The sequence below is a fragment of the Lissotriton helveticus genome, assembly GCF_964261635.1.
Source record: "Lissotriton helveticus chromosome 1_1 unlocalized genomic scaffold, aLisHel1.1 SUPER_1_unloc_33, whole genome shotgun sequence".
NCBI classification, from domain to species: domain Eukaryota; kingdom Metazoa; phylum Chordata; class Amphibia; order Caudata; family Salamandridae; genus Lissotriton; species Lissotriton helveticus.
Window position 1 is genome coordinate 2,215,318 of NW_027611674.1, and position 260,387 is coordinate 2,475,704.

Consider the following 260,387-nt stretch of genomic DNA (forward strand, 5'->3'; position numbering starts at 1 on the left):
GGGCCCAGAACCCATCAAATGTCCCTGGGTGGGGCAGGGGCCCCAGAACCCTTCAGGTGTCCCTGGGTCGGTGCCTGGGTGCGGCAGGGGCCCAGAACCCATCAGATGTCCCTGGGTGGGGCAGGGGCCCCAGAACCCTTCAGGTGTCCCTGGGTCGGTGCCTGGTCGGGGCAGGGGCCCCAGAGCCCTTCAGGTGTCCCTGGGTCGGTGCCTGGGCGGGGCAGGGGCCCCAGAACCCTTCAGGTGTCCCTGGGTCGGTGCCTGGGCGGGGCAGGGGCCCCAGAACCCTTCAGGTGTCCCTGGGTCGGTGCCTGGGTGCGGCAGGGGCCCAGAACCCATCAGATGTCCCTGGGTGGGGCAGGGGCCCCAGAACCCTTCAGGTGTCCCTGGGTCTGTGCCTGGGCGGGGCAGGGACCCAGAACCCATCAGGTGTCCCTGGGTCGGTGCCTGGGTGCGGCAGGGGCCCCAGAACCCTTCAGGTGTCCCTGGGTCGGTGCCTGGGTGCGGCAGGGGCCCCAGAACCCTTCAGGTGTCCCTGGGTCGGTGCCTGGGCGGGGCAGGGGCCCCAGAACCCATCAGATGTCCCTGGGTCGGTGCCTGGGCGGGGCAGGGACCCAGAACCCATCAGGTGTCCCTGGGTCGGTGCCTGGGCGGGGCAGGGACACTCCCAGCCTGGACACACAGACACCAGTCAGGTGTGTTCGGAGGAGGACACACCCAGCACGTCAGAAACGAAACTTACCTCCTGCACTTCCCGGCCATGGCGACGGCGGCCCAGCTCCAGGCCCTGAGGGACGAGGCCACCTGCTCCGTCTGCCTGAGCCTCTTCCGGGACCCCGTGGCCCTGGAGTGTGGACACAACTTCTGCCGCCCCTGCATCACCCAGTCCAGGAAGGGGCGGCAGGGCTCCCCCTGCCCCGAGTGCAGGGCAGTGGCCCCCGGGGGCCTCCTGCGCCCCAACAGGCAGCTGGAGAACATCGTGGAGATGCTGAGGGGCCTCCCGGAGCCGGACAGACACCTGTGCGGGGCCCACGGGGAGAAGCTGCTCCTGTTCGGCACCACGGACCGGACCCCCATCTGCGTGGTGTGCGACAGGTCCAGGGAGCACCGGGGCCACGCCGCCGTGCCCGTCCAGGAGGCTGCCGAGGAGCACAGGGTAGGTGAGGGCGCGCTGGGACTCAGCGGCCCCTGGGCACGTGCCCGAGCTTTGAGGGCCCAGGCGGGGTGAGACCGGGGGTCACGGAGGGGGAGAGGGGGAGACCGGGGGTCTCAGAGGGGCAGCCTACCCACGTCTAGGGGAGGGTGAGACCGGGGGTCTCGGAGGGGGAGCCCACCCACGTCTAGGGGGGCGGCCGGGGGTCTTGGAGGGGGAGCGCACCCACGTCTAGGGGAGGGTGGACCCAAACTTCGAGAGCTCCCAGACACGTGCAGGGTGTGTATTCAGCGCTTTAACAGCTTTTCAGCCAGGCACGCCGAGGCTTAACACCCCCCAGACACGTTCCCTCACTCTGCGCCTCGCTGTCCCTCAAGCCCTAGCGAGCAGGCCGGTAGAAAGCGTAGTCAGCCTGCTGCCCATCCATTCCTTGGCGTCTCTGACAACGCTGTTTGTTGAAATAGGATACATTCACCCGCATTCCCATTTATTATAGGGCCTCTCGGCCGCGACCGCCTGCGCTGGTTTATGGGATGGTGTGGGAAGTCTGCAGGCCTCTTCTGCCCCTGGGCTATATGTTGACGCCACTTGCCACTTGCCCCGTGGGGCTTGGGGGGGGGTGCCTGTCTGAAGGTCTCTTATACATTCAATCTTTGAACTCTCCCTGCGAGAGCAAGAGCGCCTGATGATGTGCGGGGACCCCCCTTCATTCCATTCCATCACTCGCCTGTCATCCCTGGGCGTACTTACACTGGTGTCTGCTAAACTGGAGCCGTCTGTAATTCAGTCTCCATGCCCATTCACTCCTTGGCCTCCGTGCTAGAAATGCCTGCTTCTGCAGGCAAGAGGCCATTTGCCCGTTCAAGGCTCTACAGAGTCTGTCAACAAACACGTGCTGTTCATTTGTGGGGGCTCTGTAGAGAAAGATATTTGATTTGATGTTTGATTGGTGGGGTGCTCATTCTGACTGCGGTGACGTCAGAGCCAGGTGTAAAATGAGCCAATTCGCCTGCGTCAGTCCGTGGCATGTCTTTGTTGGTGCATAGTTCTATAGCACGAACTTGACCCGAAGGCATTGCAGCGCCTCGCTTGAGCTCCGGTGACGCTACACAAGGGCACAATCATTTAAGCGCAGGAAGAACAAGTGATTTTCCCAGAATCAACGCTAAAACTCGAACCTGAATCCGCAGCTCCAATGTCGGCAGTTCTACTCGTTAGGCTACATCCTCTCCCTGTTGGCACTCACCGGGCCAGATGCACGACCCGTTTGAGCATGCAAAAACTTACAGGGCCATGCACAAAGCCTATTCACTGAGACTCGATAAATAGGTTTTGCAACTAGTTATGAGGAAGGGGCGTTCCCTTCCTAATAGCGACCGCAAAGCCATGTACCAATGTTTACGCCTGCAAATACGGTCACAAAACACTCACAAATTACCACCCTCTTCAAGAGGGTGGACATGGAGTCGCAAACAAGAAGGGATCCCCACGGAACCCCTTCCCCTTTGTGACTGGCTCTGAAAATATTTTTTAAGGGCAGGCAGTGGTCCTTTAAAGAAAACGCGCTGCATTAAAAAAACAATGAGGCTTTATTAAAAAGCAGTCCCAGACATGGAGGTCTGCTGAACCCAGCAGGCCACCATCCCTGGGAAGGCCTGCCATTCCCGATGGGGTCGCAAATTGTGAGAGGCTCATTAATATTCATACTCGCATTTTGCGACTCAATCGGGAATTCCAATCAGTGTCTCTGACACTGTTGTACGTTCCAAAGTGCGACTTGCAATTTGTGACTCACAAATGAGTGCAAATTGCGACTCGCAATTTGGAATGATCTTTCATCTGGCCCAGCATATCTAGACAGTTGTAAGACAGATGTTGGCAGAACTCTCATGGAAACCGTGGGATGCACACCAGAAGCGAGAGCCCTTGCCGGAGAGCCGGAGGTCCCTTCCCTGGCGGCCCGAGGGCCCTTCCCTGGGGGCCTGAGGGCCCTTCTATGGGGGCCCGAGGGCCCTTCCCTGGCGGCCCGAGGGCCCTTCCCTGGCGGCCCGAGGGCCCTTCCCTGGCAGCCCGAGGGCCCTTCCCTGGCGGCCCGAGGCAGAAATGCTTCATCTTTGAAAGGAAGCAAGTCATGTAATGATGACATCACAGAACTTTACATGACATGTTGGAAGTAACCACCTCCTGCGCGGTTCTGTCCCAGATCTTTGCATCGACTGCCTTTGCTGGCTCTAGACCTCTGTACACTTTCCTCTTGCTGACCAGCTGTAAAGCGTCTGTGCTCCTCATTTCAACATGATGAAATTGCCATTTTACCATAATGGACCGATATGTCCGTAGTATATGGTACATAATGTGTACCGAGGGCCTGTCATTTAAATGTCCTCAGTGGACCGCAGCACCTATTATGCATCCACTACAGCAACACTGTAAACATGACTGCAGGCCTGCCCTGTGCAGCCTGGCTGTGCAGGTAAAGTGCACAATCGACCGGTGAAAATTGCCCTCCGTGGCAGGACTGCCCCTCCTTTTAAATGTTTATAAGTCATCCACAGTGAGGCTCATTGCCCTCAAGACAGGCCGTCACGCAGTTTCCACCCTATGATAGGACTGGCGTTTGTGGACAGCATAATCTTTGGGACCCTTGACCCTGTCACCAGGCAGGTTGCTCCCCTCACCGCCACGCAGCCCCCTGTGTGACCTGTGCACTGCTGCTGCTGCCGCCAGTTGACCGGTATCCCGCCTGCTCTCTGCTTTATTTCATTTGCCTCTGCACTGCCTGCCTTGTTTTTCTTGACTATTTTCTGTGCCCCCACTACTGGTATTTTGTGCCAGTTTTTTCTCCTGTGTGCCCCCTTCTCTTGTTGTCCCTTGCCTCTGTGCACCCGCTCCCCCCCTCAGCTTCCGGCCGCTGCTCTCCTGCGGCTCCGCCCCCCTCCAAACCCATTCGCCAGCCCGCTCCCGCCTCCCAGCTGCTCTTCCCTCCCACTGCCCCTCATATGGAGGCCGCGCAGCGGCCGTGCTGCTGGCGCGCTGAAAGTGCGCCTAAGGCAAGCCCATCTGCACCTGGACCACACCCAGCGCCAGGACTGCTGGCCCCCGCACACACCACGACGCCCGCCTCCGCTACGACTCCAGCACTCTCCACGCACAAAACGCCGGACGATCTCGCACCTGCTACCAGGTCGTCTCCGAAACGCACCCAAGGACCCTTCTCCTGCCGGATCTGCAGCTTCACCAGCATCCGGCTCGCCAACCATCCCAAAAAGGAACCCAACTTCCTCAGATGCATCCTGCTCAACACCCGCTCCGCCCGCAAACACGCCATCGAACTCTGGGTCCTACTCGACACTTACGCCCCAGACATCTCCTTCCTGACGGAAACCTGTCTGAACCCCTCCTCGGCACCCGACATCGCCATAGCCATCCCGGAAGGCTACAAGATCACCCGCAAGGACCGTACCAACGGAGTAGGAGGAGGAATCGCCATCATCCACAGGAACACAATCAAAGTCTCACCCAACACCAACGACGCCCTCAGCACCGCCGAACACCTGCACTTCCAGATCCACACTGACCCCAACACCACCCTCAGAGGCACCCTCATCTACAGGGCACCCGGACCCCGACCGCAGTTCAGCGACTCCATCGCCGACTTCATCAGCACACACGCCCTCGCCTCCATGGACTACATCTTCCTTGGGGACCTGAACTTCCACCTCGAGAACAACAACGACCCCAACTCTTCCACCATGATCGCCAACCTCGCCAACCTTGGACTCAGACAACTCGTCACAACACCTATCCACTCCGCCGGCCACACGCTTAACCCCATCTTCTCAGCAAGCACCCATGTCTCCTTCAACCACACCACCGAACTCCACTGGACCGACCACTGCTGCATCCACTTCACCTTCCGGAAACCCACCACACACCACCACACCCAACAGATGCCTCGCCGCAACTAGAGCAAGGTCACCGAGGGCCAGCTTACCACCGCCCTCGCCAAGAGCCCGCCTGCAGACCCGACCAACCCCGCAGCCTCAGACAGTGGATCGACGACTGTGCCAACACCCTCGCCCCGCTCAAGAAACCCCCCAACACCAGCAAGAGAGCCAGCTGGTTCACCGAAGACCTCCATGCCTCCAAGCGAACCTGCCAAAAACTCAAAAAGAACTGGACCCGTGAACAAACATACACAGCTCACACGAACGCCACCCCCACACACCACCGCCTCATCAGATCCACCAAAAAGACCTCCTTTAAAGACTTCCTAGACAACAACGCACACAACAGCAAAGAGCTCTTCAGCATCGTGAAGGAATTCTCCAAACCCAGCTCCAACACCAACGACATTCCAACCGTCTAAAACCCTATGCGACTCTCTGGCCACCTTCTTCCATCGCAAGATCGCAGACATCCATGACAGCTTCAATGCCGTCACCACCCCAGCAACCGCTGAGACCCCCTCTCCTACGATCAACACCCGCACCAACCACCTGCTGACCTGGACCAACATCAACGATGAAGACACCATCAAAATCATGAACACCGTCCACTTCGGATCCCCGTAAGACCCCTGCCCACACCACATCTTCAACAAAGCCAGCAGAACGATCGCACCCCACCTCCAGAAAACGATCAACATTTCCTTTGAGACAGCGACTTTCTCAGAGAGCTGGAAGCACGCAGAGATCAACGCCTTACTCAAAAAACCCAGAGGACCAGACCCCAAGGACCTCAAGAACTTTCGACCCATCTCCCTGCTCCCGTTCCCGGCAAAGGTCATCGAAAAGGCCGTCAACAAACAACTGACCAGCTTCCTCGAGGAAAACAACATGCTGGACTTGTCCCAGTCTGGGTCCCGCAGCAACCACAGCACCGAAACTGCCCTCATCGCTGCCACCGACGACATCAGGACCCTGCTTGACAATGGAGAAACCACGACCCTCATCCTCCTGGACCTGTCAGCAGCCTTCGACACGGTCTGCCTCCGCACACTAAGAACCCACCTCCACAACGCCAGAATCCAAGAGAAGGCCTGGGACTGGACCACCTCCTTCCTCTCTGGCAGAACTCAGAGCTCCGCCTCCCTCCCCCCCTTCCGCACCGAAGCCACCGAGATCATCTGCGGCGTCCCTCAAGGCTCATCCCCCAGCCCAGCTCAACGTCTACATGGCACCACTCGCCCACGTAGCACGACGACACGACCTCAACATTATCTCCAACGCCGACGACACCCAGCTGATCCTCTCCCTCACCAAAGACCCCCACACCAACAAAACCAACCTCCATGAAGGAATGCAGGCCATCGCCGACTGGATGAGAAACAGCCGACTGAAGCTGAACTCGGACAAGACGGAGGTTCTCATCTCAGACCCACCGCCTCGGCCTGGGCCGACTCCTGGTGGCCAACTGCTCTAGGAGCACCCCCTACACCCACCGACCACGCACGCAACCTAGGGGTCATCCTCGACTCCACCCTCTCCATGACGAAGCAGGTCGAACGCCGTCTCCTCCTGCTGCTTCAACACCCCCCACATGCTTCGCAGGATCTTCAAGTAGATCCCCACCGAAACGAGAAGGATAGTCACCCAAGCCCTCGTCAGCAGTAGACTGGACTACGCCAACGTACTCTATGCAGGACCCCCGGCCAAACTCCTGAAATGGCTCCAATGCATCCGGAACGCCTCCGCACGCCTCATCCTCGACATCCCTCACCACAGCCAAATCACACCCCACCTGAGAGACCTACACTGGCTCCCCATCAACAAGAGGATAACCTTTAAGCTCCTCACCCACGCACACAAGACACTCCACGACACTGGACCTGCGTACATCAACAGCTGACTTGGCCTCTACATCCCCACCCGCCAGCTCCGCTCCGCAGACTGTGCCCTCACCACCGTCCCCCGCACCCGAAGAGCGACCACTAGTGGCAAATCATTCTCCTACCTCGCCGCCAAGACATGGAATACCCTCCCCATCCGCCTGCGGCAGACCGAAGACCTCCTAACCTTCAGGAGACTTCTCAAGACCTGGCTCTTCGAACAGTAGCAGCATCCCCCCCCCCCCCCAGTGCCTTGAGACCCTCATGGGTATGTAGTGCGCTCTATAAATACTTTGATTGATTGAATTATTGTGCAGACTGATTCCATGCACCCCCTTAGGATAAGACTGTTCCACAGGAAAACACTGTGATACATTATTACCTTTCATAATGATCATTTTGGTTCGGAAGCAGCCATTAATATATTTCAAAGACTCTTATTATTAGTTATTTCAAATACAATCTAATGTTAAAAAATGAATTTGTAATTACAATTAGGAGAAAGGCACTTTGTGATGTCATGTTGTGTTATGTGTATTTGCGGAGCGGATTATCCCTGCTTAGTGTCCCGGTGCTGTGCAGGGGTGGAAGTCTGGCCACGGGCACTAGTCCAAATGCCAGGTCTTCAGCTCTTTGTAGAGTTCAATAAGCGAGGGGGCCCTGAGGTGGGCTGTGAGACTCTCTCACACATGAGAAGCCATGAATGAGAAGGCGCGGCCACTGAGTCTGTTCCTGTGTATGTGAGTAGGAGTCGGGCTGAGCAGAGGTGTCCCGATCTTCGTTGGAAGGAGACGTGGCTGTTAGGTAGGCCTGGCCCATGTTCTGTTGTGCTTTGAACATGTGGTTGAGGAGCTTCGTTAGATTTGGAAGTCTCTAGTTCACAGAGGTAGGTATCTTTGAACAAATGGGGACCCTTGCATCTAGTCAGAGTAAGGGGGTACACTCCTAAAATAACCCCTGTTCACCCCCTTGGTAGCTTGGCACAAGCATACAGGCTTATCTCAGTGTGTAAAGCATTTGTGAACACATACTGTAAGCCACTGACAACACTACAGATGGACACCAATTAAGTTGTAGTATAAAAATAAGTATTTTTATATAGACTTAACACCAGACCACAAACGACCAAAATCCACAATACTGTACTTTAGAATGGTAGAAATAGCTTAGTTCTCTTTAGAGGGTAAATGCGACACTTTACGTTCAATGTACCTTAGGATGCGTAACGCTAATAATGAAAGAGTTGCAGGGAAGGTGTTGCGTTGGTTCCTTACCGGCAAGAACGGTGATGCGTTGGTTCCCTATTGCTGCGTAGGGGATGGTGATGCGCCGGTTCTTCTCCACGTGGGGAGGCGATGCATCTGTTTCTTACTGCGCTTCTGAGGACCGCCCCTGCCGGGACCTGAGGTAGGGGGCCCCCTCGCCTCCCCTGCCTCAGATCCCGGGTCCATGGCTGGTCCAGACTTGTTCCGCACCATGAAGGCTTCCTGCTGGGGTGCAGACAGGGCCAGGGCAGTGCAACTGGTGTCACTGCACCGGGTGCTGGCTACCTCAGGCCGCCGTGTTTATTATGTTTTTAAAGCACCTGCTTCCACGCTCCTCTCCTCCAGCAATTACCAGGCATCACAAAAATGTCAAGACCATGCCTGTGATTAATGTTCTTTCTGGAGAGAGATTGGAGTTTGGTATAGTTGAGGTTTTGACTTATGTGAAGGTAGTGCAGAGGGTTAATGTGCCTGCTGCCAAGAAAGTGTACCATGTAGATTACAGAGTGCATATAATGTAAACACATCAGCAGGTTACTGCTTTTAAAAGAGACATCCTTTTGTTACATGCAATTTATAACTTAAAGTCCTAATACCGAACAGTGAGCTATTAACCTTCATCAGAGAAATGCATACACACTGCATAGTATACATTTGAGCATAGATTAATGTTGCTAAAAGGGCTAATTTGGGTAGAAATCAATACTAATTAATAAAGAAAACTCCCAACTATGCTGTTTCTTTTTCGACTCTGAGTTTGTGCTTCTCCATACCAAGCACTCCTAAACTGTACTGCCTACCAGTATGGATGACATGTGACTCCTACACTTGTGGTCCTTTGGCTTATGTAACATTTCTTACACACTGATTTCCACATGTATGCTTGATTGTCTCTGTGTAATGTGTGTCTGATGCAAAGTGCTCTGACATCCTTCACTGATATGAGTGATGCTATATAACTAATTGAATGCATCTGAGAAAAAGTGGTTATGGAGACTTGGTCACTGTTAAAGGGTGGTGGTGAGGGAATCCTTGGTGGAGGGGGTCATGGGGGGGCGCCAACAAACATTGTCGCACCAGGCGCCACCAGTGCTAAAGGCGGCCCTGGGTTCAGAGAGCACAAGTGAGAAAGAGGATCGATGGAGCAACCACCAGATCGCTACCCTTGGGGGCCAGGACACCGTGGACAATAACATGCTACTGAAAAATCAATCAATCAAGGGTTTATGTAGTGCACTACTCACCTGTGAGGGTCTCGGGGCTCTTTTGGGAGGGGGGCAGCTCCGGATCAGTTGAAGAGCCAGGTCTTGAGGTCCTTTCTGATGTTCACAGGGATCTCGTTCCAGGTCTTGGCTGCGATATAGGAGAAGGCTCTCCTGCCTATTCTGTTTCTGCGGATGCGGGGTGCTCTGCCAGGTGCGTCCGATGTGCAGGCACTTGGAGCTGATGGAGACGATGGCGTTGACCTGGCGGTTTATGGAGAGGGAGGAGTCGAGGATGATGCCGAGGTTTCATGCGTGGTCGGTAGGAGTGGGAGGGTTCCAGAGGGTGGAGGGCCACCAGGTGTTGTCCCAGGTGGAGTTGCAGGGTCCAAGGACGAGGACCTTGGTCTTCTCTGAGTTGAGCTTCAGACAGCTGTCCTTCATCCAGGCTGCCACGTTCTTCATTCATTGGAAGCAGAGTCTGGTGTCTTTGAGGTTCTTTGTGAGTGATAGAATGAGCTGGGTGTCGTCAGTGTAGGATACGATGCTGAGCCCTTGCTGTCTGACGATGGCGGTGAGAGGGGCCATGTAGATGTTGAAGAGCGTGGGGCTGAGCGATGATCCTTGCGGTACTCCACAGTTGTTATCGGTGGGTTCGGAGAGGAAGAGGGGGCAGTCTGAAACTCTGGGTTCGCCCGGAGAGAAAGGTTTGGATCCAGTCGAGGGCGGCTCATTGTATTCCTGCGTCGTGAAGTCTGGCTGCGTTGGGGCTCCTGAGTGCGTTTTCTTCATGGTAGCGGTGATGTGTTCAACAGTAGCAGGAATCCAGGTCAAGATGGTAGGCTGAGCGGCAGCGTTGGGGGTGGGTGAGGTCAGGCATCGGTTCGCTGAAATTGTCATAGAGGGCTTTGATCTTCAGATGAAAGTATGAGCTGAGCTTGTTACAGAGTTGCTGGGAAGGTGTGACATCTGTGGCTTCGCTGGGGTGTTTTGTGAACTGTTGAATGACGTTGAACAGTTCCTTGGCATTGGTCACGTTGGTCTGGACTTTGTCTCTTATGAAGGTCCGTTTGGTGTCCCTTATGCTCTGGTCGTATTCTTTTAGGGCACTCCTGTGGTTGTTCCGTGTTTCCGTGGTTTTCTGGTTTTGCCAGGTTTTCTCTAGGCATCTGGAAGAGCATCTGGTTTCCTGTAGGACTTAGGTGCGGTGGTGGTGTTGAAGCTGAAATGAACGCAGCAGTGGTCCATCCAGAGAGGCTGGGTGGTGTGGCTGAAACAGGTGTTTGTTCCTCCCGCGAAGATAGGGTCGAGGGTGTGTCCAGCTCTGTGTGTGGGCATGTTCACCAGCTGCTTCAGTCGGAGGTTGGCGAGGTTATCGAGGAGAGTGATGGAGTCGGGGTCGTTCCGGTTGTCGAGGTGGAAGTTCAGGTCCCCGAGTAGGATGTAGTTTGGGAGGTGATTGAGTGGGGTTGGCAAGCTCAGCAATGGTGGTTGCGGCCTGGGTGCGGGGTCCCGGCAGTCTATAGATGAGGGTGCTGCAGAGTGTGGTCCTGGGGCTACTCTGAATCTGGAAGTTGACTTGTTCTGTGTTGGAGTGGGGGTCACTAGTGCTGGACGTGGAGAGGCGGAGGGGGGTCTTGTGTACGATGACGAGCCCTCCTCCTGGGCGGTGGGGGTGGTCCTTTCTTTGGATCTTATAGCCATCAAGGATGGCAGCGGCAATGTCGGGGCCGGAGGTGGCATTGGTCCAGGTTTCCGTGAAGAAGGCGACGTCGGGTGAGAGGTTGTCGATCATGTCCCAGATCTCTATGGCGTGTCGGTAAAGGGAGCACACGTTCAGGAGGATGCTTGTCAGGGTGTTGGTGGTGCGTGCGTCAGGGGGGCCTTCGACAGTAGTGGGGGTAGCGTAGATGGTGAAGGATCTGCGGCAGGCTCTGCATGAGAACTCTCCATGGGTGGTATTCGACGAGGATCTTACGCAGTCGGTGTGTATTCCGGAATTGAGTACGTTGAGGAGGGTAGAGTCATAGCGGTGGGGCCTGGGAGAGCCAGGGTTCTTAGCGCTAGTCGCGATCGGGTCACAGACTGGCGCAGCTGGGCCTGTTTTAGGTGCACCTTCAGCGTGCCAGCGGCGCGCCTGCGCAGCGGTCCACATTATATAGTGGAGGGACGCTCAGCTGGGAGGTGGGAAACGGGAGCGGGTAGGAGGAGGGGCCGGGTCTGTAGTGAGGACTCCTCTTAAGATAAAACCTCTCCCCTGCCAAGCACAATTGGAAAACAATCACAACTCTTTTAGAAATTCTAAAATACTTTGTCAGCTTCCAAGGCCATAAAAGTACATGCATAATACCCAAGAGGTATGATAAAACAAGCAAAATAAGATACCATTTAATTGTGATAAGAAAAAGGTCCAGTGATAATAGATGGTTAAAAAGCATTATTATAAAAATACATTAATACTTCTAGGTGCTATCTACAGTGAAACAAGGATGTCACTTGCATTATTAAGGTGACCTGCACAATATCCACAAAGCCCCAAGGAACTTAGTGACAAAGACGACCAAAGATAAGCAGCGATCCGCCCTCAAAGTGCAGAGAGTGGCTAACTGGCTACGGTGGCATCAGCGTGTGCGAGTTGGGGTTAACCAGTACTGGTGGGGACGTGCGAGTGGGGGCTAACCAGTGCTTGCGGGGATGTGTGAGTGGGGGCTAACAAGTGCATGCAGGGAGGTGCGAGTGGAGGCTAACTAGTACTACCGGGTGTAGGAGAGTAGGGTCTGCTTCCTATGGTCACCCCCACTTTTTGCTGTGATTTACTGTTTTTTTTACTTTAGTGTGGCTGTGGGCCTGCTAATCAGACCAACAGCCCAGCTGTTCTCTCTCTAAATTGAAACCATGTACTTTAGGTACATACCTGATTGGGTGTTGGGTCACCTCTGTGAGCCCCTGTATAGTGTACCATAGGTACCTAGGGCATAGGTGCATCCAAGGCCTACCAGGGGCTGCAGCATGTATTATGCCAGCCCTGGCTGGCCATCCAAACTGACACCACAGGCTGATCACTCAGCTTGGGTAAGGTGGTGTAATCACCCCTTACTTAGATATAGTATTTCTATATCTAACCTTATATATAGACACATATGCACCTATAAGTCACTCCTATGGAAGGCCTCAACAATCCTGGAGGCAGAGTGCTTGCTTTTATGTGAGAGGGTGCTCTGGCATGAGCTGAACCCCTCTGCAGCTTTTGGAACCATGTCCTTGTAGCTGTTCTATGATATAGCCATACCATATACACTTTTTTTTAATAAACATTTTTATTGGCATTTTGCATCAGGAAAACAAACATCAAGCATGTCATTGTCGAACAGCACACCCATCCCCCGCCCTCTTATCCACTTTTCCTTCCTTTTGACAGTCCGCATTGTCCAATAATTCAGTTAAGTCTCTCACCCAGAGCAACCTACAGAGCAGCCTTAGTCCCTCCATCCATTTCTGTTCTTTGAGAAGTAGGATCCCACGCAGCTCACAGCCCTCCATCCAGCCCTCCATCCAGCCCATGGTAGCGCCTCCACTTACCCCACACCCTGCCAAATTTCTTGGGGCACCCCCTCGCCTTGTACATAACTCTCTCAGCAGCCATATAGAGGTCCATCCCCCTTCTCCACTCTTCTAGTTGAGGCATGTCTGGTGCCCCCCATTTCCGGGCCACATCCACCTCTTGGCCACCACTAGCCAAGTCTATATCGTTCGTCATTCCCAGTAGGGCGAGTTTGGGTTCCAAGGGTAGGGTGGTCTCTAACACCTCCCCCAACTCTGTCAGGACCACCCCCCAGAAGAGTTGGATATTCGGGCATGTCCAGATAGTATGATAGAAGTCGCCTATGCCAGTGCCACACCTCAGACAGCCCGGGTCCGTTAGTCTCCCAATCTTGTGTAGGCGCACTCTGTCAAAATAGGTACTATTGAGGACGGTAAATTGGATCAGTCTTAGGCGAGATTTAACAGCTACCTCCTTGGGATGCATTAGGACTATACCCCAGTCTACTTCATACATGTCACCCACCTCCCGCTCCCATGTGGCCCGTGGGTTCCCTAGTCTGTCTGGTCTATTATTCATTATTGTTTTGTATGTAAGGGACACTGCCTTACCGACAATCTTTTCCTGCAGAAGTCGACCCTCTAGGGGGGCATATTCCGGAAGCGCCTCTGTCAGGGCCCCCTCTGCCCTCCATGCGTGTCTTAGTTTCATATATTTAAAATATTGCGTGTGGTGGAGCCCATATTCCCTGCGCCGTAAGGGGAACGGTTACAGTACCCCTTTTTTCATTACATCACCCAAAGTCGATATGCCTATAGCATCCCAACTTCGGAATCCCTTCAATTTATTAAGTTCTTTTAACCAGGCGCATTTCCACAGTGGGGTTTGTTTTGTCGGTCTGCATTCCCACCCTATATCTTTCGTCACCCTCGTCCATATCCCTAGTGTGAGTCTCGTAGCAGGTAATAGTCTGGCCCGTCCCTTTCCTCCATATAAATAGTGTAGACATGTGTGGGTATCCATAGTGTGTCTGTTTTTTATTTTTTTTTACTTTTATTTTTGATTCACCAGGCAGCAGTATATACATACACCAACAATATAGTCTCAGATACAACATCTCGTCTTTCTGTACAATCTTACATTATATAAAGCATTAATAATCATAAGGCAGTGATGCAGCATGTCGACATATTACTTGTGCAGGAGGCTACAATGGAATAGACAGTTCGCATTATACTTGTATCGAGCATATATGTCATTTGGTGAGCTTCATATTACATTTTCCCGATCTGTAGCTTGGTTTACAAGTGCGTCACCTATTACAGCGCCTCCCAATTCCTCCCCATTGTCCGATGATCCAGCCTCTGATTGTTTCTGTAAGTATTCCATAAGGGGCTTCCAAAAATCTTTCGGCCTAGATGCCTGTGGCAATTCTTCTTCGTAGGTTCCCAGTGTTTCCTTGCAATATATCATATCAAACACCCACTCCTTAAACCTAGGTGGGCGCTTGCTGCCCCACTTCATAGCTACGTGTCTTTTTGCCAGGAGGAGCGCCACTGCCAGCAGTTTGCGCCGAGAAGACATGTCATGGGTGTGTTGGGGATGGGGTCTGCCAACATCCAAGCCAATGCTTCCACCACCTCACGCCAGTACGATTCCAACACAGGGCATGCCCACGCCATGTGTAGGAAGTCAGCCCTAGGGGCGGCGCATCTCTTGCATTTATCATCTGCTCGAAGCCCATATCTATACATTTTATCTGGTGTGTAGTATGTCTGATGTAGAAAGCGAAAGTGTATAATGCGCAGATTGCAGTTCGGCGTAAGTAGATGCAACTGTGTACAGCTGTAGTTCCATTCTTCCTCCGATATAGGGGCCCCAAGTGCCTCCTCCCATCGTGCCACTGTCCTATTTGTGTCTGTATATTGCTCATTTTGTGATGTTGTGTATAATTTTGTGACCAATGCTGCCCTGGTCGGCGCAGTGAGTAGCACCTGTAGTGCTTGCAATGGGGTCGGTACAGTCGGGAAATCATCATATAGTTCTCTCATTGCCGCCCGCAATCGAAAGTAGGCAAACCGTTTCAATGGCATTTGGTGCGCACTCAGAGACGGGTCCTGGCAGGAAATGAATTTGTTATGTGGGAACAGTGCACCCATTGTCTGAAGACCCATCTCCCCAAGAATCTTTCTCATATTCTGTTCTTGTGTGACCGACAGTTTGGGGTGATGTGCCAGTGGCAGCGCCGGTGCGTAAATTGGTAATTTACGTGCTCGCATTGCTAATACATGCCAAGCTCTCGAGGTGCACTTGACAGGGTGTATTATGTCATTTAGGTAATTCCCTACTGGGTCTACTATGTATTGTATCAGTTTATGCGGGTGGATGCTGTCAGTCTCCACAGCTATATGCAGGATATGTGAGTGTGGCTGCGTCCAGTAGTGTGCATGATGTGCTTGTGCACAGTAGTAGTATAGTTGCTGGTCGGGGGCGGCGAAGCCTCCTCGGTAGTACGGTTTCGTGAGGACCCTCCAGCTCACCCTGGGCTGCTTTCCGGCCCACGTGAGTCTTTGCAGCGTCGTTCGCAATGTAGTAAAGAAGGACTGTGGGAGCCAAATAGGAACATTCCAAAACAGGTAGAGGAATCTGGGCAGTACTATCATTTTTTGCAGTGCAATACGATCTGCTATTGATAGCGGCATTTTAATCCAGCATTCAATTTGGTCCTCTAGTTTGCTCACTGCCACTCCATAATTTGCTCTGATCAACGTCTCCGGATCGCGGTGTATCCAGATCCCCAGATATTTCACCGGTTCAGTACTCCATGTCAATGGATAATCTAGTTGAGGTTCTGGGGTTCCTGCCGTCAAAAGTATCACTACTGATTTGTCCCAGTTTATACTTAGACCTGAATATTGTTCAAACTTTATGTATTCCCCGATCAGCGAGTTGAGGTTCTTTTCGGGGTATCTAGTGTACAGTACCATGTCATCTGCATATAAGGATATGCTCACAGGGCGAAGACTAAATTGGAGTGCAGTTTCTGGGTGGTGTTGTCTGATTTTACATGCCAGCGGCTCCAGCGTGTGCGCAAATAGTATAGGCGACAACGGGCATCCCTGCCGTGTGCCACGGCTGATACTGAATGGTTGGGAGGTGAGCCCATTGATACGTACTCTGGCCCTGGGTTCATCGTATAGTAATGTGATCCATATCAAGAAGGCGGGCGGGAACCCCATCCTGGAAAGGACGGTCATCATAAAATCCCACTCAACTGAATCGAAGGCTTTCGCCACATCAAGTAATGCAGCCGCCTCCGGCAATTCTGGTTTCAAGCTGTGGTACATCGTAAATATAGTGCGTATGTTTTGGGTTGTGGTCCTCGTGGGTATAATTCCCGCTTGATCCGGGAGTACCAGTAGCTTAAGCAGCGGTTGTATTCTGTTCGCTATTATTTTCGCCAATATTTTTACGTCTATATTGATAAGGGACAGGGGCGATATGATTCCCAGCGTGTGGGGTCTTTGCCAGGTTTTGGAAGTGCTATTAGCAGCGCCTCTCGTAGCGTGGGTGGGAGTGCACCCTCCTCATAAGCCTCCTCAAACATCTGTGCTAGTTGTGGAATCAGCAGGTCTTTGTATTCTTTATAGAACTCCCCCTGTAGCCCATCTATCCCTGGGGCCTTGTTATTAGGTAGCGAATTGACCGCATCTTTAAATTTGTCCTCAGTAATATGGTGTCCTAGGAATTCCCTATGAGTATCTGTCAGCCAGGCCAGTCCTATATCGTCTAGGCACTCGTGAATCTATGATTGTGAGTGTTGTACCTTCATGGTGTATAGCGCGGAGTAATATGTTCTGAATTGATCCAGAATGGATGGGGTGTCGTATACCTGCCCTGCCTGCTCATCCTCTATTTGTGTTATTAGGGATGCTCCCTGCATTGGTTTAATTTTGTGTGACAGTGCTCGACTTGGTCGGCCTCCCTCACCATAAGCTCTAGCTCTATATTGTTTGGAGAGGTATTTAATTTCTGTGTCCCCATATTCATGATATGTGTTCACCTTACTCCTTATGTCCGCTAGAATGGAGTCCTGCAGGGTATCGGCATAGTCGGTCTCTAACGTCTGAATGTCCTTTTCTACCATTGTCATCTGTTGTCTAATATCTCTGAGAATTCCTGCGTGTTTACTTATACAGTGACCTCTTATAGTTACTTTGAAAGCCTCCCACACTGTCCTATGGCTCTCCACCGACCCTGTGTTTATCTGGAAAAAGTCCTCTATGGCTTGTCGCATTTCCACGCGGAACACTTGGTCTTTTAAAACCTCGGGCGGAGTCTCCATGTGAATTGTCTCGGAGTGTGAGTGGGTACCTCCAACACAAGTCTCACCGGGGAATGGTCCGATAGAGTTTTAGGCAGATGGTCCACTGCCGTGGTCCACGTGCTTACCTCTTTTGTAGTGAGCCAGTAATCTAATCTCGACCACGTGTTATGTGTCAATGATGTGCATGTACCTTCCCTACGCCCCAGATGCCTCTCTCGCCACACATCTACCATGTCCCATTCCTGCATTCTGTCTACTATGGCCCAGGCAGCGCGTCTCGCGTGTCTGTCCACCCCTGTGGCTCTATCTAGTAGTGGGTCCAAGCATGTGTTGAAGTCCCCCCCGCCCCCCATATCATTGCTTTTAGATTCCTTTACCGGATATTAAACCAGATAGTGTCATAAAAAAGTGGCTCGTCTGTGTTGGGTCCATATGTCGTGATGATTGTAATGTCCGTGCCTCCGACGTTCCCCCTGAGTATGATGTATCTCCCCTGGTCGTCCGTGATCGTGTTAATTATGGTAAATGGGGTGCTGCGCTTGACCAAGATCAACACTCCTCTGGCATAGTTCGAGTACGAAGACGCCACTCGGAACTGCGCCCATCGGTAGCCGATTCTGCACTCTCTTTGAGGTGCAACGTGTGTTTCTTGAATGCATGCTACGTCAACTTTATGCCTGTCTAAATACGCTAAGACGTTTCTGATTTTTCGCGGGTCCTGTAAGCCTCTTACATTCCGTGACAAAAGAGTCAGTGTTCTAACCTGCTGCATCATGTCTACCACAATGTACATTTAAACAGTTAGCTGCATCTGTGTTCGTCATACATTTAGATCCTGTAATAACATTTAAATGACACGTGGTGTCTCTACATGCCACCCGGTGATTTTCAAAATTGTCCCCTCCTCCCTTCCCCCTCCCACTTCGCCTAAGACCCCCTGACGAAGTCAACCCCCACAACTTCGCTATGCGTCTCCTTCCCCTCCCTGCGTGCATAGCATCGAACATTTCCCCATGTTTCAAACTTTGTGAAGTACACAGGTGGGCAGAAGTAGCCTGGACCGAACCCCCTCTACCGAAGCGCCCAGAGGGGTGGCCTTCCTATTAACCTGGGAGTGCACTGTATCTGTGGACCCTGCATCTCCTTTTTCACGATCTTAACTTGTATCCCATAATAGTTCATACAGTTTATCATATAGACAGTCATGGTTTGTCTGTTTCCCCAACTTATCTGAACCAACGCGGCCACTCCTCGGAGCCTCCGGCGTGCGTGTGTCTCAAAGCATTGCGGTCTCCGAACGTTATAAGGTGGTAGTTATTCCCATGCACCATCCAGCTGCAGAGAATTCCAATATCTACCCCAGTAGTGGGGGTACCAGCAACTGTGTTCCTCTGTGGTTTGTTCATCCGGTCTGACCAGGCATCTTATTCCACATCAGATATCGGCCCTTGATCTTGCTGTCTGTCTCTAGGCGAATGTCTGCGTTCTCCCTTCAGTTTCCTGAGCTGCAAGTATTTGTGGAGATCTTTAGGATCATTAAACACCTTCACTGGTCCTTCATCTGTGATCTTTAGCCTGGCAGGGTACAGCATTGCGTATGGGATTTGCAGTTCTCGTAGTTTCTGCTTCCCTTGTATGTATTTTTTCCTCGCTTCCTGAACAGACTGGGTGAAGTCGGGATAGAGAGCTATATCCATACCGTGTCGCAGGGCCCCCACTTCCCGGGCTTTCCGAAATGCTACATCACGGTCGCGATAGTTCAGTATTTTTGCTATAATGGGCCGTGGCCTGGAGCCTACCGGTGGCTTCGGGGCGAGGGACCTATTGGCTCTTTCAATCAGGAAGACCTCCGAGAATGTTTCTATGCCCAGCAGTGTGAACAAGAGCTGTTCCTCATACTTTAGCATGGGGCTAGTATTTGTGGTTTCCGCATTGCCCATAATCCGGATGTTCCTCCGCCTAGAACGGCCCTCCAAATCTGGGTATTCATATCCTCCACATCTGAAATCCTGCGTTCAGCCATGTCTGTACGTTCTGTGTGCCTGTCCAGCCGCTCCGACATGCAATCAACCCTATGTGTAAGGTTGTCTATTTTGCCATCTATGTTCGTCAATGCTGTTTGGATGGTGACGAACATCGACTGTACACTGTCCGTCGCATGTCCGCCCGCAGCGTGCGTTGACTGCGAAGCTGTCTGGGCGTCGTCGCCATCTTGTTCCTGTACTTTTTTGGACTGTTCAAAATTGATTTTCGGCTGATTTTTGTCAGGTTTGCCCATCTTGGTTCTGCGCTGACTCGCTGCTTCCGATGCGCACGATATCTGCCTTAGCACCGTGTATAATGGTGATTACTCGGGTGGCAGTTCCAATGGCTATGTCCGGCTTGATAGTGTCTGCTGTTTGCTATCGCCCGGTTTCATTTTTCCGTGCCAGACCTCTTGTGCGGGCTGTTTTCGGAGACGCCGATCGAGGCCTACTAGTTAGTATGACCGCTAGTACCTCTGCCTGCACTTTTCTCTTGTCTTCTGCCAACCTGGTGTGTGCCCTATCCCGCATTACCACTTTGAGTGCCTCCCATAGCATCACCCTGGAGTTCACCGTCCCCTCATTTTCTGCTATATAGACCTTCAAATGAGCCCGTAAGCCTCTCAGTATGTCTGGATTTTGGAGGTCCCATGCCGTCAATCGCAGTACTGTGGGCCTTTCTCCTCTGCATCCCCCCACCTTGAGTAATAGAGGCGAGTGGTCCGAGATGCCTCGAGCCCGGTATTCTGCCACATCAGTGATGCTCAGCGACTGCCTAGCCATAAATATATAGTCAAGGCGGGAGTACACTTTATGTGCTCCTGAAAAAAAGGAGTACTACCTACCCTCTGGGTGCAGCCACCTCCATGCATCCACAAGACCTACCAACAAGGTCGGACTAGCCGGCCTGTCCCTGTCTCCCGTCCTGTCCGCCCTCAAGTCCATCACGTCATTGAAGTCCCCTCCCAGGACTTGGATCGTGTTGGACGTGTTGAGGAGTATGTCGGTGACCCCCCTGAGCGTGGCTGCCTGGAGTTTGGGTGGGGCATAAGCTGAGATGAGCGTGTATTCCCTTCTCTTCCAGTGGCCCCGCACCCCCACGTATGTCCCTTGTGGGTCTATCCAGGTCTGTGCTATCTGCATGGGTGGGTATTTTTTAATCAGGATTGCAACTCCCCTCGAGCCAGATATGAAACCTGCATGGGCCAATACCCTATAGCGTCCTCTTGCCAGGAAGGAGCAGTTTGTACCCTGTAGATATGTTTCTTGCAGCAGTATAACCTCTGCCCCAGATCTCTTCACATAGTTATTTACTAGCCCTCTCTTGACCTTACAGCCCAGGCCATTTACATTCCAAGTGAGTACCCGGAGCTCATCTAAGGACCCGCTCTCCCCCTCTGGGCTATCTCGCGTCATGTCATGCATTAAGGGTTAATCGCGGCCATTGTCCTGCATGTAGGGCTGCCAGGTCATGTGTGTGTACGTTCAACATGTCATGCTTAACCAAACCCCTTCCCCCCCAACTCACCCCTCCCGAACCCACCCGCCATAGTCTCCCATGAACCCACAACCACAGAACTGCAAAAAACCCTCTAGCCTCCCCCACCCTACCTCCCCCTCCCGCCAGCCCCTTCTGTTTTGCCAGCATCTTCAGGGACTTTCGGGTAGAGAAGGTCTATCGCCCACCCCTGAAGATCCCCTAGCACCCCATCTCCCGGACAGTAGTCCAAGAGCCAACCAGACTCCCTCCACCTGAATTACGTGTAGGAAAGCAATACCAATCAAACAACGTGCAAGAAGAAAGTTTGTAGGGGTAGTGTCAACTTGCGTGTACTCCAGCCGAGCCAAACACTTCTTGTCCATACTGTTCCAGAATCATGAATGAGAGTCCTGGATAGCGTCCTGAGAGGCCTCAGTCTCCCTGGTTGCATCTTGATCCATTTCACGGACCACTGCCACCAGCGGATGCATAGATTGCGTTTCACTGTCCTCTTCCCCCGATGTGTTTCTGACTGCGTCTTCTTCTCCTTCTGAGCGCGTGGCCCTCTCCAGGCAGCGAAACGTGGACCCTGCGATGCCCCCGATCTCTGGGGATGCCGACCGTCGCCGCATGCTGGTAGTCTGCGCCGACTTTGGATATGGGGTCATCGTCAACCTCCTGCGCTGCTTCGCGCCTCTTGACCTCTGGGTCTTTGGTGACCCCCATGATGCCTCCACGGTCCGCGACCTGTCCGACATCTCCCGTCTCTCTCCCACCGCTCCTTGCCACGGGGGCCGCTCCTCCAACCACTGTCATGCATCGTCGGGGTGTGTGAAGAAGTGCGACTTATCCTGGTAGATGACTTTTAGCTTCGCTGGGAAGAGCAGCATATACTGTATTTTTAAGTCTCTCAGCTTTGCCTTCACCGAGTCAAAGGAGCGCCTCTGTTTCTGGACTTCTTGACTGTAGTCTGGGAAGATCATTATCACCGCGTTTTCGAATCGTATTTCACCTAGATTTCGGGCTTCTCTCAGGATGAGATCTCGGTCTGCAAAGTTCAGGAAGCGGGCAATAATCGGTCGGGGCCTCGCCCCCTCCGGGGGCCTTGCCAGTAGAGCCCTGTGTGCCCTCTCTACAATAAAGCAGTTTGAGAAGCGCGATGTCGGGAGAGTCTTCTGCAGCCAGGTATGGAGGAAGGCAGCCATGTTGTTCACTAAGATTCCTTCTCTAAATCCCACAAAACGTAGCTTATTGCGGCGCCCTGTTTTCTGCATCATCCACCTTCCATTGGAGTTGCTTGTGTGACGCCTGGAGGTCCGCCATGTCTTTCTTTAGTATGGTGAGCGTATCCTCCGCTTCCCCCAGCCTTGTCTCTGCCGGGCACCCTCTCCGTCAAGTTGCGAAAGTCCTGCCACAGGAGAGTAACTTCTGACCCCACTTCGCCGATCTTGACCTCAAGGGCGGCCCTGGACGCCTGTATGTCGTCTCGCGACGCCTGAATGGCACCCATCAGGAGCGCCGTGTCCGAGCGCGGTCCTTGAGCCTCCGATTCCGTGGCCGGAGGAGCCGTTCCATAGCGGTCTAGGGTACTTTGTCTCGGGGTCCGAGACACCGTCTCCTTCTTCCCCATGGCGTGTCCACCAGTCTTTTGTTTAATCCCGGTGTCGTAGCGACGGTTTCCCAACTCCAGGCCTCTATCTTCAGATGTGCAGGCCGCAGCAACAAAGCAGTGCGCACCTCCCCGGCCGATCGCCGCCAAGGTGAGGGGTCTTATTTTCGAGACTCTCTCGTGTGGGGGGGTACTGTAGTTCCCCTCGGTGAGTCTGCTTCCCCCCAGTGCGGGCCAGCACTTGACGGCGGGGCCCAGGGATGACGCTGGTGTTTCCTCGGCACCCTCCGCCGTTGTCAGTAGTCCCTCTCTGCAGGCCCAAAGATCCCGGCGGGGTGGGGGGGTGGATGGGTCCCCGGAGGTCCGATGGAGTGACCTCTGCTCTCCAACCCCTCCAGCAGCGATCCACTCTCAGTCCCACTGCCTACCTGGCCCTCGAATACCAAGGCTCAGGGCCCGTCCGGTTCATGGATCGCCTTGTGTCACTCGGGGAGGAGAGGGACGGTATGGCGCCGGGCTCCACCTCCAGTAATGGTACTCAGGCCACTCCTGTATCGCCAGCCGCCAGGCACCAGTGGCATGTGCCGGGGCGGCCGGGCTCCTCGGGTCAGGCACCTCCACAGGCCGTGTGGCCTCCTCTGTGGCATCCCACCTCGTATTTGTTGCTCCCAAAGGTGGTGTGTTCCATCGGCCACCGCACCAGCCAGGGAAGCCCCTCTTGGAGGATCGCGGGGTGGGAGACGCTGAAGTTGGGGGCAGCAGCTGGATCCGGATCCTCGGCAGGCCCCAGTGCCCCTCTCGGCAAACTCTCCAGCGTCCCGACCTTGCCGGGCCGATCTCCTTACGCCGATCCTCAGGGCGCTGCCATCTTGCGGATCGGGACTCAGTCCGGAGTAGCACGCCGTGTTTCGCCGATCCGCGCCTCTGTCTCGCAGGAATCGGGATGCTTGCGGCGCTCTCAACCTCACGGGACCCAGGACATGTCCCGGATAACCAAATTTGGGTCCGTGGACAGTTATTAAAGCCGGATTAATGAAAGCTCGGCGGAGCTCAATAGAGGCACAACCTATTCGGCCATGTTGCTGGCCACGCCCCCCATACCCTATACTCTTAAGTGCATTATAATCCTCGCTGTTAAATGCTAACTTTGGTTTGGCTTTATCGAAATATGTTGTGTAAGGTGTCAAACGCTTTGGAATACTACCCCTCCCCCCCGCCAATTCTGGCGGCGGGGGTAGCATTCCACCCTTCTAGAGGGAAAAGACATGGGTGTTACTACTTTACCTGGTTAAAGTTAAACAGAGCCTCAGCATCACAAAATGGATGCTGCTGCCACAGACACGAGTTTGACCTCCTGCAGCTGGGGGAAACTCCAGCAAGGGAGGCCTGGACAATAGGTTTCCTGTCGAGGGAGGTGCTAGCACCTCCCCAGACAGCCAGTAGTGTATTGTGGCAGGGTGGGTTGAATGGAAATATGCTTTTCCGCACACTGCCTGGGGCACAAAAGGTGCTCCATACATAGCCCGGTTCAAACCAGTTGCTGGGGCACTCCAGCCCCAGCTCTGGCACGAAACCGGACAAAGGGAAAGGGGTGTAACCACCCCCTTCCCAGGTTCCACCCTTTGGAGGGACCTAGCAGGTAATCCAGCCCCTTAGTTTGGTATAAAGTTAGGAACTGTGTCTAGAGACATTAGATTACCCTGGAAAGAAACTACGATACAGAACTCTTGGACTTCGACATTCCATGCTGACTAGAAGACTGAAGAAGATCTCCCTTGTGGTCAAGGAGTGACCACCCTGTTCAAACAGTCACTACCAGTAACTTGCCGGTTTACTTTGTTGATGCTCCAGTGGGAACCCGATGACTCTGCGACTCAGAAACTAGACTTCCAGACTTCTCGGACTTCGATCCACATCCACAGCAAAGCTGAGACCCGTGGCGAACACGAGAGATGTGGGACCGGTTATCCTGGACTACCTGCACTTTGCTAATTGTGCAACGACCGAGGCACCCTCGCAGTTGTGCATTGGGGTAAGAGAAGCCCCAAACCCAAGCATCATTTGCACCAGAGCTCAGCCCTCCTCACTCCACGAGTGCCGCGTGTGGCCCGTTACTGCATTTCCGCTCGACACATCTTCCCAGTTTCTAGACTGTTGGCTAGTGAGCCCCCTCAAGACGATCCTTTGATTTTTCCAATGCTTGCCTGGTTGCTCTGGGCTTGCTCCAGCTTCCTTCCAAAAGAGAAGTGCATCAGACCTTGCTGGTCTGACCTGAAGCCAATCTTCACTTCCTGCATGGGTTGCGGTTACCAAGGCTTGTTGGGTCCAATCTGGATACCGACACCGCAGTCAACTAGATCCTTTGTGGGACTGCTCGAATCCAGCTCCTGGTCATCGTCGATGCCTCCTGGTCCTCGTGACTGCAGAGACAAGCTTCACCTCTTCACCTGTTTGCATCGCGACATCACCTGGTTCCATCCTGGTTTCATCCTGGTCACTGGTAAGTGACCCAGACTCTTTCCCCTCTGTTTTCAGGTTCTTCACAGCTTCTATCCACTGTTCGATCCGCCCAGACACTCTTCCTTCGGCCACCTGCAGCACTTCTTTTGCAGGTCTCCATTGAAAGCATCGACGAAACCCGACACGAAAAGACACCTATGCACCCGGCTTCCCTAGGTGAGGTAACTCGAGTACTCTGGTGCTCCTGTGGGTGTTGAATATCTAAGTGTCCTAGCTTAAAGGGGTTTTATCGTAGTCCACTTGGAAGTGCCCTTAATCTTTACCTTTGTCATTCCTTCGTTCTCCATTGAAATCAATGAGGACACGTGGCTGTGTTTAGACACTGCAGGCGCCTCCCGTGGGTCTCCTACTTCCTAACATTTGGTACTGTAGTGTAGCCCCAGCGATTGCCTAGGCCCTAGGCCTATTCACTATTTCTGAAGTGGTTATTATACCACTTACTTAGTATATGGTTTGTGAGGCCCCTAGGGCAGAATTGTATTTGTGCAACTTAAAGTATGCTAAATGAGTAACTTGTAATGTACTTCGATCTCTGACCTCATAAAGAGTGCAGAGGGGTTGTGTTAGAAATAAATACATATATATTTGATATATACCTTGTGTGGTGTCCTTTCATTTGGTATTCAAGGGATTATATATGGTAAAACAACTGGCTTCACATGCTCTCTGAGGTTTTAGCTTAAAACTGCTGGTCCATGCTACCACTAGGGTAGCTTGTCTATAAGGTTGACTTTACAACCACCACCATAAGGGTCGTTTAGAATGATGCAAGGTGCCCACTAGAATAGTGGACATCATATGCCAGGCCAACTTCTCACAGTCTCTAAGGAGAAACTTCACATATAACAGTTTTTACAATTTAGGAGAAACTGCACATATAAGGCTCTTTCATGAAGCAACAGGAATTCTCAAAGAATACATTGTTGGAAAAGGTTATCCCAGAAGGACTGCAAAGCAGGCGAATAAGAGGCCAAGAATCATAGAGACACCCCATGATCCCTAATGCATGAATAAGAGAAGAGAGCATGGCTGTGGTTCTCATTTATAATCCATTAGTAAATTGTATTTTAACGGAATATAAAAATAAATAGGAGCATGTTGGAGGTTGGTGAGAAGAAGCCATCAATGTTCCCTTCTACTTGAAGTGAGGTCAGAACCTCAGGAACCCTCACAACAAAGACCGACATACCTGGGGCCGTTGGTGTAAGTGCATCAGACCGTCTGCCCTACTTATGGAAGGCATTCTGACCTACTTGCTTCTCTTCAGGAGCATTATGTAAAGACTGGCTGTCTCAAACTGAAAAAACTAGAAAAAATTACCCAGACTCCCTTGTAGAAATCTCTCAGTGTACCAAGTACATCATTTATTGGTTTTACAAAAAGTAAAAGCAAACTTTCACTTTAGGAGTAAAACTTCTCACACCGGGGATGTGCAAGTGGGGGCTAACCAGTGCTTGCGAGGTCTTGCGAGTGGGGACTAGCCAGTGCATGTGGGGAGGTGAAAGTGAGTGCTAACCAGTGCTTGTAGGGATGTGCAAGTGGGGGCTAACCAGTGCTTGTGGGAACTTGCATGATAGGCTCCCAATAGTGCTTGAGGGGACGTGCAAGTGGGGGCTAACAAGTGCTTGCGGGGAGGTGCGAATGGGGGCTAATCAGTTCTTGTGGGGAGGTGTGAGTGGGGGCTAACAAGTGCCTGAAGGGACATGTGAGTGGGGGCTAACCAGTGCTTGCAGGCATGTGTGAGTAGGGGCTAACCAGTGCTTGCGGGGACACGCGAGTGGGGGTTAACCAGTGCTTGCGGGGAGGTGCGAGTGGGGGCTAACTAGTACTAGCTGAGATGTGCAAGTGGGGGCTAATCAATGCTTGCGAGGACTTGCGAGTCGGGACTAACCAGTGCTTGCAGGAAGGTGCGAGTGGGCGCTATCCAGTGCTTGTGGAGACATGCAAGTGTGGTGAGGTGGCAGACTGTGTCGGAGGCGGCGAAGAGGTCTAGGAGGATGAGTGCTGCAGTCTCCCCGTTGTCTACAGGGTCCTGATGTCGGCAGTGGCGGCGATGAGGGCGGTCTCGGTGCTGTGGTTGCTCTCGATGACCTTGGCCGGGAAGGGGAGCAGAGAGATGGGTCGGAAGTTCTTGAGGTCTCTTGGGTCTGCCTTGGGTTTTTTGAGTAGGGCGATGATCTCGGCGTGTTTCCAGCTCTCTGGGAAGGTCGCGGTCTCAAGGGAGAGATTGATGACATTGCGTAGGTGGGGTGCGATGGAGCTGCTTGCTTTGTTGAAGATGTGGTGCAGGAATGGGTCTGACGGAGAGCCGGAGTGGATTTTGCTCATGGTCTTGATGGTGTCATCGACGCTCATGCTGGTCGAGGATAGCAAGAGGATGTGGTCGATGGTGTACGGAGGGTCTGTTGTGTTGCTGTCTGTTGGGGCTGTCTGTGTGTTGAAGCTGTCGTGGATGTCTGCTACCTTGCGATGGAAGAAGGTGGCGAGGGAGTTGCACAGGGCTTGCGACGGCGGGATGTCGTTGGTGTTGGAGCTGGGGTTGGAGAGTTCCTTGATGATGTTGAAGAGCTCCTTGCTGTCGTGTGCGTTGTTGTCGAGGTGGTCTTTGAAGGAGGTCTGCTTGGCAGCCCTGATGGGGTGGTGGTGGTTGAGGACAGCGTCCTTGTGTGCTGCATGGCTGTCTGGAGTTTGTTCACTGTGCCATTTCTTCTCTAGTTTCCGGCAGGCTTGCTTGGAATCTAGGAGTTCTGGGGTGAACCAGCTGGCACTCTTGCTGGTGTCTCTGTGTGGGGTTTCTTCATCAGGGTGAGGGTGTCGGCGCAGTCCTCGATCCAGCATCAGAGGTTGTGGGCAGCAACTTCGGTGTTGGAGGGTTCGGTGGGTGGGCTGAGAGCAAGGTTTGCATGTAGTTGGTCTTCGGTGATTTTGCTCCAGCAGCGGTGGGGGATCTGTTGGGTGCGGTGGTGTGTGGTGGGTTTCTGGAAGGTGAAGTGGATGCAGCGGTGGTCGGTCCAGAGGAGTTCGGTGGTGTGGCTGACGGAGACGTGTGGGCTTGAGGAGAAGACCGGGTCGAGCGTGTTGCCAGCAGAGTGGGTTGGCGTTGTGACGAGTCCGAGGTTGGCGAGGTTATCGATCAGGATTGTGGAGTTGTTGTCGTTGTTGTTCTCAAGGTGAAAGTTCAGGTCTCCGAGGAGGATGCAGTCGGTGGAGGTCAGGGCGTGCGTGCTGATGAAGTCGGCGATGAAGTCGCTGAACTGGGGGAGGGGTCCGGGGGGTCGGTAGACGAGGGTGCCTCTGAGGGTGGAAATGCATGTGTTTGGCGTTGCTGAGCGCGTCGTCGGTGCTAGTCGAGACCCTGATGCTGATCTTGTGGACAATGGCGATTCCTCCTCCGACTCCGTTGGTGCGGTCTCTGCGGGTGATCTTGTAGCCGTCTGGGATTGCTATTGTGATGTCGGGTGCGGAGGAGTTGTTCAATCAGGTCTCTGTCAGGAAGGCGACGTCTGGGGAGGTTGTGTTGAGCAGGTCCCAGAGCTCGACGGCGTGTTTGCGTGCCTAACGGGTGTTCAGTAGTATGCATCGGAGGTGGTTGAGGTCTTTCTTTGCGGGTGGTTTGTCAGCTCTGTGGCTGGTGTAGCTGCAGTTCCGGCAGGTAAAGGTACCGTTTGTGCGTTTCGGGGCGGCCTTGAAGCAGTTGTGGGTCCGTCTGGGGTTGAGAGAGCGCAGAGTGCTGGCATCGTAGTGTTGGCGGGTGCGGGGGCCAGGGGTTCTTGCGCTGGGCGAGGTAAAGGTGCAGGCAGGCGCTGATGGGCTTGCCGCGTGACCGCGCTGCGGCCGGCATGTGTGGGGAGGTGGGAGTGAGGAGCAGCTGGGAGGTGGGAGGCAGGGGCAGCGAATGGGCAGTCAGGGGGGCAGAGCCGCAGGGTACGTAGTTGCGGGGACGGTGAGGGGCGACGAAGGAAACAGAAGGCAAAAAGGCACAACAATTGAGGGGGAAACGAGTGGCACAGAGGGGAGAAAGGTCACAGGAAGGGCAAAAAGGTCACAGAAACAGGGGGGAAACGAGTGGCACAGAGGGCAAAAGGTCACAAGAAAGGGCAGAAAGGTCACAAACGGGGGAAACAAGTGGCACAGAAGGCAGAAAGGTTACAGAAATGCAGGGGGAGCTAAGCAACAGAAGGCAAAAATGGGAAGAGAGACATGGGGGCCGCCAGTGGGAGCTAACCAGTGCTTGCGGGGAGGTGCGAATGGGGGATAACCAGTACTTGCGGGGAAGTGTGAGTGGGGGCTAACCATTGCTTGCAGGGACGTGCGAGTGGGGGCTAACCAGTGCTTGTGGGGTTGTGCGAGTAGGGGCTAACCAGTGCTTGCAGAGATGTGGTGCGAGTGGGGACTAACCAGTGCTTGCGGGGACATGCGAGAGGGGGCAAACCAGTGCTTGCGGGGAGGTGCGATTGGGGACTAAACAGTGCTTGCGGGGACATACGAGAGGGGACAAACCAGTGCTTGCGGGGAGGTGCAAGTGGGGGCTAACCAGTACTTGTGGGGAGGTGCAAGTGGGGGCTAACCAGTACTTGCGGGGAGGTGCGAGTGGAGGCTAACCAGTGCTTGCGGGGACGTGCAAGTGGGGGCTCACCAGTGCTTGCGGGGACATATGAGTGGGAACTAACCAGTGCTTGCAGGGAAGTGTGAGTGGGGGCTAACCAGTGCATCGAGGGGTGGTGCGAGTGGGGGCTAACCAGTACTTGTGGGGGTGTGCAAGTGGGGGCTAATCAGCACTTGTGGGGATGGGCGAGTGGGGGCTAACCAGTGCCTGCGGGGACGTGCGATTGAGGGCTAACCAGTGCTTGTGGGGACGTGCGAGTGGGGGCTAACCAGTACTTGCGGGGAAGTGGGTGTGGGGGCTAACCAGTGCTTGCAGGGACATGTCAGTGGGGGCTAACCAGTGCTTGCAGGAACGTGCGAGTGGGGGCTAACCAGTACTTGCAGGGATGTGCAAGTGGGGGCTAACATGTGCTTGCGGGGACGTGCGAGTGGGGGCTAACCAGTACTTGTGGGGATGTGCAAGTGGGGGCTCACCAGTGGTTGCGGGGATGTGCGAGTGGGGGCTAACCAGTGGTAGAGGGGGCTAACCAGTGCTTGCGGGGAGGTGTGAGTGGGGCTTACTAGTTCTTGTGGGGGCTAACCACTGCTTGTGGGGGATAACCAGTGCTTGTGGAGATGTGCTGTGGGGGCTAACCAGTGCTTGCTGGGACTTGCGAGTGGGGGCTAACCAGTACTTGCGGGGAAGTGGGAGTGGGGGCTAACCAGTGCTTGCAGGGACATGTGAGTGGGGGCTAACCAGTGCTTGCAGGAACGTGCGAAAGGGGGCTAACCAGTTTTTGCAGGGATGTGCAAGTGGGGGCTAACATGTGCTTGCGGGGACGTGCGAGTGGGGGCTAACCAGTACTTGCAGGGATGTGCAAGTGGGGGCTAACATGTGCTTGCGGGGACGTGCGAGTGGGGGCTAACCTGTGGTAGTGGGGCTAACAGGTGCTTCGGGGTGGTGCGAGTGGGGGCTAACCAGTACTTGTGGGGATGTGCAAGTGGGGGCTCACCAGTGCTTGCGGGGATGTGCGAGTGGGGGCTAACCAGTGGTAGAGGGGGCTAACCAGTGCTTGCGGGGAGGTGTGAGTGGGGCTTACTAGTTCTTGTGGGGGCTAACCACTGCTTGTGGGGGATAACCAGTGCTTGTGGAGATGTGCTGTGGGGGCTAACCAGTGCTTGCTGGGACTTGCGAGTGGGGGCTAACCAGTGCTTGTGGGGACGTGCAAGTGGGGACTAACCAGTGCTTGTGGGGAGGTGCGAGTGGGGGCTAACCAGTACTTGCGGGGAAGTGGGATTGGGGCCTAACCAGTGCTTGCAGGGACATGTGAGTGGGGGCTAACCAGTGCTTGCAGGAACGTGCGAGTGGGGGCTAACCAGTACTTGCAGGGATGTGCAAGTGGGGGCTAACATGTGCTTGCGGGGACGTGCGAGTGGGGGCTAACCTGTGGTAGTGGGGCTAACAGGTGCTTCGGGGTGGTGTGAGTGGGGGCTAACCAGTACTTGTGGGGATGTGCAAGTGGGGGCTCACCAGTGCTTGTGGGGATGTGCGAGTGGGGGCTAACCAGTGGTAGAGGGGGCTAACCAGTGCTTGCGGGGAGGTGTGAGTGGGGCTTACTAGTTCTTGTGGGGGCTAACCACTGCTTGTGGGGGATAACCAGTGCTTGTGGAGATGTGCTGTGGGGGCTAACCAGTGCTTGCTGGGACTTGCGAGTGGGGGCTAACCAGTGCTTGTGGGGACGTGCAAGTGGGGACTAACCAGTGCTTGTGGGGAGGTGCGAGTGGGGGCTAACCAGTACTTGTGGGGACGTGCAAGTGTGGGCTAACCAGTGCTTGCAGGGATGTGCGAGTGAGGGCTAACCAGTGCTTGTGGGGACAGGCAAGTGGGGGCTAACGAGTGGTTGAGGGGACAGGCGAGTGGACGCTAACCAGTGCTTTTGTGGATGTGCGAGTGGGGACTAACCAGTGCTTGCAGAGATGTGGTGCAAGTGGGGACTAACCAGTGTTTGCGGGGACATGTGAGAGGGGGCAAACCAGTGCTTGCGAGGAGCTGCGAGTGGGGGCTAACCAGTGCTTGTGGGGACATGCGAGATGGGGCAAACCAGTGCTTGCGGGGAGGTGCAAGCGGGGACTAACCAGTGCTTGCAGAGACATGCGAGAGGGGGAAAACCAGTGCTTGTGGGGAGGTGCAAGTGGGAGCTAACCAGTACTTGCGGGGAGGTGCAAGTGGGGGCTAACCAGTGCTTGCGGGGACGTACAAGTGGGGGCTCACCAGGGCTTGCGGGGACGTGCGAGTGGGGGCTAACCAGTACTTGCGGGGAAGTGCGAGTGGGGGCTAACCAGTCCTTCCGGAGACGTGCGAGTGGGGGCTATCCAGTACTTGTGGGGATGTGCAAGTGGGGGCTAACAAGTACTTGTGGGGATGTGCGAGTGGGGGATAACCAGTGCCTGCGGGGACGTGCTATTGAGGGCTAACCAGTGCTTGTGGGGACGTGCAAGTGGGGACTAACCCGTGCTTGCGGGGAGGTGCAAGTGGGGGCTAACCAGTACTTGCGGGGAAGTGCGAGTGGGGGCTAACAAGTCCTTCTGGGGACGTGCGAGTGAGGGCTAACCATTGCTTGCAGGGACGTGCTAGTGGGGGCTAACCAGTGCTCGCGTGGAGATGCGAGTGTGGGCTAACCAGTACTTGTGGGGATGTGCAAGTGGGGGCTAACAAGTACTTGTGGGGATGTGCGAGTGGGGGCTAACCAGTGCTTGCGAGGAGGTGAGAGTGAGGGCTAACCAGTGCTTGCGGGGACGTGCGAGTGGGGGCTAACCAGTGGTAGTGGGGGCTAACCAGTGCTTGCGAGGAGGTGCGTGTGGGGGCTAACCAGTACTTGCGGGGACGTGCGAATGGGGGCTAACCAGTGCTTGCAGGGAGGTGCAAGTGGGGGCTAACCAGTGCTTGCGGGGACGTGCGAGTGGGGGCTAACCAGTGGTAGTGGAGGCTAACCAGTACTTGCGGGGAGGTGCGAGTGGGGCTGACCATTGCTTGTGGGGGCTAACCAGTGCTTGTGGGGATGTGCTGTGGGGGCTAACCAGTGCTTGCAGGGACTTGCGAGTGGGGGCTAACCAGTGCTTGTGGGGACGTGCAAGTGGGGGCTAACCAATGCTGGCAGGAAGGTGCGAGTGGGGGCTGACTAGTGCTTGTGGGGATGTGCGAGTGGGGGCTTACCAGTGGTAGTGGTGGCTAACCAGTGCTTTCAGGGACATGCAAGTGGGGGCTAACCAGTGCTTGCAGGAACGTCTGAGTGGGGGCTAAACAGTGCTTGTGGGGATGTCCGAGTAGGGGCTTTCCAGTGCTTGCAGAGGCATGCAAGTTGGGGCTAACCACTGCTTGCGGGGACAGACGAGTGGGGACTAACCAGTGCTTGCGGGGAGGTGCGAGTGGTGCTAGCCAGTACTTGTGGGGACGACCGAGTTGGGGGTAACCAGTGCTTGTGGGGACATACGAGTTGGGGCAAACCAGTACTTGTGGGGTGGTGCAAGGGGGGGGCTAACCAGTGCTTGCGGGGACGTGCAAGTGGTGGCTAACCAGTGCTTATGTGGACATGCAAATGGGGGCTCCCCAGTGCTTGTGGGGAGGTGTGAGTGGGGGCTAACCATTGCTTGCAGGGAGGTGCGAGTGGGGGCTAACCAGTACTTGTGGGGATGTGCGAGTGTGAGAAGTTGGCCTGATATATGATGCTCACTAGTTCTAGTGATCACCTTGTATCAGTCCAAACAACCCTTATGGTGATTGGTTGTAAGTCAACCTTATAGACCAGCTATCCTAATGGTAGCATGGACAAAGCAGTCTTAGGCTAAACTCTTTTGGCATGTGAAGCCAGCTGTTTTACCACAATATAACCCCTTGAATACCAGATGAAAGGACACCACACAGGTTGTTATGAAAATAAACGATATATTTATTAATAACAAACACCTCTGAACTCTTTATGAGGTCAGAGGGCTAAGCACATGACAATCTCTTAGGAAAAATACACTTAATCGCACAAAATTACAATGGTGCCCTAGGGGCACGACAAACCATATACTAAGTAAGTGGAATGTGAGAGCCGATAGAAAGAATGGAGCTGTCCAGAGGCTGGAGGTTCGCTAGGACTACACTATCTTCACCTTAGGTAAGTAATAGGAGGCCCACGGGACGCGTGTGCAGAGTGTGAACTCACACGCGAGATGCGTAACAACGTCTATGGACAGTACAGTTCAAGTTAAAGGTGAGTGCGGACAATCCTGACTAGTTAGGACTAAAACGACTGTGGAACTGGACACTAGGACAGTTAAACTACCCTTGAGCACCGAAATGCTCTCGTTACCTCACCCACGGGCTGCGGGTGCATAGATGTCAAAGTGTGTCGGGTTCTGGCGTTGAAGTCTATCGAGCCTGGAAGAAAAGATGCTTCAGGCGACCAGGAGGAAGATGTCCGGTGCGATCCAAGGGTGGATCGGTGAAGAAGAGGACCTGAAAGCAGAGGGGACAGTGTTCAAAGTCACTAGCCAGTGACCGGTGTGGAACCGGGAAGGAACCAGATGCTGTTGTCGCGATCAGGTGAAGAGTGGACGCTTGTCTCTGCAGCCACGTGGACCAGGAGGTGTCTTCGACGACCAGGATGGAGGCACGAGCTGTCCCACGTAAGCTCTTGCTGTTGGCGGTGTTGGATCCGGAATCGGCGTCAACAGGCCTTGGCAAAGGCAACCCATGCGGTGAGTGGTAACGGCGTCTGGAGTGGACCAGAAGGGTCCGGGGTGCTCCTCTTTTGGAAGGGAGCAAGGGCCAGTCTGGAGCAACCAGACCAGCAGTGAAGATTTCAAAGTTCGTCGTCTAGGAGGCCACTAGCCAGCCGGCAAATGACCAGACAACGCGTCGAGCAGCAAACTGGCCGAAGGGCCCCACGCAGATCTCGTGGATGCTGGAGGGCTGGTCTTCGGTGCAGGAGCTGCTCGGGCTGGGGCTTCTCAGTCCCCAAAGCACTTGGTCGAGTTTACCCCGGGAGTCGTGCTGGAAGCGAAGTGCAGGTTCGTTCAAGATGGCCGGTCCCACGTGTCTCGTCGCACCCACGGATCTCAGCTGTGCTGCAGATGTAGGTAGAGGTCGGAGAGGTCTGGAAGTCCAGGTCTCGTCGGGCTCTGAAGTCTGGATCCTCGAGGGAAGACGACAAAGTGAAGCCACTGGACGCTTGATGGTGCCTGCTTGTGCAGGGTGGACACTCCTTGCCCACAAGGGAGATTTCTTCAGTCTTCTGTGTAGAAAGTCGAAGTCCAGAGTTTCTTCTTGTAGAGTTTCAGTTCAGGATTAATCTAATTTGTAATGGGACCAGCTTCTACCTTTATTCTCCTAAAGGGGGCTGCACTACTGACTAGGTCCCTCCCCTGGGTGGGACCAGGAAGGGGGGTGGCTACACCCCCTCTCCTTTGTCCGGTTTTCACGCCAGAGCTGGGGCAGGGATGCCCCAGCAACTGGTTTGAACTGGTGTATGCACAGGACACCTTGTGTGCCCCGGGCATGTCTCATTCTTTTCAGGCCTGTCCTACCCAATACACAAAATCCTGTCTGGGGTGGTGCTAGCACCTCCCAAGGAAGGAAACCATTTGTCCAAGCCCCCCTCGCTGGAAGGCCTCCCAGCAGCAGGAGGTCAGACTTGTGTCTGTTGTGGCAGCATGCATTTTGTGATGCCAAGGCTCGAGTTAACTTTAACCGGGGTTCACAGTTACATACATGTCGTTTCCCTCTAGAAGGGTGGAATGCTACCCCCGTCACCAGAATTGGCGAGGGGGTAGTATTCCGATTCGTAGGACACCTTACTCGACATGTTTTGATAATGTTATACCAAAGTAAGCATTTAACCGCGAGGATTATAATGCACTTAAGAGTATATGCTATAGCGTTATCATGGAACAGCTATTAGGACTTGGTTCTGCAAGCTGCAGACGGGCTCAGCTCATGCCAGAGCACCATCTCACATAATTCCAAGCACTCTGCCTTCAGGATTGATAAGGCCTGCCATAGGAGTGACTGATAGGAGTATATGTGTCCATTTTAGGGTTAGATATAGGTAGACTATATCTACAGCAAAGGGTGATTACACCCCCTTGCCCCAGATGTTGTGCAGCCAGTTGTGTCTGTTTTAGATGGCCAGCCAGGGGTGGCATAATACATGCTTCAGCCCCTGATAGGCCCTGGGTACACCTATGCCCTGGGTACCTATGGTACTCTGTACAGGGACTGATAAGGTGGCCCAGTACCAATTGGTAAATGCACCTAAAGTACATGGTTGTCAATTTAGAGAGAGAACAGCTAGGCTGTGGGTCTGATTAGCAGGCCCACAGCCAGGGAAAGTCATAAACCAGTGAAGCAAAAAGCAAAAAATCTGGGGTGACCATAGGATTGCAGACCCCACTCTCCTACAGCGAGTGTGGGGTATCCAGTGCTTGCTGGGAGGTGCGAGTGGGGGCTAACCAGTACTTGCAGGGAAGTGCGAGTTGGGGCTAACCAGTGATTGCAGGGACGTGCGAGTGGGGGCTAACCAGTGTTTGTGGGGACGTGCGAGTGGGGGCTAACCAGTACTAGCGGGGACATGCAAGTGGGGGCTAACCAGTGGTAGTGGGGGCTAACCAGTGCTTGCTGGGAGGTGCGAGTGTGGGCTAACCAGTGGTAGTGGGGGCTAACAAGTGCTTGCCTGGACGTCCGAGTGGGGGCTAACCAGTGCTTGCGGGGATGTCCGAGTGGGGGCAACCAGTGCTTACGGGGATGTCTGTGTGGGGGCTAACCAGTGCTTCCGGGTACAGGCAAGTGGGGGCTAACCAGTGCTTGTGGGGATGTGTGAGTGGGGGCTAGCCAGTACTTGTGGGGATGTCCTAGTGGGAGCTAACCAGTTCTTGTGGGGACAGGAGAGTGGGGGCTAACCAGTGCTAGCACGACGTGTGGAGGTGGGACAAGCAAACAAGACGAGCACAGGAGCCCCGATGAAGGGTAGCAGCTCTTGTATACGCAAGAGCCAAGGGATGTGGACGGAGTGACCGGGAGAGATGACATCCTGGAGGGCAGAAGTAGAAGGGGCCAGTTCTGGATTGGACCATACACGCCTCCACTAGGACAGGGGCAAAGTCTAGCTTTGACATATTTGCCTCTTGCTCACAGGTCTGAAAAAAGTGGTACCAGAGGGGTACTAGCAGGAAGAGATGCCAATTTACGATAAACTCTATTTTCAGTAACAGTGCATCAATTTTTTGCGCGTCCCCATAACTCTGCCCCACAGAACACTGACACCAACACCCTGGACTCATATAAATGGTGAGAGTCCTCAGAGGCTCAGTGTAGGGGGCATGAAAGTCTTTCTTAGCTGCCCCCATTAGTGGCTTGAGCTCTAAATCCACTTTTATCAAGTGAGGCTTCAAAGGCATATTAATGCTAAAAATGATGCCCAGATACCTGAAGCTGTGAACAATTTCTAATGCTGCACCCCGCCCCCCCATTCTAGGCCCTTTTAAACATGTTTATGGGGGTTGGAAGTCATCAGCTTGGTTTTGGTCATATTGAGTTCCAGGCCCTATCTATACAGAAATACTGCTGCTCCCTCTGCTCGCCGGCCTGCTGCTGCCTGCGCGCTCTCTCTCTCTCTCTCTCTCCCTCCCTCCCTCTCCCTCCCACTCCCTCCCTCTCCCCCTCTTCCCTGCTCCCTCTGCTCTCTCTGCTCCCCAGGCCTCCTGCTCCGTGTTCTCTCTCTGCTCTCCAGGCCTGCTGGTCCATGTGCTCTCTCTGCTCCCTAGGATTGCTGCTCCCTGTTCTCCTTCTGCTCTCCAGGCTTGCTGCTCCCTCTGCCCTCTCTGCTGCTCAGACCTGCTGCTCCCTCTGCCCTCTCTGCTGCTCCCTGTTTTCTCTCTCCTCCCCAGGCCTGTTGCTCCCTTTGCCTTCTCTGCTCCCCAGGCCTGCTGCTCCCTGTTCTGTCTCTGCTCCCTAGTCTGCTGCTCCCTGTGCTCTCTCTGCTCCCAGGCATGCAGCTCCCTGTGCTCTCTCTGCTCCCAGGCCTGCTGCTCCCTGTTCTATCTCTGCTCCCCAGGCCTGCTGCTCCCTGTTCTCTCTCTGCTCCCCAGGCCTGCTGCTCCCTGTTCTCTCTCTGCTCCCCAGGCCTGCTGCTCCCTGTTCTCTCTCTGCTCCCCAGGCATGCAGCTCACTCTGCTCTCTCTCCTCCCCAGGCATGCAGCTCCCTGTTCTATCTCTGCTCCCCAGGCCTGCTGCTCCCTGTTCTCTCTCTGCTCCCCATGCCTGCTGCTCCCTGTTCTCTCTCTCTGGTCCCCGGCCTGCTGCTCCCTGTTCTCTCTCTCTGCTCCCCATGCCTGCTGCTCCATGTTCTCTCTCTGCTCCCCATGCCTGCTGCTCCCTGTTCTCTCTCTGCTCCCCAGGCCTGCTGGTCCCTCTGCCCTCTCTGCTCCCCAGGCATGCTGCTCCCTGTTCTCTCTCTCTGCTCCCCAGGCATGCTGCTCCCTGTTCTCTTTCTGCTCCCCAGACCTGCTGCTCACTCTGCTCTCTCTCCTCCCCAGGCCTGCTGCTCCCTGTTCTCTCTCCTTGCTCCCCAGGCCTGCTGCTCCCTGTTCTCTCCCTGCTGCCCAGGCCTGCTACTCCCTGTTCTCCCTCTGCTCCCCATGCCTGCTGCTCCCTGTTCTCCTTCTGCTCTCCAGGCCTGCCGGTGCCTGTGCTCTCCCTCTACTCCCCAGGCCTCCTGCTCCCTGGTCTCTCTCTGCTCCCCGGCCTGCTGCTCCCTCTGCCCTCTCTGCTGCTCAGACCTGCTGGTCCCTGTGCCCTCTCTGGTCCCCAGGCCTACTGCTCCCTGTTCTCTCTCTGCTCTCCAGGCCTGCTGCTCCCTGTGCTCTCTCTGCTCCCTAGGATTGCTGCTCCCTGTTCTTCTTCTGCTCTCCAGGCCTGCTGCTCCCTCTGTCCTCTCTGCACCCCAGACCAGCTGCTTCCTGTTCTCTCTCTGCTCCCCAGGCCTGCTGCTCCCTGTTCTCTCTCTGCTCCCCAGGCCTGCTGCTCCCTGTTCTCTCTCTGCTCACCAGGCCTGCTGCTCCCTCTGCCCTCCCTGCTCCCCAGGCTTGCTGCTCCCTCTGCTCTCTCTGCTCTCCAGGCCTGCTGCTCCCTGTTCTCTCCCTCTCCTCCCCAAGCCTGTTGCTCCCTCTGCCTTCTCTGCTCTCCAGGCCTGCTGTTCCCTGTTCTCTCTCTGCTCTTCAGGCCTGCTGCTCCCTGTTCGTCTTCTGCTCCCCATGCCTGCTGGTCCCTGTGCTCTCTCTGCTGCTCAGACCTGCTGCTCCATGTTCTCTCTCTCTCCTCCCCAGGCCTGCTGCTCCCTGTTCTCTCTCTGCTCAACAGGCCTGTTGCTCCCTTTACCTTCTCTGCTCCCCAGGCCTGCTGCTCCCTGTTCTCTCTCTGCTCCCCAGGCCTGCTGCTCCCTGTTCCCTCTCTCTGCTCCCCAGGCATGCTGCTCCCTGTTCTCTCTCTGCTCACCAGGCCTGCTGCTCCCTCTGCCCTCCCTGCTCCCCAGGCTTGCTGCTCCCTCTGCCTTCTCTCCTCCACAGGACTGCTGCTCCCTGTTCTCTCTCTGATCCCCCGCCCTGCTGCTCCCTCTGCCCTCTCTTCTGCTCAGACCTGCTGGTCCCTGTTCTCTCCCTGCTCCCCAGGCCTGCTACTCCCTGTTGTCTCTCTGCTCCCCAGGCCTGCTGCTCCCTGTTCTCTCTCTGCTCCCCAGGCATGCTGCTCCCTGTTCTCTCTCTGCTCCCCAGGCCTGCTGGTCCCTCTGCCCTCCCTGCTCCCCAGGCTTGCTGCTCCCTCTGCCTTCTCTCCTCCACAGGACTGCTGCTCCCTGTTCTCTCTCCGCTCCTCAGCCCTGCTGCTCCCTGTTCTCTCCCTGCTCCCCAGGCCTGCTGGTCCCTGTGCCCTCTCTGGTCCCCGGCCTGCTGCTCCCTGTTCTCTCTCTGCTCCCCAGGCCTGCTGGTCCCTCTGCCCTCTCTGCTCCCCAGGCCTGCTGGTCCCTGTTCTCTCTCTCTGCTCCCCAAGCCTGCTGTTCCCTCTGCCCTCTTTGCTCTCCAGGCCTGCTGCTCCCTCTGCCCTCTCTGCTCCCCAGGCCTGCTGGTCCCTCTGCCCTCTCTGCTCCCCAGGACTGCTGGTCCCTCTGCCCTCTCTGCTCCCCAGACCTGCTGCTCCCTGTTCTGTCTCTGCTCCCCCGGCTGCTGCTCCCTGTGCTCTCCCTGCTCCCTAGACCTGCGTCTTCCTGTGCTCTCTCTCTCTCTACCTGCTCCCCAGGCCTGTTGCCCCCCTTTGCCTTCTCTTTCTCTGCTCCCCAGGCCTGCTGCTCCCTGTTCTCTCTCCGCTCTCCAGTCCTGCTGCTCCCTGTTCTCTCTCTGCTCCTCGGCCCTGCTGCTCCCTGTTCTCTTCCTGCTCCCCAGGCCTGCTGCTCCCTGTGCTCTCTCTGCTCCCCAGGCCTGTTGGTCCCTGTGCTCTCTCTGCTCCCCAGGCCTGCTGCTCCCTGTTCTCTCTCTGCTCCCCAGGCCTACTGCTCCCTCTGCCCTTCTGCTCCTCAGCCCTGCTGCTCCCTGTTCTCTCCCTGCTGCCCAGGCCTGCTACTCCCTGTTCTCCCTCTGCTCCCCAGGCCTGCTGGTCCCTGTGCTCTCTCTGCTCCCCATGCCTGCTGGTCCCTGTGCTCTCTCTGCTCCTCGGCCCTGCTGCTCCCTGTTCTCTCTCTGCTCCCCAAGCCTGCTGGTCCCTGTGCTCTCTCTGCTCCTCAGCCCTGCTGCTCCCTCTGCCCTCTCTGCTCCCCAGGCCTACTGGTCCCTGTGCTCTCTCTGCTCCCCAGGCCTGCTGCTCCCTGTTCTCTCTCTCCTCCCCAGGCCCGCTGCTCCCTGTTCTCTCTCTGCTCCCCAGGCCTGCTGCTCCCTCTGCCCTCTCTTCTGCTCCCCAGGCCTGCTGCTCCCTGTTCTCTCTCTGCTCCTCAGGCCTGCTGCTCCCTGTTCTCTCTCTGCTCCCCAGGCCTGTTGGTCCCTGTGCTCTCTCTGCTCCCCAGACCTGCTGGTCCCTGTGCTCTCTCTGCTCCCCAGGCCCGCTGCTCCCTGTGCTCTCTCTGCTCCCCAGGCCCGCTGCTCACTGTTCTCTCTCTGCTCCCCAGGCCTGTTGGTCCCTGTGCTCTCTCTGCTCCCCAGGCCTGCTGCTCCCTGTTCTCTCTCTGCTCCCCAGGCCTGTTGGTCCCTGTGCTCTCTCTGCTCCCCAGACCTGCTGCTCCCTGTGCTCTCTCTGCTCCCCAGGCCTGCTGCTCACTGTTCTCTCTCTGCTCCCCAGGCCTGCTGCTCACTGTTCTCTCTCTGCTCCCCAGGCCTGCTGCTCACTGTTCTCTCTCTGCTCCCCAGGCCTGTTGGTCCCTGTGCTCTCTCTGCTCCCCAGACCTGCTGCTCCCTGTTCTCTCTCTGCTCCCCAGGCCTGTTGGTCCCTGTGCTCTCTCTGCTCCCCAGACCTGCTGGTCCCTGTGCTCTCTCTGCTCCCCAGGCCCGCTGCTCACTGTGCTCTCTCTGCTCCCCAGGCCTGCTGCTCCCTCTGCCCTCTCTTCTGCTCAGACCTGCTGGTCCCTGTTCTCTCTCTGCTCCCCAGGCCTAATGCTCCCTCTGCCCTCTTTGCTCTCCAGGCCTTCTGCCCCCAGCGCTCTCCCTACTCACCAGGCCTGCTGCTCCCTCTGCACTCTCTGCTCCCCAGACCAGCTGCCCCCTTGTTCTCTCTTTGCACCCCCGGCCTGCTGCTCCCTGTTCTGTCTCTGCTGCTCCGACCTGCTGCTCCCTGTTCTCTCTCTCCTCCCCTGGCCTGTTGCTCCCTTTGCCTTCTCTGCTCCCCAGGCCTGCTGCTCCCTGTTCTGTCTCTGCTCCCTAGTCTGCTGCTCCCTGTTCTCTCTCTGCTCCCCCGGCTGCTGCTCCCTGTGCCCTCCCTGCTCCCTAGACCTGCATCTCCCTGTGCACTCTCTTTCGCTACCTGCTCCCCAGGCCTGTTGCTCCCTTTGCCTTCTCTGCTCCCCAGGCCTGCTGCTCCCTGTTCTCTCTCAGCTCCCCAGGCCTGCTGCTCCCTGTTCTCTCTCCGCTCTCCAGTCCTGCTGCTCCCTGTTCTCTTCCTGCTCCCCAGGCCTGCTGCTCCCTGTGCTCTCTTTGCTCCCCAGGCCTGTTGGTCCCTGTGCTCTCTCTGCTCCCCAGGCCTGCTGCTCCCTGTTCTCTCTCTGCTCCCCAGGCCTACTGCTCCCTCTGCCCTTCTGCTCCTCAGCCCTGCTGCTCCCTGTTCTCTCCCTGCTGCCCAGGCCTGCTACTCCCTGTTCTCCCTCTGCTCCCCAGGCCTGCTGGTCCCTGTGCTCTCTCTGCTCCCCATGCCTGCTGGTCCCTGTGCTCTCTCTGCTCCCCAGCCCTGCTGCTCCCTCTGCCCTCTCTTCTGCTCCCCAGGCCTGCTGCTCCCTGTGCTCTCTCTGCTCCCCATGCCTGTTGGTCCCTGTGCTCTCTCTGCTCCCCAGCCCTGCTGGTCCCTGTGCTCTCTCTGCTCCCCAGGCCCGCTGCTCCCTGTGCTCTCTCTGCTCCCCAGGCCTGTTGGTCCCTGTGCTCTCTCTGCTCCCCAGACCTGCTGGTCCCTGTGCTCTCTCTGCTCCCCAGGCCTGTTGGTCCCTGTGCTCTCTCTGCTCCCCAGGCCTGCTGCTCCCTGTTCTCTCTCTGCTCCCCAGGCCTGTTGGTCCCTGTGCTCTCTCTGCTCCCCAGACCTGCTGGTCCCTGTGCTCTCTCTGCTCCCCAGGCCTGCTGCTCCCTCTGCCCTCTCTTCTGCTCAGACCTGCTGGCCCCTGTTCTCTCTCTGCTCCCCAGGCCTAATGCTCCCTCTGCCCTCTTTGCTCTCCAGGCCTTCTGCCCCCAGCGCTCTCCCTATTCACCAGGCCTGCTGCTCCCTCTGCACTCTCTGCTCCCCAGACCAGCTGCCCACTTGTTCTCTCTTTGCACCCCCGGCCTGCTGCTCCCTGTTCTCTCTCTCCTCCCCTGGCCTGTTGCTCCCTTTGCCTTCTCTGCTCCCCAGGCCTGCTGCTCCCTGTTCTGTCTCTGCTCCCTAGTCTGCTGCTCCCTGTTCTCTCTCTGCTCCCCCGGCTGCTGCTCCCTGTGCCCTCCCTGCTCCCTAGACCTGCGTCTCCCTGTGCACTCTCTTTCGCTAACTGCTCCCCAGGCCTGCTGCTCCCTGTTCTCTCTCTGCTCTTCAGGCCTGCTGCTCCCTGTTCTCTCTCTGCTCCCCAGCCTGCTGGTCCCTGTGCTCTCTCTGCTCCCCATGCCTGCTGGTCCCTGTGCTCTCTCTGCTCCCCAGACCTGCAGCTCCCTGTTCTATCTCTGCTCCCCAGGCCTGCTGCTCCCTGTTCTCTCTCTGCTCCCCAGGCATGCTGCTCCCTGTTCTCTCTCTGCTCCCCAGGCCCGCTGCTCACTGTGCTCTCTCTGCTCCCCAGGCCTGTTGGTCCCTGTGCTCTCTCTGCTCCCCAGGCCTGCTGCTCCCTGTTCTCTCTCTGCTCCCCAGGCCTGTTGGTCCCTGTGCTCTCTCTGCTCCCCAGACCTGCTGGTCCCTGTGCTCTCTCTGCTCCCCAGGCCCGCTGCTCACTGTGCTCTCTCTGCTCCCCAGGCCTGCTGCTCCCTCTGCCCTCTCTTCTGCTCAGACCTGCTGGCCCCTGTTCTCTCTCTGCTCCCCAGGCCTAATGCTCCCTCTGCCCTCTTTGCTCTCCAGGCCTTCTGCCCCCAGCGCTCTCCCTACTCACCAGGCCTGCTGCTCCCTCTGCACTCTCTGCTCCCCAGACCAGCTGCCCACTTGTTCTCTCTTTGCACCCCCGGCCTGCTGCTTCCTGTTCTCTCTCTCCTCCCCTGGCCTGTTGCTCCCTTTGCCTTCTCTGCTCCCCAGGCCTGCTGCTCCCTGTTCTGTCTCTGCTCCCTAGTCTGCTGCTCCCTGTTCTCTCTCTGCTCCCCCGGCTGCTGCTCCCTGTGCCCTCCCTGCTCCCTAGACCTGCGTCTCCCTGTGCACTCTCTTTCGCTAACTGCTCCCCAGGCCTGCTGGTCCCTGTGCTCTCTCTGCTCCCAGGCCTGCTGGTCCCTGTGCTCTCTCTGCTCCCCAGGCCTGCTGCTCCCTGTTCTCTCTCTGCTCCCCAGGCCTGCTGCTCCCTGTTCTCTCTCTGCTCCCCAGGCCTGCTGCTCCCTGTTCTCTCTCTGCTCCCCATGCCTGCTGGTCCCTGTGCTCTCTCTGCTCCCAGGCATGCAGCTCCCTGTTCTCTTTCTGCTCCCCAGACCTGCTGCTCACTCTGCTCTCTCTCCTCCCCAGGCCTGCTGCTCCCTGTTCTCTCTCTGCTTCCCAGTCCTGCTGCTCCCTCTGCTCCCCATGCCTGCTGCTCCCCGTTCTCCTTCTGCTCTCCAGGCCTGCCGGTGCCTGTGCTCTCCCTCTACTCCCCAGGCCTCCTGCTCCCTGGTCTCTCTCTGCTCCCCGACCTGCTGCTCCCTCTGCTCTCTCTGCTCCTCAGACCTGCATCTCCCTGTGCTCACTCTCTCTCTCTCTCTCTCTCTCCCCCAGGCCTGCTGATCCCAGTGCTCTCTCCCTACTCCCCAGGCCTCCTGCCCTCCTTGCTCTCTCTACTCCCCTGGCCTGTTGCTACCTGTGCTCTCCCTGCTCCCTCGGCCTGCTGGTCCCTGTGCTCTCTCTTTGCTCCCAATGTATGCTGCTCCCTGTGAGACATTCACTTCGAAGTTTTACATGTTCGGGTAGTAGAAAACTCTTACGTTTGTTTCACTACTTGCAAGGCCTATTGCTCCCATAGATTAACATTGGAGTTGCCTTGTTATATTTTATACATTTAATTTCTAAACAGGAAGGGATTACCATTTCATGTTTGGTGTCTCTGTAAGTCTAAGGTAAAATACAAACTTAAGGTGAAGTTGGAATTGAAATACAGTTTTGAAAATGCCCCTTTAGGAATTCAGCATTTTCTTGCCTTACCCATGCGGTGCTTGGGGCCTGTGTCTGGTCACGTTATAGGGTATAGTTTGGCAGCCCAGCTTTGTGCATTCCTCCTAAACAGCCACACCTAATGGGAGCTTAGGTATGACTGGTGGGCCATCACTGGCAAGATGGAAGGGAGGAGCTGGGGCCAACCTCACTTACACCTGAGTAGGCTGTCTCCCTAAGGGCCCTGCATTGTCACTTCAGCCAGTCTGGAGGAAGTGTAGGGAGGTATTGAATTCCATGCACTTCAAAGACAGTGTCTAGAAGCTTCTATCACCTTCTAGAACCAGGATATCAGGTATAAAAGATGAACCTCAGACACCACTACTTCGGTACACTTCTAGACCTGTGGATACTCTGCCCGGAACAAAGTACTGCTGTCCTGCTCCGAGGGCTGCCACTCAGCTGAACTGGTGCTTCACAAGGAACTGCTGCCCTGCTGTGCTGACCTGTTGGCTGGGGAAGAAGAACTGAACCTGCAACTCCATCTGGACCCAGGACCCCAGAGTGACTCAAAGGGCTAGTCTGCTAGCCTCCTAGTCGGAACCTTGGGACATAGGCTACCCAAGAGCTCCTGGACCCATCTTCAGCGAGTTCCTTACCTTCCAAATGGTACTCCTCAGATCCTGGACCCTTGGTGTGACTCAACAGTCTCTTAAATCAAGCTTTTCCACTCTTTCTGATGATCCCATACATACTGGAACTGCGCTGCTCACACTGAAATTCAGCACGAGCCACCTCCAACCAGTGTCCTCGCACAGCAAGCTTCGATCACTTTGAAGGAAAGCCAACAAAGCACTCCAACCAGCCCATCTGCGACACCCAGCCTGCTCTTCGCAGCACGCCAATCACCGCCAGCAACGCTCTCCTTGATCCCCACGACCCTGTCCAATGCAAACGGGATTCTTGGCACAAAACTTGAGATGGTAAGCCTTCAGCAGGACTAATCTAGGACCGTATCCGACCCGTGCTCCATCGCAGTCAGTCTGAACTTTTGAATTTGATTTGGTCTAGCACGACTAGCTAGCTGCATTGGCACTTTATGCTTTTACGTGCTGTATTGCAGTTAATTCTTAAAAAAATCATAACTGTGATTCTACTGACTGGATGTTTGTCATTTTGGCCTTGTTTTACTTATTAAATTGTGCTCTATTTCTCTAACGTGGTGTTGGATCCTTTTTAGTTTGAGCTTTAGCGGCAACGTGCATGTGCTGTTCACTCTGCGAGGCATGCAGTAGACCAGTATAGGAAGTCAAGCTTCCCTCACTCTGCGTCCATATTATTCATTGGCTTCTGTGTTTGTCCTTCTTAAATTCTGTCTTCTGATTGATAATGAGGCTTGTTAGTTCCGCCTTAGTATGCCATGTTGTCATTTGTATCCTTCCGTGGCTACTGGCCCCTTTACTACGAGTGTTACACTGTACAGACGTGTTATTTAGAGAAAATGTGAGTCCTATTTCATTGCAAAAGCTTTTTTTTCCATAGGAACCAAGGCAGTTAGTCATGTTGCATGTGTGAATCAGCGTTATTGGTTGAGCAAAAATGAAGTGCTCCAGCTCTCACTGAGCCTGCGCAGGTAGGCAGTGTCTCGATAAAATCTCGTCAAGTGACGCTATTATCTGGGCACTGTGGACCGTGCCAGCGGCGCAGAGTGTGTCTTGGGGGCTCAGGGGCCCTGCGTGGCTGCCAGCAGGTCTCTCTGGAGAGTCTGAGGAGCGTGAACGCAGAGAAAGGGCATCCCCCCAGTGCCTTGAGACCCTTACGGGTGAGTAGTCGCCTTAACAAACGCCTGATTGAGGATACACTCGTGGGTAATTAACCAACTTACCACAGGCGTTACTAGGCACACACCTGCTCAGACCTAGGATACACTCATGGGAGATTAACCAACTTACCATAGGCATGGCTAGGCACACACCACCTCAGAGCCAGGATACCCTTACGGGTGATTAATCAACTTATCACACACGTGGCTAGGCACACACCTGCTCAGAGCCAGGAGACACTTGCGGGTGATTAACCAACTTACCACAGGCCAGGCTAGACACACATCTGCTTGGATCCAGGATACTCTCTCTGGTGATGAACAGACCTGCCCTGAGCAGGGCCAGGCATGCACACCTGCTCAGAGCCAGGACATCCTCGCAGGTGATTAACTTACTTACCACAGGCACGGCTAGGCACACACCCGCTCAGAGCCAGGATACACTCGCGGGGGATAAACCAACTTACCGCAGGCGTGGCTAGGCACACACCTACTCAGAGCCAGGACATCCTCACAGGTGATTAACTTACTTACCACAGGCACGGCTAGGCACACACCTGCTCAGAGACAGGATACACTCGCGGGTGATAAACCAACTTACCACAGGCGTGGCTAGGCACACACCTGCTCAGAGACAGGATACACTAGAGGGTGATTAACCAACTTACCACACGCGTGGCTAAGCACACACCTGCTCAGAGCCAGGATACACTCGCGGGTGATAAACCAACTTACCACAGGCGTGGCTAGGCACACACCTGCTCAGAGCCAGGATACACTCGCGGGAGATAAACCAACTTACCACAGGCGTGGCTAGGCACACACCTGCTCAGAGCCAGGAGACACTCGCGTGTGATGAACCGACCTGCCCTGGGCAGGGCCCGGCATGCACACCTGCTCAGAGCCAGGACATCCTCGCAGGTGATTAACCAACTTACCGCAGGCGTGGCTAGGTACACACCTGCTCAGAGCTAGGATACACTTGATGGTGATTAACCAACTCTTACCACAGGCATGGCAAGGCACACACCTTCTCAGAGCAAGGATACACTTGAGGGTGATTAACCAACTCTTACCACAGGCACGGTTAGGCACACACCTGCTCAGAGCAAGGATACACTTGCGGGTGATTAACTTACTTGCTACAGGAATGGATAGGCACACACCTGCTCAGAGCCAGGATACGCTTGCAGGTCCTGAACCAACTCTTACCACAGGCGTGGCTAGGAACACACCTGCTCAAATCCAGGATACACTAGTGCGTGATTAATCAACTTAGCACAGGCATGGCTAGGCATACACCTGCTGAGAGACAGGATACACTCGTGGGTGATGAACCGACCTGCCCTGTGCAGGGCCTGGCATGCACACCTACTCAGAGCCAGGACATCCTTGCAGGTGATTAACCAACTTACCACAGGCGTGGCTAGGCACACACCTGCTCAGAGCCAGGATACACTCGCAGGTGATTAACCAACTCTTACCATGATGCGTCATACTGTAAATATGACTCATCATCGGTGTCACAAGGAAGGCGCAATGAAAGTGACTCGATGCTGTTTTCTCGCAGCGATGCGTCACTTTTTATAAATGAGGCCCAAGATGTATGTGACAAGCGTGGGGTCACACTCCTGGCACTGTGAACCCCTCAAAGAGCTACTGAAGAGCACAGGGTGTATTTTGAGGCAGGTTTCTGTCAGGGGAATGGTTTTCAAGTTAATCATGTGTCTGCTGTGGTGAAGTGGGTGAATGACTGTCAGTGGGTGAATGACTGTCAGTGAGTGAATGACTGGGAGAATGACTGACTGTGGGAGAATGACTGTGGGAGAATGACTGTGGGATAATGACTGTCAGTGGGAGAATGACTGTCAGTGGGAGAATGACTGTCAGTGGGTGAATGACTGTAAGTGGGTAAATGACTGTGGAAGAATGACTGACTGTAGCTGAATGACTGTTAGCGGGTGAATGACTGTCAGCGGGTGAATGACTGTCAGCGGGTGAATGACTGTCAGCGGTTGAATGACTTTAAGTGTGTGAATGACTGTCAGCGGTTGAATGACTGTAAGTGTGTGAATGACTGTCAGCGGTTGAATGACTATCAGTGTGTGAATGACTGTCAGTGGGTGAATGACTCTCAGTGGGTGAATGACTGTGGTTGAATGACTGTCAGTGGTTGAATGACTGTCAGTGGTTGAATGACTGTCAGTGGTTGAATGACTTTTGACTGTCAGTGGGTGAATGACTGTCAGTGGGTGAATGACTGTCAGTGGGTGAATGACTGTCAGTGGGTGAATGACTGTGGGTGAATGACTGTGGGAGAATGACTGTGGGAGAATGACTGTGGGAGAATGACTGTGGGAGAATGACTGTCAGTGGTTGAAGGACTGTCAGTGGTTGAAGGACTGTCAGTGGTTGAAGGACTGTCAGTGGTTGAATGACTGTCTGTGGGGGAATGACTGTCAGTGGGGGAATGACTGTCTGTGGTTGAATGACTGTCAGTGGTTGAATGACTGTCAGTGGTTGAATGACTGTCAGTGGTTGAATGACTGTCAGTGGGAGAATGATTGTCTGTGGGGGTATGACTGTGGGGGTATGACTGTGGGGGTATGACTGTCTGTGGGGGAATGACTGTCTGTGGGGGAATGACTGTCAGCGGGGGAATGACTGACAGCGGGGGAATGACTGACAGCGGGGGAATGACTGACAGCGGGGGAATGACTGACAGTGGGTGAATGACTGTCGGTGGGTGAATGACTGTCGGTGGGTGAATGACTGTCAGTGGGGGAATGACTGACAGTGGGGGAATGACTGACAGTGGGGGAATGACTGACAGTGGGGGAATGACTGACAGTGAGGAGAATTAACTGTCAGTGAGGAGAATGAACTGTCAGTGAGGAGAATGAACTGTCAGTGAGGAGAATGAACTGTCAGTGAGGGGAATGAACTTTCAGTGAGGGGAATGAACTGTCAGTGAGGGGAATGAACTGTCAGTGAGGAGAATGAACTGTCAGTGAGGAGAATGAACTGTCAGTGAGGGGAATGAACTGTCAGTGAGGAGAATGAACTGTCAGTGAGGGGAATGAACTGTCAGTGAGGAGAATGAACTGTTAGTGAGGAGAATGAACTGTCAGTGAGGAGAATGAACTGTCAGTGAGGGGAATGAACTGTCAGTGAGGGGAATGAACTGTCAGTGAGGAGAATGAACTGTCAGTGAGGGGAATGAACTGTCAGTGAGGGGAATGAACTGTCAGTGAGGGGAATGAACTGTCAGTGAGGGGAATGAACTGTCAGTGAGGAGAATGAACTGTCAGTGAGGAGAATGAACTGTCAGTGAGGAGAATGAACTGTCAGTGAGGAGAATGAACTGTCAGTGAGGGGAATGAACTCTCAGTGAGGGGAATGACTGTGAGTGGGAGAATGACTGTCAGTGGGAGAATGACTGTCCGTGGGAGAATGACTGACAGTGAGGGGAATGACTGACAGTGAGGGGAATGACTGTGAGTGGGAGAATGACTGTGAGTGGGAGAATGACTGTCAGTGGGAGAATGACTGTCAGTGGGAGAATGACTGACAGTGGAAGAATAACTGGCTCGGCTGAAGAGTTCCATGGGGTTGTGGTGAATGTGGCATGTTGATGTTCTACGCACATGGGCCCTCATGGTTCTGGGGCGGACTATGACAGGAACTGTGTAGTATCCTGGGAGGTGTCAGGGTGTGGTTAATTGGAAATTGGAACGATCAAGTTTGTGAGAAGTTGGCCTGATGTATGATGTCCACAGTTCTGTGGGCACCTTGTATCAGTCCAAACAATCCCTTATGGTGGTGGTTGTAAAGTCAATCTTATAGACAAGCTATCCTAGTGGTAGCATAGACACAAGCAGTCTTAGGCTTAACTCAAGAGGGCATGTGAAGCCAGCTGTTTTACCATATGGAATCCTGTAATATCAAATGAAAGGACACCACACAAGTTATATATTATAAAAATATATGTATTTATTCTCAGAATAATCCCCTGTACTCTTTATGATTATAGGAGCACAAGTGTTTAAACAAAAGCACAATATGACATATGAAAGTTGCACGTTTATGGATGAGGCCGGTGGCCACTCAAACCATATATCAAAATAGTGGTATAAGTATCACTAATCGAACAGTGGTAAGGCCTGGGGCCTTGGGAATCGCTGGGACTACACTGGACGAACAGCAGTTAGGACAGGAGTAGCCCGCAGCATTCGGGTGCATCGCTAAAAGCACAGACATGCACCAATGCAAAGTCAATAGTGTGTAAAAGTTATCGAGTTACAGTTTTAAGAGTCTTCTAACTGGACTAGAAGTACAAAACTTTAGACTTGGACACTAGAGGTGTAAACCACTACAGGAGCACCGGCGTTCAAGAGTTACCTCACCCACAGGAAGCGGGTGCACAGGTGCAAAAGCGTGTCGGGTTTCGTTGTGTAGATCTATGGAGCCTGGAGATGAAGATGCTGCAGGCGGCCAGAAGAGAAGAGTCCGGTGTGATCCAAGGGTGGATTGAAGATGTAGAGTACCTGAAAGCAGAGGGGACAGAGTCTGGGTCACTAGCCAGTGACCAGGAAGGAACCAGGAAGGAACCAGGCGATGTTGGGCGCAATCAGGTGGTTGTCATGAAGCTTGTCTCCGCTGCCACATGGACACTGGGGCACCGAGGATGTCCAGGAGTGAATCACGAGCTGACCCACAAAGGCTCTCACTGTCGGCGGTGTCGGCTTCCGGATCGGAGTTAAGGGCAACCCACGCAGGATTCAAAGATCGCTTCTTACTCGGACCAGCAAGGTCAGAGCGGGTGCTCCTTTTCAGGGGAGCGAGGGCCAGTCTGGAGCAACCAGACTAGCAGAGCAAATTCAAAGGTTCATCAGTACTGGGGCCGCTAGCCAACGGGCAAGCGACCGGACCAACACGTCGAGCAGGAAAATGCAAAAGGGCCCCACGCAGCACTCAGTGAGTGTCGAGGGGAGAGCTTTGGTGCAAAAGCTGCTCGGGCTCGGGCTTCTGAAACCCCAATGCACAGCCTCGGGAGATGCACAGTCAGCACGTTGTGGTTTTTCCAAGATGGACGGCCCCACACTTCAGGTCACCTCCACGGGTCTCAGATTCGCTGGGACTGTGGATCGGGCTGTTGGCAGGAAAGCTGAGTCTTGTTGATCTCTGTTGCTTGAGTTCCGGCAGGAACTGCAACAAAGCAAACGGTGAGGCACTGGATGGTGCCTGTTTGCACAGGGTGGTCACTCCTTGACCACAAGGGAGATTCTTCAGTCTTCTACGTCGAGTAGGATGTCGAAGGGTCCAGAGTTTCGTATCATAAGTTTCTGTCAGGATAATCTGATGTGCATTGGCACTGCTCCCACCTTTATTCCAAATCTGGGGGATGGATTACCTGCTAGGTCCCTCCTATGAGTGGGACCCAGGAAGGGGGTGGTTACACCCCTTTCCCTTTGTCCAGTTTCGTGCCAGGACTGGGGCTGGAGTGCCCCAGAACCGGTTTGACTGGATTTTGCATGGGACACCTTGTGTGCCCCAGGCAGTGTCTAATTTCTTTCAACCCTCCCTGCTCCAATCCACTATCTCCGGTCTGGGGTGGTGTAGCACCTCCCTGTGACAGGAAACCCTTTGTCCAGGCCTCCTCTGCCAAGTTTTGGTCAGCAGCAGGAGGTCAGACTTGTGTCGGGGCAGCAGCATCCATTTTGTGATGCTGAGGCTCTGGTTAGGATTAAGCGCGTTTTAAGTGAAGTAACATGTCTTCTCCCTCTAGAAGGGTGGAATGCTACCCCTGTCACCAGAACTGGCAAGGGGGTAGTATTCCAAAGTGTATGAAACCAAACACAACATGTTTTGATAAAGCCAAACCAAAGTTAGCAATAACCGCGAGGATTATAATGCACTTAAGAGTATATGGTATGGCAATATCCTGGAACAGCAGTAAGGAAATGGTTCCGAACACTGCAGACAGGCTCAGCTCATGCTAGAGCACCATCTCACATAAAACCAAGCACTCTGCCTCCAGGATTGTTAAGGCCTGCCATAGGAGTGACTGATAGGTATATATGTGTTCAGATATAGGTTTAGATATAGGTATACTATATCTAAGCAAGGGGTGATTACACCACCTTGCCCCAGCTGAGTGATCAGCCAGTTGTGTCAATTAAGTACCAGCCAGGGGTGGCAAAAGATATGCTGCAGCCCGTGGTAGGCCTTGGTGGCCCCTATGCCCTGAGCACCTATAGTGCATTGTATAGGGGCTGACAAGGTGTCCAGTACCAAATTGGTGATGTACCTATAGTACAAGTATGTGAATTTAGAGAGAGAACAGCAGGCTGTGGGTCTGATCAGCAGGCCCACAGCCACATTAAGTCGAAAACCAGTGAAGCAAAAAGCAAAAATTGGGGTGACCATAGGATAGCAGACCCTACTCTCCTACAACGTTTTTGCTGATTAATTAATCATTGATGAATGTTCATTGAATCATTTATTTGTAACATTTGATGTGTTTATTTTTAGGTTCCTCTTAAGAACATGCTGCCAAACCTGAAAAGTACCCTATCAACGCTTCAAAACTGGAAAAGCGAGAAGGAAGCGACATCTGCTGAGTGGGAGGTGAGAGGATTCCGAGTGGTTATTGTTAAATAACTGCAGCGCCTTGCATTTAGGGCGGGTCTGCAAAATGCAATTATTAAAAAACAGCTCTGATCGGGAGCAGACGTCTAACTGTGAAAACCAACTTTGATACCACATGTCTTTCTTTTAAGGCCCTCGCAAAGTTGACATAAAATCACCAGACAAATGCGTGTACCTTTCCACGGCTCAAAGTCAAGCAGCTTTTGTAACACAAGGCTTGCTCAAGAACCACTCTCAGACAGTACATGATGCGAGCTTCGCCACATGAGCTTGGGCACACAATATGAGAAATAGCACATTCTACGTGCACGTCACTAGACCAGGTGTTTCAAAGTCTCTGCAGAAATTAGCATTACTGGTACATTGCATTAGCTTAGACTGTCCCAAAATGTCACAAAAAATATGTGGGTAGCAACAAGTCACAGCACCTCCGGCCAGGCAGGTATCACACAGTGTTGGCCTCTTCTGATTGGCCTAGTGTTCTATACTTGTGTAACTTGCTGAGGCTACTGATGGGCCGGAGTCGCCCCCTCCGCCCAGGGAGGTATCACACAGTGTTGGCCTCTTGTGATTGGTCTAGTGCTCTATACTTGTGTAACTTGCTGAGGCTACTGATGGGCCGGAGTCGCCCCCTCCGCCCAGGGAGGTATCACACAGTGTTGGCCTCTTGTGATTGGTCTAGTGTTCTATACTTGTGTAACTTGCTGAGGCTACTGATGGGCCGGAGTCGCCCCCTCCGCCCAGGGAGGTATCACACAGTGTTGGCCTCTTGTGATTGGTCTAGTGTTCTATACTTGTGTAACTTGCTGAGGCTACTGATGGGCCGGAGCCGCCCCCTCCGCCCAGGCAGGTATCACACAGTGTTGGCCTCTTGTGATTGGTCTAGTGCTCTATACTTGTGTAACTTGCTGAGGCTACTGATGGGCCGGAGGCTCCCCTCCGCCCAGGCAGGTATCACACATCGCTGGCCTCTTCTGATTGGCCTAGTGCTCTATACTTGTGTAACTTGCTGAGGCTACTGATGGGCCGGAGCCGCCCCCTCCGTCCAGGCAGGTATCACACAGTGTTGGCCTCTTCTGATTGGCCTAGTGTTCTATACTTGTGTAACTTGCTGAGGCTACTGATGGGCCGGAGGCGCCCCTCCGCCCAGGCAGGTATCACACAGTCTGGCCTCTTCTGATTGGCCTAGTGCTCTATACTTGTGTAACTTGCTGAGGCTACTGATGGGCCGGAGGCGCCCCTCCGCCCAGGCAGGTATCACACAGTGTTGGCCTCTCCTGATTGGCCTAGTGTTCTATACTTGTGTAACTTGCTGAGGCTACTGATGGGCCGGAGGCGCCCCTCCGCCCAGGCACGTATCACACAGTGCTGGCCTCTTCTGATTGGCCTAGTGCCCTATACTTGTGTAACTTGCTGAGGCTACTGATGGGCCGGAGGCGCCCCTCCGCCCAGGCAGGTATCACACAGTGTTGGCCTCTCCTGATTGGCCTAGTGTTCTATACTTGTGTAACTTGCTGAGGCTACTGATGGGCCGGAGCCGCCCTCTCCGCCCTGGCAGGTATCACACAGTGCTGGCCTCTTCTGATTGGCCTAGTGCTCTATACTTGTGTAACTTGCTGAGGCTACTGATGGGCCAAAGCCGCCCCTCCGCCCAGGCAGGTATCACACAGTGTTGGCCTCTTCTGATTGGCCTAGTGTTCTATACTTGTGTAACTTGCTGAGGCTACTGATGGGCCGGAGCCGCCCCTCCGCCCAGGCAGGTATCACACAGTGTTGGCCTCTTGTGATTGGCCTAGTGTTCTATACTTGTGTAACTTGCTGAGGCTACTGATGGGCCGGAGCCGCCCCCTCCGTCCAGGCAGGTATCACACAGTGTTGGCCTCTCCTGATTGGCCTAGTGTTCTATACTTGTGTAACTTGCTGAGGCTACTGATGGGCCGGAGGCGCCCCTCCGCCCAGGCAGGTATCACACAGTGTTGGCCTCTTCTGATTGGCCTAGTGTTCTATACTTGTGTAACTTGCTGAGGCTACTGATGGGCCGGAGCCGCCCCCCGCCCATGCAGGTATCACACAGTGCTGGCCTCTTGTGATTGGCCTAGTGTTCTATACTTGAGTAACTTGCTGAGGCTACTGATGGGCCGGAGGCGCCCCCCCGTCCAGGCAGGTATCACACAGTGCTGGCCTCTTCTGATTGGCCTAGTGCTCTATACTTGTGTAACTTGCTGAGGCTACTATAGTGCCGGAGGCGCCCCTCCGCCCAGGCAGGTATCACACAGTGCTGGCCTCTTCTGATTGGCCTAGTGTTCTATACTTGTGTAACTTGCTGAGGCTACTGATGGGCCGGAGGCGCCCCTCCGTCCAGGCAGGTATCACACAGTGTTGGCCTCTTCTGATTGGCCTAGTGTTCTATACTCGTGTAACTTGCTGAGGCTACTGATGGGCCGGAGCCGCCCCCCTCCGCCCAGGCAGGTATCACACATTGTTGGCCTCTTCTGATTGGCCTAGTGTTCTATACTTGTGTAACTTGCTGAGGCTACTATAGGGCCGGAGGCGCCCCTCCGCCCAGGCAGGTATCACACAGTGCTGGCCTCTTCTGATTGGCCTAGTGTTCTATACTTGTGTAACTTGCTGAGGCTACTGATGGGCCGGAGCCGCCCCTCCGTCCAGGCAGGTATCACACAGTGTTGGCCTCTTCTGATTGGCCTAGTGTTCTATACTTGTGTAACTTGCTGAGGCTACTGATGGGCCGGAGCTGCCCCCTCCGCCCAGGCAGGTATCACACAGTGTTGGCCTCTTGTGATTGGCCTAGTGTTCTATACTTGTGTAACTTGCTGAGGCTACTGATGGGCCGGAGCCGCCCCCTCCGCCCAGGCAGGTATCACACAGTGTTGGCCTCTTCTGATTGGCCTAGTGCTCTATACTTGTGTAACTTGCTGAGGCTACTGATGGGCCGGAGCCGCCCTTCCGCCCAGGCAGGTATCACACAGTGTTGGCCTCTTCTGATTGGCCTAGTGCTCTATACTTGTGTAACTTGCTGAGGCTACTAATGGGCCGGAGGCGCCCTTCCGCCCAGGCAGGTATCACACAGTGTTGGCCTCTTCTGATTGGCCTAGTGTTCTATACTTGTGTAACTTGCTGAGGCTACTGATGGGCCGGAGGCGCCCCTCCGCCCAGGCAGGTATCACACAGTGCTGGCCTCTCCTGATTGGCCTAGTGTTCTATACTTGTGTAACTTGCTGAGGCTACTGATGGGCCGGAGGCGCCCCTCCGCCCAGGCAGGTATCACACAGTGTTGGCCTCTTGTGATTGGCCTAGTGCTCTATACTTGTGTAACTTGCTGAGGCTACTGATGGGCCGGAATCACCCCCTCCGCCCAGGCAGGTATCACACAGTTTTGGCCTCTTCTGATTGGTCTAGAGCTCTATACTTGTGTAACTTGCTGAGGCTACTGATGGGCCGGAGCCGCCCCCTCCGCCCAGGCAGGTATCACACAGTGCTGGCCTCTCCTGATTGGCCTAGTGTTCTATACTTGTGTAACTTGCTGAGGCTACTGATGCCCCGGAGCCGCCCCCTCCGTCCAGGCAGGTATCACACAGTGTTGGCCTCTTCTGATTGGCCTAGTGTTCTATACTTGTGTAACTTGCTGAGGCTACTGATGGGCCAGAGCCACCCCCCGCCCAGGCAGGTATCACACAGTGTTGGCCTCTTCTGATTGGCCTAGTGTTCTATACTTGTGTAACTTGCTGAGGCTACTGATGGCCCGCAGTCGCCCCCTCCGTCCAGGCAGGTATCACACAGTGTTGGCCTCTTCTGATTGGCCTAGTGTTCTATACTTGTGTAACTTGCTGAGGCTACTGATGGGCCTGATCCGCCCTCTCCGCCCAGGCAGGTATCACACAGTGCTGGCCTCTCCTGATTGGCCTAGTGCGCTATACTTGTGTAACTTGCTGAGGCTACTGATGGGCCGGAGGCGCCCCTCCGCCCAGGCAGGTATCACACAGTGTTGGCCTCTTCTGATTGGCCTAGTGCTCTATACTTGTGTAACTTGCTGAGGCTACTGATGGGCCGGAGGCGCCCCTCCGCCCAGGCAGGTATCACACAGTGTTGGCCTCTTCTGATTGGCCTAGTGCTCTATACCTGTGTAACTTGCTGAGGCTACTGATGGGCTGGAGGCGCCCCTCCGCCCAGGCAGGTATCACACAGTGTTGGCCTCTTGTGATTGGCCTAGTGTTCTATACTTGTGTAACTTGCTGAGGCTACTGATGGGCCGGAGCCGCCCCCTCCGCCCAGGCAGGTATCACACAGTGTTGGCCTCTTGTGATTGGCCTAGTGTTCTATACTTGTGTAACTTGCTGAGGCTACTGATGGGCCGGAGCCGCCCCCTCCGCCCAGGCAGGTATCACACAGTGTTGGCCTCTTGTGATTGGCCTAGTGTTCTATACTTGTGTAACTTGCTGAGGCTACTGATGGGCCGGAGCCGCCCTCTCCGCCCTGGCAGGTATCACACAGTGCTGGCCTCTTCTGATTGGCCTAGTGCTCTATACTTGTGTAACTTGCTGAGGCTACTGATGGGCCAGAGCCGCCCCTCCGCCCAGGCAGGTATCACACAGTGTTGGCCTCTTCTGATTGGCCTAGTGTTCTATACTTGTGTAACTTGCTGAGGCTACTGATGGGCCGGAGCCGCCCCCTCCGCCCAGGCAGGTATCACACAGTGTTGGCCTCTTGTGATTGGCCTAGTGTTCTATACTTGTGTAACTTGCTGAGGCTACTGATGGGCCGGAGCCGCCCCCTCCGCCCAGGCAGGTATCACACAGTGCTGGCCTCTTCTGATTGGCCTAGTGTTCTATACTTGTGTAACTTGCTGAGGCTACTGATGGGCCGGAGCCGCCCCCTCCGCCCAGGCAGGTATCACACAGTGTTGGCCTCTTCTGATTGGCCTAGTGTTCTATACCTGTGTAACTTGCTGAGGCTACTGATGGGCCAGGGCCGCCCCCCGCCCATGCAGGTATCACACAGTGCTGGCCTCTTGTGATTGGCCTAGTGTTCTATACTTGAGTAACTTGCTGAGGCTACTGATGGGCCGGAGCCGCCCCCTCCGCCCAGGCAGGTATCACACAGTGTTGGCCTCTTCTGATTGGTCTAGTGCTCTATACTTGTGTAACTTGCTGAGGCTACTGATGGGCCGGAGGCGCCCCTCCGCCCAGGCAGGTATCACACAGTGTTGGCCTCTTCTGATTGGCCTAGTGTTCTATACTTGTGTAACTTGCTGAGGCTACTGATGGGCCGGAGGCGCCCCTCCGCCCAGGCAGGTATCACACAGTGTTGGCCTCTTCTGATTGGCCTAGTGTTCTATACTTGTGTAACTTGCTGAGGCTACTGATGGGCCGGAGCCGCCCCCTCCGCCCAGGCAGGTATCACACAGTGTTGGCCTCTTCTGATTGGTCTAGTGCTCTATACTTGTGTAACTTGCTGAGGCTACTGATGGGCCGGAGGCGCCCCTCCGCCCAGGCAGGTATCACACAGTGTTGGCCTCTTGTGATTGGCCTAGTGTTCTATACTTGTGTAACTTGCTGAGGCTACTGATGGGCCGGAGGCGCCCCTCCGCCCAGGCAGGTATCACACAGTGTTGGCCTCTTCTGATTGGCCTAGTGTTCTATACTTGTGTAACTTGCTGAGGCTACTGATGGGCCGGAGGCGCCCCTCCGCCCAGGCAGGTATCACACAGTGTTGGCCTCTTCTGATTGACCTAGTGTTCTATACTTGTGTAACTTGCTGAGGCTACTGATGGGCCGGAGGCGCCCCTCCGCCCAGGCAGGTATCACACAGTGTTGGCCTCTTCTGATTGGCCTAGTGCTCTATACTTGTGTAACTTGCTGAGGCTACTGATGGCCCGGAGCCGCCCCCTCCGCCCAGGCAGGTATCACACAGTGTTGGCCTCTTCTGATTGGCCTAGTGTTCTATACTTGTGTAACTTGCTGAGGCTACTGATGGGCCGGAGGCGCCCCTCCGTCCAGGCAGGTATCACACAGTGTTGGCCTCTTCTGATTGGCCTAGTGTTCTATACTTGTGTAACTTGCTGAGGCTACTGATGGGCCAAAGCCGCCCCCCGCCCAGGCAGGTATCACACAGTGTTGGCCTCTTTTGATTGGCCTAGTGTTCTATACTTGTGTAACTTGCTGAGGCTACTGATGGGCCGGAGCCGCCCCCTCCGTCCAGGCAGGTATCACACAGTGTTGGCCTCTTCTGATTGGCCTAGTGTTCTATACTTGTGTAACTTGCTGAGGCTACTGATGGGCCGGAATCGCCCCCTCCGCCCAGGCAGGTATCACACAGTGTTGGCCTCTTCTGATTGGTCTAGTGTTCTATACTTGTGTAACTTGCTGAGGCTACTGATGGGCCGGAGCCGCCCCCTCCGCCCAGGCAGGTATCACACAGTGCTGGCCTCTTCTGATTGGCCTAGTGTTCTATACTTGTGTAACTTGCTGAGGCTACTGATGGGCCGGAGCCGCCCCCTCCGCCCAGGCAGGTATCACACAGTGTTGGCCTCTTTTGATTGGTCTAGTGCTCTATACTTGTGTAACTTGCTGAGGCTACTGATGGGCCGGAGCCGCCCCCTCCGCCCAGGCAGGTATCACACAGTGTTGGCCTCTTCTGATTGGCCTAGTGTTCTATACTTGTGTAACTTGCTGAGGCTACTGATGGGCCGGAGCCGCCCCCTTTGCTTAATTTCTTAAGAAGTGTCATAATTCTGTACTTTACTGAACATATTTGCATGAATAGTGACTATTTTCCTCTTGTGGTTTTCACCAATAAATAGCTTTGGAAGACTCCTCCTCGTTAGACACTCAGCGTCTGTGCTGACTGTCTCTGTGCTGCTCGTATTTGTATTATCTTGTCTTCTATAATACATTTTCTCTATCATATGTACTGATTGCTATTATTTCAATTAGACTTCCACATAACAAACATTGGCAAAGAGGCAAGCACAGCACACACATGTATACCAAAATGGAGACGTTTGTAGACGAGGGTTTTACGCAGGAGTCCAAGCTAGTCACCTTCTGAAGCCTCTACACAAAACAAGGCCGTACAGGTACCAGGATACAAACAAACACCTTCACGCTGCCAAGTGAGAGCTCCGGGTTACTGGTCTACTAAAGACGCCATAGCATGTCATACGTTAAAGTTAGCATGACTTTCATGACACCATGCTCACAAGCCATACATTAGTCTTCTAGGCACTGCGTAGTCATCATATTAATAAATGCTTCTGCTTCAGCTCATGGCAGAAGTTTATTCCTTCATCGCTAGAACAACAGCAAAGGGATAGGGAAGCCTTTTCAGGATTCTGACACAGAATCCCAACTCAGAAAGCAAAGGAAAAGAAATATAAGGCTAAACTGCCCCATTTCCCAGCTCCACCAAACTTGTCAACACTACTCGAGAGCATCTGCGACAGCACCTGGGGCCTGGCTCACTAAATACTCGTCCAAAGCACTGGCAGCAACTTGTACTAATAGGTCACATAATCCGCACTAAAGCCTTAATATTCATGAGTTAGGCCACAAATTGCTACTTACTGTGATTGGTGGCCCTCACAGGTATGTTGGCCTGAGAGCTCAGCAGACCACCATGTCTGTGACCGCCTTCAATAAAGTATACTTTTTCTGCTGCATTAGAAAAAGGAAGGGCTTGATTCACAAAGGTAACAATTTGTGTAAGTTTACTATTTTTTTTGCTACTCACAAACTCAAGTTTATAATAAGTTTTTGACTTTGGAGACTGCGCTTTCGGGGTGAAGAACTCCACACAATCTTATCTTTTTATGCGTGGAGCGCTCCGCTCTAACGACGGAGTCCCTGCAGTTGTAAACCTAATAATAACTGGAAATTCATGAATTGCAAAAAAATAGTAAACCTACATAAAAGTGTAAGTTTGCCTTTGTGAATCGGGCCCAAAGTTTTCAACATACAGAAAGGTATAGGGACCCCGGTCTGCAAATGGCCTACCACCCCAACTCAGGAATGGGTAATTTGTTCATGATTTGCGACCGCATTTAGGTAGCAAAAGATTGATACTTTAGTATTTTGAAAGGACGCCTACAACATGCCCGGTCCAAAAATCAATGCCCTGACATCTTCCACTTTTTTTATCCTGAGGCAAATTAGAAATATCCTTTCTTTCATCCCAGTAAATTCTCAATGACTGGTCATGTGCGCCTTGATATTGGCCAGATTAGATTCCTGTAATGGCCTTTACCTTAACCTGGGGGCCCAGCACCTTAGGAAACCATTCCCCTTGACCATCTGGTGGCACGCAATGCTTTCCAATGGGACGACCAGATGGCCGGTTTTCCCTGGAAGTCCCGATGAGGTGCCATTTGCCTCCCCGATTCCAGGGAGGGCTCCAGGAGGTCAGGCGCCTTGGCGGCCTGGGTCCCCTCCGTCACTTGGTGCGCACGGGTTCTCAGAAAGCGGGGTAGCCTTCCTCTGGATTACTAGGGGCAGGGTATGCCCAGATACCCCTCCCGGGATTGCAGTTCTCTGCCGGGGACCAGATGGGCTATTCCTGGCCAACACCTCTCTAGGCATCCGGGGCTCCCTCCTCCGGCCCACGGCATGGCAAAGTGCCCAGGACAGGCTCCATGGTTCCCGGGCAGTCACCACCGGGCGTCCGGGGCTCCCTCCTCCAGGCCAATGGCACGGCAAAGTGCCCGGGACGGGCTCCATGGTTCCCGGGTAGTCCTTCCCTGGGCGTCTGGGCCCGAGAGCTCCGGTGGTCCTCCCTGTGTCTGATGCCCAGCTGGGGTCCCTGAGCCCACTGGAAGCGGAGCCCCCTAGCCCTGCCCTGCGTAGGCAGGCGGGAGCAGCTGGGACTCCATTTGGTTCCCGCCATCTGGTTGCACCTTTCACCTTGACCATCTGGTCGAACCAATGCTCTCCAATGGGGCCACCAGATGGCCGGTCTTCTCTGGAAGTCCCGATGAGGTGCCATTTGCCTCCCCGGGAGGGCTCCAGGAGGTTGGGCGCTTCCGCGGCCTGGGTCCCCTCCGTCACTCTGTGTGCACAGGTTCTCAGAAAGTGGGGTAGCCTTCCTCCGGATTACTAGGGGCAGGGTATGCCCGGATACCCCGCCCTGGATGGCAGTTCTCTGCCGGGGACCAGATGGGCTATGCCTGGACAACACCTCCCTAGGCATCAGGGGCTCCCTCCTCCAGCCCACAGCATGGCAAAGTACCCAGGACAGGCTCCATGTTTCCCGGGCAGTCCTCCCCCGGGCATCCGGGGCTCCCTCCTCTGGGCCAACGGCATGGCATTTTGCCCAGGACGGGCTCCATGGGTCCCAGGCAGTCCTCCCCTGAGCATCCGGGGCTCCCTCCTCCAGGCCAACGGCATGACAAAGTGCCCGGGACGGGTTCCATGGTTCCCGAGCATTTCTCCCCCGGGCTTCAAGGGCTCCCTCCTCCAGGCCAATGGTGTTACAAAGTGCCCGGGACGGGCTCCATGGGTCCAGGGCAGTCCTCCCCCGGGTGTACGGGTTCCCTCCTCTGGGCCAACGGCGTGGTAAAGTGCCCGGGTCGGGCTACCTGGGACCGGGGCAGTCCTCCCCCGGGCGTCTGTACCCGAGAGCTCCTGGGATCCTCCCGTGCCTGAGACCCAGCCGGGGTCCCTGAGCCCACGGGAAGTAGAACCCCCGAGCCCTGCCCTGCATGGGCAGAGAGTAGCATCTGGGAGTACTTTGTGTCCCAGCCATCTGGTCGCACCTTTCCCCTTGGCCATCTGGTGGCACGCAATGCTTTCCAATCGGGCGATCAGATGGCCGGTCTTCCCTGGAAGTCCCGATGAAGTGCCACTAGCCTCCACGATCCCAGCAAGGGCTCCCGGAGGTCGGGCACGTTCACGCCTAGGGTCCTCTCCGTCACTCAGTGCATGTGGGTTCCCATAAAGTTGGGTAGCCTTCCTTCAGATTACTAGGGACAAGGTACTCTGGGACCCCTCTCAGCCTAGCAGTCCTCAGCTGGCGGCTGGACTGGCCAGGATGCCTCCCCATCCATGAGTTCGTCCTTGGGCCTGCCGCGTGGCAGGCTGCCCTGGATGGGATCCGTGGGCCCGGGGAGACTCCCCCTGATGGGCTTGGACCTGGAGCTCCATCCGGAGCCCCTGAGGGAGGGTGCCCGCCCACACTGGGCTCCGTCCTCTGTCCTGCCGCGTGGCAGGGTGACATGGATGGTGTCCGGCAGGCCCTGGGGAGGCTTTCCCTGCGCCTCTGGGCCTGGGAGCCCCAGCTTGGTCAAGGGGCCGGCCGGGCCCCGGGTTGGGTGCTCCGGCCCTGGGCCATGTCCCCCAGCCTCCTGCACTGCCAAAGGCCCAGGACGGGGTTCTGTTGTGCCTGGCGATCCTCCCCTTGCTTGGCTGGGTTCAGGAGCTCCATCCGAGGCCCCTGAGGGCCCCAGGTATGGTGGCCTCCCCACCCCGGGCTCCGTCCTTGGTCCTGCCACAATTCAGGGTGCCTGGGATGGTGTCCGGCATTCCCGGGGAGGCTTCCCCTGCGCCTCTGGGACTGGGATCCACGTCTGAATCCAGGAGCCCCGGGTTAGGTGCTCTGGCCCTGAGCCCTGTCCCCCAGCCTGCCACACTGCCAAAGTCCCAGGACGGGGTTCCGTTGTGCCCGGGGAGCCTCCCCTTGCTTGACTGGGATCAGGAGCTCCACTGAGGGCCCCAGGGAGGGTGACCTCCCCACCCTGGGCTCCGTCCTCGATCCTGCCGTGTGGCAGGGTGCCCGGGATGGTGTCCGGCAGGCACTGGGAGGCTTACCCTGCGCCTCTGGGCCTGGGAGCCCTGGCTGGGTCCAGGGGCCCGGCCGGGCCCCCTGGTTGGGGGCCCGGCCCTGGGCCTTGTCCCCCAGCCTGCTGCACTGCCAAAGGCCCAGGGACAGGGTTCCGTTGTGCCCCGGGAGCCTCCCCTTTCGTGCCTGGGTTCAGGAGCTCCACCCGGGCTCCCTGAGAGCCCCAGGGAGTGTGGCCTCCCCACCCCGGGCTCCGTCCTTGCTCCAGCCCTGGGCCTCCAGTCCCCCATTCCCCAGCTCCCGCTCACTCTTTCATTGGGGCACAGAGTGACCAGATGGCTTCCCTTTCGTGCCCGGCCCTCTGGTCGCACCGATCCCCATCGGCCATCTGGTCGCACCGATCCCCTCGGCCATCTGGTCGCACCGATCCCCTCGGCCATCTGGTCACACCGATCTCCTCGGCCATCTGGTCGCACCCAATGATTTCCTATGGGGTGACCAGATGGTCGGACTACCCTGGAAGTCTCGATGGGGTGCCATTTGCCTGCCCGATCCCAGCGAGGGCTCCAGGAGGTCTGGTACTTTCGTGCCTTGGGTCCCCTCTGTCACCTCGTGTGCACGGATTACAAGAAAGGGGGGTCATTTTCCATCGGATTACTAGGGAGAGGGTCAGTCAGACCTCCGTGAAGTCCGATGATTCTGAATCAGGGGAAGGCAGAACCCGGGCCTGCCCACCGGGGCCCCAGGGGCCCAGATATGCACCTGCCTCTCAGCCCCTTCCCGGTGGTCCTTTTTCTCTGAGTTTGCTCAGGTAGACCTCTGTGAGGTCCAGCGATGCTGAAACGGGGGACGGCAGCACCAGGGCCCACCTGCTGTGGCCCCCAGGGGCCTGGGTATGCACCTGCCTCTCAGCCCTGCTGCTTTGGTGACTCTAGATAATCTCGGGCCGATCGCACGTCCCCGTGACGGTGACGATACATTCGGATGTCTGCCCTATCAACTTTCGATGGTACTTTCTGTGCCTAACATGGTGACCACAGGTAACGGGGTATCAGGGTTTGATTCTGGAGAGGGAGCCTGAGAAACAGCTACCACATCCAAGGAAGGCAGCAGGCGCACAAATTACCCACTCCCGACTCGGGGAGGTAGTGGCAAAAAATAACAATACAGGACTCTTTCGAGGCCCTGTAATTTGAATGAGTATACTTTAAATCCATTAACGAGGATCCCTTGGAGGGCAAGTCTGGTGCCTGCAGCCGCGGTAATTCCAGCTCCAATACCATATATTAAAGTTGCTGCAGTTAAAAAGCTCATAGTTGGATCTTGGGATTGAGCTGGCGGTCCGCTGCGAGGCGAGCTACTGTCTGTCCCAGCCCCTGCCTCTCGGCGCCCCCTTGATGCTCTTGACTGAGTGTCCTGAGGGTCCAAAGCGTTTTACTTTGAAAAAATTAGAGTGTTCAAAACAGGCCGGTCGCCTGAATACTTCAGCTAGGAATAATGGAATAGGACTCCGGTTCTATTTTGTTGGTTTTCCGAACTGGGGCCATGATTAAGAGGAACAGGGCTTGCACTTCCAGAGGGTTATGTCATTCACACCCTTAATAGAGACACAAGAGGCGGAGGTATTGCGGCTATTGTGAAAACTGGCTACTCCTGCTCCTTCATGAAACAACTTATTTTAGGCTGTGAATGTGCCTGTTTTAAAATTACGTTTAATCCCAATTACACTATGAATGGGTTACTGATATATCGCCCACCGGGTCCATCCAAAGCCTTTAGGGAAGCACTCATTGATACTGTCTGCACTTTGGTAGCCAATTCTTCTAATTTTACGATCCTGGGAGATTTGAATCTTCATTTTAATAGCCACTCAGATGTGGATGTGGCGAATCTGATGACGGACCTAGCGGCCTGTCAGATGGACCAGCGGGTTTCTGGTCTGACTCATTCAGCAGGCCACCTGCTGGATCCGGTCTTTACCAACATCCCTTCCCTTACGACTCAACCGCCGGTTCCTATGGCCTGGTCGGACCATTTTTTGGTCCCTCTGGTCATTCAGGGCATAGTTCCTAAATGTAAATTAAACAACTCCCACTCCCTGAAATGCCCTTGGCATAAGCTAAATTGGGATCAATTTAAAATCCTTCTCTCAAGCTCTGTTCCGGTGTTGGCGACGGATTCGGACAAGGCTTATCTAGCCTTTTCAGATTGGATCAGTCAGCCGCTGGACAAACTGATTCCAGCTAAGTGGTCCCCCAATCGTATGTCCAAATCAAATCTATGGTATAACGAAAAGCTAGCATCACTGCGAAAAATTTGCAAAAAATGTGAAAGCTCCTGGAGGAAGGACTTTGACCCTCTTTCCAGAGCGCACTACCGGGATTCAGTAAAGAGCTATCACAAAGCAATCCATACTGAACGTGCGGCTTTCTATGCCTTAAAAATTAGAATAGTACCAATCCCGCGAAGAGCATTTTCTCCATTGTGTCAGATCTAAAAAATCAGAAGGGGACGGTGGGCCCACTGATCTCCTTGAACCATTAATGTGAGGAACTTGCCTTATTTTTTTCAAAAAAGATAGAAGACATCTATAGCGGCTTTCCCATGACTGCTCTGGACTGCCCTGAAGTACCCAGCAATGAGTAATGGTGATGCTGGGGGCAGCAGTGATGGTGGCAGCAGTGATGGTGGCGGCAGTGGTGGTGGCGGCAGTGGTGGTGATGGCGGCAGTAGTGGTGGCGGCAGTGATGCTGGGGGCAGTGATGCTGGGGGCAGTGATGCTGGGGGCAGTGATGCTGGGGGCAGTGATGCAGGGGGCAGTCATGCTGGGGTGAGTGATGCTGGGGGCAGTGAAGCTGGGGGCAGTGATGGTGGCGGCAGTGATGCTGGGGGCAGTGATGGTGGCGGCAGTGATGGCGGCACGGCACAGGCAAGAAGCACCTGTCAGGGACAGACCTGTGTTTACAACCTGCGTGATGAAGCTGGAGGCAGGAGCCTGTCTGTCATGGAGATAACATCCGGGTCAAAGTATGCATGTTAAACCTGTGCACTTCCTTGGGTGGTTTGTGTCTTCTTTGATGTTTACATGCCGGCCAGGTCCGACCAGGGCCTCCTTGGCTTTAGCTATCACACCCCTGGTGGCAGGAAAGCACCAATTCAGAATTGTGTTGGCTGTTTATATTGATTTCACAGAATGTATTTGTGCGGCTTAAGATTTGTGAAGTTTTTGGCATCATTCTGTGAATTTTTTCATAAATATGCGCCCTAATGTTTGAGTGAGAAGGAAGCTGCTGTCTCTAGGACGCTTAAGACACACAATTAATAACCATGTCAGTACAACAGCTATAAATGTACTTTAAATAATTATAACTCAGAAATATTTGCATTTATATATCTCTTTCCTTCTTTTTTCCTAAAGGGAATATTCAGAAGTCAGCATCTAAAAATATTGCTCCCATTTATTGATCTGGAACAGTTTCTTGAAAAGGAGAAGGGAAGCCTCCTCACCCATTTGGTGAAGGAACATCAAGCGACCCTCAAGAAGAATCAGGGGAAAGTGGCAGCTTTGGAGAAGCAACAGAACTTCTTCACCACACTGCTGACAGAAATAGAAGAGCGGTGTCTCCTGCCAGACATCGACTTCCTGAAGGTGAGAAGGGATCAGAGCTGTAATGAACTAGAGTTAATCTTTACTTCTTGAGGGCTAAGCCCTAGAGGGCACATGCACAACTCTATATATCATTCTGGGGAAGTGGGCAGAAAGTGCATGCTGAGGAACTTGACTAGAGAGGCAGAATGCAGCGAATAGTTTGTTATGTTATGTGTATTAGTAGAGCGCACTATAGCCCGCGAGGGGTATCCTGGCACTGGACATAGAGTAACTGAAGTAGAGAAGGGGTAGCTACCTACAGAACTAGAGGACAAGTGTTTTTTTTGCCATGAAATTGACGACGTACCATGCACAACCTTCATAGTTGCTGGGGTTCAAGATACCTGGCCTGATCCCCATATGCCACCCCACTCCTCAATCCACTTTGCTGGTTCACCTCATACTCTTTCTTGTGGAAGAGCCTTGTGCCAGAGTCCCATTACAGATGCTTCATAGGACTTTGCTCGCTGCTTCCCAACAGGATTCAAGGCTCTGGGAACCTGAAGGATCCATCACGTGTAGTTCGCGGCTGTGATTGGTTAAAGCAACCCCAATGAGCAGGCCATGGCACAACCGACTGTTGGTGCCAGTTGTTGACTACATAAGACATTTAGGGCCTGCTTTAGATCTTGGTGGGACTACCGACCTCGCACCGCCGCAACTACCGACTTCGCACCGCCGCGACTACCAACCTCGCAGCAACTACCGGTGTCGCACTGCGTTGAATACCGACATCGCACCGCGGTAACTACCGACCTTGCACCGTGGCGCCTACCGGCGTCGCACCGCGGCAACTACTGACTAAGCATGGGCGTAAAATCCGTTCCGCTCGCGGATTTTGCGGATTTTCGGTAAATTCGCAATCCCCGAACTCTCGCGAACTTACCGAAAATTCGTAAATTTGTGCGAAGCGGATTTTTTTGCTTGGTCGCACTTGCCAACTAGAAAACTATACAATTTCGCGGGAGTAAACACTCGCGAAAACGTAGATGCGGCGGGCAGCGACAATCTCGCAATTGCGAGATTGCAAAATTTGCAATTTCGCACAAGAAATCCACCAGCAGGCAGCATAAACCTTGAAAATTATGATTTTTATTAGAATAACTCCTCAGGTTGACATTTGCCTGCACTTATTTTTTGCAAGGAGTCCATTTTGGGGGGGGGCCTGGGAGGAAGGAAGTGCCCCACAGTCTCCAACTTCCTGTTCCGGTCCAGCAGGCTCCTCTCAGTGCTTTCTTCATGTGCTGGTCACTTTGATTTGGATCTTGACCTGGAAGCACTCAGCAGGTGCAAAAGTTCAAACTCATCATTAGTAACCATTCCCTGTAGTGCTTCCTGAGGGGCCCCTCCAGAGTTCAGTTGCCTACTTGCAACTATTCTATGACCCTGCTCTGACCCTCACAGCAGGCTCAGAGAATAGCTACAAGTATACAACAAAGGTCCTGTTAAAAAAATTACACTGCAACAGAAAGCAATTACAGATAAGGAAGCAGGTGCCAGGGATCTTGACCTGGAAGGATTACTTTTTGTGGATGCTGCTGGATATTTGGATTTTTGCAAAACTGAAAGCACTCAGCAGGTGCAAAAGTTCAATCTTATCATTAGTAACCATTCCCTGTAGTGCTTCCTGAGGGGCCCCTCCAGAGTTCAGTTGCCTACTTGCAACTATTCTATGACCCTGCTCTGACCCTCACAGCAGGCTCAGAGAAAGCAATTACAGATAAGGAAGCAGGTTCCAGCCAGGAAGTTCAAATTCAGTAACACATTAATCAGCCCCTAATTCATTTATGTCAGTTGAGGCAGGGCAGGTGTGCTTTTCCACCCATAATCTACAGTGATGAACTAGAGGGTGGCATGGGTGAGCCAGAGGGTGGCATGGGTGAGCCAGAGGGTGGCAGTGGTGAAACAGAGGGTGGCAGTGGTGAAACAGAGGGTGCTGTGATGAACCAGATGTAGAAACAACATGTTCGCGACCGTTGCTACCCGAAAAGTAAGTTTGCGTTTGCGTTTGCGAACTGGTACAAAATCCTCGTGAACTGGCAGAAATCCTTGCGAACACAAAAAAAATAAAAAATCCGCAAATTCGCGAGAGTTCGCGGATTTTGCGGATTGCGAATCCGTAAATACGCAATTTCGCGGATTGCCAATTCGCAAAATCCGCCCATGCTTACTACTGACGTCGCATTGCGGCGACTACTGACGTCGCGCAGCGGCGACTACCGACCTCGCACCGCGGAGACTACCAGCGTCGCACTGCGGCGACTACCGGCGTCGCACAGCGGCGACTACCGACCTCGCACCGTGGCAACTACCGATGTCGCACCGCGGCGACTACCGAAGTCGCACCGCGGCGACTACCGACGTTGCACTGCGGCGACTACCGACGTTGCACCGTGGCGACTACCGACGTTGCACTGCGGCGACTACCGACGTCGCACCGCGGCGACTACCGACGTTGCACCGCAGCGACTACCGACATCGCACCGCGGCGATTACTGGCTTAGCACCGTGGCTTCAAGTGCTCCATGAAGCTGACAGCTGTCAGCCCGCTGTAATTAGATGTTGTGGCAATAGACCATACACCACCATGGCAGTGGTCTTCTGTGCTGGCTAACAGTACTCCCTTGCCCTCAGGCCGTCAGGTTTGTGCCAAGTGCATTTATAAGTCCTGCTGTGCTGGCGGAGTCCTGGCTGCGGTTTGCTGACTGAGAGAGTTCCTGGTGCAGTGGAGACTGGTAAGTATAACTAATTGATGTGTCTATACACATGTATGTGATACATTGAACCGCTTGGGCACCATTAGTAAAATGGACCAGCTAGCTATCGCTAATATGGGCCAACTTGTGGCACAAAACAGGTACATATATAAGAAGCGAGGAAGTAATGGCGTCCTACCCCTGACGCTGGCAGACCGAACTTTAGCTCAGGAGGGTTGAACCCTGAGTGGTATATGTGCAATCTTGGTTCCCTATGTGTGGCGGTGTTTTTTATGCATATTCAGGGATCTAGGGCTTCCTAGGCAAAGCTTTTTCTATAGGCCATGAGTGGGCTGATAGATCAGCCGTCACTTGTTCTTGCCCCTTCAGAATGCAGGTTTAGTTAAAAGTGCAAAGTGTTTAGGGAACATGATTTGCAGTGTATTGGGAGATGGCGCCCGCTGTGACTGAGTGTGTGCCTGGGATATGGCTGGAATTGCCCCCAGGAGTCCGTGGCCTCTGGTGGTGACCTCTGAGCATGGAGAACCACCTCCCCGGGGGCCGCGGTCACCTATCAGTTGCTATGCTGCTTGTTTCCATCCGGAGGATAGGGAGGAGACTCCCTCCGACTCCATGTCCGGTCCGGTCCTTCGCAGGGTGGTCAGGTCTTCATTGCCTGTGGCACGTCGGAGCGCGGGCCGCCGGCGGAGCGGTAAGTGAGGAGGCTTTTCTTGATACAAATACAAGACGCTGGGTCTCGTTACAGCTATACGCTTTCTGTTTTTAACAGCGGGACAATCAACAGGGAATCCTGAGTAATATGCGTCAGTATACAGACCTGGCCCGTTTCCTCCCGATTTCGAAGAAATGTCCTTTTGAGATTGAGATGGGAGTACAAATTTAAATACACCTCTAACTCTTATCAAGCAAATGATGTTGGAGGTTTAAAAAGACTTTTCACCCTTACATTATCACGATAAGGACGGTGAAGTGTTATTTATGTCCATTCACAGGTACACTGTTTTGCTGCACTGTACCCTGCGGGGGAGGCAATGTTTTAGCCCCCTCAGTGAGTTGCTGGTAGGAGTCCACCTGGCAACCACACTGTAATCAAGACATTCTGTGATAACTCATAACATGAGTTGTACTGCAACCTGAAACTGTCAACACATGAGAACTGTCTACAATTGTTGTTTTCCCCTGTCTCTGGTACTACCATTCTCTCCCCCATTGTTTTTTATCAACCATTACAGATTCAAAGCATCAGTGATGTGAGATGCGTCCCCGTGCCCTGATGAAATTGGCAAAAATTGTGTGAGCAATGAAACATGTTGTTGTTCAAGTTAAAATGGTCTAAACATGCCACTTCTTTTAACTGAGTGTAGACACTATTAAATAAAGAATGTGTGGAATAGTTGTTCACAACTCATTTTTTATTTGGAGGTTTATTCACTTTCCTTTCACTACGGGGGTTAGACGTTCGATAAATGACACCATTATCCACACAATATTATATTTTCTCACCACTTCAAGCGAGCCTAAGAGTTAGGTTACACTTCTTTTCTTTCTATCAAGAAAGTCGAAATGATGACAGAAAGACCAAACTGGTGAGAACCAACCAGTAGCTCCATGGATGGTGCTTGCGTGAGGAGCTTTCTGACTTCTCTCACATTTTGTTCTTTGGTGGTTGTGAGATTATCTATGGATGGTTGAACAAAAAAATTAAATGAGAAAAACTTAGAGGTAGGCATGACTAAATAATTTAGTATAGCTAAACATGCGAGTTTATAATACCAGCTTAATACAAGTTACAAAAATCTAACGTTTTTTGTCGATCAAGGTCATTTTTGTATAGATTCTGCGAGTGGAGAGCGACCTGGTTATATTCACCCTCTTGCTCCCATCTTTTGATGATTTTTGCATGAACACACTGTTGAATTGTCACCCACAGGCACCACTAGCACAACATCCCCAAGCATCATAACAACAAATATTTTTCTGTGTCAGTACAGGTGGTTTAAATTTCCCTTGATAGGTAGGAAAATGAACACTATTGCATTTCACCTAAGAGAAATATTGTCTGTAAGAAAAATGCAGAAATACACAAGACTAGGACAATTGTCAACACATGATGCATGGGACAATTGTACAAGTAGCTTACCTTCGATCTCGGCGACAAAGAAGTCATTTGCCATCGTGGTTGAGTTGGAGCAGCAAAGGAGGTACCTAGATGACGGGGTACAAGGTGGAAATGTAAGCGTAAAAAAGGTACGTTTTTACCTAATTTCCCCCAACTCATATTAGGAGGGATTCCTGCTACAGTTGACTCAATGAAAAGGCACATTGTGATTGGCTTGGCAGTAACCTTGGCTACAGTGCAGCTGATAGCCGCTTCTGCCTATAATGCCATCGACGCAGGCGACAAATCCTGGCGGAGTCGTCTGGTCTATGGTAGTTTTTCGTCCATAGACTCACAGGCATCTAAATACAGCAGGCGGACTGGCAAGTTGGCGGGCGGTGAAGCCATCAAAAAAAGCAGAGGCATAGCCTGGTCCATCAAGATCTAAATCAATCTCTTAGTCTATGACTGCACACTGTATCACTTCACTGTACTTATTGCTCTCCCTAATCTGATCGAGACTTCTAGCTGCAGATTCCTTACCTTTGAAATTCCCAGCCTTCAGACTGGATCCTGAAACTTTTCCATGAGCAGTACCCTTGTGCGCCATTGGGTGGCTTTGTTCTGTTCCATGTGGCCTTATTGGCTTTGTTGTGTGCGGACATCAGTTCTTTTCTTTCTGCGCCAGTTAGCACTGATCTGGAGTAGAGGTACCCCTCTATCTCTTTATGACAGACTTTTCTTGATATTTTGTCAAAAATTCTTTGTTTGTCTGTCAACGGAATGTCCTTCAGGAAGATAGTGTTCAGGCCGCGTGGCACCTGTCACCGCACCATTTCAATTACCGACCTGCACCATGTGCGCTTATGGTGTCAAAAGTGCGACCACAACTCAAAGTTGTTTGGACTGCCGGACCATGGCGCCGAAAGCTTTGAGGAAGCGGTCCTTAAAGAAGCTTACGGCCTGACCGTCCACACCATCTAGCGCAACTCCTATGAGGTCTCAGTGTCGATCTAGAAGAAGGTTGCAGGACTACTACAGGAGCTCCAAGTACTCCTCTTCAGACTCAATGTTCTCAGGACACTCTGGGAAGAGGCACAAGAAGAACGAGTGCAGCCTGAGCAATAGACCTGCCGCCACTGCTTTTAAAAAATTGTTTGTACTGTACCTTTGTGATAGCGCTTCCTATCTCATTGCACTGTATGCGCGTAGCCTGATTTACTAGACTCGCCACCAGTTGCTTTGATGTTTTAAAAATCTGTTTACACTGCTTGTATTTTTAAAAATTAAATTGTGACCTTGCTCCTACCGCATTTCCACTCGCAGTCTCCTCCCTAAGCCCGGGTCCGACACGGCTTGTGCCGTTTGTTCGGAGGGCTGACCTGGGAGCTTTGCAGCACTTCTGGCGGATGCCAGAGTTAGCACACCAGTCCCCGAGGCTCCCCAGACTACAAAGGGCACAGTGCAAGCGCAAGCGCAGCGGACACGGCGGCGGTGCACCAAAGGCGCACCGAAGGCAAGCCCGTCTGCGCCCGTCCGCGCCTGGCCCGGGCCTAGGGCAATACCCCATGGTCCAAAGGACAACATTATCAGGCGCGATTACTCCTGCATGGCCTTACTTAACCTAAGACCCTCTGTCAAATGTCCTGACACCTCATATACATTCTATGGCATGTCTCATCTTACCAAAGGATGCTCCCACTGCCCTTTTAAGGTACAGAATAATATATACACTCGAGCAGCCTCTCCATCGCCTCCAAACAACAAAAAGATTCCCAAAATCACAGCAGGCCTTATCAACGCCAGATCTCTAGGCAAGCACAAAGAGGAAATAGCTGATCTAATTATCTCCCAGAAATTAGATCTCCTCTTCATTACTGAAACCTGGACTAATCCCGCATCAGAGCCCGACTTACTTGTGGCTGTCCCAGAAGGATATAATATCCTAAGACACGACAGAGTCCTAAGAACAGGGGTCGGAATTGCTATAATCTACAGTAGCAAATTTAAAACTGTCATTTACCCAGTCCCTCTGACCACTTGTGAGGCAGTACACTTTTCCATAGCCTTGGGTCCCTCCCAACGAATTAAGGGTATCCTACTCTACTGTCCACCTGGTAGTAAAACACAGTTCTTAACCACCCTCATAGATATGGTGGATTCTCTAGCTACTGAAAACTCCACCATTATTAGGGGACTTTAATTTTCCCTTGGAAAATTCCACAAATAAAGAGTCACATACGCTCATATCAGAACTAGAGGTATTTGGCCTCACACAACTGGTGCTAAGTAGCACTCATGAAGCAGGGCATACCCTAGATGGGCTATTCACCAACCTAAAAAACTCAAATTTAAGACAGATTCTTCCTCTCGCCTGGTCAGACCATCACGCGATATTATTCTAAATCCCCCTCGACTCCCCATCACACCCAACCACCCATAAAGGGACGTCAAAACCGTTCAAATCCTGGAAAGATCTTGACAATCAGCAACTCAAGAATCTCCTGCCTCTGTTACAACCCGAAATTCTCACCGATCCAATAATAGCTGCCACATACTAGACACACTGGCTAGCCACCGTTATGGATCAACTAGTTCCAATGAAATCTCACTCCAAAAATCGCAACTCACCCTCAGCCCCCTGGTTCACAAATGCTCTCAGGGAACAAAAAAAGCTCAGTAGAAATCGAGAGAGACACTGGAGAAAATCATACGCCCAGGATAAGAAACGCCTCTATAAACAAGAACTTAGTAAATATAAAGCCATGATCCATCAGGAAAAAAAACCTTTACTACTCTACCCTGATCGAAAACTCCAAAAACTCTAATAAACAACTTTTTCAAGTTGTGTCCAAACTATCACGTCTTCCCCCCCAGTCCACTCTAGTACCTTCACAAGCTTTCTGTAATAACCTAGCCACCTACTTTTTTGATAAAGTCAATAACATATATAGTCATTTCTCTGACCGCATTAAGGAACCTCCACTATCTCAACCAATAAGCGACACCAGGCCTACTTTCTTACAGTTCCATGGGGTCACAACCACGGAGGTTATTAAAGCAATGACCACTGTCAAATCGGGCTCTGCAAATGAACCATGCCCACCCGCCATTCTCCTTCCGGTGGTTGATATTTTAGCCCCCCCATTAGCAGACATTTTCAACTCTATGTTTTGTACGGGCATCTATCCTGATATTTGGAGGGATACTCTAGTTAAACCTCTCCTTAAAAAAACACATTTAGACGCTGATGACCCCAACAACTACAGATAACTAACAAGACCGTATCGGAGGGCTAAAGGGACATTTAAAGACCCGTCTAAGTTCTATCCCCTTGAAGGAACAACATGAACAACAAACAAACTTAGAGGTCTATATCAGACACCTGATCTGAATATCTTTCAAAATACCTTCATGTCTAAAAAAGTACATCAAGATAAAGAAGTGGCTAACAGTTATGAACAACAGACCAGATCGCCAAGAAAAGGGCCACCTGTAATTGCTAATCAAAGCCCATTATGGATTCCCATCAATAACTTGTATGGATCAATGTTTTCATTTGGTAATCCTGCCAGTGTATTCTGTCTCTTGATCATTGAGACATACGGCATACCCCCATCGTTGGCATGGGGTAATGACCTACAATTACTAGATTAGACCAAATGATGATGATCTGATGGGAAAGTGCAGTGCAAAAAATATAAAGATGAATGTGATGGTTAAAACAGGATAGGGAGCTTTAACAAAAATTACTTTATTGGGCATAAGCCCCTTCCTTGTTAAAAACAAGAACAGTGCAACAACATAAACGCAGTTCAAACAAATAGCTGCGAGAGGACCAACATGTTTCAGCCTATTATGGGAAGAAACCCAAGGCTTTCGTCAGGGTCTCTGTTCTCAAAGAATGCTACTGCCAATTTAGTGAGAAACGTGTGAAAAAATTATAATAAAAAACACACAAGTGAATTAATAACAGTAAAGGATATATTTCTCCTACATCTGTTTCAATTCCTCCTTGGCACCTGGTGTGATCTATAACAACAAAAGCATATGTGGACCCCTATTAGGTTCAAAGGTCTGTTAAAAACGGTAATCTATTCATTAGTGTTCAAGATTTTCCAAGTACTCACCCAGTGTGCCCGGGGAAAGGACCTCACCTCTTCCTGGACCTGGCTCAGGTAAATGTGAGACCCCGCTCTGTAAGGACAAGACAACCCCTACACTTAGTATAGATAGAGCGAGCCCTTTTTACCCTGCTCTGTCTATTAATAATGCTTGGGGTACACCAATGTGTCTTGAACATAGAGCCAGACTTCTTGGTATAAACGTATCACCCAAGGGAGTCCTCGCACTCACTTACAACTCTCTAGCTAGACTTTACGAAAATTATTTTAGCATATGTGGTTTTAGTAAACTCAAAAAATGATTGCCAATACAGCAAAAAGACCTTTTGTCCCTTATTCAAGGCTGACAGACAAAAGGGGGCCGATCTTATAAAGAGACAACCGTGAGGTAGTTGGCTTGTTTATCACTATTTAATGTTAACCAAGTCCTCATAGAACAAGTGGCAAAAAACAGCCCAGACTGATTCTAGAGCCTACCTGTCCGTCGTTGTCCCAAACGGCGACTCAGTCAGGGGGAGGCATTGGGCTGCTCGAAAGAGCCTCTATTTCATTCGTTGAGGTAATCTCTCACAAACCAATCAGCTCGCTAAACCCTTTAACTCAAAGAGATGTTCTTGAGAATTGTATGTATCATAGCTCATAAAATTGCCACCCGGTCAAGAAAATCAGATTGCATATACCGGGATGTAATTGTTAAAGCAAACTGTGTTTACTGATAACATCTTCAATCGCGTGCTCTCGCGAGATTTCAAACGGACTACAGGATGATGTCACCAAACCAGGAAGGAGTAGTTCTAAGCAACCCCAGCTTAACTCGCGTACTCTCGCGAGATTTTGAACGGACTACAGAATGATGTCACCAGACCAGGAAGGAGTAGTTTTAACCAACCACAGCTTGATTGTATTTAAACATTGTGTTGGAAATAGCAAACAGAAAAGGGAAACATTTCGTAAGTTCTACAGGAAGGATTTTGAGCACCTGGTCACGAAAAACAGATTGCGTATACCGGGATGTAGTTGTTAAAGCAAACTGTGTTTACCAATAACATCTTCAGTCGCGTGCTCTCGCGAGATTTCAAACGGACTACAGAATGATGTCACCAAAACAGGAAGGAGTAGTTCTAAAGCAACCCCAGCTTAACTCGCGTACTCTCGCGAGATTTTAGACGGACTACAGGATGATGTCACCAAACCAGGAAGGAGTAGTTCTAACCAACCACAGTATCAAGAATGGTACAAACCCCAGATCTTATGAAATAGGAACAAACTACAGAGTAATGTCCCTCAAATAGCAGCTGTAGTTAGGCAGAAACTCCCTGGCAGAACTCCCTTGCAGTGTTTCAAGGGCTGGGGTTTCAATCACGTACTCTCGCGAGATTTTGAACGGACTACAGAATGATGTCACCAGACCAGGAAGGAGTAGTTTTAACCAACCACAGCCTGATTGTGTTTAAACATTGTGTTGGAAATAGCAAACAGAAAAGGGAAACATTTCGTAAGTTCTACAGGAAGGATTTTGAGCACCCGGTCACGAAAAACAGATTGCGTATACCTGGATGTAGTTGTTAAAGCAAACTGTGTTTACCGATAACATCTTAATCGCGTGCTCTCGTGAGATTTCAAACGGACTACAGAATGATGTCACCAAAACAGGAAGGAGTAGTTCTAAAGCAACCCCAGCTTAACTCGCGTACTCTCGCGAGATTGTAGACGGACTACAGGATGATGTCACCAAACCAGGAAGGAGTAGTTCTAACCAACCACAGTATCAAGAATGGTACAAACCCCCGATCTTATGAAATAGGAACAAACTACAGAGTAATGTCCCTCAAATAGCAGCTGTAGTTAGGCAGAAACTCCCTGGCAGAACTCCCTGGCAGTGTTTCAAGGGCTGGGGTTTCAAGGGGTTTCAATCACGTACTCTCGCGAGATTTTGAACGGACTACAGAATGATGTCACCAGACCAGGAAGGAGTAGTTTTAACCAACCACAGCCTGATTGTATTTAAACATTGTGTTGGAAATAGCAAACAGAAAAGGGAAACATTTCGTAAGTTCTACAGGAAGGATTTTGAGCACCCGGTCACGAAAAACAGATTGCGTATACCTGGATGTAGTTGTTAAAGCAAACTGTGTTTACCGATAACATCTTAATCGCGTGCTCTCGCGAGATTTCAAACGGACTACAGAATGATGTCACCAAAACAGGAAGGAGTAGTTCTAAAGCAACCCCAGCTTAACTCGCGTACTCTCGCGAGATTTTAGACGGACTACAGGATGATGTCCCCAAACCAGGAAGGAGTAGTTCTAACCAACCACAGTATCAAGAATGGTACAAACCACAGATCTTATGAAATAGGAACAAACTACAGAGTAATGTCCCTCAAATAACAGCTGTAGTTAGGCAGAAAATAAGCTCAGCTATATGCACTCAACAACTATCGTATCTTGCATCTTCTGAAAGTTATAAAGACACTTGGTATGGTAGTCTTATAGGTATCATAGAATGCTGAAAACACGTTGTAGTGATAAAAAAAAACCCAACTGTTAAGAACGACATGGAGTGGAATCACATCTTACTGACAGGGTGGTCATTATCATTGTAAATTGAACCACGGAATATCATCGTTGAGCCCAATCCTGTCAGTGTGTAATTTGAAGACCCATTTCTGTTCCTTATAAAATAGGAATTTTGATATATCACTTATATGTGATGGAATAAACGGTTTCTCAAGAACAACCCACATAAAATCTATTTCATTTTGGTTGTGTTGTAAAAAATGTTTAGTTAATCTTGAGACATCTTTTCTGCAACGAAACGTGCTTTTATGTTCTTGCATCCTCACTCGCACCTTCCTGGTGGTCATGCCTATATAGCGTAAATTACACGGGCATGTGATTTGGTAGATCAGGTTAGTGCTGTTACAGTTAGTGAAATGTCTCAACTGCCAAGGGTGGTCGGTGCCTATGTCGATGCTTGTTGTCTTGGTCGTTAAATTCCTATTTTATAAGGAACAGAAATGGGTTAAGCTGGGGTTGCTTTAGAACTACTCCTTCCTGTTTTGGTGACATCATCCTGTAGTCCGTTTGAAATCTCGCGAGAGCACGCGACTGAAGATGTTATTGGCAAACACAGTTTGCTTTAACAACTACATCCCGGTATACGCAATCTGTTTTTCGTGACCGGGTGCTCAAAATCCTTCCTGTAGAACTTACGAAATGTTTCCCTTTTCTGTTTGCTATTTCCAACACAATGTTTAAATACAATCAGGCTGTGGTTGGTTAAATCTACTCCTTCCTGGTCTGGTGACATCATTCTATAGTCCGTTCAAAATCTCGCGAGAGTACGCGAGTTAAGTTGGGGTTGCTTAGAACTACTCCTTCCTGGTTTTGTGACATCAACCTGTAGTCCGTTTGAAATCTCGCGAGAGCACGCGATTGAAGATGTTATCGGTAAACACAGTTTGCTTTAACAATTACATCCCGGTATATGCAATCTGATTTTCTTGACTGGGTGGCAATTTTATGAGCTATGATACATACAATTCTCAAGAACATCTCTTTGAGTTAAAGGGTTTAGCGAGCTGATTGGTTTGTGAGAGATTACCTCAACGAATGAAATAGAGGCTCTTTCGAGCAGCCCAATGCCTCCCCCTGACTCAGTCATCGTTGGGACAAAGACGGACAGGTAGGCTCTAGAATCAGTCTGGGCTGTTTTTTGCCACTTGTTCTATGAGGACTTGGTTAACATTAAATAGTGATAAACAAGCCAACTACCTCACGGTTGTCTCTTTATAAGATTGGCCCCCTTTTGTCTGTCAGCCTTGAATAGGGGACAAAAGGTCTTTTTGCTGTATTGGCAATCATTTTTTGAGTTTACTAAAACCACATATGCTAAAATATTTTTTGTAAAGTCTAGCTAGAGAGTTGTAAGTGGGTGCGAGGACTCCCTTGGGTGATAAGTTTCTACCAAGAAGTCTGGCTCTATGTGCAAGACACATTGGTGCACCCCAAGCATTATTAATAGACAGAGCAGGGTAAAAAGGGCTCGCTCTATCTATACTAAGTGTAGGGGTTGTCTTGTCCTTACAGAGCGGGGTCTCACATTTACCTGAGCCAGGTCCAGGAAGAGGTGAGGTCCTTTCCCCGGGCACACTGGGTGAGTACTTGGAAAATCTTGAACACTAATGAATAGATTACCGTTTTTAACAGACCTTTGAACCTAATAGGGGTCCACATATGCTTTTGTTGTTATAGATCACACCAGGTGCCAAGGAGGAATTGAAACAGATGTAGGAGAAATATATCCTTTACTGTTATTAATTCACTTGTGTGTTTTGTATTATAATTTTTTCACACGTTTCTCACTAAATTGGCAGTAGCATTCTTTGAGAACAGAGACCCTGACGAAAGCCTTGGGTTTCTTCCCATAATAGGCTGAAACATGTTGGTCCTCTCGCAGCTATTTGTTTAAACTGCGTTTATGTTGTTGCACTGTTCTTGTTTTTAACAAGGAAGGGGCTTATGCCCAATAAAGTAATTTTTGTTAAAGCTCCCTATCCTGTTTTAACCATCACATTCATCTTTATATTTTTTGCACTGCACTTTCCCATCAGATCATCATCATTTGGTCTAATCTAGTAATTGTAGGTCATTACCCCATGCCAACGATGGGGGTATGCCGTATGTCTCAATGATCAAGAGACAGAATACCCTGGCAGTATTACCAAATGAAAACATTGATCCATACAAGTTATTGATGGGAATCCATAATGGGCTTTGATTAGCAATTACAGGTGGCCCTTTTCTTGGCGATCTGGTCTGTTGTTCATAACTGTTAGCCACTTCTTTATCTTGATGTACTTTTTTAGACATGAAGGTATTTTGAAAGATATTCAGATCAGGTTTCTGATTTAGACCTCTAAGTTTGTTTGTTGTTCGCCAACAACTACAGACCAATTGCTAGCCTGCCATTTGCAGCCAAAGTTGTGGAAAAACTTATGAATGCACAAATTTCATAGTATATCGAAGCTCACCACCTTTTGGATGACACACAATATGGTTTCCGTAAGAATCATAGCACGGAGACAGCCCTGATCAAAGCGGCAGATTAAATAAGAACTATTTTAGACCAAGGAGGTACGGCTGTGCTCATCCTGTGGATCTATCTGCCGCGTTTGACACGGTCGACCACACCACCTTGATCGACCGTGTTAATAGCATGGGCATTCAGGATGCAGCCAGCGACCTCCTTTCTTCATTTCTCTCCAACCGCACCCAGACAGTAATGCTGGGCAACATCAGCTCCGCCCAGATGACACTTCCGTGTGGCGTCCCACAGGGCTCATCCCTGAGCCCCACGCTATTTAACGTTTACATAATGGACTTAGCAAGAGTCATCAAGTCTCATGGGATGAGCCTAACATCCTATGCGGGCGATACTCAGTTGGTCCTGGCCATAAAAAACAATGGACAGAAAGTTGCGGCCAATTTCCAGCTAGGCATGAACGCCATCAGCAACTGGATGGCTATAAACTGTTTAAAACTGAATTCCGAGAAGACAGAAGTTATGATCTTTGGCAAGCTCAGCCCGACCTGGTCCACCTCCTGGTGGCCCACAGAGCTAGGTCTCCCGCCTAAACCAGTCACCAAGGTTAGAAACCTAGGTATACTACTTGACGACAAACTCACCTTTGCCGCTCATGCAAACACCATTGTTTCATCCTCCTTTTACAAATTGAAATCCATTAAAAAAAATCCACCCTTACATCCCCTCCAACTCAGGAAAAACTCTGGTCACCGCATTTGTAATGTCCTCCTTGGACTATTGCAACGGACTCTTCATGAATGCCCAGCAACAAGTCATCCGTAAACTACAGTCGGTGCAGAACGCGGCTGCAAGAATGCTTTCAGGTACTCCCAAGTTTAAATCCATAGCCCATGTCATCAAAAGCTACCATTGGCTAGCCGTTAAAAACTGTATCAAATTCAAGGCTCTTTGTATTGCCTACAGAGCCTCACGCAAGCAAGGACCCCGTTTCCTCCTTAACTCCTTAGCTTTTCATGTTCCCAACCGATCTCTACGATCAACCAACGCCCTCCTGATGTCAGTGCCACGCACTAAAACGGCCTCCTGGGGTGATCGTCGCTTTACGGTTTCCACAGCCAAACTCTGGAACTCCCTCGACTTGGACATCAGGTCCAGCCCCACTTTGTTAGCTTTCAGGAGAAAAATCAAAACCTTGCTGTTCAATCAATAACCTTCCCCCCTTTTCTGCCACGTTCACAGCGCAGAGACGCCCTAGGGCATTTGTTGCGCCTTACAAATTTAATAAATAAATAAATAAATAAGAAGATGATGTCTAAACACATTGACTTCACCTCATCCGTCAATTGACAAGACGAGTGGGGAACATCAACGTTGCAGGTCATAGTTTGCACTTCCCCCCCATTTCCGGCGAGCCGGATTGATCTCTACTCAAATGAGTTTTACAAGGCCATGTGACCTATGGGGGTGGGGAGGGAGGCTCCATCAGGTTACTCTTCAATGGCTCTATCCTCTGCTCTGACGGAGTCTCAATGATTCAATCTTGGATCAACACCGGTGGTGCCACTGTGACCTTATCCGGTGCTGGTCCCGATGTCCGTGCTCCCGGTGCCGCTGGTTCCCAACGGCGGCACCAGCCCCATTCTCATCCCTGGTGACAATAGTTTGTGGGTCACTGGGACCCTTCAGGACTCCAGTTGTACACACCTAGTGACACTTTGGACTGGTATGATATTCTTGGAGAACCCAATGAACTGGACACCTCTCCAGATACTGTTGCTCTCTCCACCTACCGTAGCTGTAGAGGAGGGAGCTTCTTATGCAATGGTGACGAAGGGCTTCAGCCTGGGGCTTCTTCATCTGAACCCCTATTGCTCTACAATGAGGATCTCGCTGATGTCCTTCTGGGAACTCAGTCCAAGCCCAGCACTGGGGCTCCTGTAAACAGTTATATGGGTTCTATATCGATCAGGTCAACCCCCCCCCACTCAATGATTCAAAACACAATATGTCCTGACCCTCTTTCAAGAGCAGATTCAATTGGATTTCAACGTGTCTGACAGCCCCCACAATTTTGTGTGCTGTGCTGGCAGTTATTCATATACTGTCTCCCAACATGAATCCCTGTTCAATTTGATGTTCTGTTCCCTCCATGTGCAATTCAAAGTGTAGTGAAACACAGCTATAAATAAAGTAAAAGGAAAACAGAAAAAATGTGTGAAGAGATATGAGGGCCTCATGGAAATAACACCATGGGAGTCCACTGGTAGGTTCTCATTAGTGGGCTCAGGTTCTCATCATTAGCACCGCCATATCGAAACAAAACAAACAAAGATACTGTGCGCATATAGTGGTAAAGATACTGGTACTGTGAACACTAGGATGTGTCTCCCTAGTGCATATAAAATCTGTCCCAAAATAAGGTGGACCTTGAAACTTTAGACCACGTTATTTAAAATTAAAAACAAGCTTCAGCTACACTGGCTTTTCCTTTTTATTCTATGCCGTGAGTTTGCTCACATTAAAAGACACTCTGTTGCCTTATATCTCCATAGAGGGCCAACATGTTTCATTGCCGTGAAACATATTTAGGCAATTTCGTCAGGGTCAGTATTCACCACACTGCATTCATTTCTTATGCGAGTGTTAACCTAGGGAACAGAATTTAAAAAACACAGACAACACATCGTAAGTACAACCTCCTGGGACATGCAATCCCTTACCATTTACCGTTGCCCACACGAACAGTCTTGGCATATTTACGGCTTTAATGCCCCGCTATGGCATACCGAGGACCCCCTTCTTTATCACTCTTGCGGTCCAATCCCCCAGCTGCTTTCTGTCAGCCTGCAGAGAAAGTGAAAACATTACCACATTTACCCTTTTTCCCTTTTTCCCATGGCAATGATATCCTCCTGGTGAATTGGTCCCCATTATTTAGAAGTTATCAACCCGTAATGTCAAGATTTAAGCAGTTTCCATTGTTTTCCTTTTACCTTATGTATAGCTGTGTTGCACTACACGTTGGGTTGCACATGGAGGGGCAGGGCCAGACTGGGAACCTGGAAAAGTGCTCGGACGGCCCCTCACCCCCAGGGGTTGGTGGTGCCGCCATGCTCTTTGCCGGGCCGGTTTTTGGCCGATTTTGTTACAGGGCCGATTTTGCAGCTATGCTGCAAAAAGGGCTCTGTAACAAAATCGGCCCCCAGGGGCCCAAAACAGGCCCCCACCCGTGCGGCGCACCGGGGGATTGCCACGTGCCCGCTACAGCCAGTCCAGGCCTGTGGAGGGAACAGACATCAAATTGAACAGGGATTCATGGTGGAAGACTGTATTTGAGTAACTGCCAACATAGCACACAAAATTGTGGGGGCTATCAGAAACGTTGAAATCCAATTGAATCTGTTCTTGAAAGAGGGTCAGCTTCTGTAAACAGGACAATTGCCCTCCACCAACGCCCTGCTCCATGTGATCTTAGTATCCTCAGCCAACACCCCACCCGAGAGACGGTAATCCAAGACTTGACTTCCCATGGCACGTTTCCTGCCACTCCCCCGAATGTGGAATCCAAGAGGGTGGACACACTTGGGAAGAAGATGTTTTCTTACACCACCCTGGCAGTGCTATTGGTGAACACTGCATGCCTTATGAGTTGCGACTTTGCAGGTGCTGCCGCGGGTCCAGGAAGTGGCCAATGCCATCCTCTCCGAAGCAGTAAAAGACGGGAGCGATGATTCAAAATTCACCATTAGAAGTGGTCTGGATACGACTGACTCGCTGGGCAGAGCAGTTTTGTAGACGGTGGCCTTATGGTGAGATGCCTGGCTGAGAGCATCTGGCTTTTCAGGGGATGTCCAGGCTAACCTCATGGACATGCCCTTCAATGGGACTCGTCTCTTCAGAGAGAAGGCAGACCTGGTGCTGGAGCATTTCAAGGACTCGCGGGCTACGGCCAAATCCTTGGGCCTTTCGGTGACACCTCATCCCCAGTCTGCCTTGCGCCCCCTTTGTGACTATGGAAGGAACGTGCCGCAGCACTATCCCTATCCCAGCCAAAGTCCTACACAAGCTTTCCGAGCTGTGCGAGGATGTGGACATGTTGTATTCCGACTCCTTGGGTCTGATAGCCAGAAGGCGTCTGCCACCATCCCTAGGCAGTTGTTTCCGCAAGACCATGAGTGCCCAGTTTGAGGGAAAATCCAACATCATCTCCTCCACTTGCAGTCCAAAACATTGCACAAATTGGTCCTACAGATGATTCGGAGGGGTTACTCCCTCCCTTTCCATTTTTTCGCTACCCCTTTACCACCATCTCAAGAACGACTTGCGGAAGATCATCTGATCTTGCTCCTAGAGGAAGTTACCCTTGTCCTGGCCAAGGTAGAAAGGGATCCGATATCAGAAGTAGGCAGGTCTTGTCTGCCCTAGATCAAGGAGACTGGCTGGTAGTGTTGGACTTGCAGGACGCTGATTTTCACATCCTCATCCTCCCGTGCCACAGGCGTTACCTGCAGATCATGGTAGGCCTCGAGCACTTTCAGTTTACCATGCTCCACTTCGGCCTTACCACTGCCCCGAGGGAACACCAAGGTGATGGCCGTGGTTGTAGCTCATCTGCGCAATTTAGGGGTTTGAGCCTTCACCTACCTTCACAACTAGCTGTTGAAGTCAGCTTCACACCAGACTATCGTCTCCCACCTCCAGACTATGGTTTACCTCCTGCTTCGCTGTGGATTAATAAAAATATGCCAGTGTCACACCTGACACCTCAGATGCTCCCTTTCATCTGAGCTGTTCTGGACACATCGCAGTTTCAGGTCCATCCTCCCGAGCAGTGAGTCCAGGATATTCAGGTTATGATACCGATGTTTCAGCCTTTATCCTGGATTTTGGTGGTAATGACTCTGAGGCTGCTGGGCCTCATGGCCTCCTGCATCCTAATGGTAAATCATGCAGATGGCATATGCGAGCTCTGCAGTAGGGCCTGAAGTTTCAATGGGCGCAGCATCAAGGGAATCTCTCCGACATCATCCAGATCTCAGAGGGAACTGCAAAAGACCTGCAGTGGTGGCTTATAAACCACGATTGGGTCAAAGGCAAAATCTTCTCCCTTCCCCAACCAGACCTGATGTTAGTGACAGATGTGTCACTTCTGGGATGGGGTGGCCATCTGGGAGATGTGGAGATCAGAGGACTCTGCTCTCTGGCAGAATCCAGACTACATATCAACCTGCTGGAGGTCGGGGCGATCCGGCTAGCATTGACAGCATTTTTTCCCTTTGTCAAGGATGAAGTTAGTGCAAATGTTTACAGACCTCACCACTACCAGGTGGTACTCTAACAATCAGGACAGGGTGGGATCATAGAACCTTTGTCGTGAGGCCCTGTGTCTCTGGACATGGCTGGAACAGCAGGGCATAACCTTGGTGATTCAACACCTGGCGGGCTCTCGGAACACCAGGCCGACAAACTCAGTTGTTAATGCCTAGTCGACCACGAGTGGTGTCTCCATTCAGAGGTGGCACAATGAATCTTTCAGCAGTGGGGAGAGCCTTGGTTAGATATGTTTGCCTCTAAAGAGACTGTGCAATGGCTGCAGTATTGCGTGCTGGAGTTTCCAAGATGGCTATCGCTCTGACTCGCTTTTTGTCTCAAGTGGAGCTCCGACCTCTTGTATGCCTTTCCTCCCATACCACTTCTGCCTAGAGTTCTCAAGAAGATCAATGATGAAAGGCCAAAATCATTCTTGTGGCTCCAGACTTCTAAAAATGAGCATCAATCCTCTGATCAGGCTGCCCCTTCGGGAGGAATGTCTGTCGCAGCAGCAGGGGAACCTGTCAACTCTCCACCTCCTTGCGTGGAGATTGAACAGCGACAGTTGATAGCTTCTGACCTTCCTCAAAAAGTCTGTAATGTTATCTTGGCAACCAGGTGGCCGCCACCAAAACAGTGTACACCCACCATTGACAAAAATGTATAAAATATTGTACTGAAAAGTCGACCCTCTTTCTGCTTCTCTTTCTGATATTCTTCTCTTCATTCGTACCCTTGCCAGCAGGGCTGTGCTCTGGGCACCCACAAGTGTTATCTCTCTGCTCTGTCCCCCTTCCTCTGGCTGCCTGGCAAACCCCCATTATTCAAGTCCCCTATTGTACATAGGTTTCTGAAAGGGTTGTGCATATGTCTCCCCCTTCGCCCTTTATTATGCCTGTTAGACCTGTCAGTCTTAGGGTGATCTTTCCCCGTGACTTTTCGCCCTAGCCTAATTTTTTCCACCTATTTTTTTGTTGGTCCTTAGGTCTTCGGGCACCTTTTTACAGCTAACCTGTGTTAGGGTGCAGGTGCTCTCTACTTTCAACATGGCTGCCACTGGCCCCTGCTACTGCAGCGTGGTTTTTTAGTGTAGCACCCTAGTTGCCAGGAGCAGGCTGGGTCCCCATACATTGTTGCAACACCAGCCACCCAGCCCCTGTCCATAGTTAGAATGAGGGAAGCTCCTGGAACCTTCCAGAATAGGGGAGGCACCAACTGCCATTGCCAACTGCCACTATATAAGGAAAAGGAGGGAAACTTTCTAGTCAGTTGGGGCATCACTGACCTGGGGAACCCACGCAGGAGTTTTAGGCGGGAGGGCCTAGTGAGGAACCTATGCTACTGGGAGTGACAGGATTTAGGTGCTGCCTCTTAAGCTCAGTGAGGTGTCCAAAGCTATCCCCCTGATCTGGCCCAGTGGTAGGGAACCCCAGGGCCCATCTGCAGTGACTGAGGAGAAATTCTTCAGGCCCTCAACTCATTCCCCCCCCCCTCTTCTGCAACTTCAAGCAACAAGCAACCAAGGGCGCAGAATCATCCAAGCGCCAAGAGACTTACTTCATGAAACAAGGTACTGGACTGAGCTGCCCTGCGCATCCCCTGCCTTCAGCTGGGCCTATATGTTTCCCCCTGACTGAACTGTGTGATAAGCGCTATAATTTGCCCCATCCTGCCACAGTGCTGACTGACTAACTCGTGGAGCGCTGTAATTTGCCCTCCTGCCCAGCGCTGTGTTTGAGGCTGTCTGCCCTGTCAGGGATCATCGAAATTGCCTCCCTGCCCTGCCGGCACCTAGCGCTGAGAAGAGCTCCCAAGCGCTACCCGCCGTCACCGCGCTGTGCACTGAAGCGCCAATTGCCCGGCCAACTCACCGCAGGAATCTCCTCAGAGGGAGCGTGTATCCCCCCTCGGCGGCCCCCGTATGCCAGGAGAGGGCCGCCAGAATTCTCAATAGGCCGCGCTCGGCCTGGAAGTACCCTCCGGCTGGAGCTCCGCTTTGGCCTGACCCCCTCGGCGACCCCCGGTACCAGAAGAGGGCCGCCGCATCGAAACTGACAGGCCGCGCTAGGCCTGAAGCCGCCTTGGTCCCTCATCACGTGACGGGAGACGCGACCGCGTCATCGGCCGCGCCCCCGCCTAAGCCAGGCAGCGATTGGCTGCTGCCCCGCGCCCTTGCCTACCTTCAAGGGAATCCCAAGATCGACGCGGCGGGGGCCGTGGAGCCTGAGAGCCCCCTCTGGTTGTCCCCAAACGCTAATCCAGCCTCGCCCCAGCGCCGGGGCTCCTGAACTGCCCCCGCGTCGTACAGGGACGGGTGAGGCCCCGGACGCGCTGGAGCTCCTACTCCGGTCCCCTGAGTCTGAGCAAGGGCCCCGGAGGGCCGAAGAAGTGAGGTAACCCCCTGGGGAGGAGGGCGGTAGGCCAAGTGAGGCCCGAGGTCGCCCCTCCCCCGGGGTTAACTGTGACTGGGTCCTGTTGGCCCCCCTGTTCTGAATGTGCCTCATTTAATCGTTTTGCCTACAAACTTTACCAGCCTGCATTATTCAACGTGCTGCATAATTACCAGCCTGAATTATTCTTCATGAATCGTATTTACAAGCCTGAAGTGTTTAGCGTGCACTGTATTTACAAGCCTGATTTGCTCCTAGTGCACCATATGTACAAGCCGGAAATGGAAGGCAGATTCACTTCACTGTACTGAATTTTCTTGCAGAGGTGGGCTTCCTCAGTATTCTGATGATCTGACCTGGGTCGCAGCCGACCCACATTCACAAGAAGAAAGGCTTGTCACAAATGACTAAAGGCTGTGTTCTTTGAAGTTCTTTGATAACCTGAAAAGTACTTGCTGATATGTTTTATTCCTTCCAAGGAAAAGCGACCATGAGAGGTTTGATGTGTTATTTAAATGCATTATAATTGTCGCTTCTTGTAGGATCCTCCAGGTTTTTACCATTACCCCTTTGCCTGTCAAAGAGTTTGATGTGACAGGCGGGGTCAGTTAACGTTTCATTGCATAGATGAACTAGCTGTAATTTTAATGCAAAGCCTTACTGAAATGTTTACTCTTCAAAAGAAATGCAATCTGCACATGATACATGAAATGTCTTAATCGAATGCTTATTTGAAATGCTAATGAATTACCAATGCCTTGCTCTGATTGAAAGCCTATATAAAAGATCTTGATTTTTCAAATACAACACCTAGTGTGGTCTCCATTATTACGCCACTGTATGTTTTATTGGATGTGTGTGTTAAGTGGCTGCTTTACACAAAAGCCCCTGGCCGCCTTCCTGCTCGAGCCATGCTACCCCCCGGAGAACTGGCGGTCCCAGTTCTTACAATGCCTCAGTGGGGTGGTGAACCTGGTTCTCACTTATCTCATTTGTGCTACCTTTGAGCCGCTACACAATTGTCCCCTCGCCTGCTTATCATAGAGGCAGCCTTTCTCGTGGCAATAACATCTGCCCGGAGGGTGAGAGAGCTGCAGGCTTTATCATCAAAGCCTCCCTATCGTTTGGCATTCCCGGACAAGGTGGTACTTTGCCCCCTTTTTCCTACCTAAAGTGGTGAGCCAATTCTAGTTAAAATATTCAGTCACACTGTCCACCTTTTATATGACTGGACCCAAGAAACCCAAAGAAAGCGTTGTTCTACTTCGACTGGACAAAAGAGTTCTGTGCGGACGACCAACTGCTTGTGGGCTGTGTAGGAGCTAAAAAAAGTTGAGCAGTTCAGAAACCATTTCGAGCTGGGCCACTCTCTGTGTCAAGATCTGCTAAACACTGGCTAAAGAGCAGCCTCCTGAGGGCTTATGGGCCCATTCCACCAGGGTAAAAACTGCACCCATGGCATTAAAGTCGTGGACATCTGCCTGGCAGCAACGTTGGGCGTCCCTGCACATTTGCCAAACACTACTGCCTGGACAGTTAGGCCTGCAGGGACGGGCATTTCGCCCATTCAGTCCTGCAGGACTTCTTAGTATAATCAATTTGCCCTTAGCCCTCCACCAGGAAGGTATGGCTTGGGTATCTATTCAAAGGTAAGGAATCTGCTGCTGGAAGTGTCTAGCAGATGAACAAGTTACTTTCCTTCGGCAACACATTATCTGGTGGAGACAATATCTAGCTGCAGATTCTCTACAGACTCACCCATGGCTCCCAGCTCTGTGGACACATTTCTAGGGCTAGGTTTCTTCCTTTTCTGGGCCGTAGTTTGTACACACATTAGTCAGTTCACTTCAGGGCTCTATGCTCCTGGTATGAAAAGTAACCGACGTCTCCGTGCCTGGGTGGCGCCTATATAGGTAAACGCAATCATTTCCAGTGCCAATGGTGCCACGTGGAACAGAAAGGAGATACACGATGGCACTGGGGTTCTACTCGCGCAAATGTTTCTGGATCCTGTCTGATGCCTAGATTTTTCCACTGTACGATACAGCACACATGCAAAGTTTGAAAAGTGTGGTAAAAAATATGCTCTCCAACTTTACGGCTGACTTCGAGAAGTTGTATATTTTTGTCTTAAAACCCTGTGCACAAAGGTTAGTAGATAGGGTTCCATCAAAACCTATGGGTGGTTGCATGGGACACCATGTACCACCAAGGTACGTTGACGCACAGTAGCAGAATGTATAGCAGTGGTTTGCGTTGATTCAGGGCTTCTTTTCAGACAAGCTTTGTACATGAAAGGAAACCCCAAATCAACTCTTACTGCCCTTTTTCATCACTTTTGGTACCACTGCTCCAGCGTAAACTATTTCTAACTCGGGTCCACAGTGTGCGTCATACATTTAGAGGTAGCCAGAAGTCTGCTGACTTCTGTTCACAGCAGATACCCTCCTCCCTTCTGTAGCCAGTGCAAAGCTGAGCGTATGACTCTGGTTTTGTGTCATATCCTCTTTATTGGAGCTGGGAAATGTCTTGATGTCCACCTTCCCTGGATCAAGCCAATTCCACCAGGTCCTCCTGCTGATGGTATGAGATCCTGTAGCTGGTGAGATGAGAGACCTGAACAGAGGACTCTAGCCTAGGGCATGGCCAGTGTAACACACCTTCCCAGAGGATGGCCTGCCAGCCCATCCATCACACTCAGTGGCCACATCTGCCCAGAAAGCAAGAGGACAGGTTTGTACCTGCATCGGGTATAATGGGCCTTATTCATAAGAAGTGCTGCATCGCTGGGGCCGAGCTTGCCTGCCCCTAAGATGGCTGCCATGTGATTGAGCTCCTGCTCGTATCGCAACTATCCTTTAAATATTAGTATCATCCAATACCAACTTATGCCCCAAAACCGAGGATTGATAGCATCGTGCCCGGCAGCTGTGCAGCGATGTCTCTGCCGCCGAGAATGACCGCCGCGGGGAGCGCAGATAACGTTTTGTCCGTCCATGAACGTCCATGAACATGTAATTAGGGTGACCAACCGTCCGTAAATTTCACGGACTGTCCGTAATTGGGACCTCGCGTCCGTTGTCCGTGAGGATCCCTTTTACGGACGCCTTTTGTCCGTAATTTGAGCCATTTCAGGGAGCAGCGCTGCTCCCCGTGAGAGGCCTTAGCCCCTTGATGCTGGCGCCTCGCACTCCTCCCCGAGCTCAAGTGCAGCCCCACCCGCCCATTGTCATTCTGTATTCCGGCTAATTGCCACATACAGAATGACAATGGGGCAGTCTGGGCTCCTCTAAGGATTTCCCGAAAATTCTGAAATGTTCAAATTGGTGGGGGATTTATTCCAATAGACGATTTTTCGCCTGTTTTGCTCTATAAGCAGATACAATCTCAGCTCGGCCTGGACACATATGTATTTTGTCGCACAAAGTTAGAATTACTGAATTAATTTAAATGGTTCCTATTCTACACAGAATGTTACTAGTATAGTGCGGCGACCCGTGGGAAGGGGTGGAAAACTCCACACTTAATGGACATTTGGCACAGCCATGTGGGAATTGGTTCCTCTTTCTAAATCTAAACGTGTCCCTTTTGAGTATGGAGCGGTTGTAACTCACTCAAGTATCGTCATTGCTGACTCCAGTTCACGAGTAGAACTGTGCATTTTAGATAGCAACGAGTGCTCTCAACTTATACGGGCGACTTTATTGATACCATACCAAGATGCTGGAGGATAGCTGCAGCCACTAGCGTCTTCAGAGGGGCCCAGATGGTGCCCTGCTCTATTTGTTCAGCCTTAGAGAATGCAAGATGGCTCAAGGAGTTCCATGCTCACTGCTGGCACTTGAGATGATCTGAAGGTCACAAGTCTGAATCCCAACAAAGCTGACTCGGCCTATCATCCTGCTAAGGAGGCCTGCCTCAGTGTACAGCATGACATTCTGTTAGATGGATAAATGGTAAAACGCCCATGCTGCAACGTGAGAAAACAGTTTATATAAAGAAGCCTGCGAAACAAGTTATAAATAACGAGTTATACAGGCATATGCATCAAAGTAAATACCGGTCGCAAATGGGCAGATTCTCAGAATCTGCCCCTTTGCGACTGGTATTTTTGCATTTGGGATGCATCATCCCAAACGCAAAAAGCGCAATTTAAGGAATCTCTAAATTGAGATTCCTTAAATTGCGATTGCATTTAAAGAATCCCAAATTGAGATTCCTTAAATGCAATGCATGAAAGTCAAAAAAATTGCGAATTCGCTAATAGGAGTAGCAAATTACCATGAAGATGAACTTCGTGGTAATTTGCTAAAACTTTGAAAAAAGCACTTTTGTGCATTTTTCAAAGTTTCATGTCGCGCACACACATGCCCTAATGGCATGTGTGAGTGCAACATATGGGCAGAGATCTATTTCAGGGGTGCAACAGGGTGTCATTTTGACACCCCTGCACCCTTGAAATTGCATGAGCAATTCATTGCTATGAGCCTGTAGGCCCATAGGAATGAATGGCACAGCATTCCTTAATTGCGACTAGCAATTTGCGAGCAGCAATTAAGGAATGTTTAGGAATAGCTATTTTAATGGCGATTCCTACATGCATAGGCTTTTGCTATTCCTAAATAGCGATTCCTTAAAAATCGCTATGTAGGAATAGCAAATGGCTACGTTGATGGATCTGCCAGATAGTTCTTTTAGTGTTGCATCATTTTAGAACTGATGCGTTTTCAATATTATATTCAACAGCCATGGTTGTCTCTTTTTCATTTTAAGCAACTAACAACCATTGACAAAGCCAATAGTCCTGGCTTGTTGTAGGTGCAATGCACTATATATCTGGATGCAATGACAGAAACAACATAATACCAGTCCGGCAGAACACCATGCTAAGCACATATTTTTAGTCTAGGTGTTTTAAGCCACGCCCTTACTTACATCGAAGACCCCCTTTGAAGAGACCCCCTAGGTTTTTTTATACCACTTAAGCCCTTGAAACAACACCATGTCACCGTCACCTCACGTCTTGGGACTGTGCATCATGCATGAATCATGACTTCTAAGTTTTCAGATTACCTATGTGCAGGGGCATAGTGAAGTCTCCCCCACCCCACCCCTTTGCTTTAGGAACTACAACAAGGTGAAGTTCTTGATGGACCTCCTCTATCTGCGACTCTGCAGACAAACGCTCAGCTCATAATGTGAAAAGGTGGATGAGTAAATAAGAGCAGGAATGTGTGAATGGCTGGATGGATTAGTGAAAGGAAGAATGAAAGGCTGAATGGATAGATAATGAAAGGATGGATGACTGAGTGAGTGGAAGGATGGATGAGAGGAAAGGTAAATAGATGTATGTTTGGGTGGAAGGATAGATGGATGGGTAAAAGGGTGGATGGGTGAGTGAAAGGATGGATGGATGAGTGAAAGGGTAGCTGATGGGCGAGTGAATTGGTGGATGGATGAGTGAAAGGATGGATGGAATGATGAATTGATAAGTGAAAAGGTGAATGAATGGATGAGTGAAAGGGTGGATGTAAAGATTGATGAGTGAGTGAAAGAGGGTAGATGGACAAAAGGATGGATTGATGAGTGAAAAAGGTAAAGGATGGCTGAGTAATAGGGTCAATTGATGGATTCATGAATGGATGAGTAGATGGGTGGGTTGGTGGAAGGATGGATGGATACGTGAAAAGGGGATAGAGAGAGAAAGGGAGGATGAATGACTGAAATGGTGAATGGGTGGAAGGATAAGTGACTGAGTGGATGGATGAGTAAGTGAAAGGATGGCTGGATGGGTGAAAGGGTAAATGGATGGATGGATGAATAATGGATGGATAAGTGAAAGGGTGGATGGACGGATGGATGAATGAAATGATGGATGGAAGGATATATGGTGGATAGGTTTGCAAATGGTTGAATATGTTTGGATATAGATGGACACATAGATGGAGGACAGAATGAATGGTGAAAGACTGAACGATAGATAAAAGAATGATTACACCTTGAAGCACCCATTATCTTAAGTAACATTTCCTATACATTGACTTTCACGTTTATATGAGTCATTGTCTCTATATGATGTGTGTGTTATGTAACGTACTACGACACCCTGCCCTACATACATGGGATGAGTAGCACTATAAAAGAAATTAAATACACAAGAGACGGTCTATGTGAAGATGAGGGGCACCATTGGAGGGTGGTAGCAAGGCTTGACTGGTTGGACCGGGCATCAAGGGTTTCCCTGAGAGGCTGGAAAGGAGGGAGACTGCAAAGTTCCTTGTATATCCAGTAGTTTTCAATCAACAATAAAAGCGGCCCCACTTGTATTCAGGTATGGTTCACCATTGTCTGGTGTCTAATACCTACTGGAGCAAGATGCAAGTTTTGAATCATCTAAATTAGCAAGTTCAAGTTCAAGCTCAAGTTCAGGAATTTATATAGCGCACTACTCACCCAGAGGGTCTCAAAGCGCTTGGGGTTCAATTTTTGTCAAATAGCCAGGTTTTAAGTTCTTTTCTGAAGGAGATGTGGTCTTGAGTAAGGCGGAGGTGAGTGGGGAGTGAGTTCCAGGTCTTGGCCGCCAGGAAGGAGAAGTATCTGCCACCCATAGTGGATTTTTGGATACGCGGGACTGCGGCGAGGGCTTGATTGGACGATCGAAGTTGGCGGGTGGGTGTGTAGAAGGACAGTCGAGTGTTGAGGCATTCGGGTCCTAGTTTGTAGAGGGCCTTGTGTGCGTGGGTGAGAAGACGGAATGTAATTCTCTTGTTGACGGGAAGCCAGTGGAGGTCTTTTAGGTGTCCGGTGATATGATCTTGGCGAGGGATGTCCAATATGAGTCTTGCTGATGCGTTTTGGATGCGTTGGAGTTTTTTCTGTAGTTTTGCTGTGATTCCGGCGTATAGTGTGTTACCATAATCCAGTCGACTCGTGACCAGTGCGTGGGTGACAGTCTTTCTTGTTTCGAGGGGGATCCAGCGGAAGATCTTTTTGAGAATACGAAGTACGTTGAAGCAGGAGGATGAGACTGCGTTGACTTGTCTGGACATCGAGAGAGAGGAGTCTAGGATGAAACCCAGGTTGCGTGCGTGGTCTGTGGGTGTGGGTGCTGAGCCCAGAGCGGAAGGCCACCAAGAGTCGTCCCATGCAGAGGGGGAGGATCCAAGGATGAGCACCTCTGTTTTGTCTGAGTTGAGTTTTAGGCGGCTATGTTTCATCCATTCGGCTACTTCTTTCATGCCTTCGTGAAGATTGGTTTTGGCGGTGTTAGGGTCTTTGGTGAGGGAAAGGATTAACTGGGTGTCGTCGGCGTAGGAGATGATGTTAAGGTTGTGTTGACGCGTGATGGAGGCCAGTGGACTCATGTAAACGTTGAAGAGGGTGGGGCTGAGTGATGATCCTTGTGGTACTCCACAGATGACTTCAGTGGCCTCTGAGTTGAATGGGGGGAGTCGGACTCTTTGAGTTCTCCCGGCGAGGAATGAGATGATCCAGTTCAGTGCTTTTCCTTGTATGCCGATGTTGCTGAGGCGTTGTATAAGGGTGCTGTGGCAGACTGTGTCGAAAGCGGCCGAGAGGTCGAGTAGAATGAGGGCCGCTGTTTCTCCGTTATCCAATAGTGTTCTGATGTCGTCTGTTGCTGCAATGAGGGCGGTTTCAGTGCTGTGTTTGGCTCGAAATCCGGACTGAGAGGGATCGAGGGAGTTGTTGGATTCAAGGAAGGCGGCGAGTTGGCTGTTGACGGCTTTCTCAATGACTTTGGCGGGGAAGGGGAGGGGAGGGATATGGGTCGGTAGTTTTTTAGTTCAGAGGGGTCTGCTGTGGGTTTCTTCAAGAGGGCGCTGAGTTCGGTGTGTTTCCAGCTTTCTGGGAAGGTGGCAGAGTTGAACGAGCAGTTGATGACATCACGGAGATGGGGTGCGATGATGGAGTCAGCTTTGTTGAAGATGTGGTGGGGGCAGGGGTCGGTTGGCGAGCCAGAGTGGATTGAGTTCATTAGGCGGATGGTGTCTTCGGTGGTGATTGGGTTCCAGGCACTGAGGTTGTTAGTTGGCGGTGTGGGATCTGAGGAGGGTGGGGAGGGTTGTTCGCAGGGAGAGTTCTCGAAGCTGTTGTGAATGTCGGCAATTTTGTTGTAGAAGAAGGAGGATAACGCATTGCAGAGGTCTTGGGAGGGAGTGATGTCGTTAGATGCTGCGGCGGGGTTGGTGAATTCTTTGACGATGTTGAAAAGTTCCTTGCTGTTGTGGGCGTTGTTGTCGAGACGATCCTTGAAAGCTGATTTCTTGGTGGATCGAATCAGTTGGTGGTGTTTGCGGGTGGCCGCCTTGAGGGTGGCCATGTTGTCGGTGGTTGGGTTTTTTCTCCATGTTTTCTCTAGGGTGCGGCATAGCTTCTTGGATTTTTTAAGGTCATCATTGAACCAGGAAGCTTTCTTGCTGTCTGAATTGATCTGGTGCTTTTTCAGGGGTGCTAATTCGGCAGCGCTGTGGGTGATCCATTGCTTGAGTTTGGTGGCCGCTTGGTTTGGGTCCAATGAGAGGGTGGGAGGGTTTTGGTTGAGTGATGTGAAGAGTTGGTCGGAGGTGATTTTGTTCCAGTTTCTCCGAGGAATAGGTTGTTGGCGGTTGTGGGTCAAGGTGGTTTTGTAGCTGAAGTGAACACAACTGTGGTCCGTCCAATGGAGAGCTGTGGTGCGGTCGAAGGAAATGTGTTTGCTGGAGGTGAAGATAGGGTCGAGCGTGTGTCCGGCTATATGGGTGGGGGTGTCCACAAGTTGTTTGAGTCCGAGATTGGCCAGGTTGTCCAGAAGGGAGTTGGTGTTGCTGTCGTGTTTGTTTTCAAGGTGGAAGTTGAGGTCTCCTAATAGAATGTAGTTCTCGGAGGCGAGGGCATGTGGGCTGACGAAGTCAGTGATGTCATCGCTGAATTGAGTGCGTGTTCCTGGAGGCCTGTAGATGAGGGTGCCTCTAAGTGTGGTCCTGGGGTCGGTGTGGATCTGGAAGTGGAGATGTTCGGCGGTTGCAAGATTATCGTCGATGCTGGTCGTGATTTTGATGGTGTTCTTGTGGATGATGGCGATGCCTCCTCCTGTTTGGTTGGTGCCGTCTTTTCGGATGATCTTGTAGGCGTTCGGTATGGCTATAGCGATGTCGGGTGCTGATGATGTGTTCATCCATGTTTCTGTAAGGAAGGCGATGTCCGGTGATGCAGTGTCGAGTAGGTCCCAGAGTTCAGTTGCGTGTCTGTGGACCGAGCGGGAGTTCAGCAGGATGCACTTCAGGTGGTTAGAGTCGGAGCTGTGTTTGGAGGAAGTGGATTTGGTGAGGGTCCTGAAGCAGGTGAACTTGCAGGTGTGACAGGCGAAAGGGCCGTGGGTACGTCCTGGGGTGGCTACGCAGCATTGTGGTGTGCGTCCGGGGTTGAGGGCGAGGAGAGTTGCGGCATCGTATGTGAGTGTAGTGGGCTGGGTACGGCGGGGGCCAGGGGGTCTGGCGCTGGGCGCGGTCCAGGCGCGGACGGGCGTAGACGGGCTTACCTTTGGCGCGCCTTCGGCACGCATGGGGCGCGTCCGCTGCGCGCAAAAGCATCTGTCATATGTGGATAGTGGAGGGGAGGGGCGAGGGAGGGTCAGCTGGGAGGCGGGGCGGGCTGTGGGGGACGGGCTCTGAGGCACCACAACAATAAGTGAAATGGCGGCGGTGAGATAAAACGAGGCTGGAGGTTGGCTGGGGCACAGACAATCAGCAATGGCTTTAATCTCGTCTACAGCAGGCAATGAACAGTCAACCTAGCGGTACAAATCGCGTTGCAGTTATGAAAAGCGTGACTTAATGTGCCGTATTAAATGACCCCAAAAGCGCTATCAATGACTTAGATGTTAAATAAAGGCACTCGCAGTACAGCGCTATGCTGTGTAGGCGGCTGCAGTGAAGCGGATACAAATTGTGCAAGAGCGACGTTTACGATACCAAGCAGGGGCTGGGGGTGATGGGAGCGACTTCCTTCAGCAAGCGTCAGGGCGGTCACAGCAAGCTGCGGGCATACTGAAAAACCATGAAGTGCATGATTGTCTTAACCTAATATAAACTTATTTTGAGTTGTACCTAAATGGTTGTCTATTTACTTACTTTTATACTATTGCGCAACCTCCTCTGACGTGTTCGTAAAACGTACCTTTTGTCCCAAAATTTTGTCCTGAATTTTGACCTCCTGTCCTGAATTTTTGTCCGGAATTTTGACCCTTTGTCCTGAATTCTTACACTCACCGTCCTGAATTTTCACCCATGCCAGTCGGTCACCCTAGTGTGACACCCTGTGTAAACCAGGCGTCTCCAGCCTCTTGTGCAAACCAGGCGTCTCCAGCCTCTTGTGCAAACCAGGCGTTACCTGGTGGACCTGAGCGCTGTACCACTGTGTAAGGAGACATGAGCTTACGTTTTCGACCCCGCAACTGCACTTCAACAATTAGTGCTGAGGTGGGGGAGTCGCTGGGAAGCTGCGCCTGCTTGCCCGGGAGATGTCGCTGACCGCTGCCAGGCCTCCATTACATGCAAATGATGCGGTGAGAGCTGGGGAGCTGGGGTCTGCTGCCGCTCTGGGTGGTGCTACTGCGTGGTATGGGCCGCCACATATGAGTATTGCCTGAAGTGCGGCAAATTATGAGAGCCCCCCCCCCCCCCCCCCGGCACTGAATCTGATTGCGCTACAGACTGAGGGCCTGTGCTGTGCCTACAAGAGCCGTGAGCGCTGGATGACGTGGCCCTCCATTATGCGACACATCTGCGACACTGCTGTGAGGTCGAGGCTGACTGCTGGCGAGGGGCTGCGTAGAAGACTACACAGCGTGGGAGGCTTCATTGTGGTGCAGATGCGCCTGTGCTTTGCTGTCTTCCCAGCTGGGCCTGAGCCTCCCTGTGCATGACAGTAGAGACTGTGAGGTGGCTCCCCCTTCTGATATCTAATGCTGGTAACTGCATGAAGAGCCTACAGGTTGATTGAGTCCCTGGGAGCCCCTGTGTTGGTGTGGCATAGTTTACAAGGCAGTTGGCAAACACAAAGAGCGTCCCTAGTAAAATGTATCTAATATACGGCAGGTAAGGGCAAGCGAAAAACGGTACAATATATCAAGTACTTAAAATTCATTATGCATGTGCAATGATATAAATTTCAATGAAATTTATATCAAATGTATATCATTGCACATGCATAATGAATTATAGATTGTACTGTTTTTCGCTTGCCCTTAACTGCCGTATATTAGATACATTTTACCGTGGACGCTCTTTGTGTTTGCCAACTGTATTTACCCTGTCCCTATTTTTGCAATAGTAGGGTTCCTCCCTCCTTGTTTTTCATAGTTTACAAGGCAGCCAAACCTACCTCCAGGAGCCAGAAATATCGGGGAAGACAGACGAGTGCGGTGCAGCTCACTAAATCCAATACCCTGATCTTTCTGGACGGTCCGGGGCCTTGGAGCCTGCGAGCTGGGATAGTATTGCATGCTTCGCATGCAGGATTGTGGTGTTGGGGGACATTTCCTAGCTGGAAGTGAGGAGGTGGTTTGCGACACCTCACCTGTCATTGGATAATACTTGACAGCAGCAGCGGCTCCCCATATCCTTCTGAGTAGCGTATTAATAAGTGGACGCCTGGTTTGCACAAGAGGCTGGAGACGCCTGGTTTGCACAAGAGGCTGGAGACGCCTGGTGTCCACAAGAGGCTGGAGACGCCTGGTTTACACAAGAGGCTGGAGACGCCTGGTTTGCACAAGAGGCTGGAGACGCCTGGTTTGCACAAGAGGCTGGAGACGCCTGGTTTGCACAAGAGGCTGGAGACGCCTGGTTTGCACAAGAGGCTGGAGACGCCTGGTTTACACAAGAGGCTGGAGACGCCAGGTTTACACAAGAGGCTGGAGATGCCTGGTTTGCACAAGAGGCTGGAGACGCCAGGTTTGCACAAGAGGCTGGAGGCGCCTGGTTTACACAAGAGGCTGGAGACGCCTGGTTTACACAAGAGGCTGGAGACGCCAGGTTTACACAAGAGGCTGGAGATGCCTGGTTTACACAAGAGGCTGGAGACGCCAGGTTTACACAAGAGCCTGGAGATGCCTGGTTTATACGAGAGGCTGGAGACGCCTGGTTTACACGAGAGGCTGGAGACGCCTGATTTACACAAGAGGCTGGAGACGCCAGGTTTACACAAGAGGCTGGAGACGCCCTTAACTGCCGTATATTAGATACATTTTACTAGGGACGCTCTTTGTGTTTGCCAACTGTATTTACCCTGTCCCTATTTTTGCAATAGTAGGGTTCCTCGCTCTTTGTTTTTCATAGTTTACAAGGCAGCCAAACCTACCTCCAGGAGCCAGAAATATCGGGGAAGACAGACGAGTGCGGTGCAGCTCACTAAATCCAATACCCTGATCTTTCGGGACGGTCCGGGGCCTTGGAGCCTGCGAGCTGGGATAGTATTGCATGCTTCGCATGCAGGATTGTGGTGTTGGGGGAGATTTCCTAGCTGGAAGTGAGGAGGTGGTTTGCGACACCTCACCTGTCATTGGATAATACTTGACAGCAGCAGCGGCTCCCCATATCCTTCTGAGTAGCGTATTAATAAGTGGACGCCTGGTTTGCACAAGAGGCTGGAGACGCCAGGTTTACACAAGAGGCTGGAGACGCCAGGTTTACACAAGAGGCTGGAGATGCCTGGTTTACACAAGAGGCTGGAGACGCCTGGTTTACACAAGAGGCTGGAGAGGCCTGGTTTACACAAGAGGCAGGAGACGCCTGGTTTACACAAGAGGCAGGAGACGCCTGGTTTACACAAGAGGCTGGAGACGCCTGGTTTACACAAGAGGCTGGAGGCGCCTGGTTTACACAAGAGGCTGGAGACGCCTGGTTTACACAAGAGGCTGGAGACGCCAGGTTTACACAAGAGGCTGGAGATGCCTGGTTTACACAAGAGCCTGGAGACGCCAGGTTTGCACAAGAGGCTGGAGGCGCCTGGTTTACACAAGAGGCTGGAGACGCCTGGTTTACACAAGAGCCTGGAGACGCCAGGTTTGCACAAGAGGCTGGAGGCGCCTGGTTTACACAAGAGGCTGGAGACGCCTGGTTTACACAAGAGGCTGGAGACGCCAGGTTTACACAAGAGGCTGGAGATGCCTGGTTTACACAAGAGGCTGGAGATGCCAGGTTTACACAAGAGCCTGGAGATGCCTGGTTTATACGAGAGGCTGGAGACGCCTGGTTTACACGAGAGGCTGGAGACGCCTGATTTACACAAGAGGCTGGAGACGCCAGGTTTACACAAGAGGCTGGAGACGCCCTTAACTGCCGTATATTAGATACATTTTACTAGGGACGCTCTTTGTGTTTGCCAACTGTATTTACCCTGTCCCTATTTTTGCAATAGTAGGGTTCCTCGCTCTTTGTTTTTCATAGTTTACAAGGCAGCCAAACCTACCTCCAGGAGCCAGAAATATCGGGGAAGACAGACGAGTGCGGTGCAGCTCACTAAATCCAATACCCTGATCTTTCGGGACGGTCCGGGGCCTTGGAGCCTGCGAGCTGGGATAGTATTGCATGCTTCGCATGCAGGATTGTGGTGTTGGGGGAGATTTCCTAGCTGGAAGTGAGGAGGTGGTTTGCGACACCTCACCTGTCATTGGATAATACTTGACAGCAGCAGCGGCTCCCCATATCCTTCTGAGTAGCGTATTAATAAGTGGACGCCTGGTTTGCACAAGAGGCTGGAGACGCCTGGTTTACACAAGAGGCTGGAGACGCCAGGTTTACACAAGAGGCTGGAGATGCCTGGTTTACACAAGAGGCTGGAGACGCCTGGTTTACACAAGAGGCTGGAGACGCCTGGTTTACACAAGAGGCTGGAGACGCCTGGTTTACACAAGAGGCAGGAGACGCCTGGTTTACACAAGAGGCTGGAGACGCCTGGTTTACACAAGAGGCTGGAGACGCCTGGTTTGCACAAGAGGCTGGAGGTGCCTGGTTTACACAAGAGGCAGGAGACGCCAGGTTTACACAAGAGGCTGGAGACGCCTGGTTTGCACAAGAGGCAGGAGACGCCTGGTTTACACAAGAGGCAGGAGACGCCTGGTTTACACAAGAGGCTGGAGACGCCTGGTTTACACAAGAGGCTGGAGACGCCTGGTTTACACAAGAGGCAGGAGACGCCTGGTTTACACAAGAGGCAGGAGACGCCTGGTTTACACAAGAGGCAGGAGACGCCTGGTTTACACAAGAGGCTGGAGACGCCTGGTTTACACAAGAGGCTGGAGACGCCAGGTTTACACAAGAGGCTGGAGACGCCTGGTTTACACAAGAGGCTGGAGACGCCTGGTTTACACAAGAGGCTGGAGACGCCAGGTTTACACAAGCGGCTGGAGACGCCTGGTTTACACAAGAGGCTGGAGACGCCTGGTTTACACAAGAGGCTGGAGACGCCTGGTTTGCACAAGAGGCTGGAGACGCCTGGTTTACACAAGAGGCTGGAGACGCCAGGTTTACACAAGAGGCTGGAGACGCCAGGTTTACACGAGAGGCTGGAGACGCCTGGTTTACACGAGAGGCTGGAGACGCCAGGTTTACACAAGAGGCTGGAGACGCCAGGTTTACACAAGAGGCTGGAGACGCCTGGTTTACACAAGAGGCTGGAGACGCCAGGTTTACACAAGAGGCTGGAGACGCCAGGTTTACACAAGAGGCTGGAGACGCCCTTAACTGCCGTATATTAGATACATTTTACTAGGGACGCTCTTTGTGTTTGCCAACTGTATTTACCCTGTCCCTATTTTTGCAATAGTAGGGTTCCTCGCTCTTTGTTTTTCATAGTTTACAAGGCAGCCAAACCTACCTCCAGGAGCCAGAAATATCGGGGAAGACAGACGAGTGCGGTGCAGCTCACTAAATCCAATACCCTGATCTTTCGGGACGGTCCGGGGCCTTGGAGCCTGCGAGCTGGGATAGTATTGCGTGCTTCGCATGCAGGATTGTGGTGTTGGGGGAGATTTCCTAGCTGGAAGTGAGGAGGTGGTTTGCGACACCTCACCTGTCATTGGATAATACTTGACAGCAGCAGCGGCTCCCCATATCCTTCTGAGTAGCGTATTAATAAGTGGACGCCTGGTTTGCACAAGAGGCTGGAGACGCCTGGTTTACACAAGAGGCTGGAGACGCCAGGTTTACACAAGAGGCTGGAGATGCCTGGTTTACACAAGAGGCTGGAGGTGCCTGGTTTACACAAGAGGCAGGAGACGCCAGGTTTACACAAGAGGCTGGAGACGCCTGGTTTGCACAAGAGGCAGGAGACGCCTGGTTTACACAAGAGGCAGGAGACGCCTGGTTTACACAAGAGGCTGGAGACGCCTGGTTTACACAAGAGGCTGGAGACGCCCTTAACTGCCGTATATTAGATACATTTTGTTGGACTTTGGCCCTTAGGGCAGGTTCACCCCGAGACTTTTTGCTTGAAATGGTGACCTGGCAATGGTGATTTTAGGGATTCTGCGCACTTTCACTGTGTCCCAGTGGAAAGTGCGTGCGCACTCTGAGTGCATGTGCTGAGCTAGGCCTGCCCGCCCATAGGAATGCATGGGGAATGTATGTGTCCCTGGTAGTTCCTGATGCGTGGGGTGTACAGGCTTGAGTCTGGTATGTGTGAACTCGTGTGAGTGAATGCTGCGCAACGGTGTATGCAGCATGTATGTGTCTAGTAGCGAAGCGCCATTTCTAGACATGGCTGTACGTGTGCTGTGAGGGTGCTGGCGTGTGATTGGCTGGAGTTGGCTGGCATGCCAGGCTCCAGGAAGTCTGGATGGGTCTGCCCGGTGGTGAGTGGGAGATTAGCATGAGTGATGTGTGGGAGGAGTGTACCTGTGTCCTGGATGGGCTGGGTTTTCCCCACACAATGCTGGCTCCGCCCCCCTGTGGTGTGTCTAATGACCCAAGCCCTGCCAGTGAATAGAGAGGGTGGTTGAGGTAAACAGAGTACTCAAGAACCAGCTGCGACTGGTTCCGCCCCCACTCTGCACCCTTGAACAAAGGAATGCACTGTATAAAAATGGGGCTGTGTCCCCACTGAAGTTGTTCTCTTCCAGGATCCTGAGGGGGCTGTTGCTGCTGGGCCAGAGGACCGCCACTTGGGGTGTCTCCCTGCCTGGAGACCCAGTGTGCTGGCTCTGGGCCCAGCTTTGCCCCTTTGCCTGCCTACAAGGACTTTGCTGGGTCTTTTCCTGATTTATAGCGCTAGGAGCGCTTGGCTTTTCCTCCTAGCGCTTGGAAGCGCTTTGTTTCGTCCTAGCGCTGGGAGCGCTGTGGTTTGTGCCCCCTAGCGCTTGAGAGCGCTTTATATAGACCACGAGGCGCTTGGGAGCGCTTTTGTAAGGCAGGTGCCCACCCTGCATTTTGCCTGCTCTAGCGGCTGCCCACGCCGCATATTTGCGTGGTTATCGATCTACGAGGGAGCCCACTCCTCGGATCATCTGGGAAGCCGCCTGCCTGCCTAAATCGGGCCGCCGCGCTGCCCGCGGTGACCCGGAAGTGAAGGGCCGACCGGCCAATCGCAGCGCGGCCCAGGAAAGGCCGACCGGAAGTCCCGCCTCCTCCGACGAGCCGGGGAGAGAGAAGCTGCCGGCCGGGTCCCCGAGGCTCCTGTGTGAAGAGGAGAGCCCCGGGACCAGCGGGAGAGACCCGCCTCCGCTGGAGAGCCCAGCGCGAACCCGGTAGGTGCCTGCAGAGGAGGGGGGAGCGTCGGGACACATTGCCGGTGTCCGCCCGCCCCCTCTCTGTAGCGCGACCTCGCGCTTTGTGTCTTGAGCCCCGAGAGGCTCAGGGCGCACCATTGCCTTGGGAGTCCCCGGGAGGGGGACTCCCGCTTACAGCGCCCCCAGTGTCCCAGAGCCCAGAGAGGCTCGAAAAGGCGGCATTTGTTGGTTGGAGCCTGCGAGGCTCAGGGGCATTTCTTCGGTCATGAGCCCTGAGAGGCTCGGGGGCAGAATGGAAGAAGGAGCCCAGAGAGGCCCCACCCTGGCCCATTCAAGTTAAGAGCCTAGAGAGGCTCTAGGGGGCCACATTTATTTCTTAGGGCCCGGAGAGAGGCTCCAGGCGCCAAAGTGGTTGTGAAGGGCCCAGAGAGGCTCTTGAGCCCCCACTGTTGTTCTTGAGCCCTGGCAGGCTCAAACATTGTTGCACCAGTTGCCCAGCACTTTGTGGGCAACTGCTACGTTTAGGCCCCTGGACTTTGGGACACAGGGCGTCCTAGCCCCAACAAGGCCAGAGGGCCTAGGGACAGTCACAGGTGGTGACTTACGTGAGTTGGCGCAATTGTTCATTTTGCTTGCACCTCTGAATGTATTGTTTATGCGTCATGTGCCTTTACACCTCTGAATGAATGTTATGCATTGCATCATGTGTTTTCCTCTTACACCCCTACAGGTATTGTAATACATAGGTGGTTGTTTTCTCCCTAGTACAGGTGGTGCTAGTGAGATCCTGGTTACCAGTAATTACTGGTTGTGCGCTCTATTGTTATATTGTGTGCTATTTTGTGCTAAAGTAATTGTACTTTCTGAAAGTGCTACTTCTGATTCCTGACAGTGGTCCAGGTGGCCCTGTCTTGTAAATAATCCCTTGTAAATTCTGCCCGTGCCTCTGGCACATTGTAAAGTGTGTGTTTTATCTAATGTGTTTTGGTGTAATACAAAGGCTATTTTTATATAACCTTGTGTGGAGTTTCCTTTGTGGTGGGCCTTTGGTTGTTGTTGCTGGGGTGCGTGCGCAAATACTTAGCCTACATCGCCTCCAAGTTTAGCCTTGCTGCTCGCGCCACGTTACCTAGAGGGTGAGTAGGGGTTATCTTGGCGTGTAACTCCCTTGCCCTGACTTGGGTGTGGTGGTCTCTGACTGACTTTGGCGAAAGCCCTGGCCAGCCGGGGATCCCACTTCCAACACATTTTACTAGGGACGCTCTTTGTGTTTGCCAACTGTATTTACCCTGTCCCTATTTTTGCAATAGTAGGGTTCCTCCCTCCTTGTTTTTCATAGTTTACAAGGCAGCCAAACCTACCTCCAGGAGCCAGAAATATCGGGGAAGACAGACGAGTGCGGTGCAGCTCACTAAATCCAATACCCTGATCTTTCGGGACGGTCCGGGGCCTTGGAGCCTGCGAGCTGGGATAGTATTGCGTGCTTCGCATGCAGGATTGTGGTGTTGGGGGAGATTTCCTAGCTGGAAGTGAGGAGGTGGTTTGCGACACCTCACCTGTCATTGGATAATACCTGACAGCAGCAGCGGCTCCCCATATCCTTCTGAGTAGCGTATTAATAAGTGGACGCCTGGTATGCACAAGAGGCTGGAGACGCCTGGTTTGCACAAGAGGCTGGAGACGCCTGGTTTACACAAGAGGCTGGAGACGCCTGGTTTGCACAAGAGGCTGGAGATGCCTGGTTTGCACAAGAGGCTGGAGACGCCTGGTTTACACAAGAGGCTGGAGACGCCTGGTTTGCACAAGAGGCTGGAGACGCCTGGTTTGCACAAGAGGCTGGAGGCGCCTGGTTTGCACAAGAGGCTGGAGACGCCTGGTTTGCACAAGAGGCTGGAGACGCCTGGTTTGCACAAGAGGCTGGAGACGCCTGGTTTGCACAAGAGGCTGGAGACGCCTGGTTTGCACAAGAGGCTGGAGACGCCTGGTTTACACAAGAGGCTGGAGACGCCTGGTTTACACAAGAGGCTGGAGACGCCTGGTTTACACAAGAGGCTGGAGACGCCTGGTTTACACAAGAGGCTGGAGACGCCTGGTTTACACAAGAGGCTGGAGACGCCTGGTTTACACAAGAGGCAGGAGACGCCTGGTTTACACAAGAGGCAGGAGACGCCTGGTTTACACAAGAGGCAGGAGACGCCTGGTTTACACAAGAGGCAGGAGACGCCTGGTTTACACAAGAGGCAGGAGACGCCTGGTTTACACAAGAGGCAGGAGACGCCTGGTTTACACAAGAGGCTGGAGACGCCTGGTTTACACAAGAGGCTGGAGACGCCTGGTTTACACAAGAGGCTGGAGACGCCCTTAACTGCCGTATATTAGATACATTTTACTAGGGACGCTCTTTGTGTTTGCCAACTGTATTTACCCTGTCCCTATTTTTGCAATAGTAGGGTTCCTCCCTCCTTGTTTTTCATAGTTTACAAGGCAGCCAAACCTACCTCCAGGAGCCAGAAATATCGGGGAAGACAGACGAGTGCGGTGCAGCTCACTAAATTCAATACCCTGATCTTTCGGGACGGTCCGGGGCCTTGGAGCCTGCGAGCTGGGATAGTATTGCGTGCTTCGCATGCAGGATTGTGGTGTTGGGGGAGATTTCCTAGCTGGAAGTGAGGATGTGGTTTGCGACACCTCACCTGTCATTGGATAATACTTGACAGCAGCAGCGGCTCCCCATATCCTTCTGAGTAGCGTATTAATAAGTGGACGCCTGGTTTGCACAAGAGGCTGGAGACGCCTGGTTTGCACAAGAGGCTGGAGACGCCTGGTTTACACAAGAGGCTGGAGACGCCTGGTTTGCACAAGAGGCTGGAGACGCCTGGTTTGCACAAGAGGCTGGAGACGCCTGGTTTACACAAGAGGCTGGAGACGCCTGGTTTGCACAAGAGGCTGGAGACGCCTGGTTTACACAAGAGGCTGGAGGCGCCTGGTTTGCACAAGAGGCTGGAGACGCCTGGTTTGCACAAGAGGCTGGAGACGCCTGGTTTGCACAAGAGGCTGGAGACGCCTGGTTTACACAAGAGGCTGGAAACGCCTGGTTTACACAAGAGGCTGGAGACGCCTGGTTTACACAAGAGGCTGGAGACGCCTGGTTTACACAAGAGGCTGGAGACGCCTGGTTTACACAAGAGGCTGGAGACGCCTGGTTTACACAAGAGGCTGGAGACGCCTGGTTTACACAAGAGGCTGGAGACGCCTGGTTTACACAAGAGGCTGGAGACGCCTGGTTTACACAAGAGGCTGGAGACGCCTGGTTTACACAAGAGGCAGGAGACGCCTGGTTTACACAAGAGGCAGGAGACGCCTGGTTTACACAAGAGGCAGGAGACGCCTGGTTTACACAAGAGGCAGGAGACGCCTGGTTTACACAAGAGGCTGGAGACGCCTGGTTTACACAAGAGGCAGGAGACGCCTGGTTTACACAAGAGGCAGGAGACGCCTGGTTTACACAAGAGGCAGGAGACGCCTGATTTACAGAAGAGGCAGGAGACGCCTGGTTTACACAAGAGGCTGGAGACGCCTGGTTTACACAAGAGGCTGGAGACGCCTGGTTTACACAAGAGGCAGGAGACGCCTGGTTTGCACAAGAGGCTGGAGACGCCTGGTTTGCACAAGAGGCTGGAGACGCCTGGTTTGCACAAGAGGCTGGAGACGCCTGGTTTGCACAAGAGGCTGGAGACGCCTGGTTTGCACAAGAGGCTGGAGACGCCAGGTTTACAAAAGAGGCTGGAGACGCCTGGTTTACACAAGAGGCAGGAGACGCCTGGTTTGCACAAGAGGCTGGAGACGCCTGGTTTGCACAAGAGGCTGGAGACGCCTGGTTTGCACAAGAGGCTGGAGACGCCTGGTTTACACAAGAGGCTGGAGACGCCAGGTTTACACAAGAGGCTGGAGACGCCAGGTTTACACAAGAGGCTGGAGACGCCAGGTTTACACAAGAGGCTGGAGACGCCCTTAACTGCCGTTTATTAGATACATTTTACTATGGACGCTCTTTGTGTTTGCCAACTGTATTTACCCTGTCCCTATTTTTGCAATAGTAGGGTTCCTCGCTCTTTGTTTTTCATAGTTTACAAGGCAGCCAAACCTACCTCCAGGAGGCAGAAATATCGGGGAAGACAGACGAGTGCGGTGCAGCTCACTAAATCCAATACCCTGATCTTTCGGGACGGTCCGGGGCCTTGGAGCCTGCCAGCTGGGATAGTATTGCGTGCTTCGCATGCAGGATTGTGGTGTTGGGGGAGATTTCCTAGCTGGAAGTGAGGAGGTGGTTTGCGACACCTCACCTGTCATTGGATAATACTTGACAGCAGCAGCGGCTCCCCATATCCTTCTGAGTAGCGTATTAATAAGTGGACGCCTGGTTTGCACAAGAGGCTGGAGACGCCTGGTTTGCACAAGAGGCTGGAGACGCCTGGTTTACACAAGAGGCTGGAGACGCCTGGTTTGCACAAGAGGCTGGAGACGCCTGGTTTACACAAGAGGCTGGAGACGCCTGGTTTACACAAGAGGCTGGAGACGCCTGGTTTACACAAGAGGCTGGAGACGCCTGGTTTCCACAAGAGGCTGGAGACGCCTGGTTTCCACAAGAGGCTGGAGACGCCTGGTTTACACAAGAGGCTGGAGACGCCTGGTTTACACAAGAGGCTGGAGACGCCTGGTTTACACAAGAGGCTGGAGACGCCTGGTTTACACAAGAGGCAGGCGACGCCTGGTTTACACAAGAGGCAGGCGACGCCTGGTTTACACAAGAGGCAGGAGACGCCTGGTTTCCACAAGAGGCAGGAGACGCCTGGTTTCCACAAGAGGCTGGAGACGCCTGGTTTCCACAAGAGGCTGGAGACGCCTGGTTTCCACAAGAGGCTGGAGACGCCTGGTTTACACAAGAGGCTGGAGACGCCTGGTTTACACAAGAGGCTGGAGACGCCTGGTTTACACAAGAGGCTGGAGACGCCTGGTTTACACAAGAGGCTGGAGACGCCTGGTTTACACAAGAGGCTGGAGACGCCTGGTTTACACAAGAGGCTGGAGACGCCTGGTTTACACAAGAGGCTGGAGACGCCAGCTTTACACAAGAGGCTGGGGATGCCTGGTTTACACAAGAGGCTGGAGACGCCTGGTTTACACAAGAGGCTGGAGACGCCTGGTTTACACAAGAGGCTGGAGACGCCTGGTTTACACAAGAGACTGGAGACGCCTGGTTTACACAAGAGGCTGGAGACGCCTGGTTTACACAAGAGGCTGGAGACGCCTGGTTTACACAAGAGACTGGAGACGCCTGGTTTACACAAGAGACTGGAGACGCCTGGTTTACACAAGAGACTGGAGACGCCTGGTTTACACAAGAGGCTGGAGACGCCTGGTTTACACAAGAGGCTGGAGACGCCAGGTTTACACAAGAGGCTGGAGACGCCCTTAACTGCCGTATATTAGATACATTTTACTAGGGACGCTCTTTGTGTTTGCCAACTGTATTTACCCTGTCCCTATTTTTGCAATAGTAGGGTTCCTCGCTCTTTGTTTTTCATAGTTTACAAGGCAGCCAAACCTACCTCCATTAGCCAGAAATATCGGGGAAGACAGACGAGTGCGGTGCAGCTCACTAAATCCAATACCCTGATCTTTCGGGACGGTCCGGGGCCTTGGAGCCTGCGAGCTGGGATAGTATTGCGTGCTTCGCATGCAGGATTGTGGTGTTGGGGGAAATTTCCTAGCTGGAAGTGAGGACGAGAGGTGGTTTGCGACACCTCACCTGTCATTGGATAATACTTGACAGCAGCAGCGACTCCCCATATCCTTCTGAGTAGTGTATTAATAAGTGGACGCCTGGTGTACACAAGAGTCTGGAGACGCCTGGTTTACACAAGAGGCTGGAGATGCCAGGTTTACACAAGAGGCTGGAGACGCCTGGTTTACACAAGAGGCTGGAGGTGCCTGGTTTACACAAGAGGCTGGAGACGCCTAGTTTACACAAGAGGCTGGAGACGCCTGGTTTACACAAGAGGCTGGAGACGCCTGGTTACACAAGAGGCTGGAGACGCCAGGTTTACACAAGAGGCTGGAGACGCCTGGTTTACACAAGAGGCTGGAGACGCCTGGTTTACACAAGAGGCTGGAGACGCCTGGTTTACACAAGAGGCTGGAGACGCCTGGTTTACACAAGAGGGTGGAGACGCCTGGTTTACACAAGAGGGTGGAGACGCCTGGTTTACACAAGAGGCTGGAGACGCCTGGTTTACACAAGAGGCTGGAGACGCCTGGTTTTCACAAGATGCTGGAGACGCCAGGTTTACAGAAGAGGCTGGAGACGCCTGGTTTACACAAGAGGCTGGAGACGCCAGGTTTACACAAGAGGTTGGAGACGCCAGGTTTACACAAGAGGCTGGAGACGCCTAGTTTACACAAGAGGCTGGAGACGCCTAGTTTACACAAGAGGCTGGAGACGCCAGGTTTACACAAGAGCCTGGAGACGCCAGGTTTACACAAGAGGCTGGAGACGCCAGCTTTACACAAGAGGCTGGAGACGCCTGGTTTACACAAGAGGCTGGAGACGCCAGGTTTACACAAGAGGCTGGAGATGCCTGGTTTACACAAGAGGCTGGAGACGCCAGGTTTACACAAGAGCCTGGAGATGCCTGGTTTATACGAGAGGCTGGAGACGCCTGGTTTACACGAGAGGCTGGAGACGCCTGATTTACACAAGAGGCTGGAGACGCCAGGTTTACACAAGAGGCTGGAGACGCCCTTAACTGCCGTATATTAGATACATTTTACTAGGGACGCTCTTTGTGTTTGCCAACTGTATTTACCCTGTCCCTATTTTTGCAATAGTAGGGTTCCTCGCTCTTTGTTTTTCATAGTTTACAAGGCAGCCAAACCTACCGCCAGGAGCCAGAAATATCGGGGAAGACAGACGAGTGCGGTGCAGCTCACTAAATCCAATACCCTGATCTTTCTGGACGGTCCGGGGCCTTGGAGCCTGCGAGCTGGGATAGTATTGCATGCTTCGCATGCAGGATTGTGGTGTTGGGGGACATTTCCTAGCTGGAAGTGAGGAGGTGGTTTGCGACACCTTACCTGTCATTGGATAATACTTGACAGCAGCAGCGACTCCCCATATCCTTCTGAGTAGTGTATTAATAAGTGGACGCCTGGTGTACACAAGAGGCTGGAGACGCCTGGTTTACACAAGAGGCTGGAGACGCCTGGTTTACACAAGAGGCTGGAGACGCCTGGTTTACACAAGAGGCTGGAGACGCCTGGTTTACACAAGAGGCTGGAGACGCCTGGTTTACACAAGAGGCTGGAGATGCCTAGTTTACACAAGAGGCTGGAGACGCCTGGTTTACACAAGAGGCTGGAGACGCCTGGTTTACACAAGAGGCTGGAGATGCCTAGTTTACACAAGAGGCTGGAGATGCCAGGTTTACACAAGAGGCTGGAGACGCCTGGTTTACACAAGAGGCTGGAGGTGCCTGGTTTACACAAGAGGCTGGAGACGCCTGGTTTACACAAGAGGCTGGAGACGCCTGGTTTACACAAGAGGCTGGAGACGCCTGGTTTACACAAGAGGCTGGAGACGCCAGGTTTACACAAGCGGCTGGAGACGCCTGGTTTACACAAGAGGCTGGAGACGCCTGGTTTACATAAGAGGCTGGAGACGCCTGGTTTACACAAGAGGCTGGAGACGCCTGGTTTACACAAGAGGCTGGAGACGCCTGCTTTACACAAGAGGCTGGGGACGCCTGGTTTACACAAGAGGCTGGAGACGCCTGGTTTACACAAGAGTCTGGAGACGCCTGGTTTACACAAGAGGCTGGAGACGCCAGGTTTACACAAGAGGCTGGAGATGCCAGGTTTACACAAGAGGCTGGAGATGCCAGGTTTACACAAGAGGCTGGAGACGCCAGGTTTACACAAGAGGCTGGGGACGCCTGGTTTACACAAGAGGCAGGAGACGCCTGGTTTACACAAGAGGCAGGAGACGCCTGGTTTACACAAGAGGCTGGAGACGCCTGGTTTACACAAGAGGCTGGAGACGCCTGGTTTTCACAAGATGCTGGAGACGCCAGGTTTACAGAAGAGGCTGGAGACGCCTGGTTTACACAAGAGGCTGGAGACGCCAGGTTTACACAAGAGGTTGGAGACGCCAGGTTTACACAAGAGGCTGGAGACGCCTAGTTTACACAAGAGGCTGGAGACGCCTAGTTTACACAAGAGGCTGGAGACGCCAGGTTTACACAAGAGCCTGGAGACGCCAGGTTTACACAAGAGGCTGGAGACGCCAGCTTTACACAAGAGGCTGGAGACGCCTGGTTTACACAAGAGGCTGGAGACGCCAGGTTTACACAAGAGGCTGGAGATGCCTGGTTTACACAAGAGGCTGGAGATGCCTGGTTTACACAAGAGGCTGGAGACGCCAGGTTTATACGAGAGGCTGGAGACGCCTGGTTTACACGAGAGGCTGGAGACGCCTGATTTACACAAGAGGCTGGAGACGCCAGGTTTACACAAGAGGCTGGAGACGCCCTTAACTGCCGTATATTAGATACATTTTACTAGGGACGCTCTTTGTGTTTGCCAACTGTATTTACCCTGTCCCTATTTTTGCAATAGTAGGGTTCCTCGCTCTTTGTTTTTCATAGTTTACAAGGCAGCCAAACCTACCGCCAGGAGCCAGAAATATCGGGGAAGACAGACGAGTGCGGTGCAGCTCACTAAATCCAATACCCTGATCTTTCTGGACGGTCCGGGGCCTTGGAGCCTGCGAGCTGGGATAGTATTGCATGCTTCGCATGCAGGATTGTGGTGTTGGGGGACATTTCCTAGCTGGAAGTGAGGAGGTGGTTTGCGACACCTTACCTGTCATTGGATAATACTTGACAGCAGCAGCGACTCCCCATATCCTTCTGAGTAGTGTATTAATAAGTGGACGCCTGGTGTACACAAGAGGCTGGAGACGCCTGGTTTACACAAGAGGCTGGAGACGCCTGGTTTACACAAGAGGCTGGAGACGCCTGGTTTACACAAGAGGCTGGAGACGCCTGGTTTACACAAGAGGCTGGAGACGCCTGGTTTGCACAAGAGGCTGGAGGTGCCTGGTTTACACAAGAGGCAGGAGACGCCAGGTTTACACAAGAGGCTGGAGACGCCTGGTTTGCACAAGAGGCAGGAGACGCCTGGTTTACACAAGAGGCAGGAGACGCCTGGTTTACACAAGAGGCTGGAGACGCCTGGTTTACACAAGAGGCTGGAGACGCCTGGTTTACACAAGAGGCAGGAGACGCCTGGTTTACACAAGAGGCAGGAGACGCCTGGTTTACACAAGAGGCAGGAGACGCCTGGTTTACACAAGAGGCTGGAGACGCCTGGTTTACACAAGAGGCTGGAGACGCCAGGTTTACACAAGAGGCTGGAGACGCCTGGTTTACACAAGAGGCTGGAGACGCCTGGTTTACACAAGAGGCTGGAGACGCCAGGTTTACACAAGCGGCTGGAGACGCCTGGTTTACACAAGCGGCTGGAGACGCCTGGTTTACACAAGAGGCTGGAGACGCCTGGTTTGCACAAGAGGCTGGAGACGCCTGGTTTACACAAGAGGCTGGAGACGCCAGGTTTACACAAGAGGCTGGAGACGCCAGGTTTACACGAGAGGCTGGAGACGCCTGGTTTACACGAGAGGCTGGAGACGCCAGGTTTACACAAGAGGCTGGAGACGCCAGGTTTACACAAGAGGCTGGAGACGCCTGGTTTACACAAGAGGCTGGAGACGCCAGGTTTACACAAGAGGCTGGAGACGCCAGGTTTACACAAGAGGCTGGAGACGCCCTTAACTGCCGTATATTAGATACATTTTACTAGGGACGCTCTTTGTGTTTGCCAACTGTATTTACCCTGTCCCTATTTTTGCAATAGTAGGGTTCCTCGCTCTTTGTTTTTCATAGTTTACAAGGCAGCCAAACCTACCTCCAGGAGCCAGAAATATCGGGGAAGACAGACGAGTGCGGTGCAGCTCACTAAATCCAATACCCTGATCTTTCGGGACGGTCCGGGGCCTTGGAGCCTGCGAGCTGGGATAGTATTGCGTGCTTCGCATGCAGGATTGTGGTGTTGGGGGAGATTTCCTAGCTGGAAGTGAGGAGGTGGTTTGCGACACCTCACCTGTCATTGGATAATACTTGACAGCAGCAGCGGCTCCCCATATCCTTCTGAGTAGCGTATTAATAAGTGGACGCCTGGTTTGCACAAGAGGCTGGAGACGCCTGGTTTACACAAGAGGCTGGAGACGCCAGGTTTACACAAGAGGCTGGAGATGCCTGGTTTACACAAGAGGCTGGAGGTGCCTGGTTTACACAAGAGGCAGGAGACGCCAGGTTTACACAAGAGGCTGGAGACGCCTGGTTTGCACAAGAGGCAGGAGACGCCTGGTTTACACAAGAGGCAGGAGACGCCTGGTTTACACAAGAGGCAGGAGACGCCTGGTTTACACAAGAGGCTGGAGACGCCTGGTTTACACAAGAGGCTGGAGACGCCCTTAACTGCCGTATATTAGATACATTTTGTTGGACTTTGGCCCTTAGGGCAGGTTCACCCCGAGACTTTTTGCTTGAAATGGTGACCTGGCAATGGTGATTTTAGGGATTCTGCGCACTTTCACTGTGTCCCAGTGGAAAGTGCGTGCGCACTCTGAGTGCATGTGCTGAGCTAGGCCTGCCCGCCCATAGGAATGCATGGGGAATGTATGTGTCCCTGGTAGTTCCTGATGCGTGGGGTGTACAGGCTTGAGTCTGGTATGTGTGAACTCGTGTGAGTGAATGCTGCGCAACGGTGTATGCAGCATGTATGTGTCTAGTAGCGAAGCGCCATTTCTAGACATGGCTGTACGTGTGCTGTGAGGGTGCTGGCGTGTGATTGGCTGGAGTTGGCTGGCATGCCAGGCTCCAGGAAGTCTGGATGGGTCTGCCCGGTGGTGAGTGGGAGATTAGCATGAGTGATGTGTGGGAGGAGTGTACCTGTGTCCTGGATGGGCTGGGTTTTCCCCACACAATGCTGGCTCCGCCCCCCTGTGGTGTGTCTAATGACCCAAGCCCTGCCAGTGAATAGAGAGGGTGGTTGAGGTAAACAGAGTACTCAAGAACCAGCTGCGACTGGTTCCGCCCCCACTCTGCACCCTTGAACAAAGGAATGCACTGTATAAAAATGGGGCTGTGTCCCCACTGAAGTTGTTCTCTTCCAGGATCCTGAGGGGGCTGTTGCTGCTGGGCCAGAGGACCGCCACTTGGGGTGTCTCCCTGCCTGGAGACCCAGTGTGCTGGCTCTGGGCCCAGCTTTGCCCCTTTGCCTGCCTACAAGGACTTTGCTGGGTCTTTTCCTGATTTATAGCGCTAGGAGCGCTTGGCTTTTCCTCCTAGCGCTTGGAAGCGCTTTGTTTCGTCCTAGCGCTGGGAGCGCTGTGGTTTGTGCCCCCTAGCGCTTGAGAGCGCTTTATATAGACCACGAGGCGCTTGGGAGCGCTTTTGTAAGGCAGGTGCCCACCCTGCATTTTGCCTGCTCTAGCGGCTGCCCACGCCGCATATTTGCGTGGTTATCGATCTACGAGGGAGCCCACTCCTCGGATCATCTGGGAAGCCGCCTGCCTGCCTAAATCGGGCCGCCGCGCTGCCCGCGGTGACCCGGAAGTGAAGGGCCGACCGGCCAATCGCAGCGCGGCCCAGGAAAGGCCGACCGGAAGTCCCGCCTCCTCCGACGAGCCGGGGAGAGAGAAGCTGCCGGCCGGGTCCCCGAGGCTCCTGTGTGAAGAGGAGAGCCCCGGGACCAGCGGGAGAGACCCGCCTCCGCTGGAGAGCCCAGCGCGAACCCGGTAGGTGCCTGCAGAGGAGGGGGGAGCGTCGGGACACATTGCCGGTGTCCGCCCGCCCCCTCTCTGTAGCGCGACCTCGCGCTTTGTGTCTTGAGCCCCGAGAGGCTCAGGGCGCACCATTGCCTTGGGAGTCCCCGGGAGGGGGACTCCCGCTTACAGCGCCCCCAGTGTCCCAGAGCCCAGAGAGGCTCGAAAAGGCGGCATTTGTTGGTTGGAGCCTGCGAGGCTCAGGGGCATTTCTTCGGTCATGAGCCCTGAGAGGCTCGGGGGCAGAATGGAAGAAGGAGCCCAGAGAGGCCCCACCCTGGCCCATTCAAGTTAAGAGCCTAGAGAGGCTCTAGGGGGCCACATTTATTTCTTAGGGCCCGGAGAGAGGCTCCAGGCGCCAAAGTGGTTGTGAAGGGCCCAGAGAGGCTCTTGAGCCCCCACTGTTGTTCTTGAGCCCTGGCAGGCTCAAACATTGTTGCACCAGTTGCCCAGCACTTTGTGGGCAACTGCTACGTTTAGGCCCCTGGACTTTGGGACACAGGGCGTCCTAGCCCCAACAAGGCCAGAGGGCCTAGGGACAGTCACAGGTGGTGACTTACGTGAGTTGGCGCAATTGTTCATTTTGCTTGCACCTCTGAATGTATTGTTTATGCGTCATGTGCCTTTACACCTCTGAATGAATGTTATGCATTGCATCATGTGTTTTCCTCTTACACCCCTACAGGTATTGTAATACATAGGTGGTTGTTTTCTCCCTAGTACAGGTGGTGCTAGTGAGATCCTGGTTACCAGTAATTACTGGTTGTGCGCTCTATTGTTATATTGTGTGCTATTTTGTGCTAAAGTAATTGTACTTTCTGAAAGTGCTACTTCTGATTCCTGACAGTGGTCCAGGTGGCCCTGTCTTGTAAATAATCCCTTGTAAATTCTGCCCGTGCCTCTGGCACATTGTAAAGTGTGTGTTTTATCTAATGTGTTTTGGTGTAATACAAAGGCTATTTTTATATAACCTTGTGTGGAGTTTCCTTTGTGGTGGGCCTTTGGTTGTTGTTGCTGGGGTGCGTGCGCAAATACTTAGCCTACATCGCCTCCAAGTTTAGCCTTGCTGCTCGCGCCACGTTACCTAGAGGGTGAGTAGGGGTTATCTTGGCGTGTAACTCCCTTGCCCTGACTTGGGTGTGGTGGTCTCTGACTGACTTTGGCGAAAGCCCTGGCCAGCCGGGGATCCCACTTCCAACACATTTTACTAGGGACGCTCTTTGTGTTTGCCAACTGTATTTACCCTGTCCCTATTTTTGCAATAGTAGGGTTCCTCCCTCCTTGTTTTTCATAGTTTACAAGGCAGCCAAACCTACCTCCAGGAGCCAGAAATATCGGGGAAGACAGACGAGTGCGGTGCAGCTCACTAAATCCAATACCCTGATCTTTCGGGACGGTCCGGGGCCTTGGAGCCTGCGAGCTGGGATAGTATTGCGTGCTTCGCATGCAGGATTGTGGTGTTGGGGGAGATTTCCTAGCTGGAAGTGAGGAGGTGGTTTGCGACACCTCACCTGTCATTGGATAATACCTGACAGCAGCAGCGGCTCCCCATATCCTTCTGAGTAGCGTATTAATAAGTGGACGCCTGGTATGCACAAGAGGCTGGAGACGCCTGGTTTGCACAAGAGGCTGGAGACGCCTGGTTTACACAAGAGGCTGGAGACGCCTGGTTTGCACAAGAGGCTGGAGATGCCTGGTTTGCACAAGAGGCTGGAGACGCCTGGTTTACACAAGAGGCTGGAGACGCCTGGTTTGCACAAGAGGCTGGAGACGCCTGGTTTGCACAAGAGGCTGGAGGCGCCTGGTTTGCACAAGAGGCTGGAGACGCCTGGTTTGCACAAGAGGCTGGAGACGCCTGGTTTGCACAAGAGGCTGGAGACGCCTGGTTTGCACAAGAGGCTGGAGACGCCTGGTTTGCACAAGAGGCTGGAGACGCCTGGTTTACACAAGAGGCTGGAGACGCCTGGTTTACACAAGAGGCTGGAGACGCCTGGTTTACACAAGAGGCTGGAGACGCCTGGTTTACACAAGAGGCTGGAGACGCCTGGTTTACACAAGAGGCTGGAGACGCCTGGTTTACACAAGAGGCAGGAGACGCCTGGTTTACACAAGAGGCAGGAGACGCCTGGTTTACACAAGAGGCAGGAGACGCCTGGTTTACACAAGAGGCAGGAGACGCCTGGTTTACACAAGAGGCAGGAGACGCCTGGTTTACACAAGAGGCAGGAGACGCCTGGTTTACACAAGAGGCAGGAGACGCCTGGTTTACACAAGAGGCTGGAGACGCCTGGTTTACACAAGAGGCTGGAGACGCCCTTAACTGCCGTATATTAGATACATTTTACTAGGGACGCTCTTTGTGTTTGCCAACTGTATTTACCCTGTCCCTATTTTTGCAATAGTAGGGTTCCTCCCTCCTTGTTTTTCATAGTTTACAAGGCAGCCAAACCTACCTCCAGGAGCCAGAAATATCGGGGAAGACAGACGAGTGCGGTGCAGCTCACTAAATTCAATACCCTGATCTTTCGGGACGGTCCGGGGCCTTGGAGCCTGCGAGCTGGGATAGTATTGCGTGCTTCGCATGCAGGATTGTGGTGTTGGGGGAGATTTCCTAGCTGGAAGTGAGGATGTGGTTTGCGACACCTCACCTGTCATTGGATAATACTTGACAGCAGCAGCGGCTCCCCATATCCTTCTGAGTAGCGTATTAATAAGTGGACGCCTGGTTTGCACAAGAGGCTGGAGACGCCTGGTTTGCACAAGAGGCTGGAGACGCCTGGTTTACACAAGAGGCTGGAGACGCCTGGTTTGCACAAGAGGCTGGAGACGCCTGGTTTGCACAAGAGGCTGGAGACGCCTGGTTTACACAAGAGGCTGGAGACGCCTGGTTTGCACAAGAGGCTGGAGACGCCTGGTTTACACAAGAGGCTGGAGGCGCCTGGTTTGCACAAGAGGCTGGAGACGCCTGGTTTGCACAAGAGGCTGGAGACGCCTGGTTTGCACAAGAGGCTGGAGACGCCTGGTTTACACAAGAGGCTGGAAACGCCTGGTTTACACAAGAGGCTGGAGACGCCTGGTTTACACAAGAGGCTGGAGACGCCTGGTTTACACAAGAGGCTGGAGACGCCTGGTTTACACAAGAGGCTGGAGACGCCTGGTTTACACAAGAGGCTGGAGACGCCTGGTTTACACAAGAGGCTGGAGACGCCTGGTTTACACAAGAGGCTGGAGACGCCTGGTTTACACAAGAGGCTGGAGACGCCTGGTTTACACAAGAGGCAGGAGACGCCTGGTTTACACAAGAGGCAGGAGACGCCTGGTTTACACAAGAGGCAGGAGACGCCTGGTTTACACAAGAGGCAGGAGACGCCTGGTTTACACAAGAGGCTGGAGACGCCTGGTTTACACAAGAGGCAGGAGACGCCTGGTTTACACAAGAGGCAGGAGACGCCTGGTTTACACAAGAGGCAGGAGACGCCTGATTTACAGAAGAGGCAGGAGACGCCTGGTTTACACAAGAGGCTGGAGACGCCTGGTTTACACAAGAGGCTGGAGACGCCTGGTTTACACAAGAGGCAGGAGACGCCTGGTTTGCACAAGAGGCTGGAGACGCCTGGTTTGCACAAGAGGCTGGAGACGCCTGGTTTGCACAAGAGGCTGGAGACGCCTGGTTTGCACAAGAGGCTGGAGACGCCTGGTTTGCACAAGAGGCTGGAGACGCCAGGTTTACAAAAGAGGCTGGAGACGCCTGGTTTACACAAGAGGCAGGAGACGCCTGGTTTGCACAAGAGGCTGGAGACGCCTGGTTTGCACAAGAGGCTGGAGACGCCTGGTTTGCACAAGAGGCTGGAGACGCCTGGTTTACACAAGAGGCTGGAGACGCCAGGTTTACACAAGAGGCTGGAGACGCCAGGTTTACACAAGAGGCTGGAGACGCCAGGTTTACACAAGAGGCTGGAGACGCCAGGTTTACACAAGAGGCTGGAGACGCCCTTAACTGCCGTTTATTAGATACATTTTACTATGGACGCTCTTTGTGTTTGCCAACTGTATTTACCCTGTCCCTATTTTTGCAATAGTAGGGTTCCTCGCTCTTTGTTTTTCATAGTTTACAAGGCAGCCAAACCTACCTCCAGGAGGCAGAAATATCGGGGAAGACAGACGAGTGCGGTGCAGCTCACTAAATCCAATACCCTGATCTTTCGGGACGGTCCGGGGCCTTGGAGCCTGCCAGCTGGGATAGTATTGCGTGCTTCGCATGCAGGATTGTGGTGTTGGGGGAGATTTCCTAGCTGGAAGTGAGGAGGTGGTTTGCGACACCTCACCTGTCATTGGATAATACTTGACAGCAGCAGCGGCTCCCCATATCCTTCTGAGTAGCGTATTAATAAGTGGACGCCTGGTTTGCACAAGAGGCTGGAGACGCCTGGTTTGCACAAGAGGCTGGAGACGCCTGGTTTACACAAGAGGCTGGAGACGCCTGGTTTACACAAGAGGCTGGAGACGCCTGGTTTGCACAAGAGGCTGGAGACGCCTGGTTTACACAAGAGGCTGGAGACGCCTGGTTTACACAAGAGGCTGGAGACGCCTGGTTTACACAAGAGGCTGGAGACGCCTGGTTTCCACAAGAGGCTGGAGACGCCTGGTTTACACAAGAGGCTGGAGACGCCTGGTTTACACAAGAGGCTGGAGACGCCTGGTTTACACAAGAGGCTGGAGACGCCTGGTTTACACAAGAGGCAGGCGACGCCTGGTTTACACAAGAGGCAGGCGACGCCTGGTTTACACAAGAGGCAGGAGACGCCTGGTTTCCACAAGAGGCAGGAGACGCCTGGTTTCCACAAGAGGCTGGAGACGCCTGGTTTCCACAAGAGGCTGGAGACGCCTGGTTTCCACAAGAGGCTGGAGACGCCTGGTTTCCACAAGAGGCTGGAGACGCCTGGTTTACACAAGAGGCTGGAGACGCCTGGTTTACACAAGAGGCTGGAGACGCCTGGTTTACACAAGAGGCTGGAGACGCCTGGTTTACACAAGAGGCTGGAGACGCCTGGTTTACACAAGAGGCTGGAGACGCCTGGTTTACACAAGAGGCTGGAGACGCCAGCTTTACACAAGAGGCTGGGGATGCCTGGTTTACACAAGAGGCTGGAGACGCCTGGTTTACACAAGAGGCTGGAGACGCCTGGTTTACACAAGAGGCTGGAGACGCCTGGTTTACACAAGAGACTGGAGACGCCTGGTTTACACAAGAGGCTGGAGACGCCTGGTTTACACAAGAGGCTGGAGACGCCTGGTTTACACAAGAGACTGGAGACGCCTGGTTTACACAAGAGACTGGAGACGCCTGGTTTACACAAGAGACTGGAGACGCCTGGTTTACACAAGAGGCTGGAGACGCCTGGTTTACACAAGAGGCTGGAGACGCCAGGTTTACACAAGAGGCTGGAGACGCCCTTAACTGCCGTATATTAGATACATTTTACTAGGGACGCTCTTTGTGTTTGCCAACTGTATTTACCCTGTCCCTATTTTTGCAATAGTAGGGTTCCTCGCTCTTTGTTTTTCATAGTTTACAAGGCAGCCAAACCTACCTCCATTAGCCAGAAATATCGGGGAAGACAGACGAGTGCGGTGCAGCTCACTAAATCCAATACCCTGATCTTTCGGGACGGTCCGGGGCCTTGGAGCCTGCGAGCTGGGATAGTATTGCGTGCTTCGCATGCAGGATTGTGGTGTTGGGGGAAATTTCCTAGCTGGAAGTGAGGACGAGAGGTGGTTTGCGACACCTCACCTGTCATTGGATAATACTTGACAGCAGCAGCGACTCCCCATATCCTTCTGAGTAGTGTATTAATAAGTGGACGCCTGGTGTACACAAGAGTCTGGAGACGCCTGGTTTACACAAGAGGCTGGAGATGCCAGGTTTACACAAGAGGCTGGAGACGCCTGGTTTACACAAGAGGCTGGAGGTGCCTGGTTTACACAAGAGGCTGGAGACGCCTAGTTTACACAAGAGGCTGGAGACGCCTGGTTTACACAAGAGGCTGGAGACGCCTGGTTACACAAGAGGCTGGAGACGCCAGGTTTACACAAGAGGCTGGAGACGCCTGGTTTACACAAGAGGCTGGAGACGCCTGGTTTACACAAGAGGCTGGAGACGCCTGGTTTACACAAGAGGCTGGAGACGCCTGGTTTACACAAGAGGGTGGAGACGCCTGGTTTACACAAGAGGGTGGAGACGCCTGGTTTACACAAGAGGCTGGAGACGCCTGGTTTACACAAGAGGCTGGAGACGCCTGGTTTTCACAAGATGCTGGAGACGCCAGGTTTACAGAAGAGGCTGGAGACGCCTGGTTTACACAAGAGGCTGGAGACGCCAGGTTTACACAAGAGGTTGGAGACGCCAGGTTTACACAAGAGGCTGGAGACGCCTAGTTTACACAAGAGGCTGGAGACGCCTAGTTTACACAAGAGGCTGGAGACGCCAGGTTTACACAAGAGCCTGGAGACGCCAGGTTTACACAAGAGGCTGGAGACGCCAGCTTTACACAAGAGGCTGGAGACGCCTGGTTTACACAAGAGGCTGGAGACGCCAGGTTTACACAAGAGGCTGGAGATGCCTGGTTTACACAAGAGGCTGGAGACGCCAGGTTTACACAAGAGCCTGGAGATGCCTGGTTTATACGAGAGGCTGGAGACGCCTGGTTTACACGAGAGGCTGGAGACGCCTGATTTACACAAGAGGCTGGAGACGCCAGGTTTACACAAGAGGCTGGAGACGCCCTTAACTGCCGTATATTAGATACATTTTACTAGGGACGCTCTTTGTGTTTGCCAACTGTATTTACCCTGTCCCTATTTTTGCAATAGTAGGGTTCCTCGCTCTTTGTTTTTCATAGTTTACAAGGCAGCCAAACCTACCGCCAGGAGCCAGAAATATCGGGGAAGACAGACGAGTGCGGTGCAGCTCACTAAATCCAATACCCTGATCTTTCTGGACGGTCCGGGGCCTTGGAGCCTGCGAGCTGGGATAGTATTGCATGCTTCGCATGCAGGATTGTGGTGTTGGGGGACATTTCCTAGCTGGAAGTGAGGAGGTGGTTTGCGACACCTTACCTGTCATTGGATAATACTTGACAGCAGCAGCGACTCCCCATATCCTTCTGAGTAGTGTATTAATAAGTGGACGCCTGGTGTACACAAGAGGCTGGAGACGCCTGGTTTACACAAGAGGCTGGAGACGCCTGGTTTACACAAGAGGCTGGAGACGCCTGGTTTACACAAGAGGCTGGAGACGCCTGGTTTACACAAGAGGCTGGAGACGCCTGGTTTACACAAGAGGCTGGAGATGCCTAGTTTACACAAGAGGCTGGAGACGCCTGGTTTACACAAGAGGCTGGAGACGCCTGGTTTACACAAGAGGCTGGAGATGCCTAGTTTACACAAGAGGCTGGAGATGCCAGGTTTACACAAGAGGCTGGAGACGCCTGGTTTACACAAGAGGCTGGAGGTGCCTGGTTTACACAAGAGGCTGGAGACGCCTGGTTTACACAAGAGGCTGGAGACGCCTGGTTTACACAAGAGGCTGGAGACGCCTGGTTTACACAAGAGGCTGGAGACGCCAGGTTTACACAAGCGGCTGGAGACGCCTGGTTTACACAAGAGGCTGGAGACGCCTGGTTTACATAAGAGGCTGGAGACGCCTGGTTTACACAAGAGGCTGGAGACGCCTGGTTTACACAAGAGGCTGGAGACGCCTGCTTTACACAAGAGGCTGGGGACGCCTGGTTTACACAAGAGGCTGGAGACGCCTGGTTTACACAAGAGTCTGGAGACGCCTGGTTTACACAAGAGGCTGGAGACGCCAGGTTTACACAAGAGGCTGGAGATGCCAGGTTTACACAAGAGGCTGGAGACGCCAGGTTTACACAAGAGGCTGGGGACGCCTGGTTTACACAAGAGGCAGGAGACGCCTGGTTTACACAAGAGGCAGGAGACGCCTGGTTTACACAAGAGGCTGGAGACGCCTGGTTTACACAAGAGGCTGGAGACGCCTGGTTTTCACAAGATGCTGGAGACGCCAGGTTTACAGAAGAGGCTGGAGACGCCTGGTTTACACAAGAGGCTGGAGACGCCAGGTTTACACAAGAGGTTGGAGACGCCAGGTTTACACAAGAGGCTGGAGACGCCTAGTTTACACAAGAGGCTGGAGACGCCTAGTTTACACAAGAGGCTGGAGACGCCAGGTTTACACAAGAGCCTGGAGACGCCAGGTTTACACAAGAGGCTGGAGACGCCAGCTTTACACAAGAGGCTGGAGACGCCTGGTTTACACAAGAGGCTGGAGACGCCAGGTTTACACAAGAGGCTGGAGATGCCTGGTTTACACAAGAGGCTGGAGATGCCTGGTTTACACAAGAGGCTGGAGACGCCAGGTTTATACGAGAGGCTGGAGACGCCTGGTTTACACGAGAGGCTGGAGACGCCTGATTTACACAAGAGGCTGGAGACGCCAGGTTTACACAAGAGGCTGGAGACGCCCTTAACTGCCGTATATTAGATACATTTTACTAGGGACGCTCTTTGTGTTTGCCAACTGTATTTACCCTGTCCCTATTTTTGCAATAGTAGGGTTCCTCGCTCTTTGTTTTTCATAGTTTACAAGGCAGCCAAACCTACCGCCAGGAGCCAGAAATATCGGGGAAGACAGACGAGTGCGGTGCAGCTCACTAAATCCAATACCCTGATCTTTCTGGACGGTCCGGGGCCTTGGAGCCTGCGAGCTGGGATAGTATTGCATGCTTCGCATGCAGGATTGTGGTGTTGGGGGACATTTCCTAGCTGGAAGTGAGGAGGTGGTTTGCGACACCTTACCTGTCATTGGATAATACTTGACAGCAGCAGCGACTCCCCATATCCTTCTGAGTAGTGTATTAATAAGTGGACGCCTGGTGTACACAAGAGGCTGGAGACGCCTGGTTTACACAAGAGGCTGGAGACGCCTGGTTTACACAAGAGGCTGGAGACGCCTGGTTTACACAAGAGGCTGGAGACGCCTGGTTTACACAAGAGGCTGGAGACGCCTGGTTTACACAAGAGGCTGGAGACGCCTGGTTTACACAAGAGGCTGGAGACGCCTGGTTTACACAAGAGGCTGGAGACGCCTGGTTTACACAAGAGGCTGGAGACGCCTGGTTTACACAAGAGGCTGGAGATGCCTAGTTTACACAAGAGGCTGGAGACGCCTGGTTTACACAAGAGGCTGGAGACGCCTGGTTTACACAAGAGGCTGGAGATGCCTAGTTTACACAAGAGGCTGGAGATGCCAGGTTTACACAAGAGGCTGGAGACGCCTGGTTTACACAAGAGGCTGGAGGTGCCTGGTTTACACAAGAGGCTGGAGACGCCTGGTTTACACAAGAGGCTGGAGACGCCTGGTTTACACAAGAGGCTGGAGACGCCAGGTTTACACAAGCGGCTGGAGACGCCTGGTTTACACAAGAGGCTGGAGACGCCTGGTTTACATAAGAGGCTGGAGACGCCTGGTTTACACAAGAGGCTGGAGACGCCTGGTTTACACAAGAGGCTGGAGACGCCTGCTTTACACAAGAGGCTGGGGACGCCTGGTTTACACAAGAGGCTGGAGACGCCTGGTTTACACAAGAGTCTGGAGACGCCTGGTTTACACAAGAGGCTGGAGACGCCAGGTTTACACAAGAGGCTGGAGACGCCAGGTTTACACAAGAGGCTGGGGACGCCTGGTTTACACAAGAGGCAGGAGACGCCTGGTTTACACAAGAGGCAGGAGACGCCTGGTTTACACAAGAGGCAGGAGACGCCTGGTTTACACAAGAGGCTGGAGACGCCAGGTTTACACAAGAGGCTGGAGACGCCAGGTTTACACAAGAGGCTGGAGACGCCTGGTTTACACGAGAGGCTGGAGACGCCTGGTTTACACGAGAGGCTGGAGACGCCTGGTTTACACGAGAGGCTGGAGACGCCTGGTTTAAACAAGAGGCTGGAGACGCCAGGTTTACACAAGAGGCTGGAGACGCCCTTAACTGCCGTATATTAGATACATTTTACTAGGGACGCTCTTTGTGTTTGCCAACTGTATTTACCCTGTCCCTATTTTTGCAATAGTAGGGTTCCTCGCTCTTTGTTTTTCATAGTTTACAAGGCAGCCAAACCTACCTCCAGGAGCCAGAAATATCGGGGAAGACAGACGAGTGCGGTGCAGCTCACTAAATCCAATACCCTGATCTTTTGGGACGGTCCGGGGCCTTGGAGCCTGCGAGTTGGGATAGTATTGCGTGCTTCGCATGCAGGATTGTGGTGTTGGGGGAGATTTCCTAGCTGGAAGTGAGGAGGTGGTTTGCGACACCTCACCTGTCATTGGATTATACTTGACAGCAGCAGCGACTCCCCATATCCTTCTGAGTTGTGTAACTGTGCCTTGACCGTGGATTATTAAGTGGACGCCTTACACAAGAGGCTGGAGACGCCTGGTTTACACAAGAGGCTTGAGACGCCTGGTTTACACAAGAGGCTGGAGGCGTCTGGTTTACACAAGACGCTGGAGACGCCTGGTTTACACAAGAGACTGGAGATGCCAGGTTTACACAAGAGGCTGGAGACGCCTGGTTTACACAAGAGGCTGGAGACGCCTGGTTTACACAAGAGGCTGGAGACGCCTGGTTTACACAAGAGGCTGGAGACGCCTGGTTTACACAAGAGGCTGGAGACGCCTGGTTTACACAAGAGGCTGGAGACGCCTGGTTTACACAAGAGGCTGGAGACGCCTGGTTTACACAAGAGGCTGGAGACGCCTGGTTTACACAAGAGGCTGGAGACGCCTGGTTTACACAAGAGGCTGGAGACGCCTGGTTTACACAAGAGGCTGGAGACGCCTGGTTTACACAAGAGGCTGGAGACGCCTGGTTTACACAAGAGGCTGGAAATGCCTGGTTTACACAAGAGGCTGGAGACGCCAGGTTTACACAAGAGGCTGAAGACGCCTGGTTTACACAAGAGGATGGAGACGCAAGGTTTACACAAGAGGCTGGAGACGCCTGGTTTCCACAAGAGGCTGGAGACGCAAGGTTTCCACAAGAGGCTGGAGACGCCTGGTTTACACAAGAGGCTGGAGACGCCTGGTTTACACAAGAGGCTGGAGACGCCTGGTTTACACAAGAGGCTGGAGGTGCCTGGTTTACACAAGAGGCTGGAGACGCCTGGTTTACACAAGAGGCTGGAGACGCCTGGTTTACACAAGAGGCTGGAGACGCCTGGTTTACACAAGAGGCTGGAGACGCAAGGTTTACACAAGAGGCTGGAGACGCCTGGTTTACACAAGAGGCTGGAGGTGCCTGGTTTACACAAGAGGCTGGAGACGCCTGGTTTACACAAGAGGCTGGAGACGCCTGGTTTACACAAGAGGCTGGAGACGCCTGGTTTACACAAGAGGCTGGAGATGCCAGGTTTACACAAGAGGCTGGAGACGCCAGGTTTACACAAGAGGCTGGAGACGCCAGGTTTACACAAGAGGCTGGAGACGCCAGGTTTACACAAGAGGCTGGAGACGCCTGGTTTACACAAGAGGCTGGAGACGCCAGGTTTACACAAGAGGCTGGAGATGCCAGGTTTACACAAGAGGCTGGAGACAATTGCACATACACAAATCAATAATGAGCATTATCATAAAGAGCTGAACTTTTCAGCTTCAAAGCAGAACACAACCTCCCAGAGTTCATGAAGCCAGACAAGGTCACAGCACCCCCTCAAAATCCTACCCAGCCAAAGACTGGAGGTGCCTCTTTCTCTGCGCCCCCAAAAGTAGAAAATAATGATTTCTATGTGGACAGTTTAAAAAGAATCAACCATAGAATGCCCACAGCTGGACTGTGCAAACCCAGCCCCATTATCAATCGATTGCCTGAAGCCAGGTTTACCGTGCGTAGCCCTGCGTGGCCCTGCGTTGCCCTGCGTGGCCCTGCGTTGCCCTGTGTGGCCCTGCGTTGCCCTGCGTGGCCCTGCGTGGCCCTGCGTTGCCCTGCGTTGCCCATCATCAATCGATTGCCTGAAGCCTGGTTTACCCTGCGTGGCCTTGCGTGGCCCTGTGTGGCCGTGCGTGGCCCTGCGTGGCCCATTATCAATCGATTGCCTGAAGCTAGGTTTACCCTGCGTGGCCCTGCGTTGCCCTGCGTGGCCCTGCGTGGCCCTGCGTGGCCCTGCGTGACCCTGCGTTGCCCTGCGTGGCCCTGCGTGGACCTGCGTTGCTTGGTAATTCTAGACTAATGCAGGGCAGACCCAGTCGCTGTCGTGTGGTGCTCTGCACTAGGAAGACATTCCAAGGTGCTTTCTGGAGCATTCCCAGATTTACCAAGACAGGTAAACCTGGGAATGTCTCATAATTGTATGCCTTCGACAGAGCTGCATCAAGGAATTTCCTCTTTCTAAGTGCGCAACATACTTGAGGACTCTTACAAAAAGAAAAACACTTCAAAGGATTGTTTTTGTGCAGGAAGGTTTCCCTTCAATGCAGGCACCCTTACGCCATGGTGCAAGGGTTTCTGCATTGGCGCTAGACAGCAGATTGTGCACCAAGGCCGGGGGAGAGCAGGAGTGAGTCATATCACGGTAAATATGATGCTTTCCTGCCCTCTCCATTCCATGCAGCACAGCGAGCTGTCTTGCGCGCTGTGTTGCATCCAAAAAGGATAAATCTGCCCCACGTGTTTCTCCCCACTCTAAACTGAGTGGAGCAACCAGCAGGCTGGTGAAGTGTGAGCGCCAGCATTGTACGGAGAGGCTCCCGCTCTGTCAAACTCAGAATAATAACAAGATTTTAATGCAGAGTATTGGAATTATCCCAAATGATCCCATACCAGGTGTAGGTAACATAAGTCTATTCAAAGTACCAGGTAACACCACACATTTTTACACATTTTCAGCCTGTCCTAGCTCCAGGCTATATCTCACCAGGAGCATGAGGAAAGTAGATCAGACCATTCTGGAGAGACCCCCCCCCAGCCGGCAGCGGTGGAGCACTCCAAGCTACCATTTCGCTGCCTTTTGATGACACCTTCTCAGTAACCTGACATTACCCAGAGAGGCAGAGTCCGAAGACTCAGGGAGAGCGGGCATAGCACAGAGCATCTCCCAAAATGACAAGTCTGTGTCTCCTCAACATCTAAACCAACTCACACCATGATGCCAGGGGTGTTTATATTGACTTTCTCTTGTTCTTTCTCTTTCTAGGTCGCACAGAACTCCATCACCAGGTATGTTACTGCTCTCAGGTAAAATATGTCTGCAACAAAGTAGTAATTGTAACTGCTCATGGAGACAGGCCTTCGAAGCTTTCCAAAGCGTGAAGGTTCCTTGTGGAGTTAGAGGAAGTCTGCCTGGAGAACGCTCCACCACCAGCACGGGCTTTTCTAAATTTGGAACCTTCAACAATTTAGCATTAGCTGAACGTTACTGTCTAGGTGGAATGTAAAGTTGTGATTTGTGTTGAAGAGAGTACGGTCCAATGTGGTGGAAGGTCCTATGTACTATAGACAGTGATTTCAACTGAATTTGCTTGGTCACTGGGAGCCAATGGAGAGAGTCCATGGCCTCGAGGTAGAAGGATAACGCGGCAGAGAGAGAGCAAGGTTTGCTGCGGCCACCTGTGTGTCCACAATGCAGGCGGTGAACAAGATGGCTTGAAGCCCTAAAACAAGGCGGGCCATAGTCACGTTTATGTTTATGTTTATGTTTTTGAGATTTGTATTGCGCACAAATACCCGAGGGTGTCTTGGCGCATATCAGACTGCGTGGGAAGAAGAACTACCAGATGAATCATTGATTGAATAACCAGGTTTTCAGGAGTTTACGGAAGAAGATGAGTGTGGGACTGGTTTTGATGGACAGGGGGCGTGAGTTCCACCGCCTGGGGGTTGCTACTAGAAAGCGTCTGTCTCCCCAGCTAGTGGTTCTGGTACGTGGGACAGAGAGGAGGTGGATACAAGCCGAGCGAAGGGGCCTATGAGGAGTGTAGATCCGAAAGGCATCCTTGAGGAACCTAGGTCCTGAATCATGGATGGCCTTATAGGCAATACAGTACAATACAATACGTCTACTCAAAATGATGCTCTGCACCACAAGAGAGACCATGAGGACAACAGTGACACTATTTTACGTAGAGCCTCATCAGTCCAAACAAGTGGAAGAAAGTTTCATGAACATGAGTACAGAGGGATAGATCATTGTCCATTTAAACTTCCAATTCCAAACATGGTCCAGCGGCCAAAAAGCCACTACAAGAAGCCATGGAGGAGACCCCATGAAGCAGCTACCTCAGTCTTATCCCAGTTAAACCTGAGGAAATTAGATCTAAGCCACTGCGAGATGTCTCATATTCAGTGCTGTAAGAGGCTATTGGAGGGCGTAAAGTACAGTTTAGCGTAAAACTATTAGCGTCTCTTCCTCCTTTCAAAGCCGCACTAGGAATAATCTCATCCTGTGCCTGATACCTCTTGCCTCTGGCTGACACCTCTTACCTCTGGCTGACACCTCTTGCCTCTGCCTGACACCTCTTGCCTCTGCCTGACACCTCTTGCCTGTGCCTGACATCTCTTATCTCTGCTTAACACCTCTTACCTCTGGCTGACATCTTTTACCTCTGCCTGAAACCTCTTACCTCTGGCTGATATCTCTTACCTCTGGCTGATATCTCTTGCCTGTGCCTGACACCTCTTGCCTCTGCCTGACAACTCTTGCCTCTGCCTGACACTGCTTGCCTGTGCCTAACACCTCTTACCTCTGCCTGACATCTCTTGCCTGTGCCTGACACCTCTTGCCTGTGCCTGACACATCTTGCCTGTGCCTGACACCTCTTGCCTGTGCCTGACACCTCTTGCCTGTGCCTGACACCTCTTGCCTGTGCCTGACACCTCTTACCTCTGCCTGACACCTCTTACCTCTGCCTGACACCTCTTACCTCTGCCTGACACCTCTTACCTCTGCCTGACACCTCTTACCTCTGCCTGACACCTCTTACCTCTGCCTGACACCTATTACCTCTGGTTGACACCTCTTCCCTCTGCCTGGCACCTCTTGCCTCTGCCTGACACCTCTTACCTCTGCCTGACACCTCTTACCTCTGTCTGACATCTCTTACCTCTAGTTGGCACCTCTTGCCTCTGCCTGACACCTCCTACCTCTGCCTGACACCTCCTACCTCTGCCTGACACCTCCTACCTCTGCCTGACACCTCCTACCTCTGCCTGACACCTCCTGCCTCTGCCTGACACCTCTTTCCTGTGCCTGACACCTCTTTCCTGTGCCTGACACCTCTTTCCTGTGCCTGACACCTCTTTCCTGTGCCTGACACCTCTTTCCTGTGCCTGATACCTCTTGCCTCTGGCTGATACCTCTTGCCTGTGCCTGACACCTCTTGCCTCTGGCTGATACCTCTTGCCTCTGCCTGACACCTCTTGCCTCTAGTTGACACCTCTTGCCTCTAGTTGACACCTCTTACCTCTGGCTGACACTTCTTACCTCTGGCTGACACCTCTTACCTCTGGCTGACACCTCTTACCTCTGGCTGACACCTCTTGCCTCTGGATAACACCACTTGCCTCTGGCTGACACCACTTGCCTCTGGCTGACACCACTTGCCTCTGGCTGACACCACTTGCCTCTGGCTGACACCACTTGCCTGTGCCTGACACCTCTTGCCTGTGCCTGACACCTCTTGGGTCTGGCTGACACTTCTTGCCTGTGCCTGACACCTCTTGCCTGTGCCTGACACCTCTTGCCTGTGCCTGACACCTCTTGCCTCTGGGTGACACCTCTTGCCTCCGGCTGACACCTCTTGCCTCTGGCTGACACCTCTTGCGTCTGGCTGACACCTCTTGCCTCTGCCTGACACCTCTTGCCTCTACCTGACACCTCTTGCCTGTGCCTGACACCTCCTACCTCTGCCTGACATCTCCTGCCTCTGCCTGGCACCACTTACCTCTGCCTGGCACCACTTACCTCTGCCTGACACCTCTTGCCTGTGCCTGACACCTCTTGCCTGTGCCTGACACCTCTTGCCTGTGCCTGACACCCCTTATTTCTGCCTGACACCTCTTACCTCTGCCTGACACCCCTTATTTGTGCCTGACACCCTTTGCCTCTGCATGACACCTCTTGCCTCTGCCCGACACCTATTGCCTTTGCCTGACACCTCTTGCCTCTGCCTGACACCTCTTGCCTCTGCCTGACACCTCTTACCTCTGCCTGACATCTCTTACCTCTGCCTGACATCTCTTACCTCTGCCTGACACCTCTTACCTCTGCCTGACACCTCTTGCCTCTGGCTGACACCTCTTGCCTCTGCCTGGCACCTCTTGCCTCTGCCTGGCACCTCTTACCTCTGGCTGACACCTCTTGTCTGTGCCTGACACCTCTTGCCTGTGCCTGACACCTCTTGGGTCTGGCTGACACTTCTTGCCTGTGCCTGACACCTCTTGCCTGTGCCTGACACCTCTTGCCTGTGCCTGACACCTCTTGCCTCTGGCTGACACCTCTTGCCTCTAGTTGACACCTCTTGCCTCTAGTTGACACCTCTTACCTCTGGCTGACACTTCTTACCTCTGGCTGACACCTCTTACCTCTGGCTGACACCTCTTACCTCTGGCTGACACCTCTTGCCTCTGGATAACACCACTTGCCTCTGGCTGACACCACTTGCCTCTGGCTGACACCACTTGCCTCTGGCTGACACCTCTTGTCTGTGCCTGACACCTCTTGCCTGTGCCTGACACCTCTTGGGTCTGGCTGACACTTCTTGCCTGTGCCTGACACCTCTTGCATGTGCCTGACACCTCTTGCCTGTGCCTGACACCTCTTGCCTCTGGCTGACACCTCTTGCCTCTGGCTGACACCTCTTGCCTCTGGCTGACACCTCTTGCGTCTGGCTGACACCTCTTGCCTCTGCCTGACACCTCTTGCCTCTACCTGACACCTCTTGCCTGTGCCTGACACCTCCTACCTCTGCCTGACATCTCCTGCCTCTGCCTGGCACCACTTACCTCTGCCTGGCACCTCTTACCTCTGCCTGGCACCTCTTACCTCTGCCTGACACCTCTTGCCTGTGCCTGACACCTCTTGCCTGTGCCTGACACCTCTTGCCTGTGCCTGACACCTCTTGCCTGTGCCTGACACCCCTTATTTCTGCCTGACACCTCTTACCTCTGCCTGACACCCCTTATTTGTGCCTGACACCCCTTGCCTCTGCATGACACCTCTTGCCTCTGCCCGACACCTATTGCCTTTGCCTGACACCTCTTGCCTCTGCCTGACACCTCTTACCTCTGCCTGACATCTCTTACCTCTGCCTGACATCTCTTACCTCTGCCTGACACCTCTTACCTCTGCCTGACACCTCTTGCCTCTGGCTGGCACCTCTTGCCTCTGCCTGGCACCTCTTGCCTCTGCCTGGCACCTCTTACCTCTGGCTGACACCTCTTACCTCTGGCTGACACCTCTTACCTCTGGCTGACACCTCTTACCTCTGCCTGACACCTCTTACCTCTGCCTGACACCTCTTGCCTGTGCCTGAAACCTCTTGCCTGTGCCTGACACCTCTTACCTCTGGCTGATACCTCTTACCTCTGGCTGACACCTCTTACCAATGGCTGACACCTCTTACCTCTAGCTGACACCTCTTACCTCTGACTGACACCTCTTGCCTCTGGCTGACACCTCTTGCCTCTGGCTGACACCTCTTGTCTCTGTGCCTCTGGCTGACACCTCTTGCCTCTGGCTGACACCTCTCGCCTGTGCCTTACACCACCTCTTGCCTGTGCCTGACACCTCTTGCCTCTGGCTGACACCTCTTACCTCTGGCTGACACCCCTTGCCTCTGGCTGACACCCCTTGCCTCTGGCTGACACCTCTTGCCTCTGGCTGACACCTCTTGCCTCTGCCTGACACCTCTTGCCTCTGACTGATGCCTCTTGCCTCTGGCTGACACCTCTTGCATGTGTGCCCCTGATCTCTGCTCTGACTCTTATCTTGTTCTCAGGACTCAAAATTTGACGATCTGTAAGCCCGAGGATGATGCTGCTGAACGTGAACACACCGTGAAGAGGTTTTGCTCGCAGCACTCCTATCTGATGGAAAGAGTGAAGAAGATCAAAGGTGAGTGAGTCCAGCCCTGAGGACTTCACAGCTGAGGGGCAGGGGAGGTCATACATGCAGCAGAACTAAAAACACAAACTCAGGTAACGGCCTTGGGGTTTCCCCTTCATCCTTCCTCACTGTTAGATTTGGGCGTATCTAGTTGGCATAGGTAGGTACTTGTGACAAATAGGGACCCTTGCCTCTAGTCAGGGTAAGGGGGTATTTGTATTTGTATTTGTATTTGTATTTGTATTTGTATTGGGTATTTGTAAAGCGCATGCTGTCGCTCCAAAAGGAGCATCCTGGTGCTAAGATAATGTACCATACAGTGATGGGAACTAGATAGAGGCCATTACAAAGACATCGGATAGATTAAAAATCCAAGTTTTCAGTTGTTTCCTAAAAGCATTCTCATGGGCTAAGAGTCTGAGTTCTTTGGGCATGACATTCCAAGCCTTTGATGCCAACACGGAGAGAGTCTTTCCCCCCTTCGCTTTATAATGGAATCTGGGGATGGTAATCAGATTTCTGCCTGAGGATCTCAGACTTCTTGGGGGATCATAACGGGTGTAGCGTCTTGAGAGGTACTTAGGTCCTGTCTTATTAAGGGCTCTGAAAGTTGTCAGAAGGATTTTGAATAGAATCCTCTTGTGCAAAGGCAGCCAATGTAGAATCTTAAGTGCAGCCGAGGCAGAGGACCTCCTTGGTAATTTAAGTACCAATCTGGCCGCTGCATGTTGCACACTCTGTAATTTTTTCAACGTGGATTTTTTAATCCCGGCCATCAGGCCGTTACAATAGTTCAAACGTGAAAGAATGAGGGCCACTGCCACCGTCTTTCTCAAATCAGTGGGCAGGAAATCGAAAAATTTCTTTAGGGATTTGATGATACTAAAGCAACTTCCTGCCACATTCCTTACATGTTGGGTCAAAAGAAAGAGCGGAGTCAAACAAGACTCCCAGGTTTCTAGCTGTTTCCACTGAGTGAGGAGGCACGGCGAGTCCTCCGGCCACCAATCCTTAGGGCAGAAATGGACACTCCTAAAATAATCCCTGCTCCCCCCTTGGTAGTTTCGCACAAGCACCCAGGCTTATCACAGAGGCAGCGTGTAAAGCATTTTTGACCACATACAGTAATCAAGTGATAACACTACAGATGGACATCACACAGGTTTTATATCAAAAATAAGTATTCTTTATATAGATTTAACACAAGACCATAAACGACAAAAATCCACAATACTGTACTTAAACATTATAGTTTTAGCTTAGTTCTGTTCAGTTCTTAAAATGCGACACTTTGAGTCAATGTACCTTACGATGCGTTACGCTTCCACAACAAAAGTGTTGCAGCGATGGAAATGCAGCAAAGTTCCGGTGCAAAGAAATAAAGACGTGAAGATCTTCCAGATGCGGCACGCTTCTCCAATGTTGCGAGAAGTCTCGATTCAATGCTTCAGCTGCAGTGGTGACACCCTTGTTCCGCGATACGACGACAACAGCTTCGGCTGCGACACTCTTCTCCAACGTTGCGAGATGCTTCCGCACAATGCAACGACTACAACGACGACATTCAAGATGTGACGGCAGCAGCTCCGAAGGCGGCACGCTTCTCCGTGGATGCGAGGCACTTTTCTTGATGCAGTGCAATACGACAGCTACAGCGGCGACATCCAAGATTTGACTGCCGCAGCAACGACACGCTTCCTCTTCGTTGCGAGACGATTCTCTCGATGCGGTGCAATACGACAGCTACAGCGGCGATATCCAAGATGCGACGGCAGCAGCAGCGACGGTGACAAACTTCCTCTTCATTGCGAGATCCTTTTCTCGATGCGGTGCAATACACCAGCTACAGCGGCAACAAGATTCTTCCTCTTGATTCACGGTTCCAGCTCCTTGCAAAACACAGTCCCTCAGAAGGCCCAAAACAGCGCAGGCAATTCCAAAGAACTCTGGGAAGCTGGGGTTGAAGTCTGTTGTCCCTGAGACTTCAGCAGGAGGCAAGCTCTGTTCCAAGGCCTTGGAGATCCTTACAAGTTGATGAAAGTACACAAAGTCCATTTCTCCTCTCTTTGGCAGTCAGGCAACCACTGCAGGCCAATCCCCCAAGCAGCACGTCAGCTTAGGTATAGTATCTCCTCATCTTTTCTGGTTCCACTCCTCAGCAAAGGTTTCTTCTTGTAGTTCAAAAGTGATCTAATTATAGATGATATTTAAACCGCAAAATCTTTTGTCCTCTGAGGGCAGAGGGGCCGTTACCCAGTCCAAACCACTTCTGGAGCACTCTGTTGACATGACTCCTTCCTTCCTTTCACAGTGCAGGGCAGAACCAACAGACACCCCACAGGAGGTGAAGCCAGCATTGTGGAGGGAAGGCACAGCTCTATTCAGGTCCCAGGTGCAACTCCTCCCTCCCATCTGCATGCAGACCTCTCCATTCAGCCCTGTGCTGACTCACGCTGTCTCCTGGAATCCCCCAGCCCATGTCACTCAAACTCCAGACAAGGAATACACAACGTAGCAGAGGCAGGATTGGACAGTTAGACAAGAAAATACCTACTTTCTAAAAGTGGTATTTTCAAACACAGGTTCAGGTGAGAAGTGAGAGCCACAGACAGTGAGGGGCCAGGGTTCAGGTGAAGAGAAGTGAGAGCCACAGACAGTGAGGGGCCAGGGTTCAGGCGATAAGTGAGAGTCGCAGACAGTGCGGGATCAGGATTCAGGTGAGAATTCAGAGCTACATACAGTAAGGGGCCAGGGTTCAGGTGCGAAGTGAAAGCTACAGACAGTGAGGGGCCAGGATTCAGATGAAGAGAAGTGAGACCTACAGACAGTGCAGGGGCCAGGATTCAGATGAAGAGAAGTGAAAGCCACAGACAGTGAGGGGCCAGGGTTCAGGTGAGAAGTGAGAGCTACAGACAGTGAGGGGCCAGGGTGCAGGTGAGAAGTGAGAGCTACAGACAGTGAGGGGCCAGGGTTCATGTGGCAGAAGTGAGAGCCACAGACAGGGCAGGGGCCAGGGTTCAGGTGAGAAGTGAGAGCTACAGACAGTGAAGGGCCAGGGTTCATGTGGCAGAAGTGAGAGCCACAGACAGTGCAGGGGCCAGGGTGCAGGTGAGAAGTGAGAGCCACAGACAGTGCAGGGGCCAGGGTTCAGGTAAGAAGTGAGAGCTACAGACAGTGAGGGGCCAGGGTTCATGTGGCAGAAGTGAGAGCAACAGACAGTGCAGTAGCCAGGGTTCAGGTGACAGAAGTGGGAGCTACAGACAGTGCAGGGGCCAGGGTTCAGTTGAGAAGTGAGAGATACAGACAGTGAGGGGCCAGGGTTCAGGTGAGAAGTGAGAGCTACAGACAGTGAGGGGGCAGGGTTCAGGTGAGAAGTGAGAGCCACAGACAGTAAGGGGCCAGGGTTCAGGTGAAGAGAAGTGAGACCTACAGACAGTGCAGGGGCCAGGGTTCAGGTGAGAAGTGAGAGCTACAGACAGTGAGGGGCCAGGTTTCAGGCGAAGAGAAGTGCGAGTGGGTCTCCCTTCCATTGTTGCTGTTGCCTCATGTGTTTTTGCTGGTTTAGATGCTTTGGGCACTGTGCCACTTCTGTCCAGTGCCACAGTGAAAGTGCTCCCTATGTAAATTAATGTATACATTGGTGATTCCATGATTGACTGGTTTGGTTTACCTGTCAGACCCCAGTACAGTGCACCATGTGTGCCCAGGGTGTGTAAACCAAATGCTGCTGGTGGGCTTGCAGCACTGGTTGTGCAACCCACAGAAGCAGCCTGTAAAAGTGTATCTAAGGCCTGCCATTGCAGAGCCTGTGTGCAGTCTGGTACTGTCATGTTGACTGGGCATGTGTACCCACTTGCCAGTCCCTAAACCATCCATTTTCTTCATATCAGACACCCCTATGGTAGGACCAAAGGCAGGGTGCATTGTAAGTATAAGGTAGGACAAGTCCTGATGTGTGTGGCTTATCCTAATAGAGAATTACAGCCATTTTCATTTTTCACTATTGCAAGGCTGCCTATCCTTCATAGGCCAGAATGGGCAGTTAGATTATTACATTTTATAATCCTAACTGACTCGGGGAACTAGGTAGAAATTCAAGTTTAGTATGCCTGAACTCAGAATGGCAAAATACATCTTTCAGTGAAGTTGGTTTTAACATTCTGTGTTTGAAAATGCCAATTTTACAAAACAGAAGTGAGAGCTACAGACAGTGCAGGGGCGAGAGTTCATCTGAACCCTGGCCCCTCACTGTCTGTGGCTCTCTCTTCTCATCTGAACCCTGGCCCCTCACTGTCTGTAGCTCTCACTTCTCACCTGAACCCTGGCCCCTGCACTGTCTGTAGCTCTCACTTCTGTCTTCTAAAAGTGGTATTTTCAAACACAGAATGTTAAAACCAACTTCACTAAAAGATGTATTTTGCCATTCTGAGTTCAGGCATACTAAACTTGAATTTCTACCTAGTTCCCTGAGTCAGTTAGGATTATAAAATGTAATAATCTAACTGCCCATTCTCTTCCAGGGGATCCTCATCAGTAGTCATAAGCACTGAATATTCCCGCCCATGTGCGGGACCCCAGAAACAATATATATATATATTTTTTTTATTTATTACATTTATAAAGCGCCTGACTCACCCCACATGGGGTATCTCCGCGCTAAGGACCAATTTTTACAACAGCACTGGGTAGAGAAAGATTAAAACAGCTGAGTCTTAAGTTTTTCCCGAAAGGACAAGTAGTTAGTTTCCTGCCGAAGATCTAATGGCAGTTGATTCCACAATTTGGGGGCCAAATAGGAGAAGGATTTACCTCCCAATCTAGTCTGTTTAATACGAGGAATAGTGAGCAGACTTTTGCCTTCAGATCGAAGTGAGCGCATCGGGGAATATCTAACTAGTTTTTCTGTCAGATATGTTGGGCCCATAGAATTAAGGCCTTTAAACACCAGGCAGCACACTTTGAAACTAATTCTCTTGCGGAGAGGAAGCCAATGTAGGCTGTGCAAGAGAGGGAGGGAAGGAGCACGATAAGGATTACTGGTCACCAGGCGGGCCGCAGTATTCTGCACCACCTGCAAGCTTTGTAGGTCAGAGTCCTTAGCGGATATCAGCAAAGCATTGCTAAAATCCAATCGACTCAGGACCAAAGCGTGAATTAGTGTCTTGCGAGTTCTCATCGGCAGAAAGTGAAAAATCTTCCGAAGCAGACTCAAAGCATGGAAACAAGATCTTTTGACTGCAGCGATGTGACCCTCTGAGTTGAGGTCTCTGTTGACTAGAACTCCTAGATTTTTTACCACAGTTTTTGGGATGGGAGCAGCACCCAATTCTTCAGGCCACCATCCAGGAGACCATCTCGAGATGGCATCCTTCAACAGCATGATCTATGTTTTCCCGGTGTTCAATTGCAGAAAGTTTCTTTTCATCCAAAGGGTGATGGTTTTCATACCTTCGGAAAACACTTTCTGAACATCAGGGGTAAATTTGTTATAAGTAAAGATCAGCTGAGTATCATCTGCGTAGGAGATTAGGAGGAACCCAATTTTCCTAAGCAGAGCAGCCAGTGGGGCAACATAGACATTAAACAAAGATGGACTAAGACAGGAGCCCTGTGGCACACCTTTCGTTACATGACTGAGTTTAGATTGGAAAGGGCCTAGATTAACTGTTTGGGTCCTGTCGGTGAGAAAGTCCTGTATCCACTTCAGAGCTAGGCTTTGGACTCCCATACGACAGAGTCTGTCTACTAGGATTTGGTGAGATATAGTGTCGAACGCGGCGGACAGGTCAAGCAGTATCAAAATCACTGCCTGACCTGCATCCGCCAGCATTCGTATATCATCAATAACCTTCACCAAGGCCAGTTCGGTACTATACTTTGGTCGGAAACCGGATTGGGAATAATCCAAACAGTTGGAGGATTCCAAAAAGGCCGACAGATGACTATTCATGTGTCTCTCCAAAAGTTTACTATATAGGGGGAGCAAAGAGATGGGGCTGTAGTTGTTAATGACATCAGGGGCCAACTTCGTGTTTTTACGGATAGGCATTATTTGGGCTGCTTTCCAAGCTTTAGGCAGTTTACTCTCTATGATGGAATGGTTTAGAACAGAGCAGAGAGGTTCAGCTAATTCTTCTGCCAATTTCTTAGCAAACTTTGCAGGAATTAAATCAGTGGGAGAACCTGATTTAACGGAATTTAATAGTTGTATAGTGTCTTGGGCTGTAAGCAGGGGGAATTCTTTAAAAACACCCTGTTCTCCGGCTCGGATAGTTGGTTGATATCAGCATCATCTTTATGCGTAGTGGATGAGACTATTTTGCTATAAATATCTTCTATTTTTTGGGTGAAGTAATCCGAGATGTTGTCGCAGAGGGATTGGGTAGGTTCTTCTTCCGTATCAAGGGTTTTTCGATTGACAAAGGTGTTAAGGATCTGAAAAAGCATTTTGGAAGAGTTACCTGATTGTTCCAACTGCTTGATAATTTGTTTTTTGCGCGCTTTTTTAATGTTTTTGTGATAGGTAAGCAGAGCCGTTTTGTAGTGTTCTTTGCTTAGCCCATCTTTAGTGCGCCGCCATTTACGTTCAAGTTTTTTGCAGTTGCTCTTCTCTTCCTTTAGCTCTGGGGTATACCAAGTAGCCTGAGTACGGTTTGTCCTCATATTTGACACTTTCTCTGGGATTAACATCAAGAGTGGTTTTTATAGTGTGATGAAAGGACTCCGGATGATCCTCCACTGTTGCTGGAGTGGGAACATGCCTATTTTCAGTGAGCACTTCCTTAAATGTATCTGGAGATAGTTTCTGCCAGTGTCTGAAAGTCTTTTTAGACGGAAGTGTCTTCACTATCTCTTTCCTTACACTAAGAAGGTCAAATGAGATCATAGAGTGGTCAGACCAAATTAATGGATCGGTTGAGATATAAGCAAGGTCTGTTGAATTTGAAAGAACCTGATCCAATATATGACCTGCTTTGTGGGTGGTGGCGTCATTCCTTGTTGTAAGATTAAGTGATGTCATTTCCCTTGAAAAGATAATCGCTTCTGGGTCTTCTTGGTTATCATGATGTACATTAAAATCTCCCAAGAGGATAAACTTATCTGAGGATATGACATGTGGTGCAAGTACGTCCAGCAGGTTAGAGATGGAGTTAACAATAGGGCCTGGGGGCGATATACAAGTGCTCCCTTCCAGCTCCGCTGTGGATGAAAGTCCAGTCTGAATACTAGAATTTCGATGTTATCTGAGCTGAATTTATCTAAAGTGGTGGCCTTTATAGGATCTTTATAAATAACGGCAACTCCACCGCCTACTTTGTGAGACCGATCAAGTTTTAAAATTTGGTAGCCTGCTGGTATCGCCACCGCAATATCAGGGGCAGAGGTAGGTCTTATCCAAGTCTCCGTTAGGAAACCTATGTCTGTGGCTAAGGTGGAAAAAAGATCCCAGATATTTATAGCATGTTTGGGAAGTGAACGGATATTGGCTAGAAAGCAGTGCCAGTTAGTTTTAATAGGCTTGGAATCCGTGAGCTGTGTGGCTAGGGATCCTGTCCTCGGCAAGGGGGTCAGGCTCTCAAACCTACACTTAATGCATGTGAAACTACCCTCGATGTTAGAGGGGAGTTGGTTGGTACAAATAATACAGTCACCATAGCCCAAAGTGTACCTTGTTGTCTTCCTGATGTCCAACAGCTCCAATCTGGAGTATTTGTGATCTTTCCTGCGGGCCACTGTATTATCCCTCCACAAAGATGTAAGGGGTATGGCGTCTGGCGGCGACCAGGCACGGACGGGCGCAGACGGGCTTGCCTTAGGCGCGCCCGCTGCGCACGTCGCCCAGCACATGCTTTTAAGTGGTCCAGGCGTTCGAAAACTAGAACGCAGACCCTAGCCCGGAAGTAAGTATTTCTCAAAGCCAGTGAAAGTAAGAATCTCCCTACACAGCAAACGAGCGGTGCTCGCGGTGGACCGGGGAGAGTGAAGAGAGTCCCTGATGTCTAAAAGTTAAAAGTACTAAAGGTTCGTTTTTAAAATAGTATCACAGTAAAATAGTATCACGTTTCAATTTTAAGCATATGAGACATTCAATCATGCTCCTAACACTTACTCGTGCCTGAATGTTAGAATGCGTATATATAAAAAGAATATAAAAATATATATGTAAAAACACATATATCTTGCTCCCAATATATGTAAATACATATATCATTTTTCTCACATCAATGCAGCACTAACACCAAGGCTAGACAATGTAAATACTTGTATATGTAGAGCAATTAGAAAGGAAACAAAAAACACATTAGGTCAAATAGTCCTTGAACTTTGTGTTTTAATGAGTAAAAACACTCATAAATCTTGAAAATTGCTCATAAGAGACATTGTCAGCCATAAGCTGCATTGAAAAGCTGTTAAAAGTTAGGCTGCAAACGTCAACATTATCGGCGCCATCTTGCTCTTCTCGAACCCATTCGTGCACGTAAGCGGCAGCCATTTTGAGCACCATGGCCTCCCTGCCACTCGCTGATAGCCAGCGCGTCTCTCTCTCTCTCTCTCTCTCAACCTCGCAGGCACCCCCCCCCGCACGCTGACAACCCCCCCCGCTCTCACATGCCTTGGGTCATAAACCCCTCTTCAGCGCAGCTCTGCCTCGGAACCCCATCCTGTTCCCAGCGCGACACCTCCCTTCGTTCCTTTCATGGTCCCAGACCCTTTGATACAAACCCCCTTTTCCTGTGTGCCCGTTTGTCTTCCTCGTTCCCAGGCCGCCACCTGGCTCTGCGGATACTGTTTATTGCCCCCCGTACAGTAGGAAGCTTCCCCCATTAAAGGACCCTCGAATTGATCAAAGCCCCCACCCTACGATATCCGATCAACCCCACACATTCCGTGAATCGGCGGAATGTCCAGCTGCGCGATAATCATCACCTATTGTGACCGGGGTGGGGACTTCAACTGTAAATGTGTGTGGGAACGGGCCTGAAGGGGAGATTCCGAGGATGTCCTTTCATACTTCAAAGCATTGCAAGAATGTGTTACCTGCAATAAAGATCATAAAACTGTGTATAAGAGGCCAGGCCTCAGAGATGCGAGTAGAGCACCTCGTGACGATACTTGCTGTCCGAACTGATGTGTTCTCCTCCGGAGAGAATAAACCCTTGTTTCCTGCCTTCCAGTCTCCAGTGCCTGCCTCTTCATTGGTTAATATCTTGTGGGTTTAAGAGGCGACACCGCCGGGCAATACTTAAGGATCTTTTATTCTGATTGGTAGCCTGACCTTTTTACAATTGGCGTCCCAAACGTGGGGCCCATCAGTGACTCGTGGATCCAGTGGGAGAGGTCCTGATGACAGAGTGAATGACTGCAACGATCGGGAGTGCACCTGTCCGATAGACCCTCGTCTGACAGCCGATCATCCGAACTTCACTGGTTCCGAACAGACCTCTCTCGAGTGATCTACGGTCCTGACTGGGAACCATCAGGAGTGCCGCGAGGATTACGAAGAAAAGAGGACGATCGGGCGCTGGATTCGGAAGACAAGAAACTGTCCATGCGGTCCGGGTAAGGTCGTGTAAACATGACGAATTGCGAAATGGTTGTTTGAGTGTTTAGAAAATACTAGTATTACTCTTTGTTAATTTATTTGGAGATTCGCTGTCTGCAAACGGAGAAACAACAGGCTCTCTCTTTGCAAGCAGTGGAGGATAGGTAATGCAGCCGTCGTGCCTATCTTTCTCCCCCACTGATTAATTATTTGAACCTGAACTATTGTTCACAGACTGTTTTCTGGAGATTCTCTGTCTGCAAACAGGAAAGAGCCCCCCCCCCCCTTTTTACAGATAGTGAAAGGGTAGGTAACGCAGACCTTTGCGGGCCTACTTATTCTCCCCACTGAATTGTTTGATTGACCAAACGTTGACTATTTGATATTGGTTCATGAGGTATTCACTGCCTGCAAACAACGTAGAATAGGAATATTCTGTCTAGTCTTTGCACGCAGTGATAAGATAGGCAGTGCTGACTTTTGTCCACGTTGTGATCCGTCATGTCTGTCTTCTCCCCACTGATTGGTAGCCTGTTTAGCCCGGACCGCTTATTAGAGATGAACCATCCGGCTCCACTGGAAGGCACCCCTAATAAGGACATGTTCATGAAGCATGGATTGATCGCTATAGCCTATAACAAGCTGTGGCATAAATATACGAAAAAGGATCGAGAAAGTCAGTGGCCACTGATAGGATCCTTCGATGATGACAAAATAAACGCGCTAGAAACAGCCCTTAGTAAAAACAAGACAACGCCCACTATGCTTGATAGTTTCGGCATGTGGCGCAAAGAAACTGAACAACGTAAAAAGAAAACTGAGAGTAGGTTGGGAAAAGAGCTGCGAAAAGCAGCCCACCTAGCTGCTCAGAAACTAGAAGGAGAGATAAAGGAAAGAGAGAAAGCCAAACAGAAACTAGAAATGGAAACATCAAGCCAGTGTCCGGTTAGAACGTCCTCCATGCTCTACCCTGATTTACCCTCGAGACAACGAGCCAACGATGATCTGCTGTTAGGTCCTCCGACCATCTACATGCCCCCTCCATATGCCCCTTCCCAACCCTTAGCACAGCACTCACCACCCCCAGGTACAAACGAGGGTAGCGCCACAGCTTCGGCCCCCATGGCCTCTGTGCCGGCCGAACCCCTTGTACCAAATACTACGCAAACGACAACGTTAGGCGACCCTGAGACCCGAAGGGCTGGTTCTGCAAGAATAAACAGACTAAGCAAAGATGAGCGAACAGGGATCGACAAGATAGCAAGGACACTGGTAGAAAGGAAGGAAGATGAAGAGTACATCACGGATATGTTTAACTCGTATACAGGGAGTCACAGACGACATTTTACCGTACGACTGTGTTACCATGTCTTGAACGCATACGAGGACCGATATCGAGACAAAGGTCCCGAGGGCCTAACGACTCTGTACCGGAAGGTCGATATCGGGGATGAGGGCGAGTGTGATGTGACGGACCTCCTTACGCGTACGCTTGAGGTTTTCTGCCACCTCACTGAACAAGAATCGGGAACTAAACCCACGACATCCGTAGCGACCGAACCACAAACTGAGCAATCTAACACCATGATGCCGATACGAGAGGCTGCCCCTTACTGGGTTCCTCCATGAGGTGCAGGGACTAACGATGATGCAAACCACCAAGATGCAAAAGGAAGGGTAGTGTACAACTGGGTCTACCAGCCATGGGACCGGCAAGAGATTCTGACATTCTGGAAATCTCTGCCTGACCTACGTAAAAACCCCACTGCCTTCTATACTGAATTGGGTACAGCCCTAGGTTCAACGATTATGACCCTGGCTGACATCGATTTGTTTTTCGGGTTATGTCTACCAGCTGATGTGTGGAAGCAAATCCGGAAAGTCGACCACCTTGAGCTGTTTGGACATACCTGGTCACAACTCGATAACATTGATAAACAACGAGGACCTGGACAAAAGCCTTTGAAATCCATTCTAGACCTTCCAAATAAAATCGTACAGAAATTAAAAACCCTGATTCCAGAAAAGAAAGTGGACTGGTCGATAGTAACGGCCTGTTGCCAGAAACCCCAGGAGGATGTATCGGAATACTTCTCCCGGTTTGAAACGGTGTTCTCCGATTACAGCGGCCAGGACATGACCACTGCAACCGGACACCATCTGTTTGTCCAGAATTATGTTAAGGGTCTGTCATCGGAGGTCTCCCAGAAACTGCAGGCTAGCGAGAGTAGTTGGGCAGCCTCCAAAGCTACGGCTATCCTCCAGATGGCCCAATATTAGGAACATCAGAAAAATGAAAACGATAGAGCAACAGAGAAAAAGAAGAAGGACTTGAAAGAGAGGGTGATGATTGCCCAACTGCAAGGGGTGACTATAGGACGAGACCAATACCGGGGAAACTACCAGACGAACGTCCCTAAGACTGCATTTCCCCAGGACCGCACTTTGACTCCCCACAGTGGACGTACAGACCTTAGAGAGGACCAGTGTGCTTTCTGCAAAGGAACTGGCCATTGGAAATCCCAGTGCCCAGTTCTTCTGGAAATAATCAGAAACAAAGACCCCAAGGACATAGCAAGTGGACCGAGAAATAAGGGACAACAGCGAGGGCCCCCAAATGACACAACTAACGACAGATCAGGCAGACCAAATACATTTGATCGACCCAGACAGAACCAATACCAGCAATCTGACTACGATGACGCCCACAACTTTGCATAGGACTGCCAAGGGCAAGGGAGGGATCCAGTCGAGCTCTATGTTGACCAGCAAGGCCCTTACGTCACTGCTAAGGTCCTGGGTACCAGGTCTCCATTTCTGGTAGACATTGGCGCAACACGTAGTGCGTTATCTAAACGACTGATTCCAAGGGCACCCTTGTCTGGCTCACTTATAACATCGACAGGTTTCGATGGAACGCCCTCCACTAACCCTTTGTCCGCCCCGATCCTCTTTGACGTAGAAAACAACACCACTGACACCACGTTTTTGCTTTCCTCCAATAGCCCTGACGCCATTATGGGACTTGACTTATTGAAACACTTCCGAGCGACGATCAGATGTTCTCAAGACGGAGTTCGAGTTTTCCTTTACGACAACCCCGTTCTGCTTAGACATTGCCCTCCCCGACGCATGTTTTCCATCACCGACGCTGACACATCCCTGCTTGACACTCTGCCTCCGTATCTGTGGGCCAAGGCGGATTCGGACGTAGGGCGCATGTTGATTGACCCAGTGCACATTACTGTCCGACCAGACGCAACACTCCCAAAACTTGCACAATATCGGATATCGCCCGAGGGCGAGAAGGCATTGGTAAAGATTATTCAGTCACTAATAGACGCAGGAGTGGTAGAGGAAGTGGTTAGCAACGTTTGCAACAGCCCTATCTTGCCCATCATCAAGAAACAGGGAGAGGGAGATGAGAAAGCATACCGTTTTATCATTGACCTTCGAGAGATCAACAAAGTGGTGGTACCCCAGTACACTGTGGTCTCAGACATCACCACCATCCTGACTTTGATTCCTTCTACTGCCACCACCTTCACTGTCATTGACCTCAAAAACGCATTCTTTTCCATCCCCATCCACCCAGACAGCCGATATCTCTTCGGCTTCACCCTAAAAGCCCGCTCATATAGGTTCTGCCGAGCACCTCAGGGCTACACAGCAAGCCCTAGCATCTACAGCCAGGCCCTCAAGAGACAACTGGATCAAGTCCAGTTACCCGATGGAGTGGTGTTAGTGCAATATGTCGACGACATCCTTTTGGCAGCCGACACCACTCCATTAGCAGTTACAGCCACCATTCAACTCCTGCACTTCCTTGCGGAAAATGGCCACAAGGTCTCCAAGAAGAAGTTGCAATTCTGCCAACCCCAGGTCACTTACCTAGGCCACCTTTTGTCCAAAGAAGGAAGGAAACTCACTCCCGACCGGATCCAAACCATTCTCGAAACTCCTGTCCCTAAGACCCAGAAACAGGTTTGCTCCCTACTAGGCCTCACCTCCTTCTGCCGACAGTGGTTACCAAACTTTAGCCTCATTGTGAAACCGCTGCTTTCTCTGCTAGGTAAAGACGTCCCCTTCCCACTCCCTTGGACCCCTGAGTGTCAAACCTCCTTCACGGAACTACGAGATGCCCTTTGTTCGGCCCCTGTCCTAGGTACCCCTGATTACAAAAAGTCCTTCTCCCTTTACACTCACGAAAGGGAGGGGTGCGCTTTATCTGTCCTGACCCAGGCCATTGGCCCAAAGCAACGACCGTGCGCTTACTTCTCTGCCACTCTTGACCCTGTAGCCAGAGCCTTGCCTGCCTGCCTTCGAGCTGTAGCTGCTGCTGCAATCTCTATCCGACAGAGTGAGGGGATCGTACTCTCGAATTCCCTCACGGTACTGGTACCCCATGCAGTTGACACCCTCCTGAACCAAACCAAGACGCAACACCTGACGAGTGCACGACTGACTGGATACGAACTGACTTTGCTTGCTCCCCATATCGCCCTGAAAAGATGCACCACACTGAACCCGGCAACTCTGTTACCCTTACCAGAGAACGATCCCAATGTGCACCCTGTACATGACTGCGTGACTCTTACGGACGAACAGACTAGAAGTAGGGTTGACCTCAGAGACACGGCTTTCCCTGACCCTGACGGAGAGCTGTGGGTGGACGGTTCTTGCATCAAACTCCCCGATGGCACCACTTCCGCTGCCTATGCAGTCACCACGGCTCGAACTGTAGTCGAGACAGCCCGCATCACGCAACGATCTGCCCAGGCAGCGGAACTGATTGCCCTGACACGAGCCTGCATTCTGGCAGCAGGGACCACAGCGAACATTTACACCGACAGCCAGTATGCCTTCGGGGTGGTTCACCATTTTGGGCTCCTTTGGAGGGAAAGGGGATTCTTGACCTCACACGGCACCCCCATTTTGCACGGGGATCTAGTCTCCGCCTTGATCGAAGCTGTCCTTCTCCCCAAAAAGCTTGCAGTCGTCAAATGCCAGGCACACAAAAAGGTGACAGACATCATTGGGCAGGGAAATGCGCTAGCCGACATCACTGCCCGAACGACAGCTGAAAATAGGACGACAACACATATGTACGTGACCAGGTCACAAGCAGAAAAATGGACTGACGCTAGGGACACTATTAGAGACATTCAAACGGCTAGCACACAGCACGAACTGACTGAATGGACACGGGTGGGATTAAAAGATGACGAAGGCTGCTGGCAGACAAGAGACACAAACAAATGGTTGCTACCTGACTCGTACCTGATTCCCATACTGACTATGGCACACTCCCCTGCCCACATAGGATCAGCCCCCATGATTGAACTTGTCTCCAGAGTTTGGCACAATGATAAAATCACAGACTCCGCCAAACGTCTGGTCCAACAATGCTTGATATGCCTGCAACACAACCCCGGGAAAGGAACTGTAGTACCCCGGGGAGGATTTGGGGTCCCAAATCACCCGTTTGAAGTCCTGCAGATGGACTACATCCAGCTAGACAGGTGCCAAGGCCTGAAATATGTACTTGTTGTGGTGTGCGCATTTAGCAAATGGGTGGAAGCATACCCAACCCGTGACAACACTGCTATGGCCACTGCAAAAGTACTGTTAAAGGAGTTTTTCCCCCGTTACGGCCTTTGTCGTATTTTATGGAGCGATAATGGCCCCCACTTCATAGCCGAAGTCATCCAGCTCATCTTAAAGGGGTTGGGCATCAAGCAGAAATTCCACGCAGTCTTCCACCCCCAGTCTGCTGGACTTGTTTAGCGACACAATGCCACACTAAAGCTTAAACTGGCCAAGATAGTGGCCACCACGGGTCTGAAATGGCCAGACGCCCTCCCACTGGCATTGCTATCGATGCGTTCCACCCCCACCAGACATCACTTAACACCTTATGAAGTTGTTTTCGGTCGACCCCTGAGTGTCTGGTCTGCACCGAAACCAACTTCCATTCATGACGTCCCGGACGTCCTAATGTCTGATTATCTGTATAAATTGACTGAAACTCTGTCTGTCATTCATCAGCAGGTGCAGCAGGCCATCCCCGATGCTTCCAGGGGTCTGGGTCACGCCATCCAACCTGGAGATTTCGTGCTGATCCGAAACTTTCAGCGGTCGAAGAGTTTGGAACCCCGGTGGACGGGCCCCTGGCAAGTGTTAATCACCACCCGGACGGCTCTTCGTGTGGAGGGGAAACGGCACTGGCTGCACGCACACCACTGTAAGAAGGTCTCCTCGACCCTGGCCACGACAGAAAACATCGACAACCAAGAAGAGCTCCTGAACAAGGACCGACCGTCGCTAACCTGCTATCCTGATACCGAAGCACTTGAACTTTCAAAATTCTCTGATCCCACTGTGCCATCCAGAGAAGGGTATTTCCTGCGTCGAAAGGAGGGAGCTTCGGCTAAGTAGACCGCGAACTAAGTTAAATCTCAGAACGGTGACCCAAAGCAACCAAGGGTTACCTGGAGAGAAGCTAAACTAAGTCTGTGGTTCTGCCCACTACCGAGCACCTTGAAGATGAAGATGATGGAAGCGCCAGATAAGAAGATGATGGAAGCGCCAAATAAGAAGATGATGGAGGCAACAGGAAATACCCACTACAGAAACCCAAGAACAGACAGACTCCACAGCTCAAAGACAATTGCACTCTTCATCACAATCCTTTTCTGCTTTCTCCTCATGACCACACTCTGGATTATGGAAGAAAATGCACCTGCTCACGAAACATTCCTGACCACTGCTCAGCCTACCACCATGAAGGAACATTATCTGATTTCGCTCTCTCCTCAACTCAGAGAGAGGCGAAAGGAGTTTTGGAATAACTCTTTCGTACAGCTCCTTCACCAGCACAATCTCGCCACCAATGCCACCAACTGTTGGATCTGTGGGTTGCTACCCCACGCCACTGGACACTCGATACCATTCATCCCTTCACCCTTCTCAGTTCATGGCTCCTGCCTTGCTTGGCTGATCCTCCTGCAAGAAAGCTATAAGGACAATGCCACCTCCAGCAAAACCGTAACGCATTTCTTCCACGGGGTCTGGCGAAACAAAACAAAGGCACACTTCTGCCCGCAGACCTCCAACGACTCAATCCACATGGACATCCCTGCTAAAGAACGAATTGAAATGCAGGTGTTCAACAATCCAACCAGACCCACCTTCTCCTACCTGCGGAAACGAACGGCTGCCACTCTGACTGTGGCCCTGTCAGTCATCAACGTCACAGGCCACATGTGCATAGAAGGACATGGGACACAGCTGGTGGGCCGCAGTGCTTGCCGTTTTACCAGAACTTTGGACTCCACGGATCCACCTTCCTTTGTGTCGTCCCCAAACATGTATTTCGTCTGCGGCACAAAGGCCTACACCTGGCTCCCCAAAGGCTGGGGGGCACTTGTTTCATCTCCTTCATCCTTCCTCGGACTTATGTGGCCCCAGCGAATCATCATAGACAAAAACGAGCCAAGGACATTGAGCACGCCGACTCAACAGGAGCGCAGTTCCTCGATGCTATGAAGGGACTTGTTCCCCTCTGGGGCCCGATGGCAAACAGCCGTGCCATCCGACATCTGACTCAGGCAGTTGAGACAACAATGAACATCACAGCTGGTATCTTTGCTAACAACACCGCCGAGCTTCAAGCGGTCCGCGTGGTGGCCCTCCAGAACCGCCTTGTCCTAGATGTGGTTCTTGCGGACCGTGGTGGAGCATGCCGCATTATTGGGTCCAGCTGCTGTACATACATGCCGGACAACTCACCCTCAGTGTACAAAGCCATCGAGCATCTTCACAGACTCTCTTCAGAAGTCCACCAGGATCAGGAAGAATGGTCGCTTGGTGGTTGGTTCTGGAACACCGTTAAGAACTGGGGCTGGAGACTGTTCACCATTATCCTGATTCCTGTAGTTGTAATATGCGGTCTATGCTTAGGAATTCAATGTCTGCCACCTCTGTGTTCATTATGTACAAATTGTATTTGCCCTAAGACTGTGGACTTTGGAAACGAACGCATGGGAGTATTATATGATGCCGAGGTTGGGAATTTAATGAAGATTGACATTGAGTAGGCAAGTTGGCTAGATATGTTGAAAAGGGAGGACTGTTAAAAGTTAGGCTGCAAACGTCAACATTATCGGCGCCATCTTGCTCTTCTCGAACCCATTCGTGCACGTAAGCGGCAGCCATTTTGAGCACCATGGCCTCCCTGCCCCTCGCTGATAGCCAGCGCGTCTCTCTCTCTCAACCTCGCAGGCACCCCCCCCCCGCACGCTGACAACCCCCCCCGCTCTCACATGCCTTGGGTCATAAACCCCTCTTCAGCGCAGCTCTGCCTCGGAACCCCATCCTGTTCCCAGCGCGACACCTCCCTTCGTTCCTTTCATGGTCCCAGACCCTTTGATACAAACCCCCTTTTCCTGTGTGCCCGTTTGTCTTCCTCGTTCCCAGGCCGCCACCTGGCTCTGCGGATACTGCTTATTGCCCCCCGTACAGTAGGAAGCTTCCCCCATTAAAGGACCCTCGAATTGATCAAAGCCCCCACCCTACGATATCCGATCAACCCCACACATTCCGTGAATCGGCGGAATGTCCAGCTGCGCGATAATCATCACCTATTGTGACCGGGGTGGGGACTTCAACTGTAAATGTGTGTGGGAACGGGCCTGAAGGGGAGATTCCAAGGATGTCCTTTCATACTTCAAAGCATTGCAAGAATGTGTTACCTGCAATAAAGATCATAAAACTGTGTATAAGAGGCCAGGCCTCAGAGATGCGGGTAGAGCACCTCGTGACGATACTTGCTGTCCGAACTGATGTGTTCTCCTCCGGAGAGAATAAACCCTTGTTTCCTGCCTTCCAGTCTCCAGCGCCTGCCTCTTCATTGGTTAATATCTTGTGGGTTTAAGAGGCGACACCGCCGGGCAATACTTAAGGATCTTTTATTCTGATTGGTAGCCTGACCTTTTTACAATGCAATAACACAGAGACTGAAAGCATTTTCAGCTAAAAAACTGGCACCGTGCCTTTAAGGCAGCCATGACCCCAGGCTTCCCATCATGCCGCAGGGGTGACAGTTAGGTCAGTTGTTCTTTCCGGCTCCTTCAGTAGGACCCTTGTTTAACAGCTCCCACCTTTTTTTGACTTTCTGTCAAAAATATTTGATGATTTCCTTCAATTTTTGTATTCACTCGATGGCTTTTGGCCTTAGAGAGATAGTGCTACCTTTTTTGGGCTTAAAAAAAAAGGTTAATTTTTTGTCAAAATGCCTTTGCTTTTTGACCCGTGCCCTTCCCATGGGAAGAAGAAGGCTAGGACTGATACACATCCTGTGTGTATACTCAGTCTTCCTGACTCTCATTCTACAGAAAACTGTGATCACTGCAAGTCCTTGTCAAGTAGAACTCTCAAGGACAGAGAAAGAAATCAGCATTTATGGACTTTCAGAGAGAGGTAGTCTCCAAAGAGACAGAAAAAGCGGAGGACGCGGTCGACGTCGAGAGATGTCCCGATTTGCTCTCCTTCGGCGTCGGGATCGGCGTCGAAGGTTCCACTGACGACGACGGCGAGTCAACTACCCTCGACGGGGAAGACTTCAGTGTCGCGAGTCAAGGTAACTCCGCTGCCCTCAACCGGGCAACGTGCAGCGTCGAGAGAGAGGTCTCCATTGGGGCATGGCAGCTCAACGTCGAAACCTCCGCCGTCGAAGCCTCAGGTCCAGTCTTCGACGTCGAAGCCTCCATCAACGCCTAGTCATCGGCGTTCAACGTCGAGGCATCCTCCGTTGGCGTCCCATCATCAACGCTTGATGTCGAGGCATCCTCCGTCGTCGCCAGGCCATCGGCTATCGACGTCGAGGCACCCTCCGTCCGGCCATCGGCAGTCGACGTCGAGACATCCTCCGTCGGCATCTCACCATCGACGCTCGACGTCGAGGCACTCACCGTCGACGACAGGACATCGAGGTTTGATGTCGAGACATCCATCGCAGTCCAGTCGAGGGCATTCAGCATCTTGAACTTGCCCTTTTCATGGACTTCTCTTTTCGGAGCGAGCATGGACGAAGAGATGCAGCGCATGAAAGCAGAGCTGGACACTCTCAAGGCGGTAGGGCTTAAGAAGAAAAAGGAGTTCAAGGAGTTCAAAAAGAAATATCGCTCCTACAACAAGGGCTCTTCTAAACAGCGGGTTCAAACCCCTCACTGGCAGAAGAGTCAAGACCAGCAAGGACAGCAAAAGTCCCAGTTTAGAGGAAAGCACAATTCCAGAGGAGGAGGGAATCAACGCCAGGGCAACAATACCGGCAAAGCCCAGTCAAAGCAATGTGTATTTCCTTCCCCCAGCGCCGTGGACCATTCCAGTGGAGGGATGCCTTGCGGGTCATTTGAAAGAGTGGCGAAATATCACAAAAGACAGATGGTGTTGGCTGCACTTCAGAATGGATACTGTCTTCGTTTCAGTCATCGGCCTCCACCTGTACCCCCGATGGCAACATAGAATCATCAGTTACACCTTCTGCAAAAAGAAGTGGCCACTCTCCTCGAGAAATCAGCCATCGAGAAGTGCCAGTGTCTCAAAGGGGAAAAGGAGTTTACTCCCGATATTTTCTGGTCAGAAAAAAGGGCCAAAAGGCAGAATACAGACCCATTCTGGATTTGCGATCTCTCAATCGGCGCGTCAAAAAGGAAAGATTTCGCATGTTGGCACTTCACCAAATATATCCACATCTCAGGAGGGGAGATTGGATGTGTTCGCTGGACTTCCAAGATGCCTTCTTTCATTTTCCAATACACCCCAGTCACAGAAGATTTCTTCGGTTACGGGTGGGGACCTCCCACCATCAGTTCAAAGTCCTGCCGTTCGGGTTGAAGTTGGCCCCCTGGGTGTTCACGAAGTGCGTTACAGTGGTAGCAGCCGCTCTACACCGCAGAGGGGTCTTCGTATACCCGTACCTGGATGATTGGCTGTTGAAAGGTCCTTCCCAGACAGCGTAAGAGGTCAGTTCCAGACTTGCATACAGCTCTGCTAGCGACTAGGGCTACATGTCAACTTCGGAAAATCAGTCTCTCAACCCACCCAGAAGATTCACTTCCTAGGAGCTCTGCTAGACTCTGAGGTAGGAAAAGTGTTTCCTTCGGAGGAGAGACCATTTTTGATAACCCAGAAATGTCAGCTGGTACTTCATAACAAGGCTCAGAAAGTGCGCCGGATCGCCTCCCTGCTAGGGTCGATGGCATCATGCATCTTCTTGGTCCCGAATGCCAGACCTCGAATGCGTCCTCTTCAGCAGGATCTGGAGGACAAGTGGGACCAACAATCTGCACGCTGGGGAGCACACATGGGTCATCTACAGGTGCAAAGTCTGTGGGCTCACAAAGAAAGCACCTATCACATCAACATGCTGGAGTTGAGAGCAGTCCACCTAGCTCTCAAGGCGTTCCTTCCCTCGATTCACGAAGCTTCAGTTCTACTACAGACGGACAACACCAGCACAATGTACTACTTGAACAAGCTGGTTCGCAAGTTGGCCATCACAGCAGTCCACCTCGCATGAGAGCAGAATGTGAGAGTGGACGCTCTAAGCCGTCATGTCGACGACAGGGAGGATTGGGTCCTCCACGACGCAGTGATAGAAGAAATTTTTCAATCCTGGGGTCGTCCTACCATAGACCTGTTCGCGGACGACAAAAACACCAAATGCCGAGACTTCGCCTCCAGGTTCTACCGGCCAGGATCGAGAGGGAATGCTCTTTCGATCGACTAGTCAGGGGAATTTGTGTACGCTTTTCCGCCCATTCCGTTGATCCCGAAGGTGGTGAGCAAGCTAACACACTCGTGCACAATGATGATCCTCATCGCCCCAGACTGGCTGAGGCAGTGGTGGCACACGGACCTGCTTCACCTGTCAGTGACTCCTCACAAGAGGCTGCCATGCAGGCCGGACCTGTTGTCCAAGATGGACGGGAGGATCCACCATCCCAACCTTCCGTCACTGAGCTTGGCAGCATGGCTCCTGAGGTCATACAATACGGCCATCTAGGGCTGCCAGAGGACTGCATGTTCATCCTAAAAGAGGCGAGACGTCCTTCCACAAGACATTCTTATGCATGCAAGTGGAAGCGATTCTATATGTGGTGTATACAGAATGAGCATAATCCAGTTCATTGTCAGGAAGAAGCAGTGCTTCCTTATTTGTTATATCTGGCTAAAGCAGGTTTAAAGTTTAACTCCATCAAGGTGCACCTAGCTGCTATAACAGCTTATAGGAGGTCACCTTCTCAAACCTCTTTTTGCCATCTGTTAAGGACTTCCTGCAAGGGTTGAAAAAAGTGTACCCTCCAGTGCGTCCTCCTTCTCCTCCCTGGGAGTTGAACCTGGTGCTATCAAAGCTAATGGGTCCGCCTTTCGAACCCATTCATAAAGCTACTTTACAACATCTTTCCTGGAAAGCAGCTTTTTTGGTGGCAATCACGTCAGCTCGTAGGGTGAGCGCGATTCAAGCTCTCTGTTACTCTGAACCCTATACAGTGTTCCAATTGAATAGAGTGGTGCTACGGACGCATCCATCTTTTCTCCCTAAGGTGGTGTCAGATTTTCATGTAAATCAGACCATTTCTCTGCCTACTTTCTTTCCCAATCCCTCTACTCGAGCTGAGAGGGCTCTGCATTCTCTAGACCTGCAAAGAGTTTTAAAATTCTATCTAGATAGGTCTAAGGGTATCCGTCATTCTGATCATCCCTTTGTTAACTATGGATCGATCAGGACAGGTCATGCTGCCTCGAAACGTTCTATTTCAAGATGGATCATTTCATGTATTAAACTTGCTTACCAGCTAGCGCCGAAGCCCCTGGGGTTTTCTCCAAGAGCGCATTCCACCTGAGGGAGAGCTGCGACTGCGGATTTCCTCAATAATGTACCCATGTATGAGATCTGTAAGGCGGCGACCTGGAGGTCGTCCATACATTTACCAGACATTACTGTCTTGATTCTGACACGAGAGCAGATACCCAAGTAGGCCAGGCCTCCTTGCGGAATCTGTTTAACAGCTAGTTTTGGGCTGTTATGATTGGTCTTTTTAAGTTGGGTCATGTACTTCTCATTTACCTGCAGGGGGTTGTTGGGCTTGCTTTTCTATTCAGTGCTTATGACTATTGATGAGGATCCCCTGGAAGAGAAGGATAAGTTACTTTGAGGATACCCCTGGAAGAGAACTAGGATTACAGGTAAGTAACTTATCCTTCTCTTCCAGGGGTATCCTCATCAAAGTCATAAGCAACCCACCCGTCTCCCCAGGTAAATGAGTTATACATCTCTGGATTGTAGTTTAGCCCTGACTTCATGGTTATGCAAAGAACAACTGACCTAACTGTCACCCCTGAGGCATGATGGGAAGCCTGGGGCATGGCTGCTCTAAAGGCACGGTGCCAGTTTTTTAACTGAAAATGCTTTCAGTCTCTGTGTTATTGCATTGTAAAAAGGTCAGGCTACCAATCAGGATTGGATCTCGTATGTTTTTTTTTTTTTCTTGGGTTGGTGGGTAGGGAGCACATGGAATGTAGCAGGGGAAGCAAAAAAAAAAAAAAAAAAACGGATTAGGGAAGGAGCAAGGCGGGAGGTTGCGACTTACACACACTAAAGTAGCCACACATAGGTCTGGTGACCTATTTGCCCTTAGAGGGGGGAGGGGGAGGGGAAAGTTGGGGGAATGGGTGGGCAGGGGGGGATAGGGAGCGCGGGGGGGTGGTGGGGGGAGAAATGGAGGAAAGTAGTGAGCATAACAGGATGATTCAGCACAAAAATAGACACAGCAAAACAATATGGATGCAGGTGACACACTATATGCCCAAGAAGGGCGTGTACAAACAATTGCTATTCGTAATACGCGACAGGAGTACAATTATAGACGTAAGCCTAGGCGCAAGAGGATCTAAAAGGAGACTAGGAAGGTGGTTAGGAAATAAGAAAAGGGGTAATGAGCTGTAGAATTGCGAGCATTAATGTGTGCGGCTTAAACGAATCCAACAAGAGGAATAAAGTGGCAGCACTGCTGGGTACGCTGCACCTGGACCTAGTATGTCTACAAGAGACCCACGTGGAGGCTGCTCAAGGATACCTCCTAGGGCAACTAGGATTTGCTGTTTTAGCTAATTCAAAACAAGGGGCAAGGAATAGAGGGGTGGCGATCCTAGGGAAAAGTAGGGACGTCGTAGTAAATAAAAAACACGAGGATGAGTGGGGGCGATGGGTTATGTTGGATCTGTCATTCAGGGGGGGTAAATTTACCCTGGTAACAGTGTATGGGTCCACACAAGACGACCCCGAGATATTTCAGTATATGGATACAGAGTTGGCGAATTGGCCTGAGCCGATAGTACTCTGTGGGGACCTGAACATACATGACTTTAGGAATCCCTCGCTACAGTCAGGGATCCCATATGCAGGGAGGAAAAAAAGAACTTATAGGGTACTATCTGATTTGGTTAATAATAACTCCTTATTCGATCCATGGCTAGGACTATATCCAGCCGTTGATGGCAGCACATTCTACTCTGCCCCACACAGAGTGATGGTTAGGCTGGACTATTTCTTAATCTCTGGGTCCTTCATAAATAAGATAGCGATAGAAAAATATCCCCGCCTTATTTCAGATCACAGCCTGTTGGTATTAACTATCAAAATGGGTCAAGATAGGAGAGAAATTAGAGAGTGGACATTTGAAAGGGCTCTATTGCAGGAGGAGGGATATAAAGAGTGTATGAGACCCTGGATTAGAAATTACTGGGACATTAATAGAGGCACAGCTAGTCTGGGGATTGTTTGGGACGCTTTTAAGGCAGGGATAAGAGTGGAGACGTTGAGCTATGTACTAGCCACAAGGGCAAAGGAAACAGTATTATGTTGGATTTGAACAGGAAACTGTTGGAGGCAGAGAGGGGACTGGGAGAAGCGATTCAACAACGGCAGTCACTCGAGCCATGTCTATTGAAAATCGTGTCACTCAAGACAGATGCTACTGAATACTTAGCAAGGAAGGTGGTAGGGAAATACCTAGCGAAAAAAGAGGGGATTTATGAGTTCAGCGAAAAAGTTGGGCATTTGTTGGCGGCCCGTACTAGACAGCGAGCGGCTGCAGCAGATATTTTGGAGATGACAGATCAGCATGGAAATAGAATAACAGGGGCTGAAGGGGTCCGTGAAACCTTCAGACAGTTCTATGCATCCCTATATAAAGAAGATACGGAGGGAGATCTTCATGAAGCAGAAAGATACCTGAGGGGGGTGGGTACAGTAGGTATCTCCACAGAAAATAAGGAAGACCTGGAGGAACCATTCAATAGAGAGGAGTTTATTGAGGCACTTAAACATCTTCCATCTGGTAAAGCCGCAGGCCCTGACCAACTGCCTGTAGAATTCTACAAAGTATTTATTGATGAGGTGGGGATGGATATGTTTGAAGTTTTGAGTAGGGCGCAACTAGGGGAGGAAGTTCCTGACTCATGGGGGGGGGCGGATGTAGTGGTGATTCTGAAAAAAGGTAAAACTGCTAGTCAACCAGGATCATACAGACCGATAACGCTTTTGAATGCGGATGTGAAAATTTATTCCAAAATATTAGCGAAAAGGCTGGCAGGAGTTATTGAAAAACTAGTTGTTAATTCCCAGCATGGGTTTATACCAGGCAAGGGTACTACTCAACACACAAGGCAGGTAATAACTTTCTTTGACGCAGCTGGCATCCCAGGAGACTCTATGGCAGCGATTTTTCTAGACGCTGAAAAGGCTTTCGATAGAGTCTCCTGGGAGTACCTTTGGGAGGTAATGAGGTGGAATGGCATTGGCAAAAAATATATCAAATCAATTCAGACGCTTTATAAAAATCCTACAGCCAGAATTAGGGTTTGCAGGGGGCATTCTGCAGGGATTAGTATTGAAAGAGGAACAAGACAAGGCTGTCCGTCATCACCCCTCCTATTTGCTCTATATTTGGACCCCTTTCTGCGGTGTTTAGAATTGAATTGCAGGATTCCTAGGATGAGTTTGAATGGATGTGAAGCCAAAACATTGGCATATGCGGACGATGTGGCTATTTTAACCCCTTATCCGGAGGAGGCGATTGTGGAAATAGAGAATGAGGCAGAACGGTTTGGGCGAGTCTCTGGATATAGCTTGAATAAAGCTAAGACACAAATAGTCTGCAACCAATATGTACAAGATGGTGGAGATACTAGGATGGTAAAATCTGCAGTTTACCTGGGGGTGGAAATATCCGCGGATCAAGACACAATTGTGCACAACAATGTTTCTCCCTTATTAGTGAAGGTAAAATCGGATCTGGAACGGCTTAACAACTTACACTTGTCTCTGGCTGAGTGCACAAATGCGATTAAAATGCTCATACTGCCAAAATTCCTGTACTACTTCAGGGCAATCCCGCTATTCTTTGAAGTAAAATGGTTTCGGGCATTAGAAGGAATACTTAATAAATTCATTTGGGCCCATGGCAAAACTCGGAGGGCGTATCGATATATGACCCTCCCTAGAGAAAGAGGTGGTTGGGGGGCACCAGATTTCAAATTGTACTACTGGTCAGCGGTCATTCAAGGTATGCAAGGCTTAATAGGGGGGGTGAAGATCCAAGGGCAAGGGAGTTGTCTTCAAGAATATATAAGATTGTACTCGGGGAAGAGGTGGAAAACTGCTTTATATCCTGTGTAGAATATGGGCATTTTAAAAGGACTAGATACAAAACGGTGGTGGCAGGAGTTAAGATATGGACGGCATTTATGAAAAAAGTTGGATTAGGAAGGTTTAATCGGTATACCAGGTTGTTTAAGAACAGGTCATTCCCAAGCGAGGTATTTGGGGACTTAGTAATGGAAAGATGGACGCAAAAGGGGGTATTAAGCATTGCAGATATTCGTGGACCGGATGGTTTAGTTACTTTTTTAGAATTGAGCACTAAGTTTGGGTTGAATAATAGAGACTTCTTAAATATCTGCAAATTAGAAGCTTTTTGGGGAATAAGCAAGGTGGATTGGTTGGGTACAATAAAGTCGAGATTATGGAAAAAATAAGAGTAGGGGGGGATTGCTCAATAAGAAGCCTATATGCTAGCTTTGTATGCGGTATGCAGGATGATATGGATAAATACAGCAAGAAGTGGGCAGAAAAACTAGAAGGGGATATAGGGTGGTTTCAGGACTCTTTGGATTTAGGACGCTCAGTTCTGTGCTCAGCGTCTTTACAGTCACAACATTACAAAACCATATATTCCCTATACTATACTCCAGCAAGGATAGCAATGTGGGGGGGGACTGAAGGAACAACATGCCCGAGATGTAATTCAGGAGATGCTGACATAATACATATGTTCGCGCTCTGTCCACAGCTACATACACTGATACGGAATTTGGAACACTTTTTAGAGGTTTCACTAAAGATCAAGCTGGAACTTAAGCCAGTACACATCCTCTTAGGAATTGTACCAGAAGAAGGGGAAGGGCACCAAGAGTTTGTAATCCTAGCTATGGCAGTATATAGATTATGCATCGCCAGGGCATGGTTAGATCCTAACCCTCCTACACTGCAAGCATGGTTGGCTAGTTTGTTGTCTTCATACAATCTGGAAAAGGCAATATATGCAAGGAAAGGTAGGAGGGGAAGGGAAAGAGGGCTGCGGATTTGGAAGCCAATAGCAGACTGGCGTAGCGGGATAGGATAGGACGCTTACACATGAAGGATATACTCATTATGAAATATTTTTATTGATTCTTGATGTTATAATGCCCTTCAGGAATGAATTGTATAAGTCGTGTATTCACTATACTTTGTTTATCTCCTTTTTTTTTTTTTTCAGGCTGTTTTTTTTGTTCTTGGGTATAATTGAATGTATTTAATACTACTTTGTACTATCTTCTGGCAAATATTGTGCTGAGTTTGAAAAGGAAAAAAAAAATATAATTTAAAAAATAAAAATAAAAAAATAATTGAAAATGCTTTCAGTCTCTGTGTTATTGCTTTTCAATGCAGCGTATGGCTGACAATGTCTCTTATGAGCAATTTTCAAGATTTATGAGTGTTTTTACTCATTAAAACACAAAGTTCAAGGACTATTTGACCTAATGTGTTTTTGTTTCCTTTCTAATTTCTGTACATATACAAGTATTTACATTGTCTAACCTTGGTTTTAGGGCAGCATTGGTGTGAGAAAAATGATATATGTATTTACATATATTGGGAGCGAAATATATGTGTTTTTACATAGATATTTTTATATTGTGTCCGGGATCCCGCACATAGGCGGGACTATTCAGTGCTTATGACTTTGATGAGGATACCCCTGGAAGAGAACTAGGATTACAGGTAAGTAACTTATCCTTCTGGCCTATGGGGAACAGGTAGCCTTGCAATAGTGAAAAACGAAAATGGCTGTAATTCACTATTAGGATAAGCAACACACATCAGGGCTTGTCCTACCTTATACTTACAATGCACCCTGCCCTTGGTCATACCATAGGGGTGTCTGATATGAAGAAAAGGGAAGGTTTAGGGGCTGGCAAGCGGGTGCACTCGCCCATTCAACATGACAGTACCAGACTGCCCATAGGCTCTGCAATGGCAGGCCTTAGATACACTTTTACAGGCTGCTTCTGTGGGTGGCACAAGCAGTGCTGCAAGCCCACCAGCAGCATTTGGATTTACAAACCCTGGGGACACATGGTGCACTGTACTAGGGTCTGACAGGACAACCAAACCAGTCAATCATGGAATCACCAATGTATACATTAATTTACATAGGGAGCACTTGCACTGTGGCACTGGACAGAAGTGGCAAAGTGCCCAAAGCATCTAAACCAGCAAAACACATGAGGCAACAGCAACAATGGAAGGGAGACCCACTCGCACTTCTCTTCGCCTGAAACCTGGCCCCTCACTGTCTGTAGCTCTCACTTCTCTTCACCTGAACCCAGGCCCCTCACTGTCTGTGGCTCTCATTCTCTTCATCTGAACCCTGGCCCCTCACTGTCTGTAGCTCTCACTTCTCTTCACCTGAACCCTGGCCCCTCAGTGTCTGTAGCTCTCACTTCTCCCCTGAACCCAGGCCCCTCACTGTCTGTGGCTCTCACTTCTCTTCACCTGAACCCTGGCCCCTCACTGTCTGTGGATCTCACTTCTCACCTGAACCCAGGCCCTCACTGTCTGTGGCTCTCACTACTCTCACCTGAACCCTGCCCCTCACTGTCTGTGGCTCTCACTTCTCCCCTGAACCCTGGCCCCTCACTGTCTGTGGCTCTCACTTCTCCCCTGAACCCTGGCCCCTCACTGTCTGTGGCTCTCACTTCTCTTCACATGAACCCAGGCCCCTCACTGTCTGTGGCTCTCACTTCTCACCTGAACCCAGGCCCCTCACTGTCAGTGGCTCTCACTTCTCCCCTGAACCCTGGCCCCTCACTGTCTGTGGCCCTCACTTCTTATCTGAACCCTGGCCCCTCACTGTCTGTGGCCCTCACTTCTTATCTGAACCCTGGCCCCTCACTGTCTGTGGCCCTCACTTCTTATCTGAACCCTGGGCCCTCACTGTCTGTGGCCCTCACTTCTTATCTGAACCCTGGCCGCTCACTGTCTGTGGCCCTCACTTCTCTTGACCTGAACCCTGATACCCTCACTGTCTGTGGCTCTCATTCTCTTCACCTGAACCCTGGCCCCTCACTGTCTGTAGCTCTCACTTCGCCCCTGAACCCTGGCCCTCACTGTCTGTGGCTCTCACTTCTCTTCACCTGAACCCTGGCCCCTCAGTGTCTGTGACTCTCACTTCTCCCCTGAACCCTGGCCCCTCACTGTCTGTAGCTCTCACTTCTCTTCACCTGAACCCTGGCCCCTCACTGTCTGTGGCTCTCATTCTCTTCATCTGAACCCTGGCCCCTCACTGTCTGTAGCTCTCACTTCTCTTCACCTGAACCCTGGCCCCTCAGTGTCTGTATCTCTCACTTCTCCCCTGAACCCAGGCCCCTCACTGTCTGTGGCTCTCACTTCTCTTCACCTGAACCCTGGCCCCTCACTGTCTGTGGATCTCACTTCTCACCTGAACCCAGGCCCCTCACTGTCAGTGGCTCTCACTTCTCCCCTGAACCCTGGCCCCTCACTGTCTGTAGCTCTCACTTCTCTTCACATGAACCCAGGCCCTTCACTGTCTGTGGCTCTCACTTCTCACCTGAACCCAGGCCCCTCACTGTCAGTGGCTCTCACTTCTCCCCTGAACCCTGGCCCCTCACTGTCTGTGGCCCTCACTTCTTATCTGAACCCTGGCCCCTCACTGTCTGTGGCCCTCACTTCTTATCTGAACCCTGGCCCCTCACTGTCTGTGGCCCTCACTTCTTATCTGAACCCTGGGCCCTCACTGTCTGTGGCCCTCACTTCTTATCTGAACCCTGGCCGCTCACTGTCTGTGGCCCTCACTTCTTATCTGAACCCTGGGCCCTCACTTCTTATCTGAACCCTGGCCCCTCACTGTCTGTGGCCCTCACTGCTCCCCTGAACCCAGGCCCCTCACTGTCTGTGGCTCTCACTTCTCACCTGAACCCTGGCCCCTCACTGTCTGTAGCTCTCACTTCTCACCTGAACCCTGGCCCCTCACTGTCTGTAGCTCTCACTACTCTCACCTGAACCCTGGCCCCTCAGTGTCTGTGGCTCTCACTTCTCACCTGAACCCTGGCCCCTCACTGTCTGTAGCTCTCCCTTCGCCCCTGAACCCTGGCCCCTCACTGTCTGTGGCTCTCACTTCGCCCCTGAACCCTGGCCCCTCACTGTCTGTGGCTCTCACTTCTCCCCTGAACCCTGGCCCCTCACTGTCTGTGGCTCTCACTTCTCACCTGAGCCCTGGCCCCTCACTGTCTGTGGCTCTCACTTCTCCCCTGAAACCTGGCCCCTCACTGTCTGTGGCTCTCACTTCGCCCCTGAACCCTGGCCCCTCACTGTCTGTGGCTCTCACTTCTCCCCTGAACCCTGGCCCCTCAGTGTCTGTGGCTCTCACTACTCTCACCTGAACCCTGGCCCCTCACTGTCTGTAGCTCTCACTACTCTCACCTGAACCCTGGTCCCTCACTGTCTGTAGCTCTCACTACTCTCACCTGAACCCTGGCCCCTCAGTGTCTGTGGCTCTCATTCTCTTCATCTGAGCCCTGGCTCTCAGTGTCTGTGGCTCTCACTTCTCTTCACCTGAACCCTGGCCCCTCACTGTCTGTAGCTCTCACTTCTCCCCTGAACCCTGGCCCCTCACTGTCTGTAGCTCTCACTTCACTTCACCTGAACCCTGGCCCCTCACTGTCTGTGGCTCTCACTTCTCACCTGAACCCTGCCCCTCACTGTCTGTAGCTCTCACTTCACTTCACCTGAACCCTGGCCCCTCACTGTCTGTGGCTCTCACTTCTCTTCACCTGAACCCTGGCCCCTCACTGTCTGTAGCTCTCACTTCTCCCCTGAACCCTGGCCCCTCACTGTCTGTAGCTCTCACTTCACTTCACTTCACCTGAACCCTGCCCCCTCACTGTCTGTGGCCCTCACTTATCGCCTGAACCCTGGCCCCTCACTGTCTGTGGCTCTCACTACTCTCACCTGAACCCTGGCCCCTCACTATCTGTGGCTCTCACTTATCTCCTGAACCCTGGCCCCTCACTGTCTGTAGCTCTCACTTCTCCCCTGAACCCTGGCTCCTCACTGTCTGTGGCTCTCACTTCTTATCTGAACCCTGGCCCCTGCTCTGTCTGTGGCTCTCACTTCTCACCTGAACCCTGGCCCCTCACTGTCTGTGGCCCTCACTTCTCACCTGAACCCAGGCCCCTCACTGTCTGTAGCTCTCACTTCTCCCCTGAACCCTGGCCCCTCACTGTCTGTAGCTCTCACTTCTCTTCACCTGAACCCAGGCCCCTCACTGTCTGTAGCTCTCACTTCTCCCCTGAACCCAGGCCCCTCACTGTCTGTAGCTCTCACTTCTCCCCTGAACCCTGGCCCCTCACTGTCTGTGGCTCTCACTTCTCTTCACCTGAACCCTGGCCCCTCACTGTCTGTGGCTCTCACTTCTCTTCACATGAACCCTGGCCCCTCACTGTCTGTGGATCTCACTTCTCACCTGAGCCCTGGCCCCTCAGTGTCTGTGGCTCTCACTTCTCTTCACCTGAACCCTGGCCCCTCACTGTCTGTGGCTCTCACTTCTCACCTGAACCCTGCCCCTCACTGTCTGTGGCTCTCATTATCTTCACCTGAACCCTGGTCCTCACTGTCTGTAGCTCTCACTTCTCTTCACCTGAACCCTGGCCCCTCACTGTCTGTGGCTCTCACTTCTCTTCACCTGAACCCTGGCCCCTCACTGTCTGTAGCTCTCACTTCTCCCCTGAACCCTGGCCCCTCACTGTCTGTGGCTCTCACTTCTCTTCACCTGAACCCTGGCCCCTCACTGTCTGTGGCTCTCACTTCTCTTCACATGAACCCTGACCCCTGCACTGTCTGTGGCTCTCACTTCTCACCTGAACCCTGGCCCCTCACTGTCTGTGGCCCTCACTTCTCACCTGAACCCAGGCCCCTTACTGTCTGTGGCTCTCACTTCGCCCCTGAACCCTGGCCCCTCACTGTCTGTGGCTCTCACTTCTCTTCACCTGAACCCTGGCCCCTCACTGTCTGTGGCTCTCACTTCGCCCCTGAACCCTGGCCCCTCACTGTCTGTGGCTCTCACTTCTCTTCACCTGAACCCTGGCCCCTCACTGTCTGTGGCTCTCACTTCTCTTCACCTGAACCCTGGCCCCTCACTGTCTGTGGCTCTCACTTCTCTTCACCTGAACCCTGGCCCCTCACTGTCTGTGGCCCTCACTTCTCACCTGAACCCAGGCCCCTCACTGTCTGTAGCTCTCACTTCTCCCCTGAACCCTGGCCCCTCACTGTCTGTGGCTCTCACTTCGCCCCTGAACCCTGGCCCCTCACTGTCTGTGGCTCTCACTTCTCTTCACCTGAACCCTGGCCCCTCACTGTCTGTGGCTCTCACTTCTCTTCACCTGAACCCTGGCCCCTCACTGTCTGTGGCTCTCACTTCTCTTCACCTGAACCCTGGCCCCTCACTGTCTGTGGCTCTCACTTCTCACCTGAACCCAGGCCCCTCACTGTCTGTGGCCCTCACTTCTCACCTGAACCCAGGCCCCTCACTGTCTGTAGCTCTCACTTCTCCCCTGAACCCTGGCCCCTCACTGTCTGTGGCTCTCACTTCTCTTCACCTGAACCCTGGCCCCTTACTGTCTGTGGCTCTCACTTCTCTTCACCTGAACCCTGGCCCCTCACTGTCTGTGGCTCTCACTTCTCCCCTGAACCCTGGCCCCTCACTGTCTGTAGCTCTCACTACTCTCACCTGAACCCAGGCCCCTCACTGTCTGTGACTCTCATTCTCTTCACCTGAGACCTGGCCCCTTACTGTCTGTGGCTCTCACTTCTCTTCACCTGAACCCTGGCCCCTCACTGTCTGTAGCTCTCACTTCTCACCTGAACCCTGCCCCCTCAGTGTCTGTAGCTCTCACTTCTCCCCTGAACCCTGGCCCCTCACTGTCTGTAGCTCTCACTTCTCACCTGAACCCTGGGCCCTAACTGTCTGTGGCTCTCACTTCTCCCCTGAACCCTGGCCCCTCACTGTCTGTAGCTCTCACTTCTCACCTGAACCCTGGCCCCTCACTGTCTGTGGCTCTCACTTATCTCCTGAACCCAGGCCCCTCACTGTCTGTGGATCTCACTTCTCCCCTGAACCCTGGCCCCTCACTGTCTGTGGCTCTCACTTCACTTCACCTGAACCCTGGTCCCTCACTGTCTGTGGCTCTCACTTCTCACCTGAACCCAGGCCCCTCACTGTCTGTGGCTCTCACTTCTCACCTGAATCCTGGCCCCTCACTGTCTGTGGCTCTCACTTATCTCCTGAACCCAGGCCCCTCACTGTCTGTGGATCTCACTTCTCCCCTGAACCCTGGCCCCTCACTGTCTGTGGCTCTCACTTCACTTCACCTGAACCCTGGTCCCTCACTGTCTGTGGCTCTCACTTCTCACCTGAACCCAGGCCCCTCACTGTCTGTGGATCTCACTTCTCCCCTGAACCCTGGCCCCTCACTGTCTGTGGCTCTCACTTCACTTCACCTGAACCCTGGTCCCTCACTGTCTGTGGCTCTCACTTCTCACCTGAACCCAGGCCCCTCACTGTCTGTGGCTCTCACTTCTCACCTGAGCCCTGGCCCCTCAGTGTCTGTGGCTCTCACTTCTCACCTGAACCCTGGCCCCTCACTGTCTGTGGCTCTCACTTCTCACCTGAACCCTGGCCCCTTACTGTCTGTGGCTCTCACTTATCACCTGAGCCCTGGCCCCTCACTGTCTGTGGCTCTCACTTCTCACCTGAACCCAGTCCCCTCACTGTCTGTGGCTCTCACTTCTCACCTGAGCCCTGGCCCCTCAGTGTCTGTGGCTCTCACTTCGCCCCTGAACCCTGGCCCCTCACTGTCTGTAGCTCTCACTTCGCCCCTGAACCCTGGCCCCTCACTGTCTGTAGCTCTCATTTCTGTCACCTGAACCCTGGGCCCTCACTGTCTGTGACTCTCATTCTCTTCACCTGAGCCCTGGCCCCTCACTGTCTGTGGCTCTCACTTCGCCCCTGAACCCTGGCCCCTCACTGTCTGTAGCTCTCACTTCGCCCCTGAACCCTGGCCCCTCACTGTCTGTAGCTCTCATTTCTGTCACCTGAACCCTGGCCCCTCACTGTCTGTGGCTCTCACTTCTCACCTGAGCCCTGGCCCCTCAGTGTCTGTGGCTCTCACTTCTCACCTGAACCCAGGCCCCTCACTGTCTGTGGCTCTCACTTCTCACCTGAACCCTGGCCCCTCACTGTCTGTATCTCTCACTTCTCAACTGAACCCTGGCCCCTCACTGTCTGTAGCTCTCATTTTTGTCACCTGAACCCTGGGCCCTCACTGTCTGTGACTCTCATTCTCTTCATCTGAACCCTGGCCCCTTACTGTCTGTGGCTCTCACTACTCTCACCTGAACCCTGGCCCCTCACTGTCTGTGGCTCTCACTTCTCACCTGAACCCTGGCCCCTCACTGTCTGTGACTCTCATTCTCTTCACCTGAGCCCTGGCCCCTCAGTGTCTGTGGCTCTCATTCTCTTCACCTGAACCCTGGCCCCTCACTGTCTGTGGCTCTCACTTCTCACCTGAACCCTGGCCCCTCAGTGTCTGTGGCTCTCACTTCTCTTCACCTGAACCCTGGCCCCTCACTGTCTGTGGCTCTCACTTCTCTTCACCTGAACCCTGGCCCCTCACTGTCTGTAGCTCTCATTCTCACCTGAACCCTGGCCCCTCACTGTCTGTAGCTCTCACTTCACTTCACCTGAACCCTGGCCCCTCACTGTCTGTGGCTCTCACTTCTCACCTGAACCCTGGCCCCTCACTGTCTGTGGCTCTCACTTCTCACCTGAACCCAGGCCCCTCACTGTCTGTGGCTCTCACTTCTCCCCTGAACCCTGGCCCCTCAGTGTCTGTGGCTCTCATTCTCTTCACCTGAACCCTGGCCCCTCACTGTCTGTGGCTCTCACTTCTCACCTGAACCCTGGCCCCTCACTGTCTGTGGCTCTCACTTCTCACCTGAACCCTGGCCCCTCACTGTCTGTGGCTCTCACTTCTCACCTGAACCCTGGCCCCTCACTGTCTGTGGCTCTCACTGCTCACCTGAACCCAGGCCCCTCACTGTCTGTGGCTCTCACTTCTCACCTGAACCCAGGCCCCTCACTGTCTGTGGCTCTCACTTCTCTTCACCTGAACCCAGGCCCCTCAGTGTCTGTGGCTCTCACTTCTCTTCACCTGAACCCTGGCCCCTCACTGTCTGTGGCTCTCACTTCTCACCTGAACCCAGGCCCCTCAGTGTCTGTGGCTCTCACTTCTCTTCACCTGAACCCTGGCCCCTCACTGTCTGTGGCTCTCACTTCTCACCTGAACCCTGGCCCCTCACTGTCTGTGGCTCTCACTTCTCACCTGAACCCTGGCCCCTCACTGTCTGTGGCTCTCACTACTCTCACCTGAACCCTGCCCCTCACTGTCTGTGGCTCTCACTTCTCCCCTGAACCCTGGCCCCTCAGTGTCTGTGGCTCTCACTTCTCACCTGAACCCTGGCCCCTCACTGTCTGTGGCTCTCACTTCTCACCTGAACCCAGGCCCCTCACTGTCTGTGGCTCTCACTTCTCCCCTGAACCCTGGCCCCTCAGTGTCTGTGGCTCTCATTCTCTTCACCTGAACCCTGGCCCCTCACTGTCTGTGGCTCTCACTTCTCACCTGAACCCTGGCCCCTCACTGTCTGTGGCTCTCACTTCTCACCTGAACCCTGGCCCCTCACTGTCTGTGGCTCTCACTTCTCACCTGAACCCTGGCCCCTCACTGTCTGTGGCTCTCACTTCTCACCTGAACCCAGGCCCCTCACTGTCTGTGGCTCTCACTTCTCACCTGAACCCAGGCCCCTCACTGTCTGTAGCTCTCACTTCTCCCCTGAACCCTGGCCCCTCACTGTCTGTGGCTCTCACTTCTCACCTGAACCCAGGCCCCTCACTGTCTGTGGCTCTCACTTCTCACCTGAACCCTGGCCCCTCACTGTCTGTGGCTCTCTCTTCTCCCCTGAGCCCTGGCCCCTCACTGTCAGTGGCTCTCACTTCTCCCCTGAACCCTGGCCCCTCACTGTCTGTGGCTCTCTCTTCTCCCCTGAACCCTGGCCCCTCACTGTCTGTAGCTCTCTCTTCTTATCTGAACCCTGGGCCCTCACTGTCTGTGGCTCTCACTTCTCACCTGAACCCTGCCCCCCACTGTCTGTGGCTCTCATTCTCTTCACCTGAACCCTGGCCCCTCACTGTCTGTAGCTCTCACTTCGCACCTGAACCCAGGCCCCTCACTGTCTGTGGCTCTCACTTCTCCCCTGAACCCTGACCCCTCACTGTCTGTGGCTCTCATTCTCTTCACCTGAACCCTGGCCCCTCACTGTCTGTAGCTCTCATTCTCACCTGAACCCTGGGCCCTCACTGTCTGTGACTCTCATTCTCTTCACCTGAGCCCTGGCCCCTCACTGTCTGTGGCTCTCACTTCGCCCCTGAACCCTGGCCCCTCACTGTCTGTAGCTCTCACTTCGCCCCTGAACCCTGGCCCCTCACTGTCTGTGGCTCTCACTTCTCACCTGAGCCCTGGCCCCTCAGTGTCTGTGGCTCTCACTTCTCACCTGAACCCAGGCCCCTCACTGTCTGTGGCTCTCACTTCGCCCCTGAACCCTGCCCCTCACTGTCTGTAGCTCTCACTTCGCCCCTGAACCCTGGCCCCTCACTGTCTGTAGCTCTCATTTTTGTCACCTGAACCCTGGGCCCTCACTGTCTGTGGCTCTCATTCTCTTCATCTGAACCCTGGCCCCTTACTGTCTGTGGCTCTCACTACTCTCACCTGAACCCTGGCCCCTCACTGTCTGTGGCTCTCACTTCTCACCTGAACCCTGGCCCCTCACTGTCTGTGACTTTCATTCTCTTCACCTGAGCCCTGGCCCCTCAGTGTCTGTGGCTCTCATTCTCTTCACCTGAACCCTGGCCCCTCACTGTCTGTGGCTCTCACTTCTCACCTGAACCCTGGCCCCTCACTGTCTGTGGCTCTCACTTCTCACCTGAACCCTGGCCCCTCACTGTCTGTGGCTCTCACTTCTCACCTGAACCCTGGCCCCTCACTGTCTGTGGCTCTCACTTCTCACCTGAACCCAGGCCCCTCACTGTCTGTGGCTCTCACTTCTCACCTGAACCCAGGCCCCTCACTGTCTGTGGCTCTCACTTCTCTTCACCTGAACCCAGGCCCCTCAGTGTCTGTGGCTCTCACTTCTCTTCACCTGAACCCTGGCCCCTCACTGTCTGTGGCTCTCACTTCTCACCTGAACCCTGGCCCTCACTGTCTGTGGCTCTCACTTCTCTTCACATGAACCCTGGCCCCTCAGTGTCTGTGGCTCTCACTTCTCTTCACCTGAACCCTGGCCCCTCACTGTCTGTGGCTCTCACTTCTCACCTGAACCCTGGCCCCTCACTGTCTGTGGCTCTCACTTCTCACCTGAACCCTGGCCCCTCACTGTCTGTGGCTCTCACTACTCTCACCTGAACCCTGCCCCTCACTGTCTGTGGCTCTCACTTCTCCCCTGAACCCTGGCCCCTCAGTGTCTGTGGCTCTCACTTCTCACCTGAACCCTGGCCCCTCACTGTCTGTGGCTCTCACTTCTCACCTGAACCCAGGCCCCTCACTGTCTGTGGCTCTCACTTCTCCCCTGAACCCTGGCCCCTCAGTGTCTGTGGCTCTCATTCTCTTCACCTGAACCCTGGCCCCTCACTGTCTGTGGCTCTCACTTCTCACCTGAACCCTGGCCCCTCACTGTCTGTGGCTCTCACTTCTCACCTGAACCCTGGCCCCTCACTGTCTGTGGCTCTCACTTCTCACCTGAACCCTGGCCCCTCACTGTCTGTGGCTCTCACTTCTCACCTGAACCCAGGCCCCTCACTGTCTGTGGCTCTCACTTCTCACCTGAACCCAGGCCCCTCACTGTCTGTAGCTCTCACTTCTCCCCTGAACCCTGGCCCCTCACTGTCTGTGGCTCTCACTTCTCACCTGAACCCAGGCCCCTCACTGTCTGTGGCTCTCACTTCTCACCTGAACCCTGGCCCCTCACTGTCTGTGGCTCTCTCTTCTCCCCTGAGCCCTGGCCCCTCACTGTCAGTGGCTCTCACTTCTCCCCTGAACCCTGGCCCCTCACTGTCTGTGGCTCTCTCTTCTCCCCTGAACCCTGGCCCCTCACTGTCTGTAGCTCTCTCTTCTTATCTGAACCCTGGCCCCTCACTGTCTGTGGCTCTCATTCTCACATGAACCCTGGCCCCTCACTGTCTGTAGCTCTCACTTCGCACCTGAACCCAGGCCCCTCACTGTCTGTGGCTCTCACTTCTCCCCTGAACCCTGACCCCTCACTGTCTGTGGCTCTCATTCTCTTCACCTGAACCCTGGCCCCTCACTGTCTGTAGCTCTCATTCTCACCTGAACCCAGGCCCCTCACTGTCTGTGGCTCTCACTTCTCCCCTGAACCCTGGCCCCTCAGTGTCTGTAGCTCTCACTTCACTTCACCTGAACCCTGGCCCCTCACTGTCTGTAGCTCTCACTTCACTTCACCTGAACCCTGGCCCCTCACTGTCTGTGGCTCTCACTTCTCTTCACCTGAACCCTGGCCCCTCACTGTCTGTAGCTCTCACTTCTCTTCACCTGAACCCTGGCCCCTCAGTGTCTGTAGCTCTCACTTCTCTTCACCTGAACCCTGGCCCCTCACTGTCTGTGGCTCTCACATCTCTTCACATGAACCCTGGCCCCTCACTGTCTGTGGCTCTCACTTCTCACCTGAACCCTGGGCCCTCACTGTCTGTGGCTCTCACTTCTCCCCTGAACCCTGGCCCCTCACTGTCTGTGGCTCTCACTTCTCCCCTGAACCCAGGCCCCTCACTGTCTGTGGCTCTCACTTCTCACCTGAACCCTGGGCCCTCACTGTCTGTGGCTCTCACTTCTCCCCTGAACCCTGGCCCCTCACTGTCTGTGGCTCTCACTTCTCTTCACCTGAACCCTGGCCCCTCACTGTCTGTGGCCCTCACTTCTCACCTGAATCCTGCCCCTGCACTGTCTGTGGCTCTCACTTCTCACCTGAACCCTGGCCCCTCACTGTCTGTAGCTCTCACTTCGCACCTGAACCCTGGCCCCTCACTGTCTGTGGCTCTCACTTCTCTTCACATGAACCCTGGGCCCTCACTGTCTGTGGCCCTCACTTCTTATCTGAACCCTGGCCCCTCACTGTCTGTGGCTCTCACTTCTCACCTGAACCCTGGCCCCTCACTGTCTGTGGCCCTCACTTCTTATCTGAACCCTGGCCCCTCACTGTCTGTGGCTCTCACTTCTCACCTGAACCCTGCCCCTCACTGTCTGTGGCTCTCACTTCTCACCTGAACCCTGGCCCCTCACTGTCTGTGGCTCTCACTTCTCACCTGAACCCAGGCCCCTCACTGTCTGTGGCTCTCACTTCTCACCTGAACCCAGGCCCCTCACTGTCTGTGGCTCTCACTTCTCACCTGAACCCAGGCCCCTCACTGTCTGTGGCTCTCACTTCTCACCTGAACCCTGGCCCCTCACTGTCTGTGGCTCTCACTTCTCACCTGAACCCAGGCCCCTCACTGTCTGTGGCTCTCACTTCTCACCTGAACCCTGGCCCCTCACTGTCTGTGGCTCTCACTTCTCACCTGAACCCTGGCCCCTGCACTGTCTGTGGCTCTCACTTCTCACCTGAACCCTGCCCCTCACTGTCTGTGGCTCTCACTTCTCCCCTGAACCCTGGCCCCTCAGTGTCTGTGGCTCTCACTTCTCACCTGAACCCAGGCCCCTCACTGTCTGTGGCTCTCACTTCTCACCTGAACCCTGGCCCCTCACTGTCTGTGGCTCTCACTTCTCACCTGAACCCAGGCCCCTCACTGTCTGTGGCTCTCACTTCTGCCACATGAACCCTGGCCCCTCACTGTCTGTAGCTCTCACTTCTCACCTGAACCCAGGCCCCTCACTGTCTGTGGCTCTCACTTCTCACCTGAACCCTGGCCCCTCACTGTCTGTGGCTCTCACTTCTCACCTGAACCCAGGCCCCTCACTGTCTGTGGCTCTCACTTCTCACCTGAACCCTGGCCCCTGCACTGTCTGTGGCTCTCACTTCTCACCTGAACCCTGGCCCCTCACTGTCTGTGGCCCTCACTTCTTATCTGAACCCTGGCCCCTCACTGTCTGTGGCTCTCACTTCTCACCTGAACCCTGCCCCTCACTGTCTGTGGCTCTCACTTCTCACCTGAACCCTGGCCCCTCACTGTCTGTGGCTCTCACTTCTCACCTGAACCCAGGCCCCTCACTGTCTGTGGCTCTCACGTCTCTTCACCTGAACCCTGGCCCCTCACTGTCTGTAGCTCTCACTTCTCATCTGAACCCTGGCCCCTCACTGTCTGTGGCTCTCACTTCTCACCTGAACCCAGGCCCCTCACTGTCTGTGGCTCTCACTTCTCACCTGAACCCTGGCCCCTCACTGTCTGTGGCTCTCACTTCTCACCTGAACCCAGGCCCCTCACTGTCTGTGGCTCTCACTTCTCACCTGAACCCTGGCCCCTCACTGTCTGTGGCTCTCACTTCTCACCTGAACCCTGGCCCCTGCACTGTCTGTGGCTCTCACTTCTCACCTGAACCCAGGCCCCTCACTGTCTGTGGCTCTCACTTCTCACCTGAACCCAGGCCCCTCACTGTCTGTGGCTCTCACTTCTCTTCACCTGAACCCTGGCCCCTCACTGTCTGTGGCTCTCACTTCTGCCACATGAACCCTGGCCCCTCAGTGTCTGTAGCTCTCACTTCTCACCTGAACCCTGGCCCCTCACTGTCTGTAGCTCTCACTTATCTCCTGAACCCTGGCCCCTCACTGTCTGTAGCTCTCACTTATCTCCTGAACCCTGGCCCTCACTGTCTGTGGCTCTCTCTTCTCATCTGAACCCTGGCCCCTCACTGTCTGTGGCTCTCACTTCTCTTCACCTGAACCCAGGCCCCTCAGTGTCTGTGGCTCTCACTTCTCTTCACCTGAACCCTGGCCCCTCACTGTCTGTGGCTCTCACTTCTCACCTGAACCCAGGCCCCTCAGTGTCTGTGGCTCTCACTTCTCTTCACCTGAACCCTGGCCCCTCACTGTCTGTGGCTCTCACTTCTCACCTGAACCCTGGCCCCTCACTGTCTGTGGCTCTCACTTCTCACCTGAACCCTGGCCCCTCACTGTCTGTGGCTCTCACTACTCTCACCTGAATCCTGCCCCTCACTGTCTGTGGCTCTCACTTCTCACCTGAACCCTGGCCCCTCACTGTCTGTGGCTCTCACTTCTCTTCACCTGAACCCAGGCCCCTCACTGTCTGTGGCTCTCACTTCTCCCCTGAACCCTGGCCCCTCAGTGTCTGTGGCTCTCACTTCTCACCTGAACCCAGGCCCCTCACTGTCTGTGGCTCTCACTTCTCACCTGAACCCAGGCCCCTCACTGTCTGTGGCTCTCACTTCTCACCTGAACCCAGGCCCTCACTGTCTGTGGCTCTCACTTCTCACCTGAACCCAGGCCCCTCACTGTCTGTGGCTCTCACTTCTCACCTGAACCCTGGCCCCTCACTGTCTGTGGCCCTCACTTCTCCCCTGAACCCTGGCCCCTCACTGTCTGTGGCTCTCACTACTCTCACCTGAACCCTGGCCCCTCACTATCTGTGGCTCTCACTACTCTCACCTGAACCCTGGCCCCTCACTGTCTGTGGCTCTCACTTCTCCCCTGAACCCTGGCCCCTGCACTGTCTGTGGCTCTCACTTCTCACCTGAACCCTGGCCCCTCACTGTCTGTGGCCCTCACTTCTTATCTGAACCCTGGCCCCTCACTGTCTGTGGCCCTCACTTCTCACCTGAACCCTGCCCCTCACTGTCTGTGGCTCTCACTTCTCACCTGAACCCAGGCCCCTCACTGTCTGTGGCTCTCACTTCTCACCTGAACCCAGGCCCCTCACTGTCTGTGGCTCTCACTTCTCACCTGAACCCTGGCCCCTCACTGTCTGTGGCTCTCACTTCTCACCTGAACCCAGGCCCCTCACTGTCTGTGGCTCTCACTTCTCTTCACCTGAACCCTGGCCCCTCACTGTCTGTGGCTCTCACTTCTCACCTGAACCCAGGCCCCTCAGTGTCTGTGGCTCTCACTTCTCTTCACCTGAACCCTGGCCCCTCACTGTCTGTGGCTCTCACTTCTCACCTGAACCCTGGCCCCTCACTGTCTGTGGCTCTCACTTCTCACCTGAACCCTGGCCCCTCACTGTCTGTGGCTCTCACTACTCTCACCTGAATCCTGCCCCTCACTGTCTGTGGCTCTCACTTCTCACCTGAACCCTGGCCCCTCACTGTCTGTGGCTCTCACTTCTCTTCACCTGAACCCAGGCCCCTCACTGTCTGTGGCTCTCACTTCTCCCCTGAACCCTGGCCCCTCAGTGTCTGTGGCTCTCACTTCTCACCTGAACCCAGGCCCCTCACTGTCTGTGGCTCTCACTTCTCACCTGAACCCAGGCCCCTCACTGTCTGTGGCTCTCACTTCTCACCTGAACCCAGGCCCTCACTGTCTGTGGCTCTCACTTCTCACCTGAACCCAGGCCCCTCACTGTCTGTGGCTCTCACTTCTCACCTGAACCCTGGCCCCTCACTGTCTGTGGCCCTCACTTCTCCCCTGAACCCTGGCCCCTCACTGTCTGTGGCTCTCACTACTCTCACCTGAACCCTGGCCCCTCACTATCTGTGGCTCTCACTACTCTCACCTGAACCCTGGCCCCTCACTGTCTGTGGCTCTCACTTCTCCCCTGAACCCTGGCCCCTGCACTGTCTGTGGCTCTCACTTCTCACCTGAACCCTGGCCCCTCACTGTCTGTGGCCCTCACTTCTTATCTGAACCCTGGCCCCTCACTGTCTGTGGCCCTCACTTCTCACCTGAACCCTGCCCCTCACTGTCTGTGGCTCTCACTTCTCACCTGAACCCAGGCCCCTCACTGTCTGTGGCTCTCACTTCTCACCTGAACCCAGGCCCCTCACTGTCTGTGGCTCTCACTTCTCACCTGAACCCTGGCCCCTCACTGTCTGTGGCTCTCACTTCTCACCTGAACCCAGGCCCCTCACTGTCTGTGGCTCTCACTTCTCACCTGAACCCTGGCCCCTCACTGTCTGTGGCTCTCACTTCTCTTCACCTGAACCCAGGCCCCTCACTGTCTGTGGCTCTCACTTCTCACCTGAGCCCTGGCCCCTCAGTGTCTGTGGCTCTCACTTCTCTTCACATGAACCCTGACCCCTCACTGTCTGTGGCTCTCACTTCTCACCTGAACCCTGGCCCCTCACTGTCTGTGGATCTCACTTCTCCCCTGAACCCTGGCCCCTCACTGTCTGTGGATCTCACTTCTCCCCTGAACCCTGGCCCCTCACTGTCTGTAGCTCTCACTTCTCTTCACCTGAACCCTGGCCCCTCACTGTCTGTGGCTCTCTCTTCTCATCTGAACCCTGGCCCCTCACTGTCTGTAGCTCTCACTTCTCACCTGAACCCTGGCCCCTCACTGTCTGTGGCTCTCACTTCTCACCTGAGCCCTGGCCCCTCAGTGTCTGTGGATCTCACTTCTCCCCTGAACCCTGGCCCCTCACTGTCTGTGGCTCTCACTTCACTTCACCTGAACCCTGGTCCCTCACTGTCTGTAGCTCTCTCTTCTCTTCACCTGAACCCTGGCCCCTCACTGTCTGTGGCTCTCACTTCTCACCTGAACCCTGGCCCCTCACTGTCTGTGGCTCTCACTTCTCTTCACCTGAACCCTGGCCCCTCACTGTCTGTGGCTCTCACTTCTCACCTGAACCCTGCCCCTCACTGTCTGTGGCTCTCATTATCTTCACCTGAACCCTGGTCCTCGCTGTCTGTAGCTCTCACTTCTCTTCACCTGAACCCTGGCCCCTCACTGTCTGTGGCTCTCACTTCTCTTCACCTGAACCCTGGCCCCTCACTGTCTGTGGCTCTCACTTCTCTTCACCTGAACCCTGGCCCCTCACTGTCTGTGGCTCTCACTTCTCACCTGAACCCTGCCCCTCACTGTCTGTGGCTCTCACTTCACTTCACCTGAACCCTGCCCCCTCACTGTCTGTGGCTCTCACTTCTCTTCACCTGAACCCTGGCCCCTCACTGTCTGTAGCTCTCACTTCTCTTCACCTGAACCCTGCCCCCCACTGTCTGTGGCTCTCATTCTCTTCACCTGAACCCTGGCCCCTCACTGTCTGTGGCTCTCACTTCTCTTCACCTGAACCCAGGCCCCTCACTGTCTGTGGCTCTCACTTCTCCCCTGAACCCTGGCCCTCACTGTCTGTGGCTCTCACTTCTCTTCACATGAACCCAGGCCCCTCACTGTCTGTGGCTCTCACTTCTCTTCACCTGAACCCAGGCCCCTCACTGTCTGTAGCTCTCACTTCTCACCAGAACCCTAGTCCCTCACTGTCTGTAGCTCTCATTTCTGTCACCTGAACCCTGGCCCCCTCACTGTCTGTAGCTCTCACTTCTCTTCACCTGAACCCTGGCCCCTCACTGTCTGTGGCTCTCACTTCTCTTCACATGAACCCTGACCCCTCACTGTCTGTGGCTCTCACTTCTCACCTGAACCCTGGCCCCTCACTGTCTGTGGATCTCACTTCTCTTCACATGAACCCTGACCCCTCACTGACTGTAGCTCTCACTTCTCACCTGAACCCTGCCCCTCACTGACTGTAGCTCTCCCTTCTCACCTGAACCCTGGCCCCTCACTGTCTGTGGCTCTCACTTCTCACCAGAACCCTAGTCCCTCACTGTCTGTAGCTCTCATTTCTGTCACCTGAACCCTGGCCCCCTCACTGTCTGTAGCTCTCACTTCTCTTCACCTGAACCCTGGCCCCTCACTGTCTGTGGCTCTCACTTCTCTTCACATGAACCCTGACCCCTCACTGTCTGTGGCTCTCACTTCTCACCTGAACCCTGGCCCCTCACTGTCTGTGGATCTCACTTCTCTTCACATGAACCCTGACCCCTCACTGTCTGTGGCTCTCACTTCTCACCTGAACCCTGGCCCCTCACTGTCTGTAGCTCTCACTTCTCTTCACATGAACCCTGCCCCCTCACTGTCTGTAGCTCTCACTTCTCACCAATCTATCCTGGCTGATGAGGGCTGAAAGCCCGAAACCGGTCCTAGGATGCTTGTTTCCAGTCCAGGGAGGACCTGGTCTGGCCTGGCAGGTCTGACTGGACTGTTCCCATGGGGCACAGGGTCAAGACTGATTTGCATATGGCTGGGTCGAAACTGGAATGGCATGGTGAGCAAAAAAACAATGGATTTAGGCCCAGATCTCCGCACTGGGGTGAATGTATTACATTGTTCTGCATTCTGTCCATCAATTGTTGTTTTTTCATTTGTCACCCCGAGTGGGACGGCTATGCTCAGACGTGAGTCCCGTGCTCTCCACACCACTGGAGTCAAGCTATCCTGGCTGATGAGGGCTGCAAGCCCGAAACCGGTCCCAGGATGCTTGTTTCCAGTCCAGGGAGGGCCTGGCTTGGCAGTTTGGGCTGGACTATTCCCATGAGGCACAGGGTCAAGACTGATTTGCATATGGCTGGGTCCAAACTGGAATGGCATGGTGAGCAGAAAAACGATGGATTTAGGCCCAGATCTCTGTACTGGGGTGAATGTATGACATTGTTCTACATTCTGTCCATCAACTGTTCTTTTTGTACTTCATGAGAGGCTTCTCCAGTTTTTGTCTGATTACTGTAATTCTTTGGCCAGTCTTGGCTTTGGTATCCTCACGAGTAATTGACTGTGACGAGGACGTAGGACGTAGGGATAATGCTCTGGTTGCTTGCCAGCGTTTATCTGTTTGTAGCTCTTCCTTAAGTGACTTTACAACTTGTACATTTGCATTTCTTGTCCTGTTTATATCTTTTATGAAACTCATGTTATCCAAAGTCCTTATGTAACGCAGCTGGTTCTTTTGTAAAGCGCTCTGACATCTTTGGGTAATGTTCGCGCTATAGAAAATTGCATTAAATAAATAAATAAAGCGATCTTCATGATCCTTAGTCCGTAGTGTTTGTCACAGTCGATACAGCCCTCACTCGTTTCCTGAATCTACTGGCCTCAGATGGCTTGGCACATCAGGACGTGGAAGGGGTATGACCAGGTCTTTTACCACTCTAAACGGGTGGGATTAGTGCAGGACCGCTCCTACTTCCTGGTTTTGGTCTTGTCTACGAGGTGGGCGCCCCTCACGAGTAATTGACTGTGATGAGGACTGCGGACGATGAAGATTGCCTGTTAGTAACCAGAGCACGAATCCACCATGGTTTTGTAAGGAAGTTGATTTTCATACAGAATTAAACTAGTGAGTTGAAGCAGTCAATGGAAGCAAAATAAGTGGTTTAATAAGTGGTTTTAAGTAACTGGAGAAAAACTCCTTAAGGTTGATTTTTTGATAAAAGTCAATCAGCCCTATTACAGTCAGGAAGGGTCACAGATATACTCTTGTGCAAGTAAAGTGAGGCGGGATGGAGTCCCTTGGTCATGTTGGAGAGGCTTGAGGTAGGGGGCTATGAAGAATGTGATTGTGGTGAGTTAATGGAAGGAGAAGAGATTAGGTCAGAGGAGTGGAGGAAGGGTAGGATGGGTTGGAGGGCATAGCTAAAGTGAAAGCAAGTCTGCTGTTGATGTGGGTTGCTTACGAGGGTATAACAAGCTGTCGGGAGAATCAGGGATTCCACCTCGTTGAGACTTTTGTAGGAATCTTATACAATTTAGGGCATATTTACAACCCCATTGTGGAACAATTGCACCTCCGGAGCGTTACTTTTGTGACACTCCAAAGGCACAGTGTGCAGACCCATACATAGGGGAGAGTATGTATCCTTAAGGCTAGAGAGGTCAACCTCGAATTTGCGAACCGGGTTCGAATCTCAGCAATAGACGCTCAACATCCAGTGAATTTAGGCAACTCACTTAATCTCCCTGTGCCTAACAAAAATGAATGTGTCAAATGGTGCTAATGTAAAGCGCTCTGATATTTGATATCTTTGGGTCGAGTTTGCGCTATATAAATCTAAAAAAAACTAAAAACTTTCTAGGTCATGCAAAGCCATCCTGCGCGGCGTTGCATGGCCTCGTAGATATGGAGTAAGAACGGAAGTCTCCGCCTTGCTTTTCTTTCAGTCCAAGGTGTTGCTGTGGTTGTTCCCACACAACGTCCATGGGTTTTGAGGCTCCCTTCATGCAAACTACCTGTCCTACAGTGCAATACACGTGGCCTACCACCTCTTGGCTGTGAGAAGGGTTAAAGCTGTTGGCCTGTGGGGTCTAATAAACTACACACCGAGGGTCTCATTTACAAGAGGCCGGCGCTGCTGGAGCGTGACTTTTAATGACGCTATGTTGGCGCAGGACTCGCAATCTCATCTATGAGGCCAAGGAACGCAACCCTGCGTGGCTTTACGTGGCCTCATAGAGAAGGTGTAAGGCAGTCCCTCAGACTGCCTCCTGGAGGCGTGCAGTGGGCGTTGCGGTGGGTGTTCCCATGTCTCATCTATGAGGCCAAGGAACGCAACCCTGCGTGGCTTTACGTGGCCTCATAGAGAAGGTGTAAGGCAGTCCCTCAGACTGCCTCCTGGAGACGTGCAGTGGGCGTTGCGGTGGGTGTTCCCATGTCTCATCTATGAGGTCAAGGAACGCAACCCTGCGTGGCTTTACGTGGCCTCGTAGAGAAGGTGTAAGCTGTGCCTCAGACTGCCTCCTGGAGGCGTGCCGTGGGCGTTGCGGTGGGCGTTCCCATGTCTCATCTATGAGGCCAAGGAACGCAACCCTGCGTGGCTTTACGTGGCCTCGTAGAGAAGGTGTAAGGCAGTGCCTCAGACTGCCTCAGGGAGGCGTGCCATGGGCGTTGTGGTGGTCGTTCCCATGTCTCATCTATGAGGCCAAGGAACGCAACCCTGCGTGGCTTTACATGGCCTCATAGAGAAGGTGTAAGGCAGTGCCTCAGACTGCCTCAGGCAGGCGTGCCGTGGGCGTTGCGGTGGGTGTTCCCATGTCTCATCTATCAGGCCAAGGAACGCAACCCTGCGTGGCTTTACGTGGCCTCGTAGAGAAGGTGTAAGGCAGTGCCTCAGATTGCCTCCGGGAGGCGTGCCGTGGGCGTTGCGGTGGGTGTTCCCATGTCTCATCTATCAGGCCAAGGAACGCAACCCTGCGTGGCTTTACATGGCCTCATAGAGAAGGTGTAAGGCAGTGCCTCAGACTGCCTCCTGGAGGCGTGCCGTGGGCGTTGCGGTGGGTGTTCCCATGTCTCATCTATGAGGCCAAGGAACGCAACCCTGCGTGGCTTTACGTGGCCTCGTAGAGAAGGTGTGAGGCAGTGCCTCAGACTGCCTCAGGGAGGCGTGCCGTGGGCGTTGCGGTGGGTGTTCCCATGTCTCATCTATCAGGCCAAGGAACGCAATCCTGCGTGGCTTTACATGGCCTCGTAGAGAAGGTGTAAGGCAGTGCCTTGGACTGCCTCCGGGAGGAGTGCTGTGGGCGTTGCGGTCGGTGTTCCCATGTCTCATCTATCAGGCCAAGGAACGCAACCCTGCGTGGCTTTACGTGGCCTCATAGAGAAGGTGTACGGCAGTGCCTCAGACTGCCTCAGGGAGGCGTGCCGTGGGCGTTGCGGTGGGCGTTCCCATGTCTCATCTATCAGGCCAAGGAACGCAACCCTGCGTGGCTTTACATGGCCTCATAGAGAAGGTGTAAGCAGTGCCTCAGACTGCCTCCTGGAGGCGTGCCGTGGGCGTTGCGGTGGGCGTTCCCATGTCTCATCTATGAGGCCAAGGAACGCAACCCTGCGTGGCTTTACGTGGCCTCATAGAGAAGGTGTAAGGCAGTCCCTCAGACTGCCTCCTGGAGGCGTGCAGTGGGCGTTGCGGTGGGTGTTCCCATGTCTCATCTATGAGGCCAAGGAACGCAACCCTGCGTGGCTTTACATGGCCTCATAGAGAAGGTGTAAGGCAGTGCCTCAGACTGCCTCAGGGAGGCGTGCCGTGGGCGTTGCGGTGGGTGTTCCCATGTCTCATCTATCAGGCCAAGGAACGCAACCCTGCGTGGCTTTACGTGGCCTCGTAGAGAAGGTGTAAGGCAGTGCCTCAGACTGCCTCCGGGAGGCGTGCCGTGGGCGTTGCGGTGGGTGTTCCCATGTCTCATCTATGAGGCCAAGGAACGCAACCCTGCGTGGCTTTACATGGCCTCATAGAGAAGGTGTAAGGCAGTGCCTCAGACTGCCTCCTGGAGGCGTGCCGTGGGCGTTGCGGTGGGTGTTCCCATGTCTCATCTATGAGGCCAAGGAACGCAACCCTGCGTGGCTTTACGTGGCCTCGTAGAGAAGGTGTAAGGCAGTGCCTCAGACTGCCTCAGGGAGGCGTGCCGTGGGCGTTGCGGTGGGTGTTCCCATGTCTCATCTATCAGGCCAAGGAACGCAATCCTGCGTGGCTTTACATGGCCTCGTAGAGAAGGTGTAAGGCAGTGCCTTGGACTGCCTCCGGGAGGAGTGCTGTGGGCGTTGCGGTCGGTGTTCCCATGTCTCATCTATCAGGCCAAGGAACGCAACCCTGCGTGGCTTTACGTGGCCTCATAGAGAAGGTGTACGGCAGTGCCTCAGACTGCCTCAGGGAGGCGTGCCGTGGGCGTTGCGGTGGGCGTTCCCATGTCTCATCTATCAGGCCAAGGAACGCAACCCTGCGTGGCTTTACATGGCCTCATAGAGAAGGTGTAAGCAGTGCCTCAGACTGCCTCCTGGAGGCGTGCCGTGGGCGTTGCGGTGGGCGTTCCCATGTCTCATCTATGAGGCCAAGGAACGCAACCCTGCGTGGCTTTACGTGGCCTCATAGAGAAGGTGTAAGGCAGTGCCTCGGACTGCCTCCGGGAGGCGTGCCGTGGGCGTTGCGGTGGGCGTTCCCATGTCTCATCTATCAGGCCAAGGAACGCAACCCTGCGTGGCTTTACATGGCCTCGTAGAGAAGGTGTACGGCAGTGCCTCAGTCTGCCTCAGGGAGGCGTGCCGTGGGCGTTGCGGTGGGCGTTCCCATGTCTCATCTATGAGGCCAAGGAACGCAACCCTGTGTGGCTTTACATGGCCTCATAGAGAAGGTGTAAGCTGTGCCTCAGACTGCCTCCTGGAGGCGTGCCGTGGGCGTTGCGGTGGGCGTTCCCATGTCTCATCTATGAGGCCAAGGAACGCAACCCTGCGTGGCTTTACGTGGCCTCATAGAGAAGGCGTAAGGCAGTGCCTCAGACTGACTCAGGGAGGCATGCCGTGGGCGTTGCAGTGGGTGTTCCCATGTCTCATCTATGAGGCCAAGGAACGCAACCCTGCGTGGCTTTACATGGCCTCATAGAGATGGTGTAAGGCAGTGCCTCAGACTGCCTCCTGGAGGCGTGCAGTGGGCGTTGCGGTGGGCGTTCCCATGTCTCATCTATGAGGCCAAGGAACGCAACCCTGCGTGGCTTTACATGGCCTCATAGAGAAGGTGTAAGGCAGTGCCTCAGACTGCCTCAGGGAGGCGTGCCGTGGGCGTTGCGGTGAGTGTTCCCATGTCTCATCTATGAGGCCAAGGAACGCAACCCTGCGTGGCCTTACGTGGCCTCGTAGAGAAGGTGTAAGGCAGTGCCTCGGACTGCCTCCTGGAGGCGTGCCGTGGGCGTTGCGGTGGGTGTTCCCATGTCTCATCTAAAAGGCCAAGGAACGCAACCCTGCGTGGCTTTACGTGGCCTCATAGAGAAGGTGTAAGGCAGTGCCTCAGACTGCCTCCGGGAGGCGTGCCTTGGGCGTTGCGGTGGGCGTTCCCATGTCTCATCTATGAGGCCAAGGAACGCAACCCTGTGTGGCTTTACGTGGCCTCATAGAGAAGGTGTAAGGCAGTTGCGGTGGGTGTTCCCATGCTCCACCCATGGCATTTGACACATTCACAGATTTACAACATAACATAAATCCGGGAATGCGGAATAAGCCTACGCCTCCCCAGGGGTGACGTAAGGGTTGTTTTGGGGCAGGAAGGTGTTCCTTTGTGCACAAAAACAACACATTGGTGCATGACAGCATTTGTGGCAGCGCAGTGATACAGGCAAGGAATGCGCTGTAGCTCATAGATATGGCTATTCCTGCCCTTTTCTTTTGAAGCGGAGAAGCGGAGAAGCGCAGCGCAGCGCAGAAAAGTGGCGCGCAGCGCTGCCCTGTGTACCATTGTTGTAAATGCGGCCCTGGGTGGGTGAGGGATGGAGGGCGGGATGAATGTCTGGATTAAAGAGACCTTGGTACAATGCCGGTTGGCTCTGCTGCTCTTCGGCCATAACGGATGTCTTTGTTTTTCTTCTTTAACACAGAAACCTTCCTCGCTGAATTAGGTAAGTTAAATAAATCTAAAAAAGATTTCACATGATTTATTTATTTATCTCAAAGTTGTTTCTAACTCCATATTTTCTCTGTTTCACTTTAGAATTTTATGAACACGTCAAATGCTTCGAATGTAAGTAAAACAATAAAGGCTTAAGAGGGGACTGGTAACTGATGTGATGATCACAGGAAGTGGGAGGGTGGGGTCTACTTTGTACTTGTTGTGTTTTCATTCAGTTTATTAAATCTGATTCTATGCCTTTTGACTGGATTTGGTACCATTGCATCGTTACATAATGATAGATAAACTAAGGGGCATATTTACAACAAAGTGTGGAGCGCGGCTTTAGGCTCCTTGGCATAACGCTGAGCTCCACCACTTCTGAAATGCAGGCTGCACCGTATTTACAAAAGTATGGTGCAGCCCTGCATTTCCCTCTGAGCTGGTGCAAACTTTAGCTGCCTAGTGCCAAAGCAAGCACCCTTGCACCATAGTGCAAGCACCCTTGCACCATAGTGCAAGGGTCTCTGCATTGAGGGGAAGATCATTTATGTGCAGGAAGGTGTCGCTTCCTGCGCAAAAACAATCTTTAAATGGTGTTTTGCAACTTCTTTGTGTGCGGCTAAATGCAGCACACAGGAAAGTTACAAAATGTCAAAAAAATTTTAATGATTGTTTATGTGCAGAAAGGGACACTGGTTCTCAAAATCCGGACCCTGTTGTTCTTCCGATATCGAGGTCCAATACCCGTGTCTCGAAACCTCAACGTACCGAGACGATTTTGGTGTCTACGAACCGATAATGATTAGGACATCATTCCTATGTATTTGCGTTACAATCGAGGGTTGCCAACACCCCTAAATCACAGTTTCCGTCCCATCCCTTAAACTCCATTTTGTGAACGGCATCCATCTTGCATCTTGCCCTCATGATAAGTCAATTAAAGGTCGAGCTTGATCCTAATAGACACGTCCACCTTTCGTGACTTTCCCCTGACCTGTCCCAACTGACTCCACTGTCTTCGGCCAAACCTGTTTAGGCAGCTCCTCGCCCAGTGGCCGAATGCGATAGCATCTACGCATAACATTCCACGAACCATTCACTACATACAGACCATGCTTTCTGCAAACATGCACCTGTCCACGTTCCTTGTTTATGGCCAGTTTTATGACTGGGTTGTACCTTTCTTTATTGAGTTTCATCGATATCTGATGGGAGTTCCAGGCCTAACTGGGTAATCTATCAACTGACTGGACATCTAAAATATGGGCTTGCTTACATGACTTCGCTCTTTGTATTATTGTAGAAATATGTATATTGCCATACCATAAACTCAAGAATTCTTGCTTGAAGCCATGTATCTTGTATATAAGGAGAAGGCTGGTTCTGTAAAAACGAACAGTCTCCCAAGAACCTACTCCCCGTGTGGTGTACTTCTGGGACACGTGTTACTTGGTAGCTACCAATAAACCTTGATCTTTGACTGCGACTAGAAGACTCCGTGTTTCTGTGGTCCGGAACAAGGGAGAACTCAGAGGTCTTCGGGTGTTGTCCCCTGACGCCAGCGGGTTCCTAAAAACCCGTTACCTCAACACCTTCCTGCACATAAACTATCAATGGCCTTTTGCTGTTTTATGTGTGCTGCACAATGCAACACACATGGAAACAACAAAAACGAGGAGACATTAACCGTTTCTCCTCGTTTCGCCTATTTAAGACCAGGTTTTCCCTGGTCTTAAGTTTGGTGCTGCCTCATATTTACGCCACCCTTGTAAATAGGGATCAGCGTCAAAATCAATGGGTGTTGCTGTGTAAATCCCACCGCAACACCAATTGCCCCCCTTTCACTCTAAGTACAGCATGAAAGGGGGCCTTATTTACAAGGCAGCGTTGAGCCACGTTAAGTGGCTTAGAGCTGGCTTGTAAATCAGGGGAAGCCCATATCGCCACAGGAACGCCACTAAAAGTGATGTTCCTGTTGCGATAGGGGCTTGTAAATATGCCCCTAATATCCAGCAATCTCAAACTCGGGACCTTCAAAAAGCCTTTCTGATGCTGTGACGTACCAGGGGGGGGCGTGGCTCACTGCTGGAGAGGTCACGTGATGCAGCTCACCGTCACAAGAAGGCGGCCCGACTCACCGGGCTCACACCAGACAAATGAACAGAGAGCCGAGCCAGAGCTCTGCCGTGGCTCCAAGAGCCCGTACCGAGAACCGAGCCTGGAAAATATTTGTCATATAAATCACGCGACAAACATCATGTAAAATTACGATAAACTTTCTTCAAGATTCAGAAATAATACGGAACCGTTTGACCTTAGTATACCAGATGATATCACTACATTCAGAGGTATTTATTTTAAGAAATGGTTAGCAAACATCCCCCCCACAACCCCCTCTCAGATGACAATGTCATTAGAGGACTATGGTGTAACCCTATAAGTGGTCTTGATTCTTACTACATAAGGAGTAACATTATATCACCCCCGCTGCCATTATACCCTCTTCAATCAAACGCCGCGGGCGTCTGTACAGCACACATACTGAACTCGCATATCACAAGGTGCTTTTGTGTGTTGTAAAGAAGGAAAAGGAGATGCTGTGGAATCAAATATTTGCCTAGGATCACACAGTTTATCCATATGGGGAAGCTGAAACTGATCCCATGTTTTTTTGTATTTCCAGTGGCGTAGCAAGGTGGGGTGTGGGGGGGTTCCGCCAGAGACGCATGTGTTTTGAGGACTGCAGCCTCTCACCACCCCTGCTCTTACCTGTAGTCGTGCAAGAAAAGCAGGAATCAGTCGCCAGCAACCCCCCCACCCACCCCCCTTGCTCTTACAGCCACCACGGGGCAGCAAAGGCTGTGACGCCATGTGCGGCAAAAAGGCCTAGCTACGTGTGTGATTTAGACACTAGATGGTTATCTCTTTCTCTCTCCTCTTTTCACCAAAGATTCAGGCTTTGTCTTCATTTCTAAGCACATGAGGTAGAGCATGGGTAACAGGCTGAAGCCACAAGAAAGCTTGGCTTTGTTTGGGCTTGGAGGGCCCGGTGGATCTAGAGCCAGGCATCGGGCTCGAGCCCGACTTGAGCTTGCAGGGTGGTGCCCACTTCTAGCTCACACAACAACAGGAAGGGCAGATAACTCACCATAGATCACCTACACCAACAGAGAGGTGATGACTTCCCTTGTAACATGCATTGGCAATGCCAATAGGTCTCGCCTTTTAGACGACTAGCTCTGCTATTGCCTTTTGTTAATGCTGCACAGCATGGGCATTGTTGACTTTGACAATGATTTGCAGCATGACTAAAAATATTTAAAACAAACACAAGGAGATGATGGACGGAGCGCTGAAACTTTTCAGACACTCACCCCCAGTCACAGATCTGGGTTGAATCCATCCTTGTTCTTTAGCTCGCTTCGCCACCCCAGTTCAGACCCAGCTATATGCACATCAATCTTGACCCTGTGCCTCATGGGATAACCGTCCAGCCCGAACTGCCAAGCAAGGTCTTTCCTGAAGAGGAAACAAGCATCCTGGGACCAGTTTCGGGCTAACAGCCCTCTTCAGCCAGGGTAGCTTGAATCCAGTGGCACAGTGAGTAAAGGACCCACGTCTGGGCATACCCTGCCAACTTAGGGCAAACAAAGCAAACACAAGGAGATGATGGACGGTGCACTGAAACTTTTCAGACACCCATCCTAGTCAAAGATCTGGGTTGAATCCATCATCGTTCTTTAGCTCACTTCGCCACCCCAGTTCAGACATGGCTATATGCAAATCAGTCTGACCCTGTCCCTCATGAGAGCAGTCAAGCCCGAACTGCCAAGCCATGTCTTCTCAGAACCGGTAACAAGCATCCTGGAACCAGTTTCTGGGTAACACCCTTCATCAGCCAGGCTAGCTTAAATCCTGTGGCAAAGTGAACAAGAGACCCATGTCTGGGCATACCCTGCCAACTTAGGGTGAACAAAGCAAACACAAGGAGATGATGGACGGAGTGCTGAAACTTTTCAGACACACCCCCAGTCACAGATCTGGGTTGAATCCATCAACATTCGTTATCTCACTTCGTCACCCCAGTTTGGACCCAGCCATATGCAAATCAGTCTGACCCTGTGCCTCATGCGAGCAGTCCAGCCCGAACTGCCAAGCCAGATCTTCCCTGAACTGGAAACAAGCATCCTCGGACCGGTTTCTGGGTAACACCCTTCATCAGCCAGGCTAGCTTGAATGCCAATGGAGTCAAGCTATCCTGGCTGATGAGGGGTGAAACCCCGAAACCAGTCATAGGATGCTTGTTTCCAGTCCAGGGAGGACCTGGCCTGGCAGTTCGGGCTGGACTATTTCCATTGGGCGCATGGTCAAGAATGATTTGCATATGGCTGGGTTCAAACTGGAATGGCATGGTGAGCAAAAAAGCAATAGATTTAGGCCCAGATATCTGTACTGGAATGAATATATGACATTGTTCTGCATTCTTTCCATAAATTGTTCTTTTTGCAGCTTGAATCCTGTGGCAAAGTGAGCAAGGGACCCACGTCTGGGCATACCCTGCCAGCTTATGGTGAACAAAGTAAACATGTGTTTTAGTTACTCCTGAAAAAGGGCTACGTATGCCTAAACACATTGGGTTACCCAGGATGTGCAGCGCATTCCAATATACTGGTTTACTATTGTAGATGGATCCTGAACGAGCAGTGGTGGAAAATCTGTATGTGAAGCTGTGAATCATGAGCCACTATGAAGTAGGAAAGGAGGAAAGTCCTTTTGTTTTGTATACCCTCAAACACCCTAGTGGTGTAATGCTTCATCATTGGGACACCCTGACGCCTAAAAGTCAGGGTGGGCTCGACCGTATTTCAGGGAGCTCTTATAGATGTATTTGACCAGGGTGATAACGTTTTAAAAATCCACAGACAGATCCCAGTTTCCCTTTATTCTTGTATCCGTCAGGGATATTAAAAAGGAAGAAAATAGGGTCATATGGGATATTATGATTCTAAGACACTAATGCCAACATGTTTCAGTCCACTTTATGCCCCTTAAAGGTGCTGGATTGTCTTCAGGGCAATGACCTGATTCCCCCCTGGAATAACTATAGTATGAGAATATAGTGGATAGTAACTTGGCGGTACTGCCTTAGACGGGAAACAACCTTTACATCGCGGTCATTAGACCGCAATGCCTTTACAACGTGGTCGTTATAACGACCGCATTGTTACAACGTGATGCCATTACTACGCAAGTCATTACATCGACTTGCAGTAGATGGCACTCTAACATAAGGAATAGTATAATTTACTATTCCAACACCTTCCCTACTGTTGTGTAGGCTGGAGTTGGATTAGTAAATGATATATTCCTAATGTTATGGCGCCATCTACTACAAGTCGATGTAATGACTTGCATAGTAATGGCATCGCGTTGTAATAAAGTGGTTGTTGTAACAACGGCGTTGTTAAATACCGCATAATAAAAGCACACGTTGTAACGTGCTATATTCGCCTTAGACTGCACCTAAGGACTATGGACAACTATGAAAACTTGCACCTGGTGGTGTTGCAATGGGCTGCGGTACTAGCCCACTGCACTAAGAACCCTTGAGTGTGTGAAGCTTATTCCTCATGGTGGTGTACTGGGGAGCTACAAGCCCCTCCGAAACCAGTCCCTGAGTGCATGAACCTTGCACCCAGTGAAGGAGTACCAGGCAGGCAGTACTATCCTCTCCACAGAAGGGTCCCTTGAGTACCTGAAGCTTGCATCTGGAGGTGGTGTACGGGCAGGTGGTGCTAACCCTCTCCAGCCAGGCTCCATGTTTTCTTGAAGTTTGTACTGCCTCTAGATTTCATGGCTGTATACAGGAAGTTGGAAAATGGATGTCCAAAAGCTGTCTAAAGCTGAATGTAGGAAAAACTGAGATGCTTCTATTTGGGTGTGACACCTCATCCCTAAATATCAATCAGTGGCGATTGCCCTGGCAATATTGTATTGGCTACCAGTTAGAAGTTTTAAGTCCCTCTGCATTGCCTTTAAATCACTACATGGGCTTGGTCCTGATTATTTTACATATAAATTTATGGGGTATGTTCTAGAAAGGAAGCTTTGTTCAGCATCGTATTTTAATCTTGTAACTCCAAGGGCAAAAGCTGCATCTTGGGGGAAGAAGAGGTTGTGTGGCAGGCACAGTCAGCTTGTGGAATTCTTTCCCTTGGCACTTAAGAAAGAAAACAATCTTCTTGTTTTTCGCAAACTTTTAAAGACCTGGCTGTGTAACAAATAGAATGAGGCCCTCAACCAACCTTTTCCATTTCCTGTTAGTCCCTTTTAAAAATCAAATCTGCTGCTCCTAGTCAACCAGGGGTATTAGTGCACAATACAAATTATAATTTAATTTCATTTGATTTCATTTACATCTCATGCAGTATATGGGTTGCATGGCACACTGGGTTGTGTGCCCTGTTGACTCTTCAGATTTCTCTGCACCAAGACCCGCAGCCTGGAATGACAGAGTGAATACCCTCGGTGAGGGGTACTACGGATAGCACAACCAGTGCTGCAGCCCCAGGGGGACCCTCTTCAGTACCCATGCCCTGGGTATCAGGGGTAACATTTATTAGGGGCTACCAGTGGTGCCTGAAGTTGCGCTAATTGTTGTGCATGTTTAGGGTAAGAGCATGGTACTAGGAACCTGGTTAGCATGGCACCAGTTCACCTCAGTCAAAGTTGCATCAGAAGCCAGGCTAAAATTGTGAAGGGGAACTTCAACAAGAACCCAGTTTCTCACAGCTCTTCAGAGTAAGTTCAAGATATTGTACGTATTGCCAACTACTTAAGGCTTAGATATTCACGGATTAGGAGATCTGCTTTTTAAATTGTTTTTTGTGGCTTGACAACATTCCTTCTACCCTTGCATCATGCTGGCATAGGGGTATTCAGTAAGGTGTTGGTGAAGCCAATATGCATTGTACGGGATTTTCCTTGGTAAAGATTTTGGGGCAGATTTACAGGCCCCTCGCACCACTTTTGCGTCACTTTTAACATGGATAAAGTGATGCAAAAGTGGCGCAAGGGGCCTGTAAATCTTCCCCTTACTCTGCGGAATTTGTTGGAATTTTTCAGGAACTCTGCGGAATTCCGCAGATTGAAACTCCACGAGCTCCACACAGGCCTTCTCTGAACCACCCCCAAATTGATAGGCACACTACAGTATAACTGCTGGTGCCACACTTCAGGAGGGCAAAGATACACCTGTGGGGCCGTGGGACCTGATAACCTGGACCTGTGTGGTGCACAAAGAGGATGACTGCCATTGAAAGCGACGGTGTGCCCTTCCTGAATAGTGGCTGGCCTGGGCTGACTGCCTGCTGCTGTGGCACCCCAAAGAGTGCTATTCAAGGGCCTTGTTGGCTGGCCCCCTGTTCTCTTGGGAAGGTCTCATGGACATCAAAGACCTCCCATGAGGGACCCACATTGTCCACTTGTGTCACCTGGATAGCGGTGCCCTCTTAATTGCCCACATCGTCTGTTGGATCCTAGACCTCAAAACATATAGCAGTTTTGTTGGTGATGAGTGGATCCTGTTGTGGGATCCAGCGTGGCCTACTCGTCAGTCGTGCTGCACCTCTCTCGTGTGACACGCCATCTGCATGCTCATTGCGTTAAGTGTCTGATTCACATGGTGCAACCCTCGGAAGTGAGGATATGCCTGTGCAATTGCTGCCTTCTACCTCGTGTGGCACTGCTGAACTTGCATATGTGTGTGTGATTGGAATTGCACAGTGCAACCAGTATCAACGCACACCAGGAGTTTTGCCTCATGTCCAAGGAGGTACAACATTTACAACTCTTCATTGTGCGTTACCGGTATTGTCTGAATGGCAAGTATCAACATGCACCAGGTGTTGTGCCTCATTTCCAGGGAGATACGGAATTTGCAACTCTTTGTTGTGTGAGATCAGAATTGCCTGGTGCAGTTCATATCACTGCGCACCAGACTTTGTGCCCTGATTGCCTGGGTGGGACTCTGATCGACGTGTGCTGGGCGTGGTGCCTCTTCCTTCTGAGAGGCTTTCAAGTTAATTTCCCGACCATTGCTTGTTCCTTTTTGACCATCAGTGCGGCGTACCAACTGCGCTCTCCTCCACTGGGCCCAGACGACATTGTGCAGCCAGGTATTGTTCCCCTTAACCGGCCTGGGTATTGAGAGTGACGGACGAGGTCAAAGGTATGCTTCTGACAATGATCGGAAGTGGGAGACTCCATAACCCCTCCCCACTGTGCTTCATAGAACTGGGCTGGTACCAGAAGGCCCCTGGTGGAACCTTTTTGAGTGATCAACTATTACTCTTAACCCACTTCCTGTGGGTAAACTTCCCAAATGGTGACCAAACCCCCCAATTGAAGTCTTAATCATAGGTTGCTCAATCGTGCTAGATGTGATGGAGTAGATTCTTCCGTTTAATTGAACCGGCCGTGGGACCAATCGTGCCACGGGGGCAGTATTACTCTTTGGTATAAATCAGTCAATTCCAACTGCTCCGGTCGTCTGCCTGGTTACAATGAGCTTGTTTGTCAGCCCACCAGTTCGTCTTTCAAGGTCCCCATGTGTGTATTTCCCCTTTTCCTCTTTCACTTTACCGGTATCTCTCTATTTCACTGTCTCACCAGGCTGAACAATCGCCTTTATCCCTTATCCCTTGGTCCTGAAGAGATCCTGCACTGTAAAAGGGTCGAAACGCGGTTGACTGTATTTGAAAGCGAACCACTTTAACGGCTCTGACTATTGTACACAGAAGCTGGAATCATTACTAAGTTAATTTTTGGTCGCCTTTAAAAAATTGTGGAAACCAAGCTGTACACGTTACATATTTTTCACTGTTTGTTTTATGGTTCCATTTAACTGGGGACACAAAAGCATTTTCTTGGTCTATGTATATGTCAATTCGAATTTTACAAATCTGATAAAAAGAACTAATGTGAACATAAAGTCTGCAAGGCCCACTTTCTTTCTGACATCAGCTTAACCCGTCTTTCCGATTGCAATTGTGCATTTGATTATTATTATAGATAAGCCTAACTTTCCGCTGGAACCGTTGTTTCTGTTACATATGACATACCCTGGTTCATAGTGAGTAGGGTTCCCCTTGTCCTTGTTCTCCACTTTCTAAAAGTCACATGTTCATAATTGTGACTTAACATCTGTCTTTACCAAGAGGATTACAATTCCGCAGATACCAAACATGACTTTTCTATCTGCTCAGAATCAAAACGTTATCACTCATTAGATCTAATAAAGGAACCTAGTATTTTCGTATGGGTGAGGCAGGCCCCACAGTAACAAATGAGTTGGTGAGTTTTTCACCACGAGAACATGTAAAACTTAAAAGTACATGCCCAACTCTTTAAGTACAATACACCCTACCCTATGGGCTGTCTAGGGCCTACTCTAGGGGTGACTAATAGTTAATAAAAAGGGTGTTTTAGGCCTGGCAAGAGGGTTGTTTTGCCAAGTCGAATTGGTAGTTCAACACTGACATCAGGCTGCAATGACAGCCCTGGAAAGTTTTTCAAGGGGCTACTTAAGTAGGTGGTACAATAAGTGCTGCAGGCCCACTAATAGCATTTCAATTACCAGCCTGGATTATTGTATACCACTTAACTAGGGACTTATAATTAAATTAAATATGCCAATCTGCTGTAAGCCAATGTTACTATGTTTTAGGGAGTGAGCGCAAGCACTTTAGCACTTGTCAGCAGCGGCAAAGTGCATCGAGTGCACCAAGTGCAGAGAGAGCACAGAGTGCTGAGGCCAACGAAATCTAAAATATAACATACAAGGATCTACAAAAGACAATAAAAATCAAACAACCATAGGCAAAGATATTAGGTCTGGATGTTTTGTGAGAAAGTAATAACTCCCAGCAGCTAATTGTGAAGAAGCCAGCGAGAGGGTATACAAATCAGAACTGCTGTTGTACCTGTAGTCTCCGCAAGAACCACATGGCGAGGAAAGCACTAGAGATTCTGGTAACAAACAGGACGGCTTCAAACAAGGCATATGGAATATGTAACTATCAGATTGCCTAAAAATACAACACAAAGATGGTGAATGATAAACTCACCTTCCAAAGGCCAGGTTGGCGCTGCTGTCTCAGGAGGAACTTTTAAGACTTCAAAGATGAACAAGGGATCTTCAGCAAACAAAGGGAAGGGAAGACTGACCGGTCTAACGGGAAACAACCTTTACAACGCAACTTTTACAACGCACTACCATTACAATGCAGTCATTAAATTGCAACATCCCTTACATCGCATGCCATTACAACGCAACGATTACATCGCATGACACTAGAACGCATACCATCACAATGCATGTCATTACAACGCAGTAATTACAAAGCATACCATTACAACGCATACCATTACAACACATAGTACCCTTACACTATCCAAAACTTACCCTACTAATGCACCCCCTGGAGTTAGAATAGTAATTTTTACCCCTACACTATCCAACACTTACCCTACTGTTGCACCCTCTGGAGTTAGAATAGTAATTTTTACCCCTATACTATCCAATACTTACCATACATTGAATGTAATGGTATGCGTTGTAATGGTATGCATTGTAAAGGAGTATGCGTTGTAATGGAATGCGTTGTAAAGGTAGTTTTTGGCAATTAGTTGTAATGGCATGCGTTGTAATGGCATGCGTTGTAAAGGATGTTGCGTTGTGAAAAATGCGTTGTAAAGGCATGCGTTGTAAAAGTATGCATTGTAACGTCATACAACCGGTCTAACAAATATCATACGGCAACATACCAACCATCATATGTCCACACAACTTACATCATGCATCGCCATAAGCACAATCTCACATCCATCTCATATGTCCTCAGTACCATACAACCTTTGACCCATAGATTTAGATGCTATTAAGCTTCATTCTGTTATGTCATTTATCATTTGTTGAACTCATTTATACCCATAGGGTTTTATGGAATTGAAAGGTGCTAAATGTTTGAAAAAGATCTAAGAGGAAAAGGGTGGGACTGCTTTATTTGCCATCCAAGGAAGTTCATCCATCTGAATTAATCACATGTCAAATGTGACCAGCACTGTCAGAGAATGGGCAAGTAGTTAGTGCCACTGTTATTGGCTGGGTGTTACTGGTTTAAAATTGGGTTAATGTTTTCCAACTGCCACGGATGGTATTAGACCTAGCATCCTTGGCGTGGGTCTCCTTACATCCACTCCCCTAGACCTCCCACGTGCATGACCCACTCTTCAGGCTAGACGCCCCCATGCCCCCAACAGTAGCCTCATGCGAGGACCCCCTAATGTAACCCTGACCTCTGACCTCACAGATCCTCCATGACCCCGGGGGAATAACAGAAACCCCAGCGTAGCAACCCCGATCCCCCGGATTCATGAAGTCTAGTCATAGAGCGGAACGATAGAATGCCCAGTTTAGAAATCACCCTTTCCCTAAGACCCCTAACTCCGTAGCCCCCACGCAGGGCCCCGAACCAAGGGAAATCTGGACGCCAAACGCACCATGCCAGGCTGTCTCCCCCTGCCTGAGGGTAGCGAGCCTCTCCCAAGTGAGGGGGTTGGAGTAGTTTCGATCACACATCCCGCCTCCCCGCCGGTCGTCTGGGAACCCTGCAGCAAGACTTCAAAGGATCAAGGTGCTAGCTGGCAGGAAGACCCCACAATCAGCACCGGGGCACCAGGGAACCGCCTGCGAGATCTCAGGACTTCAAAGAGAAAAGGACTTTAACTAGCGGCCCTTTCTGCTACAGGGGCTTGTCATTTTTCTTTCATCCTAGAGAGCCCTGCTGACCTGGTCGCGGCTCGTCCGACTTGGATCCTAAGTACGCTTCCTCCCTGTGACCCAGAGAGCCCTGCTGACACTGTCGCGGCTTGACTCGAACCCCAAGTACGTCCCGTTACCCCCAGATCGAGCCCTGCTGACTTGGTCGCGGCTCCACTCACCCCTAAGGACGTTCCGCTTCCAACTGCTCGAGCCCTGCTGACCTGGTCGCAGTTCAAGCCTGACGCTGGTACGTCCCATACCCGCAGCACCGCAGAACCAACGCAGCTCAAGGAGTGCGAGCCGAACACCCGGTATGTCCCGTATCCGCAGCACCAAAGAATCAATGCGGCTCGAGAAGTGCAAGCCGTACACCTGGTACTTCCCATACCCGCAGCACCAAAGAATCAATGCGGCTCGAGGAGTGCGAGCCTAGCACCCAGTACGTCCCGTACCCGCAGCACCAAAGAATCAACGCGGCTCGAGGTGTGCGAGCCGAGCACCCGGTATGTTCCATACCCACATCACCGTATCACGCGGCTCGAGGATTGAGAGCTGTACGCCTGGTACGCCCCGCACCCGCAGCCCCAGGGAATCAACGCGTCTCGAGGAGTGCGAGCCATACACCTGGTACGCCCCGCACCTGCAGCATCACTGTATCACGTGGCTCGAGGATTGAGAGCCGTACGCCTGATACGCCCCGCATCCGTAGTCCAGCAGACCCCACGTGGCTCGAGGATTGAGAGCCGGCTGCCAGGTACGCTTCGTACCTCCTGCCGCAACGTCACCGCTACTCTTCACAGTTCCCCAGAACCAGCCAGGACGCTGTGTACCTCGTGCCCGTGGACTCGTGACCACCTCCCTTGTGGGACTGTGAGTACTGGGAACGCCTCTATGACTAAACCAGATCGAACTGTCCCTTAAGTCACTATAAGTGCCTGGGGATACCCCAACCCCCCACCTGATTGTATGGTGTGCTCCTTGACCTTGCGAATCTGATGACAATTGTTATATAAAGAACCCTTTATTCGTACAATCAACTGGTGTGGTGTCCCTTTGTAGTGTGGTGAGACCTTACTGTGCACGACCATAAATGCACAACCCTCCCATCTGAGGGTCAGACTAAAGCGCTCGGCAACGTTCCTGGAGGAGGTGGGTCCCTGTGTGGTCAGAAGTATCTACCTCTACCACCCAGAGACCTCCAATTCCAACAGCTGGCTGCAGACCTCAATGATTGGCTGATGTGCTGTTGGTAGTGCTGTGATTGGATGTCTTCTCAGCTGTACTTCTCTGTTTCAGGTCCGGTGACTCTGGATCCTGGCACTGCCAATCGCCACCTCATCGTGTCGGCGGATGGAAGAAGCGTCAGCTATGGAGGCACCGCTCAGGATCTGTCCTATAATCCACAAGCATTTGAGTTTTTCCCCTTTGTGCTGGGGAGACAGAGACTCAACTCAGGCAGACATTACTGGGAAGTCAGGGTTGGTGACAAGACCCGCTGGAGTCTGGGGGTGTGCGATGAATCTGTGAGACGGAAGAGTGAGGAAACAGCATCACTGGACCAGGGATACTGGATGGTGTCTCTTCTGGATGGTGCATACTTGGCTTCCACTGCCCCCCTCTGGACCACACTGAGGCCATGCCAGCCTCTCAGGGCAGTGGGTATCTTTGTGGACTATGAGGCTGGCAAGCTCTTGATGTACAATGTGCAGGATAGATCTCTGCTCTTCACCTTCTCTGGGTGTTCCTTTCCCCCTGTCCTGTGCCCGTTCTTTTGTCCATGGAACCAAGATAAAGGCAAAAATGTGGCCGCATTGTGCATCCTCTCAATGACGCAGCCCGTTTGAGAGTCACATTTGGGGACAATGTGAAGCGACAAAAAAATATTGGGATCTTAAGTCTTGGTCCTGACTTGAGAGAAAGATTTTCAGGGAAGAGGGATAATTGGGGGAAGAGAAGTTCCTATTTGTGTTTTGTGTGTTTTGTGTTCTCTGTCTTGTGTTGTATGAGTCATGTTAAATGGACATAAACAGACACGACTCCAACATAGCTCAGCCCGTTCTTCTTACCTGATCATTTGACTTAGGACTTGCAGGCCCCAGGGAAGAGCGCATTTTTCCCACACTCCTGTCTGTTTCTCTTTATTCTGTATATCTAACAGGAGACACTTATGCACCAGTAACTCAGTCTAAGTGCGATATGCCAATTACGCCTTCCGCATTTAGGTTTCCTACTGACTCTCCTTACTCTTCTCAGTTGACAGCGGATGAGGGTACAGGATTTCTTATTCTGATGCCCTTCGCATCTGACAGCAGGTGAGGGTACAGGATGTGCCCTTTGAATGCCCTACACTTAATAATAATAATAATAATAATAATATGTCCACATATAAAGCGCCATGGTTACACTAATGCCAGTGTGTCCCCACACTTGTGGCAGCAGGTGAGGGTACAGGATGTCTTCTTCTGATGTCCTTCGTATGGGATAGCAGGTGAGGGTACATGATGAGTACTTCTGTTTTGATGGTGCTTAGTTGTAGGCAGCTGTTTTTTTATCCATTTGGCGACGGCTTCCATGCCTTCTCGAAAATTGTGTCTGGCGGTGTTGGGTTTGTTGCATAGGGAGAGGATGAGTTGGGTGTCGTCTGCGTTTGACACAATGTTGAGTCTGTAGGTTCTGGTGATGGGGGCGAGCAGAGCTGTATAGATGTTGAAGAGTGTAGGGCTGAGGGAGGACCCCTGGGTGACTCTGCAGGTGGTTGGTGTAGGATCTGAGAGGAAAGGGGAAAGGGAGGAGTCTGACCCGCTGCGTTCTGCTGGAGAGGAAGGAGCGGATCCAGTTGAAAGCCTTGTCTCGGATCCCTGTGTCGTGGACTCTGCATATTAGGGTACGGTAAGAGACTGTGTCGAACAGCTGAGGGCTTGTGGAGGATGAGGTCTGCTGTTTCTCCTTTGTCCAGTAGGGTGCAGATGTCCTCTGTTACGGCGAGGAGGGCGGTTTCCGTACTGTGTTTTTTTCTGAATACGGATTGGGAGGAGTCGAGGATGTTGTGCTCTTCGATGAATGTGGCAAGTTGGCTGTTGATGGCTTTTTTTATGACTTTCGCTGGGAAAGGGGAGCAGGGTGATGGGTCTGTAGTTTTTGAGGTCGGTGGGGTCTGCCGAGGGTTTATTCAAAAGGGGTTGATCTCTGCCTGTTTCCAGTCATCAGGGAACGATGCGGTTGCCAGGGAGCGGTTGATGGTGTGGCAGAGCATGGGTGCGATGGTGTCGGCGGCTCTGTTGAAAATATGGTGGTGGCAGGGGTCCGTGGGGGCCCCGGAGTGCATTTACTTCATAGTCTTCACTGTGTCTTCGGTGGTGAGGGCTGTCCAGTTGTCGATTGTTGGCTTCAGGGTGTCAGGGATTGTTGGTGAGTGTTCAGGTTGTCTTCGTTGAAGTTGTCGTAGATGCTCTTGATTTTGTGGTGGAAAAAGGTGCTGAGTTTGTCGCAGAGGTCTTGTGTAGAGGGATGTTGGTGGACTCGCTGGTGGGTTGGGCAAACTCTTTGATGATGTTGAAGAGTTCTTTGCTGTTGTGTGCATGAGTGGAGATCCTGTCTTCAATCGCTTTTTTCCTCGTATACAGGATGTCTTCTTCTGATGTCCTTCGCATGTGACCTTTGGATATTTCATAAGTGGGCCCTGGGGGTTAAGAAATTGATGCAAAGTGCCACTTTGAGATCAGAAAATTATATTTCTTTCTCTTTGAAGCAATGAGCTACAATCACACTGAAGTGTCAAAGATGTGTTTCCCCTCTGAAAGTCATTATAACATCTGTGATTCAGTAAACAGGTGTTTTCTTATATAGATTGTGTCATATTGTGGTAATGACATGTAATATGAAATTTGCAATGTGTTTTTGGGTACAGTTGCTCTATTAATGTATTATTTGATTGCATTATTGTCCCTGGCTTGGCATTAATATATTGATGCCATGCTGATAAAAATAATTGTGTCCAACAAAACATGTTATTTAGATGAAGTGAAATAATAAATGCACAAAATTCGAAAAAACAGGTTGTCTATTTTCAGTCAAGTTCGGTGGGCTAAAGGCCCTGTGGGGGACTCAGGTAAAAGCTGTTGTATAAAGTAAAGTTTGAGAAATGTCTCTTTCCATCACTCTCCCTACTCTTGTGTGAAAACCTGGGTGTTGTTGCAGTACTCCCGCCCCCCACACACACAGACACTTTTAGCCTGTTTTCTTTTTTAATAATCTTTTTATTAATGAAAAACAAAGAAAACCAACAGTGGGTGCCACACAGTATGAACCAAAAGAAATATACATACATATATTGCGAGGTAGACGGATAACCACAAAGGATAGAGCTGAGCCATGGATTTTAACAAGTGTGCAGCCAGGAAGAGCGCAGTACACAATCAAAGCCCAGGCCAACCGATACAGCCCACAAACCCCTCCACTCAGAAAAACCAGGATCATCATGAAGATCAGCAATTTCGAGTGGCAGGAGAAATGAGCTGCAACAAACATCGGGGCTGAGACAATGGCCGCAGCCAGCACGGAACAATAAGAGACGCAACACCTTACAAAGTTCATCTCAAACAGTACAGCCCTCATAATCCGTCCACCCACCAAACAGGATTGCTCGTTAGTACAGCCCCCAATATCAGGATTCGAAAAGGATCTTGGAATAGGAAAAAACAAAAACACCTACTTTACATAAACCCCTTCCCCCCACCCTGCACCCCTGCATGCAGCTTTCGCCAGTCCCCAACTAGCAGTGTTGCTGTCACCCCATCTAACTATGATAACTAAAAATAGTAAATGGAGGAGGACCGCCGTCTTATGGGCCCCCGGTATCCCCTCTCCCCCGCCAGAACCAAGCCTTCCCCCGTATACCGAACCACCCATCTATGAAAAAACTCGTGCAAAACAGGGGAAGCATTAAATACAGCCCTCCCTCCAATAAACACAATGGTTGCGAATCCCACATCCATCAAAGCCACGATATCCAGCCCAGTCAATTAGTCTCAGCCTTGACCTTTCCGATCAGGTGTGCGAACTTCTTCCGGCCGAACCGCCGTCACCACAGGATAGTAAAAGTGCGTAAAAAGGTCTTCACAGTACACCCTGAGACGAGGAAAAGAAGTAAAATCATTGAAAACCCCATCATCAGTAAATGCCCTCCTCATCAACGAAAACTCCCCACATTGTTCCCATCGCAATCGTATTAAGGAAGGAAATGTTGCGGTTTCGAGCCAATAACAGTTCCCAACAGGAGTCTTCGGAAAGGTAGCACTGAATTGTCTTCCCACAGTCAAAGGCGATGTTAAGCACGATGATCCGTCCGACACTCCGAGCTCTCGGTAATCGGCCAACTCGCTATCCAGAGGCTTCAGCACCTCTTGCTACACGGGGCCTCCATCTTCCGACATTATGGTCATTGTGGGTGTCGTAGCTCGCTTTGGTGCTGTCAGTGGAGCAGGGTCCGGTCTCATATGCCCTTTATCAAACGTACCAGCAATCATTTTATTCACTAGGGCTTCCACATACGAATTAAGTGCCCCGATGGCCGCCAGTACAGTTCCCAACGATGGTTCAAACTCTGCCCGTCCCATCTCTCCACTTTCGGTGGTGACCTAATTCACTTCCACCAGAGAGCCCGGTCTCTCTGGGGAGCAGGCAAGAGTGGAACGGGCGTCGGTGGAGGGCGAATTATCTTTCACCACGGTAGCAATCTGCACTCCGCTACCGCAAGCGAAGTCCCCGACCCAGCGAACACCGGATGGTGGCAATCCGGGACCCCGGTCAGGGGCCTCCGCCCACAGCCTCAGTCGTGCCACGTCTCCCCTCCTACGATATCGAACAACTCCGAGAACCGCTGTCAAAATCGGGCAAAAACAACCTCCATTTCTGTAGACCAGACGGCCGATGTTATTCAACTGGAACCCGGCCATTCCAGTACTCGAGGCCCCGGCTCCAAAGTTGGTTTAGGCCTCAAACTTAATCTCGACGTTACTTCGTCTTCCGAGCCAAGCTCCCACGGCCGATGTTATTCAACTGGAACCCGGCCATTCCAGTACTCAAGGCCCCGGCTCCAAAGTTGGTTTAGGCCTCAAACTTAATCTCGACATTACTTCGTCTTCCGAGCTGGTAAAGTTTCCGGGATCGCACCATCAGACATCACTCCGGTTCATCTACACGGAGGAAGGGCGCGGGCTCAGGATTAATATCAGAATCATCTGGCAGGAGACGGAGGTCGGCGGAGCCGGGAGCCTAAGCAGCCATCTTGGTCGCTAGCGTGGCTCCTCCCCTTAGCCTGGTTTTTGATGCAACTTTGACTGCGGTGTACTGGGCCCCTGCTAATCAGGTCCCCAGTACCAGTGTTCTTTCCATAAAACTGTACCACTATTGACACCACTTCAGTTGCCCCTGATAATAAATGGTACCCCTGGTGCCTAGGGCATGGGTATTGAAGAGGGTCCTCTGGGCTGCAGCACTGCTTGTGCCACCCCAGTGACCCCTCACCAAGACCATGCCCTCTGCCATTGCAGGCTGCGTGTCTTAGTGAAGAGAAATCTTAAGAGTCAACATGGCAGACAGTCTTGTGTGCCATGCCTTCCATACACTGCACGAGGTATCGGTAAGTCACCCCTACTGCAGGCCTTTAGCCCTAAGGCTGAGTGCACGTATTCAATGTGTGGGCATACCTTCATGAGCAGATATGCCTCTACAAGCTACAGTCCTTTCTGAGATATTGTAATTGCCGAAGGAAGCCATGAAGAGTACATGGTAACAAATATCCGGTCTTAATAAATCCTCACTGATGGCGGTGGCGGTTGTATTAATACATTCACACAGGAGACCCTTTAGAGGGTTCAATGAACCTACCAAGCATTGGTGTGATTATTGACTTGTTCACACCGACCTGACACTTCCTGACATGTTTACGCCAGCCTTAGGGCATGTGTGTGTGCAACATATGTGCACAGAACAATTTCAGGGGTTGAACAGGGTGTCACCCTTGAAATTGCATGAGCAATTTGCGAGTACCTACTGGTACTCGCAAATTGCTCATGCAATCTCCAATTCATTCATATGGGCCTGCAGGCCCATAGGAATGAATGGGACAGCATTCCTTAATTGCGACTAGCAATTTGCGAGTAGCAATTAAGGAATGTTTAGGAATTGCTATTTTTATAGCGATTCCTACATGCATAGGCTTTTGCGATTCCTAAATAGAGATTTCTTAAAAATCGCTATTTAGGAATAGCAAACGCCTAAGTTGATGCATGTGCCAGACTATTCCTTAGTCTAGAGCGCCCTCCAGTGCAAGTCGATGTAACGACTTGCACTGTGAAAACCACGATGTAACCATAGCACGTTATAAGGGTTGTGTGGTATAGGATGTTTCCCATCTAAGGGTGCCTAAGTAGAGTTTGATCAAAATCTGTGGTTAAAGGAGAAAAGGTTGTCAGATTTTGCTTCTAAGATTGTTACTTTATAGGCTGAAATGAAATACCATCAGTTGTAAAGCGCACAGCTACCTCCAGAGAGGTGTCCCGGCACTGGGGGCCGTCTGTAAGATTAAGCTGGGGTAGGGAGCCTGACTCCGGACCACTGTGTTCATGGTTCAATCCCCGGCGGCAGGTTAGCCCAGCTGGGTGCTGGGCTAAATTGCTGCCGGGGAACGAACCGTGAACCCAGTGGTCCGGAGTCAGGCTCCCTGGCCGCTGAGCCACACCTCTTCCACTGAAATGGCCCATCTGTAGAATTCTTTCTCTAAGGGGTCTAGTTGATGCGCCATTTCCTATCTAGCCTTCGGCAGGTTTGTCCTTATAGTCTAAGTTTTCATTGAACCAAGGTTCTTAGGGCAAGGCGCTATGATTTGTATATACTTTAAGCGGGGCAAGACGGTTTACGGTTGGAGTCAATCCACAGATTGTAATTACTGATAGCTGTGATTAGATCCGCATTTGTTTGAGGATTTGATTTGACTAAGGATGTCTTTAACAAATGAGTCGCTTGTCATGTAGCTCCTGTATATCCTTATATCGTGTTAAGTTAGCATAGGTACATTTGAGGTTTAAACGCCATTTTCCATTCTTGCAACTTCTGCACACGACACTTACTTGTTGTCTTAGCTTTCAACCTAGTAGTTTGCCGTGGTTTATGTGAGAATAATATGTTGCTGCTCTGCTATCAGCTTTGTTTAATACACTATGTCTGCACGAAGAGTGCTGAAGTCTCAGGAACAACACGATATGGATTTGTTATGAGGTCTGATCTCCACGCCTTCATAGTCATAACACAAGTGCAGCCTTTGCCAACTCTGGTTGCAGGCGGGATTGATATTGCTTTGCAAGGGGCACATAGAACACACTTGATGCGGTGCACATGCAGAGAGAGCTGGTGTATGCTGATGTGATTCCTTCAAGCTAGGACACTAAGGTATGGGCCCGCCCTAAACCAACCCAAAGAGACCTTCTTAGCTAATAATATAATATATGTGTTAGGGTGGGTGAGATATAAGTGTTGTTAACTCTTATTCATTACAGTATGTTAACATGCTGTCACCATTCGCTTTTTATGTCTTAGTAACTATGCTGGTAATTTTGCTACTGATAATAAGTATACTTGTATTATCTAAGATACTGCGCCTGAGAAGACGGCATTAGTAAATAAACATTTCAAATGCACATGTGTCTTCTTTACTCCATGTTCTGGTTTGTAATGATAATATAACGAAAGAGTGTTCATGAGTCCCACGTACCCTGAGGTACAGTAAGTTCATGTTCTGGTTTGTCTAAACATTGGGAGTTTGATATGTCCAATGAGACACTGTAGCTAGCTCGGTAAGGGGTGAGTTGGGTACTAAGGTGAGTTTTGGGACACCCTAATTCGCCGAGGTTCCACTCCTCTGTGCACAGGTCTGTGTGAGAACAGAAACCCTGCGACACGCTCTTTTGCCAAGGTGGAATATCCAAGATAGCGGGACGATGGAATTAAGACTATTAGCTGAAAGTTTCAAATGAAATATGACAGCGAGTTGATTAAAAATATGAGACGAAGGGCCAGATGTACGACGCTTGCATTTTCGACCCATAAATTGCTTCACTTTGCGACTTGCAATTTGCAACTTGTAAAATGCAATGTACAACAGTGTCTCAGATTCCCAATAGGGTCGCAAATTGCATAACTTAATATTATTTATGAGGCAAGTGCGATTTGCGGCCCCATTGGGAATGGCCGGCACTCCCAGGGATGGTGGCCTGCTGGGGTCAGCAAACCTCCATGTCTGGGACTGCTTTTTATATAAAGCCGTTTAAAAAAAAAATGCCGCCTGTTTTCTTTAAAAAAAAAATGGGATGTGTTGTACCCGGCCTCGTGGCGTGGTTCACGCCTGTCCCGCCACACCCTGCGAGCGTAGCCCTGCACCCTGAATCCCTGCGCAGCATCCCCGTAAGAGTATCCTGCACCCCGAAGCCTGGTCGTCTCACCCCCGATAAGCCCGAACCCCCGTAACCCACGACCAGGCCCGCATGTCCCCGTCCCGCTCCCGGCTCCGAGCGCCTAACCTTGAATGCCCCACAAGGCCTGGCAGCCATTTTTCCCTTCCCGAGATCCCTGTCTCCCTGGGCCTAGCGTGACCCGGCCCCAGCGAAACCCAGACTCCAAAGGCGCGCCAGTCCCGGCTGGGGGGTAAAGGGCTCCCCGAGTGTGATAAGCCAGGCAGTTTCGATGGCACCTCCGGCCTCCCCTGAGAGACTGGTATCTGTCACACCCTTGACCCTCCCCTGGGGGCCAGTTTCGATCGCACCTTTTGGCCTCCCTGAGTGCTGGCTCCAGACCTGCTGGGCGTCTGGGAATTCCCGGACCCATTTCTCAAAGGATCAAAGAGCCACCCGCCGGACCTCGCCACGACCAGCCCGCAGGGCTTGAGACCTCTGCCTGCGAGGGTCCGGACATCAAAGGGCCACTGGACTATATCTGGACCCGCCCGACAACTAGCGGGAAGTTGTATCTTGGACCTGAAGCCTGCTGATCTGATCGCGGCTGACCCTAAGAAGAACTCATCTGGAACCTCTGAGCCCTGCTGACGCTGTCGCGGCTCCCTCTTCGCAACAAGGAACTGAACCACCTGAGCCCTGCTGACGCTGTCGCGGCTCGAGCTGAACTCGTAACCCTCGGAGCCCTGCTGATGCTGTCGCGGCTCGTCCTCTCTAAGACCTCGGAGCCCTGCTGACGCTGTCGCGGCTCGAGCTGAACTCGTAACCATCAGAGCCCTACTGACGCTGTCGCGGCTCGAGCTGAACTCGTAACCATCGGAGCCCTGCTGACGCTGTCGCGGCTCATCCTCTCCAAGACCTTAAGAGCCCTGCTGACGCTGTCGCGGCTCAAGCTTGAACCTGCAATCACCCGAGCCCTGCTGACGCTGTCGCGGCTTCCCACGAACTTCTCCGGATCGAGCCCTGCTGACCTCGTCGCGGCTTGAGGAGTACTCTGGTCCGGCTGGACCATCAAGATCAACATCAAGACCGAACCGACTCGACGGAGGTGAAGCAGCCAGTACGACCATCATCCCGTATCCCCCGGCTCGAGGATTGAGAGCTGTGCGTAGGGTACGCCTCGTATTGTCCCAAAGACTGAAAGACTGTCCCGCTTCCCCCTTCCCGAACCCTCCAAGACTTTGTGGTCCTTCGATCACTGTGTACATAAGAGTGCTTCCTTCTTTTATTGCATATATAAAGAACTTGTTACCAGAATCCAACGGCATGGTGTCTGTTTGTAGGTGTGGTGTGAGCTCAGTGTGTACGATCCTAGATCCGAAGTCCTCCCCGGAGAGGACCTTACGATAAGACTCGGCAAGATCTGTGGAGAGGCGGGTCCTGGGGTGGCTGGGTGAGCACAACCTGGCCCTCTGAGATCGCCCCTTCTAACATTGGTGGCAGCGTCGCGATAAGAACCTACGTCTAGGGATCGTACAGTACTGACACACTACCCGAACAGAGAAGAACAACCATGAGCATCACGGAAGACAAGACTACCTTCGGGGTGGAGATCCTGAAGGACTATACGCACCGACAAATGAAGCAATTCTGCAAAGATCTCCACATCCCGACAACGGGATTAAACACCAAAGAAGACTTTCATCAAGCCCTGACCGCCTGGGAGGAGGCCGGAGCACAACCTCCAACACAGACGGAAGCTGATGGAGGGGGAGCACCCCTGACAGAAACCCACGCCCCAGAGCAAGAAAGAGCAGAGTCCCCGACGCGGACTCACAGCATGGAGAGAGGTCTGTCTCGAGAAGAGATGACCAACCGAGAACACAACCGAAACCACGAGCTGAAACTAGCCCGTCTGAAAATGGAAGGAGAACTCAAACTGGCCGAGAAAAAGCTAGCCATCGAGCAGCTGCGGCTGCAGGGAGAACTGGAGGAGAAGAAACTCCAGAGAGAACTGGAGGAGAAGAAACTCCAGAGAGAACACGAAGGGAAGAGGCTCCAGCTGGAGCACGAGCGCAGCATGAAGGAGATCGAACTAAAGGCCCGGACCGAAGACAACAGAACTTCGGCAACCCGAGAGTCCGTTCCCCCGGTGGAACCCAAGGTCCACATCCCCAAGGATGTGGTCAAAGAATATTATAAGAACGATGATATCCAGCAATGGGTCAAGGCCTACGAGGTCGCCATGACCTCCCACCGAGTTCCGCAGAAAGATTGGGGAGCCGGGCTGTGGGGACGATTCCTGAGTGTTATCGTAAGGTCCTCTCCGGGGAGGACTTCGGATCTAGGATCGTACACACTGAGCTCACACCACACCTACAAACAGACACCACGCCGTTGGATTCTGGTAACAAGTTCTTTATATATGCAATAAAAGAAGGAAGCACTCTTATGTACACAGTGATCGAAGGACCACAAAGTCTTGACGCGGACTCACAGCATGGAGAGAGGTCTGTCTCGAGAGGAGATGACCGACCGAGAACGCAACCGAAACCACGAGCTGGAACTAGCCCGTCTGAAAATGGAAGGAGAACTCAAACTGGCCGAGAAAAAGCTAGCCATCGAGCAGCTGCGGCTGCAAGGAGAACTGGAGGAGAAGAAGCTCCAAAGAGAACTGGAGGAGAAGAAACTCCAGAGAGAACACGAAGGGAAAAGACTCCAGCTGGAGCACAAGCGCAGCATGAAGGAGATTGAACTAAGGGCCCGGACCGAAGATAACAGAACATCGGCAACCCGAGAGTCCGTTCCCCCGGTGGAACCCAAGGTCCATATTCCCAAGGATGTGGTCAAAGAATATTATAAGAACGATGATATCCAGCAATGGTTCAAGGCCTACGAGGTCGCCATGACCTCTCACCGAGTTCCTCAGAAAGATTGGGGAGCCGGGCTGTGGGGTCGATTCTTGAGTGAAGGGAGAGACACCCTACTCGACCTACCGTCTGCCGAACAGACCTCCTACAGCCACATGAAAGAAGCCCTCCTCACAAGGTACGGTCTCACCCCTGAAATGTACCACCAACGCTTCAGAGAATGCAAGAAGATCCCCGGCACCACCTGGGTAGAATATGTCAACTTCTACAGTCGGGCCCTGGAAGGGTGGATCAAGGGCAGCAAGGTGTCCACCTTCGAGGGGCTCATTGACCTTATTGCCTACGAACATTTGTCTTTGAACTGCTTTGTGGAACTCCGACAGCACCTCCTGGACAGCAAGTTGGCTGACCCCCGGAAGCTGGCCATCGAGGCCGATCGCTGGGTGAGCACCAGAGTACCCCGGGGGCCCGGGGGAGACTCTGGCCGAAACGAACAAGGACCATCCCGCCCGAGGGGAGGAGGGGGTCAGAATAGACAGAGGGGATCCCAGATAGGGTCCCCGCCCAGTCCCCCCAGAAACCAGCCCGGCACCTCACCTCCCACCGCGCGCGCAGGGTTCCCCCCAGCCAAGCCAGGGCCCCGAGTCAGCCAAGCCTGCTACCATTGCCAGCAACCAGGGCACTATGCCAATGACCCCCGCTGCCCTTTATTCAAGAAGCCCGCCGCTGCAGGGCCCCCAGTGCGCCACATCACCTCAGTAGCCCTAGAAGAGGAGGGAGAAGAGGAGTTTGAGGGAGCTGACCCCGCAGCTATGATGTTAGTCTCCCTGGGTGATAGGGAGATGGTCCCAAGAGCCCCCCTACCCGACAACACCGAGAAATACCGACAGCAGGTGACTGTCAATGGCCACCACATAGGGGCACTCCGGGACACCGTAGCTAGTATCACCGCAGTCAAACGCCACCTAGTCACCGAAGCCCAGATTGTTCCCCACATCTCCTGCAGGGTGATCGCAGCTGATAACTCCGTCCGCACCTGCCGGATAGCTCAAGTCCCGTTCAAATGGGGGGGGCGTCTCCGGAGAGTTACGAGTGGCGGTCCGCTCAGACATGCCCGTGGACTGCCTGCTCGGCAACGACCTAGAGAGCTCCCCATGGCAGCGGGTTGAGAAAAGGACCCACTTGGAGATGGTGGGCCTGCCCGAATGGGCCTGTGTGAACACCCGGTCGATGACCGCCCGAGGGGCAACTCCAGAAGCAGCACCGGCTACCCCCGAGGACCCCGAGGTCCCTGAATCCTCTGAGACCCCTGAGCTGTTCCCCAGGGAGAGCTTCCCCCCCGACGCAGGTCCCCTCGGTCCTGGCGTCGAACCGACCCTGAGCTTGGACGACCTCCCTGAGCTGGCCCAATGGCGCCAGGAAGGAGGACCGTCCCGAGAAGAATTCTGCCTAGAACAGACCTCCTGTCCATCCTTGGTTGGGCCGCGGCAGCAGGCCGCCGGTGACCAGTCCGGCTCCCACTTTGTCTATTGGGAGAACGGCCTCTTGTACAGTGAGCAAAAGTCCACCGAGCTAGGGTCAGCCCGAGTGCTGGTGGTACCCCTACGCTTCCGCAGCTTTCTCCTGAACCTGGCCCACGATGTGCCCCTGGCGGGATACTTGGGACAAGGCAAAACGTATCACCGCCTGGTCACGCACTTCTACTGGCCGGGCATGCGCTCCGATGTGGAGGCCCACTGCAAGTCCTGCCCCACGTGTCAGTCCAGCGGAAAGAGCGGAGGGAAGCGCAAGGCCCCCCTCCAACCCTTCCCCGTGGTCAGTACCCCCTTTGAACGGGTGGGAATCGACATCGTGGGCCCCCTTGACCCCCGGACCTCCTTGGGCCACCGCTTTATCCTTGTCCTGGTGGACCATGCCACCCGCTATCCCGAAGCCATTCCCCTCCGAACGGTGACAGCCCCCGTAGTGGGGCGGGCCCTCATGGGGATCTTCTCTCGGGTGGGATTCCCCCGAGAAGTCGTCAGCGACCGAGGGACCAACTTCATCTCGAAATACATGAAGTCCCCCTGGCAACAATGTGGGGTGACGTACAAATTCACCACCCCATATCACCCCCAGGGTAACGGTCTGGTGGAGCGATTCAACCGGACCCTCAAGGGAATGATCATGGGTCTCGAAGAGCCCCTGAGGCGTAAGTGGGACGTCCTCCTTCCCTGTCTCCTCTTCGCATACCGCGAAGTCCCCCAGAAGTCCCTGGGGTTCAGCCCCTTCGAGCTCCTCTACGGGCACCCCGTCAGGGGACCCCTCAGCCTGGTCAAGGAAGGGTGGGAGACGGCGGCCCTAGAGCCCCCTCCCGATGTGTTTCGATACATTCTGGCCCTCCGGAACCAGACTAGGAAGTTCCGCGAACTGGCCGAGGCCAACCTCGAGGCCAGTCAGGAAGAGATGAAACGGTGGTACGACCAGAATGCCACTCTGGTCGAGTTTCAACCCGGACAGCAGGTCTGGGTGATGGCCCCCGTGGAGCCCTGTGCCCTGCAAGACAAGTGGACAGGGCCCTTCAAGGTGGTAGAGCGCAAGAGTCAGGTGACCTACCTCATCGATGTAGAGTCCCCCAGGAACCCCTTGCGGGTCCTTCACGTGAACCGCCTCAAGCCCCACTTCGCCAGGTCCGAGTTGAGCTTGCTCCTCGCCACGGACGACGGGGAAGAAGAAGAAACGGAGCCTCTCCCCGATCTCCTGTGCACCAGAGAGAAAGACGGCTCCGTAGAGGGAGTGAGTCTCTCCTCCTCCCTATCTCCCGAGCAGCGCGAGGACTGTCGCCAGTTACTGGGACAGTTCTCTGACCTCTTCTCCCTCACCCCCGGCGTCACCAGCTGGTGCGTCCACGACGTGGACACCGGGGACAGCCCACCGGTACGGCACAGAGCCTACCGCGTCCCTGACCGAGTCCGGGCCTGCATCAAGGCCGAGGTATCAAAGATGCTAGCTCTCGGGGTGGTCGAAGCCTCTGACAGCCCATGGGCTAGCCCCGTGGTCCTGGTTCCGAAGGCAGCCGCCCCCGGTGCTGTTCCCGAGCTGAGGATCTGCGTCGACTACCGCGGGCTCAACGCCGTCACCAGAACCGATGCTCATCCCATCCCTCGAGCAGACGAACTTATTGATCGCCTCGGGGCTGCTCGCTTTCTCAGTACCTTTGACCTGACCAGCGGATACTGGCAGATCACCCTCACCGAAGGGGCCCGAGAGAGGTCCGCCTTTTCCACCCCGGATGGTCAATACCATTTCCGAGTGATGCCCTTCGGAATGAAGAACGCCCCCGCCACCTTCCAGAGGCTAGTTAACCAGGTACTGGCAGGGTTAGAAGAGTTCAGTGCTGCATATCTGGACGATATCGCAGTCTACAGTTCCCACTGGCCCGAGCACCACCAGCACCTCTGGGCGGTGCTGACCGCCCTGAGAAGGGCTGGTCTCACCATTAAGGCAAGCAAGTACCAGATCGGACAAGGGTCCGTAATCTACCTCGGGCACCAGGTCGGAAGCGGCCTCGTAGCTCCCCTCCAGCCCAAGATCGATGCAATCGTGGCCTGGGAGGCCCCCACGACCCAGACGGAAGTGCGGGCGTTCCTGGGACTCACGGGGTACTACCGGAGATTTATCATAGGGTACGGCAGCATCGTGACCCCCCTCACGGAGTTAACCTCCAAAAACCAGCCGAAAAAGGTCAGCTGGACCCCCGCCTGCCAAGAGGCGTTCGAAACCTTGAAAGACGCCATGTGTACTGCCCCAGTCCTACAGGCCCCCGACTACTCCCGAGAGTTTGTAGTCCAGACGGACGCGTCCGATCATGGCATCGGAGCAGTTCTGTCCAGGTGAACGAGAACGGCCTGGATCAGCCAGTAGCGTTCATTAGCCGGAGGCTACTCCCTCGAGAACAAAGGTGGAGCACCATCGAGCGTGAGGCCTTCGCGGTAGTTTGGGCCCTGAAGAAGCTGAGGCCCTACCTGTTCAGTACTCACTTCCGGGTTCAAACCGACCACCGACCTCTCCGGTGGCTAATGCAGATGAGAGGGGAGAATCCCAAATTACTGCGCTGGTCCATCTCCCTCCAGGGGATGGACTTTACTGTTGAGCACCGGCCTGGTGTTGAACACGCCAACGCGGACGGCCTGTCCCGATTCTTCCACCTCAGCGAAGAGAACCCCCAAGAGGATAGGTAGTTCTCCTCGCCTTCAGCTGGGGAGGACGCGTGTTGGACCCGGCCTCGTGGCGTGGTTCGCGCCTGTCCCGCCACACCCTGCGTAGCCCTGCACCCTGAGCCCCTGCGTGGCATCCCCGTAAGAGTATCCTGCACCCTGAAGCCTGGTCGTCTCACCCCCGATAAGCCTGAACCCCCGTAACCCACAACCAGGCCCGCATGTCCCCGTCCCGCTCCCGGCTCCGAGCGCCTAACCTTGAATGCCCCACAAGGCCCGGCAGCCATTTTTCCCTTCCCGAGATCCCCCCTTCCCGAGATCCCTGTCTCCCTGGGCCTAGCGTGACCCCGGCCCCAGCGAAACCCAGACTCTAAAGGCGCGCCAGTCCCGGCTGGGGGGTAAAGGGCTCCCCGAGTGTGATAAGCCAGGCAGTTTCGATGGCCCCTCCGGCCTCCCCTGAGAGACTGGTATCTGTCACACCCTTGACCCTCCCCTGGGGGCCAGTTTCAATCGCACCTTTTGGCCTCCCTGAGTGCTGGCTCCAGACCTGCTGGGCATCTGGGAATTCCCGGACCCATTTCTCAAAGGATCAAAGAGCCACCCGCCGGACCTCGCCAACGACCAACCCCCAGGGCTTGAGACCCCCGCCTGCGAGGGTCTGGACATCAAAGGGCCACTGGACTATATCTGGACCCGCCCGACAACTAGCGGGCAGTTGTATCTTGGACCTGAAGCCTGCTGATCTGATCGCGGCTGACCCTAAGAAGAACTCACCTGGAACCTGGAACCTTCGCAACAAGGAACTGAACCACCTGAGCCCTGCTGACGCTGTCGCGGCTCGAGCTGAACTCGTAACCCTCGGAGCCCTGCTGACGCTGTCGCGGCTCGTCCTCTCTAAGACCTCGGAGCCCTGCTGACGCTGTCGCGGCTCGAGCTGAACTCGTAACCATCAGAGCCCTGCTGACGCTGACGTGGCTCGAGCTGAACTCGAAACCATCGGAGCCCTGCTGACGCTGTCGCGGCTCATCCTCTCCAAGACCTCAAGAGCCCTGCTGACGCTGTCGCGGCTCAAGCTTGAACCTGCAATCACCCGAGCCCTGCTAACGCTGTCGCGGCTTCCCACGAACTTCTCCGGATCGAGCCCTGCTGACCTCGTCGCGGCTTGAGGAGTACTCTGGTCCGGCTGGACCATCGAGATCAACATCAAGACCGAACCGACTCGACGGAGGTGAAGCAGCCAGTACGACCATCATCCCGTATCCCCCGGCTCGAGGATTGAGAGCTGTGCGTAGGGTACGCCTCGTATTGTCCCAAAGACTGAAAGACTGTCCCGCTTCCCCCTTCCCGAACCCTCCAAGACTTTGTGGTCCTTCGATCACTGTGTACATAAGAGTGCTTCCTTCTTTTATTGCTTATATAAAGAACTTGTTACCAGAATCCAACGGCATGGTGTCTGTTCGTAGGTGTGGTGTGAGCTCAGTGTGTACGATCCTAGATCCGAAGTCCTCCCCGATGAGGACCTTACGATAAGACTCGGCAAGATCTGTGGGAGAGGCGGGTCCTGGGGTGGCTAGGTGAGCACAACCTGGCCCTCTGAGATCGCCCCTTCAAACAGGATGCATTTAAAAAAGAACAAGCATTGGCATAGCCAATAGGTTTCGCCTTTGGGACCTTATAAGTGTTTAGCCATGCACAACTTGAAGTTGTTGCACCAAGGATATTGCGCTGCATAACTAAACACTTATAAAGTCCCAAAGGCAAGACCTGTTGGCTATGCCAATGCTTGTTAGGTTACCCTGCAACAAGTGTCAAGTACACTACTACTAATAGACATACAGACATCCATGCAAACAGAACACTCACTTGCAGACACATATACAGAGTGTACAGGGGCTACTTGCTGACACAGGAAGGCAGGTAATGCATGAATGGGTGAATGACCAATGAGTGCATAAATGCAAGGATGGCTGGATGAATGTAGCTACAGGTGGATAAATGGATGCTTAAATGAATGGTCCAGTGGGACACACGGATGAATAGAAGAATGCATGGGTAGATGAAAGGATGAGTGTAAGTGGATGATCAGATCAACTGGGTGATGAGTGATAGGTGTGGGTATATGGTCAACCCCTTCCCCAGCCCTCCCTGTACTCACTTACTATTCAAGCATTCATGCACTCTCCCATTCAGACATCAACGCATGGTCTACATGACTCATTCAACCATGCATCTACTCACCTCAGCACCCATGCACTCGCCCATCTATGCAATGACTCATTCAACCATGTATCCACTCACCTCAGCACCCATGCACTCACCCCTCTATGCAATGACTCATTCGACCATGCATCCACTCACCTCAGCACCCTTGAACTCGCCCATCTATGCAATGACTCATTCACCCATGCATCCACTCACCTCAGCACCCATGCACTCACCCCTCTATGCAATGACTCATTCAACCATGCATCCACTCACCTCAGCACCCATGCACCTGCCCCTCTATGCAATGACTCATTCAACCATGCATCCACTCACCTCTGCACCCATGCACTCGTCCATCCATGCAATGACTCATTCAACCATGCATCCACTCACCTCACCACCCATGCACTCGTCCATCCATGCAATGACTCATTCAACCATGCATCCACTCACCTCACCACCCATGCACTCGCTCATCTATGCAACGACTCATTCAACCATGCATCCACTCACCTCCGCACCATTGCACTCACCCCTCTATGCAATGACCCATTCACCCATGCACCCACTCATCTCAGCACCCATGCACTCGCCCCTCTATGCAATGACTCATTCAACCATGCATCCACTCACCTCAGCACCCATGCACTCGCCCCTCTATGCAATGACTCATTCAACCATGCATCCACTCACCTCAGCACCCATGCACTCGCCCCTCTATGCAATGACTCATTCAACCATGCATCCACTCACCTCAGCACCCATGCACTCGCCCCTCTATGCAATGACTCATTCAACCATGCATCCACTCACCTCAGCACCCATGCACTCGTCCATCCATGCAATGACTCATTCAACCATGCATCCACTCACCTCACCACCCATGCACAAGCTCATCTATGCAACGACTCATTAAACCATGCATCCACTCACCTCCGCACCGTTGCACTCACCCCTCTATGCAATGACTCATTCACCCATGCATCAACTCATCTCAGCACCCATGCACTCGGCCCTCTATGCAATGACTCATTCAACCATGCATCCACTCACCTCAGCACCCATGCACTCGCCCCTCTATGCAATGACTCATTCAGCCATGCATCCACTCACCTCAGCACCCATGCACTCGCCCCTCTATGCAATGCCTCATTCAACCATGCATCCACTCACCTCAGCACCCATGCACTCGCCCCTCTATGCAATGACTCATTCAACCATGCATCCACTCACCTCACCACCCATGCACTCGCCCCTCTATGCAATGACTCATTCAGCCATGCATCCACTCACCTCAGCACCCATGCACTCGCCCCTCTATGCAATGACTCATTCAGCCATGCATCCACTCACCTCAGCACCCATGCACTCGCCCCTCTATGCAATGACTCATTCAGCCATGCATCCACTCACCTCAGCACCCATGCACTCGCCCCTCTATGCAATGACTCAGTCAACCATGCATCCACTCACCTCAGCACCCATGCACTCGCCCATCTATGCAACTACTCATTCAACCATGCATCCACTCACCTAGCACCCATGCACTCGCCCCTCTATGCAATGACTCATTCAACCATGCATCCACTCACCTCAGCACCCATGCACTCGCCCCTCTATGCAATGACTCAGTCAACCATGCATGCACTCACCTCACCACCCATGCACTCGCCCATCTATGCAAGCACTCATTCAACCATGCATCCACTCACCTCAGCACCCATGCACTCGCCCCTCTATGCAATGACTCATTCAGCCATGCATCCACTCACCTCACCACCCATGCACTCGCCCCTCTATGCAATTACTCATTCAACCATGCACCCACTCACCTCAGCACCCATGCACTCGCCCATCCATGAAATGACTCATTCAACCATGCATCCACTCACCTCAGCACCCATGCACTCGCCCATCCATGCAATGACTCATTCAACCATGCATCTACTCACCTCACCACCTCTGCACTCGCCCATCCATGCAATGACTCATTCAACCATGCATCTACTCACCTCACCACCTCTGCACTCGCCCATCTATGCAATGACTCATTCAACCATGCATCCACTCACCTCACCACCCATGCACTCACCCATCCATGCAATGACTCATTCAACCATGCATCCACTCACCTCAGCACCCATGCACTCGCCCCTCTATGCAATTACTCATTCAACCATGCATCCACTCACCTCAGCACCCATGCACTCGCCCCTCTATGCAATGACTCATTCAACCATGCATCCACTCACCTCACCACCCATGCACTCGCCCCTCTATGCAATTACTCATTCATCCATGCATCCACTCACCTCAGCACCCATGCACTCGCCCATCCATGAAATGACTCATTCAACCATGCATCCACTCACCTCAGCACCCATGCACTCGCCCATCCATGCAATGACTCATTCAACCATGCATCCACTCACCTCAGCACCCATGCACTCGCCCATCCATGAAATGACTCATTCAACCATGCATCTACTCACCTCACCACCTCTGCACTCGCCCATCCATGCAATGACTCATTCAACCATGCATCTACTCACCTCACCACCTCTGCACTCGCCCATCTATGCAATGACTCATTCAACCATGCATCTACTCACCTCACCACCTCTGCACTCGCCCCATCTATGCAATGACTCAGTCAACCATGCATCCACTCACCTCACCACCCATGCACTCGCCCCTCTATGCAATTACTCATTCATCCATGCATCCACTCACCTCAGCACCCATGCACTCGCCCCTCTATGCAATGACTCATTCAACCATGCACCCACTCACCTCAGCACCCATGCACTCGCCCATCCATGAAATGACTCATTCAACCATGCATCCACTCACCTAGCACCCATGCACTCGCCCCTCTATGCAATGACTCATTCAACCATGCATCCACTCACCTCAGCACCCATGCACTCGCCCCTCTATGCAATGACTCATTCAACCATGCATCCACTCACCTCAGCACCCATGCACTCGCCCCTCTATGCAATGACTCATTCAACCATGCACCCACTCACCTCAGCACCCATGCACTCGCCCATCCATGCAATGACTCATTCAACCATGCATCTACTCACCTCACCACCTCTGCACTCGCCCATCCATGCAATGACTCATTCAACCATGCATCCACTCACCTCAGCACCCATGCACTCGCCCATCCATGCAATGACTCATTCAACCATGCATCTACTCACCTCACCACCTCTGCACTCGCCCATCCATGCAATGACTCATTCAACCATGCATCCACTCACCTCAGCACCCATGCACTCGCCCATCTATGCAATGACTCATTCAACCATGCATCTACTCACCTCACCACCTCTGCACTCGCCCATCCATGCAATGACTCATTCAACCATGCATCTACTCACCTCACCACCTCTGCACTCGCCCCATCTATGCAATGACTCAGTCAACCATGCATCCACTCACCTCACCACCCATGCACTCGCCCCTCTATGCAATTACTCATTCATCCATGCATCCACTCACCTCAGCACCCATGCACTCGCCCCTCTATGCAATGACTCATTCAACCATGCACCCACTCACCTCAGCACCCATGCACTCGCCCATCCATGAAATGACTCATTCAACCATGCATCCACTCACCTCAGCACCCATGCACTCGCCCCTCTATGCAATGACTCATTCAACCATGCATCTACTCACCTCACCACCTCTGCACTCGCCCATCCATGCAATGACTCATTCATCCATATGCACGTGCAGTTATGCACCCATTCATTACTCCTCTATCCTCTCACTCACACATCTGTTCATCCAATCACTGACTCACCTGCACATTCATCTGCTCTCAAGACTTCACACCGACCAAACTCGACAATCTATAAAGAATCACAAAACTTTTTTTTAAAGGTTTCCAAATCTACTTTACTGCTTGCTGCCTCGGGGAGGTTAAGAAATGCTTTGAGGTTCAATTTATTATCTATCATTCTGGGCATTCCATTATTTTTTAAGAAACACTTTAAGTGAGTCAGGCAGCTGCTCTTAATGTTTGAAGCAGAGGAAGGAAGGACTCAGAAAGGCAGAAGTGTCACTTCCCTTGGAGGGTGGGTGGAGAATCCACTGCGGTGACGTGAGTCTGCCGCCGGAAGTGGCGTTTAGAGAAGTCTCTGCCTTTCATCCTCAAGGAGGTGGGGATTATGATGGACCTCGAGGCGCTGCAGCGTGGAGGGAATGATGGGGAGAAGAGAGATCTGCTGTTAGAGCCACAACTTCAGCAGAGCTGAGGATATCACAGCCGCCTCTTGATGTGAGTAAAATGAGGAACAACAGATGTCTGAGAATGAAGGGCCCGGAAATGACGTGGGCAAATTGTACTGAGTGTGATGGTGCCAGGCGAGGCTCCCTCGGGCAGGGATACCCTGGGCATATTGTACTGAGTGTGATGGTGCCAGACGAGGCTCCCTCTGGCCTGGGATGCCCTGGGTATATTGTACTGAGTGTGATGGTGCCAGGCGAGGCTTCCTCGGGCAGGGATGCCCTGGATATATTGTACTGAGTGTGATGGTGCCAGGCGAGGCTCCCTCTGGCCTGGGTTGCCCTGGGTATATTGTACTGAGTGTGATGGTGCCAGGCACGGCTCCCTCTGACCCGGGATGCCTTGGTATATTGTACTGAGTGTGATGGCGCCAGGCGAGGCTCCCTCTGGCCCGGGATGCCCTGGGTATATTGTACTGAGTGTGATGGTACCAGGCGAGGCTCCCTCTGGCCTGGAATGCCCTGGGTATATTGTACTGAGTGTGATGGTGCCCGGCGAGGCTCCCTCGGGATGCCCTGGGTATATTGTACTGAGTGTGATAGTGCCAGGCGAGGCTCCCTCTGGCCTGGGATGCCCTGGGTATATTGTACTGAGTGTGATGGTGCCAGGCACGGCTCCCTTTGGCTGGGATGCCCTGGGTATATTTTATTGTGTGATGGTGTCAGGCAAGGCTCCCTCTGGCCTGGGACGCCCTGGGTATATTGTATTGAGTGTGATGGTGCCAGGCGAGGCTCCCTTTGGCTGGGATGCCCTGGGTATATTGTATTGAGTGTGATGGTGCCAGGCGAGGCTCCCTTTGGCTGGGATGCCCTGGGTATATTGTATTGAGTGTGATGGTGCCAGGCGAGGCTCCCTTTGGCTGGGATGCCCTGGGTATATTTTATTGTGTGATGGTGTCAGGCAAGGCTCCCTCTGGCCTGGGATGCCCTGGGTATATTGTAGTAAGTGTGATGGTGCCAGGCGAGGCTCTCTCTGGCTGGGATGCCGTGGGTATATTGTAGTGAGTGTGATGGTGCCAGGCGAGGCTCCCTCTGGCCTGGGTTGCCCTGGGTATATTGTACTGAGTGTGATGGTGCCAGGCACGGCTCCCTCTGACCCGGGATGCCTTGGTATATTGTACTGAGTGTGATGGCGCCAGGCGAGGCTCCCTCTGGCCCGGGATGCCCTGGGTATATTGTACTGAGTGTGATGGTACCAGGCGAAGCTCCCTCTGGCCTGGAATGCCCTGGGTATATTGTACTGAGTGTGATGGTGCCCGGCGAGGCTCCCTCGGGATGCCCTGGGTATATTGTACTGAGTGTGATGGTGCCAGGCGAGGCTCCCTCTGGCCTGGGATGCCCTGGGTATATTGTACTGAGTGTGATGGTGCCAGGCACGGCTCCCTCTGACCCGGGATGCCTTGGTATATTGTAGTGTGATGGCGCCAGGCGAGGCTCCCTTTGGCTGGGATGCCCTGCGTATATTGTACTGAGTGTGATGGTGCCAGGCACGGCTCCCTCTGACCCGGGATGCCTTGGTATATTGTAGTGTGATGGCGCCAGGCGAGGCTCCCTTTGGCTGGGATGCCCTGGGTATATTGTATTGAGTGTGATGGTGCCAGGCGAGGCTCCCTTTGGCTGGGATGCCCTGGGTATATTGTATTGAGTGTGATGGTGCCAGGCGAGGCTCCCTTTGGCTGGGATGCCCTGGGTATATTTTATTGTGTGATGGTGTCAGGCAAGGCTCCCTCTGGCCTGGGATGCCCTGGGTATATTGTATTGAGTGTGATGGTGCCAGGCGGGGCTCCCTTTGGCTGGGATGCCCTGGGTATATTGTAGTAAGTGTGATGGTGCCAGGCGAGGCTCTCTCTGGCTGGGATGCCCTGGGTATATTGTAGTGAGTGTGATGGTGCCAGGCGAGCCTCCCTCTGGCCTGGGATGCCCTGGGTATATTGTACTGAGTGTGATGGTGCCAGGCAAGGCTCCCTCTGGCCTGGGATGCCCTGGGTATATTGTACTGAGTGTGATGGTGCCAGGCGAGGCTCCCTCTGGCCCGGGATGCCCTGGGTATATTGTACTGAGTGTGATGGTGCCAGGCGAGGCTCCCTTTGGCCCGGGATGCCCTGGGAATATTGTACTGAGTGTGATGGTGCCAGGCAAGGCTCCCTCAGGCAGGGATGCCCTGGGTATATTGTACTGAGTGTGGTGGTGCCAGGCAAGGCTCCCTCTGGCCCGGGATGCCCTGGGTATATTGTACTGAGTGTGGTGGTGCCAGGCGAGGCTCCCTCTGGCCTGGGATGCCCTGGGTATATTGTACTGAGAGTGATGGTGCCAGGCGAGGCTCCCTCTGGCCTGGGATGCCCTGGATATATTGTACTGAGTGTGATGGTGCCAGACGAGGCTCCTTCTGGCCCTTGATGCCTTAGGTATATGGTACTGAGTGTGATGGTGCCAGGCGAGGCTCCCTCGGGCAGGGATGCCCTCGGTATATTGTACTGAGTGTGATGGTGCCAGGCGAGGCTCCCTCTGGCCTGGGATGCCCTGGGTATATTGTACTGAGTGTGATGGTGCCAGGTGAGGCTTCCTCGGGCAGGGATGCCCTGGATATATTGTACTGAGTGTGATGGTGCCAGGCGAGGCTCCCTCTGGCCTGGGTTGCCCTGGGTATATTGTACTGAGTGTGATGGTGCCAGGCGAGGCTCCCTCTGGCCTGGAATGCCCTGGGTATATTGTACTGAGTGTGATGGTGCCCGGCGAGGCTCCCTCGGGATGCCCTGGGTATATTGTACTGAGTGTGATGGTGCCAGGCGAGGCTCCCTCTGGCCTGGGATGCCCTGGTTATATTGTACTGAGTGTGATGGTGCCAGGCACGGCTCCCTCTGACCCGGGATGCCTTGGTATATTGTAGTGTGATGGCGCCAGGCGAGGCTCCCTTTGGCTGGGATGCCCTGGGTATATTGTACTGAGTGTGATGGTGCCAGGCACGGCTCCCTCTGACCCGGGATGCCTTGGTATATTGTAGTGTGATGGCGCCAGGCGAGGCTCCCTTTGGCTGGGATGCCCTGGGTATATTGTATTGAGTGTGATGGTGCCAGGCGAGGCTCCCTTTGGCTGGGATGCCCTGGGTATATTGTATTGAGTGTGATGGTGCCAGGCGAGGCTCCCTTTGGCTGGGATGCCCTGGGTATATTTTATTGTGTGATGGTGTCAGGCAAGGCTCCCTCTGGCCTGGGATGCCCTGGGTATATTGTATTGAGTGTGATGGTGCCAGGCGAGGCTCCCTTTGGCTGGGATGCCCTGGGTATATTGTAGTAAGTGTGATGGTGCCAGGCGAGGCTCTCTCTGGCTGGGATGCCGTGGGTATATTGTAGTGAGTGTGATGGTGCCAGGCGAGCCTCCCTCTGGCCTGGGATGCCCTGGGTATATTGTAGTGAGTGTGATGGTGCCAGGCAAGGCTCCCTCTGGCCTGGGATGCCCTGGGAATATTGTACTGAGTGTGATGGTGCCAGGCAAGGCTCCCTCAGGCAGGGATGCCCTGGGTATATTGTACTGAGTGTGGTGGTGCCAGGCGAGGCTCCCTCTGGCCCGGGATGCCCTGGGTATATTGTACTGAGTGTGGTGGTGCCAGGCGAGGCTCCCTCTGGCCCGGGATGCCCTGGGTATATTGTACTGAGAGTGATGGTGCCAGGCGAGGCTCCCTCTGGCCTGGGATGCCCTGGGTATATTGTACTGAGTGTGATGGTGCCAGACGAGGCTCCTTCTGGCCCTTGATGCCCTGGGTATATTGTACTGAGTGTGATGGTGCCAGGCAAGGCTCCCTCTGGCCTGGGATGCCCTGGGAATATTTTACTGAGTGTGATGGTGCCAGGCGAGGCTCCCTCGGGCAGGGATGCCCTCGGTATATTGTACTGAGTGTGATGGTGCCAGGCGAGGCACCCTCTGGCCTGGGATGCCCTGGGTATATTGTACTGAGTGTGATGGTGCCAGGCGAGGCTCCCTCTGGCCTGGGATGCCCTGGGTATATTGTACTGGGTGTGATGGTGCCAGGCGAGGCTCCCTCTGGCCTGGGATGCCCTGGGTATATTGTATTGAGTGTGATGGTGCCAGACGAGGCTCCTTCTGGCCCTTGATGCCTTGGGTATATGGTACTGAGTGTGATGATGCCAGGCGAGGCTCCCTCGGGTCTGGGATGCCCTGGGTATATTGTACTGAGTGTGATGGTGCCAGGCGAGGCTCCCTCTGGCCGGGGATGCCCTGGGTATATTGTACTGAGTGTGATGGTGCCAGACGAGGCTCCTTCTGGCCCTTGATGCCTTGGGTATATGGTACTGAGTGTGATGATGCCAGGCGAGGCTCCCTCTGGCCCGGGATGCCCTGGGTATATTGTACTGAGAGTGATGATGCCAGGCGAGGCTCCCTCTGGCCTGGGATGCCCTGGGTATATTGTACTGAGTGTGATGTTGCCTGGCGAGGCTCCCTCTGGCCTGGGCATATTGTACTGAGTGTGTTGGTGCCAGGCGAGGCTTCCTCTGGCCCGGGATGCCCTGGGTATATTGTACTGAGTGTGATGGTGCCAGACGAGGCTCCTTCGGGCAGGGATGCCCTGGGTATATTGTACTGAGTGTGATGGTGCCAGACGAGGCTCCCTCTGGCCCGGGATGCCCTGGATATATTGTACTGAGTGTGATGGTGCCAGGCGAGGTTCCCTCTGGCACAGGATGCCCTCGGTATATTGTACTGAGTGTGATGGTGCCAGACGAGGCTCCTTCTGGCCCTTGATGCCTTGGGTATATTGTACTGAGTGTGATGGTGCCAGGCGAGGCTCCCTCTGGGCCGGGATGCCCTGGGTATATTGTACTGAGTGTGATGATGCCAGGCGAGGCTCCCTTTGGCCCGGGATGCCCTGGGTATATTGTACTGAGTGTGATGATGCCAGGCAAGGCTCCCTCTGGCCTGGGATGCCCTCGGTATATTGTACTGAGTGTGATGTTGCCTGGCGAGGCTCCCTCTGGCCTGGGCATATTGTACTGAGTGTGTTGGTGCCAGGCGAGGCTCCCTCTGGCCCGGGATGCCCTGGGTATATTGTACTGAGTGTGATGGTGCCAGACGAGGCTCCCTCTGGCCCGGGATGCCCTGGGTATATTGTACTGAGTGTGATGGTGCCAGGCGAGGCTCCCTCTGGCACGGGATGCCCTCGGTATATTGTACTGAGTGTGATGGTGCCAGGCGAGGCTCCCTCGGGCAAGGATGCCCTGGGTATATTGTACTGAGTGTGATGGTGCCAGGCGAGGCTCCCTCTGGCACGGGATGCACTCGGTATATTGTACTGAGTGTGATGGTGCCAGGCGAGGCTTTCTTGGGCCTGGGATGCCCTGGGTATATTGTACTGAGTGTGATGGTGCCAGGCGAGGCTCCCTCAGGATGCCCTGGGCATATTGAACTGAGTGTGATGGTGCCAGGTGAGGCTCTCTCTGGCCTGGGATGCCCTGTGTATATTGTACTGAGTGTGATGGTGCCAGGCAAGGCTCCCTCTGGATGCCCTGGGCATATTGTACTGAGTGTGATGGTGCCAGGTGAGGCTCCCTCTGGCCCGGGATGCCCTGGGTATATTGTACTGAGTGTGATGGTGCCTGGTGAGGCTCCCTCGGGGTGCCCTGGGCATATTGTACTGAGTGTGATGGTGCCAGGCGAGGCTCTCTCTGGCCTGGGATGCCCTGGGTATATTGTAGTGAGTGTGATGGTGCCAGGCGAGCCTCCCTCCGGCCTGGGATGCCCTGGGTATATTGTACTGAGTGTGATGGTGCCAGGCAAGGCTCCCTCTGGCCTGGGATGCCCTGGGAATATTGTACTGAGTGTGATGGTGCCAGGCAAGGCTCCCTCAGGCAGGGATGCCCTGGGTATATTGTACTGAGTGTGGTGGTGCCAGGCGAGGCTCCCTCTGGCCCGGGATGCCCTGGGTATATTGTACTGAGAGTGATGGTGCCAGGCGAGGCTCCCTCTGGCCTGGGATGCCCTGGGTATATTGTACTGAGTGTGATGGTGCCAGACGAGGCTCCTTCTGGCCCTTGATGCCTTGGGTATATGGTACTGAGTGTGATGGTGCCAGGCGAGGATCCCTCGGGCAGGGATGCCCTCGGTATATTGTACTGAGTGTGATGGTGCCAGGCGAGGCTCCCTCTGGCCTGGGATGCCCTGGGTATATTGTACTGAGTGTGATGGTGCCAGGTGAGGCTTCCTCGGGCAGGGATGCCCTGGATATATTGTACTGAGTGTGATGGTGCCAGGCGAGGCTCCCTCTGGCCTGGGTTGCCCTGGGTATATTGTACTGAGTGTGATGGTGCCAGGCACGGCTCCCTCTGACCCGGGATGCCTTGGTATATTGTACTGAGTGTGATGGCGCCAGGCGAGGCTCCCTCTGGCCTGGGTTGCCCTGGGTATATTGTACTGAGTGTGATGGTACCAGGCGAGGCTCCCTCTGGCCTGGAATGCCCTGGGTATATTGTACTGAGTGTGATGGTGCCCGGCGAGGCTCCCTTGGGATGCCCTGGGTATATTGTACTGAGTGTGATGGTGCCAGGCGAGGCTCCCTCTGGCCTGGGATGCCCTGGGTATATTGTACTGAGTGTGATGGTGCCAGGCACGGCTCCCTCTGACCCCGGATGCCTTGGTATATTGTAGTGTGATGGCGCCAGGCGAGGCTCCCTTTGGCTGGGATGCCCTGGGTATATTGTACTGAGTGTGATGGTGCCAGGCACGGCTCCCTCTGACCCGGGATGCCTTGGTATATTGTAGTGTGATGGCGCCAGGCGAGGCTCCCTTTGGCTGGGATGCCCTGGGTATATTGTATTGAGTGTGATGGTGCCAGGCGAGGCTCCCTTTGGCTGGGATGCCCTGGGTATATTGTATTGAGTGTGATGGTGCCAGGCGAGGCTCCCTTTGGCTGGGATGCCCTGGGTATATTTTATTGTGTGATGGTGTCAGGCAAGGCTCCCTCTGGCCTGGGATGCCCTGGGTATATTGTATTGAGTGTGATGGTGCCAGGCGAGGCTCCCTTTGGCTGGGATGCCCTGGGTATATTGTAGTAAGTGTGATGGTGCCAGGCGAGGCTCTCTTTGGCTGGGATGCCCTGGGTATATTGTAGTGAGTGTGATGGTGCCAGGCGAGCCTCCCTCTGGCCTGGGATGCCCTGGGTATATTGTACTGAGTGTGATGGTGCCAGGCAAGGCTCCCTCTGGCCTGGGATGCCCTGGGAATATTGTACTGAGTGTGATGGTGCCAGGCAAGGCTCCCTCAGGCAGGGATGCCCTGGGTATATTGTACTGAATGTGGTGGTGCCAGGCGAGGCTCCCTCTGGCCCGGGATGCCCTGGGTATATTGTACTGAGAGTGATGGTGCCAGGCGAGGCTCCCTCTGGCCTGGGATGCCCTGGGTATATTGTACTGAGTGTGATGGTGCCAGACGAGGCTCCTTCTGGCCCTTGATGCCCTGGGTATATTGTACTGAGTGTGATGGTGCCAGGCAAGGCTCCCTCTAGCCTGGGATGCCCTGGGAATATTGTACTGAGTGTGATGGTGCCAGGCGAGGCTCCCTCTGGCCTGGGATGCCCTGGGTATATTGTACTGAGTGTGATGGTGCCAGGCGAGGCTCCCTCTGGCCTGGGATGCCCTGGGTATATTGTACTGGGTGTGATGGTGCCAGGCGAGGCTCCCTCTGGCCTGGGATGCCCTGGGTATATTGTACTGAGTGTGATGGTGCCAGACGAGGCTCCTTCTGGCCCTTGATGCCTTGGGTATATGGTACTGAGTGTGATGATGCCAGGCGAGGCTCCCTCTGGCCCGGGATGCCCTGGGTATATTGTACTGAGTGTGATGATGCCAGGCGAGGCTCCCTCTGGCCTGGGATGCCCTCGGTATATTGTACTGAGTGTGATGTTGCCTGGCGAGGCTCCCTCTGGCCTGGGCATATTGTACTGAGTGTGTTGGTGCCAGGCGAGGCTCCCTCTGGCCCGGGATGCCCTGGGTATATTGTACTGAGTGTGATGGTGCCAGACGAGGCTCCTTCTGGCCCTTGATGCCTTGGGTATATTGTACTGAGTGTGATGGTGCCAGGCGAGGCTCCCTCTGGCCCGGGATGCCCTGGGTATATTGTACTGAGTGTGATGATGCCAGGCGAGGCTCCCTCTGGCCCGGGATGCCCTGGGTATATTGTACTGAGTGTGATGATGCCAGGCGAGGCTCCCTCTGGCCTGGGATGCCCTCGGTATATTGTACTGAGTGTGATGTTGCCTGGCGAGGCTCCCTCTGGCCTGGGCATATTGTACTGAGTGTGTTGGTGCCAGGCGAGGCTCCCTCTGGCCCGGGATGCCCTGGGTAAATTGTACTGAGTGTGATGGTGCCAGACGAGGCTCCCTCTGGCCCGGGATGGCCTGGGTATATTGTACTGAGTGTGATGGTGCCAGGCGAGGCTCCCTCTGGCACGGGATGCCCTCGGTATATTGTACTGAGTGTGATGGTGCCAGGCGAGGCTCCCTCGGGCAGGGATGCCCTGGGTATATTGTACTGAGTGTGATGGTGCCAGGCGAGGCTTCCTTGGGCCTGGGATGCCCTGGTAATATTGTACTGAGTGTGATGGTGCCAGGCGAGGCTCCCTCTGGCCCGGGATGCCCTGGGTATATTGTACTGAGTGTGATGGTGCCAGACGAGGCTCCTTCTGGCCCTTGATGCCTTGGGTATATTGTATTGAGTGTGATGGTGCCAGGCGATTCTCCCTCTGGCCCGGGATGCCCTGGGTATATTGTACTGAGTGTGATGATGCCAGGCGAGGCTCCCTCTGGCCCGGGATGCCCTGGGTATATTGTACTGAGTGTGATGATGCCAGGCGAGGCTCCCTCTGGCCTGGGATGCCCTCGGTATATTGTACTGAGTGTGATGTTGCCTGGCGAGGCTCCCTCTGGCCTGGGCATATTGTACTGAGTGTGTTGGTGCCAGGCGAGGCTCCCTCTGGCCCGGGATGCCCTCGGTATATTGTACTGAGTGTGATGGTGCCAGGCGAGGCTCCCTCGGGCAGGGATGCCATGGGTATATTGTACTGAGTGTGATGGTGCCAGGCGAGGCTCCCTCTGGCACGGGATGCCCTCGGTATATTGTACTGAGTGTGATGGTGCCAGGCGAGGCTTCCTTGGGCCTGGGATGCCCTGGGTATATTGTACTGAGTGTGATGGTGCCAGGCGAGGCTCCCTCTGGCCCGGGATGCCCTGGGTATATTGTACTGAGTGTGATGGTGCCAGACGAGGCTCCTTCTGGCCCTTGATGCCTTGGGTGTATTGTATTGAGTGTGATGGTGCCAGGCGATTCTCCCTCTGGCCCGGGATGCCCTGGGTATATTGTACTGAGTGTGATGGTGCCAGGTGAGGCTCCCTCTGGCCTGGGATGCCCTGGGTATATTGTACTGAGTGTGATGGTGCCAGACGAGGCTCCCTCTGGCCCGGGATGCCCTGGGTATATTGTACTGAGTGTGATGGTGCCAGGCGAGGTTCCCTCTGGCACGGGATGCCCTCGGTATATTGTACTGAGTGTGATGGTGCCAGACGAGGCTCCTTCTGGCCCTTGATGCCTTGGGTATATTGTACTGAGTGTGATGGTGCCAGGCGAGGCTCCCTCTGGCCCGGGATGCCCTGGGTATATTGTACTGAGTGTGATGATGCCAGGCGAGGCTCCCTCTGGCCCGGGATGCCCTGGGTATATTGTACTGAGTGTGATGATGCCAGGCGAGGCTCCCTCTGGCCTGGGATGCCCTCGGTATATTGTACTGAGTGTGATGTTGCCTGGCGAGGCTCCCTCTGGCCTGGGCATATTGTACTGAGTGTGTTGGTGCCAGGCGAGGCTCCCTTTGGCCCGGGATGCCCTGGGTATATTGTGCTGAGTGTGATGGTGCCAGACGAGGCTCCCTCTGGCCCGGGATGCCCTGGGTATATTGTACTGAGTGTGATGGTGCCAGGCGAGGCTCCCTCTGGCACGGGATGCCCTCGGTATATTGTACTGAGTGTGATGGTGCCAGGCGAGGCTCCCTCGGGCAGGGATGCCGTGGGTATATTGTACTGAGTGTGATGGTGCCAGCCGAGGCTCCCTCTGGCACGGGATGCCCTCGGTATATTGTACTGAGTGTGATGGTGCCAGGCGAGGCTTCCTTGGGCCTGGGATGCCCTGGGTATATTGTACTGAGTGTGATGGTGCCAGGCGAGGCTCCCTCTGGCCCGGGATGCCCTGGGTATATTGTACTGAGTGTGATGGTGCCAGACGAGGCTCCTTCTGGCCCTTGATGCCTAGGGTATATTGTATTGAGTGTGATGGTGCCAGGCGAGGCTCCCTCTGGCCCGGGATGCCCTGGGTATATTGTACTGAGTGTGATGGTGCCAGACGAGGCTCCTTCTGGCCCTTGATGCCTTGGGTATATTGTATTGAGTGTGATGGTGCCAGGCGAGGCTCCCTCTGGCCCGGGATGCCCTGGGTATATTGTACTGAGTGTGATGGTGCCAGGTGAGTCTCCCTCTGGCCTGGGATGCCCTGGGTATATTGTACTGAGTGTGATGGTGCCAGACGAGGCTCCCTCTGGCCCGGGATGCCCTGGGTATATTGTACTGAGTGTGATGGTGCCAGGCGAGGCTCCCTCTGGCACGGGATGCCCTCGGTATATTGTACTGAGTGTGATGGTGCCAGACGAGGCTCCTTCTGGCCCTTGATGCCTTGGGTATATTGTACTGAGTGTGATGGTGCCAGGCGAGGCTCCCTCTGGCCCGGGATGCCCTGGGTATATTGTACTGAGTGTGATGATGCCAGGCGAGGCTCCCTCTGGCCCGGGATGCCCTGGGTATATTGTACTGAGTGTGATGATGCCAGGCGAGGCTCCCTCTGGCCTGGGATGCCCTCGGTATATTGTACTGAGTGTGATGTTGCCTGGCGAGGCTCCCTCTGACCCGGGATGCCCTGGGTATATTGTACTGAGTGTGATGATGCCAGGCGAGGCTCCCTCTGGCCCGGGATGCCCTGGGTATATTGTGCTGAGTGTGATGGTGCCAGACGAGGCTCCCTCTGGCCCGGGATGCCCTGGGTATATTGTACTGAGTGTGATGGTGCCAGGCGAGGCTCCCTCTGGCCCGGGATGCCCTGGGTATATTGTACTGAGTGTGATGTTGCCTGGCAAGGCTCCCTCTGGCCCGGGATGCCCTGGGTATATTGTACTGAGTGTGATGGTGCCAGGCGAGGCTCCCTCTGGCCTGGGTGTCCCTGGGTATATTGTACTGAGTGTGTTGGTGCCAGGCGAGGCTCCCTCTGGCCCGGGATGCCCTAGGTATATTGTACTGAGTGTGATGGTGCCAGGCGAGGCTCCCTCGGGCAGGGATGCCCTGGGTATATTGTACTGAGTGTGATGGTGCCAGGCGAGGCTCCCTCTGGCACGGGATGCCCTCGGTATATTGTACTGAGTGTGATGGTGCCAGGCGAGGCTCCCTTTGGCCTGGGATGCCCTGGGTATATTGTACTGAGTGTGATGGTGCCAGGCGAGGCTCGCTCTGGCCTGGGAAGCCCTGGGTATATTGTACTGAGTGTGATGGTGCCAGGCGAGGCTCCCTCCGGCAGGGATGCCCTGGGTATATTGTACTGAGTGTGATGGTGCCAGGCGAGGCTCCCTCTGGCCTGGGTTGCCCTGGGTATATTGTACTGAGTGTGATGGTGCCAGGCGAGGCTCCCTCTGGCCCTTGATGCCCTGGGTATATTGTACTGAGTGTGATGGTGCCAGGCGAGGCTCTCTCTGGCCAGGGATGCCCTGGGTATATTGTACTGAGTGTGATGGTGCCAGGCGAGGCTCCCTCTGGCCTGGGATGCCCTGGGTATATTGTACTGAGTGTGATGTTGCCTGACAAGGCTCCCTCTGGCCCGGGATGCCCTGGGTATATTGTACTGAGTGTGATGGTGCCAGGTGAGGCTTCCTCTGGCCTGGGTTGCCCTGGGTAGTTGTACTGAGTGTGATGGTGCCAGGCGAAGCTCCCTCTGGCCTGGGATGCCCTGGGTATATTGTACTGAGTGTGATGGTGCCAGGCGAGGCTCCCTCTGGCTCGGGATGCCCTGGGTATATTGTACTAAGTGTGAAGGTGCCAGGCAAGGCTCCCTCTGGCCCGGGATGCCCTGGGTATATTGTACTGAGTGTGATGGTGCCAGGCGAGGCTTCCTCTGGCCTGGGAGTCCCTGGGTATATTGTACTGAGTGTGTTGGTGCCAGGCGAGGCTCCCTCTGGCCCGGGATGCCCTGGGTATATTGTACTGAGTGTGATGGTGCCAGGGGAGGCTCCCTCTGGCTCGGGATGCCCTGGGTATATTGTACTGAGTGTGATGGTGCCAGGCGAGGCTCCCTCTGGCCTGGGTTGCCCTGGGTATATTGTACTGAGTGTGATGGTGCCAGGCGAGGCTCCCTCTGGCCTGGGATGCCCTGGGTATATTGTACTGAGTGTGATGGTGCCAGGCGAGGCTCCCTCTGGCCCTTGATGCCCTGGGTATATTGTACTGAGTGTGATGGTGCCAGGCGAGGCTCCCTCTGGCCAGGGAGGCCCTGGGTATATTGTACTGAGTGTGATCGTGCCAGGCAAGGCTCCCTCTGGCCCGGGATGCCCTAGGTATATTGTACTGAGTGTGATGGTGCCAGGCGAGGCTCCCTCCGGCCTGGGATGCCATGGGTATATTGTACTGAGTGTGATGGTGCCAGGCGAGGCTCCCTCTGGCCCGGGGTATATTGTATCAATCAATCAATCAAAGACATTTGTAGAGCGCACTACTTACCCGGAGGGTCTCAAGGCGCTTGGGGGGGGGGGGGGGGCGCTGCTACTGCTCGAACAGCCAGGTCTTGAGCTTCTTCCTGAAGGAGAGGTGGTCTTGGGTCAGGCGCAGGTCGGGAGGGAGGGAGTTCCAGGTCTTGGCGGCCAGGTAGGAGAAGGACCTTCCTCCTGTTGTCGCTCTTCGGATGCTGGGGACGGCGGCGAGGGCGTGGTTGGTCGATCGGAGGTGGCGTTTGGGGGCGTAGAAGTTGAGGCGGTTGTTGAGGTAGCTCGGGCCTTGGTCGTGTAGGGCTTTGTGTGCGTGGGTGAGGAGACGGAAGGTGATTCTCTTGTTGACGGGGAGCCAGTGCAGGTCTCTCAGATGTCCTGAGATGTGGCTGCGTCGGGGGATGTCGAGGATCAGTCTGGCTGAGGCGTTCTGGATCCGCTGGAGTCTCTTCTGAAGCTTGGCGGTGGTTCCGGCGTAGAGGGCGTTGCCGTAGTCCAGTCGGCTGGTGACGAGGGCCTGGGTGACCGTCTTCCTGGTCTCGGTGGGGATCCACCGGAAGATCTTCCGTAGCATGCGCAGGATGTTAAAGCAGGATGCGGAGACGGCGTTGACTTGTCTGGTCATGGAGAGGGAGGAGTCCAGGATGAAGCCCAGGTTGCGTGCGTGGTCTGTCGGTTTGGGTGCGGTGCCCAGGGCGGGGGGCCACCAGGAGTCGTCCCAGGCGGAGGGCGAGGAGCCCAGGATGAGGACTTCCGTCTTGTCTGAGTTCAGTTTCAGGCGGCTGGTCGTCATCCACTCGGCTACTTCTTTCATCCCTTCGTGGAGGTCGGCTCTGACGGCGGCGGGGTCGTTGGTCAGTGAGAGGATCAGCTGGGTGTCGTCGACGTAGGAGATGATGTTGAGGTTGTGTTGGCGTGCGATGGCCGCGAGGGGGCTCATGTAGACGTTGAAGAGGGTGGGGCTCAGCGAGGATCCTTGAGGGACGCCGCAGATGACTTCGGTGGCCTCTGACTTGTACGGTGGTAGACGGACTCTCTGTGTTCTTCCGTCGAGGAAGGAGATGATCCATTCCAGTGCCTTCTCCTGGATTCCGACGTTGCTGAGGCGCTGCACTAGGGTGCGATGGCAGACAGTGTCGAATGCCGCGGAGAGGTCTAGGAGGATGAGGGCCGCTGTTTCTCCGTTGTCCATCAGGGTTCGGATGTCATCGGTGGCGGCGATGAGGGCGGTCTCGGTGCTGTGGTTGGCACGGAAGCCAGACTGTGAGGGGTCGAGGGATCCATTCGTCTCGAGGAAGGCGGCCAGCTGTTTGTTGATGGTCTTCTCGATGACTTTGGCTGGAAACGGGAGGAGCGAGATGGGGCGGTAATTCTTGAGTTCGGTGGGGTCCGCTGTAGGTTTCTTGAGTAGGGCGCTGAGTTCGGCGTGCTTCCAGCTCTCCGGGAAGGTGGCGGTGTCGAAGGATGTGTTGATGATGTCCCGCAGGTGGGTTGCGATGACAGCGTCGGCCTTGTTGAAGACGTGGTGAGGGCAGGGGTCGGATGGGGATCCGGAGTGGATGGAGTTCATCATGCGCACGGTGTCTTCGGTGCAGATCGGAGTCCAGGCGCGGAGGGTGGTGGTGGGGGGTGGTGGTTTCGTCGTGGCGTGCGTCGGTTGAGTGCTGAAGCTGTTGTGTATGTCCGCGATCTTGTTGTGGAAGTAGGAGGCGAGGGAGTTGCAGAGGTCTTGCGACGGGGTGATGTCGTTGTTTCCGGCGTTGGGGCTGGAGAGCTCTTTCACGATGTTGAAGAGTTCCTTGCAGTTGTGTGCGTTGATGTCCAGCCGGTCCTTGAATGCAGTTTTCTTGGTGGCGCGGATCAGTTGGTGGTGCTTCCGGGTGGCAAGCTTGAGGGTGGTCATGTTGTCCGGTGTTGGTCCCCTTCTCCAGGCTTTCTCGAGGGCTCTGCAGTTCTTCGTGGAGCTCTTGAGTTCGTCGGTGAACCATGGGGCCTTCTTGCTGCCGGGTCTGCTGGGCGGGGTCCTCAGTGGGGCGAGTTCGTCCGCGCAGTTGGTGATCCACTACGTGAGGCTGTCGGCGGCCTGGCTGGGGTTCGCTGAGCTGGCGGGAGGGTGCTGGCTCAGGGAAGCGGCGAGCTGGTCGGCTGTGATCTGTTCCAGCTTCTTCATGCAACCTGTTGCTGGTGGTGGTGGATCGTCGTTCTTTTGAAGGTGAAGTGGACGCAGCTGTGGTCCGTCCAGTGGAGTCCGGTGGCGTGGTTGAAGGTGATGTCTTTGCTGGATGAGAAGACGGCGTCGAGTGTGTGTCCGGCGAGGTGGGTGGGGGTGGACACCAGCTGCTTGAGACCGAGGTTGGCGAGGTTGTCCAGCAGGGTGATGGTGTTGCGGTCGTTGTTGTTCTCCAGGTGGAAGTTGATGTCCCCCAGGAGGATGTAGTCAGCGGAGGGGAGGGCATGCGGGTTGATGAAGTCGGCGATTGTACTGAGTGTGATGGTGCCAGGCGAGGCTCCCTCTGGCTCGGGATGCCCTGGGTATATTGTACTGAGTGTGATGGTGCCAGGGGAGGCTCCCTCTGGCTCGGGATGCCCTGGGTATATTGTACTGAGTGTAATGGTGCCAGGCGAGGCTCCCTCTGGCCTGGGTTGCCCTGGGTATATTGGACTGAGTGTGATGGTGCCAGGCGAGGCTCCCTCTGGCCAGGGATGCCCTTTGTATATTGGACTGAGTGTGATGGTGCCAGGCGAGGCTCCCTCTGGCACGGGATGTGTTGGACCCGGCCTCATGGCGTGGTCCTACCCCTCCCGCATGGCGGGCCCAGGACGACATCAGCCCTCCTCCGGACCTCGGGCGGCCCCTTCTGCCCGACCCTGCACGCCCCAACACCACAGATCCGGCTACCATCCCGGATCCCCATCATCGGCCTGGCCCCAGCGTAGGCCCATCACGACCTAAGTACGAGGCCGTGCCCGACTCCATCTTGATCCCACCACGTCACGACCACGTGGCCTCGGCCCCAGCCTCGGCCCCAGCGAAGCCCAGACATCGAGGCACCAAGATCCACCCAGGTGGTCGAGTGGCCACTCGACAGATCCCGGAGGGAGAGGAGTTTCGATGGCCCTCCAGCCGTCCCCGGACGCCTGGTATCGATCGTCCTCCGGCCTCCCTGGGCGCTGGCTCCACCCCCCTGCTGGGTGTCTGGACACCTTCATCCCGGCCCCTCTGACCCCCAGGCGCGAGGGTCCGGACTTCAAAGACCTCCAGACCTATATCTGGGCCAGCCCTGGATCAGGTCTTCAGTTGTATCCTGGACTGGAAGCCCTGCTGACGCTGTCACGGCCGACACCAGACAAACTCATCCTTCCTGTAACCTGACGACCATCTGAGAGCCTGCTGGCGCTGCCGCGGCCTACCTTGCTGAAACCATCCGAGAGCCTGCTGCCGCGGCCTCCCTTGCTGAACCATCTGAGAGCCTGCTGGCGCTGCCGCGGCCTACCTTGCTGAAACCCTCCGAGAGCCTGCTGGCGCTGCCGCGGCCTACCTTGCTGAACCATCTGAGAGCCTGCTGGCGCTGCCGCAGCCTACCTTGCGGAATCATCTGAGAGCCTGCTGGCGCTGCCGCGGCCTACCTTGCTGAACCATCTTGTTAGCCTGCTGGTGCCGCCGCGGCTCGAACCTCTCGGAACCCCCCAGCTCGAGGATTGAGAGCTGTGCGTAGGGTATCCCTTCCTCCGCCCAGAGTAAGACAGTCCCGCTACCTTACCCCCCTTTACGAGACTTTCCAGATCCCTCGATCTGCTTGTACATACTGCCAAGAACCAGCAACCGTTTACTACTTATAAAGTTTGAGAACTTGACCTCCTGTGTGGTGTCCGTTTGTAGTGTTGTGATTACTCTGCTGTACGATCCTAGGAGAGGACCCTCATTCAGGAGGCCTCTCGGTAAACGCTCGGCTACTTCTCGACGGAGGGGTGGACCTAGGGGTAGTCAGTCAGACATCTTCTGTCTCCCCCGGGTCGCCTTTCTAACATTGGTGGCAAGCGCTGGGATTCAAGCCCACGCAGATCGTACAGAGAGTTATTAACTCGCTACCCAGAAAAACCCACTGCGACCATGAGCACAGAATTCCAGAAGGAGAAGATGGAAGACTACAGTCACAAGGAGCTAAAGCAATTCTGCAAAGATCTAGGCATCGCTACCACTGGCTTAAGCACCAAAGAAGATTTCAAATCGGCCCTGCAGGCCTGGGTGGACGCCGGCGAGGCGCCACCTCCGAGGGAAGATAACCCGGGCCCGAACGGAGGCCCGGAGGCCCAGCCGAACCCAGCGGGAGAAAGAGCCGCAAACCCAAACACGGGCCTCTCCCATGAAGACGCCCGAGAACGAGAAAGGAACTGGCTCCACGAGTTGGAGCTTGCTCGACTTAAACAAGAAGGAGAGATCCAACTGGCAGAGAGAAAGCTAGCCCTCGAGCAGCTACGGCTAGAAGGAGACCTAGAAGAAAAGCGAAGACAAAGAGACCTCGAGGAGAAGAAACTCCTGCTCGAGCACGAGCGCGTCCTCAAAGAACTAGAATTCAAAGCCAGGGCAAACGAGACTGCCACCTCTGGGGGTAAGACCTCACCTCCCCCAGTGGACACGAAGGTGCACATACCCAAGGATGTCGTCAAAGAGTACTATAAGACCGACGACATCCAGCAGTGGTTCAAAGCTTACGAGGTCGCCATGGCCGCCCATCGAGTACCCCTCAAGGACTGGGGCGCCGGCCTGTGGGGGAAGTTTATCAACGAAGGGAGAGACGCCCTGCTGGAGCTCCCTGATACCGAGAGGACCTCGTACGAGCACATGAAGACCGCCCTCCTCACTCGCTATGGACTCACCCCCGAGATGTACCGGCAGCGATTCAGAGACTGTAAAAAAATCCCCGGTACCACGTGGGTGGAATATGTGAACTATTACAGTAGAGCCTTCGAGGGGTGGACTTGGGGCTGCCAGGTCACCACCTACCAGCAGTTGGTCGACCTCATTCTATGGGAACACCTGTCCAATAACTGTTTCGTCGAACTCCGGCAGCACCTCCTCGACAGCAAATTGACTGAGCCACGAAAACTCGCTGTCGAGGCAGACCGATGGGCCAGCACCCGAGTTCCCCGGAACACGATGGGAGATTACGGCCGGGGGACCCCGGGAAACCACCGACCGCGAGGTGGCGAAGTAGGCCAGAGCCGGGGTCGAGACGCCCCCCAGGGGTCCTCCCCTACCTCCACGTCGCCACCCCTGGGCCGGAGAGGGGGCCCCCCAGCCAGGCCGGGGCCCCGCCCGAACGTTACGTGCCACAGATGCCAGCGACAGGGTCATTACGCGAATGACCCCCTCTGCCCGATGAACCAGCGACCCGGCACCACCAGGCCCCCAGCCCGCCAGATTGCGGCAGCTGCCCTAGGTGAAGAAAGAAGCGAGGAAGAAGACGACGACCACGAGCAGGCCGAGTGGGAGCCCGCCGCCATGACCTTAGCCTGCCTGGGTGCTCAAGACATGATCCCCCGAGGGCCGATCCCCAGCAACACCCAGAAGTACCGCCAGTGGGTCACCATCAATGGTCACCGGACCGAAGCCCTCCGTGACACTGGGGCCAGCGTGACAGCGGTCCGCTGCCATCTGGTGACCCCGGAACAGATCCTTCCCAACGTCCTGTGCCCAGTCCGATCCGCAGATAACTCCGAGACTTTGTGTCAGATGGCCCGCATCCCCTTCGAGTGGGGGGGAGTGTCGGGCGTGCTGAAAGTGACTGTCCGCGACGATGCCCCCGTGGACTGCCTCCTTGGGAACGACCTGGAAAGTTCCCCATGGGCTGGCGTCAAGAGGAGAGAGCATCTGGGGATGCTAGGCCTTCCCGAGTGGGTCTGTGCGACCACCCGCTCCATGTCCGCCCGAGCCTCCGCCCCAGCGGGGGAAGCTCCAACGGAGGAGCCAGAATGGCCCGCACCTCCGCCATCCGTCGTCCCCGAGGACGCCGACACCGAGCCCGGCCCCCAAGGGCCCGACCAAGAAGATCTCACCGAGCTCAACCACCTCCCAGAACTCGCTCAATGGCGCCAAGAAGGTGGCCCCACCCGCGAACAGTTCCGGCAGGAACAGAAAACCTGCCCCTCCCTCGAGGGGATGCGACAGCAAGCCGCCACACAAGCCGCTGGAGACCCCGCGGGGTCCCACTGGGTCTACTGGGACAACGACCTCCTTTACAGTGAGCAGAAGATTGCCAAGCTAGGGGCCGGCCGGGTGCTGGTTGTACCCCTCCGGTTCAGAGACTTCCTCCTGAACTTAGCACATGATGTGCCCCTCGCCGGGCACCTGGGGCAGGACAAAACTTACAGCCACCTGGTGACCCATTTCTACTGGCCAAAAATGCGCACTGATATCCAGAACCACTGCAGGACCTGCCCGACCTGCCAAGCCAGCGGGAAGAGCGGGGGGAAAGTCAAAGCCCCGCTCCAGCCGTTCCTTGTGGTAACCACCCCCTTCGAGCGAGTGGGAATAGACATCGTAGGGCCCCTGGACCCTCGCACCTCGCAGGGGCACCGCTTCATCCTCGTCCTGGTGGACCACGCCACCCGCTATCCTGAGGCCATCCCTCTCCGAACCATCACGGCCCCCGTGGTGGGCCGAGCACTCATAAGCATCTTCTCCCGAGTCGGCTTCCCCCGAGAAGTCGTGAGTGATCGGGGGTCCAACTTCATCTCGAAGCATATGCGGTCCCTATGGCAACAGTGCGGGGTCGCATATAAGTTCACCACCCCGTATCATCCCCAGGGAAATGGACTCGTGGAACGCTTTAACAGGACACTGAAGGGAATGATCAAGGGCCTCGAAGAGCCCCTCCGGCGCAAATGGGATGTCCTGCTGCCCTGCCTCCTGTTCGCCTACCGCGAGGTACCCCAGAAATCCCTGGGGTTCAGCCCGTTCGAACTCTTGTACGGACACCCGGTTCGAGGCCCCCTTAGCCTGGTCAAGGAAGGCTGGGAGACAGCAAGTCGAGATGCCCCACCGGATGTCTACCGGTACCTCCTGACACTCCGCAATCAGACTCGGAAGTTCAGGGAACTTGCCGAGGCCAACCTGGAGGCCAGCCAAGAGGACATGAAACGCTGGTATGACCAGAACGCCTCGTCCATCGAGTTCGAGCCGGGCCAGCAAGTCTGGGTCATGTCCCCGGTTGAGCCGTGTGCCCTCCAGGACAAATGGACGGGGCCCTTCAAGTTGGTGGAGCGCAAGAGCCCCGTCACCTACCTGGTAGACATGGAATCCCCCAGGAACCCCCTCCGGGTTCTACACGCTAACCGGCTCAAACCGCACTTTGCACGCACTGAACTGAGTCTGCTGCTGGCGACCGATGACGGAGCAGAGGACGACTCCGAGCCACTCCCAGATCTCCTCAGCACCACCGAAAAAGACGGCTCCTTCGAAGGGGTCCGGCTCTCCTCTACCCTGACCCCAGAGCAGCAACAAGACTGCCGGAAGCTGCTGGGGCAGTTTGCGGATCTGTTTTCCCTCACGCCGGGGGTCACCCGGTGGTGTGTCCACGATGTAGACACCGGAGACAGCCCCCCTGTGAAACAACGAGCTTTTCGAGTGCCCGACCGGGTTCGGGCCTGCATCCAATCCGAGGTGGCCAAGATGTTGGCCCTGGGGGTAGTCGAGCCCTCCAACAGTCCCTGGGCCAGTCCCGTTGTCCTGGTCCCGAAAGCCGCCGCCCCCGGAACAGCGCCCGAGCTCCGGTTCTGTGTTGATTACTGGGGACTGAATGCCGTCACCAGGACCGACGCACATCCCATCCCCAGGGCGGATGAACTGATCGATCGCCTAGGGGCCGCCAGATACCTTAGCACCTTCGGTCTCACGGCGGGGTATTGGCAGATCGGCCTCACCCCTGGTGCACAAGAGCGATCGGCCTTCTCGACGCCAGATGGCCACTACCACTTCAAAGTGATGCCCTTCGGCATGAAAAATGCGCCGGCCACCTTCCAGAGGCTAGTGAATCAGGTGCTGGCCGGACTAGAAGAATACAGCGCCGCCTATCTAGATGACATTGCGGTGTACAGCCTTCACTGGGATGAGCACCTGTCCCACCTCTGGGAGGTCCTGACGGCCCTCCGGCGGGCCGGACTAACAATCCAAGCCAGCAAATGGCAGATAAGCCAAGGGTCCGTGACCTATCTAGGACACCAAGTAGGGAGCGGTCAAGTAGCTCCCCTCCAACCAAAGGTAGACGCCATCCGGGCCTGGGAGCCCCCGGTCACCCAGACCGCCGTCCGAGCCTTCCTGGGGCTCACCGGATACTATTGGCGGTTTATAAGAGACTACGGGAGCATTGTGGGGCCCCTCACCGAACTGACCTCAAAGAAATTGCCCCAGAAGGTGCACTGGACCCCTGCGTGCCAAACAGCCTTTGAGACTTTAAAGACTGCCATGTGCACCGCCCTTGTGCTCCAGACCCCCGACTACAGCAGAGAGTTTGTAGTCCAAACAGACGCCTTGGAGCACGGCATCGGGGCGGTCCTGTCACAAGTTAACCCCGAAGGAATCGACCGGCCTGTGGCCTTCATCAGCCGCCGCCTCCTGGCAAGAGAACAACGGTGGAGCACCATCGAGAGGGAAGCCTTTGCCGTGGTGTGGGCCCTCAAGAAGCTCCGGCCCTATCTCTTCGGCACCCACTTCCGAGTCCAGACCGACCACCGGCCCCTGCGGTGGTTGATGCAGATGCGGGGAGAAAACCCGAAACTGCTGCGCTGGGCCATTCCTCTGCAGGGGATGGATTTCACTGTGGAGCATCGCCCTGGCAACGACCACGCCAATGCCGACGGCCTGTCCAGATTCTTCCGCCTCGGCGAGGAGAATCCCCAAGAAAGTGGGTGACTCTCCCCTGCCTTCAGCTGGGGGGGACGCGTGTTGGACCCGGCCTCATGGCGTGGTCCTACCCCTCCCGCATGGCGGGCCCAGGACGACATCAGCCCTCCTCCGGACCTCGGGCGGCCCCTTCTGCCCGACCCTGCACGCCCCAACACCACAGATCCGGCTACCATCCCGGATCCCCATCATCGGCCTGGCCCCAGCGTAGGCCCATCACGACCTAAGCACGAGGCCGTGCCCGACTCCATCTTGAGCCCACCACGTCACGACCACGTGGCCTCGGCCCCAGCCTCGGCCCCAGCGAAGCCCAGACATCGAGGCACCAAGATCCACCCAGGTGGTCGAGTGGCCACTCGACAGATCCCGGAGGGAGAGGAGTTTCGATGGCCCTCCAGCCGTCCCCGGACGCCTGGTATCGATCGCCCTCCGGCCTCCCTGGGCGCTGGCTCCACCCCCCTGCTGGGTGTCTGGACACCTTCATCCCGGCCCCTCTGACCCCCAGGCGCGAGTGTCCGGACTTCAAAGACCTCCAGACCTATATCTGGGCCAGCCCTGGATCAGGTCTTCAGTTGTATCCTGGACTGGAAGCCCTGCTGACGCTGTCACGGCCGACACCAGACGAACTCATCCTTCCTGTAACCTGACGACCATCTGAGAGCCTGCTGGCGCTGCCGCGGCCTACCTTGCTGAAACCATCCGAGAGCCTGCTGGCGCTGCCGCGGCCTCCCTTGCTGAACCATCTGAGAGCCTGCTGGCGCTGCCGCGGCCTACCTTGCTGAAACCCTCCGAGAGCCTGCTGGCGCTGCCGCGGCCTACCTTGCTGAACCATCTGAGAGCCTGCTGGCCCTGCCGCGGCCTACCTTGCGGAATCATCTGAGAGCCTGCTGGCGCTGCCGCGGCCTACCTTGCTGAACCATCTTGTTAGCCTGCTGGCGCCGCCGCGGCTCGAACCTCTCGGAACCCCCCAGCTCGAGGATTGAGAGCTGTGCGTAGGGTATCCCTTCCTCCGCCCAGAGTAAGACAGTCCCGCTACCTTACCCCCCTTTACGAGACTTTCCAGATCACTCGATCTGCTTGTACATACTGCCAAGAACCAGCAACCGTTTACTACTTATAAAGTTTGAGAACTTGACCTCCTGTGTGGTGTCCGTTTGTAGTGTTGTGATTACTCTGCTGTACGATCGTAGGAGAGGACCCTCATTCAGGAGGCCTCTCGGTAAACGCTCGGCTACTTCTCGACGGAGGGGTGGACCTAGGGGTAGTCAGTCAGACATCTTCTGTCTCCCCCGGGTCGCCTTTCTAACAGGATGCCCTCGGTATATTGTACTGAGTGTGATGGTGCCAGGCGAGGCTCCCTCGGGCAGGGATGCCCTGGGTATATTGTACTGAGTGTGATGGTGCCAGGCGAGGCTCCCTCTGGAACGGGATGCCCTCGGTATATTGTACTGAGTGTGATGGTGCCAGGCGAGAATCCCTTTGGCCTGGGATGCCCTGGGTATATTGTACTGAGTGTGATGGTGCCAGGCGAGGCTCGCTCTGGCCTGGGAAGCCCTGGGTATATTGTACTGAGTGTGATGGTGCCAGGCGAGGCTCCCTCTGGCCCTTGATGCCCTGGGTATATTGTACTGAGTGTGATGGTGCCAGGCGAGGCTCCCTCTGGCCAGGGATGCCCTGGGTAGATTGTACTGAGTGTGATGGTGCCAGGCAAGGCTCCCTCTGGCCCGGGATGCCCTGGGTATATTGTACTGAGTGTGATGGTGCCAGGCAAGGCTCCCTCTGGCCCGGGATGCCCTGGGTATATTGTACTGAGTGTGATGGTGCCAGGTGAGGCTTCCTCTGGCCTGGGTTGCCCTGGGTAGTTGTACTGAGTGTGATGGTGCCAGGCGAGGCTCCCTCTGGCCTGGGATGCCCTGGGTATATTGTACTGAGTGTGATGGTGCCAGGCGAGGCTCCCTCTGGCTCCTGATGCCCTGGGTATATTGTACTTAGTGTGATGGTGCCAGGGGAGGCTCCCTCTGGCTCGGGATGCCCTGGGTATATTGTACTGAGTGTGATGGTGCCAGGCGAGGCTCCCTCGGGATGCCCTGGGTATATTGTACTGAGTGTGATGGTGCCAGGCAAGGCTCCCTCTGGCCTGGGATGCCGTGGGTATATTGTACTGAGTGTGATGGTGCCAGGCGAGGCTCCCTCTGGCCTGGGTTGCCCTGGGTATATTGTACTGAGTGTGATGGTGCCAGGCGAGGCTCCCTCTGGCCTGGGATGCCCTGGGTATATTGTACTGAGTGTGATGGTGCCAGGCGAGGCTTCCTCTGGCCTGGGATGCCGTGGGCATATTGCACTGAGTGTGATGATGCCAGGCGAGGCTCCCTCTGGCCTGGGTTGCCCTGGGTATATTGTACTGAGTGTGATGGTGCCAGGCGAGGCTCCCTCTGGCCTGGGTTGCCCTGGGTATATTGTACTGGGTGTGATGGTGCCAGGCGATGCTCCCTCTGGCCTGGGATGCCGTGGGTATATTGTACTGAGTGTGATGGTGCCAGGCGAGGCTCCCTCGGGCAGGGATGCCCTGGGTATATTGTACTGAGTGTGATGGTGCCAGGCGAGGCTCCCTCTGGCTCGGGATGCCCTCGGTATATTGTACTGAGTGTGATGGTGCCAGGCGAGGATCCCTCTGGCCTGGGATGCCCTGGGTATATTGTACTGAGTGTGATGGTGCCAGGTGAGGCTCCCTCTGGTCCGGGATGCCCTGGGTACATTGTACTGAGTGTGATGGTGCCAGGCGAGGCTCCCTCTGGCTCAGGATGCCCTGGGTATATTCTACTGAGTGTGATGGTGCCAGGCGAGGCTCCTTCGGGCAGGGATGCCCTGCGTATATTGTACTGAGTGTGATGGTACCAGGCGAGGCTCCCTCTGGCTCGGGATGCCCTGGGTATATTGTACTGAGAGTGATGGTGCCAGGCAAGGCTCCCTCTGGCTCACGATACCCTGAGTATATTGTAGTGAGTGTGGTGGTGCCAGGCGAGTCTCCCTCGGGTCTGGGATGCCCTGGGTATATTGTACTGAGTGTGATGGTGCCAGGCGAGGCTCCCTCGGGCAGGGATGCCCTGGGTATATTGTACTGAGTGTGATGGTGCCAGGCAAGGCTCCCTCTGGCTCAGGATACCCTGAGTATATTGTAGTGAGTGTGGTGGTGCCAGGCGAGTCTCCCTCGGGTCTGGGATGCCCTGGGTATATTGTACTGAGTGTGATGGTGCCAGGCGAGGCTCCCTCGGGCAGGGATGCCCTGGGTATATTGTACTGAGTGTGATGGTGCCAGGCGAGGCTCCCTCTGGCCTGGGATGCCCTGGGTATATTGTACTGACTGTGATGGCGCCAGGCGAGGCTCCCTCTGGCCTGGGATGCCCTGGGTATATTGTACTGAGAGTGATGGTGCCAGGCGAGGCTCCCTCTGGCCTGGAATGCCCTGGGTATATTGTACTGAGTGTGATGGTGCCAGGTAAGGCTCCCTCTGGCCCGGGATGCCCTGGGTATATTGTACTGAGTGTGATGGTGCCAGGCGAGGCTCCCTCTGTCCTGGGATGCCCTGGGTATATTGTACTGAGTGTGATGGTGCCAGGCGAGGCTCCCTCGGGCAGGGATGCCCTGGGTATATTGTACTGAGTGTGATGGTGCCAGGCGAGGCTCCCTCTGGCTCGGGATGCCCTCGGTATATGCTACTGAGTGTGATGGTGCCAGGCGAGGCTCCCTCTGGCCTGGGATGCTCTGGGTATATTGTACTGAGTGTGATAGTGCCAGGCGAGGCTCCCTCTAGCCTGGGTTGCCCTGGGCATATTGTACTGAGTGTGATGGTGCCAGGCGAGGCTCCCTCTGGCCTGGGTTGCCCTGGGTATATTGTACTGAGTGTGATGGTGCCAGGCAAGGCTCCCTCTGGCCCTTGATGCCCTGGGTATATTGTACTGAGTGTGATGGTGCCAGGCGAGGCTCCCTCTGGCCAGGGAGGCCCTGGGTATATTGTACTGAGTGTGATGGTGCCAGGCAAGGCTCCCTCTGGCCCGGGATGCCCTAGGTATATTGTACTGAGTGTGATGGTGCCAGGAGAGGCTCCCTCCGGCCTGGGATGCCCTGGGTATATTGTACTGAGTGTGATGGTGCCAGGCGAGGCTCCCTCTGGCCCGGGATGCCCGGGGTATATTGTACTGAGTGTGATGGTGCCAGGCGAGGCTCCCTCTGGCTCGGGATGCCCTGGGTATATTGTACTGAGTGTGATGGTGCCAGGGGAGGCTCCCTCTGGCTCGAGATGCCCTGGGTATATTGTACTGAGTGTAATGGTGCCAGGCGAGGCTCCCTCTGGCCTGGGTTGCCCTGGGTATATTGGACTGGGTGTGATGGTGCCAGGCGAGGCTCCCTCTGGCCTGGGATGCCGTGGGTATATTGTACTGAGTGTGATGGTGCCAGGCGAGGCTCCCTCAGGCAGGGATGCCCTGGGTATATTGTACTGAGTGTGATGGTGCCAGGCGAGGCTCCCTCGGGCAGGGATGCCCTGGGTATATTGTACTGAGTGTGATGGTGCCAGGCAAGGCTCCCTCTGGCCCGGGATGCCCTAGGTATATTGTACTGAGTGTGATGGTGCCAGGCGAGGCTCCCTCCGGCCTGGGATGCCCTGGGTATATTGTACTGAGTGTGATGTTGCCAGGCGAGGCTCCCTCTGGCCCGGGATGCCCTGGGTATATTGTACTGAGTGTGATGGTGCCAGGTGAGGCTTCCTCTGGCCTGGGTTGCCCTGGGTAGTTGTACTGAGTGTGATGGTGCCAGGGGAGGCTCCCTCTGGCTCGGGATGCCCTGGGTATATTGTACTGAGTGTAATGGTGCCAGGCGAGGCTCCCTCTGGCCAGGGATGCCCTGGGTATATTGTACTGGGTGTGATGGTGCCAGGCGAGGCTCCCTCTGGCCTGGGATGCCGTGGGTATATTGTACTGAGTGTGATGGTGCCAGGCGAGGCTCCCTCGGGCAGGGATGCCCTGGGCATATTGTACTGAGTGTGATGGTGCCAGGCAAGGCTCCCTCTGGCCCGGGATGCCCTAGGTATATTGTACTGAGTGTGATGGTGCCAGGCGAGGCTCCCTCCGGCCTGGGATGCCCTGGGTATATTGTACTGAGTGCGATGTTGCCAGGCGAGGCTCCCTCTGGCCCGGGATGCCCTGGGTATATTGTACTGAGTGTGATGGTGCCAGGTGAGGCTTCCTCTGGCCTGGGTTGCCCTGGGTAGTTGTACTGAGTGTGATGGTGCCAGGCGAGGCTCCCTCTGGCTTGGGATGCCCTGGGTATATTGTACTGAGTGTGATGGTGCCAGGCGAGGCTCCCTCTGGCTCGGGATGCCCTGGGTATATTGTACTGAGTGTGAAGGTGCCAGGCAAGGCTCCCTCTGGCCCGGGATGCCCTGGGTATATTGCACTGAGTGTGATGGTGCCAGGCGAGGCTCCCTCTGGCCTGGGTGTCCCTGGGTATATTGTACTGAGTGTGTTGGTGCCAGTGGAGGCTCCCTCTGGCCCGGGATGCCCTGGGTATATTGTACTGAGTGTGATGGTGCCAGGCGAGGCTCCCTCTGGCTCGGGATGCCCTCGGTATATTGTACTGAGTGTGATGGTGCCAGGCGAGGCTCCCTCTGGCCCCTGATGCCCTGGGTATATTGTACTGAGTGTGTTGGTGCCAGGCGAGGCTCCCTCTGGCCCGGGATGCCCTGGGTATATTGTACTGAGTGTGATGGTGCCAGGCGAGGCTCCCTCTGGCCTGGGTTGCCCTGGGTATATTGTACTGAGTGTGATGGTGCCAGGCGTGGCTCCCTCTGGCTTGGGATGCCCTGGGTATATTGTACTGAGTGTGATGGTGCCAGGCGAGGCTCCCTCTGGCCTGGGATGCCGTGGGTATATTGTACTGGGTGTGATGGTGCCAGGCGATGCTCCCTCTGGCCTGGGATGCCGTGGGTATATTGTACTAAGTGTGATGGTGCCAGGCGAGGCTCCCTCGGGCAGGGATGCCCTGGGTATATTGTACTGAGTGTGATGGTGCCAGACGAGGCTCCCTCTGGCTCGGGATGCCCACGGTATATTGTACTGAGTGTGATATTGCCAGGCGAGGCTCCCTCTGTCCTGGGATGCCCTGGGTATATTGTACTGAGTGTGATGGTGCCAGGCGAGGCTCCCTCGGGCAGGGATGCCCTGGGTATATTGTACTGAGTGTGATGGTGCCAGGCGAGGCTCCCTCTGGCCTGGGATGCCCTGGGTATATTGTACTGAGTGTGATGGTGCCAGGCGAGGCTCCCTCTGGCCTGGGTTGCCCTGGGTATATTGTACTGAGTGTGATGGTGCCAGGCGAGGCTCCCTCTGGCCTGGGTTGCCCTAGGTATATTGTACTGAGTGTGATGGTGCCAGGCGAGGCTCCCTCTGGCCTGGGTTGCCCTGGGTATATTGTACTGAGTGTGATGGTGCCAGGCGAGGCTCCCTCTGGCCCTTGATGCCCTGGGTATATTGTACTGAGTGTGATGGTGCCAGGCGAGGCTCCCTCTGGCCCGGGATGCGCGGGGTATATTGTACTGAGTGTGATGGTGCCAGGCGAGGCTCCCTCTGGCTCGGGATGCCCTGGGTATATTTTACTGAGTGTGATGGTGCCAGACGAGGCTCCCTCTGGCTCGGGATGCCCTCGGTATATTGTACTGAGTGTGATGGTGCCAGGCGAGGCTCCCTCTGTCCTGGGATGCCCTGGGTATATTGTACTGAGTGTGATGGTGCCAGGCGAGGCTCCCTCGGGCAGGGATGCCCTGGGTATATTGTACTGAGTGTGATGGTGCCAGGCGAGGCTCCCTCTGGCTCGGGATGCCCTCGGTATATGCTACTGAGTGTGATGGTGCCAGGCGAGGCTCCCTCTGGCCTGGGATGCCCTGGGTATATTGTACTGAGTGTGATGGTGCCAGGCGAGGCTCCCTCTGGCCTGGGTTGCCCTGGGTATATTGTACTGAGTGTGATGGTGCCAGGCGAGGCTCCCTCTGGCCTGGGTTGCCCTGGGTATATTGTACTGAGTGTGATGGTGCCAGGCGAGGCTCCCTCTGGCCCTTGATGCCCTGGGTATATTGTACTGAGTGTGATGGTGCCAGGCGAGGCTCCCTCTGGCCAGGGAGGCCCTGGGTATATTGTACTGAGTGTGATGGTGCCAAGCAAGGCTCCCTCTGGCCCGGGATGCCCTAGGTATATTGTACTGAGTGTGATGGTGCCAGGAGAGGCTCCCTCCGTCCTGGGATGCCCTGGGTATATTGTACTGAGTGTGATGGTGCCAGGCGAGGCTCCCTCTGGCCCGGGATGCCCGGGGTATATTGTACTGAGTGTGATGGTGCCAGGCGAGGCTCCCTCTGGCTCCTGATGCCCTGGGTATATTGTACTGAGTGTGATGGTGCCAGGTGAGGCTTCCTCTGGCCTGGGTTGCCCTGGGTAGTTGTACTGAGTGTGATGGTGCCAGGCGAGGCTCCCTCTGGCCTGGGATGCCCTGGGTATATTGTACTGAGTGTGATGGTGCCAGGCGAGGCTCCCTCTGGCTCCTGATGCCCTGGGTATATTGTACTGAGTGTGATGGTGCCAGGGGAGGCTCCCTCTGGCTCGGGATGCCCTGGGTATATTGTACTGAGTGTGATGGTGCCAGGCGAGGCTCCCTCGGGATGCCCTGGGTATATTGTACTGAGTGTGATGGTGCCAGGCAAGGCTCCCTCTGGCCTGGGATGCCGTGGGTATATTGTACTGAGTGTGATGGTGCCAGGCGAGGCGCCCTCTGGCCTGGGTTGCCCTGGGTATATTGTACTGAGTGTGATGGTGCCAGGCGAGGCTCCCTCTGGCCTGGGATGCCCTGGGTATATTGTACTGAGTGTGATGGTGCCAGGCGAGGCTTCCTCTGGCCTGGGATGCCGTGGGCATATTGCACTGAGTGTGATGATGCCAGGCGAGGCTCCCTCTGGCCTGGGTTGCCCTGGGTATATTGTACTGAGTGTGATGGTGCCAGGCGAGGCTCCCTCTGGCCTGGGTTGCCCTGGGTATATTGTACTGGGTGTGATGGTGCCAGGCGATGCTCCCTCTGGCCTGGGATGCCGTGGGTATATTGTACTGAGTGTGATGGTGCCAGGCGAGGCTCCCTCGGGCAGGGATGCCCTGGGTATATTGTACTGAGTGTGATGGTGCCAGGCGAGGCTCCCTCTGGCTCGGGATGCCCTCGGTATATTGTACTGAGTGTGATGGTGCCAGGTGAGGCTCCCTCGGGCAGGGATGCCCTGGGTATATTGTACTGAGTGTGATGGTGCCAGGTGAGGCTCCCTCTGGTCCGGGATGCCCTGGGTACATTGTACTGAGTGTGATGGTGCCAGGCGAGGCTCCCTCTGGCTCAGGATGCCCTGGGTATATTGTACTGAGTGTGATGGTGCCAGGCGAGGCTCCTTCGGGCAGGGATGCCCTGCGTATATTGTACTGAGTGTGATGGTACCAGGCGAGGCTCCCTCTGGCTCGGGATGCCCTGGGTATATTGTACTGAGAGTGATGGTGCCAGGCAAGGCTCCCTCTGGCTCAGGATACCCTGAGTATATTGTAGTGAGTGTGGTGGTGCCAGGCGAGTCTCCCTCGGGTCTGGGATGCCCTGGGTATATTGTACTGAGTGTGATGGTGCCAGGCGAGGCTCCCTCGGGCAGGGATGCCCTGGGTATATTGTACTGAGTGTGATGGTGCCAGGCAAGGCTCCCTCTGGCTCAGGATACCCTGAGTATATTGTAGTGAGTGTGGTGGTGCCAGGCGAGTCTCCCTCGGGTCTGGGATGCCCTGGGTATATTGTACTGAGTGTGATGGTGCCAGGCGAGGCTCCCTCGGGCAGGGATGCCCTGGGTATATTGTACTGAGTGTGATGGTGCCAGGCGAGGCTCCCTCTGGCCTGGGATGCCCTGGGTATATTGTACTGACTGTGATGGCGCCAGGCGAGGCTCCCTCTGGCCTGGGATGCCCTGGGTATATTGTACTGAGAGTGATGGTGCCAGGCGAGGCTCCCTCTGGCCTGGAATGCCCTGGGTATATTGTACTGAGTGTGATGGTGCCAGGTAAGGCTCCCTCTGGCCCGGGATGCCCTGGGTATATTGTACTGAGTGTGATGGTGCCAGGTGAGGCTCCCTCTGTCCTGGGATGCCCTGGGTATATTGTACTGAGTGTGATGGTGCCAGGCGAGGCTCCCTCGGGCAGGGATGCCCTGGGTATATTGTACTGAGTGTGATGGTGCCAGGCGAGGCTCCCTCTGGCTCGGGATGCCCTCGGTATATGCTACTGAGTGTGATGGTGCCAGGCGAGGCTCCCTCTGGCCTGGGATGCTCTGGGTATATTGTACTGAGTGTGATAGTGCCAGGCGAGGCTCCCTCTGGCCTGGGTTGCCCTGGGCATATTGTACTGAGTGTGATGGTGCCAGGCGAGGCTCCCTCTGGCCTGGGTTGCCCTGGGTATATTGTACTGAGTGTGATGGTGCCAGGCAAGGCTCCCTCTGGCCCTTGATGCCCTGGGTATATTGTACTGAGTGTGATGGTGCCAGGCGAGGCTCCCTCTGGCCAGGGAGGCCCTGGGTATATTGTACTGAGTGTGATGGTGCCAGGCAAGGCTCCCTCTGGCCCGGGATGCCCTAGGTATATTGTACTGAGTGTGATGGTGCCAGGAGAGGCTCCCTCCGGCCTGGGATGCCCTGGGTATATTGTACTGAGTGTGATGGTGCCAGGCGAGGCTCCCTCTGGCCCGGGATGCCCGGGGTATATTGTACTGAGTGTGATGGTGCCAGGCGAGGCTCCCTCTGGCTCGGGATGCCCTGGGTATATTGTACTGAGTGTGATGGTGCCAGGGGAGGCTCCCTCCGGCTCGAGATGCCCTGGGTATATTGTACTGAGTGTAATAGTGCCAGGCGAGGCTCCCTCTGGCCTGGGTTGCCCTGGGTATATTGGACTGGGTGTGATGGTGCCAGGCGAGGCTCCCTCTGGCCTGGGATGCCGTGGGTATATTGTACTGAGTGTGATGGTGCCAGGCGAGGCTCCCTCAGGCAGGGATGCCCTGGGTATATTGTACTGAGTGTGATGGTGCCAGGCGAGGCTCCCTCGGGCAGGGATGCCCTGGGTATATTGTACTGAGTGTGATGGTGCCAGGTGAGGCTTCCTCTGGCCTGGGTTGCCCTGGGTATATTGTACTGAGTGTGATGGTGCCAGGGGAGGCTCCCTCCGGCTCGAGATGCCCTGGGTATATTGTACTGAGTGTAATAGTGCCAGGCGAGGCTCCCTCAGGCAGGGATGCCCTGGGTATATTGTACTGAGTGTGATGGTGCCAGGCGAGGCTCCCTCGGGCAGGGATGCCCTGGGTATATTGTACTGAGTGTGATGGTGCCAGGCGAGGCTCCCTCTGGCTCGGGATGCCCTGGGTATATTGTACTGAGTGTGATGGTGCCAGGGGAGGCTCCCTCCGGCTCGAGATGCCCTGGGTATATTGTACTGAGTGTAATAGTGCCAGGCGAGGCTCCCTCTGGCCTGGGTTGCCCTGGGTATATTGTACTGAGTGTGATGGTGCCAGGCAAGGCTCCCTCTGGCCCGGGATGCCCTAGGTATATTGTACTGAGTGTGATGGTGCCAGGCGAGGCTCCCTCCGGCCTGGGATGCCCTGGGTATATTGTACTGAGTGTGATGTTGCCAGGCGAGGCTCCCTCTGGCCCGGGATGCCCTGGGTATATTGTACTGAGTGTGATGGTGCCAGGTGAGGCTTCCTCTGGCCTGGGTTGCCCTGGGTAGTTGTACTGAGTGTGATGGTGCCAGGGGAGGCTCCCTCTGGCTCGGGATGCCCTGGGTATATTGTACTGAGTGTAATGGTGCCAGGCGAGGCTCCCTCTGGCCAGGGATGCCCTGGGTATATTGTACTGGGTGTGATGGTGCCAGGCGAGGCTCCCTCTGGCCTGGGATGCCGTGGGTATATTGTACTGAGTGTGATGGTGCCAGGCGAGGCTCCCTCGGGCAGGAATGCCCTGGGTATATTTTACTGAGTGTGATGGTGCCAGACGAGGCTCCCTCTGGCTCGGGATGCCCTCGGTATATTGTACTGAGTGTGATGGTGCCAGGCGAGGCTCCCTCTGTCCTGGGATGCCCTGGGTATATTGTACTGAGTGTGATGGTGCCAGGCGAGGCTCCCTCGGGCAGGGATGCCCTGGGTATATTGTACTGAGTGTGATGGTGCCAGGCGAGGCTCCCTCTGGCTCGGGATGCCCTCGGTATATGCTACTGAGTGTGATGGTGCCAGGCGAGGCTCCCTCTGGCCTGGGATGCCCTGGGTATATTGTACTGAGTGTGATGGTGCCAGGCGAGGCTCCCTCTGGCCTGGGTTGCCCTGGGTATATTGTACTGAGTGTGATGGTGCCATGCGAGAATCCCTCTGGCCTGGGTTGCCCTGGGTATATTGTACTGAGTGTGATGGTGCCAGGCGAGGCTCCCTCTGGCCCTTGATGCCCTGGGTATATTGTACTGAGTGTGATGGTGCCAGGCGAGGCTCCCTCTGGCCAGGGAGGCCCTGGGTATATTGTACTGAGTGTGATGGTGCCAAGCAAGGCTCCCTCTGGCCCGGGATGCCCTAGGTATATTGTACTGAGTGTGATGGTGCCAGGAGAGGCTCCCTCCGGCCTGGGATGCCCTGGGTATATTGTACTGAGTGTGATGGTGCCAGGCGAGGCTCCCTCTGGCCCGGGATGCCCGGGGTATATTGTACTGAGTGTGATGGTGCCAGGCGAGGCTCCCTCTGGCTCCTGATGCCCTGGGTATATTGTACTGAGTGTGATGGTGCCAGGTGAGGCTTCCTCTGGCCTGGGTTGCCCTGGGTAGTTGTACTGAGTGTGATGGTGCCAGGCGAGGCTCCCTCTGGCCTGGGATGCCCTGGGTATATTGTACTGAGTGTGATGGTGCCAGGCGAGGCTCCCTCTGGCTCCTGATGCCCTGGGTATATTGTACTGAGTGTGATGGTGCCAGGGGAGGCTCCCTCTGGCTCGGGATGCCCTGGGTATATTGTACTGAGTGTGATGGTGCCAGGCGAGGCTCCCTCGGGATGCCCTGGGTATATTGTACTGAGTGTGATGGTGCCAGGCAAGGCTCCCTCTGGCCTGGGATGCCGTGGGTATATTGTACTGAGTGTGATGGTGCCAGGCGAGGCGCCCTCTGGCCTGGGTTGCCCTGGGTATATTGTACTGAGTGTGATGGTGCCAGGCGAGGCTCCCTCTGGCCTGGGATGCCCTGGGTATATTGTACTGAGTGTGATGGTGCCAGGCGAGGCTTCCTCTGGCCTGGGATGCCGTGGGCATATTGCACTGAGTGTGATGATGCCAGGCGAGGCTCCCTCTGGCCTGGGTTGCCCTGGGTATATTGTACTGAGTGTGATGGTGCCAGGCGAGGCTCCCTCTGGCCTGGGTTGCCCTGGGTATATTGTACTGGGTGTGATGGTGCCAGGCGATGCTCCCTCTGGCCTGGGATGCCGTGGGTATATTGTACTGAGTGTGATGGTGCCAGGCGAGGCTCCCTCGGGCAGGGATGCCCTGGGTATATTGTACTGAGTGTGATGGTGCCAGGCGAGGCTCCCTCTGGCTCGGGATGCCCTCGGTATATTGTACTGAGTGTGATGGTGCCAGGCGAGGCTCCCTCGGGCAGGGATGCCCTGGGTATATTGTACTGAGTGTGATGGTGCCAGGTGAGGCTCCCTCTGGTCCGGGATGCCCTGGGTACATTGTACTGAGTGTGATGGTGCCAGGCGAGGCTCCCTCTGGCTCAGGATGCCCTGGGTATATTGTACTGAGTGTGATGGTGCCAGGCGAGGCTCCTTCGGGCAGGGATGCCCTGCGTATATTGTACTGAGTGTGATGGTACCAGGCGAGGCTCCCTCTGGCTCGGGATGCCCTGGGTATATTGTACTGAGAGTGATGGTGCCAGGCAAGGCTCCCTCTGGCTCAGGATACCCTGAGTATATTGTAGTGAGTGTGGTGGTGCCAGGCGAGTCTCCCTCGGGTCTGGGATGCCCTGGGTATATTGTACTGAGTGTGATGGTGCCAGGCGAGGCTCCCTCGGGCAGGGATGCCCTGGGTATATTGTACTGAGTGTGATGGTGCCAGGCAAGGCTCCCTCTGGCTCAGGATACCCTGAGTATATTGTAGTGAGTGTGGTGGTGCCAGGCGAGTCTCCCTCGGGTCTGGGATGCCCTGGGTATATTGTACTGAGTGTGATGGTGCCAGGCGAGGCTCCCTCGGGCAGGGATGCCCTGGGTATATTGTACTGAGTGTGATGGTGCCAGGCGAGGCTCCCTCTGGCCTGGGATGCCCTGGGTATATTGTACTGACTGTGATGGCGCCAGGCGAGGCTCCCTCTGGCCTGGGATGCCCTGGGTATATTGTACTGAGAGTGATGGTGCCAGGCGAGGCTCCCTCTGGCCTGGAATGCCCTGGGTATATTGTACTGAGTGTGATGGTGCCAGGTAAGGCTCCCTCTGGCCCGGGATGCCCTGGGTATATTGTACTGAGTGTGATGGTGCCAGGTGAGGCTCCCTCTGTCCTGGGATGCCCTGGGTATATTGTACTGAGTGTGATGGTGCCAGGCGAGGCTCCCTCGGGCAGGGATGCCCTGGGTATATTGTACTGAGTGTGATGGTGCCAGGCGAGGCTCCCTCTGGCTCGGGATGCCCTCGGTATATGCTACTGAGTGTGATGGTGCCAGGCGAGGCTCCCTCTGGCCTGGGATGCTCTGGGTATATTGTACTGAGTGTGATAGTGCCAGGCGAGGCTCCCTCTGGCCTGGGTTGCCCTGGGCATATTGTACTGAGTGTGATGGTGCCAGGCGAGGCTCCCTCTGGCCTGGGTTGCCCTGGGTATATTGTACTGAGTGTGATGGTGCCAGGCAAGGCTCCCTCTGGCCCTTGATGCCCTGGGTATATTGTACTGAGTGTGATGGTGCCAGGCGAGGCTCCCTCTGGCCAGGGAGGCCCTGGGTATATTGTACTGAGTGTGATGGTGCCAGGCAAGGCTCCCTCTGGCCCGGGATGCCCTAGGTATATTGTACTGAGTGTGATGGTGCCAGGAGAGGCTCCCTCCGGCCTGGGATGCCCTGGGTATATTGTACTGAGTGTGATGGTGCCAGGCGAGGCTCCCTCTGGCCCGGGATGCCCGGGGTATATTGTACTGAGTGTGATGGTGCCAGGCGAGGCTCCCTCTGGCTCGGGATGCCCTGGGTATATTGTACTGAGTGTGATGGTGCCAGGGGAGGCTCCCTCCGGCTCGAGATGCCCTGGGTATATTGTACTGAGTGTAATGGTGCCAGGCGAGGCTCCCTCTGGCCTGGGTTGCCCTGGGTATATTGGACTGGGTGTGATGGTGCCAGGCGAGGCTCCCTCTGGCCTGGGATGCCGTGGGTATATTGTACTGAGTGTGATGGTGCCAGGCGAGGCTCCCTCAGGCAGGGATGCCCTGGGTATATTGTACTGAGTGTGATGGTGCCAGGCGAGGCTCCCTCGGGCAGGGATGCCCTGGGTATATTGTACTGAGTGTGATGGTGCCAGGCAAGGCTCCCTCTGGCCCGGGATGCCCTAGGTATATTGTACTGAGTGTGATGGTGCCAGGCGAGGCTCCCTCCGGCCTGGGATGCCCTGGGTATATTGTACTGAGTGTGATGTTGCCAGGCGAGGCTCCCTCTGGCCCGGGATGCCCTGGGTATATTGTACTGAGTGTGATGGTGCCAGGTGAGGCTTCCTCTGGCCTGGGTTGCCCTGGGTAGTTGTACTGAGTGTGATGGTGCCAGGGGAGGCTCCCTCTGGCTCGGGATGCCCTGGGTATATTGTACTGAGTGTAATGGTGCCAGGCGAGGCTCCCTCTGGCCAGGGATGCCCTGGGTATATTGTACTGGGTGTGATGGTGCCAGGCGAGGCTCCCTCTGGCCTGGGATGCCGTGGGTATATTGTACTGAGTGTGATGGTGCCAGGCGAGGCTCCCTCGGGCAGGAATGCCCTGGGTATATTGTACTGAGTGTGATGGTGCCAGGCAAGGCTCCCTCTGGCCCGGGATGCCCTAGGTATATTGTACTGAGTGTGATGGTGCCAGGCGAGGCTCCCTCCGGCCTGGGATGCCCTGGGTATATTGTACTGAGTGTGATGTTGCCAGGCGAGGCTCCCTCTGGCCCGGGATGCCCTGGGTATATTGTACTGAGTGTGATGGTGCCAGGTGAGGCTTCCTCTGGCCTGGGTTGCCCTGGGTAGTTGTACTGAGTGTGATGGTGCCAGGCGAGGCTCCCTCTGGCCTGGGATGCCCTGGGTATATTGTACTGAGTGTGATGGTGCCAGGCGAGGCTCCCTCTGGCTCGGGATGCCCTGGGTATATTGTACTGAGTGTGAAGGTGCCAGGCAAGGCTCCCTCTGGCCCGGGATGCCCTGGGTATATTGCACTGAGTGTGATGGTGCCAGGCGAGGCTCCCTCTGGCCTGGGTGTCCCTGGGTATATTGTACTGAGTGTGTTGGTGCCAGTGGAGGCTCCCTCTGGCCCGGGATGCCCTGGGTATATTGTACTGAGTGTAATGGTGCCAGGCGAGGCTCCCTCTGGCTCGGGATGCCCTCGGTATATTGTACTGAGTGTGATGGTGCCAGGCGAGGCTCCCTCTGGCCCCTGATGCCCTGGGTATATTGTACTGAGTGTGTTGGTGCCAGGCGAGGCTCCCTCTGGCCCGGGATGCCCTGGGTATATTGTACTGAGTGTGATGGTGCCAGGTGAGGCTCCCTCTGGCCTGGGTTGCCCTGGGTATATTGTACTGAGTGTGATGGTGCCAGGCGTGGCTCTCTCTGGCTTGGGATGCCCTGGGTATATTGTACTGAGTGTGATGGTGCCAGGCGAGGCTCCCTCTGGCCTGGGATGCCGTGGGTATATTGTACTGGGTGTGATGGTGCCAGGCGATGCTCCCTCTGGCCTGGTATGCCGTGGGTATATTGTACTAAGTGTGATGGTGCCAGGCGAGGCTCCCTCGGGCAGGGATGCCCTGGGTATATTGTACTGAGTGTGATGGTGCCAGACGAGGCTCCCTCTGGCTCGGGATGCCCACGGTATATTGTACTGAGTGTGATATTGCCAGGCGAGGCTCCCTCTGTCCTGGGATGCCCTGGGTATATTGTACTGAGTGTGATGGTGCCAG

The 260,387-nt window shown here is 53.3% G+C and overlaps 1 protein-coding gene and 1 pseudogene across 1 annotated transcript; both read left to right on the forward strand.

The window, feature by feature from the left end:
- The first annotated feature begins 732 nt into the window (after positions 1-732).
- Positions 733-201,439, forward strand: LOC144805932 (E3 ubiquitin-protein ligase TRIM11-like). Its single transcript, XM_078672404.1, has 8 exons — positions 733-1,156; positions 52,890-52,985; positions 67,210-67,440; positions 131,056-131,078; positions 135,857-135,972; positions 187,609-187,629; positions 187,722-187,751; positions 200,743-201,439. Exons 1-8 carry the CDS (start codon positions 761-763, stop codon positions 201,288-201,290), a joined length of 1,461 nt encoding a protein of 486 aa, XP_078528530.1. The 5' UTR covers positions 733-760; the 3' UTR covers positions 201,291-201,439.
- On the forward strand, positions 64,684-65,072 carry LOC144805934 (18S ribosomal RNA; annotated as a pseudogene).
- Positions 201,440-260,387: the final 58,948 nt, after the last annotated feature.

Excerpts from the sequence above, each read along its gene's own strand:
- LOC144805932 (XM_078672404.1), top strand. The coding sequence starts at position 761 with ATGGCGACGGCGGCCCAGCTCCAGGCCCTGAGGGACGAGGCCACCTGC. Across the intron at positions 187,630-187,721 it reads AACCTTCCTCGCTGAATTAG|AATTTTATGAACACGTCAAA; the intron begins GTAAGTTAAATA and ends GTTTCACTTTAG. Across the intron at positions 187,752-200,742 it reads ACACGTCAAATGCTTCGAAT|GTCCGGTGACTCTGGATCCT; the intron begins GTAAGTAAAACA and ends TCTCTGTTTCAG.